Source organism: Gallinula chloropus, assembly GCF_964237585.1.
Source record: "Gallinula chloropus genome assembly, chromosome: 28".
Lineage (NCBI taxonomy): Eukaryota > Metazoa > Chordata > Aves > Gruiformes > Rallidae > Gallinula > Gallinula chloropus.
In genome coordinates this window covers 3609478-3875372 of record NC_140113.1, presented here as the reverse complement: position 1 = coordinate 3875372, position 265895 = coordinate 3609478, and the positions used below count along the sequence as shown (strand labels likewise).

Genomic DNA, 265895 nt, shown 5'->3' with positions numbered 1-265895 from the left:
TCCCCAGTCCCCCCGAAATTCCTGGCTGGAAAGAATCTGAGGGGAGGTTTTGTGAAGCAAAACCCAGCGCCAGCCAGCTGGGTGGGTGTACAGGTGGGAGAAGAAAGCAAGGAAAGCCCAGACTTACCCCATCCAGGAGAGGCAGAGGGGTCTCAGGCATCCTTAGGGGAGTGAAGCCAACATCCCTGGCCTGGCTCCAGAGTCACTGCACTTGCAGGGTGCACCCAAACCAGTCCCCAACAGCCACACGCAGACTTGCTGATGCAAAGCCGTGCTGGGAGCAGCCTCCTCCCGGCCCAGCGGCTCCCATGGGCAGGACAGCCCCATCCCTGGTGCCCTGTGAAGCTCCTCCATCCTTGGATTTCCAGGAGGAGGGTGCTGTGGGGGTGGGTGGTCTCCCTGGGGCTCTCCCCGTGCTGCTCCCCTTCTCTCTGGTCACTTCACCTCACCCCTGTCCCTGGTGAGGGATGCTGCTGGACCGCGGTGCCGAAGGAAGGTGAGGGGTTCCCCTCTGCAAAAAATAAACCAGACAACACTGTCACCTCCAGAACCACCCCAGCACCCCCAAACCACCCGACGTGCTCTGCCCATCACCGGGCCAGCCCCACGGCCCCGCCACCGCCCTGGGCGGGTGCCTGTGGCTCAGGTGATGCTTCAAGGGGATCTGAGAGGTTCCTCCTGGTCCTGCTGGAGCTCAGCAAAAGGCTCCAGGTCTCAGCACACAGCTCTGGGTACAAACCCTGTGTGGCTCATGGCCATGGCCGGGCCCTGGTACCTGTGTGGGTCCCCACTTAGGGCCAGGTTTCCCTCTGACCTCACCATTAGGGTCTAGAGAGAAGGTGGAGTGGCTCCTTCACCCCATGGACACCACACCGCGCTGCGTCCCCCATCCCACATCCCCTTTGTGTGGGCAGGGTGGCATCAGCAGGGAGAGGAGCCAAACCACCCTGGGAACCCCCTCTGTGTCAGCTGACAGGGGGCAAAGCCCCTCCACGTGTGTCCCTGGTCATCTCCCCTGGACCAGCAGCCAGCGAGGGGGTACCTTGCTGTGCCCCACATCAGCCTGTTTATCACCCAAACCCACGATGGGGGCAGGGTGAGGTCTTCAGCCCTTCAGCACTGATGTTCACCCCACACGACCCTGCCCAGGACAGGGTGGGGGCACCCATCAGCCAATTCACTTTGCTCCCCAAAAACTCAGCCCCCTCCAGCACCCCTCAGCACTCCCGAGGCTGTCGGATGGGAAGAGAGAACCCCCAAACCAAGCGGAGCCGGGGGCTCTCCCCTCAGCAGGGTGGGATGACGGCGCTGCCCCAGACGGGTGGCGGGAACCGGAGCAGGGGGGACACCACGGGGACGCCCAAGGAGACGGGGTGGAGTGGGGAGGGTGGGGGGGGGCTCAGACACAATGCTGCCATTGAAGGGGCCGCGCCGTGGGTCCCGGCCCTTCCTGCCCAGACACAATAGGGGCGGCCCCGCGCGCCACTTGTGCGCATTGTGCGGAGCCGCCCCCCCCCCCTCCCCCCCCCCGGCCCCTCCTTTCTGTCCCCCATCGGATAATGGATCCGCTTTGTGTGCTTGGCTGGACAAGGACTTTGTGGCGGAGAAAGAACTGGTGTTTGTCTGTCAGAGGAGATCGGCCAAGAAAGGGACGGGGAGGAGCGGTGGCTGGAGCGGGGCAGCATCCCTCCCCGCAGCATTGGCCTTGCACGGCCCCAGCAGTGCCAGGGGGGGAGGAAAAGTCCTCACTGGGAACTCGGGGAGGTGCAGCACAGTGGCTGTGGAGCTGCTGGACCCATGGCTCAAACCCCATCCCCAGTCCCAGCAAGCATCCCGGTGAGCATCCCACCAAACACCAGCTACCCTCCCCAAGCCCAACACCAATCCACAACAGCAGAAGGTCTGTATGCCCCTGCCCAAATCCAGCCCCCTCCCAGCCCCTCCAGGTCCCTCCTTGGTCACCATTCCCGGGGATGGGATCAGCAAAACCTGCAGGAGATTAATCCTCCGGCCGCCTCGCTCCTGCTGCACCGGCGTGCGGGAAGGCGGACGGGATAATCCCTGACTCCAGCGTAGCCAGAGCCGCAGAGAGCAGGATTAATAAGAACTAGGCTTTAATTTCAGCAGCCCCCACAGGTCCCTTTCCCACAGCACCCCCAATTCCAGCACGTTGGACAGTCAAGGGACAGGCTCTGTGGCTGATGGCCGCATCCTCGGTGCTCTGGGAGAGGAAAACCAGCCCTGGCATCAGCCAGCCAAGAAAACCAGGGGCTTTCAGCCCAGCTGAGCACCAGCACTGCGTGTGCAGGTACACACGTGTGCCTGTGGCTACACACCAGCACCACACGTGTGTCACGCAGCCCCGCACGCTCCACGGGAGCGAGCAGAGTGCCCCCGGGCAGCAAACCCTGCGCAGAGTGGAACACAGGGATTATTTCCTGTTCAAGCAGCCCAAGAAACTGGTCATGTTTATCCCACAGGTCAGGACATGGGTTCTCCTAGCTGAGAGTCTGGGTTTTGGAACCAGGGCTGTGTGAATCCCGGTGTTCAATGAGAACAGGGAGTTTTGCTTCCCAAAATTTCAGCCCCACAATCAGTTTCTCGGTGCGGTGATGGGTCTGGGGTCACTGCTGGGCAGTCAGGAGACACCTGCCAGCCCCGACCCTTCCTGAAGGGACCAGGCAGGGACAGGACTTTGGGAAAAAACAGACCCTGTCGCTCCAGGAGCAGCTCCTCATCAGCAGGGCAACAGCAGCAGTGCCAGCCCAGCTCAGCATCCCAGGACTCCCATGCTTTGATGGCATTTTGGGGTGGTGACAACCTTAGGACTGGAGGTGGCACCTTGGCAGCACGTTCCCACATCCCCTGTATATTTTGTTGCTCTTTGGGGTCTGGGTGCCTACACAGGGGGAGCATCCCCAGCAGCATCACCCCAGGGGATCCCAAACCCACATCCTGGGTGCTGCGGGGCTGAGCCGGGTGGCTCATTGCCCGCCAGGGAAAGCGTCTGGCCCGACGGGATGATTAGGGTGGCCTGTGGAGTAATTATCTCATTGGGCAACTAATACCCTTTCAGCAGGAGCGGGGTGGGGAAGTATTGTTTGGGCTTAGGGATTACATCAACCCGGCTGGAGCAGACAATGTGCTCCCCCTGGGAAGAGGCAGCTCAGCTCCAGGGGGAGAGGAGGGAGGCAGGGGCTGGAGCTGTCTCAATTAGCGAGTGTCCCAGCGAGGAAGAGTGTGGTGGGGGCTCATGAAGGGACGGGGGGGAATGTGGGGAGTTTAGTAGGGAAGGAAAGCATCCTTAACCCTTCGTGCTCCTCACACGAGCGGGCTCGTCCTTCACCCCTGCGTTAAGCCTTGCAGGCACAAGACGATGCTGGATGCGTCCCCTCCTCCCCACAGTGCCAGGGAAAGCAAAGCACAGCCGGTTTTCTCCATTTTCTGCCTTTTTTCTCTTCCTCCTGACAGCCCAATGCCAGCCCCTTCCAGCCTCCCAGCGCATCAGCCGCTCATCGGCCACTTTGTCCTCATCTTGGGGACAGGCAGAGATCCACCAGCCAAGGCCACCGGAGGGGCCAGCCAAGCAGCGAGCAGGGCACATCCCCATCCCCAGACCCCAAAAAACCCAAGCTGGGGAGCAGGAGGAGAGAAGATACAGCCCCCCACACCCACACCCAGCGACACACCGCATCGGGGCATAGCAAGTCCTTGGCATCCCCCCCCCCCACCAAAACACCATCTCTGACCCCGCGCCCACCCGTCACGGCCACCCTGCTCCGGCTGGCGTGGGGCCGGGGTTCGTTTTGGCTGGGTTCATGGTAAATCAGGCGTGAGGCCGGCGAGCCGGCGGCAGCCACCACACCAGGTTACCGGCGGAGCGAGGGGCCGGCTCCACCTGGCCCTCGCCATCCGTGGGGTGATTAAACACGGGGCTCCCAGCTGCCATACATTTTTAAATAAATGAATAATACATCGCGGGGTGATAAATAAATAACGGCCACACATTTGAACTTAGCCTCTGAGAAAATCCTTTTAGTTCAAAAGGACCGGGGCGCTTGGAAAGGGGAGCCCATGCATTTTGAATGGGCTGCCATCAAGTGTCAGGGCTTGGCAAGGGAGACGAGGGGGGGGAGGGATAACACTGGCCTCCACACGAGCTGGTGGGACACACACACACACAATGACACAGGGATGAGGGTCCTTGGGCATCGCCAAGGGCCGCTTTGGTGGGAGAAGGCAGCGGTGGTACCCGGGGCTGTGGATGCCTCAATGCTGGGGCATGGTGTGGCCCCAGTCCCTAAGCAGGAGGAGGATGAGGATGGAGGGTGTCATGGCAGGAGCTGAAGGGAGACAGGTGAGCAGCACATGAAAGGTGCAGTACCCTGAGGAGGAGTCCCTGTTCAGTGCAGCACGGGCGGCCTTTACGTAGCGGTGGTGCTGTAAAGAGGTGGGTGGCCCTGGAAGGCGGCCCAGGCAAACACCAGGGGATTAGACAAGTGCAAGGTGTGAGCGGAGCAGAGAAGGGGAGAAGGATGCTCAGGGAAAGAGGGCAGGGGCAGAACAGGGCACACCGAAAGGGGAGAGGGCGGCGAGGCAGAGGAGGATGGGAGCAGAATGGGGGGAGACGTGTTGTCATGTTTGGGGGGGGATCCAAAGAGATGCTGTGTCAGAGGAGCTGGGAAGGGGTGAGATTCGCTCTCAGGCTGCCCCAAGCCCCTGCATGGGGCATCTGACGCACTAACATGCATCCCTGCCACACACCTGTTCTGGCCACGCACACACATGCCTGGGCCATGCACAGCCATGCACACACGTGTCCCAGCCGTGCACACGCGTGTGCCACGCCAGGGTCCTGCCAGGACTCTCTCCCTCACCCTTCCCAAGGCCCAGGAGCTGCGGAGGCAACTTTAATTCTTTGCGCAAGCGGCTCCCGCTCGCTCGCATCGCTAAGTGGGTATTGATTTATTAGGCTGTAATTTAAGGCAGAACGTTTTAAAATGAACTCACACACCAAACCCGGGCACCAGAATAAACAAGAGCTGATTTATTTGCTGCCTGCTTCCCAGCAGATGCCTGGCCTGGCCAGCAGCACCGCAGGGCTAAGGGGGACTGGGAGCTGCTGTGCCCGCATACTGGCACGGGAAGGGCAGGAGGGGAGCATCCCCCTCACCTCCCGGGTGTCCCCCTGCAAGGGCTGCAGAGCAGCCCACACACACGTATCCTGTGCCCCCCAAAACTGCCCAGTGTACCCCAGAGCATCCCCCCGGTGCTGGGGTGTGTGGGATGAGGGTGGTGGCAGCGAGGACAGCCCTCACCCGGACTTGTCATCCCGTGGGACAGCGGGGTCCAGTCAGGAAGGCTCATTCCTGCCATCACCCGTGCCCTGTGGCAGTGGCTGCCGGACCATCGTGCCGCGAGCAGTGAGACCCCCGACAGTAGGAACCACTCCCCAGCCAGGCTCTGGCTGCGGAGCCCAAACCAGGCCTCGAATTCAGCCCCAGCAAAACCCCCCAACTCCATCCCCCTGACAAGGCGCCGCGAGGCCAGGCCTCCGCCGGCATCAATCAGCCACGCTCCCATGGATGCACAGAGCCGGGATGATGGGATGATGGGGAGGTGGTGGTGGTGGTGGGGGGGTCATTACTCCCCACCCCGCCAGCTCCGCATCCCCCATCCAGCTCCACCAGCTGAGTCCCGGGTGTCAAACCCCCGCCAGGTCCCATCTGCGGGCCCCGGCCGTCGCGGCGCATTCCTGCGAGCTGGCCCCGGCGCAGCAGCTGCCGGACAGAGCCGATGGCCGCCGCCGCCGCGCGGGCAGCTCGTCTTGACCTTGCCGGTCAGGTGTTGGGAGGGGGGGGTGAGAGGAGGGGTGGGGGGGGGGGGGGGTGGTGGTGCTGAGCAGATAAAAATAAAGCAACCAAACACAACAAAACCCCGTCCCTCGGTGCCGCCAGCCGCCGCCGGGGCACGGGGAGGTTTTAATGCAGCGGGGACCATAATGGGGCCGGCTGGTGGAGGGGGGGGGGGGAGAGAGGGCGAGGAGAAATTAGTGTCAGTGTGTGTGTGTGCCTTAAACAAACCTGCGCCGGGGTGACGTGAATGAGGGCACAGCCTGTGTATATATTAGTGATGGGATCTGACCTCGCTGGGAGGGCTCCTTCCCTCGCTCCGCTCCTCTGGGCGTGGGAAAAAGGCCTGGGCTCTTTTCACAGCTGTTCTCGCTGCTGCACTGAGCTAATGGAGGGGCTGCCCGGCTCCCTCCTCCCCCCCGCCGCCTTTTCAGGCCTTCAGCAAAAAAAAAAAAAAAAAACCCCTTTCACAGTCCCTTAAAAACACACCTCATTGTTCCCGCCGGGATCGCATTGAAATGCCACTCGCGCCCCGTCTCCCGGAGCAGCCGGCCCCCAGCTCGGGCTGGGCTGCGCGTGCACACGCGTGTGCAAGCCCGGGCGTGCGTGGGAGCGCCTGCGCGTGCTCGTCCCTAAGGTTGATGCATTGCAGCTGGCACGGGGTTCCATCCATCCCCGAAGCTCGCTCTGGAAGGGATGGGGTTGGGGGTGGGGGTGGGAATGTGGAGCTGATGGGGGCATTCCACACCCTGGGGCAGCTGAGCTGGTGTTGATACCCCCAGGCCAGACCCTCCCATCGCTCCTTTTTTATCTGAATGCTTTGATTTCGGGTAAGAAATGACCCCAAAGGTACCAGGAGTCTGTCTGTCCCTGATTTGCAAACCCAGAGGTTCGGCGAGCAGAGGGGATGCGTGGCCAGTGGCTGTACCCCCATCCACAACCCAGCCCTGGTGAACGACAGGGACCCCCAGCACCACCCTGAATTCCTCAGGGGTTTCACAACCAGCCTCAGATGCTCCAGGAGCAGATACCCCATGCTACACCCCCACCCAACACACAGAGTGATGGGGTTTCCTGGAGACGGGCACATCACACCTTGGTGACCCCCAACACGGAGCCCACGGGCAGCCCAGAAATCCTCTCCCAGCTCTGCAGAAAACCCAGATTTATAGAAAACAATAAACCTCCACGTGAGGATCAGCCCTCGCCTGGCTTCCCCGGGAACTGGGGCAGAGAAAGTCTGGGAGCCTCCCAGGGACTGCGGAGCCGGGGGTCCTGCTCGCTGCGCAGCCGCCGAAGGAGACATGAGGGGTGGTGGGGGGGGCAGTCCTCAAAGCAGCACAGGCGCAGACCCCCTTCCCCTGCCCCCTGCCAGCCCCCAGTGCAGCATCTCCCCTGGTCTGCCGAGGTGCAGCCTGGAACAGCGCCGGGATCGTGCTTTTCATTAAAGATAAATAAATCCATTCCTGGTGGCAGCGGAAGGCGCGGAAACCCCATCCCCAAAGGCTCGGGACCCAGCAGGCACGGGCGGTTGGGTTTTGAAGCAGCTGGCATGTTTTTAAGCCAGCTCCCCTCGGCAGGGAGGGGTGCATCACCGGCTGGCGTCCTCAGCGGGACGGACAGACGGACAGGACAGCATCCTCGGGGCCCGCTCGTGCCTCCCCGCGTGCTTTCCCCGCTGACCTTTCCCCGCTGCGCTGATAGATCCTTTCTGACAAAGGCGGGGACGCCGCACACCTTCCGTCCTCGCCCCGCGCCCGGCGCAGGGACATCGCCACCAGCGAGTCCCTGTCACCAGCTATTAGGGGGAGAAGGTCTCTGCCGCCGCCACCACCGCCGCGCTCTTTCCGCATGAGCGCCAACACCGGTGCCAGGCAGGGGGGTCCCCCCAGCCCCCCGATAACGTAACGTGTGTTATCAATGCAGGTCTGGGTAACGGCCATGGGATCGATACCCGCAAGGATGAGCCCGGCGCTTTGAAGCCAACATGTGTGTACGATGATGCACATACATGTGTGACCTACATTTGGGGCTGTAGCAGGGGGGGGTCATGCGATGCCCACGCGTGCCCGCGGCGAGAGGCTCAGCCAACCTTCACCCACCCAAGCATCCCCAAGGGGTTTTCCTGGCATGGGGAAGGGGAAAGGCTGCAGCAGATGCTGCTTGGTTGAAGCACCCTGATAAAACACTCACTTAGCAGCCTGGGCAAAAGGTTTGGCAACAGAGCGCGGTCACCAAGGCCGCATCCTCGGCACCCTGAGCCATCACCCACATGGGGCAGGTGGCATCCTGTGCCCGTCCCCAGCCCCGGCCCTCGCACCCCAGCGCAGGGGAGCACGCGCCCCGCTCCGCTCGCTCGCAGGCAGTGCCATTTCCCCAGCTGGTTTTGACTTCTCCACCCAGCGCAAGCGTGGGGTTTCCATAGAAACATGAAGATATTAAACTGTAAATAATAATTTCTCCATAAAAAAAAAAAAAAGGAAGAAGAAAGACAGAAGAAAGGAAAATCCAGGCTCCAGCATGGAGCGCGGGGCCGATGGGCTGGGAGCAGACCCCGACGTCCTGGGCACCCGGCCCCACACATTGGGCTCTCACCTCACCCCTCTGGGCTGGGTCTCATGGATGGGGGTCCCATGCACGCCCCTGACTGTGAACACCACACACACACCCCCCAGCACTGAAGGAGGACCGAGTGCTCTGCACTGCTCCATCCGCCACCGGCGCCTGATTTATCCAGGTCGGAGACTTCAACTTGACACCTGTAAAAATCACCGGCGCAGGAGCCGGCCGGGGCATCGTCCACAGGCTCTGGGTAAATGAACAGGAGCCCCAGCGCTGTGCTGACACGCACCTGATGGGAAGGGAGCATTATTTACTGTTGCCCGCTCAACAGTCATTTTTAAATGGCCTAAAGTTAAACACATCAGCGTGTTTCATTATCTCCTGCTTGGGGATGTGTTCTTGTCCGGGGCTTTTACCCTTCCTGTCTGTTTAAGTGATACTTTTTATCATAAATGACTTTTTTCCCCCCCCTCCCTTCCCTGCTATCAAGTTGGGAAACCATCAGCTTGTGCTGGGGGTGGCTCGGGGAGCCCCTCTCCCAGGGATGGGGCAGTTGGATGTAACGGCCAGGGCTGGGAGCCGCGACCTCCCGGCACAAGCGTGTGGTGCCGGTGGCCGGGATGGCTGGGGATGCTTTCTCCCACCACCCACCCCCAATTAAAGCCTGAGCCTCGTGCTGCCAGCGGCGGGAGGCGACCTCGGGCAGGGCTATTTTTAGGGTTGGGCAGGCGAGGTGCCGCTCCCGTCATTTCGTGTTTCCCAGCTGAGATCAGCAGCCGTGGGGTGAAGGTGGAGCCTCCTCACGGCTCCTCTCAGCACCCCAAACCCATCATCACGCCCTGCTTGGGGAAAAACCAGCTCCCCCCATCCATCCCTTGCAGCAGCCACAGCACAAAGGGCTCCTCCTGTCCCACCGCCAAGCCCAGGGCTGCATCCTGCCCACCCCAACCAGTGCAGCTGACACCAGCGCCAGCTCAGCACCCCAACAACCGAGCCCAATCACGAGCTCTCTATCCCCACCTCCATGGCTAGGCAAGAGCACTGGGGAGCCCCCCAGCATCACCCCAACTCGCTCAGCTGCGCTGGCACTGGGATGCTCAGCCTTGCTCCTCTCCTAGTGCCAAGCACCGGGACTGGAGACCCCCTCCCCAGGGCCAGCCAGACCCCTGACCCACTGGCAGCGAGCTCAGTGCTGTAACCACCACCCTGCCCCAAAGTAGCTGGGCCGAGCACCCCGGCAGCGCCTGGGATTATCCTCAGCGTAACATCCCCCGGGAACAAGATTGCAGCTTAGGGCCTAATGGGAAAGAGGGAAGAGATGGGATTAAATGGAAAATAATGACTATTACTTTAGCTAGGCCAGGGAAATGAGACAGGGATTAGCGTCTTCTTTACCAGCAGCCCCCAATCCTGCTGGGCAGTCCCAGATCCAACCGGGGCAGCCGGAGACACTCGTGCTCAGCATCACTCCCGGGGGTGACATCGGGGCTGGAGGCGTCAAGCCCAGCAGGATGAACCTGGCTGTCCCCAGCACAGGGTGGGATGTGCTGGGGCCAGACCCATCCCGAAGCACCCACCGCATCCCTCTGCCCCCACCTCTGCCCCCTGCACACGCGGGCGGCGCGAAACGACGGCGGTTTTTGCAAACATTTGCCGGCGCAGTGATTTTCCTCTCCCCACGGATTCGCCGGGAGAAATTATAAAATATTCTGCAAGGAATAAAACATTGAAAATTAAAACTTGGCTTGCAGAGGCACAAGCCCGAGAATAAACCTGAAAGGCTCCTTTCTCTCGCCTTCGGTTGCACACACCGCGCGGCGCAATTGGCTGCTGCCCGGGAATAGATTCAGTTGCTATGATACCAAGTTTGCTTTTAACGAACCCCAGAAAATTAATGGTATTCAGCAGATAAGTCCTTAAAGTGGAACCTATTTTAAGAAATTCTTGCTGAATGGTTTACAAGTAGTCAGGAGGGAGGAGAAGGTTTCCCGAGCGCAGCAGAGCCTCGCGCTGGTTCCCCCCTCTGCTCCCAGGTGGGATGTCGGGGTGCGCAGCGCTGTGTTTCGGGGTACGGGTCAGCCTGGGGCCCCAAGAGGTGCGGGCAGGATTGATGCACAGCATCACCTCCCAGTGCTGTGCACCCTACATCCCTCCCGCTGCTGCACGGCCGCCGCTCGGCATCCTCCCGGCTGTCCCCACACGGCCCCGCTGCTGCCGAGACGCTTCTCCCGCCAGCCAGCGGCTGCCGATGCCGCGCGAGCACAGGCGGGTCGGAACGGGCAGTTACGGGATCCTGGAGAGCCTGAGAGAGCCGAAGGGATGTGAATGGGTCTGGGGTGGAAAGATGCTCCCACAGAAACCTGTCAGCCCTCAGAGGAGCCCAGGGCGAAGCAGCAAGGAGCCAGGGAAGGTTTTTCTCCCAGCACAGTGCCCCAGCCAGCCAGCCCAGAAAGCAGAGCTCAGGGTGGCATCAGCCATCGGATGGGGCATGTCCTCCCCTGGGGAGACAAGCCCGTGCCTCCGGATGCTGCAGTGGCCCTGCATTGTGCTACAGCAAAGGCTCCCACTGCCACGGCTTAAAGCACCTGCGCGCTGGTCCCCGTCCCCAAGCCACAAGCAGTATGAGAGACCATCTCCTCTATTTCCCACACCATATTTTGGAGAGTACAGGGGCCGTCCCTGCTTTATCCGACACTATATATAGAGTCAACGTCCTCCCTGCCTAGAGAAAGGCCCAAATCAGGTGAGCTCAGGGTGTCTGAGCAGGCTGGGGCGCGGGATCCGTGCCAGGGATCTGCCCCTCTCCTGCCTGAACAAAGCAACACCCATCGAGACAGAGGAAAGCGCTCCCCTGCCTCACACCCCAAATTCCTCCTTTGCTGCGGATTCCATCAGCAGCAGGCGAAGGTGGAGGTACAACCCTACGGAGAGGCCGACGCGGCGAGGGATGGGGACGCTGAGCTTTTAATATCTGGAGCTGATGCTCTCCTCATTCCCCCAGCCCAGCCAGGGAACTGAGGTACCAAAGACCTGAGCAGCGAGGGGAGCGAGTGGACATGTCCCAGTGCCAGCGTCCTGCTCAGGCTGCTGCACCTTCTGCACCATGTCTACCTCCCACGGGAGAGCTGCTGGTGGTCAGGGCCTGATCCCAACAAGGGTTTAAGCACAGGGGTGCCTGGGTTCATCCACAGAGCCTCCCCCCTGACCACTCCCCAACACCCAAGAGCGTGGCTGCAGCGGGACCTTCCTTGCTGACCACTTCGAGCTGCATCCCCAAACACTCCCCTCTCTTCCCTAAGCTCCCCAGGAATAAACATGGACCACTTGGCATTCAGGGTCACCATCAACCTTTCCACTCTTCCAGCAGCAGCAGCCATCAGGGCTCCTGTGCCCGCATGGCTCCTGCAGCCTCTGGGCAGCCCGGGCTCCGCTCCGCATCCCTCACACCAGCGAGTCTCCCCAGACTCCACAGGGATGGAGAGGAGCTGGAGGAAGCAGGAGAGAAGGAGGGAGCTGGCTGCACACAACACGCTGATCCACGGGCAGCAAAGCAGGAGCGTGAGGGGGAATCCGGGAGGGACTGGGGGTGGGGAGGCTGCCACCAGAGAGAGCACCCTCGGAGCGATGCTCCCAAATCCCCCTCTCCACAGAACAAAGCTGCAATCTCTCTGCAGATGCAGAAGAACCGGCGAGCGGCGATGATTTATTTCTCTTCCCCAGTAGATAAACTGGCCTCGGAAACGGGTTTGTGCTAAATTACAATTTGCATGTGGTAATATATTTAAGCAACTTTCCTTCTACTTCTCCATAAACGGCGTTTCTCTGGGGGTTATTTCTGAGCCGGCCCCGTTGCATTTATCTCCACACACCCGGCTCAAACGGGCTTAATTGTTGATGTGGAAATTAAAAACCACAGCAGGGGAAAAAAAAAAAAAAAATATATATATATATATATAAAAATTAAATAAAATAAAGGTGCTGGGTTTGTAGGAAGCCTGAGAAGCCCCGAGTTGGAATGGAAACAATCACCCGGGCACGGGCACTGGCTCTGGGCCTCGAGAAAAATGATGAAAAGACAAAGCCCTGCTGAAATTCTCCCTCCACGAGCCGCGTTCGGCTTCCAGCCGCTCTGCCCCTTGCAAAGGCACCGGTGCCTCGGGGAGGCCGGTGGCCGCGGAGCCCCTCTCCTGCCGGGAGGGCAGGGCTCTTCTCCCGGAGAATAGCGAGCGGGTTTTTACATTCGGTTCTCTAGCTTTATGATATCACATACACTCATACAGCTAGATAACCAAAGAGAAAAACCAGCCCAGGTCTGCAGGGAATGGGCCTCGGCCGCGCCGCGCACCCGGGGGTGTCGCGCTCGGGCATCGGAGCCCCCGCCGGGGCGGCCGCCATCCGTGTCCCCTCGCCACGGATAATGAGGAAACCCCAATGGTTCTAGTGGGAGAGCAGGAATCTGCTCTGGCGCCTTGGGATGCAACGTGTGACCCTGGCGCTTCCCCATGCCCGCCCGAGCGCCCCGACTTGACGTCTGCACCCCAAAGGGGACCCACACTCTATAGCCAGGCTCAGCCCCGTGCGGTCCTGTGGCCCAGGAGGCATCGCAGGGCAGGATGCTCCCTTGGGATCCATCCCAGCTGCTGGCGGCCCAGGGACCTGCCTCCTTCCCAGCCCCGAATTCTCCCCCAGACCCAGCCCGGAGCCCGCTCCCACTTGTAATTACTGGAAATTATTGGCACGGAACTGCTGAGTCATGAGAGTGGCCGGGGAAGGGACGGGCCCAGCTGAAAGGGCCCCCGCGGGGGTCTCCACCGAGTCCCCGCTCCGCTCTCCTTTTCCTCCCCTTCCTCCTGCACCCGCTCCCGGCAGCCGGGCCGCATCCCCGGGAGGGATGCCGCGTATCCCGGGGAGCCGGGCCGTGAGTGTTCCGAGGGGGGGGGAACACCCGGCAGCCCCCGGGACGGCCCCTTCCTCGCCCGTTGCAGGCGCAACCCGAAGGGACCCCGCGTATCCCTGGGGAGGCTCCGGGCACCAAACCCGGGCACCGGCCGGGCCGCGGCAGAGGGAAAGTCGGCGGAGCGACTGCCCCCGACCTCCGCGGGGGCCCTGGAGAGGACGGGGGACGCCGGGGAGGGGAGGACCGGCGGAAGGGGGTACCTGCTCGCCCCGCTGGGGCCGGTGCTGCCCGCGGTCGCCGTCGGCTCCGGGTCTCCGCATCCTTCCCAGGCAGAAACGGTGGGGACGAGGCTCAGCCCGGGCCGGAGGCTGGATGCTCCCGCCCGGTGCCGGTGCCGCTCCCCGGCGCCTCCGGGACTTGCCTCTAAAGTTGAGGCAGAGCCGGCGGCGGAGGGATGGCGGGAGGGCGGGGGAGGGCGGGAGGAGGGACGGGGCGGCCGGCGGGGACAAAGCCCGAGCGGCGGGGCTGGGACAGCCCGGGCGTGGGGCCGGGGCAGGGGTCACCCCCCCCGGGGGGGCACCGCCATTCGCCACGGCCGCCGCAGTCCCCGGGGGCTGGTCCGTCTGCTCGCCCCGAGCCCCCCCCTCCCCCCCTCCGCCCCAGACCCAGCCTCCGGCAGCAGCCGGCCCGCCCCGTCGGGGAGGCGGCGATGCCCCAGGGGTAACCCCGCTCGGGTAGAGCTGTGGCGGAGCCACTCCCCACCGCCCCCCCAGGTAAATGCTGGGGTTAAACCCGACGTCCCCGGGGTGGGGAGGCGGCAGGGGCGGCCGGACCCTCCCGTCGAGGCTGCACTCACGGCCCCCTACTTGCAAAAGGGAACATTTTCGGTTGCTCGGGAGTAAAAACCGCTCTCAACGCTTTCCCCCCCAGTCCCGGGCGGTAACAGGGCCCGGCCTCGGCTCTGCCCCCCGGCTGGGGAGAGACATCCCCAACCCCCCGAGCCCCCCGAGCCCGGGACAAAGCGGGGCCGCGACTCGCTGGGGCGGCGGGGCAGAGCCCGGTGCCGAGGTCCGGCTCCACGTCCCCCCCGTGCGGCCGCCCGGGGCCGGTCCCGGCCTGTCCTGCACGGTGCAGGGGACCCGCTCCACTCTCACCGCAACGATGGGGCAGCACCGGCCAGGAGCGGGGCGGGCGGGGAGCGGCCTTTCCCCGGCACCACACCGGGAGCGCAACGGTGGGCACAGCCGCGACCCCCCCCCGTGTCCATATACTCACCCAGGGGTACCCGGGCACGGGTGCACGCACCCGGGAGCACACGCAGGTCCACACACACACACCCCCGGTGCACACCCAGGAGGGCTCACACCGATGCACGCGCACGCCCCGCTGCGCGCCCACGGACGGTCGCGTTCGTCCTGCTGCACACACGGCCCCGCACACGCACCCGCGTGTACACCCACACCCACGCAGGACCCCCTGACCGTGCCCAGCCTCCTCCGCGGCCCCCGGCATCCCCGCCTTGCCCCGGCCCGCCGGGCCCCGCAGCCCTCCCGGGGCCGCCTGGTCGCATTTCGCTCCGGGGAAACGGGGGAAAACGAAACCAACGGGCGGCCCGGGCATAGCACCGGCTGCCGGGCACAGCGTCGTGCCCGTGGCCCGGCTGAGGGCAGCCCCGGGCCGGCCCCGCTTCCAGCGGGTACCGGGAGCAGTGTGGCGGGGCGGGCGGCGGGGCCCGGCTCCCGCTTCCAGCGCTCCGGGTTTGGTGGAGGAGGCACGGATCCGTGCCGGCTCCCGCTGCCCACACCCGCCCTTAGATATATATATATAGATATATATATACGTCCACCCCTATATGTATAAAATGCATCATGTAGGTGAATATCTGTGTTTGAAGGGGCTGGAAGCGATGCACGGCAGCGCTTGCAGAGGTGCCAACCCGCAAGCACCGGGGGCTCTCCGGGAGCAGCGGGGCTTTGCGCCCCGCACCGGGGACCCCCCAGGACAGGGGGAGCCCTTGGCAGGAGCCCCGTTCACAACCGGCGGCCACAGCATCGCGGGGCGCGGGCGAAGGATGCTCCCGCCGTCACCGGGCACCGGGCACCGGCCCCGCCGCTCTCCGTGGTGCTGAACTGCCGCCGCCGCCTCGACCCGGGGCCGTGCGGGGTCGTGCCTCCTCCGTCCTTCTCCTTCCGAGCCGCCACTAATTAATTATTATTATTGCTATTAATTATTGTCGTTACCATCCCTGCGGTTCCCGTCGCGCCGGTGCAGCGCGGCACGGCCAGCCGTTCCGAGCGGGAAGATGATGCCAGCGAGGCAACCGGTTGCCAAATTAACGGATGGTCCCCCCGTACACCCCCGGTCGCTGCCGCCTGTGCATCACCCCGTGTGCCAGCATCGCGCATGGGCCAAGCCGCTGCCGTTACCTCCGCAGCCGGGCTCCGAAATGCTTTTCGTGCCCGGCCCCGGCGGGCTCGGCCCCGCTGCCGTCCACACCGCTCGGGGGCTCCGCCGGTGCCGGTCCCGCTCCTCCGCCCCGATGGCTTCAGCTGCCGAACCGCTCGTTCCCCGGGCGGGTCCGGCCGCGGTCCTTCCCCAAAAAGCAAAACCCCAACAACGACCGCGGCCCCAAAGCCCCGCCGTGGGAACGAACGGGACCGGCGGAGCTTCGCCGCCGCCCCGGGAGCACCCTGGGGCCCGGATTCGGCTCGGGGAAGGGCCGCTTCGGGTACCAGCGGGTCCAAGGAGCAGCATCGGCGCCGGCCTCATTCCTCCGCTGCCAGCGGGCCCGGTAGCCGCCGTGCAGGGCCCGGGAGGGCCGTAACGACCCGCTTCTCCCCCTCCGGTTGCCGGTCCCCTCTCCTTAGGGCTCTCTGGCCCCAAGGGGCCGCGGGGAAGGCTTGACAGCACACACACGGGAAGGGCGGCCGCCCCACGGGTGCCCGCGGCGGGGGCTCCACGGGGCCCTCCCGGCCCCGTTCCTCCCCGGCACTTACCGAGTCGTCGCCCGCCTGTACCCCTCGCCCCGGAGGCTGCGGGCACGGGCTTCGGCCACGGAGCCCCTCGTCCCCCCTTCTTCCCCTCGCCTACACCCTCGTGTGAATCAAATACCTTCACTACAGCAGCCATGTTGGGCTCCGGTGCGAGCACGGCGCTCGCCGCAGGAACCACCGGCCGCCTCGGCGGGCGGCAGCTCGGCTGGGCTCGGCTGGGAGCGGCGCGGGGAGCCCGGTTCCCACCGGAGACCAGGAGCCCGGTAAACCCAGCAAGCCGCCGGCCCCCTTCTCCCATCGCACCGAGGGCTGACGCGGTGTGCCGCTCCCTGCCAGCCCGGTAACTTCCCACCGTTACCGGTAACGCCACTAACTGCTGGTCCCGCACCTGCCCCGCATCCCTCCGGTAGAACCGGCCGCATCCCAGGGCTGCCTTTGGAAAAGAGCGGGGTGGGGTGGTGGGGGGGGATGTCGCGGTTACCTCCGCCTCGCCCGGTGTGCCGGTCTCCCGCCGCGCCGCTCGGCCGAGCCCACCTGGGGAGGGAAAGAGAGAGAAGAGGCGTCAGGAGGAGCCGCCGCCGCCACCGCCATCGCTCCAACTTGGAGCAACTTTCCCGGCGAGGCTGGCAGCGGGGGCGGGGGGTGGGCGGCGCTGGAGCCCTTGCCCGTCCAGCCGGGGCCGGTCCCGCCGGCGGGCAGGGCGTGAGGTGCCCCAAAGCCAGTCCCTTCCACGCGTGAAATGCCAACACCCACCCGGAGCCCTGGCCCTACCCAAGGGGGCCAAGCCGGGACACGGCCTCTGCTGCCGGGGACATCCAGAAGACCCTCTCGGAGGGGCAGCCCCACACCCAGTATCTGCCTGTCCGCCTGTCTGTCATTACCAGGCGCGGGGCGGCCCAGCTTCCCGCGCCGTGGGCACCGGAGCATCCCCGGGCACCGGAGCATCTCACCGGGCAGCCCTTCGAAAGCAGATTTTTCAGCTGCGTTTAGGGTTTGTTGGTTTTTTTTTTTTCCATGGGGCTGTTGGGTTTTTTTTCCTCCCACCGAGATTTTTTTCCCCTTTTCCTTTTTCCCGCCCCGTTTTTATGTTTTAAAAAAAAATCCCACCACCACCACCACGTTTGATTCCAACGTTGTCGCTGGGAATTATTTGCATTTAAAATATAACGACTCGTTCCCCTGCACATCGCTGCGCAGCTCGATTCGACCAGCATCGAAGAGGGGGGGGAACCGACCCCGAGGAAATGTGGTCCTCAAACCCTCTGCCAAATCCACCCGAATTCCTGCCCGGCTAGAAATATCGATGTGGGCGAAAACGAAAGATTTAACTGATTTTAATGATTTTTTTTTTGGTTGTTTTTTTTTTTTCCCCCGTAACCGCTGTCACCCAAAGGTGTTGTGGCAACAAAGAGAGGGAGGGGATTTGACACTCGTATTTTTGGCCTGTTCCCCTGCAGAAATATCCCCCCCAAAGCACCGAACGTTTTGCAAAGATTGATCTCTAAAAATACCCGTTCTCTGCCCCGCAAAGCGCTTCAAAAGAAAACCTGATTTTATATTTACATCATCTCCCCCCCACCCCCCCCCCTCCCGCCCTTTCTGCTGCCAAACCCGTCGGAGGACACACAGCTGAAACTATTAGCGAAGAGGGGGGTAACTGGGAATCAAACCACCATCTCTCCAGTCTAAACTGGGGGCAAACGGTTTCCCTCCCCTGTGCACGGCTGAGATTTCCCGGCTCGGGAAACAAGGGCGTGGGAATCCCGCCGTGCCCGCTCGGGCAGAGCCGGGAGATCCAGCGCAGGAACAACCCCGGGTACTTTTCTTGTTTTAAGGATGGGGGGAAAATAATAAGAAGATAATTTTTACTCTCTCCACAAATGCCGAATTCTCTCCCGGCCCTTTGCGTAGGGATTTTATTTCTATTTCTTCCCTCTTTCCCTGGGTTTTGGCGGCTGGGATACAGCCTCGCACTAACGCAGGGCTGGGAGGGGACGTGAATGGGATGCCCACACAACACACCACCCCGGCTCAGCACCCTCAAACCCACCGGTATCTAATCCCCCCCTTTTTTTTTTCCTCCCAACCTTCCCCCTTAAAAACCAAAAATATAAAAATTAAAAATATCTCCAAACACCGAAACTTCGCTCCGGCAGCCCCTTACCTCGGGCACCGGGCAGGGCAGGGCAGTCGGTCCGACCGGCCCCGGGGCTATAAACCCCGGGGGTGGCTTTTGTGAGTTTGCCGGAGTTTCCCCGGGCTGTCCCCTTTTGTGTCCCATTGCCATCTAGAGGCCCTGATTAATTAATTTCACACCGGAGCTCGGGAGAAAATTTTCCCACAAAACAAGTGGCCGAGGAGATGTGAAACCCCAAAGAAAAGGAGTCAACATCAAGTTCAACAGCATGCGGGGAAAGGCCTATTTCCATCACAATCGCGTCTGAGCGGGGGCCGGGCGGGGGGCGGCGGGCGGCGGCCCCCGCGCCCCCTCCGCGCGTTCCCAGGCTCGGAACAATCGCGCTCTGTTTGCCTCGCACATGCCGGCGTTTGGGCACGGAGGCTGCCTTGGGATAACAGGAATAATGAGGGGGGGGGGGTGGAGGGGCGTTGGGGGGGGGGAAGAGGGAGGGGGGGTGGTGTTGGGGGAGTGATGGAGGGTCGGGAGATGGGGAGGGAAGGGGGTGTGAAGCGGAGGAGCGCGCACCTGGGGACTGGCCGGTACCGACCTGTTGAGCCCCGGTCGGGAGCACCCGGTGGAGTTTACGGGAAGAGTCGGGATGGGCAAGAGGGACCCGCCGGGACCGGGGGGGTCCCTATAGCGGGGAAGGGACGGAGCCGGAGCCCGGGGGGAAACGGCGACGACTTTTCCCTAAGTTTGGTGCTCCTCTCCCCTACGCTCCCCCCCCCACCCCCCCCCAACCCGGATCCCCGGCCACGCGTTTTCCCACAGCCCCGGGGGAGCGGGGGGAGCCTGTCTCGGGGGAGCGGGGGGCCGGGGCCCGGGGTGGCCGAGGCGATGGAGGACGTGTCCTGCAACCCAAGCAGCTCGGCTCCGCCGGGCATTGTCCCCACGGAGCCCGTGGCCATTGTTCCCGGCGCTGCGGGAGCCGGAGGGAGGGCAGCTTTCCACGCCTTGTCCCCCCCCCCCTTCACCCCCCCCCAACATCACCACCCGCCCCCGACACTCACACCGGGTTGCCGGGACCCTCAGCCCCTAATCCGGGAAGGAGGGGGGGGGGAAGGCAAAAAGCACCCCACCCACCCTCAAAAAAATAGGCCCGACTGGGGGAGGCGGGGGATGCCCCCTCTCAGACTTCCTCCAAGTTGGGAGAAGCGGGAGGGGGGAGCGGGGGCGGCTGCCGGTGCCCGCACAGCCCTGCCCCTCCGGCGGGCAGCCCTGCCCGCTGCCCCGGCCCGGGGAGTTCGGTGCGGGGCAGGGAGGGGAAAAACAGAGAGAAAAAAAATAAAAGAGGGGGGAAGTGGGGGGGTTATTTACCTCCCTCCGCACATCTGCATCCATTAAAGACTTAGCGTGAGCCGAGAGCCGCCGGGACACCGGCAGCCTCCGGGGCGGGGGCCTGGGGGGGACGCGGCACCGGCAGCGGGCAGGACGCGGAGCCCGGAGACATCCAGCCGATGCGGAGCGCGGCAGAACCGGGCTGCGGCTCCCGGAGAGGAACTGCCGGGAGCAGCAGGGCTGTGGGAAGCGGAGCCCCCCGCGATCACGTTGTCTTTACGTGGGGTTAAACAGATAACGTCTACGCGGGGCTTTAACGCCGGGAGCCCCCCGGCCGGGCCCGGGCAGCCCCGGCCCGTCGCTGCCGGGGAGGGTGGGGTGCGGGGGGAGCGGATTCCGCCCAAACATCCATTTTGTCCCTTTTGGAAATGGAGATGGGAGAGAGGAGGGAAAAATGCGCTTTTTTTTTTTTTTTTTGCCTTTTTTTTTTTTTCCCCTGCTCTCTCCATATTCTATTACGTCACGCGTGACGTCCGCGCGTCGGGAGCGGGATAGGTTAGCCCTGCGCTGGGGGGGATGCACCGGGCTAGCGGGGGGGGGGGATGGAGAAAAGGGGGGGGGGAGCGCGGAGGCGGGGGAGGCTCTGGCAGCAGAACCTAAAAATAACGGGGATTTTATTATTTAAAATAATATTAATAATAATAATCCCGGTGACCCCTCGGATGCGGCCCCGCACGAGCAGCGAGAGGCGAGGCCGGGTCCGAATCCCCCCTTTTTCCCCCCACCCCGGGCGCCTCCGGTCGGCCCCGGGTACCGCGGGACCCGCAGGGTTCGGGGCACCCCACGGGGCGCGGAGCCGAATCCGGCGTGGAGGGGAAAAGGGGATGTGTGTGTGTGTGTGGGGGGGTCCCCCTGCCTTCCTTCCCCTCGAGCTGGGGCAGGGGCAGAGGCAGGAGGCGGCGGGCTGGGGCAGGGTGGCCCCGCTCCCCGGCCGGCGCAGGATCGTTCCCTTGAAACGAAGCAGAAATCGGGTGTTTTTTAATAAACACAAAACCCTCCGGCCCCTCCCCCGGGTGCTCCGAGCCCCGAAGCGGCCGGGAATGGGGTTGTGTGTCCCCCCCTACCCCGCTTCACCAGGATTTTCGGAGCGCGTTAGAAATCGGCGGCGGCTTCGCAAAGCGCCCGGCGGGGTTTGCGCCCCAAATCCGGCCAAGGAGCTGGAGGGGATGGGGAGGAGATGGGGATGGAAACCCCCTCTGACACCGACCCGCCGAGCAGGGTCGGCGTGGGCCGAGGATGGCTGCGGCTGCTGGAGAGAGATTCGGGGTGCGCGCCCCCCTCTGCAGAGCCGGGACCGGGCCGGTGCCCGCTGCCGCCCCGGTGCCCCCCAGCCCCGCCCGCCCCGGGCACGGGCATCCCCCCATCTCGGCGCTGCCGGGGAGGCCGCGGGCTCCGCGCTATCCCGTAATGAGCTCCCTTTATGCATTTCCCCCTCAACGAATATTTCTCCCGGCGGGGCTGGGGGGCTCCGGGACGCGCTGCCCCCGATGCCCACCGCCCGCCCCGTCCAGCCGAGGCTTGACGCGGACTCGGCCGGTCCCTCCCGGTCTCGCCCGGCCCAGGGGGCAACAGGAGGCCGGGCCTGCACGTCGGACACCCCAAATCCTGCCGCCGGACCCTGGAATAACCACGTCCGGCGGGTGGGTGACACACCCCACCCCCGAGAGATCCCCGGACTACCCAACCGTGCCGCCAGACCGAGACCTCCCCCAGCAAAAGGCCCTCGGGCAGAACCCGGCTCCTCCAGCTCCCCCCGGTACCGGCGGGCCCGGTGTTGTCCCCCCGCGACGGCGGGGGTTTGGGGAGGGGGGCGGCTTATTTTGGCTCCCTGATAAGGTTTTGATCAAAAATTCATTAAGAGGCGCTCGGCGCAGCGCTATGAATATTTCAGGGCTTTTGCAAAACAACAAAGTGGGGGTTTGGGGGAGGATGCACCGGGAGGGGGGAGGAGAGGCAGCGGCAGCCCCCGGTGCCCGGCTCGGAGGGGCAGCACATCCCCGTCCCCTCGGGCCCGGGTCCGCGCTCGTTCGCCCTCCAGCCCGGGGGTCGTTTCCGCCCCGTTATAAGGCGTGAAACGGCTCCGGGTAACCCGGGAGCAGAGACCGGACCCCGTTTGGAGCGGGCGGCCCGTCCCGTCGGGTCTCTGCAGGGATGCGCAGCGCCGGCCGAGCCTCGGGCCACCGCGACAGCTCGGAGCCAGCCCAGCCCAGTCCTGCCCTGCCCTGCCCGCCCTCCCGGGGCTGCTCCGCGGTCACGCGTGGCCGTGGAGCTCCGAGGGGTCGCGCCTCCTCCCATCCCGCAGCCCGGGACAGGCCCAGCTGGAGGGGGTGTGGGAGGCAGAGCCACCTCGGAGGGGGCATCAGGAGGACCCTATCCCCACCTGGGGTGTCCCCTCAGTAGCACCACGACCCTAAGGGACACAGACCATCAGCCCACACCCCCACACCCCGGGCTGGGTTCTGACGACACGGGGCTGCAAGGGAGCATCCTGACTGCAAGGTCCACAACCCCCCAAATCGGGGTGCAGAGCCCTGGCAGCACCACCCACCCCTCTCCCGGCAAAGGGAGAGGTACCTGCACCGACCGGGAGACAAAGCCTCACCGGCTCCACAGCCCCGAGCGCCGGAGCCCAGCACCCTCCTGGAGCAGCGCGGCCCCCCCACCTCCCCGCCATGCTGGGCCTGCAGGTAACTGGGCTTTATTGGGGCAGCCCCCAGCCAGCTGGGAAGGGGACATGGAGCCAGAGGTGGGGAGGTGGCCCAGATCCCTCCACCGTGGACCAGGACCCCGTAGGATGGGTGGGTGTGGGACACAGAGCAAACGCAGATGCTCTGCCTCTTCCCAGCCCTCTCCCCCCACCCAGAACAAAGCTGGGGGTCCCTGGGTGCCACCTTTGGGTCCAGTGCCATGGGGCATCCCACCCTCTCTGCCGCACTGGGGGGGATGCTCGGCAGGTAGGCAGGGGCACGAGGCTGGGGGCAGAGGGCCTCCCTGCAGGACCAAAGCGGGGCTGGGGTCACCCCAGGCCACCCCCCACCCCAGCTGAGGACCTGCCGCAACAGGGCGTTACTGGACCTGCAGGTAGCCGCGGGGGATGCGCGGCTGCGGTCGGCTCCCGGGTCCCGCCGCTGCCCTCCGGGTCCCGCCGGCCACTCCCGTGTCCCCGCGGTGGGATGCAGCGAGTCCCCCCCGGCAGCCCCAGCCCCTCCCCGGGGCTCACCTCGCCCTGACATTTCCTGGCGCTCCTTCCATGCCAGCGGGTTGCCATAGCAAATCTAAATCTTACAAACAAAACCAGGAGAAAAGCCTTATTAGCATATATTCAAATGAGCCATGCAATAATGCAAACCATAAATCATGCAGTCATTGCTATTCAATCAGTGTCTCTTACCCCAGCCCCCACACTTTCCCCGGGTGTCTCGCCTCCTCTTGCCATGCAGAAGCCCCTTCCCAGCCCCGAGGGTGGCCCAGGAGGGGACCCACCAGCTGGGGGGGGGGGAGCTGGGCAGATCCAGCTCGGGGCTGCTGGGGCTCCGTACAGTCCCTAATCCCAGCTGGTATTTGTGTCGCTGGCTGGGCTCTATTAAACGGGGCAAACTCTCCCCAGGATTAATCTCCCGCCCATGTTTTAATCTCGGGGCTCGGACACCAGTAATCCCCCCTTCCGAGAGGGAAGGGGCTGGGTTTGGTGCTGGTGACCACCTGGTGCAGAGAATCCCCTCATCCCCACCTGAACCCAGCCCTGCATGTGCTCAGGTGGTGCTGGGGAAGCCCACCACCCTGCAAAAAGAGAGGGTAATGGACCCCACCAAAGCCTGGTATCCCCCTCCTCACTCACCTCCCAGCACAGGCCCCAAAAGAACAGCAAAGCCCCCCCCAGCCCAGAGCTATAAGAGACTCAACTCAGCTGGGCCGGTCCCACCCTCCCATAACCCCCCACCTGCCCCCACCCATCTCTCTCTTAAGGGCACAGAAGGGGGTTTCCACTCTCATGCCCACTCCCCGCACCCAGCTGCAGAGCTGATGCCTTTTGAGCAGCTTTTTGGGGTCTCCTGGGAGCTGAGGGGTGGGGGCAGCACGGCTGGACCCCAGCAAGACCTGGCTGTCACCCCCATTGCTGGTCAGTGACCCCGGAGAGGTGGTTCTGAACCAGGGGGATGCGTGGGACCACCGTGCTGAGCAGAGGGGGGTCAGGACACGGGCATCTTCTCCCCTTGGGGACATTAATGACTCACCACCTCATTAGCCACCCCGAGCAGTGCTGCCTGACCCCAAAAAGCTCACACCAGACACCCCAACACCCCCAGCTCTTTATTGGTGAGAAGATAATAAATAGAAAAGAGCCCCTGGGCCGGGGGAGCAGCTCCCACCGCCCTCGGCTGCCTCCCCCTCCAACCCTCCAACCCTCCATCCCGCCGCGGGACCCTGGCAGCCCCCACCCCCCTCCTCGGCTCCAGGATGCAGGATCGGGCCGGGGATGTGCAGGGCTGGACCCGCGGCTGGTGCTTTCGGTCCTGCTGCCCCCCCGTGGCACTTCTCAGGCACTCCCGCTCGCTGCCGACACGCTGGCGCAGGGACAGACGGACAGACGTGGGTAGCGCCCGGCACCGGGAAGGGACCGGGGGAACGCTCCTCGCTCCCGGGGTCCCGGACTCGCAGGGGGCTGGGGGTCAGAGCCACAGGGATGGGGGGGTAGGGGGGCGGTGGCTTGTGGGGCGCACTAGGTCGGGGAGGGGGTTTGCTGGGAGCTGCAGCCCTGGGTTGGGGGGACCAGGACCCCGCAGGAAGCCCTGGAGAGCTGCTGACCCCCCCACCCCACCTCCGGCAGCATTGCAAAGGGCACGGGGGGCTTCCCGGGGGTCTGGGGGTGGGGGCGAAGTGGGGGGCTGCTCCCCCAGGCTCAGCCCCAACCCCCGCACCCCGTCGACCTTGCTATCTCTGCCAAGCGTCCATGGGCTGTGCCCGCCGCGCGGGGATGGGGCCCCGCGGCTCCTCCGCCAGCGGCCGGGGGGGTCCCAGGGGGTAGGGGTACCCCTTGGCGTAGTCATCGCGTGGCTGGAGGTCTCCGGGGCCTCGGGAGGTTTCACTCAGGGAGGCCAGGCTGCCCAGGGCGGGGTGGGGGGTGCCCGAGGGGCAGCCCAGTCCTGGGGAGACCCGCTCCGACTTGATGCTGATGGCTTGGTGCTGGGGGGAGGTGCCGGGGGCCGGGGCTGGCTCTTCGCTGGGGACAATCCGGCTGCTGACCCTGGTGTAAGGGGGGAGGAGGAGTGAGGCCACATCTCCCTGCACCCCTCGCTGAGGTGCAAGGGACAGGGAGGGGCTGAGCTCCCCCCCACCCTTAGTGGACTTGAGACCCCCCCAAACTCACTCCATGTATCAGCTCTGACCCAGCCAGACACTGGGCAACCACCCACCCACATGCCTGGCATGGCTGTCGGGACCCTGGTGTACGGCTGGGATGCAGCAGGACCCCACAAACAGGCTCCACCCCCCGCCCCCTACCCCACATCTGCCCCATCCTTACCCCAGTGCTGCCATGTCCCGTGGGTGCTGCCACGCCGGGGGGCCGGGCTGCAGGAAGCCGGGGGGTGCTGGGGCCTCACCAGCCCCAAACTCTGCTGAGCAGGAGGAAAAGGGTGAGCAGAAGCTTGGAGAGGGGGGGGTCTGCAACCGGGGGGTGGGGAGCCACGGGGTCCTGGGGGCGAGGGGCCGGGACTTACCCGCTTGTGCTGGGGTGAGGAAGGGGAAGCCGGAGAGGCTGTGGCTCGGGACGCCGGTGCTGCCCGGGGTGAGCATGGGGCTCAGGGTCTGCAGAGTGGGGTACAGCGGCCGCTGCAGGAAATCGGGGTGCCCCCTGTCAGGCTTTGTGCTGCAGACCCCGCTGGGGGGGTCCCTGATGCAGTGTCTCCTCCCCAGCCCCTTCCCGTGTTCCCCAGCAAAGCCCCGGTGTTGGACTGAGGGAGGTGGGAGCAGGTTGGGGATCCTCACTGAATTTGGGGAGGGGGCTGCTTACGTGGCCCCAGAGAGACCGGGGACGGTGATTTGCTGGGAGGAGCCAGGCTGCAAGGAGCCAGGAACATCCCCCTCACCGCCTGCTGCCCCCTCCAAACAGTGTCACTGCCGGGGTCAGAGCATCCCATGGGGGGGGGAACCCCATGGCCGGGGGGTCCTGACCCCCTCCATGGGCATCAGAGCCACCCTGGGGACCCACAGCCAACCCTCCCTAGGGGGGATACAGACTTGGGGGGGGGGGGGCTTTGCCTTGCCAACAGGGGATGTGTCCCAGCGATGGGGCTGCCCGCCTCCCCCAGTAGCACCCACATGCCAGCCCCAGCAGCGATGCCAAGGAGCCAGGTCCCCCACGGCACTCACCACCGAGCTGCCACCGCTCCGGCCGCTCGCCAAGCTGCCGTGGGCTTCTCCACGCCGGCCCTCTGCCCCCAGGTACAGCGGAGGGGGGGTCTTGGTGGCCAGGGCTCGGTTCAAGCTGCCGGCGGGGAAGAGCGGGTAGCCGATACCTGGATGGACAGCCGGACGGGGGGATGCAGGGGTGGCCCCGAGAGGTGCAGGGTCCCTGTCCCCAGGGGTTCCCCACAGCCGTGGCTGGTGGCCCCGGTGCCCTCGTGCCCACAGGCCGTACGTGCGTGCGCGGTGCCACGCTCCAGCAAACCCACTTCCTGCGCGGGGCCGCGGGCGCACCTGGGCTGCGGCAGCCGCACGCTGCGAGCGGAAACGCGGCGCGAAGGCGGCGGCCGGATCCAGCCCGGGGCCTGCGGGCTGCAGAGCTCCCCAGCTGGACCCCGCCGTGGGGAGCACCCTCACCCCAGCTCCCCACGGAGCAGCCGGCACCTCCCGTGGGGACATCCAGCGAGCCCGGAGCCATCACACTGTCCCCATCCCAGGAGATGGGGATGCTGCTCGGCTGCATCCTGCACTGGGAATATCACCCTGCCACCCCTGTGCCACCTCCCACCCACCCCAGGGGCTTGCCACCAGGTCCAGACCCAGCTCCATTTGTTTCCATCCACTTTGCTGCTGTGTGGCCCTGCCAGCACCCCTGTCCCCATCACCACCCTGGGCGCAGGATGTAGCCCCTCGTGCCCAGCTCCACGCTTTGCCACACCAGAGGGATCAAGGGGTGCCCAGGGTACTGGGGCCAGCGGTTTGCCAGGTGCCACAGGAAACAGCTGTATGGAGGGGACGGATTCTCTACAGCTGTGGCAGCGCTCCTGCCCACGCACCCACCCCGGCCCCGCTCCTGGTAAATCCCCAGGAGATGCTGAGCGCGGAGCTTTGCATGTGGCGCCCAGCTGGGAAAATCCCTGCAGGGCCAGCGAGGACCTGGGTGCCCATCATGGGACCGTCCTCCCCTCAGCATCCCCGGGCGATGGCTTTGAACCTACCTGGGGGCAGAGGTCCCGGCGAGCGTCCCGGAGCCTTCGGCACTGCTGGCTTGAAGGTGGGTGGGCGACCCTGACCCTGTGGGGAGCCGCTGGTGCTGCCCAGGGATCCATCGGCAGCCGGTGGGGAGCTGCTGTAGGTAGCCTCAGGCAGTGGCCCCGGGCTCTGTGGGGTGAAGAGGAAGGTGAGGAAGAGGGGATGCTCGAGGACCCTCAGCCCCCCGTGTTGCGGGACGGCGGCGACTCACGTAGAACCGGGGTCGTGCCACCGACAGGTCCATGCCCTCGCTCAGCCTCCGTGCCTTCTCCCCAGGATCCGGCCCCTCATCCAGCTCCAGCTCGTGGCTCTCCAGCCCCAGCCCCTTGCGCTTCAGCGTCTGCGGGGAGCGGGGCGGTGAGCGGGGTCCCGCACCCATCCCAGCTCCCCGCTCCCCATCGGACAGGCACCCCCGGCGCTACCTCCAGGATGTCGGAGTTGGTGCGGCTCTCGTGGGGCTCGCTGTACTCGGTGTACTTGAGCAGCACCTTGTCCATGTCGGTGCTGGCGTACTGGAAGAGGCGGTTGGTGCTGTTGAAGATGATGAGGGCGATCTCGCAGTCGCACAGGACGCTCAGCTCGTACGCCTTCTTCATCAGGCCGAACTTCCGCTTGGTGAAGGTCACCTGTGGAGCAGGGAAGGGGATGGGCTGCCTCACCTAACACCCCCCCAACACGGCCCCAAATCCTCCTCCTGGATCCCCAAACCCTTTCATCCCCACTCCATCACCCAACACCCATGGGGATGGCGGGAGCAGAGCGGCTTTGCCTCCCTCCACGGCCCCATGGCTCCTCATCCCCGTGTCGTCCCCGAGCGGGTCCTACCTGGCGGTTCCGCTGATCCAGAATTCGACTGATCTGGATTTTTTTCCGGCCCATTTTTGCCTCCTACACTCGAGGAGGAGCTGGAAGAGAGTGAGAAGCCCCTGAGCCCCTGCAGCCTGGGGCTGGCCCAAGCGAGCATCCGCCCCGGCACCGCAGACGCCTCCTCACCCCTCCGGACACCAAAAATAAGTTTTGCTGAAAGAGAATAATTTTTCAGAGGAAGTTTCAGCAGGGGTTTGGGTTTTGGGGTTTTTTTTTCAGCAAAGACAGTGGAAAACTGATTTTTTTTTTAAAAAAAAGAAATAAAAATTGGGAATTTCTGCTGGGGGAGGAGAGGGGAAAATCCCCTCAGCTCTGTCCAGCTCCATCACCCTCACCCCACACCAGCCAGGGGGACCTGAGCTGGGATGCCAAGGCCTTGCCCAGAGAACTGGAGCAGCCTTCACATCCCCAGGCGCCCGCTGAGGCCGCGGGGCTGCTCCGACCCTGCCCCCGGCACGGATGCTGCTCCGGCGGGCGGGCAGGCGGTTATAAGTGGGGCTGGGCTGTGGGGAGGGTCCGTGGGACAAAGGGGCTGTTTTTAGGTTCAGGGGTATTTTATTTTTAATGTCTTTTTTTCCTCTAACACGAACAGACTAAATTTGACCCCCGCCATCCGCGGGCCAGGAAGTGGCTGTATGAGGAGACAGCAAAGCGAAACCACCCACCTCTTCGGGCCACGTGAGCCAGTGATGGGGAGGACGAGGGGTCAAGGGACCCTGTGTCATACCCCGCTTGCAGGGTGCTGGTACCCACTGCAGCCCAGCCCAGGGCTGTGACACCCCCTGGACATCCCCCAGCCACCCCAGAGACCCCATTCCTGCTCCCATTGCTGTCCCCTGGTACCGCTCACCCTAAAACCCCTCTGGGGTGCTATTGGTGCAGGGTCATGGGTGCCAGTGGGACACTCCTAATGGCACCCTTGCACCCAGTCTCTCCACCCCAGTTTGGGTGCAGACCTGGCCCAGTCTGAGCCCTGCAGGCCCCAAGCTATGGGGTAAGAGCCAAGCTGGGAAGCCGTTGAGGCAGGGAGCTCTGTGCCATGCCTCCCTGGGGACAGCAGGCACCCATCACCCCCCCAATCCCAGCCAGCATCCCCCCCCCATCCCAGGGATGCACCCCAGGGGTGCGTGTTGGGGACCATCCAGCCGTGGGCTCCCCCGACGCCCCAGCTCGTCCCGCTTCCCCCTCTCAAGCACGTTGCCATTTACCATCTTGCTCAGTTGCTATATTTAGCTGATCAAAACTAATTTTAATTTATGGAAGGAAATTGCGCTGCCGTTCCCACGGCCCCGCTGCCACCCTGTGTCCCGGGGCCCACGCACCACACCAAGGTACGGGGTGGGGGTGCTGAGACCACCCTGACACCCCCCTTCCCCCACGATTCCCCTGTGAAAAGGCCGAGGGTTGCTGCCCATCGCCGCTGCCCATGCAGGACCAGGACCCCTGCGGCACAGCGCTGGGCCTGGTATAGAGCAGGGGCTGCCCGGAGGGGTCAGCTCTTGCCTGCCCACCCCTATCTCATGGTCTTTAATTTGGGGTGCAGAAAGAGGAGCAGTTCTTGGGGGAGCTCCAGCTCGCAGCTGGGTTTGGCCTGTTTGGGTCAGGGGATGCTGAGGGTCCCCCCTGCCCCAGCACAGCCTCACCCTTGAGGGGGTTTAAAGGCTCCAGGGTGCTGGGGACAGAAGAATGTGTCCTCCTGTCTGCAGCAAGACCATGAACCACTGCTGAGGCCCCCCCCCACTATTGGGGTTGCCACCCCTAGTGCTGCAGCACCCCAGTTTCTAGGGAGATGGTCCCTGGACCAGGGGTGAGCCTGTGAGCCCCTACCTGGTCCCAGCTGGCCCCAGTGCCTCTCCATGTCCCCTGCTCTGTGGCAGGGGACAGGGCACAGCAGCCCCCTCAGGTACCAGCACAGCTCTGAGCTCCAGAGGAGCTGCATCTGTCCATCTGTCTGGGCAGGGTGCTCTGAGACTGGGGCCACTGGGTGCCAGCACCCATGAGGTGATGCTGCTGGGGCCCTGGGGGGTACCAGCACCCACAGGATGATGATGTGGGGGTCCTAGGAGGTTACCAGGACCAATGGGACAATGCTGTGGGGGTCCTGGGGTGTAGCGGCACCCACAGAGTGATGTTGTGGATGTCTCAGGGGGGTACCAGCACCCGTGGGATGACGCTGCAGGGCCCTGAGCCCAGAATAGCAGGTGGGGGTGGGAGGTGAGAGGAAGTGGCAGCCGCAGCGCCGTTGGGCTGGGAGAGCTGGGGACCCCCTCAGCCGGACCCACGGCGCGCTCACCGCGGGCAGGGCTGGGCACGGGGTGGCTGGTTCCCCCCGCGCCGGGGAAGCCAAGGGAGGCCTCGTGCAACACGCGGGGTGGTTTCATCAGCCACCTCCCCACGCAGCTCATTACAGCTCCGCTCCTCCTGGGGCACACGGGGACCGGCGCAGCCCCGGCCAGGCCACCGCCGCCACCGGCACCGCGCCCCATACCGGGGTCGGGCAGGATGGGTGCGGGATTCGAGGTGGCTGAGGGGCAGGGGAGGGATGCTCCCCAGGAGTGGGGCACGAGCCGATGCGGATGGCTTGCTGCCTTGGTGGGGCCTGGGCCACTGCAGTGCAGCAGGGCACCCCCATCCCGCTCCCCCCCAGCAGATATTAAGGGCTGGGAGGGGAGGGGGGACGTTCACCCTGGATTTTAATTGCTGAGCTGGGCGATGAGGCGATGAGCAGCCTTCTGGCTGCGGGTGATTATCACAGCCAGCGGTGACGGGCACTACGGGGCAGCTCTGCCTGGCATTGCCATCCCCTTCCCACACCCTCCAGCCTGGTCCCCATGGCCAGGCACAGCACCAAGGGAGCAGCCTGGCTCCCAAAAGGAGCCAGCATCCCGCAAGGGCTCACGGCTGAGGAGGGAGCAGGGCTGGGGTGCCAGCCCTGCAGAGACCCGCAGCATCTCATCCTGTTACTCTGCACTGGGTCCCACCTCATGCAAATGGCTCCTTGCGAGCGCTGCCATGATGGGGGCCTCACAACCTGGCCCAGCCTCAGGGATGAAGCACCCTTCAGCATCATCACTAGGGATGAAGCCAACGAAACCCAGGGCAAACAAAGCCCTCGAGCCCTCAAAGCCTCCCGGAGAGGAGCCGCCTTCCCCTGCCTGCGCCGGGCAGCGGCTCCCATGCTGCCTGGCAGCTCGCCGGCCTCTCTCCCCTCCTACGCCTGCTTATCTTTAGCCCGGGCTCTCTGCTCGCTCGCACGCACCGGGCTCGCTTCCATACCCAGCCACGGTCCCTCATCCCCACCGTCCCCTTGCCAGCACCCGCAGCGAGGTGTCACCCCGACCCCTGGGCTGCAACCAGGTTTATAATTAACTCCCCGGATCCTGTGCATCTTTAAGGGTCATTTGCATCACGCCAGAGTGCATAAACTTCCTATCCCAGCTCCTAATTAGTGCACAGAGACAACGTGAGCCCCTGGGGAGTGACATGTTTTTCTGTGTGCCGCAGCCCCGGCACGGTATGGGATGCTGGGCGGGGTACTGAGGGGGGTCCCAGCACTGCCTTTGACACCTTCGCATCCTCCTCCATCCCTCAGTGACCCCAGAAATGTTAAATACACCGAGTTAATACTAAAGTCAAAGCAGGGAAGGTATTAGGGAAGCACTTGGAGCAGTGGAAGCTGCTCTGGGATCTGAGGACTCCCCTAATAACGCCAGGTCAGGGTCCCCAAGCTCCTCTGCATCTTATCCCTTCCCCATGGGGCAAAGCAGCATCAATGCAGAAAACATAGAAAAAGGCCATTTTCACCAAAATATGGGGACTTTGCTGCAAGTCTGACTGGGAGGGAATGATGGGGGAGAGCGGCCAAGTCCCCACTGCCGGCACTCAGCAGCTTCCAGAAAGTGTTTTGTTGGAGAAAAACAATGATTGAAGTGGGTGAAAGAGTCTCCAGCCCATCTTTTACTGGGAGAAGCAGCGAGTTCGGCTGTGGGGGGGTGGAAATCTGAGCCAGGAGCAGTGAAATCCTGGGGAGGGGAAGTTGGGGACATGGGCCAGACGCTGCCTTGCCAGGGGCAGGAGGGCAGCAGGCTTGAAATGGGGCTTTAGGGCTTTAAGGACCCCCCCATCATGGATGGGGACAGTGCTGGGACCACCATGGGCTGCATCCATCCCTGACTGGTGCTCGCTCCAGCTCCCACCGGTCCCCAGGGAAAGGCAGCACTGGGGCCTGGTGGTGTGAGCAGCATCCCCAGCCTGGTGAAGGGAAAAGTCAAAGTTGAGCAGAGTCTGTGCCCTGGGCTGACAGGCCCTTCTGCTTTTTATAGGTTGTTTAAACAACTGACCAGTATAAACCAGAGCGGGGCCGTCAGCGCGGGAAGGGGAGCGGGGAAGGCAGGAGGAGCCTGCTGGGAAGCAGGGGAAAGGAGAGACCTGGTGGGGACAGGATGCTGCAGGCGCTTGGGGCACTGAGGGCATCTCTGGGTGCTGAGGACAAGGATGGGGGGGTTTGTCTCCCCTAACCACCCTCCCCCATCTCACAAGCATCACCCCAGCACCCAGCAAAATCCCCAGGGGTAATCCCAATTCATCTTGCTACCCCCACTGCAGCACAGGCCTGGCCGTGGCATCACCCTGCACCCCCCCCAGCACCAAATCCAGGCTCTGGCTGGGCTCAGAGGATGAGGGGGGAGCATCCAGCCCCGGTCCCTGCCTGCTCAGGGTGACACAGACCGAAAGTCCCACCGGCCCTGCTGCAGCCCGAGTGCCACCGGGCGAAGCGCAGCGATGGGTGGAGGCTTTTCGGTTCTAGAATGACTGTGTGGAAGGAGGAAGGATTGAAACGTCCCTGAAAAACGTGGCAGATCTTGCCCTTGGGAAGATGGACAGACAGACTCCCTGTCCCCCACAGCACCTTTTTGGCTGGCAGCAGCCAAGGGAAGGCTCGTGGTGCTGGTCCAGGCTGGGCTGCCCCACGCTGCAGCTGGCATTGATAAGGGGAAACGATGCCCGTCTGCTGCTGGAGGGTTTGCTGGGGGCAGCCAGAAGTTGCTGACAGCTGGCCAGAGCCCATCCCTGTGGCGTTAGGGCTGCACGGTTTACAAACCTGGCTTGTTCCTGACAATCCTGCTGTAATTCTTAGGGAGAGGAGGGAAACCCAAGGGTCCAAAACACACTAATCCCCCCCAATCCTTCTGGGCAACCCCTGTGGCAGCGTGGCAGTGCCAGACTCTCACTCCCTCACTGCTGTGATGCTTCTCCCAGATGTCAGCAGGAATCCCCATCCCCTTGTGCTGCACAGACTTTCCCAAACTCACTTTCCTTCCCTGCTGCGGCACCGGCCGCTCCCAGCGCAGGGGCATCACCAGTGTCCTACACTCAGAGGCATCCCAAATCCATTCCCCCCACCCCCCCCCCCGAACCACACAGGTCTCCCCAACACATCACCCACGCGTGACGTGTCCAGCTGGCAGCCAGTGTTGTGGGAAAGGGCCAGGATTTGGCTCCCTGGCCAGGTCGCCCACGCTCCCTTCCCAACCGGTAGGCGATGCCCCAAGGGATGTGCAGGGGCCGAGGGGGCACAGCCCGTCACCGCCCCGGGCCAGGTCCCTGTCCTCCCGCTCACCCGCCAGCTGGCAGTTAATTCATTACCTGTGAAGCCCCGTCCCCAGGGCCCGCAGCTCTGGGAAACTTTCTCTCATTAAAAGAGTGAAGCCCCTGGGACGGGGCTGCAGCGGGCAGGAGGATCCGGCAGAGGATCCACCATGGGGATGGGTGATGGAGAGAGGCTGACGTGTGCTGGGACGTGCTGGACATGCCACACGCTGGCCAGAGCCACAGCCAGGTCACATCCCCACCCGGGAGCAGAAGGGAACCGGGCTGTGGTGCAGCACGTGCTACAAACTGACCGGTCCAACACCTCAGCAAAGCTACGCTGACATCAGGCCCCGGCCCTGCAGCGCCGTGTCCCGGTGCTGCGTCACAACTTACTCCAGGTCGAGCCAACAGCCCCGCAGTGCCGCGCCTCAGTTTCCCCTCCGTGCAGTGAGCTCAGCCCCAGCGCCCGAGGCCTCGGTGGGCCCGGGGGTGGGGGTGGGGGGCGGCCAGCGGGGCCGGGGCAGGGCGGCTGCCATCCAGGCTGCACTTCTGGGCTAAACCCGGGCGTTCCTCCCTGCGCAGACACGAGTAAAAATAACCGCCCGAGCGCGGCACAAACCACAGGCTTTTTATAGCCCGCCATCCCTAGACGGCGGGGCGGGGGACGGGGCTCCGCCGTGCCCAGGGCAGCCCGCGGGGCGCCGGAGCGGCCACACCGGCCCCTCCCCGGGCCGGCACCGCTCCCCCAGCCCGTGCGCCCCGACGGGGCGGCCGGCTGGATACGTGGGGCTGCCCACCGCGGAGGGTACCCCCGTCGGGGCAGCCGGCCGGGACTGCGGGCTGTGCGGATGCCGCTGCCCCCTCTACCCGGTGCCGGTGCCGCCCGGAGAGGAGCCGCGTCTCGGTCGGTGCGCCTGGGACCCCCCTCCCCGCCCGGGACACGCACCTGGACACCGGCTGTTCCTCCTCGGCAACGTCCCGCCGGCTCAGCCGCGGGTGCCCGGTGCTGCAGCGGAGCCGGCCCGGCCCCGATGCGGCCCGGCCGCCGTCCGGTGCCGCTGCCGGTGCCGGTGCCGGTCCGGTGCCGGTCCCGGTGCGTGTCCCCGGAGCAGCGCGCTGCCCGCCGCCTGCCCGAGCCGCGCCGGCCACATTTGCATAGCCCCGCCCCATCGACAGGGAGATTTGCATAGCGCTGCCGGGCTCGCTCGTCATTGGCGGGTGCTCTGGGCTAGTTTGCATAGCCTCGCCTCTGCCGGGAAGAGGGGCGGGACGGAGGTGAAGGGGCTGGGAGGGGTGGGAACTGGGGAGACTGGGAGGGCGAGGTTGGGGGGCTTGGGGGGCTGGGAGGGGGTTCCGGCGGGGAGGACGCGGTTGGATGCGGATGGAGGTGAAGTTTGGGGCGTCCCGGGGATGCTGTGCCCGGGCTGAGAGGGGTCCTGGGCGCAGGTTCAGGGCCAGGTGCTGGTTTTGGCCAGTGCCAGATCCCCACCTTGGTTTCGGGACAAACCCCCAGTGGTCCCCTCAGCCACAGGGTTTAGGGGGACGGTCCCCCCGAGCTCATGGTCACCGAGGACTCGGCGAAACCACAGCCTAAAAAAAACCCCTTGTGGGCTCAGCCCCCACGGCAGGTCCGAAAGGAAACACCCAATGTGCTGGGGGGGCTGCTGCCCCCCTGCCTGCCCCCGAGCCGCGAGCAAGGTCCCCCTGCAGCGAGCAGCCCTGCGTGGGTGCTGCCACCGAACCGCGGTGACATAACCCGGTGAGGAAGTGCTGGGGACACCAAGCGGAACCTCCGCAGGCAGCTCGCACGCTGCCTGGTGCAGACCCCAACACCGCTGTGTCCCCCCACCCGGCACAGGAAGAAGGAGGGGGGGACAGGGACACCCGGGACAATCCAGCGCTGTGATTTCCTGGCTCCATCCACACTCCCAGCGCTGGGAAGGTGGCAGAAACCTGCTCTGCATCAGGGCATCTTGGGCGGGGACTGGAGGGTGCAGGTGTTTGGGCAGCCTGTGGTTTGGAACCCCTGAGGATGGGCTTTGCAGGGCGAAGGGACAGATGCTGCTCTGGCACAGACCCACAGACAGGTTGGGTCTGATGGAGGGGAATAGCACAGTGGAGCTGGGAGTCGGTGTTTCAGTCGGAGGGTGCAGAGGAGCTGAGCTCAGAAGATGCTTTTTCTGCAGGAGAGGGAGCAGAAGCCAAGCTGGAGGGATGCTGATGTGCCCTGGCTCTGTGTCCCAGTCCAAACCTGGCCCCAAAATCAGCCCTGGAGAAGGCACTGCCCAATTCACACCCACCTCCTGTCCTTGTGTGACCTCTGCCTCGGTGAGGGTAAAGCCACGGTGCAGCCACAGGGGTGACCAAGCCCACTGCACCCTGCCCCAGCTCCCCCGAGCCCAGAGTCTGCCAGGCATCCCCCGGGCAGGTGCCGTGTGCCGGGGGGTGGCCGTGCAGGGGGTCCCGCTGCCTCTGTCTGTCCAGGAGCTGCTCAGTGTGGGGCTCCTGTGGGCAGCACCCGTGTTTACAGCAGCGAGGGGGAACTGATGCAATTCCCAAGGTCCCTAGACATGAGCGGAGCTGCGCAGGCAGCAGGTGGGGAGGGGGTTACCAAGGGCTCGCTGGAAACCAGCTCCCACGCCAGCCCCGTGGCAGGGACACATCATTCCACCCCGGCCGTGCTGGGGGTCCGATCCTGGCCCCAGCCCCAGGGGTATTGGGAAGAGGAGCTGGATAAGGACTCCAGATAAGGTGTTGGGTGCTGGCTGTGCTGGCAGAAGGAACATGACATCTTTCTTAGATCTGCTTCTTCTAAGGCTTATGATTTATGGAGGGCTTCAGAGAGCAATTAGCAGACTGTTAATTAGCCTGGCTCATAATCTTAATTGATCCTGAAGAGGAGGGAGAGCAAAAGTGCAAGAGCATCGTCAGAGCAGCGTCAGAGCAGCGTCCCAGCAGCCATGGATGGTGTGTTCAGATGCCCCATCCTGCCCTGGGCTGGGGTCTGGGGACACGCAGGGTGGTCCTTTGCCTGCCAGGGTGTGGGACCCCACTACCCCATCCCCCTGCCTTTGCCTCGGGCTGCCCAGGGGCCCAGCCTGGCCAAGAGCCACTTCCAACCATGGCATCAGAACCCCCTCTTTGGGTAGGGGACTGACTGCACCCCTTGGGTCAGGGGGTGCCCAAGCTGGGGGGTCTGCCTGGCTGCTCCCTGTAAGCTCCAGGTCAGCAGCTTGAAAAGCTTTGAGCTCCCTCTTGAGGTCCTTCTTGCCTCAGAATTCTGGGGTCTGGGGGAGCCGGAGCTGCTTGGTGCCCCCGGCTGAGCCCCACAGAGCTCTGCACCCCGAGTTACAGCCCATAGCGGATGCCCGACCCCTGTCACCCTCCTGGCCACACCGAAGGGGCACAGACACCATCACCCCAAGTTTGGGGGACTTCGGGACAAGCAGCTGTGACAAGGGCCCCGGGGACAGACATTCCCCCCCCCAAGCCAAAAATGCGAAGGGGGCTGGAAACAAGCCAGGAGCCAGACCCGTGCTGCCTGCCAAGCCCAACACACCAGCTTTCAAAATAGCCCATGTCCCGCGCAGCTCCGGCTGGGGCAGAGGGTGCCAGCGGGAACCACCCACGCGGGACGGGAAGGCCGGCAGCAGCGCGGCGGGCAGCCCTTCCCCGCCAGACGGAAAGGTCATCCCATCCGGATCCCACAGCCGGGCCTGGGCACGGGCCCAGGCGCTGATGACACCAGGCTGGAGGAGTCATCGTCGCACCCGGTTCCCTGGCCCGGCTCTGGCAGGGTGCCCGGGACGCGCATGGAAAGGCCCGACCCTGATGTCCCCTTCTCTCGTGTGCAGGGGTAAGTTGCTCCTCTGGGGGGGCTGAGGGTTTAAGTGGGGAAACCCTGCCTCAGTTTCCCCACTGCTCCCAAGGTGACAGGTGACCGGTAGAGTGAATTTTGCCAATTTAACCCTCCTCAAATCCTCTCCAGTTCCCAGGGGAGAACCATTGGCAGGGTGGATCCCAAGGGAAAAGGCACTTTTGCTTCCCAGGATATTTATAAGACATGGGAAACTGGTGCTGGCCCCGAGGGCCATCGGCTGACAGCAGGGCAGCACCTCAGGGGTCCGTTCTCAGCCTTGTGGGACTGAGAACATTTTGGGTGCTGGCTCCTGACCCGGGGAGGATGCTCCCGTGGCAGGTGGAGGCCAAACGTGCCTCTCCCCGGGGGGAAGCAGGATGAGGCCACCACGGTGTCCCCTTCTCACCACCCTCATCCCCGCTAGCCCCACGCCGGGGATGATCCCAGGGTATTCCCAGTAGAGGGAAAGCCGGGGCTGGCCCCGGGAACGGGGAACGGCGGGATGCGCCGCCCGGAGCAGCTCCAGCGCCCGCCCGTCCGCCAGAGCCCGGACGGAGCCCCCCGGCCCCGCTCCCTCCATCCACCCCCCCCAAACTCCCCCTGAGGCTCCCGCGGCCCCGTCGGGGGGAGGGTGCGGGGCGGAGCCGCTCTGCGCTGCCTGGATCGCGGGGGGGGGGGTCTGCCCGGGGGAGCCGCTCGGCTGCACCCCCCGCGGCGAGGGGCCGTGCCGGGAGGCAGGACCGGGCCCGCCCCGGCCCGGCCGCGGAGCGGGGAGGGAGGGAGGGAGGCGGGTGCCCGGCGGGGCCGCAGCTCTGCCGCCCGAGCAGCGCTCCCGGCCCGGGCTGGCTCCTGCTCCCGGTGCCTGCCCGAGACCCCGCAGCGGGACCACCGGGCGGGGAGCGCGTTAAACTTTGGGGCGCGGAGGTGTCTGCCGGCCCGGTGACCCCACCCCCCACCCCCCCGGTCCCGGTGCCTCCCCCCGGTTGCCGGTCCCGGCCCCGCCATGCCCTCCTCCTACCCGCAGCGGGCCCTGACGGTTCTGCTGCTCTTCGGCACGCTGGCCGCCGCCATGGCCCTGCTGGCCTCCAGCCTCATCTTCCAGCTGCCGTCGGGGCGGGTCGGGGCCGGGGCCGGTCGAGGGGCGCTACCGGAGCCGGCGGCCGCCGTCCTGCTGCCGGTGTCGGCCGTGCTGGCCGCGCTCTGCCTGGTGCTCAACGTGAGCTGCCTCCTGCTCTGCCTCCTCCACGGCTACTTCAGCACGGAGCTGTGCCGGGGACAGCCCGGGCCCGACCGGTGAGAGCCGCGGGGGAAACGGGGGTACCGGAGGGTTTGGGGAGCCCCGGGCGTGCAGGGGAGGCTCGGAGGGGTCCTGGGGTGGGTACCGGGGGGGGGCAGCAGGGGGAGCGGAGAGGAGGATGTGCAGGGGAGGGAGGGTGCTGGGGGTGCAGAAGGGGTTGGGGGAAGGAGGGATGCAAGGAGTGTGAGGGGTGCAGGGTAGTGCTGCCCCCCCCCCCCCCCGGACCTGTCCCCTCGGCCCGGGACAGGTTTGTAGCTGCTCAAACACCCGGCTGGCCTGGCACAGCCCGATTTCCCCCATAACATCCCTGTGGGACCCCATCTGTGCAGTAGGGACTCTCTCTGGGCTTGCAGGAGTGCAGGGAGGGGGCTGCCAGCCCAGCCCAGCTCCAGGGCCAGGGCAGGGAAGATGCCTTGGGCCTGGCCACGATGCCCACAGGCACCCGTGGGTGCAGCCAGAGAGCTCTGCTCTGCCATCACTGCCATGGTGATTGCACAGGGCACTGGCCCAGCACCCAAATGACCACAGGCCTGGGATCATTAACCATGGACATGTGTTGACTTAATCATTACCAGCACATTTACACCTGCAAAAACATTTCCAAAGCAATTCCCCTCTCCTTCCTGGCTGCACCTGGGCTGGTGGCTCCTCTGCCTGTGTCCAGCATCCAGCCCAGCTCCAGCTCAGCTCCTGGGTTAAAATAAACCAAACCCCAACCCCAGCTTGTGACCCATCAGATTTAAAAACATTGTCAGAAACATGTCTGTGCACAGAGTCCGAGCTCATGCGATGGTCCCAGTGAGACCATTTTGGGACCACTCTGTCTTAAGCAAGTCAAAACTCGTTTAAAGGAAATTAAGAGCGTTTCAACAGTTACTTTTGTCCCTAATTAGACAGACCCATCAATGCCTCGTGCTCTGCACAGAGCGGGATGGCTGGAGGCTCTCCAGCGAGCAGCACTGCCTCCCCTCCATGCAGAGCTGGCACTCAGCAGGCTCATTAACAGAGAGCAAAATACTCCTGCAAAGCACAGAATTCCTGTGGCAAACTCTGCCTTCTGTGGGAGCCGAGTTTGTGCTGGAAAACTGTCAGAGCAGAAGGCTCCCCATCAGCGGTGAATTTGTCTGAGATCCATGGATTTGGGCTGTAAAATGTTTGGTTAGGTTGTGAGGCTCGATTTTGGAATTCCAGGAGGTGAAGCAGGAGCTGCACTAATCAGGCAGCCGGATGCAAAGTCACAGGTAGAGAGATGGAGACACGGGACAGCCCGTGTCCCACCAGCAGCCACTCGCTCAAGGACTGAGAGGGCAGAACAGCCATGGCTGCTCGGCTGTGACCCCGCTGACACGGCGCAGGGAAGCTGTTCCCAGATGATCTGATTTCAAACAACAGTTCTGTGCCCCACTCCAGAGCCCTGGTGAAGAGAGAGGGTTTTGGCTTTACTGCAGGCGATCCGAGGCAGCGGGTGGGTTTGGAGCCTCCGCTTGGGATCTCAAGTGGATCACGTAGTCTGGCTGTGCCTCAGTTTCCCCAGCTGCAACCCGAGGGTCACACTTGTGTTTGGGAGGAATAGGGCAGGTTCTCAGGACACAAAGCTGCTGGCCTGGAGGCTGCCCCCAGGCAGGAGGTGCTGGCAGGACGCAGCCCCCTCCCCACGACGTGGGATGCCATTAGCCACTGTGTCCCCGTGGCCCAGCCGCCCGGGCCCCACCGGGTGCTGGTTTCATTAGGGACCCGCTCACGTCCCTGGGACCTTTCCCACGTTGGGCTGTCACACTGAATTACCGCTCCGCTGCTCAGCGCCGCGCTCAATAGCCCGAGCCAGCTCCAAACAAAGTCCTTCTCCCTCCTAATCCCCCCCAGCTCAGGTAATTAATAAAACAAAGCGGCTGCTCTTCCCGGCCGGCAGCGAGTCCAGGGTCTGTTAACGGCTCCCTGCACCGTCGGCAAGGGCCGAGGGGCCACAGCAAGCCTGGGAGGAGGAGAGGGGGCCAGGCTGTGCTGGGAGGGGGTGACTGCACCAGGGCACAGCCCCCCTGGCTGCTAAATCACCCCTCGCCAAGCCCCCTCCAGACAAAAGGCTTGCAATCCGAGCTGAGCACAGAAAACCAATCCCAAGGGTGCAGGGAGAACCTGGCCTGGCTTCATCCAACGCCAGCCCCCAGTTTGGTTCTTCTCTTGCTCTTCTGGCTTTGCCCAACGGGGTAAATCACCTGGAAAAAAGCCTCTGTCCCCATCTGTCTGTCCAGAGCCCCAGTGCCCAGCCCATTTCTGACACACAGGAGCCAGGCAGGGAGAGTCTGAGGTTTTCAGTGACCTGAAAATCTGTTCAGAGCGGGAGGGACACAGCCCAGAGCTGTGGGCAGCCTGGGGGAAAAGGCCAGTTCAGCGGAGGTCCCTGGGTGTGTGACCCGGCTCTGAACCACTTCTCTATGCAAAACCAGCCTTTCAGTTTCTCTGCAGGGGCCAGGGCTGGAAACAAGACAAGAGACTACACAGACCTGCCTTTCTCTCACCTGTTTCACAGGGCAGACTGGTTCCTCCTGGACAGCCGGACCGTTCGCCACGCTGCCATCGGCTTGTTCTGCTGCGGGGTCTCGGTCTACCTCACAGGCAAGTGCTCGTTTCCCCCCAGCACAGCCCCTGTGTTTTCAGCCCAGACCATACATCCTGCGCTGGTTCTTGAGCTGCAGTTTCTGCCTCAGCACCGGGTTTGTTTTGCAAATGTCTTTGCCAGCTCATTCCTGTAGCGTGAACTTTCTGTTCTCAGCGGTCAGCCCTCAGGAGGGCTCTTCTGGCCGGAGTTTTGCAGGTCTCGCACATGATTTTAGTCCTCCTGGTTCCTCAAGACCTTCTGCTCTCTCCTTCCCTTCCAGCTCTGGCCATCTACATGCTGCTGCTCTTTGAACTGGAGGCCGGCATCGCCAGCGCCTGTATCCTCTCCTCCGGCATCATCGTCCTGCTGATCACGGTGACGCACGCCCTGGTACGGGCTTCCCAGGCTTCGCGCCGCGGCTGCTCCGAGGCCTCTCACACCCTGTATGAGAACGACTCTGCCCAGCACGGCGAGTCCTCCGCCAGCGATCTCAACAACAAGAACGTGGCTGCGCCCCGGCCCAGACCCGAAATCCACCGGGAATTTTCCTTCCCTCCTTTCCTGGAGCGTAAATCCCAGCTGGGCTCTCCAGCCAGCAGCAACCTCACGTCCTCGGGTAGCCCCGGGCTGCGCTCCCAGAAGGAGAGCTACAACCTGCCCCGCACGCACAGGACGCTGTCGGCAGAGTCGGGGCTGCTGCAGGCACAGGGCAAACCCTGGAACGGCGTCACGCAGGAGATGAGGAACGTGCTGTCGCGCAAACCGGGGACCTCGGGCAAGGATTCGACCCTGGTGTGAGCAGCAGCCAGAGCTTCCCACAGCATCTCTTCCCAGGAGAGCTGCAGGCACCGGGGATGAGATTTGTGTCTCTGTCTAGAGCTTATTACAGATCAGGTCTCACCAGAGCGGGCAGGGGGCTGCTTTCCCACCCTCCTGCCTGGGGAGCATCCTGCTGGATGCCTTTTGCTTCTTTCACTGAGCAGACACCACCCCTGCTCAAAGCCAACGGCCCCCAGCCCTCTGGCAGTGACCCCAGGGGGACTCCCATGGCTGTCCGAGCGAAGGAAGCGGAACATGTGGGTGAGGTGAGGGGACCTTGTTCATCAGCAGACCCACCCCACTTCTTCTACAGCAGGAGGAGGGGTGCTGGGCATCACCCACACCCACACCAGGACCCTGCCCTTGGCCTTGCTGAACAGCATGTGGTTCGTATGGGCCCATCTCTGGAGCCTTCAAGGTCCCTCTGCGGGGTGAAGCCGAGTCCAGCTCTGCTCTGGTCCCAGCTCCCTTGGTGAACTCTTGGTTACAGGAGAGACGAACACTGAAGCTCCTGAAGTGACCTCCAGAGCCGTGTGTACAGCTCTGCACTCCCCTGCCTGACAGGGGATGAAAAAAGTCCTGTTTCAGTTGTGGTATTTTTTTTTCCAAGAACAGGACAGTTTCTGTTGTCACTTGAAAGGCTCAACTCCACACGTCTTTGTTTCACCCTGTGCACTCTGAAACACTCAGAGCCAGCAGGCTCCAAGACCCCCCAGCCCCAGTGAGCAACCGGGGAAGGTTTTAGCCAGAACTTTCTTGTTTTTCTCTTTATTATTGTTCTCAGATTCCTGGCAGGCACATGAACAAGCCCTCCTTGCAGAATGCCTCCCAACAGAACTGGAGCGTGCCCACATTACGTCTTTACAGAGCTGCCTACAGAATACTGAGAGCAAGACCTGGTGTTTGGGAGATATTCCTGCAGCCAAGAGGTAGAGAGAGAAACGCCCCGTAGCCATCTGCCATTGGAGAGAACTGGACAGTCCAAACACAGACCCACCCCGCTTCCCTTCGGCAGAGTGCTGTGGAAAGGGACACAAGCGCTCCCCAAAGCACCCCCAAAGTCAGCCCAGACCTGCTTGGGTGCAGCTCCTGGTTACTGGGCCGCTCTGTGCAGCTGCACAGAGCGAACAGGTGGCTCCTCGCCCCTCACCGTGGTTGGAGAACACGCAGCCGGGGCTGGAGACGGCAGCAGAGGGTGAAGAGTCTTGTCTGAACTCAGGAGGTGGCTGGAGGGTTCTTGCCTTGTGGGGCGACAGTGCTGTGAAAAGAGGGAGCGTCACATCCTCTGGGAAGGCAGGACACATCTCAGCAGCCCTGAGAACGCCAAGAACTAGGGGCTCCCTCCAGTGAAACCCCACTGCTTGCAGCAGGAGAGCCGCTTCGGCAAGCGCAGCCTTCAGCCGGCTACGACGCGGCACAGACTGGCCCATGGGCACCAAGACAGCCACTGTCCCAGGGAAAACCTCTGTGCCCTGGGCTGCACAGAGCGTGGCCCTGCCATGTAGGCAGCTGGGAAGACACAGAACTGAGCCAGAAGTGCCAAGGCAGAGTCCTCCTGCAGAGCCAGAGGCTCCGTGGCTGCAGTGGGTTTATCAGGACTATCACACTCCTACCCCATTAGACCCCAGTACCAGCCCCACTCTTGAGACACACACAGGAGACACAGATCATCTGCTGGAAGATATTTTAGTAGCTGTGGCTACATAGAAAGACATCATCCTTCTGCTACCACGTGTCTCCATGGGACTCTGCCCAAAAGAAGAGCCAGGTACATGGCAGAGAACAGCACCCAGCACAGCCTCTCCCCTGCCACACCTCGGCGGCGTCACCTCCCTGCAAACACCTTTTGGCACAACAAAGATTTAACCTCTTACACACCCAAACAGCCCTTCTGAAACAAGGAAAGAAATCATGTTCCAGTTACCCTTTTGTGAAGGAGATCATTTGCTTCCCAGCAAACAGAGACAGAAGGTCACTGGAAGGCAAGCAGCATGCTCTTTCATTGTATTTCTGAGCTAACTGCTTGGTGCAGCTGCACTGAGCTGTTACACCCCTGCAGCCCCTGTCAGCCCCCATGGTCACTGGGATCAACAGGCAGCACAGCATCCCCTGGTTACCTGCGGCCCTGAGCAGCGTTCAGCTGATCCTTCATGGCTATGGCATGTTTGAGCAGGCTGTCAATGCTCTTGAAGTACACGCTGCTGTCAGTCATGTTCTTTATGGCACTGAAAGAAGAAGAGAGAGGAGGATGGGAGGACCAGTCCAAAAAGCATCATGGTTTTAGAGCATGCAGCCCCCGACAGAGAGGGCTGTAAGTAAGAAACCTCAGCTTTATACAGCACCTTGCCTCTAGCTGGTGGGTGGGTTCACTGCAGGAGATGGGCAGAGAAGCCTCCCACCCCAAATACGCCCCTTCCATGGAGCCCCTTTGTACCTGCAGGCGTACTCCACTGTGTAGATGGCTCCTTGGCTTTGCTCCTCCCAGCTCTGCATGTCAGACTGAAAGAGGAAGCAGCATTGTTAGGCAAGCTCAGGACAGGCACCACAGCCAGCCACATGCTCTGCCAGCCCTGCCCAAAGCAGGCACTGGCTGCTCCTCACTGGAAACTCATTGGGGTTCTGTGTCCCACTTGACAGCCAGCTGCTGCACACTAGAATTTAAAATAAAAGGGTTTTTTTTCTGTTTATTTCTGGAAGGGCAACTAGTTCAGGCCAATGCTGTGGATACCCTGGCAGAAGTCCCCTTGTTTTTAGATGTTTTAGCCCCCAAGCCAGCCAGGAGCTACAGTCACTCAGGCTGCTCACAACCAGTGGCTGCACAGAGCTCAAGGGACCAGCTGGGTGTTTCCCAGTACACAAATCTCCTGGTACCTGGCTCCACAGGCAGCCAGGGTCTGAACTAACACGGCTCCTGCAGCGCCCCATCCTTAGTCCTTCAGGGAACAGGGTCTTGCTCTCCTTTCATTAGGCCTGCCACAAGCATCCCTGTCCCCAACACCCCGTGTCCAGCCCTGAGCAGCAGCCAGCTCTGGGCCCTGTAAGCTTGGCACAGACTAGTAAGCAGTCAGCCAGTTCTGCTGAGAGATGTAACCACACGCTGAGGCTCCAAGGGCAGAGAAAACCAAACAGACACACAAACCACAGCCAGGGTGCAGCTGAGTGTGGAGCTGTAGCTCACAGATACCTATTTCAAAAGTCTTTAAGTAGCTCATGCCCTCCTGAAAAACCTGTTCTCATGGGAGCTCATTCTCTGGTCTGTTCTGCTGGGTCGAGTTACCAGCCAGAGGAGCTCCAAGGGCCTCTTTCTGCGAGTGAGGGAGGTGGGGCAGGGGCTTGGACCGCCTCCAAAATCACTTGTGCTGTTCAAAGCCTGCCCTACATCAGGAGGCTTGGCCACACGGCTTCAGGCTACAAAAGAAACAAGCCTCTACATGCAACGCTGGGGGCAGAGCTCTGCGGGAGAGGGTCCTTCAGCCCAGGACTCGCAACCCCACAGAGACCAAACTTGGCCCAGACTCCAGCTGCATTGGAAACGGCTGCGTCTGTTGCTGGGAAGGAGCTTTGTGTGCAGAGGCAGCAGCAAAAGGCACAGGGACTTTCCTGCAGCTCCTCACCCTCCTCCTCTCTGCCCCGTGTCCCGGCCGCTCGCCGTGGTCCCGCTGTCCCTGAGCGCTGGTACCAGAGTGATGTCTGTTCCCAACATTCCCACCACCTCCTCGGATTTTCAAGTGTTTAATTAGGAACAAGAGCCTCTCCCCAGAGCTCCTCACTTCTTAATCTTGATGTCCTTTCTCCAAATTCCTGGGACATGCCCTTGGATGGGGTTTAGGAGCTCAAGCCAGCTATTAATACACAGCAGCACTAATGATGTCCTACTGCTGCTGGGAAGCAAATTAAGGAGGAGATGCAGGTTCTCCAAAGACCAGGGGAACCCCAGACAGGCTGCTCTGTGTGGAGCTGGGCTCAGCAGCACAGGGCCCTGCGTCACGTCTCTTATCAGGGAGCTGGTAAATCTGCTCGGAGAGTTTGAGAGGCTGAGGAAGGTATTAAGATGATTGTCTTATCAAATCACAGAAAGAGGCTTGTAAAGGCAGGGAGGTGACCTTCTCTTTGCAGAAACTCTTCTCCCAGCTCATCCCTCCCAGCTTTTCCTACGTTTCATCCCCATGGAAGTTTCACAGGCAGCTGCAGAGCTGAAGGAGAGCTGGAAACCACCAATAAACCCTGTTTCCTTTACACATTACCCACATCTTGGGGCTAAATTACTGAGAACAGATTCACACAGCACATCCCTTGTTCTCCTTTTCTGTCCTGGAGAATTAAGCCCCCCTCACTCCAGTGCCTTTGCTCTGATGTAGATAAAACCTGACAGCGTTTTCACGGTGTGCAGCCCTGCCAACACTCTCCTGTCCCAGCACCTTGCACAGAGCCCAGGGGCTCTGGCAGAGCAACCCAAAATACCTGTCTAACTGAAGGCTCTGCTGTGACAACGGTCCTGTCAGGGCCATCCCCCTCTCACAGGGTGACAGGCCCAGTCTGCTCGCTGCAAATCAGCGATGCCTGAAGCTGGGATAAAGGGGGAGTGGGATCAAGGGTGATGCAGGGGACCTGGCCACAAGCCTGTTACCAGCAGCCTGGCAGTGCACTCAGGACGCTGGCCTGAGTCATGTTTAAACCTCCCAGTTCCTCACAGGAACTGGTTACCAGCTCCCAAACACGATGCTGCAGCCTTGGACAAAGATTAACTCGAAGCTGACAAGGCTGGAGGAGACATCACTGGCAGCAGCTCTGGATCTGTTGCTGTTCCAGCTGCCATAAATAATTCGTTTCCCATTTCCCCCAGCTCTTACCACATCAGTGCACCATTAAGCACACAGCTGGTGACTGGGAGAGGCGGTAAGGAGCTGGAGGTGCTCATGCTGTGGGCAGAAGGAAAGGGATGTACACAGCAGCACCTCTGGGCGAGCATCAGGATGTGTCTCCTAACACCAGAGAGGCAAAGGAGGTCTGGGGGACACCAGGGCAGTGCAGAGGGCACGGTGTGGAGGGGCCAGCCGTGTCCTGGCACGCACCGTTACGCTCAGCATCGCTCTTCCTCACATAGAGACCACCCAGCTGTGGCTGCAGCCAGGGCAGGGGGGGCTGCAAGGCTGAGCAGAGAGGCATCAAAGGTGCCTGTGGTGGCTGCAGTCACAGAGAGGCACTCAGGGCCCTGTGTTTGCTGCTGGCACCCACAGGACAGTGCGACCTCCTTTCTCACAGGGACACAGCAGAAACCAGCAGCAACTCTGGCTACAACAAAGCATTCCCTGGGATGGCTGCGGCCAGGCAATGAGCTCAGCTGAGTCAGAGAGGGGGCAGCACACCGTGGATAATGGTGGGGAGCACCCTGAGCAGGGGAAATGAGGGAATCAAGGGTCTGCAGAGATCCTGCCCAGCACAAGCCCCGCTGTGTGTCCAGCGTGTCTGCTCAGCACTGCCCCTCACCCCACCCCCCTCACACCCCCTTCAGTGACAGAAGCTGATCTCTTCCCTCTGCATGGCTTGTCACACGAGTTTTCCTCAGTTTCCTTTTGTGTGGGGGGGACACATCCCCCCGAAACCAGGACTCTGGATTCAGTGAGAGCCAGTGACAGCTGAGGAATAACATTACAAACCTGTCTGCGACGCCTGGGCCTGGGCTATACACCCAGCTACATCTCTATATGCCCACTGCTGCACACAGGCACGTATATAAAACGTTAATAAATAATTGAATAATAAAGTGTCACAATCCAGGTTAATTTGGAAACCAGGGCTGTAAAGCAAAGGTGAAAAATGAGGCCTGACAGTGCATTAGCATAGACATGAAGCAGTAATCTATTCATGAGACATCACTCCTAATGAATCATGACTGGCAGAAGAGGGAGAAGGACAACAAGGCTGGCATTAAAGTGTCTGTGCTCCGTGCTCTGGAGACAAGCAGGAACACAGCTGTGAGACGTGGTTCATTATCTGCTCTCCCTCATGTGGGCTCTCCTCACCAGTTCCCTCCCCCCGCTCCTTCCCCTCCTCTCACCCTCCCCCTTATTTTATGTAGGAAATAAAATCCTCGCAGCACAGGCAGGGGTAATAAGATTTAACATCTCCCTCCTCCCCCTACAAGAGGGACTACTCGTTTTTCTTTGTTTCCACACTCAAGCCCAGCCTTGTGAGTGTGGGTTTGCAGATGGACTCTCACTGGGGGGGTTTTTTCCCCCCCTCTAGACCTGCAGGTAAATTTTCAAGACCCTCCAGCTCAAGGGTCCCACCGCCCCGTGCACCCCGATGGGCTGATCTCCTCCCTCCTTCCTGCTCCCCCACCCCCCAGGGAGATGAAATAGGGATGACAAGTCAGGAAAACAGTGTGTGCCTGACTGTGTCACTGCCATGGAGCCCAAAGAGCAGCACAACTCACCTTGTGCTGGGCCAGCTCCGGGAGGGATCGGCGCACGTGCTCCTGGAGCCGGTACAGAGCCACGGAGGGCTCGTTGGCCAGGACGTACATGCTCTCTGTGAACTTGTCTGTAACTGCAACAGAGAACAACACTGGAGTTATGGAAAGCAGGCAGCAGCTGCTGGGGGGGAAGGCAGGGTGGGAAAGGCTCCCCCAGAGCGCTGGTCCCATCCCCAGCACAACAATGGGGCTGGAGGAGAGGTCAGAGCAAACCCCCACAGTGCCTCCAGCCAGTGAGGAGCTCGGTCCCAGCCATGGGCTGACCCACCTGGGGTGCTGCTGCCTCCACGGTCCCCTCAGAGCTCCGGTGGTCTCAGGGACCACTTGGGTTACCCTGAGCCCTTTCCAAGCAATTTGGAGAGGTGCAGGAGGTGCTCCTCTGCCTGCAGCCGACCCATTCGGTTGGGAGCGCTGGTACCCCCTGGTTTGGAGGCTCCTCATCTTGTTACCAGCTGTCTGGGGTCACCTCGGGCTCCCCTGCACCTCAGCCCCCTCCCCACTGCTGGCTCCTGCTCCTGCTCCTCAGCAGGTGACCCCTTGGGGGGGTGACATCCTAAAAACGCCCATGGAGGAGACACAGTGGGATGCTACAGAGCTCAGGAGGCTTCTGTGCCCTTCTGAGCTGCTTCCCCTCCCGCACCCCCCTTACCCTGGCCGCATAACCCACCCTCCTGCCGGTAACTGAAGGACACAGAAACCAGAGCCCGTGCTGGGAGCCTCGGGGAGCATCTTGGCCAGGCTGAGGAGCGACAGCCTCAGCTTCTGCTCCGCCCTGTGCCGTGAGGGAAACCACTGCTTGTCCCCCCTTCAGAGCTCCTGTTCCAGCCCGCCCGAAGGGGAATAATAAGCGCAACCCCTCGTTATACCGCGGGGACCCGTCCGTCTGTCCGTCCTCCTCACAGACCCTCTCAGCGGCTCGCAGGGAGGGGGCGGGCCGGGGGGCGAAGGGCTGCTCCCCACGGGGGTCCCGCCAGCTCAGCCTGTCCTAACCGCGGGGCCCTGTCACGACCCCCAGCTCCCCGTGGCGATTGACCCCGCGGTGCCCCTGGGGCTGCCCTGGGGCTGCGGGACCCCGTCACGGCCCGGCCCCCCCCGCGCCCTGCTCTGCCGCCACCGCTGGGGCCTTATCGCAGCTCCTGCTGCCGCCCTATGGCGACTGCTCCCCGTCGCGACCCGCAGGGCCCTGCCGAGACCGACCCCCGGGCCGCTCCCACCTTTCTTCACCTTCAGCTGCATCTCCGGCTCCTCCATCCCGCCCGCCGCCGCTTCCGCTTCCCCCAGCGCCTTCCAAACCCGCCCCGGCCGGAAACCACCGCGGCTGCCCCCGCCGTCACCAGCCCCGGCTGGGAACGCGGCCCCGGCTCCAGCCGTTCCGTTGCGGCCCCTTCCCCTCTGGGTTGGTGCTCCCCACGGGCTGCCCCCCCCGCTCCAGCCCCGGGACCGGGCTCGCCTCGCGGGTGGCCGTCGGGGGAGTTCCGTGTCTGGCCGCTGCGTCCCCGCTACCCCGGGCCAGCCCAGCCCAGCCCAGCCCAGCCCCGGGGGCGGCATGTTAAAGCACCGCGTCCCCCCCCTTCCCCACCGACGCCTCGTGTGCCCCCACCCCGGGTCTGCTTGGGATGCCCCGGGCGGGCGGAGTGTACCCCCCGGTGCGGCACAGGGGAGCGGGGGCACCGCTGGCCCCTCACAGGCCGCCGGGCTCCGGGGCGCCGCGTTCCCCCCCTCCACGAACCGCCCCCCAGCCGGGCATCTGTCCCCCTCACAGCCCCGCACCGCGGGCCTGGGCCGGACGGCTCCCGCTCCAGGGTAGCCGGGACCGCTCTCCTCAGGCGGGACCCGGTGCGGGGCGAGAGACAAACGGGGGGGGGGGGGGTGGAGGGGGGGGGCACCACCCCCCCTTCAGCGGGGCCCCGCTGCCCCACAGCCGCCGCCTCCCCGTCCCACGAGAGGGGCTGTCGCTTTAACGCAGCGCTCCCCGCCTCGCCCGGCCCCCCGCCGTCCGTCAGCGGGCAGGTGGAGCCGGACGGGGTCCTCGCTGTGTCCCGCTCCCTCGGGCAGCGCCCTCTGCCCGGCCGGGCCCCGCAGGACGGCCCGGGGACGGCCGGAGGAAGGGGAAGTGCCGGGGCAGGACGCGGGAACCAGGACCCGTCGCGGGATGCGGGGATGAGCCCAGGCTCCTCCCCGGGCAGCGGCAGCCTGGCCTGAGCTGGGACGGGCCGCACCGGCCATGGCGGGGACGGCGAGGTGGGCAGGGACGGCCGGGGAGAAGGGGGGAGTGGGCGGGGGGAATCTCCCTCCGCCCGCCCTGGCTCGGCCCCGTGGCGAGCGGGAAGGTGGCCGGGGTCGCTTTGGGGACCCCTTCGAACCCGGGGCTACCCCGCAGCGCTCCCGCGGCCGGTGGGGGGGTCTTGTGCGGGGTCTGGCCGGAGAGGGCAGCCCCGTCCCGGGACATGTGCCCACCTCTTCCCCCTGCCTAACGCCTCGTCCCGTGGCAGCTGCCCCATGGAGACCCTCCCAAAGGACGGGGGTGCCCAGGAGCCCTTGGAGGAGGGTGAAGACGGCGCCGAGGGGGCAGCAGCCGCAGCGGAGCTGGCGGTGACCATGGGCGTGGGGGACAGCGCTGCCTTCCTGGGCTGTCTGCAGCCAGACCGGGCTGTGCCACACTCGGACCACGGAGAGGGTGAGTGCTGGGGGTGATGGGGTGTGGGCAGAGCCGGTAACCTGGAGGATCTGTACCCCCATGAACTGGGATCGACGTGCTCTGTCGCCCTGGGGTCGGGGTGCACGAGGGGTGCGTGCTGGGCTGGTTGTGTCTTGTGGTGCTGCATGTGGAGCCCAGCACAGTAAGAGGAACTGAGGTCTCTAATGGCTGCCCGTGTTTTGTAGGTGGAGCAGAGACCTTCTCCAAGTCCTCGACTGCCTCCGTGGACACGCTGAGGAGCACTGAGCTCTCAGACCTTGACAGTGAGTGTTGCAGAGGTCCAGACCTTGCCCACGACTCGTGCCAGCAGTGAGAGGTCGCTGCAGCTCCATGCAGCAGAACCAGAGATGCCAAACCCTCTCCATACACTTTCCTAATTAAACACATCATTTCCAAGCGGAGCTCTTCAAGGGCAGGAAATAGGAGGATGAGCTGGAGTGCATCTCAGTCTCTCTCTGCAGTATATCGTGTGTAATTATGCCATTAATGCCAGATCCCTGCCTCCTGCAGTGCCCCAGATGGACGCTGCCCCTCCTCGGGCAGCTGTTGGGGCTGGTTTATCGTCCTTGCTCAGCTGTTGGTCCCTGTGCAGCAGTCAAACCTCAGTCTCCAAGCTCTTTACTTGCAAGGGAGTAATTCCTTTCTTTGCAGGGCTCGGTTTTTGGCAGGGATGGGAGGGAACAGCCTCAGAGAAGGTCTATGAGACCTGCGCTTTCAGTCAGTGTAGTTCCCTGTGCACGTGTCCTGACTCTCATCTCTCTGGAACAGGCTTTCCCTTGAAGCACTCGAACACTCTGACAAACAGGCAGCGAGGCAACAAGGTCTCGGCCCTCCCAGCCACGCTGGACAGTGAGTACCACGGGGCAGAGCTGGCTTTGCACTGCAGATGGGTGCAGGGTGTAGAGGGAGCATGGAGGGAGCAGGATGGGAACCTCTCTCTGTCTCCTGCCTCCACACTGCTCAGCTTCCACCAGCGTGGTGCCTCGGGCTCCCTGCACTCACCATGTCTGGCTGTCCCTGCTGCTTTACGTTACCCATGGGGTTTTTGGGACCCAGACAAGGGCTGTCTCGTCCTCACCTCCCCAGACTTGCAGGGTGTTGAGCTGGGGGAAGTTTATCCTGATGGGTGAATACTTTCTGTCCCCCAGCGTTGTCCATCCACCAGCTTGCTGCCCAGGGAGAGCTCGGCCAGCTGAAAGAGCACCTTCAGAAAGGTACATGTCTCTTCCCTTGGGTTCTCACCCCAGATCATGCAGAGTCCTGCCAGACCACAGCACGCCTTGGCTTGGTTTTACAGCCTTTGTTGGGTTTACTGGGGGGACAGGGAGCAGAGGGGGCTTTGCCCTTCCTTTTATCATGTCTTACCCATGTTTGTGCAGACAAGAACTTGGTAAATAAACCCGATGAGAGAGGGTTCACCCCCCTGATCTGGGCTGCAGCCTTCGGAGAGATCGAAATGGTCCGTCACCTGCTGGAATGGGTAAGGCCATGTGTGCAGCACCTCGTTAGCAGGAGACTTCCCATCTCCAGCCCCCAAGGCTGCCAAATTACCCCTCACTGTCCTGGTACCATCTCAGCCAGCCTTCCCCATGGCACCAAACAGGACGTGTTTGCAGAACTAACAGCTCTGGCGCTGTCAGATGCTGCTCCCTGTTGGGCTGTGAGCTAAGTCAGGACCACAAAGAGCCTTGTCTCACAGCTAGCAATAACTGTTTGTAATTAAATATCTGCTTATTGGTAATTTGAGATCAGGCTTATCACTTGGGCCCTGTAATCTGCCAGCAAATGTGCTCACCAAGGCATCGTTGCAGTTAATGAACTCGTTGCTTCGTCGTCCTTGAGTGCCAGGCTTGCAGTTGAGGACTGTCTGGGGGTGAGCAGGAACCAGATCCCCCTGTGCTCTGGATCCAGCTGCTCCCCAAAGCTCAATCCCACATCCACGTGTACCCAGGGGTTAGCAAGCACTCATGCTTCATGAGCACCGGCCAGACTCTGGTCTCTGTTACTCTATCGGCAGTAAATCTACAGTGCATTGCTGGAGGGATAAACAGAAGCCACAATAAATTAGCTGATAGATTGATAAAGGATGCAGGAGAGTCTGGGAGAGGTCTGTGGCTGGCAGGGCTGGGAGGACAGGGAGTAAACCAGTAATGGAAGAGGTTGGGAGTACCGCACAGGCATCCAGACAGGGCTGGTTCTGGTGATGGGGGAAAGGGCTGAGTAACGGGAACCAGGTTGGTTTACTGACACTGGAGACAGGGTTTAAGCCCTCCCCTGAGATACCTGATGATGATTAAAATATGCCTGGCATGGGTTTTGGGAAGGAGAGATCACTGGCAATATGTGAGCTGCCCCTGCCCCCTGAGTCCATCAGAACCTGGCTCCAGGATCAGCCCCCTCCCCGGGGGTGTCTGAGCAGGGCTGAGGTCTCAGCAGGGCTCCTTCAGGGCTGCTGCCTGTGCCATCCCCAGGGTGCCAACCCCCACGCGCTGGCGAAGGAGCGGGAGAGCGCCCTGTCCCTGGCCAGCATGGGCGGCTACACCGACATCGTCACCATGCTGCTGGAGAGGAAGGTGGACATCAACATCTACGACTGGGTGAGTGCTGCTGGGGCGGCGTCAGCGCTGGGAGCGACACCAGGCCCCTTGTAAGAGGCCGTTAGCAAGGTCCCATGGCTGTGGGTTGGGGGGAGCAGCGGTGCCCTTCTCCCAGGCGCCTCCTCGTTCGCCTGCTCATGCAGCGGCTTCAGGAGATCACTCTGGATGATGGTTTCACGCCAGCAGCCAGGAGCCAGCGCTCAGAACCTGAGCTTGTCTTTCAGGTCACACGATGTAGAGGTCACTGCCTGACACACAGAGCCGCTCTGTGAGGAGAGGCCTGTCCCTGAGCTGGGAGAGGGCGGAAAGGGGATCCCAGCGAGTGGGGAGCCTCCCGCCCCCGCCAGCGGCAGGCCCGTGCCAGGCCGGCGGTGACACAGCCCCTTCCCTTTCCCTGCAGAACGGCGGCACTCCTCTGCTCTACGCCGTGCGCGGCAATCACGTCAAGTGTGTCGAGGCCCTACTAGGTAACGGGGAGATCCACGCTTAGGCCTCGGCCTCGAGTCGCTGCTCGTTGGTAACCGCCTCGGGGACAGAGCGTGACACACTCCTTGGGGGGAAGAAACCGAGCAGGGGGCCTGCCCAGCCAGGACGGGCTCCTTTTGGGGGTCCCCTCGCTCCGTGCCTGACTCGGAGGGGACGCCGTGGTCGGGCAGGGGAGCGCGGTGCCCTGACCTCTGCTGCCTGCTTGCAGCTCGCGGCGCCGACCTGACGACGGAGGCAGATTCTGGCTACACCCCGATGGACCTGGCTGTGGCCCTGGGACACAAGAAAGGCAAGTGTCCCCTCTGTGCTTGGCAAGGAGCCCTGCCTTCCCTCCTCAAAAAGCCTCCAGGCAATTCTCAGCTTCCAGCCTTCCTTGGGGGCTCCTTTTGACCTTCCACTGCAGCTCCCAGCTCTGCCATGCAGAGAAACTGAGCCAGGCAAACCAAGATGGGTCCTGTGTCCCTTGCTCCCCCTCCAAGCCAGAGCTGTGCCGGAGAGAGGGCTAGGACAGGGCGATGGGGACAAGCCCCTGGAGAAAAGGGTTTTCCAGCTTCCCATGGGAATCACGAGGAAGGTGGTGACTGGATCCTGCCCACGGTGGTACTGGCTCCTTTCAGGGTCTCACTTCTCTTCCCCTCCATCAGTCCAACAGGTCATCGAGAGTCACATCCTGAAGCTGTTTCAGAGGAAGGAGCTGGAGTGATGCGGCGGCTCAGGGTGCTGCAGCGGCACCAGCGCTGCTCCGGGCTCTCCGCTGGGACCAAGGCGGCCTCACTCACTCAGCCCTCCCAAAATGGGCAGCCACACGATGCTTCGAGCGAGGAGCACGCAGAGAAGGCCAGGAGCTGCCTGCTCCCATCCCGGAGCGGGGCATGGCCAGGGTGCCTCACACCCGGGGACGTTCATTCCTGGGGCAGCTGCATTCCTGCCCCGTCCAGGCTCAGCTGCTTCCTGCACGTTCGGGTGTCACGTTACTGCAAATAAACTCCAAAGCAGTTGTGCACAGCTTCTGTCCTCTGCCCATGGCCTCAGCCTGTCACAGCTGCTGGTCCCAGTGCCAGCTACTGGGGAACCACGAGGGGAACTGGGCCAACCAACCTCTCCAAGCCCTGCATCCTCCCAGTGCCCTGGTATTCCTCCCCAGAGCTGTCTTTTTTTAAGAGGGAAGCTCCTTTTTATGCCCATAACCGTGTCAAGGCCCTCTCTGCATCCCCTGTTATAACCAGCCAGGGTTATAAACAGCGGGCAGACACAGAACCCCAGAGGAAGCATCACCCTGCCAGCCAGGAACATTGAATCATGGCATCACAGAGTGGGCTGGGCTGGAAAGGACCTCAAAGACCCTCTAGTTCCAACCCAGAACTAGTATCTGGTCTAAATCTACCCCCTTCCAATTTAAAACCATTCCCCCTCATGGACAGCCAGTGTGCTGTGATTCCGAGCTGGAGCCCTGCAAGGCTACCAACAGCCTCTCCAAGGTGGTGAGTTGAAGGCGAGGAACAGGCAGAGCTCCCAGCACGTGGAGATGGCACCAGCATGGCCATGGCAGAGCCCAGAGAGCTCAGTCCCAGTGTGTCACTTGCCCACAGACCAGCCAGGAAGGAACAGGGACACTTTATTAGGCTGGTTACACGAGCTGTGTCCCACCAAAGGCACAGAGGTCCAGCACGCTGGAGTGACAGTGCCTCTGTCACTGTGATCTGTGGGGTGGGGATCCTCTCTCAGCTCCTTGGGGTGCAGCTGAGGACAGCAGGTCCCCACTGGCAGGGTTTGCCACCCCATTTTCCCCCCACGCTGTCCCTCACTGCTGCCCTAGAGCCTCTCCCCCAGCACCCCGAGGTGGTACACCACGATCCTCCCGAAGAAGTCAGTGCTGTTCTCAAAGGTGATGCGCAGCTTGTCCAGCACCGTCTCCTCCACCTGGAATCTGTGTGGGACCCGTAAAGGAGAACAGTGTGTTGGGGTACATGGGAACCCCGCTCCACACGCATCCAGCTCGCGCCCTGGTGAGCTGCAGCTGGCAGTGGCAGGATTTACTCCAGTTCCAAAGTGCCTTCAGACACCCAAGGGTCTGTTGTTCCAATCGTGGTGCCGCCATCACCCCCCTGTCCCTCTCCAGCTGCCTCAGAACCCACCCCTGAGTCGCTGGGCAAAGGATATCTGCATGGCATGGATGTCCTCAGGGTACAGCTGGGATATCTTCACCAGCTCTTCACCTGCTCGGCAGCCTGTGGAGGGTGAGGGCGGAGACAGCTGGGTGGAAGTTTGGGTGCTGGGGGACCCTCCACTTGCTGCCACAGCCTCGCCCCCCCCCCCCCCCCCCCCCAGAAAACCTCCCTGTGTTGGCTCTGCTGCAGGGCTGGGAGCAGTTGATCCATGAAATGGTTCCCACCTGCACCCAAAGCACCCTGGAGAGCCCCTGATCATCGCTGTGCACCCCCCTCTGCCCCAGCCCATGGGCTCAGCCCCTCAGGTTTTGGGAATGGCTGACAAATACCTCTGGGCCACAGAACAAACTGCTGCGGGATCCAGGGATGGGTAAACTGAGGCAGGGGGACCCCACACACACCCCCAAACCAGCTCCTCACCTTCCAGCGTGCACAGCCGGCTGGAGAATCCCCCCTGGAACTGGATGTGGAGCTCTGAGACCTTGACAGTGCGTGGGAAATCCAGGGTGACCCACTGGCACGTGCCCTGAAGGCAGGAGCGACACCGGGGCTCCGTCACAGGGAAGGGGGAGAGTGGGGTGTTCACCGTGTGAGCGGCTCCTGCCCCACCTCTCCCATCCCACGGCTCCCATCCCCCCCTCCAGCATCCCCCACCTCTCCCCCTACCTGGTCCGAGTTCCAGCACGTCTCCTCGCTCGCGTCGAACATGTGCTTCTTCCCAAACTGCTTCACGTCCCGGTTCAGCACGGAGCTCACCCTGCGCGGACACGGGCGTGCGACAGGGACAGCATCAGTGCCGGGACCCCAGGCCCCCCGAAGGGCCAGGGGATGGAGGGCGGCACCCAGCAGGGACCCGCCCGGGGGTGGCGACCGCAGCACCCGCTGTCCCCTGGGGACCGGGACTCACCGGGTGGCCGTGTCGGCGCAGACCAGGGGCTCCAGGGGCATCGCTGCCTGCGGAGAGGTGGGTCAGAGAGGGGCATAGCGGGCATCCCCAGCACCAGCGCGGACCCCAGCATCAACGGGGACCCCCGGGAAGCCATCAGGACACCCGGCAGCCTTGGGGTGCCCGCGCAGCACCGGATACCCCCGTGTCCCGTCCCCGCGCCCATCCCCGTCCCCTCCGGCCGCCGCGCACTCACCGCCAGCCCCGCGCAGGAAACGGCGGAACTGCTTCCCCGGCACCGCCTCCCTCCTTCCCTCCCTCCCTCCGTCCCTCCCTCCGTCCCTCCCCCTGTCCCTCCCCCCGCCGCAGCGCTCCGCCCCCCCCCCCCCCCCCCACCGCGGGGGCCCCACGCGTGGCGAGCGCCCCGCGCCCCCCGCAGCCCCCCGGGGTGGCGGGTGGGATGCAGCACCCCAGGGTCCCTCCAAGCAGCACCCCCGGCCCAGGGCTGTCTCGGGTGCTGTGCCCCCGTGTTTCACCCCCCACGCAAAGGCCTCGGCCCCCCCCCTCCACCCCCCCGGGCTCCCCTGCTGCCCCTGCACAGCCCTGGGGTCGGGGGTTGCCCCCCGGCCGGCTCCAGGGGCAGCGCGGCGGGCCCCGGGCCGGGGGCGGCTGGGTGCCCTCCTGGACCAGCTCTGTAGGTGGCACTGGTGGAGCGCGGCTGGAAATAGCGGCGGAGAGAGGCTGCAGCGAGGGCCCGAGTGCGGGGGTGTGCGGGGGTGTGCGGGGGGCTTTGCACGGCCCAGCAGCCCGCACACCGGAGCATCCCTGCATGCTCCAGCATCCCGGCTTATCCCAGCATCCCCGAGTGTTCCAGCATCTCCACATGGTCCAGCATCCTGCACACTGGAGCATCCCCACAAGCTGGAGCATCCTTGCACACCCCGGCATCCCTACACACCTGAGCATCCCTGCACTGGAGTGTCTCTACATTGGAGCATCCACACATACCCCAGCATCTCCAGTATCCCTGCACACCCCAGCATCCCCGTATCCCCCAGCATCCCCACACACCCCAGCATCCCAAACATTCCTGCACGCCCCAGCATCCCCCTCGATGCGAGTCACCAGCACAAAGACCCGGGACATCCCAGCCGTCCCTGCTCGCCTCTAGCCAGCACGGCAGGGTCAGCTCTCCCCGTGGGCACCCTGGCCAGGCAGGGCTGAGCTGCCCCCCAGCCTCGGAGGGAGGTGTGGGGGGCCTGGAGCAGCTGCACAGAGAGAAATCTCCCCCACACACATACATATAATGCAGCAGCTGCTTAAAATTCCCCTTCACAGGGTTGCAGAGCTGCCGTGCGTGCCCACGGCTCCCGTGCTTTGTGGATGTGCCCCAAGGTTGCCAAGCCTCAGCCCTACTGTGGCCCCCTCATCTCCAGCTGGTCCCCACTGCTGCCTTCCTGGGGGAGGGGGGGCAACACAAGGCAACGGCACAGAGGTGCTCTGCAGCAACCCCCCCGCAACCTTCCTGCGTGCGGGGCTGCCGGCATGAGTCACAACAGCCGCGCCGAGGCTGCCTGCGCTCAGCCACAGGCAAAAATAAACCCAGCGAGCGCTGCAAAGCCATCGCCTCCCCCTCACAGCCGGCTCCGGGGGCTCCGGGGGCTCCGGCCGCCCAGCTCGGCCCCCGGCTGGGCTGTGCACACGCTTCCACACGCATGTCGATGAGCACACGAGTGTGTGCCCGTGCATGCACACACACACACACACACACACACAGGCGGTGGCACACGCGTGCTGCGCTCTGCCTTCCTCCTCCTTCCTCCCCTTCTCCCCCCGACGAGTTTTGCCTGAGAAATTGGGTCAAAAACCGCAGGAGCCTTAATTGCCCCTCGGCTCATCGAGCGTCGGGGATGGGTCTGTCACTTGTGCCACCACTGCCTGCCTCGCCCCCTGCCCAGCACCACCCCCCCCACCCCCATCCCAGCCACCCCCCGGTCCCTCCATCCCTGCCCGTCTGGGGCCAGCCAGGGGGGCAGCACTCTGGCCCCGGGACTCTTCGGCCTCGGCATCTTCCTCTTCCTCCTCGCTCTCGAGGAACGAGGCGGGTGGTAAATGCAGCTGTTTCATGCCGGGCTGCGCTGGGAGCAGCTTGGCAGTGGCGGCGATGGCTCTCGGCTGCCGTCCAGCCCGGCACTCAGCCGCTCGCCGGGGTGCGGCGGGGGGGGGGGCTTTGCATTTTATCCAAGAACTAATAGAGAGGCCGGTGCCAAACCAGGCGCTGGCACACATCCACCCCCCCCCCCCCCCCCCCCCCCCAACACACACACTCCCGCTCCCATCAGGCGTGAGCTCCCCCCTCCACCGCTCCGCGAGCCGCTGGGATGCTGGCGCCGTGCCGGTGCGGCCACCTCGTGCGGGTGATGCAGGAAGCGGGTGCCGGCACCTTTTGTAGCGTGTGAGTCTCACAGCAGCCCCGGGACCTGCTTCCGCAGAAGAAGCGGGTGTTGTGCCCTTCGCCGTTAATTTCCGATTGATTTCCACTTCCGTGTAAACGCTGGAGAGCACCGGGGGATGTGGCACAGGCGCCATTCACCACCCGGCACAGGGCCCTGCCTGTTCTCTGCCTTTATTCCCCCTGCCTGCGTGCAGGGAACAGGGGTCCCGGGGGTCTGCTGGGGGGCTGGGGAGGGCAGGATTTGGCACAGTGACTAATTGATGCTAAATAACCATGTGGTGGCATCTCCGCGCCACGAAGGACCTGTGCAGGGTGGCAACGGGTGCATCCCTCTGGAACAGGATATCACTATTATCTTAGTATAGAGCTGCTTTTAAGCCACGAAACAGCGTTTTCCGCCCAAGGGGTGAGGGCACCGAGCTGGTGGCTGGGCTGCTGCGGTGCCGGTGTCCTCCCCTGCCATGCAGGGGGTGCCAGGGATGCTGCACACCAGCCACAAGCAGGGGTGGGGGGTGGGATGTGCCGGTAATGAGCTTGGCTCTGCTAAGGGGAGATGCCACCCGGTGAGCCTGCATGGGCAGTGCCATGGGGGGGGTTTGCAATTACCGCCCCAGCTAATGAACCAGCGCGGCATCCTGCCGGCTCTGCTGCTAATTATTGGTGGCTGCGGTTGGTGTCCCTGTGCCCACTCCCAGTTCTGTGCCAGCTGTGCCGGCTGCTCCCCCATAGTCACCCACTGGTGCCACAGTGGGCACCGGGGTTGGGCTGTGCCCGTGGGTCCTGACACCCAGGAGAGTCCCCGGAGGAGGGGACTGTGCGGGGTCACAGCTGGTGCCCCCGTGTCCTGGGGGGAGCGTGGGTGCTGGCTGGGGTGGGTGCTGCGGGAGGGCGAAGGAACGGTCCGGCTGCCAGACGGGGGAAGGAGGCAGTTGCCATGGAAACAGAAAATAAAATCGATGCATCCTGCCGGCGGGTTTGGAGGGAAGTTGGGCCTGGCCAGGGCAGAGTCTCTGCATTCCTGGGGGGATGCTGCATCCCCTAGCCCAGCTCCCTCCATGCCCAGGTTGAGCCACGGGGCAGGCTTGGCCCTGGCCAAAAGCCGAAATGAGCCACTGCCGGGGGTGAGGAGCAGCGGGTGAGGGGTCAGGGGCAGCGTGGGAGCGGGTCCAAGGTACCAGGTCTCATTCTGCCCCCTCCAGAGCAGACCCTGGGTCGGGACATCCTGCCCCGCTCCTGCCCTGGCTTCTGACCAGCATCTCAGCCAGGACAAGCACCAGCTGCTGGTTCACCCCACTGCAGAGCCGTCCATCTGTCCGTCCACCCTCGCGCCCGCTGCCTGTCCCCGTGCCAGTGCCCCGAGTGCCGGCCCCAGCTGCGGTGGCAGAGGCCTCATTTATAAGCCGCTTTCCCCATGAATGTGGCAGCTCTCCTGGAACCGGCTTCATCAGCCGCCGGCGGACCTGAGCGGAATAACAAGCGGCTCCAGGGGCGCGGGACGGGGTCCCCCGCACCCCCTCCCCAGCGATGCGGGGACTGGGGAATGCGGCTGTGGGGAGCTGTGGGGGCGTTCGCCACGCGGGGAGGGTCCCTGCACCCCGGTACCCCGGTGCTCAGCACCCATGGGATGGCAGTGGTGATGCTGCTCAGCAACCCGGTCACGGCGCCGTGGCCCCGGCTGCCAAACCCGGCAGCACCGGAGCTCAGGAGGCTCCCGGTCTCGCTGACCCCCAAACTGGCTCTGTCACCGTGCTGATGAAGGTGCTTTGCCATCTGCTCTCGCAGCACCAGCCCTCCCATCCCCACCGGGGCTCAGTGGTGTCCCCACACCCATCCCCACGCTGTGGGTTGACCACATCACTTCTCTCTTTTGGCTCTTGATGGGAGTAAGACCTGGCTGAGACGTAGCAAACTTATGTCACACATGGCTCCTGGCCCCTCTGCTGTCCCCTGGGTGGGAGCTGTGTTGGGGCTGTGGGGAGCCCCCCAGCCCCATGCTGGAGCCAGAGCTGGAGTCTCGCCGGGTCTCCCTGGGAGCAGCAGGGGGTCCCGGTCCCTGGTGCTGGGAGCCCTTTGCCATCCTCACCACACACCCTGATTGCCAGCGGCCGCCTCCCCACGTCCCTGTCACAACAAAGGAAAACATCTCTGGATGGAAACTGCAGGAGGGTCGTCACGGCAACACTGCTGCAGGATTTCACCAGAAACCCAGCATTCTGGCTCAAAAAGACACTTGGGTCTCTGCTTGCCCCGTCTGGCACCTGTGCAAAGCCCAACTGGGTCAGGGATGAGCGAGTGGGACCAAGGGATGGGGTCACCCCAATTCCCCCCTGTGCCAGGGCCCCGGCTGTCCCTGCTGGGATGGGTGACACAGGGTGCAGCGGAGACCCGGTGACAGTGTGTGTTGCCACATGGCAGAGCTTGTGGCACAGCCCTAACGAGGACAGGCTGGGTGTGGGGCTGGGGGTGTCCAAGGGACCCCAGGCCGGGTGAGGATGAGGACGTGGGGACATCACCGATGGAGCTGGCTGTCCCTCCCGGATGGATACAGTGGAATGTGTCAGGGGCTCCACATTGGACCCGGGGGGGACACACAGCACCCCATGAAGTCACCCCCCAGCTGGAGGGCCCAACTGGTGCCGACAGAGGAGCTGGTCCCCACCTCCGCCCTGCCGCGGGCTGCGGTCCCCAGGCGCGGAGCAGCTGCCGGCGCGGGGGGGCGGGCGGGGGGAGAGGTGTCTATTAAATCCCCATCCATGAGCCGTGCTGGCTGGTGCCTGTTATGACATTTATCTCCACTCGAGAGGAGAGCTCCGATAACTCACTGCCGGCACCTTCCGCAGCCAGACAAACGGCCGGCAGCGCATCGGCCACGCTGCCTCTGCCAGGGGCTTTTCCCCTGGGATGTGGACAGAGGGATGCCCACAGCCCCTGTGCTCCCCCCTCACCCATCTCTGGCTGCCCCGGGCTCGTGGGGAGGTTTGTATCCCCAGCTGCACCCTTCACCACGGCTCCTTCGCTCTGTGGACCCATCGTGGGTCAAGGTCACAGCTGGGTGCAGCTTCGTCACCACCGTGGGTGCTCGTTAGCGAAGGGCAGCCCAGGGGAGGTGGGTGCTGAGGGGAGGAGGGACCCCCCGACTCCTGCGGCCGGGCGTGGGAAGGATCCAGGCTCCTGGACAAGCCCATCACATCCCTGGCCTGTGTGTGACATGTCATGTGGGTCACACCCTGCTGGTGCCACCAGCTTTCCGGATGAAGATGAAGAGCAGGAGGAAGGGTTGGGGCAGCATCACGGGCAGCATGTAGGCAGCAGGTGGGTGGGATGTGGGTCTCAGTGTCAGTGTGGGGGGCAACAGGAGCATCTGCACCCCAAGGGGCACTCAGACCCTTGCACAAGTGGGTGAGTGTTTGGGAGATGACCCCATCCTGCCACACACGGGCCACGGTTCTGCCTCCACTGGCAGCCACGCTCACCCGTGCTGGAGCATCCTCACCAGGAACATGGAGACAGCACAACACCCTCCGTGCAGCAAACCTCAACCAGCACCCGTGGGTGCCCTTTCCAAAGCAGAACAGTGGGATGGAGACCTTTAGGGTGGCAGCACCATCCACCTGGATCCGCTCAGAGTGGGAAATAAGGAACCAGCAACCCCCCTGGGACCTTCTTCCCAATTCCCCTTGGCAAACGCCGCGGGGGCATTAACCCCTGTCAGTGCCCCCCACCCTCCGGCACCTACACGGGGATGGGGCCGCCAGCTGCAGCCACATAAAGAAGGGGAACAGAGGAGCTCTGTGCGCCGGCAACGCCGGGGTTGTGCCGGAGGAGGGGAGGGAAGGGAGGGAGGGGGGGGGTTCACAAAAGGCAGGAAACGCCAGGGAAAGTCTGGCACAATGGGGTCGGAAATGAGAACTTTGCTCTCGGGTTTCCACGGATCCATCCTATGGGGAAAACGAAGGGGGAGTAGGAGGTGGATCTTTTTTTGGCCACCGGTTGTTGCCAAGTCGTGGGAGACAGGGTGGCATTCTCCATTTACCAGTGGGAAGGTGACATCCCCCTCCCCACCATCCCCAAACCCTCTCCCTCAAAGCTCAGTGGTGGTTTTCCCCCCCGATGGTGGGGTTTATTTCTTGTAGCACAGCTCCCTGAAGCATCTCAGACTTTTTTTGGGGGGGTTATTCGGCCTTTTTCAAGCCTTCATCCATCCTCAGCATCTTCTGGTCCCTCTGCACCCCTGTACGGCCCCGGATGGGGCCGTACGGGGGTGCGGAGGGGCCAGAAGATGCTGCTGTTTGGGAGCAGAAGATGCTGCTGTTAGCACCCTGTATGGCTTGGGAGGGATTTGGGGATGCAAATGGGCTGGAAGATGCTCTCCTGTTTGGACACCCCCCCTAAAATCCCACTGGGTCCCAGAGCAAGGATGCTGGAGGGGACACACACACAATGGGTCCCACTCTGGCTTTTTTTTGGGGGTGGGGGAGAGCTGCAGGAAGGTTGGAAGTTGCTCCCCGTTTTTAGACACCTCTTAAAATCCTGCTGGGGGGACAGGGCTGGGATAAAAGCCGTGGCGGGGGGGTGGTCCGCAGTGACTTAGCAGGGTCCTAAAATCCTGCTTGGATGCAGCCAGCAGGGATGCGGGGCAGAGGAGTGGGGGGGGAGGAAAGGGGGTCAAGCCGGACCCCCCCCACCGAGGGGGGTGGCGGTCTGAAGGAGGACTGGAAGAGACCCCCCTCATCCCCTCTTAGGGACCCCATCCCCATTACAGGGACACCCCCCCGCCCCGCAACCCTGTGCCAACCCCGGCTGCGGTGCCTGCGGCGGGGGGCGGCCCCGCTCGATGGGGAGGGGGCGGCCCCGGTTTAGGGGGGAGGGCGGGGGGGGGGTTTACACATCACGACGATGACAACGGTGAGAAAGGGGAGGGGAGGCGGGGGGGGGAGGTAGAGGAACGGTACCGGCGCATGCGCGGCCGCCCCTCGCCCTGCGCCGGGCAGCGCGGCGGGGCGCGGAGCGGGCGCGGGTTCTCCGCCGCTGCGGGCAGGTGCAGGCGGGCGGCACCGGCGGCACCGGCGGGGGGGCCGCGCCTGCCGCCAGCCGCGATTGGCCCGGCCCGGCCCGGCTCGGCCCCCTCCGGGGGGCCCGGCCAGTTGCCCCCCCCCCCCACACACACACCCCCTACACCCCCCCCTCCATCCTCCTCCCGCCGCCCCATCTTCCTCCGCCCTTCGCTCGCCGCTTTTAAGCCCCCGGTGCCGGCGGGGTGCTCGGCTCCACCGGCGGCGATGAGCCCCTGCGCGCCGTGAGCACGGCCCCAGGTACGTGCGGGACCGGCACCGGCACCGCCCGCGCCCCCGCTGCGGAGCCCGGGGCCGGGCCGGGCGGTGGGAGCGCTCGGAGATGGGGATGGGGATGGGGACGGGGGCGGTGGCACCGGCACCGCTACGGCAGGACCGGGACGGATCCGGGCTGGGGGACGCGACGCGGTGGGGACAACGGGGTTGTCAGGGCTTGGGGTGGGGGACACACTATGGGGACCAGGGTGGATGGGGAGGAGGGATGCCGGGCTCGGGGGGATGCTGAGGGTCAGGGACAGTGAGGGGACCGGGGACTTTGAGGCTGGGGGGGGCAAGAGTGGGTTGGGGCATTGGGGCAGGTGGACAATGGGGCTGTTGTCACTGGGGTTGTGGGGCCACCAGGACAGAGGGACACTGGGGACACCGGGGTAGAGGGACACTGAGAGGACCAAGGCTTTCAGGGCTGGGGACACAGGGGCTGGGGCTGACACTGGGACTGGGGGACAGTGCACTGGGGCTGGAAGGACAGGCAGGGCTGGGGGGCACTGGCAGGGTGGGCAGCGCCCTGAGCACCTGCCCAGCCCGCAGCAGATCGGGCAGGAAGGCGGCGGGCCGGGGGATGGCAGGGGGGCAGCAGGGGATGGCTGCTGGGGACCCATCTCCCCGCGGTGTCAGAGCTGGGTGCACCTCAGCCCCGTCCCTCTCCTTGGCTCCCCGTTGGCGCTGCCAGTGGTTTCCCAGCATGGAGGGAGCCGGGAAGTTTTGCAGCCCGGCTGTGGCATCCCCAGGGGTACCCCTGGCTGTCAGGGAGCAGGCAGGGCCAGCAGCGTTGTGGGGGCTCAGCACCGTGGGCAGGATGAGTCCCAGTGTGCATGCCCTGGCACAGGGATGCTGTGTGGCGAGGCTGGGCTGGATGGACAGACAGCTGCCGGGATGGACAGACGCAGGTGCAGGTACCAGCGAGGGGTCTGCGGCTGCTCGGGGGCTCTTTGCTCCCACGCGCCGACCTGGGGTCTCGGCAGCAAATCCATCACCGTCAGGAAAGATGGTGCTGGAGGCCCAGCCCCGTGCCAGCCCCACGGGCCCGGTGTTCCCCTCCCCAATCCCTTCGGAGCAGCGTGCAGCCCAGCCATCCGCAGGGATGAGGCCAGGGAGTGTGTGTGTAGGGGGCTCACCGTGGTGCTGCGCTGGCATCGGGGCTCCCACGGTGCCTCCAGCTCCCAGGGAGAGACAGAAAGCAGGAGGGGGGGGGGGGGAAATGTTAAAAAAAAAATGAAAAGAAGAGCAAATTCTAAAATAAAGGCTGCAGACTGTCTGCCTAATAAAAATCGCACCCAGCAAAGGGCCCATATTGGACGGGATCACAGCTTCCTGAGGTGCTAATTTATTCTCGCAGGCTGGGGGGAGCGGGAGCATCACGTTGCCTGTGAGATGTGACGGCAGCGAGGGATGCAGAATTCCTTTGTTGTGGGCAGAGAGGAAGGGACGCGGAGCCGGCCCCGCTGCCTGGCTCCCGCTGCGGCCCTGCAGCCCCGGGGGGGCCCTCGGAGGACACCCCCTCCCCGTTGGGGCGGCGGAGGCATCGTGGCGCTGGGAGGGAGGTGGGTGCTGCACGGGGCTGGCGGCTCGGGCAGGGTTGGGCGCAGGGTGGGGGGTGCGGGATCAGCCCCGTGATGGGGGGCACGCAGGGTGGGTGGGTGGGTGCTGGAAGGCAGTGTGTGGGGGGGTGTGTGGGGGTGTGTGGGTGTGTGCTGGGGACCGGAGTGACCCGTGGGGACAGCGCAGGTCACAGGGTCTGTGTCCTGGCCAGGGGACAGCTGGGTGCACCCTTGGGCTGGGGCATCCCCAGGGTGGGGGCACCTCTGTCCCAGTGCACCCAGGCTGAGGGGACGGTGCCCCCCCTCCCCTCCCACGCATCCCAAGCCCCTGTTCCTACCACTGTCCCGAACATCCCCTCTGCTCCGGCGGGACCCTTGTCTGTAGCCCCCACCCCTGATCCCATGGCTCGGGGCAGGTGGGGGTGAGAGGACACCCCAAAACTGGCCGGGTCGTCCCAGCACCCGGTGGCCTGTGAGGAATTAAGCTATGTTTCAGCTGAAGCTAATCGCCAGCCCCGGCTTTGCATATTCATGAGGCAGATGAATTATTCATGAGGTGACAGCTAGTGACAGATGTGAAAATGTTCGCTGGGGCTGGGGGGGGGGGCGGCTTTGCACCGGCGTTATTTTAAACCTCTCGTCTGCCGCCCCCCGACCGGGGCTGAACCGCTCAGGGATGGGGGACACGTCCCGGGTTGGGGGGGGGGAGCCGGTCGTGTGGCACGGGGGAGGTTGGAGTGCCCTGAGCCCACGGCATCACCCTGACTGTGGGGACTGAAACCCACCCCTCTCCAGCTCGCGGTGTGTGGCAGTCTGGCTGCCCATGTCACCCTCCTTGCCTCACCGGCACCTCTGGGGTTGGCAGCACCGGTGATGACACGGTGACACCCGGCATGGCTGAGCCCGCGGCCCTTCTGGTGGGACCCCACCTGGATCCCACCCAGGGGGATGGGGTGCTGCTGCATTCCCCCTCCTTGGTACGGAGGCTGGTGGTGCTGAGCCACGCTGGCAGCAGCGTTCCACTGCCCGCAGTGGGGAGCCAGGATCCGGCCAGGGCTGATGCCGGTGATGCTGCAGGGTTGGGAGGACTCGGCCGTGCCAGTGCCGGAGCTGGATTGTGGGTTAGTGGATCAAGAGGAGGTGGGCGGGAGACAGTCTCAATAATTAACGAGGCGCCGAGGCTGGGAGGATGCTCCCTGGATCCTGAGGATGCTTTGGCAGCCCCCTGGCACGGTGCGGGGGTCCTCGCAGAGGGGGCACCGTCTGCAGCAGTTCTGGCACTGGGGGGATGGCGGCTGCCACACCGTGTGCCCTGACCTTGGGAGAAACTTCTCCCTGGCTTAGCGCAGGGTTGGGCTGGGTGCCGGGGGCAGCCCGGGGTCCAGCGAGGGGCTGGGGGGAGCAGAGCATGGCAGGGACCTTCCTTTGTCCCCACAGCAGCAGCAGAGCTGAGGTGTCACCGGGGACATGGTCCCCATGTGCATCGAGGGTGGGGGTGCCAGCAGGGTGACCCCATGGGAGCAGCAGGCAGGGGGCTGCGTGTGCCTGGGATCCCTCAGTCCCCCTCAGTCCCCCTGCAGTCTGGGGTCCCTGGGGAGGCACTGGGGACAGGGCTGTCCCTTCCCACCGCAGCACCTTCCCTGCTGCGGAAGCAAAACCTGCAGAGATGCTGATGTCAGGGAAGGCGACGGCTGCACAGCCCCGTGACCCCCAGCCCCTCACTGCCTGCAGCACCCACTCCTCCACGCTGCTGCCAACCTGGGGGGGCTCCTGGCAGTGTTGGGGACCATGGATCCCTCCCTCCCTCCCTCCCTCCCTCCCTCCCTCCCTCCCTCCCTCCCTCCATCCATCCATCCATCCATCCATCCCTCCATCCCTCCCTCTATCCATCCCTCCCTCCATCCGTCTGTCCGTCCATCCCCGGCACGCCACGCGCTCGGCTTCACACCCAGCTGGGGTAGTGGTTGTAAATCCAAGGAGCACCTTCTCCTCCTAACATTTAACCAGAGCCCGGGCTGTTTACCCAGCGGCGCTGCCCGGCATTTGCTCAGTGAGGACCCGTCTCCAGAACAGCGTTGCTGGGTAAACAGCCCACAGCTCAGGGGAGTACTGATACTCTGGCACCGTAACGCGGCTCCTCGGGGTCTCTTGGATCACTTTGGCTCCTGCTCTGTTCCACTGCCCCAGCTGGGACCCCACGGTTTTGGGTGGGAACAGGGCTTGCCATGTAGGGAGCTGGGGTGAGCTGTGGGGTGGGAGAGAAGGAGGATGGAGAAGGGGAAGGTCTCGGGGGTGCTGCGGAGGGGTTATGGGGGTCACTGCTGTCCCACGTGGGGAATTGTCTGGTTTTCCCTCTGGAAAAGCTGCTCGGAAGCTGCAGGGATGTGTTGAGTGATACAGAAAAGAAAATGGGTGAAAAGACCCCCCAAAAAAGGGCTGTGGGTGATTTGAAGCCCTGGGACACGGGTGAGCACAGCCTAGGGCACCTTCCCTCCCTGGTGCTGTGCATCTTGGGCATCCCCATCCTGCACCCTCTCCCAGTGGGTCCCAGGCTCCTGGCTCAGCAGGGTGGGCAGGGGCTGTCCCAGAGCCACCTCATCCCATGTCCCCATGCCAATGGTTTGTGCTGGGAGAGCTCCTGACACCCCGGAAAGTCAAGATTAGCATTTGGGTGGGGAGGAGCTGGAACCTCCTGAGCCCAACTGTGCCAAGCCAGTTATTTTTTCCCCACAGTGGGAAGAGGGAGAAGTTTGGTGCTGCTGGGGCTGGGAGCCCACGGGATTTCCTCCCTGGAGCATCTCCGAGTGGGGAAGGAGCCACTGCCAGTGTCATGGAGCTGCTCCGGGGTTTTTGGATCCTGGGGGATGTGGCTGGGTGCTGGTGCAGTGACCCACAGCCTGCTCCCTGCTCCGCATCCTGGGAATCTCCCTCTGTGACCGGAGCTGGGATCAGGTCACCTTCTCATCTTCTATCAGCAGCCGGGTTCAGAGGCAGCAAACCCCACGGAGGGGCTGCAGGAGGGAGGGGGCTGAGGATGCTTTCTTCTTTAGGAGAGATGAGATAAAGCCTGGTTTGGCACCCCTCCCAAAAGGCCCTTCTCCAGCGCTGAGCACGGGGGGTCTCTTTTTGTTCTTGCCATTTTGCTCTTTCCTTCTATTTTTGTCCCATAAAAGCAGAAGGGACAGAACGAGGAATCGAGGGCTGGAAAATGGAGCATCTGTGGGCTGAGCAGGAGCCGTGGCTCCAGGCAGCTGGGGAGAGGGATGGGGATGCTCCTGGTGCTCCCCTCCCCAAGCTGTGTGCTCCCCAGCTCACCGCCCTGACCTGGGACACCAGCACACCCCACCCCACATCCACCAGTGCATGGGTGGATGGGTTGAGCTCGTGGCCACGTGGTGCCAGGCTCCAGCATGTTTCCATCTGGAGTTTGGGGTGCTGGATGCATCCTGCTGCCTCTGGTTTGGCATCAGATGGGTGCCAGAGCCTGGCTGGAATCCCAAACACAGACGAAGCTGGGCGGTGGTTGTGGTTGTGCCAGGTGGTGCCGGTGCCAGGCAGTGGTGGTGCCGGTGCCGGGTGGTGCCGGTGCCGGCCCCGGGATCTGTCCGGCTTCCCTCTGAGCCGGCACAGCGAATGGTTTGGGAAATGCTCCTTGTCGCCGCAGTCGACAGATCCCCGGTGCTGGCTTTGTGCTCCACACCGGCTCTGGCAACCGGAGGCACCCGCTGCATGTTAATGCTGGGAGCAGGGTGAGGGCCGCCTCTGGTGCCCCCAGCTCCAGCACTGCCAGGCTAGGGGGGCTGCAGGACCCCCCAGCCTTTCCCACTGCCCCCGCTATGGAGATGTGGGGATGTCACGCTGGGCAGGGGACACAGAGGGACACCCCAGCGGGGGGCTCGGTGGGTTGGCAGGTGGCACCTTGCCCTCCATCCCGACCCTGTGCCGGCTTCGTGCCGAGAGTGAGATCAAACTCTCTCCAGGCAGATGGAGATCAGCCCCATCGTGCTAAAGGGGCTGATCCTGCTCCCTCCCCACGGCTCCAGGGGTTGGTGTCAGTGTGGCCCCACCGTGATTTACAGCCCCCCCGGCATCGCCGAACCAGCGGGCAGTGGGTGAGCAGCTGCCTCCCACCCCCCCACCCCGTTCTCGTTGCAGGTCAAGGATGGTCCATGTGATGGGGGATGCCGGCTGCTGGATCCTGCTCGGGCTCTCCCTCCTCCCCATCGCCGTCCTGGGTAAGTGCTGCCAGTGCTCCGCAGCCAGGCTAATTACCCAGTGATGGTGATCAGCAGCCAATAACGAACAATTAGAGATAATAAATTGTGAGGGTGAAAAATAACCAGGAGGGGCTCAGGCTGTGGCCATCCCCCACCTCCCTGCCCTGGGCTGCGGGGGATTAGCAAGGGAGAAGCCCCCAAGCTACCGTGGACCCCAGCTGCCCCCATCCCCGCTGGGATCCCGCAGGCAAGACATAAATCCCTAATCCCACTGGCGGCATCCCCAGCCCCCTTCCCACTGTAGAGCTGAGCCCCCCACCCCAGCCCTCGGATTTTCCATGTGTCCCCCCACCATCCCTCATGGGGGGGGCATCGTGCTGCACGGGGGACTGTGGGATCGCCCTGCCCTGTGTGTCCCCGCCATGTGTCTCCCGGCGAGTGAAGGGCTTGGGGTGCAATGGAGGGCACAGAGCTGTGGGGGGGGATTAGTGGTCCCCAGCTGGCTGGGCTCTGCAGGGAGCATGCCCCCGACCCCGCTGGCTTCTAAGACTGGTGGGATTTACGGCGGCAGAGCCAGGAGCGTGCACAGGCTGGGGCAGGATTAGTGTGGGGGGAGAAGGAGGAGGAGGAGGAGGTCATGGTCTCCATGCAGGAGCTCCTGCTGCCCATCCCCGTGGTATCTGGGCGCCTCTCCCCGCAGGCTCCCAGGACGATGGGAAGGTGATCCACATCAACAGGGTGCAGCACCAGGCAGTGCGCGTGGGGCTGGGGGAGTCCGTGGCCTTGCCCTGCCTCTTCCTGCTCCAGCCCTCCGCCTCACTGGGGCCCAACGAGCCCCCCGACCCGCCCCGCGTCAAATGGAGCAAGGTGCGCTCGGCCACGGGCCAGCGGGAGGACGTCCCCATCCTGGTGGCCAAGGACAACGCGGTGAAGGTGGTGAAGGCCTACGAGGGTCGGGTGTCCCTGCCCGGCTACTCCCGTGACCGCTACAATGCCACGCTGGTGCTGCGCGCCGCCCGCGCCAGCGACGCGGGGCTGTACCGCTGCGAGGTGGTGGCCGGCATCGACGACGAGCAGGACCTGCTGCCACTGGAGGTGACGGGTGAGCTGGGAGCCACATCGTGGCGTTGCTGGGAGGGCTGAGGGAGCATCGCACCATCCCTGCAGCCCGTGCCATCCCCGTGACATCCCTGAACCCTGCACCATCCCTGCACCCTGTGCACCCCGCACCATCCCTGCACCCTGTGGACCCCACGCCATCCCTGCACCCTGTGCCATCCCTGCACTCCATGTACCCTGTGCACCCCATGCCATCCCTGCACCCTGTGCACCCCGTGCACCCCGTGCCATCCCTGCACCATCCCTGCACCCCGTGCACCCTGTGCACCCCGTGTCAGCTCTGCACCCTGTGCCATCCCTTCACCCCGTGCACCCTGTGCACCCCACACCATCCCTGCACCCTGTGCACCCTGTGCCATCCCTGCATCCCATGCCATCCCTGTGCCATCCCTGCACCCCGTGCACCCCATGCACCCCATGCCATCCCTGCACCCCGCACCATCCCTGCACCCCGTGCATCCCATGCCAGCTTTGCCACCCGCTGCCCTTCCAGGCGTCGTCTTCCACTACCGCCCCGCGGGCGAGCGCTACGCGCTGACCTTCGCCGCTGCCCGCCGCGCCTGCCTGGACAACTCGGCCGTCATTGCCTCAGCCCAGCACCTCCAGGCCGCCTTCGAGGACGGCTACGACAACTGTGACGCGGGCTGGCTGGCCGACCAGACCGTGCGGTAAGTGTGCGGCACGGGCTGCAGCACACACCTCCCCACAGGTGGCCATGGAGCTGAGCGCCCACCGCACCCCTCTCCGCAGGTACCCCATCACCCTGTCCCGACCCGGCTGTTACGGAGACCGCAACAGCCTCCCCGGAGTCCGCAGCTACGGCCAGAGGGTGCCCGGGGAAGAGTACGATGTGTACTGCTACGCTCGGGAGCTGCAAGGCAAGTGGTGCTGGGCGGGTGGGCGCTGGGCGGGTGGGTGCTGGGTGGGTGGGCGCTGGGCGGGTGGGCGATGGGGACGCGGATGCGGCCGGGAGTGTGGTGCCTCCACGCATCCCTTGCAAGCTGGGTGCTGGTGCGGTGCCAGCGGTGTGGCTGTGGTGCTTGAGCCAGGGAGACCTCCAGAAGCACCACTTGGCTCCGAGCCGTCGGCACCGTTGTGCTTTTCCATCCTCTCATCCGCAACGGGCTCCGCTCTCTTGCAGGGACAGTGTTTTACGCCACGGCACCGGGGCGGTTCAGCTGGCAGGAGGCCCGGCGGCACTGCCGGAGCCGGGGGGCTTCGCTGGCCACCACGGGGCAGCTCTACCTGGCATGGCACGAGGGCCTGGACCAGTGTGACCCGGGCTGGCTGGCTGACGGCAGCGTCCGCTACCCCATCCGGCTTCCACGCAGGAAGTGTGGGGGTGACTCCTCGGGCGTCAGGACCCTCTACCAGTTCCCCAACCGCACCGGCTTGCCCCCCGCCACCTCCAAATTCGACGCCTACTGCTATAAAGGTAAGGGGGACCCTGCGCTGCCAGCGCTGCGTTCTCCCCTCCCAGTTCCCCAATCAGCCCCAGCCCTTCTCCCTCTGGGAATCGGTGGGCATGGCTGGGAAAATTGCTGTGGATGAATATTTAATTGGGGAATTAATGAGATAAATGAGGAGAGCTGCGCTGGGAGGGAGCCAGGCTGGGGGATGCAGCGCCTGGTGCTGAGCGCTGATGGAAGATGAGGGTCCCTGGCTGTGCCCTGGGTGCCTGTCCTGCCACTCGTCCCTCTGCCAGCGCGGCTGATGCCCGTGGTCTCACCGCAGCGCACGCGGCCGTGGGGCAGGAGGAGCCGGTGCCACCCACGCCTGACCCACTGGGCAGCAGCAACGTGCTGGTGGAGCATGGTGAGGACTTGGGCACATCGGGGGATACCCGGGACACCCCGCGTGACCGCTACAGCCCCCCGCTGCAGCCAGGACCTGTGGGGCTGGGCGAGGAGGAGGATGAGCAGCTGAATCCGGCAAGCAGCAGCCCGGCAACACAGCGTGGTGACCTGCCCAGGGCTGCACTGGCACGGGTGCCAGTGGCTCATGGCATGGGGCTGGGCAACGGCACATCCCCAGCACCCACCATGGTCTCCTCGCTGGTGTGGCCTCATGAGGATGAAGCTCTCAACGTGGTGGACCAGGTGCCGGAGACCTCCTGGCAGGATCCAGCCAGCACCAGTCCAGCACCACAAGAAGTCCCTGGTCCCAAGGAGCACCTGGCCACCCTCCTGCCACAGTCCCAAAGCCCAGCCCTGGAGCATGTCCCCAGCTCACCGTCAGCACCATCTGGGCTGGGGATGGTCCCCAGCACGGCAGCAGAGACCCCCAGCACCCCACCAACCAGCTCCCGTGCCCCAAGACGAAGCAGCTACGCCGGGCTGAACGGGCGCTACTTCCAGCTGCAGCAGCAGAGCCAGGACCCCCCAGTTACAGCTGGGGACCCCGTGGGGATGGTCACCCAGGCCCCTGTCCTGGCCCTGGAGGTGAAGGGGTCTGGAGCCAATGCTGTGGAGACACTGAGTATCCCCCGTGATGGCACCGAGAGCCCCCGGCGAGAGGGCACCGACTCGCCCTCCAATGTGGTGGAGGAGGAGATTGGCCCCGGTAAGTGATGCCCAAAAGCGGCTGGGGGGGTCGGGGTGGGGACTGTATTGACCTGGGGGCCCCATGGCTGCACTGTCTCTTGCAGAGCTGATGGCACCAGCCACCATCCCCGTGTCCCCCGCACCGCAGGCGCTCGCCCAGAGGGATTTGCCGCGGTGGAGTCCCCGCACGGCCCCACACAATCCTGGGGGACCCGCTCAGATGCCCCCTCCACCATCCCCATCCCTGCCTGTCTCCTCTGCTCCCAATGGTGCTCTCAGCCCCCCGGACAGCGCTCAGCCCCATGTCCCCAGCGCCCGTGGGGACAGCCCCCGACTTCCCACGGATGCCACTGAGGACTTCTCCGGGGATGCCTCCTCCCAGGAGGACAGCAGCTCCATCCCGCCACGGCCCCCGCTGCCCCCAGCCCCACTGGTGGGTGAGGGCCCTGAGGTGGCCCCGCAGCCCCATGGTGACAGCAGTGGGGCTCCAGGTGATGGGTCATTGGAGAGGCAGAGGAAAGCGGTGACCTTCTTCCACCTGGCTGACCCCTCTGTGGGGCACCCAGCCACCCCTGGCCCCACCAAGGCAGCTGGTCCCCCACCTCAGGGGGGGATGAGCCCCACGGCTCCCCATGGGCTGGCTGAGCCCAGGCATGAGCATCCCCATGGGGATGTGGGGAAGGGGTCAGCCCAGCCGAGCAGTGAAGGAGCCGGATCCCCTCTGCCATGGGATGTCCCCTCACCTCCACTTGCCCCCATGGCCAGTGAGGTGACCTCGTGGGCCAGCACTGAGTGGCCGATGGATGTGGATGTGCTGGAGCCAGCGGCCGAGGAGGGGTCTGCAAGCTTCACTCCTACAGCCCCACAGCCCACCAGCCATGCTGCACTGGAGCTGGGGATGGCAGAACATCTCCTCCTGTCCCCCTCAGCCCCTCGGCTGCCCCCTGCCAACCCCAGCCCTCCGGGGGTCCCTGGCCTCGAGGAAGCACCAATGGCCCCCGGTGAGGAAGATGCCTCAGGGGAGGTGAAGAGGGAAGAGCTCCCTGTGCCCCCATCCCCAGACACCCACAGCCCCTGGCTGTCATCCCCCACCCCCCACCCAGGGGTGCCCGAGGCACCCGAGTCTGCCAGCACAGGGCTGCTCTTTGAGCCCTCCATGGTGGTGGAGCTGGGGGGGCCAGGGGGGTCCCCGCTGCTGGATGCTGACAGTGGGAGCGGTGCGGAGCCGGGGCTGGAGGAGCGGGAGCTGCTGGCCTGGACGGGTGCTGGCAACGCCAGCCGGCACGGTGAGCACAGTGCTGGGGGTCAGGGCGCTGGGGGGTCCCCAGGCTGGTGGGTGCAGGGGGAGTAGGTGGGCTGGGTGCCACACAGACCTCGAGGTTGACCCCTTGAGACAGGGGCAGCATGATGCCGACCACAGGGGCAGGATTGGGGAGGGGGGCTTGGTCTTCTTTCACCCAAACCCATTGACTCACCAGGGAGTGGATCCTGGGAGAGCATCCTCTCATCCCTTAATATTTGGGGATCCTGGCACTGCTGGAGGGGGGTCCTGGGGGGCAGGGAGCGTGCTGGGGAGCACGGAGGGGGGAGGGGTGCATGGCACACACTGCCCAGCCCCTGCTGCCACAACAAATACATCAAGGCTCCTTTGGGGCAGCACTGGGGCAGATCCGAGTCCCGGTGGGGAAGCGTGTGGGTGCTGCTGTGCCCCCCCAAACCCACCCTGGCTCAGGGCACCCGCTCCCACCCCGCAGCCCCATCCGACCCATGCCAGAACAACCCCTGCCTGCACGGCGGGACCTGCCGTGCCAACGGCACCGTCTGTGGCTGCAGCTGCGCACCGGGCTTCACCGGGGAGAACTGCGAGATCGGTGAGTGTCCCACCAGCCCGGGCAGGATTCGGCCCTGCCTGGTGTGGCACAGGAATGTGGGGAGGGGAATGGGGCTGAGGGTCTGTCCTGCTCTGTCCCCCCATCCTCGGTGGCGCTGGCGGAGGGGGCGGTGGGTTGGGTGGGTGGTGGTGGTGGGGTCTCGGTGTGCCCCCAGCTCCTGGCGTGTCCCTGCAGACATCGACGACTGTCTGTCCAGCCCCTGCCAGAACGGTGGCACCTGCATTGATGAGGTCAACTCCTTCATCTGCCTCTGCCTGCCCAGCTATGGTGGCAGCCGCTGCGAGAAAGGTGGGGAGCGCACCCCCCATGCCCCCCCTGGGACACTGCCCAGCCCCTGTCGCCCTGGGGATGAGCGTGGGGAGGCTGGGAAGAGTACACAGGAGTCCCATCCCCCCTCGCTGTGATGGGGAGCTGCTCCCTGCATCCTTCCAGGGGTGCTGGGGGGCCAGTCCCCATTGCTGTCCCCACTGTCCCCATCTTCCCGCAGACACGGAGGGCTGTGACCACAACTGGCACAAGTTCCAGGGTCACTGCTACCGGTACTTTGCCCGCCGGCGCTCCTGGGAGGATGCAGAGCGGGACTGCCGCCGCCGCGCCGGCCACCTCACCAGCATCCACTCGCGGGAGGAGCACAGCTTCATCAACGGTGAGGGGCAGGGGGGAGACACCCCCTCCTGCAGCCCTCCGAGCATCAGCACCCCTGGGTGCTCCCTGTGCCACCCTGCCAGCCCCGGGTGCTTCCCTCCGCAGGCTTCGGGCACGAAAACACCTGGATCGGGCTCAATGACAGGATCGTGGAGCAGGATTTCCAGTGGACCGACAACACCGGCCTGGTGAGACCCTCGGGGGTGCAGGGGCAGGAGGGGGGGGCGGCTCAGGGTGCTGGGTGTGGGGAGGGGGGGCTCTCACCTCCCCTCCTGTCCCACCAGCAATACGAGAACTGGCGGGAGAACCAGCCGGACAATTTCTTCGCGGGCGGGGAGGACTGTGTGGTGCTGGTGTCCCACGAGATCGGCAAGTGGAACGACGTCCCCTGCAACTACAACCTGCCCTACATCTGCAAGAAAGGCACAGGTACCACCTGCCCGCCCTCCCTGGCATCCCCATCACCCTCCCAGCACCCCCCTGGCATCACCATCAGCCCCCCAGCCCTCCTCATCCTCAGGGAACCCCCCCTGTCCCAGGGAAAGTTGGTCAGTTCCCCTCAATCTCCATTTTTTCCTCCTTTCTCAATCAATTCTTCCCTCTCTGCTTTAATTTGTTTAATTTGCCACCACTGGAACTATTAAGCTCTCATTCCTTATCTTGAGAGTCGCATTAACCTCCAGCTGCCGGAGGAGCAGGCGGCCTCTCCTCCCGCTAACGATGCGCTCGCCCCCGATAAGGCCGTTAATTAACCAAGTCAGGCCTGGGGAACACCTCACCGCCACAGCCACCCGCTCACCACCTTCTCCAGAACACCAGTAGCAGCGTCAGGGTGTCCCCTTGTCCCCTCTTGGTCACTGGAGGTGGGTGACAGTGGGGGTCTGTCTGTCTGTCCGTCCCCCTTCCCCAGTGCTGTGCGGGCCCCCGCCGGAGGTGCCGAACGCCGTGATGGTGGGGAAGAGGAAGGAGAAGTACAGCATCCACGCCAGCGTGCGCTACCAGTGCGAGGAGGGCTTCACCCAGCGCCACGTGCCCACCATCAAGTGCCACAGCACCGGCAAGTGGGACCGGCCCAAAATCCTCTGCACAAAACGTTAGTGGGGACAGAGGGGGGGGTCCTGGGTGGTGGGGGGGTGTATTGAGGTACCAGTGGGGGACTGTAGCCCCTGACCGTCCCCTCGCTTGCCCCCCTCATAGCCAGGCGGTCGCACCGGGCGCGGCGGCACCACCGCCACCGGCACAGCCACCCCCACCACCAGCACCACCACCACAAACCCCGCAAGGAGCGGCGGAAACACCGCAAGCACCTCCGGCTGGACTGGATGGAGGAGGGCCACTACTTCTAGAGCTGGGGGCAGGGAGTATGAGGGGCCCCCCAGGAGGGGACAGACAGGTCCCCGACGGGACGTGGTGACGTTTCCCGCCCCCCTCCCAACCCCCACACCCCTCTTTTATAACCCCCCCCCTCCCCCCTCCTCCCCCTTGGCTTTAGCTCCTAGGATGCCCGGTCCCGTAGGGAATAGGATCCGGAGGGGGCGGCTGCGTGTGCATCCCCAGCCTCTCCCTGCATGCCCCATGCTCAGCCCCCCCAACCGGGGTTGAGCCCCCCAGCCCTGCACGGGGACCCCCCCCCTTGCCCCCAGCCCAATGGTTGGTCCCCAGCTGGGCTCTGGCCCCTTCCCCAAAGGACGGGGGTTAACCCACTGCCCCTTCCCAAATCTCCCACCTCGGCCATCGTGTCTCACTGGCCCAGGGTGCCTCTGGTTTTTTAGCATCCCCCCCTACCCCTTTCCCCAAATCTTCCCATCCCAGCCCCCCCTCCTGTCCGTGGGGCATCCCTATGGGTGGGGGGCAGGGGGTGCATGGTGCCCCCAGGGCTGGCACCCCGCTGGGCTGGGGGTTGGGTTTATTTCCCGTTCTGTTGGTGTTGGGTCCCCGTTGGAGTTGGCGTGTGTGTGCGTGTGTGTGTGTGTGTGTGTGTGAGGTGTGTGTGTACGGCGCTTCCTGATCTCTGCTGTCTGCGACGTGACTGCCGTGTCCCGAGCCCCCTCCCTGCCCCCCTCCACCCCCATTTCTGACTCTGCCTTTCTGTACTGCTGGACATTTTAATAAATTTTTTTAACAGTTAGGTGGTCCCACCCTGCGCTTCATTTGGGGGGGGAGGTGCAGGGGCCCTAGGGATGGTGTGACCCCCCCTGCTCCAGCCCTTGCCTGGCTTTGTGGGGGGTCTGCTGTGGCAGCACCCTCCCTCCGCCTCCTCTTGCCCCCACTAAGTTAATTTTAAGCAAACCTCATCCCCCTCCTGGGGGTCACCATGCCAGCCCCCCGCTGGCCCATGGTGCACAGCACTAGGCAGTGTGTCTCTCTTCACCAGCCTCAGTAAGATGCTGAAGAAGATGCTGGATTTATCCAGCATTAACCATGGGCACAGGGGCTGCCCCCCATCAGCATGTGCCAGCCACCCCTCGGGGTCCCCACCACTGCCTTGTCATCCCCGCGGGGGCTCCTGGTTGCTGCCGTGAGAAGGCTCAGCCCATCCTGCTCCCTTGGTGTTCACAGACCAGAGAGGGATGCTGGAGGGATGCTCCAGCCAGGATGCTCCCAGCGTGCCCAGCACCAGCAGCCCCACAGTCCCCAGGGCTTTGAGCGGGGAGCTGCCAGGGGAGCACCCCACGGCACAGGGCAGCCCGGGGATCCCCTTGCACCCCAGATGCCCCTCGAGGGTGGCACCAGCGACGGAGACGTGAGAGCCCAGCTCAGCTCCCGAAAGCGGCCGAAGCTTTTATTTCATCTACGTCCAGCTCGCGAGCGCCAGGGCTGCCCCAAGCCTGAGCGGTGCTCGGGCGGGACACAGCCCAGCCCAGCACGTCCCCCGGCCCCTTCTGCACCACGCCGAGTGCCAGGGAGCTGCCCCAGCCCCGGCTCGTGGTCCATGGCACTCGGCTGGCCCAGCAGCGGCCCCGCAGGGGTGCCAGCGGTGAGCGGGTACATGCAGGTGCTGGAAGGGCTGCGTGTCATCATCCCTCCCCGGCTGCCCGTGTTGCATGAAGCTGAGCTCAGTACCCCCGGTCCTTGCCCGGCACCCGTGGTGGCTCAGACCCCTCCAGTGACCTGCTGGTCCCATGATGCTGGTTGCCCACAGCATCTCCCGGGGAGGAGCAGGGGAGGGGGATTCAGTGCTGCATGGCCCCAGGGACAGCAGGGAGCTGGGGAGCCTGGGCGTGAGGATGAGGACGTGGGGCTCAAGCCTGCTTTGCTCTGGCTGGGCCATTAGCACATGCAATATGCTGATTGATAAGCAAGAACTGCAACGGGCTGGGGAGCCGGCCCTGCATCTGAGCACAGGCTCCGGGCTGGGCTGCTGCAGCCGTTCCCCTCCCGCTGCCTCAGTTTCCCCAAGTGTCACCAGCCTTTGTCCGCAGCCCCCGGCGCAGCAGCCGCACCAGCATGGCACAGGGACCATTTCCCAATCCACCTCAGGGGCTGCCCGCAGCTCCCTGTGCTCCTGGCGACGCCGGGGAGCCCAGCACCACATGCGGGAAGTCCCCGGCCAAATCTGGGGGTGCTCCCCCAAGGGTGGGGGGGGAGCCTCACACGCGATTAGGGTGTCCCCCACCCAGCTCCTTCTCGGGGGCAGCCTCTCCAGCCTTTTTAAAGCAATAAACCCCAAAGAGCTTGTACTTCTTGTCCGGGAAGCCCAGGTTGCGCACGCCGGGCTCCTGCCCCCCGCAGCGGGCCCGGGGGTTGACGATGGGGTAGCGGATGCTGCCGTCCTCCAGCCAGCCGGCCTCGCAGCGGTCCAGCAGCTGGATCTTCCAGGCGGCGTAGAGCTGGCCCACCTTGGCCACGGCTGCCCCGTTGTTCTTGCAGGCCTGCACCGCCTCGGCGTAGCTCAGCTTGCGGTATGTCTTCAAGAAGTAGACTTTGCCTTGGTGGGGGGGGGGAGAAACACACAAGCTGGGTGGGGAGGGGGCTGGTGGGGGTCCAGCCGCAGCATCCTGCATCCAGCACAGCACCAGCAGCGGGTGGGTGGGATGGGGTGGGGATGGGGCTGAGCGGTGCAAACCCTGAGGACATCGCTCCATCCACACACAGACACCTCCACACACACACCCTCCACCCCATCCACACACAGACACCCCCACACACACCCCCCACCCCATCCACACACAGACACCCCCCCCACACCCCCCCACCCCATCCATACACAGACACCCCCACACACACCCCCCACCCCATCCACACACAGACACACAAACACACACCCAAACACATTCTGGGAGGGGGCTGGAGGAGACGATGGGCTGGGTGGGCTCTGGGGAGCCGCCGCTGCGGTGCAGGCAGATTTATGGGGTCTGCACGGCAGCGGGTGGTGATGGCTCCTCGTGGCGATTACACCCGCTATTTATCCTGCCTGCCACCATTAAATAAACATCGGGAGCGCCCCCCCCCCCCCGCGCAGCCCTGCCAGCCGCCAGGAATTTACACAGCCCGGCAGCCCTCCCGGCTCCCATCTGTCTTGCGTGGCCCCGGCCCCATCCATCACCCGGGCCATTCGCTGCTGCCACAGCCTCCGTCCCCCTCTCCTGCCCGGGGAAGATGGGGCTTGCTAAAACCGGGTGCTTCAGCCTTGCTGATGATGGGGCCAGATCCTGCTCCCTGCTGGGGGTTGCCAGCACTGAACCCCCCCTCTTGATGTGCCAGGGATTTTAGGGAAGGCAGATGCAGCCGCATCCTTCCCTCGCCCACTGCTGAGCACCTCCCTGGACCATCATGGGAAACACACACCTACCCACCCCCACCCCTCCCGCAAGCCAAAATGGGGGGGGGGCTGCTTGCTCCGTGCCTCAGTTTCCCCCCTGCCATTACCGTTGAGGTTGGAGGTGAAGCAGAAGGCGTCGTAGTGCTCGCTCTCCTTGTGCCGGTAGCCGTAGTTGCGGACCCCCACCGGCGTGTCCTTGCGGCCGCACTCCTCCCGCGGCCGGGAGATGGGGTACTGCACCGAGCCGTCCTCCAGCCAGCCGGCGTTGCACCAGTCCATGCCCTCCAGCCAGGCCTGGTGCAGCTGGTCGTGGGAGGCCAGGATGCCGTCCTGCTCCAGGCAGGCTTGCTGCGCCTCGTGGAAGTTCAGGGTGTAGCGACCCAGGCGCGGGTGGTAGGGGAAGATCACACCTGGGGGCACGGAGAGCAGGGGTGGGGTGCAGGGGGTGTCCCCCCGCTTATTCTGCAGCTGAACCCAGTGGTTGGGGTTGTTAGTGCAAGGTGACAGCGTGGGATGGGGTGGCTGTGGGCTCGGACACAGGCTGCAAACACCCATCGGCTCTGCTGGGAGAGTTTGGGGGCTCCAGGCTTTGCTCCCCACCCTCAGGACCCCCAGCACTCCCTGCTGTTCTGGAGCACGGGGACATCAGCAGGACCCCCGAGGGGTCTCAGCGCAGCCCTGGTGTCCCCAGAGTGAGCCTGAACCATCGTGAGCCACGCGGCTGTGCCCCCTGAGCCCCCCAAAACAGGATTTCCCCCTTTCCCCATGTCCCAGCTGCAGCAGCCCACCCCAGCGGGCTCAGAGCCCGGCACCAGTGATGCTGCCACATCTCAGTCCCCCCCCCCCCGGTGCTTTACGAGGCCGTGGCGCTGTCTATCTCCAGCATTTATTAGCTGCCAGCCTGTAAACCTGGAGCAACAATAAAAGCCAATCACAGAGGCCATAAAGCACGGCACACGCCAGGACAAACAGCCGGCCGTAAAGCAGGCACGAGGCCAGCTCGGGGACGCCACGCCGGGACCCACATCCAGGCTGTGCCGGGTGGGACACAGGGGTGTCCCTGTGTATGTCCCCCCCCAGCCCCTCCTCCCTGGGGCAGCCGCCTCTCTACCTTCAAGGTCCAGCTTGACCATGCCGGTGTCGTCCTCCAGCTCGTTGGTGACCTCACACTCGTAGCGGCCGTAGTCTTGCAGGGTGACGTTGCGGATGATGAGCGAGGCGTCGCCGAAGCCGTCCTCCTGCAGAGCCGTGCGGCCGCGGTAGCTGCCGAACGCCCGCCGCGCCTTGCCCAGCGCCACGAAGACGTCCACGAAGGCCATCGGCTCCGTCACCTTGGTCCACTTCAGCCGGATCTCAGCCGGGTCGTGGGCGGACACGTCGTAGTGGTACCGGCAGGGCAGGATGATGGTGCCGCCCCGGTGGGTCACCACCTTCCCCGGGGCTGTCTGCACCACCACGGCCCCGCTGTCCCCCTCTGCGAGGGACATGGAGCTCAGGGGAGTCCTTCACCCCAAGCCTGGTCCTGGCAGTGCCAGCGCATGGGCAGGACCCACGATGGGGACCAAGCAGGCTGGGGGCATGGGGCAGGTGGGGGGACCACCTCTGGGGAGGAAATCTCCTCTTTTGGGAGCTGCAAACCCCAAGGAGGGTTGGGCAGCTCCTGGCCAGAGCAAGGAGGACCCTACAGATGCCCCAGCAACACTGACCATGCTTTAACAGGTAACATGCTCCCCCCATCCCATCCTGGGGGACCCAGCTCCCCATTGCAGACCCCTATCCCCACTCACCCATGACATGGACCACCTTCTTCCGTCCCCGGTTGCTGAGCAGCGCATCAGATGCGAGGATGCTGATGAGGAGCAGCAGAGCTGCTGGGCCAGTGGCCCAGGGGCCTCTGGGCTGCATCTGGGGAGGGGGGGAACAAAGGCCCTTAGCACCCCCCCACCCCCCAAGGAGGAGAGAGGGGGAGGGGAGAGCTGCAAGCAAGCCCATAGCCCCCCAGCAGCGTGCCAGACCCCAACCCACACCTGGCCAGGAGAAGGAGGTGCTGTCACCTGCTGATACCCTGCGTGGAGAAGCCCCCAGACCCCCCAAGCAAGAGTGGGGGTGCCCAGCAGCACTGGGTCACTCATTGCCTCCCCCCACCGAGCATCCCAGGCCCGCAGGGACCCCCAGGGCCAGGCTGGCGCTGAACTCCAGTTCACCCGCTCAGTTACAGCCGGGATGAATATTTCATGGCAGCCGGATCCCCTGGGTTATTTATGGCACATCTGGAAACCGAACTAATGGTGTGGGAGGGGGCTGCCCGAGACCCCTGGGGCCCCACGGCCAACTGCCCCCCGCCACATCCCCCCTTCCCTGGGGACAGCCAGGACTCTGGCAGGGACACATGTGCTGGAGACCCCCGGCCCTCCTGGGGGGCTAGGGGAGGGGGGCTGCGAACCCCCCCGGGCACTGAGCCCCGTGTTCTCAGGGGTGCCCCAGACCCCAGCCAGGGCTGACCGGGTGGGTTCCCCCCCCCGTTAGGAATGAACCCCCCTCTTCCCCGTGGGAATGCCCAGAATGCACCCCCCCTCCCCCGTGGGGCTGGGGAAGGGGAGTTTGGCTGTGGGGCAGGGGGAGCCGGGCTGCCTCTCCGAGGGTACCGGTGCCCGGCCGGGCAGGGGGAGCGGGGCGGCGCGGGCTCTCCCCGCCGGCGGCCCGGGGCCGGTGCGGTGTTGCAGTGCGGGACACTGCGGCGGCAGCCCCGGGGCTGCGGGACGCCGGTGCCCGGGAACGGGCGGCGCAGCGCTGTGCGGGGGGAACCGGCCGGGCTGCGTGTGTCGTCCCCCCCCAGCTCCCCGCCATCCCCCCGCCCCACGGGAGCGGCACCCGCCGGGGCTGTCTGTACCGGGGGTCCCATCCCGGCTCCCCACATCCCACACTCACCGTGTGCCCGGGCCCGGCCGCAGGAGCGCTCCGGTGCCGCCGGTGCTGCCGGTGCGGCTCCGCGCAGGGGGCGGCACCGGGAGCTCGGCCCGGCCCCGCCACGGCTCCCGGCGCTGCGCAGGGCCGGCGGCTCGCCAAGGTCACCGGCACCGGGCCCGCGGACCCCCGTATTCCCGGCCCGGGCGGGCGGGCGGGGACCCCGCGGCGCAGGAGTTTCGCCGGTAAATCTCCCCTCCCCGGCCCCGAAAAGGGCGTCCCGGAGCCGCGGCAACACCCCCCCTGCCACCACCCCCACCCCAGCGCAGCCCCCAGCCGTGTGCGCCCGCCCGGGGGCCCCCCCACCCCCCGTGTGCACACCCCCCCTGCCCATACGTGCGCACCCGTGTGCGCACCCGCGCTGGCGGACCCCGCACCCCCCCCAGTGCCCCCTGGCAGGCGCAGGGACCCCCCGTCCTTCCCCCCCCTCCCCCGGCTGCCCCTCGCAGGCCGAGGCTGAGCTGCAGCAAGGGCAGAGCAGGCAGCAGAGACCCCCGCCCCAGCCCCTGCACCCCAAAGGGCAGGAGGGGGGCACAGGCACACGGACACGGGTTTGGAAGCCGTACCCCCACTCCTTTATTTTGTAAACAGTGTTTTCCTGGCACGTTCCAGCTTCTGCATCCCTCTGGCATGGCTGGGAGCACCAGGGTGGGACAGGGCACCCACTGACCCCAGGGACTCGCTGGGAGGGGAGCCCGGCTTCCACAGCCCCCCCACCAGCAAGACGCCTCAAAGCCTGGCCAAGAGCAGGGTTGTGGCTTCAGCGACGCCCCTGCAGAGCACCTCAGGGCCCCCTCAGTGCACCCTACAGTGTTAGGGGACACGGGAGGGGGACCAAAGCATCCCAGGGGGCATCTCTGCCAGCCAGGTCCCACCTCCAGCTGCCCTCGCAGCAGGGAGAGGGGAGACGGGCAGCAGCCCCCGGGATGGGCAGGACCCATCACTGGTACTTCTTGCCCCGGTGCAGGCTGGTGGGAGTGGCAGGCAGGAAGAAGGCCGGGCAGCGCAGGCAGCGGAGGGCCAGGAGCAGGGGGCCCAGCGCGTAGAGGGTGTTGGTGATGAGGAAGCTCCACCAGACATCTTCAGGGGTCTGGTAGGGGAAGGGCGTGCGGGCGTGCAGCGAGGAGCCCAGGTGGGAGAACTGAGCCTGGGGACACAGGGCAGGGGGTGACACGGGGAGGGGCAGCAGCAGCGGGCTGGCCCCGTGCAGCCCACCTGGCACCAAAGGGTGTTGTGCAGGAGCGTGTCCTATCTATAGATCTGTGGGCTCGCTCCAGCCTATTTCTGTCAAACTAATCCCCGGGTTCGTTAAGATCCACCGAGGCCAAAGCAATTATCAGGCAGCGGTGATGGGAGCTGCTCCACATGCAGCCGAGGATGCAGCTCCATCCGCACAGGCTCAGCCCCTGCTTCCCGCTTGCTTCGTCCTGGCTGGGACCTAAACCCAGCCCAGGGGTCCCACCGTGTCCCCCACCCCAGCCCCTGCAGTGGGGGGGAAGGACAACGGAGCTGCCCTCACCTGTGCGACGGCACCGGCAAACACCAGGCTCCAGTCGGGCAGCCAGGAGCATCCCGGCACCACCAGCCCGTAGATGCAGAGGCAGAAGAAGGGGAGGACGTAGAACGTGTAGATCAGCATCTGGGGTGGGACACAAAGAGGGTTCACCTGGTGCCAAACAGGGGGGGCTCCAGCCCCACCTCCACCCCACTCACCTGCACTTTGGGGTAGGCGACGGGGTCACGCAGGTACGGCTCGTGCTGGTAGATGTACTCAAAGCATGAATCAGCAGGACAGTCCAAAACCACCTAGGGGTGAGGAGAGCAGAGGGGAGGTGGGCATGCACCCCTGCATCCCCCCCAAGATCCCTGTGCAGGGACCCAGGACTCACCATCCCCCTGAAGAAGGTGAAGACGGCGGTGAGGAGCAGGAGCAGGACCAGCCCCACGTCCTGGGGCCGCTGGTACAGGTGTTTGTGTTGTTCCTCTGCAACCTGGGAGGGGGAAAACACTGTATTTTGGGCTCCACATGCTGCTGTCCAGCCCCAGGACAGGGGATGAGGCTGTGGGGTCCTGGTGCTGGGGAGCTCTGGTCCCCAGCTCACCTTCTCAGGGCTGTAGCATGGCAGAGCCCTGGGCTGCTGGAAGAGCCTTGCCCCAGCCCAGATGAGGATGAGGATGTAGGGCAGGTTGAGCAGGATGGCAGGGCTGAGGTCAGAGCTGTATTTCCCTGTGGAAGGTGAGTGTGGGGTGGGGATGATGGAGCACTCAGCACCCAGGACTTGTGTCTTGCCCCCAGGTCAGCACCTTCCTCCTCTGCCCACGGGCAACCCCCAGGGAGCAAACCCAGGGGATATGAGAGGGGGGTGTGTGGAGGCAGCCTGGGGGGATCAGCAAGAGCTGGATGCAGAGCTGAGCCCCCAGCTGCACCCCTGTACCTATCAGGTTCCCAAGCAGGAAGACAATGATGCTCATCACCACAGAGCCCAGCCAGAAGAGACCCAGGTTCCTGTAGTTCTTTCTGCAGAGACATGGGGGTGAGACACCTCTGCCAGGCTCCCAGCTCTCCTCCCCACACCGCTTGGGACCCTCCAGCCCCTGCCAGCCCCTCCAAGCTCCCGATCTGTGACGATGCCACATGGCCATGGGAGCCACCTTGCCTTCCCACCTCCTCCCTGCTCACCTCTGCCCGATGGCCGCGATCATGGCGAGGTAGAGCCCGTAGTGGACGATGCCATCCCAGTAACAGATCATGATGCCATGTGCTGTACGCAGGTAGGGCTCCCCCTGCCCCGTCGGGAGAGAGTGGATCATATGGGGTGGGGTCAAGCGCCTTCCCACGCCCCCTCCCCAGGGGACCCCATGGAGTCAGGGCTGCTCCCCCCTGCAACATGAGCAGCTCTGGGAGCAGCGTCCGTGCTTGCTGTGGGTGCACAGGGCTGCTCGTGGGTGAGAGCCTGAGGAGGGGAGAGGTGGTACCTCTTTGACATAGACCTCCACGAAGCCAGAAATGAAGCCATCCTCCTCCAGTGAGATGATCAAGTCCACAACAGAGGTGAAGGAGAACACCACGAACACTGTGGGGGAGCCAGCCAGCTCTGGGCATGTCCCATGGCCCCCCCCCGAGTCCCAAACCTCCGCTCCACCCCAGCATGAGGTCAGTCCCCACACCCCCGAGGGGACTCACCGCAGAAAAGGGGATCCTGGAAGTAGCTGACTCCACTTACAAAGAAGATGATGGAGAAGAGGCCGGCGAGCACCAGGACCCCTGTCAGCACCAGCACCAGCGGGTCCCTGCAGAGCAACGGGATGGGTTCAGCACCCTGGGCACAGTGGGGGGATGAAGCCACATTTCCCCTGGGTTGGGTGAAACACCCTTTGTCCCCACTGATTTTGAGAGGTCTCTACCAACACAGGGAAAGGGCAGGACCAGACCCAGCATGGGTGGGATCCCACAGTGCTGCCTGTCCTGTGGGTGGGGGGGAAACAGCTGCTCCAGGGGCTGTGGGGAAGCAGCACTGGGGACCAGCTGTCCCCTTGTCCCGCAGAGCCCCAGCTGGGAACAGCTCAGGTCTTGTTTCCAGGAGGCTGTGACAGCTCCTGGCCCGTGTTGGCCTCGTGCAAGTGGAATCTCTGGGGACAGGGATGGGAATGGGGACAGGGGCCGGGGAGCACAGGACCCCTTCACCCAGGGACAGGATGGGCATCACAGCTGCACTGCACAAGGCTGAGCTGTCGTGGCTGCCTGCACTCAGCATCCACAGCAACACGGGTGCTCTTGAAAAACCCCTCAAAACAATCAAATAATTGAAGTGTCACTGCCTAAGTGCATTATTACTAGTGTATAATTAATTACTACACAACTAATTACTCCCACAAAATGATTAATTCAAAACTCCAAGACGGATGGTGGAGGAGCACGTGGGGCTCCTCCGGTCACTGTGAGATGTGACTCTGTATGTGATGGGGCTCCAGCTCTGGGGACACACACACACACGTCCCAGCACCTTGGGGTGCTGCACTCGGGGCACCCAGCTCACCCTGACAGGCTGAGGGCCTTTGAGGACACCATCACTCCGGGAAAATTAGGGATCAGGGGGATGCACCCCCTCCACAACCCCCTGAAATGTCTGGGCAGAGGTTTGGGGTCCAGGCTGGAGGGGTCAGTGCTCCCCACAGCTACAGGGCTGAGGATTTATGTCACGGTGATGGATCCTGGAGATCCAGGCTGCCACGGCACAGTGCCCACAGGATGGGAGAGAATGAAAAGATGGGGATGGAAATCAGGAGATCCTGAAGTAAAGTTTGTGGGGTGGGCAGGAAAGCCCCGATCTGCCAGTAAGAGTTTGGTAAAAGCCCTCGCTGCTGGTAAGGCAAAAGCAGAAATTGGCTATAAAAAGAAATAGACAATGGATGGGAAAAGGAGGATGAAGGCAGCCTGGCAGGAATGGAAGGGCAGGAAAGCAATGGAAGGGCACAGGGGGAAACCCAGAGCTGACAGCTCCTGGGGTGGGGGCTGGAAACAAAAGGAACTGGAGTTTTAGCAGAAGGGAAGTGAAGGGTGTCAGGAAGCTGGGGGGCTCTGGCCAGCTCAGCGGGGAGCAGGCTGACGTGCTGGTGCCAAATTACTGGACACTGCTCCCCACTCTTCAGGTCTGGATGGGACCCAACAGCCCATCCCACATGGGATGGCTCCCACCACCCTCAGACAGAGCCTTGTCCTGGGTCAGTCCAGATGCTCCCACCCAGTCCCAGACTGGACCCACAATCCAGGACCAGTGGAGAACAAGACCCAGCACCCCAGCCCCAGAGCTTTACCCCAGCCCCAGAGCTTTGTCCCAGCCCCACACTTACTCTGCCCAGGTGGTCGCGCTGTTGATACCGAAGGCCACGGGGATGGCGAGCAAGGAGGGGGCGAGCACCCCCGGGACGGCCGGGAGCTGCATCCCCAGCCCGGCTGCCGGAGCCACCGGAGCCTGCGGACTTCGGCCCCGCTGCCGGCAAACAGGCAGCGCCCTTAAAGTGCCAGAGCCGCCCACGAGGAAGGCCAGGGGGTCCCAGGGGGAAGCAGGCAGCAGCCAAACACATCTGTCTCCATACAAGGGCCCATGCAGGTCTCTGTGCTTGAAGGCTGCCTTGAGAAAGGCCACCGAGGGCTGCGGGGGAAGGATAAAGCCCCTCCAGAAGAGGCTTTGAAAGCTCAGGGAACGTTGGGGCTTTTCTATTTTTCCAATTCATTCTGGAAACTTTAAGTGCTTAAGGGGCCAAGAGGACACACCTCTTCAGATCTGTGAGAGGCGAAGAGAAGGAGCCAAGCACATGAAAGCCAACACTCCATCCCTGCCTTTAATAATGAATTGAACTGAGCAGAGAGCAGGAGTTTCAAGGTCTCTGCACCCAGCTGGGAGCCCAGCGTTCTCCTGCCCTCCTCCTCTCACTGCTCTCTGCTCCAAGCAGGAGCGTTTACCTCCCCACCAGCCCCCAGAGAGACCTGTCCCTGTGCTCCAGGGCTGAGCACGCACTTAACAAACTTCACAGCACTTATCAGGCGCCCAGCGCGGCTGCTCAACCTTTCCCCTTCCTCACAGAGCCTGCACAGCCCTGCTGCTGCCGCGTCACTCTTCTGCCCTCTTGCTTCAGAGTCCGGGGGCTGAATTGGCCGCCCTGCACTTTGCCCCGGGCTCGGCCACCGATCCTCCAGCGCACCCCGAGCGCCCCGTCAGCACGGAGAGGGTGAGGAGGCTCCTCGCTGACGAGGGCAGGCTCGTTAGGGCAGGCTCGTTCCTTCAGCCAGCAGCCAAGGGAGCACATCTGAGCACGAGGAGGGGGAGTTCAGTCTCTGGGGCTCAGTAATTAGAGGGGGCTTTGAGGCTGAGCAGCCCCCCCCCCCCCCCCCAAGCTGCTCCACTCGTGCAGGGAGGTGAACAAGGGTGTAAAACCAGGGTGAGCTGGAGCAGTAACCAGCAGATCTTCCCAAGCACCGACCCGCTCCAAGCATTGCTCCCACCTCCCACACAGCAGCCCCAACCCTCAGCCTCTCCACAGCAGGGTGACTTCATGGTGCCCACCAGTGCCATGCCCACTCCTGGCCTTGTGCTCAGCCCAGCCAGGCAGCTGGCACAGCCCCTGCCTGGTCTTGGCCTCTCTGATCTGGTTCTTGAAGCCTAAACCCTCACACTGTAGCTGCCACCAGCAAGGATGATGCTGAGCAGCCCCTGAGGGGTGCAGAACTGACATCCCCCCTGACCCCACCCTGCTGCAGGGAACAGTAGGTCACTTACACCAGGAAACCTGCATGGAACAAAGCACCTACTGATGACCAGGGCTCTGAGAGAAGGGGCTCTGGCAGACCAGGGCCAGGAAAAGCTGCTCCATCCCATCAGTGAGAGCAGGGGCTGCCTGCTCCCAGGGCACACTGGGCCCTTACTGGAGGTGGGCAAGGGATGCCACTTGGAACAGACTGACAAGGTGCCCGTTCTCCAGCAGCCTCTCCCCACCTCTCTGAGCAGAGAACCCAGCAGTGGGGGCAGCAGCTTATGCTCCAGGCTGGTGCTTCCAGAGGAGCAGCTGTCCCAACTTCCCAGGGAAGCACATTTGTCACAGTGACCTTACTCATCTGAGCACAAGACCTGCCAGATTCCTTATCTTCATTTCCCAATCTGCCACCCATACACAATGTGCCGGCGCAGCACCCGCTCCCAGGAACAGCCAGAGCTCCCATCCTCCTGCCTTTTGCTTTCCTCAGAACAAACCCCTACTGGAGTTACTGTTTCAAACTGGTTTTATTGAAAGCCAAGTCCTCAACTCCACCTTTGTTAGAAAAAGTTAACAAAAACAAGAGAATCACACACCAAGTATTTGGGCTGAGGGAAAACAAACCACCAAAGGAACCAAACAGACTGACCTCACTTTGTTTTCTGGAAGATGCTTGGAAGGGAAGAGTTAGGGCAGCTGCTCAGCCTACAACAACCCACAGTAAGACCCCTCCTTCCAAAAATCCAGGGATTAAAACTAAGGAACAAATGAGTTTTTATTGTATTTACAGACAGAATGAAGAGAAGTCGTAGTTGTAGATGGGTTTCATACAACAGCACCCAAGTGCCCTCTGATGAACTCTGCAGGCTTCATGCTTCACCCCCCAACTCTGCAGGGAGCGTTACCAAGCCTCCTGTTTTTGAGGGGAAGCTGGGGGTAAGCTTAGTGTTGGAGAAAACAAGAGGCTGGCACGAGGCCTCTGAAGTCGAATGAACACACCCCACAGCCCTCCATGACCGTGGCCACGCTGTGATCCACACCTCACCTTCCAAGGACAGAGGAAAAACACCTAGGCATTGGTTTTGCAGTGTCAGTTGAAGGTCAGACTATACTTCTGGCTTCATGACATCATGGAAACCCAGTTCTTGAGGGAACAGTTGTGTTGGAGACAGTGCCCTTGTCATATTTTCAATGAAAACAACCCAAACCCTAACAAAAACCCCCAAACCCTCCCAGCACAGCACACGCTGTGCTCTGAGTAACTCAGAGTAACAGAAGCTCTGCCCTTCAACAGAAAATGCATTCCTTGTAACGTGGCACCGAGCTAAACCCAACTGGAGTCCCTGAACTCTTCCTACTGGTGTCTTTGGTGCTGTCAGCAGGGCACTGCGTGGGGATCTCTGCCCTCACCCGCTCTGTTCTCCTCCAAATCCCACCCAGGCCTCGTGACAACACGGTTGTCATGCCCTTTCTTCTGGGTGAGAGATGGTTTTGTGACTCCAGGAAGTTTTACAATGTTAGCAAACAGGAGAATGATAATGCAGTTTCATAACATTTCACAGTAAAATTACACTTGTTTTGAAAAGACATCGTCCCAAAAACAGTCTCAGTAGTAAGGTCGTCGTGGATTGTTCTGTGGGGAGTAACAAGAGAAAATTAATCAAAATTGCTGTCTTCACAGAACAATGAGCATCTGAGCTTAATTATCTGAAAAAGCCACTGAAACGTGACACTTCTGACAGCAAAACCTGAGGTTTCCCCCATCAAAAGCTCCAAGCAAAGCTCTCTAGGTGAGCTGGCAGGCTGAACAGAACGAGGCAAACACAAGCTTTCAAGCCTTTTGGACCCAGGAAAGCAGTAACTCAAACTAAGCCACGAAGCAGCCACGTGTCTGTGATGTTTTGGGAGGGGTAGTTTGGTTGGGGTCTGGTTTCAGGACCACCTTACCAGTGGGTTTGGTCGGAAGCGGTAGGCGAGCATCATTCGTTTCCGGAATGCTTCGTACTCATCGTCCTCCTTGGTCAGCTCAGCAGGGCGATCGATGCCAAAACCAGCTCCATCCACAGCTGTAGTTCCCCTGTTCAGGAAGAGGGAAGAGGCTGAGGTCAGCAGAGGTGACATCCCCTCCCTCCTCACCACAAGCACCTGTGATTTGGGCACCTCCCTACTGGATGCTGCTCTGACCAGATTAACCCTTGGCGACCGAAGGAGCTGATTTGTACTGCACTGGGGGCATGCAGAGCCCTTCACAAGGTGCCTGCCTCCCACTCCTTCACTCCACAACAGGCAATTCCTTCCTGTCCACAGCAGCACATTCCTATGCACGCCAAGATGAGCAGAGATGGTAGAGCCCAAGCACAGCACAACCCTCATTCGAGCCTGCGATGGACAGGCACTGCCTTCCTTCTTTGTGCTTTGACTGCAGCCATCTCTTATCACAGGGCTGCTCTGAACCAACACGTGTGTTGCCAGAGTTCTTCTTGCAAAAGACAAATGCTTGGTAGAGATTCTTTCCATTGAGCAGTAAACAAACAGCTCTTGTTGCTCAAAGGGTCTTGTGCTAAAAACCAATTTGGAGTGTTTCGTATCCCCAGTATTTGGGTTTGAAGTTCAGCATATGTTCCCAACAGATGATGCACCTAAAGAGAGATGCTCATCTATTTTTGGATAGAACTCTCATAAAGCTTTATTATATTATATACAAAGTGTGATCAAATCAGGAAGCTTCTGTGCTGAAGAGTGACGTCAGGACAAGTGCATGATCACACACACACAGAGCATCTTCCCATCGCTGTGCCAGAGACAGCAGATGCTGGTTGTCACCTTCCAGCCACGGTGCAGCAGGGGCCAGTGGCACTCAGATGCAAAAGGCACATTCTTTGATACATAAATAAATGAAGGACTTTAAAGATGTGCCTTAACCCTCACACGCCCTGGGAGAGGTGAGGTGCAGACAGGCATTCTCCTCATTTTATAGATGGAAGGAGGAGGCACCTCTGGGAAGAACGTGCTATGCTGACTGAGATGGGAAGCAAAACACTCTTAGCTCAGATCATACCTCCTGCCTGAGATAAAGCAACAAACCCAGGTTTTTGGGGGAGGGAACCCCAAAGAAATCTGAAACGATTTTTCTCTGTGGCTGCAAGGATTCCACACTCTGTTCAAGTGATGAATTACACTCACATTCACTGCAGCTGCTTCCAGCGCGCTGGGGTAGGAGCATCAATTACCGACCCAAGAGGAATGGACTAAATCAATAGAAGAAGAACTCTGCTTACTTGCTGACTGGGTTTTTAATCCCCTGTCCATCCGAGCCAAGTCCCTCGCCTTCCTTCCAGCCCATCTTCATTAGCATTTGATAGCCTATGTTTTCCACAGTTAGCTTGAACTCTTTGTATTCAGAGTAATCGGGCTCACGTCCTTCCTGCAGAGACACAAGAGGTAGTGCTGGTTATGTTTTTATATATATATATTTTATATATAGCTTATCTTTGTGGGTCAGAGGAAGGGAAAAAACAGCTTCAGCTACTCAGGATGGTTCTGGCAAGCAAGAACCTGCACTATTTCTTGTGATTCCAGTTCCACACCACCACGGAGAAGAAAACAGGTGAATGATAAAGCACTGCACAGCCCCGTGACATAATCTGCAGGAAGCAGGGAATGCTACTTGGAGATTAAGCTGAAAAATATTTAGCTCCTGAATTTAAAGTTGCTCAGTGGATCAGGCTTCAGATAGAGTTCTTATTCAAGCCAGGATCTCCAGGGAACGTCAGACCCCACGCTGGCTGCACAACAACATGCCGAGGGATGCGCCAGCATCAAGGAGGTCTGTGGTCTAGGAAGAATTGGCAGGTATCAAAGTGCTTTGCATAAGCTTTTTTGTAGGCTTTATATTTTCACTTTACTGCAATCATCTGGATAAAAATTCAAATTTTCTTTGCTTGGCAACAGCCACTTATCAGAAACAGGAATGGCAGACAAACGGTGGGCAGACAGCCTTGTCTGCAACTTCAACTAACCCCCAAACACTGTCTCCATAGTCTGTTCTCTCAACTTGCTACGCCTCTTTCTCTGCAAAGAGCAAAAAACTATCCCCTTGTTTCCTCCAGAAGTAAGAGGGCCCCCAGTGCAAGGGCAGAAGTACCTCGGGGCTGCAAGGCAGCTAACTGCAGTGAGAAAGGGCTGTGCAGGCTCAAGATCTTTCCCTCACTGCCAGGGACAGGCCTGAAGCACTGCCACCACCCTGTGAAGCCTCTGCCAGTTCACCTTCAGCGCCTTGAACGTCTCCATGAACTTCTCCAGCTCGTCAGGGGGCAGGAAGTCTCCGATGAAATGTTTCCCTCTGCCCATCTGGGTCAGCTGCTCAGCCCACTCTGCCAAGACACAGAGGAGAGAGAACAGCAGTGAGGCAGCTCTTTGCCTCAGAACTTCAGAGGGTTTGTGAAGCGTGAAGCCTCACGGGAACAGACGTTATTATATCCACTCCCCAGGCAGGGAAGCCATAGCAAGGACCAGGGAGAAGCAGCCCTGTGACTCCCACACCAACCTCTCAGTCTCAGATGTGCAGATAAGGCCTCTGCACAGCCCTGGGGCCAGGCTTGTGTCCCTCACCTCGTGTCTTGTCCATCTCCATGCGCCGAAGCTGGTGCTCCCACGTCCCCAGCTCACTGTCCACCTCTTCGTCGCTGTCGTAGCCGTGCTGGTGCTGCTGAATCGCCTTTTCCCACATCATCTGCATCTCCTGCATGGCTCGCTTGTGCTTCATGATCATATCGTACATCTGCTGCATCTGGGGGAAGAGATGCAGTGGTGCACCCAGTCAGACCACCCATCAGCAGGCAGCAGAGCCTGGCAGAGGCAGGCAGAGCTCTGCGGCAGAGCCCGCGCCCGCTGCCGCACGGGGTATGACAGCTACAAATCCCAAGGGGCAGCGCTGCTGCTTCATCCCACCGACTTGTTTCTCACATCAAACAGGAGCATTATGCACTGGTTCCACTAACAGAGGCACCCTGATATTCACACTGAGCACTGCTGCCACCTGATCACAGCTTAAACTCCCATCCTCACCTCCTGGCAAGAGCCAGTCCTGCGCTCGTGGCCCCTGAAGCCTCTGAGTACCCACTCACCTCCTGCCCACCCGCTGAAGTGATCCACAGCCAGCTGCAGATGTGACACGACAGACCTTATAGATTTGGGGTTTTAGTTTGGTAGGACAGCAATTGGCTGGCTTAATTCGTATTCCCCAAAGTCCTCTAGTATTTCTGCTGAGGCAGCACCACACACACTCAGCACAAATCCTAGAGATTAATTTGTGGGCCACTGGGAGAGTTTCTTTGCTATCTCCACCTCCACTTTCCCATCTAACCCAGCCACACTGCACTGCAATATGCTGGTAGACAAATGAATTTAGGAATTATTCCAGGGCATTACCTCCTGCTGCTCCTTCAGCTGTTTCTTCTGGGCTTCAGAGAGCTCTGTCACACCCACCAAACCGACTGGTTTCCCTTTTTCATAACCAAGACCCTTCAGGTCCTGAACTGTAACAAGCACAGGTTAAAAGACTTTCAAACATTTCTGGACAGCTGTTGATACCAGTGAAAGTAAATCTCAAGATCCCCACATGCAGTTTGACACTTATTTCATGGTTTCCAGCATGGTAGGACTTGGGAACCAGGTAGGCTGGAAAACCAGTGAGTTGCAGCTCCTTGGCCAGGAAGCTCGGAGCATTCCCTCAGCCCAGCCCAAAGCTCTGCCTGTATCGTGGACTCACCAACTGTCTCACACCCTCTGAGGTCACACTGCATGCCAAGCTGCTACACTGCACTCTAAAGAAATCAGTCCTTAAGATTAATTCTCCTCATAAGGCTCTCTCATGAACCCCAGCCACTGCAAGGAGTGATACTTAATTATCCAGAGTTGAGTCACGCAGCCTGTCAGCATATTGTCCAATCTGGGCATGTAAGAGCTGCTGAGCACTTCATTCAGAATGAAAAGCAAATGACCACGGTAGAATAAAGGCACGAGCATCACACTGCTTTTGGAAGTTGCTGTTCCCCAAGGAGATTTTAGTTTCTAATCTCCTGGCTCAAGAGCAGCACTGCCAGGGATGCTGTCCCTGCTTTCAAAGAGGGGGCATTTCTGCCTGACAATCCCATTGCTGCATCCTCCTTCTTCCACAGCATCCCCTTTTGGAAGCTTCTCCTTTGGAAGGAGTTTTGCTGTTGGATCAGATAAGCCCTGAAATTAGATATTAACATTATCTGGGCAGGGCACCTCCTGATTTAAAAAGACCAGACAGCACTCTGAGTTCAAAGGGCAAGTCAAAGGAACAAGAGAGGGAAAAAAAACCCAACCCAACCAGGAAGCCTGTTTGTAATTGCTACAGCACACAAGAGGGTAACAGAAACACTGCTGGGGCTGCAAAAAAACTTGGTTCCTATATATCTAGCAGGGCTGGCTGGTCCCCCCCAAAGCAGCTAAGCTTCAGAGCCAAGAACCCAACAGTTCAATATTTAAGGGATTAAAGCACAACCACACTTGAAAACATGCTGCATTTTTCAGCACAAGGAAAAGGATTTCTTCTTAATGACAGCAAAAACCTCCATCTGAATCTAAGACCAGACTACAGTTAAATGATGCTGCATTAATTATTCATTATCTATTAATTATGAAGCCCTATAATAATAGGATCATTGTTCATGACACCAAATGTCTACACAGCATGCTAATTAGGCCCCAGGGGTCGTCTTCTCCCTTCCTCTTACTTGAGCTCAGGACAATTGATCTGAGCACTCTTATCTCCCCTCCTTTCCCACATGCTTTAGGCCCAGGATTAGAAAGTGGGTTCCTTAACTCAGAGCCTCTCCAGGAGAGCACAAACCAGCACATCCACCCTCCCTTGCACAGCTACAGCCTCTGCACATTCGCACCAGCACCGGGGAGTCAACTCTGCAGGAGGAGTTATGTAAAGCACTGCAAGAGGTTTTCCAAGGGGGAAGGCAAGGAGCTGTGCTCTGCTGGGCTCAGTGCTAGGAGACACACTTTCAGCTCCCCAGAAAGAACAACAAATAGAAAAATAAACCTATTATTGATGAACAGCCTGACTTCCACATCACTGAGATGTCTGTCCCATGTAAAGAGGAACCTGGCCCCAAATGTTACATGAGACTGGGGCACTTCAGCACCAGCCAAAGATTCACCTCCTGTCTCAGGGCATGGGAAAGCTTTCTCTGAATGCACTGAGGAAGACTCTCTGCCCTTCACAGAGGTCAGGAGTTTTTCTGGCTTCATTCTGAATTGCATAAACAGTCAGGCTAAGAGCCAGGCAATGGCTCTAGAGGCCCCACGAGCTGGTGGCTTGCCAGCATATATAACCACCTTAAAGGAGAAAGGTGAGAGCCTAGCATCTTCTTTTACTTCCCAGAGAGCCTATGCCACTGCTCCTCCTTGTGCTAAAACTACATCTGGCTTGTCTGACTGCCCTGGTACCTTGCAGGCTTTATGCTGAGATGCTGCTGAAAGAGTCACTGCAGAAATTTAGCTCAGGGGGGATGTTTGTGTAGTCTTGGCCCAAAGTATTACAGTACAGGGAAAGTTGACTGAAGAAAAAGCACAGCTCCACCTCAAAGTCCACATCTGAAGATAGGAAAGTCTATTCATAAATAAGATCAATGTATTTGCATAGAAATGGAAAAGGGCTGTAAGTTCCTTACACTGGGCGAACGCTGAGTGAGCGATAAGAAGCTGCTTCCCAGCCTCCTGCACCCCAGACCTGGGAGAAATAAGGTTTTTTTTCCCCTTGAATGACATCAGCTTTGCCTACAGGGTTAATGGTGCAGTCTATCTGCAGCACTGGCAGAAGCCTACCTGAAGGTTCATCCCTCTCCCACAGACCCGAAGAGAAGCACGTGTCCTTTAAGGACACAGAGAAATCCCAACACAGGAGGGCTGAGTTTTGGCTTCACAGCCTGAAGATCTTACTCAATTAGAACGAATCAGACCCAAACCAACCTGATATTAAGTTTCAGAAAACTCTAATGACAGCCTGTAATTTCCCATTAGTCCAGAGTTCACTAATCACAGGATCTCTGATCAGCCTTCCAGCTGCACCAGTCCCTGCAGAGCGTATGCAGTCAAGCATCTCAGTATCGACACCTTTAGGAGGAGCCTTGTTTCTGTCCAAAAGGGCTCTACTTTCTCCTCTCCATGCTGCTGATTTATGACTGAGAGTCGATAGGAAAAGAATTCTAACAGTCCTCCACTAAGTCCAAAACAATTGCTAAGGATAAAGGACTAAGGCATAAATATTTAGGTACCAAAGCAACTCTAACCTTCCACAAGACCAGGGGTGTCATTTAAATTCCCTTCACCTGTCAGGTTGAAGATGTTAATTCTAAAAAGGGATTAGTCCATCTGAACCGATAAAAACCAACCCTTCCCCCTGCAGAGCATTAACAGCACATTAACGGTTGATTTGTTATGCCTGGCAAATTGTTTGCTGTCCTTTTCTTCTACATGACACAAAGCCCTGCAGAAAGCAGCCCCAGCACAACGAGCATGTCCCTGTCTAATTAAGGGGAGGCTAAAAGAGCCAGGGGAGATTTCAGCAGGAAGCACGCTGGAATGAGCACACGGATACCCTTGCAGCCCTCCACTGCAGCAGGAGGTATTAAGATGGAATTTGATGCTTGTTTTGATAGCGCCTGCCCAGCTTCATCATTGAAGCTTCATTACTGGCTGAGAGAAAAAATTACTCTAGAGGCAGAAAATCAGGAGTTTTGCCTCTGACTTCTGCCTTGAGCAGCAACTCAAGGTCAAATGAAGAAGCCATCCAGGCTGGCACCTTGTCCTGTACATGAGAGATGTACAGCCAAGACTTCTGCATAGAGCTGTGATCAGAAGGCAGAATTACACAGGAACTTCTCTTCATCTACATTTGGAGTGCTGGATTAGGAGACAGAATCCTTCCTTCCAGACCTCAGCACAATCAACAGGCACCACAGCACACAGAGCCAACCCCACCTCTTACCCAGCTGAACAATCCCAGCTATTAACAGGCTGAGCAATTATCTCCTCAGACCCAGGGGAAGCAGAAGACCCACTGACTTGCTGGAACAACCAATTGTACAGGCTGACCAACTGCTGAAAGTGATCTGTGGTCTCACCCTGCAACTCAGGAAATTATAGCCTGTTTTCTAACACTTGTTCTGATAGTTCCCACTTCATCTGTTCTGCTGTTTCTTCTTGGAAAAGTCCTCCCTGAGACAGGTACTTCTCACTGTTCCTGTGACTCCAACCTCATGCTATTCATTTTCTCAGTTTGCCAATGCCAACTGCTTAATCTTAGGTCTCCTCTTTCTCCTTTTCACATCCTTTCCCCCATACCACTAATTGGGCAAAGGATTCAAACATGTCATCTCCAATGTCTGCATTCACCTGTTGTCCCTGAGTGACTCTGTATGCATCTCTAACTGCCTGGCTAATTGCCTCTCTGCACATGCACAGATAGGCCACCCGAGTTCAGCTCCCTACAAGGGCCTTGACTAGAAGAATCATCTCCCTGAACCCCAGGAGAGCTGCACCCCCATCCTGGATGAACCTGGTAGGGGAAGGAGCAGGAGCCTCAAGGCTGGAGAAGGACTGCAAACCCTGTCTGCAATCAAATGAACTGAAATGGGTATATATTGAACTGGAAGTTATACTTGTGTCTGGCCAGCACTTGGGGAACAGCTATTCCCTTTTAGCCTTCTGATCAGTTAGAGAGAGAGATGGAAGTGCTGCCCAGGGATTTTTATCCCACCGTGGGGAATAAGCACAGTTCAGCCTTTGATATTTGTTTTCTGACAGACTCTCTTCCTGAAGTGAAATAGCCCTAAATAGTGTAGAGGCTGAGGCTGTAATGAGCTATGGCACAGCAGGGTTTTACACATAGATAAGATCCAATCCCTGGTGTCCAGGAGATAAAGTGGTTTATCTGGGTTTCCACACAGGGGAGAGTTAGCTGCTAGACCTAGCTGAGAGATAGGGGCTGGCAACCAAGGAGATGACAACAAGAGATAGACTCGCTGGGCTTTCTGTTTACAAAGCCAGCTGGGCTGAGGCAGAACAGACTCTCCAGGAAACAATTATTCACCACAGAGTACAGACCCACTAACCTGAAAGAGGGGAGGGTGAGTCCAGCTGTTGGACAAGCTGTGGGAGAGGCAATTCAACCTTGTCCTCCTCTGGCCCCCACCTGCTCTTCCGCTTCTTCTTCGTCGTGCTGGCAGCAGGGGCTGTGGGGGCAGCTGCCTGATCCGGCGTCGCGGTAGAGGATGATGGTGAAGGAGAGGGCAGGGGGGAGGGCAGGGGCAGAGGCAAGGGCACGGGCAAGGGCACAGGCAAGGGCAAAAGTGAGGATAAGGGTGGGGGAACAGCCATGGGCAAGGGCAAAGGTGAGGGCAAAGACGGTGAGCACAAGGGTGATGGAGACGCCTCGGGACTGGTCTTCCTTTTCAGGCTGGGCTCTCCGGGCAGGGGGGCACAGCCCGTGCTGGCCTTGGCCTTACGGAACTCCTCTAGTTTCTGCCGGTAATACTTGTAGCCTTTGCTGTTTGGCTCGTACAAAAACCTACAGAGAGAAAAACACACCAAAGAGAGAAGGAAAGTTGAGATGGAAGGCTTGTATGGGGGTTGGACACAGCAGGGTTCTGTCCCCGCAATGCTCTCCCACATGCAGCCTTCCCACACACGTCCTTGCTCTCCAGCACCATCCTGTGTGCATGCGGATGCAGTGCAGGGCTCACTCTGGCAAGGTATACTGCGAGCCTGGGGATCAGGAAGCTTATTTCCCACTCCTAAGCAAACCCCAGCTGTTTTCTGTTGCCAAACAAACACCCAGCACTAAAAAGGCTGGCAGTAGGTTGGTGGAAACTTCAGGTCCTCCCCCAGGATTCACCTGCCTTCCAGAACACTGCAAGGGCTCCACAACATGTCAGGCTTCAGAAAACAAACATTGGGGGTCTTACCAGTGGGAACACTACACCACTGCCTAAAGAAACTGCTCCCAAGTTCTCTATTCAAGCTAGAAGTGTTGACATTACCAGGCTGCTTAATTACACCATGACTCCTCCTTCTGTTCCCTCACACTCACACAAAAAAGCCCATCGCTTTAGCTGTTACCCCTTCCAGAAATAGGCATCTCTGACCTTTTGGGTAAAATAAATCTCCTCAGTCTCTGTGGGAAGAACATGAACACTCCTCAATCTAGCAGCTACTCAGAAAAATAAAAATAATTAAAAAAAAAAAACCCAATAGAGTCACACTTGCTACAAATATGGTATCTTTTTGAGTTCACTCCAGTTTAAGTACTTCACAGAGAACACGTGTCTATTCCTAACTCCTCTACCATCTTCCATTTTTAGAGGACCAGTTTAATAATTGATGCAACCTCTCCTCAGGATAGTGCCTGCTCCCACCAGAAGACACAAGAGATGACAGGCCTCTCCCATCTACCACCGCACGACACGCACAGGCAAACACCAACAGCTCTCTGACAATTCCCTAAGTGTGGTCCTGCATCCCTTCACCTGAATGACAGCACCAAGGATTGCTGCAGGAGCAGGCAGAGGGCAGGATGGGGCCCATCCCTATGGCAAACCTGATGAAGTCCTAACAGGGGAGGTGATGTTTGACTCGACCGTGTTCAGGTGGGATCAGAGCAGTGTTTTAGGTAAATAATGAAACAGCTCAGGTATTAGCACATCTGCTTAATGCAATTCACAGCATGAGGGGAGCACTCTGGAGGGCCAGAAGGCAGCCAATAAAATGCCACAACATCAGCAACAAAACAAGGCTCATGGAGCCCTGAGTCGCTTCCAGAGAGCACAGCAAAGTGTTTGTAAGAACAGGAAAATACAACAGAGATGAGACCAGAGGGAAGCATTAAACAGCTGTCAGCCAGTGCTGAAGAGAACAATTCGCAGCTGAAAGGCTGAAAAAGATGCTCCAAAGGGAACCTGATGGAGAAGGAGTGCTGCCTGGGTGTTAGTGGAGGCACCACGTAAAGAGCAACCTGGGAAGTTAATTGGACAGCAGCGGTATGAGTGGTGGATGGGGTCCCCACACCAACACACAGCTACAGGGAAAAGCCTGAGGGTTAGAGTTACACTAGCACATTGCAAGGGAAGTGAAGTGAGAAGGGGTGGAAGTCATCAAATTTGGGGAAAGCAGATTGATTTCTCTCTCTCCACCCCTCATTTTAAACTCCTGAACTTGAGCACATACAACTCTCACAGTTAGGAAAGTGCACTGTCCTTGCAACTTCAGGCCCATCACAAGTTTGTCTGTTATTTCCCCTTAAACCACCCCCCACTAAGACCCCCCCACATCACACTCAGGCTTCTCCCTTTACCTGAAAGCATGGTTCTCTCTGTTGTTCTGCATGGCAATTGCTTCCACCTCGGGACCCCCGTCTGCTATGAACCTGGCCAGTTTCTCTGCAGAGTTCTTTGTCTCTTCGTCGTCTGGGGGTGAAACTTTAAGCAGGCTGTCAGTACTGGGCCCAACTCACACAAGCAACAGTCAAAGCCTATCTGTTCTAAGAACCCCAAGAGCAGAATAAGGGCAAAAGGTGGAGTTTAATTTTCAGACACATTACACACAAACAGTCATAGAGTTCACATCACAAAAACATGGTACTGCAACAGGTTGTACAAGAACTGTGCCCCCAGAGGAGTGCCCCCCACACACACAGAGGAGTGCCCTCTCCTGTGCCAGGAGCTAGAGAAGAGCAGATTAAGGGACAATCCTGCTTTCCTCTTCAAAGACAGACACCTGTTTCTCTGTGCTGCAGAGGAAGCCTGTTCCTTCCTCGTGCAGCCCCTCCACAGGGTTACATCTCAGTGCTTGCACTTAGTTTAGTTAAAGACTTTGCCACTGACATCCCCAGGAGCCATGGGAAGGCTTAAGAACAAAAGTGGCAAACTAGAACTGCACTGTAACCCCACCTGTACCTACTGTCACTATACATCTGCTGGCTGGTTTAGGGAGGGCTGTAGGACAGAGGAAATTCTCCACTGAGCAGTGCCAATCCTCACCTGGAAGAGGTGGTTACTGCTGTTTTAGTCCACAGGCACAGAGAAGGCTCTGATCATTAACATCTCAAGCATATTTGATGTTTATAAGGAGCCAGGCAAATATGTTATTTAGCCTTGACAGCCTTATATGACATTTGCTACCTGCACAGTACCAGTGCCAGTACTCCAGCGTGCTGGCACAGCACCAGGAGGCAGAAGACATGATTATAAGCCATGGACAAGTCAAAACCTTTCCTTGCTTCAACATTCCACACCTGTAAAGTATGGATAATACTGCTTAGCTTCCAAACTGTTGTATCCTTTAGCTGATAACAAGCTCTTTCAGCCCACAGTCTATTAAACCATGATTTGAGCTGTTAACTCATCAGCATGACAGCTGAATTGCACCAGTGCTGCTTTCCACAGCAAAGGAAGCTGACACAGAGCAGCCAGGGATCTGCCAGGCTGCAGGCAGTACCTGTCTGTTGGGAGATCACCCACTTCTGCTGTTCTCCCACCTGAAAACACAGCACCTTCCTTGCAAGGATGTACATCCCAAGCAGAAAACAAAAGCTTCAGGTCAGGAAACAGCAGCAGAAACGGGGATTGTATCCAAAGCAACCAAGAACAACTGAGGAAAAGCACTCCTCCTGAATACATTTTCAGGGCTGGAGCCCTTTCCAGAGCACACACACAGTGGAGAACTGGTTTAGTTCACCAAGGATTTTTTTTTGAGGGGGCAAGTCTTTCAAGAGCCCCTTAACATGGAGCACAGTACAGCACATGAGCTGCAGGCTGGAGAAACAGCCACTCTGGTGCCATCGTGGTGACATCTGACCACTGTCTCCTTGTAGTTTGAAACTGTATTTAGAGGCAGCACATTGACAGCCTGGTATCTGCTCCAACTGTTGCCAGAGCAGACATAACAAGCAGTTACAGCTGAGAAGTCAAATTCGACTCATGCAACTCATTCTCCAGCTCCCAGCCTTAATTACCTTTCTGAGAAGAGGGCGCCTGAGTACTTTGGTTCTCTTTTCTTATCTCTGCCACTTTCTTTCTGTAGTAAAGGAATTCTCTGCTGTTCTTATCATGCAAAAACCTAGGATGAAGATGGGAGGGGAAAAAGGGCAAAAAAAGATACACATCAGCATCAACCAGACACAAACATTGATACTTTGGGATCCTAACAGCTCTAAACCAGAGAACAGATAAATTACTCAGAATGCATTTAAAATGAGGATTGAAAAGTCTTCAGCATCTATAAACACGCTTAGATTTAATCTAAGGAGTTCCACCCACACTTTTTCCACCACTTGAAGGGAAATAAGTAAATCTCTTCTGATACAGGAGAGAATCCTCTGTCCACAGCTACCAGTGGCAGAGGAGACAAACAGTCCCTGCCCACTGATGTTGTAGAGGCAGCCAGGCTTCTTGGGCTGTGTCCCTATCTCTAGCTGATCTGCCTGCTCAGCACTCACTCCCTGCCTTAAGTTTCCCCCTCCTAGAAAGCAATTCTTCACAACAAAACTCACACCCATCACACCAGAACTAAACCAAACAAGAACTACACACACAGGGCTGATGGTTGATTGTTTCCTCCCTACAAAGGGAGGGTGTTCTGTGCTTTGGATCACAGGAGTTATCACCACACTTACGAAAAAGCTGGGTTATCCTTGTAGTCTTCCATAGCAACCTTCTCTAATTCTGGTCCCCCTTCAGCCACGAACCTAGCCAGCTTTTCCACCACTTGTCGGGTGTCCGCATCCTCTGGGGGTAAAACTTTAAGCAGGCTGTCAGTACTGGGGTTCAACTCACACACCAAACAGGCAACAGGCACATTACTTCTAAGAACCACGGCGGCAGACAAAGGTAGAAGGGGGAACGGGAAGAAAAAGGATGAAATGGGGGATCCAGTCTTACACAGCTGTACAAATTGCAATCAGTAGGTTACTGTCAGCCTCTGCACTCCCTGTGGAATGAGCTACTATTCTCTCTAGACTTTTCCTACCAGGAAAAGCCCAAGATTTGGATCACCACAGTTCAGGGTGCAGCTTCAATCGCAGGGTAATTTGCTTCTGACAACGCTGCTCCACACCACACACACGGTGGGGAGGAAGGGGAGTTTGGGGTGTTTTTCTAACCATATTACTCACTGAAGATACAGATCCCCATTCCCCAGACACACTCTGTACCCAGAGAGTGGAGACAGATTGTGTAGCCAGAGCACATAGTTCTTCCTACCAGCATCTGCTCATCCCAACCCTCCTTTGGAGGGAATCCCACCAGGGATAAGAGGAGAGGAGCTCAGACTCCAAGAAACTGTATTTTGGCTTCCTGGCAAGAAACAAACCCACCAGCACTGGCAGTGACTACAGAGCTGATGCAGGATATATTCAATAAACATAGGCATTTGTCTAGTATTTTGGGTAGGGTGCTGAACAAAGACCATGCAGGAGTGGAGCTGCCCACCCCAATCTAGGCTGGGTCTGAACCCCTGACCATTAAATTCAGGTTCTGTGCTCTGCCAGTGGCTGTTTCTCACATTCCTATAGTGCATTTCATGCTTAAGTTCAGACTGGCTGAGACTGTGCCTTTATAATCCCACCAGAAAGAGCCAGACATGGTTTTGTAAACACAAATGAAATAAATGATGACACAAAGCTCACTGTGACTTATTTAGCAACTCAAATCTCATTTTATACTTGATTAATACGCATGAAAATCATATTATTAAGCAAATCTGTCTTCTGGCTTCCTAGCCTGTATTACCCAGAGAAACTTGGCCATGTAAGTGCTGCAGTAGTCTCTGGCTTCCTATCTTAAAGCAGTCAGGACACAGAGGTGAGATTTCCTAATGAAACTTTGAGAAGAGGCAGGAACTCTGGGGTTTGCCTGGCTGCAGCTCCATGCCTTACATGCAATCTTATTCTTTGAACACAAACATTCCTTTCCCCCTATGCAGTCCCACCCAAGCAGAGGCCTTTTCACTTTCTATCATTTAAAAAACTAGAATTCCAACACCAGCATCACACCTACATACACTCTAGAGAACTCAGGTATCTATAGATTTTAACAGTATAAAAGCAGGATTCATATGATTAGCAAACAATCCAGTGCCACAGAAGAGGTTTCCTCTCTACAGATTATTTCTCACAGGCTGGTCAAGCACTTGCCCAGGTACCTGAGACAAAACAAGCCTCCCCAGGCACAATAGGATGAGTGACCCACGTCCTGTCCCAAGCTCAGGCTGCACCAGTAAAACCCAACAGGTTTTTCTGCTGCAGCTGGCTTTGGAGGAGTCTGCTGGTGTCAACCAGCAGCTCTATCCCACAGTGCAGAGCTCTGCAGGCAGGAACTGTGCCAAGAACATCAATTCACAGCGTGAGGAAAACACCTCATAACCCTCTGCTGGGGAAAGCACTGAGGGAACCCTGCTCCCACGCTGCACCCCTACCTCTGAGGTACAGACCTGCACCCCAAAACAAACCACGGAGTACAAGGGGTTATTTACCTTTAATTTCCAACCACTGCTCATAATCTTCCTCCTCATCTTCATCTGGTGACTGAAAGACACTGAGGCGGTTAACGACCGGGCTCTGTCTGGAATGGGAGTAGTTCTTGGCTTGGTGCAACATGCTGCTCAGGACCTGACCGGGCCGCTTCCCAAACAGCAAAGGTTTCTTCCCCACGTTTGGTGCAGAAGAGTTTGCAGAGTTATTAGCAGAACTTGGGGGAGTTTCTTAGGAAAGAATGAGGGGAAAAATAACTCCTGGGCATCCTGACTGTTTTCATCACAAGCAACAACTCAGACAGCTGCGACAGGCCGTTATTTTCAGAGTAAGTTTAAGATGCTGAGTGGTAAAAGCTGCACAACAGAGCAAAAGCTGGGATGATTTTTACAACGTGAGATTCAAGCTACAAGAGAGATGCCTGTTGTTACAGCACCTGCAGAGGAAGAGAGGGCAAACCTCCCTAGTGAAGAAAGACTTTAGTCCGAATTTCAAGGGCTCACCATCACTTTAGAACTTACTCCTACTGGTAACAGCTCATAGCAGGGTTTCTAAAGTGAACATACATGGAGGCAGCTCACACAAAGCTGGTACCACCAGGAGAAGGAAGGCCTCCTGTTGCTCAGAAGTCGACCTACCAGTACTTGACTTTTCCTTCTGCAGCTTGAGAAACTGCTGGAGGAAACTGCCATCGTTAACAAACTTGTTGGAAACACAGGCTTCGTTGTCAGTGCCATCATCTCTGGGTAGAGAAAGAAGAGTAGGTGATGGTGCTCATCACGTCATCCTCCCCAGCCCCCTGCCCGTGCATTCATTTCGAATGGAAAGCAAGACAAATGGTAATGACAACTAACCCCTCTCCCCAGCATTGAAGACACACCTGAGACCCCTTCAGCTCACAGCATTCACCCATGCTTTCTACTGAAGTGGGATTTCTCCTTGCCCTCTCACACTACACTGCTTCCCAAAGCCCCAGTGCTCAGCTGGAGATCTGTGCTAACGCTCAGCAGTCCAGACTGGAGGAATGCTAAGAAGCAGGAAGCTGGAAGGGGAACACTCCCTTAAAGATACACAGCATCACATGGTTGGAAAAGACCTTTAAGACCGAGTCCAACCATTCCTGTCCTGTGCTAAACTGTTCCTGTCCTATGCTAAGCTGTATCTGTAGGTACCTCATCTGCCTGTTTTTTAAACACACCCAGGGACGGTGACTCGACCCCCTCCCTGGGCAGCCTGTTCCACACCTATTCACACAGTTACCTGAAAAATCTGACAAGCTCAATTGAAGCATTAGCCCCCTACTCCAACCTTCACCCAGCTACCAATCTCTTCCTTCTCAGCATCCTCTTCCCAGCACTGGAAAGCTCATCCCAGAGTCTCCCTCGGGGCTTTCCCCCTGCCCCCTGCAAAGCTCCGGTCCCAAGGCACCGCCAACCCCACATACTCTCCCAGCAGAGGCAGCTGCTGGATGCTCAGGTAGTTCTGCCTCGCCTGCTGCTCCAGCCGGGCCTCGATTTCTCGCTTCTTCTGCGCGATCAGCTCCTCCTGGTGAAGGATGTTCACGTTGGTCTTGGCCGACTTCGACTGGGCGACCCCGAACCAGCGGCTCGCTTTGCCTTGGGGAATAAAGGCGACAGTTACCGCCGCGGCCTTCAGGGCCTCCCCCGAGCGGGGGGCGATACCCCGGCCCCCACAGTCCCCCCACACACCCCCACCCAGGGTCCCCGCGGGCGGGCGGCTGCCCACGCAGCGGCGAGGAGGCCGCCGAGCCCGGCACGCCGCCGGCACCCCCGCGCTGCGGCCCGGGGCCAGGCTGAGGCGCCGAGGGCGGCACGGGAAGAGCGGTCGGCAGGCCGGGGGCGGTGGGGAGGGAGGCGGGAGCGCGGCGGGCCCGAGCGTACCTGGCGCATCCCTGGGGTTGTCCATTTTGGAGCTCCCGTCCCACAGCGCACCGCGGCGGGCGGGGCGGGGCGGGGCGGGCGGCGCCAGGCGCTCTGCCGCAAGGGCTTCTGGGAGATGTAGTCCCGCGGAGCCCCCCCGCTCCTTCTCGCCTCTCTCACAGCTGCGGGACCAGCCGAGGGACGGAAGCGGCTGGCTGCGGGAGAGAGGCGGGGGGGGGTGTTGCGTGCACGTCTCGCCCCCGCGTCCCTGCCCCGGCTCCCGCCGCGCAACCGGCGGCGGCGGCGGCGCGGGCCGGTCGGACTACGAGTCCCATGAGGCAGCGCGCGGCCCCGCCGTTTCCCAACGGCGCCTCGCGCGGGCGGCGGGGCGGACTCCATGTCCCGCCGTGCCCCGCGCGCCGCTCCTCGCCCCCGCCCCCTCCCGCCCGTGTTGTCGCGGCGGCCCTGAGATGGCGGCGGTGGCGGCGGGCGCGTCGGGTTCGGCGGCCGGCGCGGCCCCTCAGCAGCAACCGCCGCCTCAGCAGCAGCCGCAGCCGGCGGCGGGCGGCGGGGCGGGCTCCGGGGAGGCGGGCGGCGGAGGCGGCGGCGGGGCGGGCGGCGGCGGAGGCGGCGGCGGCGGCGCTGGGCCCGCACCGGGGTCGGGGTCGGGCGGCGGCGCGGCCGGGGGGGAGTCGTGGTACCTGGCGCTGCTGGGCCTGGCCGAGCACTTCCGCACGTCCAGCCCGCCCAAGGTGCGGCTCTGCGTGCACTGCCTGCAGGCCGTGCTGCCCCGCAAGCCCCCGGCCCGCATGGAGGCCCGCACCCACCTCCAGCTCGGCTCCGTCCTCTACCACCACACCCGCAACGGCGACCAGGCCCGCGGCCACCTGGAGAAGGCGGTGAGCAGCCGGGAGGGCGGCTGGGGGTGGCGGGGGGGGCCCTGTCAGCGGGGCCGGCCTGTGGTGGCTGCAGACTAACCCGCTGTCTTCTCTTGCAGTGGCTGATATCCCAGCAAGTATCCTTTTCCTGGGAAGTCACTACCCGGCCCCGCGCTGCTGCCGTGAGGGCTCTGGCAGCAGGACGCCTCTGCACGGGGCGAGCCTGGCCCTGGGGATGGGGATTTAACGGGTATTTTTAATCTCCTTCCGTGTTTGTGGGCCTGTTTCCTCACCTGTGTGGTTCTGTAAAGGGCATTCTGGGTGTCAGAGAGCTGCTGTGTCCCCGCTGAAGTTTCCATGTTTGCTTAACTCTGGTGCTGCTAGATTCCCCAGTTTGAAGATGTAAAGTTTGAGGCAGCCAGCCTTCTGTCTGAACTCTACTGTCAAGAGGTGAGTGCACTGAGGCTGCCTCAGATGTTGCTGCTTGTCATGGGGCTGCAGGGCTGTGTTTAGTGAGAGTTTCTTTGGTCTTGGAGTAGTGTATTGCTCTTATCACTCTCAATAACAGCATCTGTGATGTTTTTAGAGGTTGGCTGTGATGTAAGTGCAGGGTACTAAGGTGTAAACCTGAGATTTGTTTGGTTTTCCTTGCTGTGAAAGGTGCTGCTGGAATTGCAAGGTGGATATTCCACAGCAAAGGAAGTTTACTTGGCCAAAATATTTCTATACCCTTCATTTAGACAACGACAAGCTAATTTTGGGGGGAGGGAGGGAAGTAGGTGGTTTTCCTCAAGCTTTTGCTGTGTTCTTAGGTTAGATTTTTTTTTTCCATCTGCAAAAGCCTTTATTACTCTTTACTTTCTCTAAAGCACCTGTTTGCCTTTCCTCTCACACACTTGGACAGAGTGTGTGTTGGAATAGTGGCCAGTGGAGTTAAAGCAGCTGATGCTTCTGGGTGGTTGAGGGTAGATGTGTGGGCCTGTGTGTTAAGTGCTTGGGGTTTGCTGCTGGTCTGTGTTTTAATGCTCCTGACTCATGAGACTTAACGGGGCCTCAGCACAGAGTACAACTGGTTTAGAAGTTGTTGCTGGTGATGGAGTTCCCAGCAGCCTGGCTTGAAACTGACTGGGGTGCACGTTTCTGTTTCAGAACTCAGTGGATACAGCCAAACCTCTGTTACGCAAAGCCATTCAGATCTCACAGCAGACTCCCTACTGGCACTGCAGATTGCTTTTTCAACTTGCAGTAAGTGATTTATGTCAGTGGCCTTGTTACTGGTGGGGGAATCGCTAGGAAATATCTATATTCTTCTTAAAAACAGAGGTTGGGATGTGTTGTCTTCCCCCCCCCCCCCTAGTTATTGCTGCTAACGGAGAGGCAAGAGAAAAAAAAGTTTGTGCTATAAAATGAGGATCTGTTCTTAGGCTACAGGTTGAATCAAGGCTTGTTTTTAGGAAGGAAGGAGCTAGGATCATTCCAGGGGCTCTGGCAACGCACAGCTTTAGAGACAGGGCAAAATTAAACGCATGTTGTGGCTTGCAGTGAGGGTAAACATCTCTGGAAGCCCGCTGGAGATGGAGCTTGCCAACTTGAAGTGTTCATTTGGTTGTTTTCAGCCTAATTAGCACACAGAACAGAGCTGGGGTGGGAAAAGCAGAGGCCTCTGAGCTGTGTTACTCTTCCTGTTGGGTGATTCGCTCTCTGGGTGGCTTCAGCTGCACAGGTCAAGCCCTCTGTGCTTCTAGGAACAGACTGGCACACGTTGGAGGCTCCAGCTGTGTAACTGCTCTTCAAGTGCTGCTTTTCCTGAGGGATCCAGCACGTTAGGGCCAGGGAGTGTGCCCAGGGAGTTAACTGATCAGTGGGAAGAGCAGGTTATTGCTGAACAACTCTCACAGTATGTCCAAGTTACGCCTGTTCTCTGCTCCTGAAGAGCCTCGAGGTGTTTAACGTGAGAGTTGAGGGAGTTAATTGCTCTTTACAGGTACTTTGCAGCAGAGGGCTGTTGAGGAAGCAGTTTTGCCTTTGAAGGCTGTCTTAATTGTCACCTGTACTTGTCTTCTCCCCTGTCCTGATGAGCTTAAACAAGCAGACCAGCTTGGTCCAAAAGGGATTGCTGACCTCCTTTGTGTAGCTTAGGAGCAGTGAATCATGGAGAGCCTTCCTTTCCCATCGATTAAAGGATGTTTACTTTGCAATGAGTTCATGTCTGAGCACTCAGGAGGAGCTTCAGCCTTTTACTCAGAGCTTTCCTCTGAGTAGGATCCTTCCCTGGAGCCTGACGTTCCCCACTGATTTCTCTTCAGTGTGGTATTTCCTCTCTGGCTTCTGCTCCACCAGAGGCCTGTGTGTCTCCTGGATCTGTGTGCCTTTCTACCTGAGTTTGGAGAAGGTACAAAAGTTGGCAGGTAGGAGGGAGTGAGAGGTGCTCCAGCAGCTTCATCATCCTCTCCCCATCACCTGAAACACACCTTGCAGACTTTCTGTGCTCTTGCTACAAAACCCACTGTTGTTCCAGTTACTCCAGCGTATTGGTTACTGTTGGGATCTGATCCTCATGTGGTCTCTTGAGTTCTCACAGCTTTGTGTGGTATGAAACTGGGCTGAGGCATCATCTTTAAAATGCTACAGGCTTTTATTTTCTTGGAGACTGCCAGGTGTTCCTGGAAAATGAGTCTAAAATCAGGTGATACATTTCACAAGTACCAGTTTAGCACGTGCCACGTGTGAAGCACGGGAGCAATTACATACTGAAAAGTTGCTAATTGGGTTTGCAGTGAAAATGCTGAATTCCTGTGAACTTTTTTACTTTTCATTTCAGCAACTACATACCCTTGAAAAAGATTTGGTGTCAGCCTGTGACCTTCTCGGGGTTGGAGCAGAATATGCCCGGGTGGTAGGATCAGAGTACACCAGGTGAGTCCCCTGGGCTTTTTTCCCTACCCACAGAAAGTATTTTGATTTGCTTTGCTCCTTCTAGAGGCTCTACTTTTGTTTAGAGATGTGGCTTGTGATTGCTTTATGGGTTTTACAGGCAAACCCATACTTGTGCATGTGCTCTTAGATCCAAGAGTCTCTCCAGCTCTTCCTTCCTCTGCTAAAACCGTTAATGTCCACTGAGAATCTGGAGAGACTTTTGGTTTTTACTGACTTCAGCAGCAGCTTTTCCCAGTGGTTTGTTTTGACCTTAGAATCTCTTGTGTCTGGAACTGTCCAAAGCTTAGATACAACCTGAGGGACTGGGATTTTGATTCCTGGGGCTACCATTAAACTGTTCCATCTAGCTTTTAAACAGGCTTTCTGCAGCAGGTTCCTTAGTGCTGCTTTGTCTTCTGCCTCTGACTGGGGGAGTGGTAGCTTCTTCTTTCCTGGGGGTTTTTATGTGTAGTTTGGTCACACATTACCTTGTGTGTAGTGTTTAAGGTGGCTTTTGGGTTTTCTTTGAGCATGACATCATTTTGTTTCGTTTCAGAGCGCTCTTCCTGCTAAGCAAGGGGATGGTAAGTCAGATGTACTTCTTAATCAACCTGTTTAATACCTTGCAAATTACAGAGTGATAAAGCATAACCTGTCTTGAACATGGGCTGCTTGTTTGAAGGGAGTTTGCCTGCTTATCTGTGCCTCATGTGTTGCTGAGCTCATGTGAGCAAACACAGTGTTAAAGTGGACCTGGGATAAGCCTTAGAGCTGCAAGACTCTTGTGACATTCTCCCCAGTAAGCTTGGGGTTGGGTTGGGGGTTTTTCCCCTCGTTAATTCTGACAAATAATCTTCTGGAAGGATAAAAGGATAACTGCAGGTTGTCACTGGAGCCCTTGTGATCAGGGGTGAGAAGTCTTGTCTGTGTGTAAAGGCAGTAAGATACCTTCTGAGTCTGGTTTTGCTGTAAACAGATGAATGTGGCTCTGCTGTGGCTCTGCTCAGCACAGAAATAACGAGGCTTCATTTGAAATTGTAGCTCCTTCTAATGGAACGAAAGCTGCAGGAGGTGCACCCTCTCCTTACTCTTTGTGGGCAGATAGTGGAAAACTGGCAAGGGAATCCCATCCAGAAGGAGTCGTTACGCGTGTTCTTCCTGGTCCTGCAGGTCACGCACTACCTGGATGCTGGGCAGGTAGGTGTGAGCTGCTCTTACCCTTCTGGTGTGAGAGCTGGGGGGAAAAAGTACTGCCTCAAAGTGCCAAATGATTGTACTGAGGTGATCTGTGTGTGTGGGGGGTTTCTTTTTTTCCTGCTGTGCTGTGTTTTCTGTTAATGAAACTGAATTTCTGTAGATTTTAATCACAAATGAAACGAGGAGTGAAGAAATTAAACTCGTTTCTGTTCCCTGAGGAAAGTTTGGCTGTGGTCACTCTGGCCTCTGTATGCTGTTGGTGGAGATGGCAGGTTTTATGAATGATTTGGAGAAACATTTTGAGTGTCTCTTGGTTGTATATGCAAATATTGGGTTGTTGCTAGTCCTGGAACGGGCCTGAAGCAGTCCCTATTCTGTCGTGCTAGTGTGGTGCTTTATGCATGAACTGACTTCCTGAACGTGGGGATTATTTATTGCCTGGGAAGTTTTCCCAGCTAAGTCAGTGTTCAGGCATCTGGGCTGCAGCAGCTCTGTGTGATGGGAACCATCCTTTGCAGGTGAAGAGCGTGAAGCCGTGCCTGAAGCAGCTTCAGCAGTGCATCCAGACCATATCCACCCTGCACGATGACGAAATCCTGCCCAGCAACCCCGCTGATCTCTTTCACTGGCTGCCCAAGGAACACATGTGTGTGCTTGTCTACTTGGTGAGCAGCTCTTTCTTTTTTTCTCCTCTTCCTCCTTACTTAATGTACATTGCTAATTAACGAGGAACTGGTTAAAAACTCCTTGGAGCCAGCAGTGATAGATTCTGCAGACCATATGCTGCTTTACGTTGCGCTGACAGTTTAATTCTGCCACAGCATCTGTGAGACTGTTGCTTTCAGTGATGTCAGTGTTTGAAGAGACTGTGCAAGGAGTCTGGAAACTGGAGTGTAACTTTATTAATATCCAAGCCAAATAGAACCAGATCAGCTCACATGGAGTAGAGCTACGTTGGCTTGTTTTTACCAATGAAGTGACAACCTTGACTTCAGATTCCTGACACTAGTTTCCTCTCTTCCTGAATGTGATGATTCGCCTGAGTGATGTCAAAACCTGGAAGCTGAGGAGCTGTGTGAGCTCCCAGCCTTTTCCTCTTTGCAAAGGTAACTTTCTGTGATCTCCCCTCTGCTCTGGCAGGTGACAGTGATGCATTCCATGCAAGCAGGTTACCTGGAGAAGGCTCAGAAGTACACAGACAAAGCACTCATGCAGCTAGAGAAGCTAAAAAGTAAGGATAAAGATGATAATTTACCTGATGTCACAAGATTCTATTCCTTGTTGCTAATTGAAATTAAAAGAAATCAAAACCACAGCAGCCTTGTTTGGCTCACTGGGACAGCCTGTCTGTCTCTGCTGGTGTAAGAACTCTGCTCTGGTTTGAAACCAGGTAGTTACTGCAAACACAGAAATCAAGTTTTGGGGGTTTTGTTGTGACTCCTTATGTGGGGCTGTCAGTAGGTGTGTTTTCATGCTGACTTTCTGATTGCCCTTGTGGATGGTTCTGTCCAAGCTTTTCATTCCCTGAAGCAGCATCTGTTTCCCAAGGAGTGTTTCCTTAGCTGGTGCTTAGACTCCCACTCCTGACAGTTTGGGCATTGTGGGGTTAGGGGTTTGGGTTTTTTTTCAGGGATCTGTTGGGGTTTTGGTTTCTTTTGTTGACCCTTTCCTTGCTGTGGTGTGTAGAAGAGGAGCCAGGCAATATGCTGACTCTTCTGACACCAGGTGGTCCAGCCAAAGACATCGCTCCCTGGATATCCACAAAGGAATCTTTGTGCTGAAGACTGGGATGTTAGTATTGTCCTAACTCCTCTTGCTGAATTACCTCTGTTCCCTTTTCAGTGTTGGACTGCAGTCCTATCTTGTCATCTTTCCAAGTTATTTTGTTGGAACACATTATCATGTGTCGACTTGTCACGGGGCACAAAGCCACAGCGCTGCAGGAGGTAAGAACGGGGCTTCATCATTTCTCCACTTGTGGGTTACATGCAGGGACAGCTTGAAAAATGGGGATTGCAGTTTTGAGAAAGATCCTTGGGCTCAGATGGGGATTCCAGCAGTGTTTAAACACCTGACAGGTATAGTCAGGATCCTGCAACAGGGAAGCCCTGCAGTTAACCTCCTCTGAAATGTTCGAGAACACGTTGGAGTGACTCACAGGGTTGAACAGTGATTGATCAGTGGCTGCAACTGACACCTTCCTGGTGGAACTTTGCAGTCCAATTCTGGGTCTTCCCTCAGACTCCTGACAAAGGGGCTCTCAACTTTTCCTCATGGTATTCCTGTCTTGTCTGACCATTTCTTGGTTTTGAAGGTTCCCTGCTTTTCTCTGTTCTTCCCCCTACATAGTTTGGGGGAGAGAGGGGGACAGTCCTCTTGAATGCAGGGAAGTACTGTGGGTTTTTTTCCTGCTCTCACAGTCAGTTTTCATCCCTGTTCATCCATCCATTCATCCCCTATTTATAGGACGTGCTGCTGTATCATCAAACTCTGCTGTCAGCCTTCTCCTGAATGTACTTGGAGGAGGTGGGGTGGGGGTGAATTTACCCTGCTAAAAGAATAGTCGTTGGTTCTGGCTCATAAAAGCTCCTTGCAAGCACCTGCCCCGTGGAAAATTTGGATTCCAGTTTTTCTGTTGGGTGCCAACTCCAAATCTGCGAGTGTCAGAAGAGACCTGTGACTGGGGTTTGCAGGTGGTGCCACCGTATGGTGGAGCTGCTGCAAAGCAGATCACTCAGAACCAGTCTGAGCTGGGCTGTGTGGGAGGCCTGTGGGTGGAGCAGCGCCTCTACCTTGGCTTCAGGCAAATCCAGCCTCTGCTTTTACCTGGGAGCTGACTCGGGGTCCCTCAGCCAATCACCAGAACGGGCTGAATGACACGGGTGATGCAAGTAGATGGATTTAGAGCATAAAAATCAAATGCAGAAGGAGGATCTTAAAATACAATCTATTTTTTTTTCCCCAACAGATTTCACAAGTCTGTCAGCTCTGCCAGCAGTCTCCCAGACTGTTTTCCAATCACGCTGCCCAGCTGCACACTCTATTAGTAAGTGTCTGTGATGAGTAGTAAACTTCTGACTCCTGGGAGGACCCTACTCAAGGCTCATACTGAACCAGTAACGAATGAGGACGTGGTGAGACAGACCACAAGATGTCCTGCTCAGTAGCAGGGTCTGCTTTATCAATTGCCAGCCCTGCTGTGGACACTCAACCCACTGTTATTTCAGCCTCTCAAAGCCTTAAATCCCTTCTTTAAAAGAAGTGATGTGTAACGTGATAGTTGGTAGATACACAAGGCTTACACTGAGACTGAATGCTGTGGGAACTATGTAAGAGGAGGTTTACCCACCATTACTAGTTGAGTACTGTAAGAAGTTTCAAGGCTTTTATTTTGTGGGTGGATGGGGTGGGTTTTATGGGAATGTCTGAAGGACACTGAGTAGAAATTGCTTGTTTTTCCCAGAGCCAAGCAAAAGAGAGACTTGGTGGTTACCTTTTTCCCTGCTAATATCCTGAGATTTCTGTGGGTTTGTGCCTTCTCAGCTTGCTGGAACTGTGCTAAGCATCACCTTAGAAATCCTGTCTCTTCCACAGGGGCTCTACTGCATTTCTGTTAACTGCATGGACAACGCAGAAGCACAATTTACTACAGCACTGAGGGTAAGGTTTTCTTCCCAGAATATTCACTGTGGATATTCAGTGTGGAGCTGGGCTGTTGCAGTTCTTGTGTGGGTCACTGAACAGTTGAGGTTTGAAGGGAAACCTGGAGATGATCTGAAGTAGTTGCACCAGTTCACTAGTCTTTTTTTCCCCTATGCTGGTCGCAATTTGGGTCATGAGGATTTATTAATATCAAAATACCAGACTCCAAAGCTGGGATTCTCTCTGGGGGGAGCTAATTCTGGGTTAGATGCTGCAGTATTTGACTCTGCTGTTGGTATTTTACTTGTTTCAGCTCACTACACACCAGGAACTGTGGGCCTTTATTGTGACAAACTTAGCCAGTGTCTACATCAGGGAAGGCAACCGACATCAGGAGGTAAGCTGGTTTCTGATGATCTTTATGTCAGTCAGAACCCTCTTGGAGGGGAAAGTGCTGCTGTCTTGGGTTGTTCTTTATTTCTGGAGTTGCCTTGTCTGGCAGCTGGGCAACTCCTCCATTGGGGCAAACCACTGAAGCAGAGTGTTTTGGATCATACTTCCCATACAGCCCATTTGCTTTAGTTTCCAGCTCTTTAAGGGCTTTATCAGGTTACATAAAACCTAGCAAGGTTTCACTAAACATCTGGAAATAGGAATGCACACATTCCTGTTGTCATTTTGCTTCAGAAATCCAGCGATGTGCTGTCTTCAGGGACGTGTCTGACCCCTCCACAGTCACTTCTCAGAGACAGGCCTCCGGGTCTCCTGTGAAGAGGCTGTCACTGAGCTGTACTGAGCACACAGTACTCTGATGGAAAGCTCAGAGAGCAAAAAGGATAATTTAAAAAGTCAACCCCTTTTTTTCCCCTCATTTTTACCATAAGGCAAAGCTGGTGCAGCATTCGTTTAGGTCTCGACGAGCTCGGGTAGATAGAGCAGCCAAAGGCTTTCTGGGAAATACTAGCATGGCACAGAAAGACCCAGAGAGTGTTATTTTGTACAAAATTCGATTTTAGGATCAAAGTGGACACTGTAGCTCCTACTGTTGGAATGTTTGTGCTGTGATGTGACCTGTAGGAGTACACTTCAGTGGCTGTGGTGTCCGTGCTGTGCACTTCCTAGGGAAACGCTTCGGTACTGTCAGCCTGTATGTGTGAGAAATGCTGATTTATCTTTCTTTTCTCTTCCCACTTTGTAGCTTTACAGCTTACTGGAAAGGATAAATCCAGACCATAATTTCCCTGTCAGGTGAGAATTCCAGACCCTACCTCCTTGCTGACTCTGCGCTGGTGATGGTAACGCTGGATTTGTAGCAGGCTTTTTCCAATTTTCAACTCCCTTTTCATGCCACAAGTTCTGCCTGCACGTTAAATAGGATGTTTTTGTTTGGTGGTCTGATTATGAGGCAAATTCCCCCCAAATCAATCTGTAGCACACGTAGCCACTGCGTGGTGATAAGGTGTCAATGCCTTGTTCTGTCCACAGCTCTCACTGTCTTCGGGCAGCAGCGTTCTACATCCGAGGTCTGTTCTCCTTCTTTCAAGGAAGATACAACGAGGCAAAGTGAGTATCAACCTGTGAACTGGGAAGGGGAGGGGAGGGGGAAGGAGAAAATGAAGCTGTTTAGGATAAAAATGAAACCCCCTGAGGCCTTGCTTTCAAACCTGCAAGCTCTTCTCCCTGTGGATTTAGTCAGCCTTCTGTTTTGAGATACCAGGCAGCTGTTGGGCTTTAAGGTCTCTTCAGTTCTGAATGCTGACAGTAATAATGACACTCGTGCAGCACACTGTGGCAGCACATCAGAACCAAAAGCTTTTCAGAGGAGGACCTGTCCTCCAGTCCTTTTTGCTAACAGAAAGGTGAGGTTTGGGGATTGAGCGCTGTGTTTAAGGTCACTTGCAGCACACACTTTATTCCTCAGCTCTAATATTTGCCAGTTGGGTGAATTCAGTTCTGAATGATGTTTCTTAGGTGCTGAAGGGCCAGTGGGGTTCTTACAACACTTCATTTTTGCTGTTTTGGTAGGCGATTTTTGCGGGAGACACTGAAAATGTCAAATGCAGAAGACCTGAATCGATTAACAGCCTGTTCTCTTGTACTCCTGGGTCACATATTCTACGTGCTGGGGAACCACAGGGTAAGCCTTTGCTGTCTGTTACTACTGTGTAAACCTTTGACTTGTCATTTGCCAGAGAAAATCAGAGCAACTTGTGAAATTAATCTGAAGAATGCTTGTTCATGGATATCCCACTGGAAGCTTACTGCCTGAGATAATCCTGTAGCTGTAGTTTGTATGTTTAGTGACACTTTACCAGTGTGGTAGCCTTTGAAGGCTCTTCCAGAAGTCTTTCTATAATGCCTGAAGCCACTTAAAAAAAGAAATTAAAAGAAAGGAGCTGAATGAAGGACACACAGCATCATTCACCTGGGTTGTTCTGGGGGCAGTTGTGGGTACAGGCTCCTTGGTTCTTGCCCTGTGCCAGAATGCACCAGATACTTTCATTGTACAATGTTGGGCACCACAATTCCTAGGGCAGCAGGATTCCAGGCAGCTTTAGGTAGGATGTGTTGGGTTGTTGCCTTGTTCAGCATTTCCAGTCCTTGGCTGGAACACGACAGCAGCTCAAGGTGGTGTTTGGTGTACATTTAACATCTCTTTCTAACCTGTATTCACAAGGGGGCAGAAACACCCAAATACCCATTTCATGTTGTCTGCTCTTCACCAGGAGAGTAACAATATGGTGGTACCAGCCATGCAGCTTGCGAGCAAGATACCAGACATGTCTGTGCAGCTGTGGTCCTCAGCTCTGCTGAGAGGTGAGTTTGGAAAAAGGTCTTTTGCTTTTAAAAAAGCAGCAAAGAGCTCGTTGCTGCTGCCTGGGGATGGAGTGTGGGGGTGGCACCAGTGCCAGCGCTCTAAGAGCTACCAGTAAAAGCTTCAGATGGTTGTTCCAGTTACTGATGGCAGCATCCTGCTTGGCCACAACTCTGGCACTGCTGTCAGATACACCAGTTGGGGTTTTTTTTTGGGGGGGAGCTGGAAGGAACCTGGGGTGAGCAGCCCCCACATGGCTTCCATGCCAGGGAGCAACTGTGTTTCTCCTGCCAAGGCTGGACACCAGTTTGATACAAACAGCTGAACTGGTGACAGTTTGAAAAGGCCTCAGCTCACACCCCTGCAGCATCTTACTCTGCTGCTGCTCCACTTTTCTTTTCACTTTAGCTCCAATTGTAGTAAACATTTGATTAAATTTCACTTAGGCTTTGCTTCTGTGTAGAGGCTTTAATAAATGTAAGAGCCTATTATATCACTTCATACATAAATATTGTTTAATCCGACTTACACAGGCCCCAGGATGCTTTGTTCAAATATTGACTAGCTTCTTGGCAGACTGTCAGTGTTAATGCTGCCATTGATTTGCTCTCACTAGAAAATAAAGCAGTAACTCTGCCCTTTTTCCAAGAATTTACCCTGCAGCTTCAATTCCTGTTAAATCCTGGTGGTGTTCGCTACGCGAGCCGCGCTCTGCGTCACGGGCCAGCCTTGTTTTCTGCTTTGCTGTTGCCTTTGCTACAAAACAGCTCCCAGGCAATTGAAATACTCATTTCCAAGTGTAGCTCACGCACAAAACATCCCATAATACAATGCTGAGTCTGCTGTAGATGAAACCACCCCGTGTTCGGCTGCCGTCGCCTCCGGTTGTATCCGCTCGCTGGGAAGAGCAAGAGGCACCCTTTCTGTTCCACTCTGATTTATTCCCCCAGCCCAGAGCTTCCTCTCTAGAACTAATTAGCTCTTGGAGAAAAGCTGCTTGATGAGGAGGCAGAGAACACAAACCCCCAGTGCTTCAGCCACTGCCACACAGTGCTGCTCCCAATCTTGAGTTGGCATTGTTATTCCAAGTGGGTTACCGGTCTCAGATCTTCATACCTGTGAGTAGACCTCACAGCAAACAGACACTGGGGTCAGCTCACAGCGCCTGTGAAGCGACAGGCACCTCTGCTCCCCACCAAAAGCAGGGACTCACCCAGGAAAAAGGGGCTCTTCCCCTTGGAAAGCTGCGTGGCTGAACCACAAGAGCTGCTGTGAGCAGCAGCCGGCCTTTCCTCTTCCCACTAGATGGTGCTGGCAGGTAAAAACACGAAGGAAAACTGCCCAGGGGCTTTTATGGGACTCAGTAGTTTGATTCCTCCTTTTAGGAATGTTACCTTTTAATGGTTGGTAACTAAAACAGTGGCAAATCCTGCAGTGTGTGCTGCCTGGACTGCTGGAACTGGAGAGGCTTCAGGTTCTCTCCTGTCAGCAGATGGGCTCTTGAAGCGATCCAGTCACCAGATACAGGAACCAGTCCTGGCTGATTAGAGAGCTGAGCAGCTGCAGATAGGTGCAGGAGGTGTTCCTTGGTGAGCATGTGGTGCTCTTCTCTTCCAGACCTGAACAAAGCCTGTGGAAATGCCATGGATGCACATGAGGCAGCCCAGATGCATCAGAACTTCTCACAGCAGCTCCTCCAGGACCACATCGAAGCCTGCAGTCTTCCAGAACACAATCTCATCACGGTGAGTGATGGGCATCTTGCAGTTACAAGCTGTTTTGAGGCAAAACAGGGTTTTGCTTTTCCTTTACTGTTCCTTTCTTCTGTGGAGTACGTGTCTCAGTCAGTACGCTGCCAAAGCTCAGTCTGCTCCCTGGTATTTAAACTGGGTGGATAATGGGGAAAAGAAACGTGGCTCCAGTAGTGAATTTTTGTGAAGGTGATTTGGTGGGTATGGGCTTTTGTTTCTGGGAAGTGTTTTCTTGCTACACCAGAGCTTAATTTTTTTAAAAACTGACTTTGGTAGCAGGTACCCACTTCATTCTGGTGACAGCTGTTGCTTTTGGATACACTTCCTGTGTTCTCAGGTTAAATTCTAATGTCCAGTCTGCCCTGCTCTGAGAGTGCTGTGTACTCCAGTTTCTCCTGTGGTTTGGGGTTTTTTGTGACTTCACTGGAAATTCAGATTTACAGATGATAACACCTGCAAGCCTGTTGCCTTAAGGTGCAGCTTGCTTTCAGCTTCTAATATTGACATCCTGTCAGAAGCACTTTCAATGCTGCTTTAAAAACTGAGTGGTTTCCTAAGCTGCAGCTCAGCAAGGACATCAGAGAATTTTACTCTTCTGGACCGAAATAATAGCCAGATGGGAATGTGAGAGGTGTGGAACTTGATGTCTTTTTCCCAATGCTCCCAATGCTTTTGGGGAGCAGAAAGGAGGGAGAAAAAGGCCAATAGGAAGATGCTGTTTGGCTTGACTCACAAAGGGATCCTGGAACTTGTGAGAATGGAGGTGTTGGCGATGCCCCTGTGCCCGTCACCATCCAGGAGCGAGCCAGCGCTCCCACCTCCCTTGCCTCTCCCATTGCTGGCTTCTGCTTAATCTCTGCTGGATTAAAAATCCAGGGGGGAAGAGGATTGAGAAACAAACCCGAAATCTTCCCTTTTTTTGAATTTTAATGTGAGGGGGAAATAGTTTCTTAGTGTAATGGGTGAGAAGCAGGAGCTTCAGTTGCTCTGGAAAGGCTGCGGTGCTTCATGGGCTCAGCCCATCGTTCGTGTGGGTGGTGGGGTCCCATGTCTGGACATGGGGTTGGAGCAGGAAACGCTTCCATGTGGCTGCCCTTCACCCTGGATCCAGCACTGGAGTCTCCAGGTTTGGAATGAAAAGAAACCCTGCTCAAGGGACAGGAAGCTCCACGCATGTAAAACCAAAGTCAAACCTGATAAGCAGCTTCTCCTGATGAAATCTTTAATTATCCCCAGGTAGCAAACGTCTGGGTGGTGAGCTCCTTCCCCTGGCCTCACTGCCCTTCCTCCCCCTCCCCAGGCAGCAGCTGTAGGATTTTCATGCTGTTTGTTATCTTGCAGTGGACAGATGGACCACCTCCTGTACAGTTCCAGGCACAGAACGGACCCACCACCAGCCTGGCCAGTCTCCTGTGAAACAGAATAACTATCAGGACAGTGTGTTTTAAAAAGAAACAGCAAAAAAAGGAAAAAAAAAAAAAGAAAAAAAAAGCCAGAAAAGGAGAAAAAATCCACAGGAAATCTTTTCTTCAAAGAAAAGGCAGCAAATTCCTCTTCTAGTGAGGGCCTTGCAGGAAACAGATTGCATAAAGACAACGTACATTTCATCGACTTGCAAAGTGAGAAGGGCATTTTAAGCTGCTTTTACATAAAGTTTGTGAATATACAGCTAGTGTGTATATACCTACTGGTTTTAATCTGCTTTCCTCTTACTGAGAATTAAGATTTAGTCCAAAGGACACTTGTTCCTTCAGTGGTTAGCTACCTACATTCTAAAAGCCCTCCCAGGAAACGAAGAGGACTCGCACAGGTTGGAATACCAGTTGTGTTCTGAATGCTTAAAGCATCCAGGGGTGTGCTGCATGCCAGTTGTCGTGTTCTCTGCGCCCTTCTGCTCCTGGGAGTGATTGGATTAAATCATGACTGATTATAGGGTGCCCTATAAAGTCCTAAATTTAGTTTTGGAGGTAATACTCTTTCCTTCTCATTGTGTGCAAGTCGTTGCCAGTGCTGTTTGTAGCCTTGCAGCCAAGGTAAGGATGAGGTTGGTGAGATCCAGGCTGTGCTGGGCAGGGTGTTTGCAGCTGGGGGTGGTGGGGGTGTGTTAGTGTCTTGGGGGCTGAGTGGAGTGTTTCTGTGCTGCTCTCAGAGGAGCAGACCCCACCTCCCACGAGGATGTGCTGCCACCTCACCCCTGTGAGGGTGGGTGGTTTCTGTCTCCCTGTGCCTGTGGCGAGGTGGGACCACAGCTCGGTGCTGCTGCTACTTCAGTGGGAGGAGGAACCTTCTTGTCCTCCTGTCCTCACCAAGCAGCTGGGAAATGGCGTTTCACACCCTCCCTGCAGCCCTGCCAAGGGCAGGCAGCATCCGTGCCTTAGTGACTTTACAAGAGGTTGAAGTGGGAGTTAAACCCCAGACCCACCATAAGCCAAAGGCTTATGATAAAAACTCAACTGCAGTCTTGCCCTTGGCCAAAGCGTAACGTTTCCAGGCTGTTGTGTGTTAGCTTTCCTGTTCTAGCTCAGCTGTTGGGGTGGGTTTTGAATTCTTGGGCTGTGAATTCCCACTGTGTTTGCCTGTGCAGCTGCCTCAGGACAGGGCAGACCAGGCCTGGGTTGGTTCTGCAGGACACAGGAACTGTTCATTCAGCAGCTTGATAGCGAGCATCTGCGCCGTGTACAGCTCGTGAGGTTCCTGGGGTTGAATAAAGGTGTTTTTCTCTTCTGGTAGCTCTGCATATTTATCTCCCAACTTAAAAGGGGAAGGGAAGATGAATCTGCCAGAAAAATTCCTTTGGTAGGGTTTCTGGGATGGCTTCTTTGTCTGGGGGAGCAGGAGAGCATCTCAGAGGAAATATGTGACCCCTTCAAACCTGGAGAACTTTTATTGAGGAGGAATGTGGCAACTTTGGTCTTTGTGGTCGGTTTTCTCTGTCTTGTCCCATGTGGGAAGAGCTCACAGGGACTCGTTTGTAACTCAACCCCCTCAGTTTTACCACGGGGTGATGTTAAGGGGATGAGGAGTTCTTGTCTGATCACCAAAATAGGGTTTTCAGTTTCTTCTGCTGGCTGCGTGATGCTGATTTAGATCCTGTTCACAGACACTGACTCCTGCAGAAGCTGTGTAGTGTTTAGGCTTCTAGTAGGGAAAACACAACCTTGATGCTGGTGTAGGGAGAGAGTTGTATTGCTGTTTAAAGTCTCCCTTAAACCTCAGAAAAACAGGAAAGGAATCTCTGAGGTCTGTTGTTGTACTGGGTACTCGGAGGTGCCGGATGCAGGGAGAATCCCCGTGGATGGAGTTGTTGTGCACTGTTTGCTCACTGAGATAGAGTTCTGTGTCTGCCACCCCACTCTTGCTGTCTGGGTTGGGAGCTGATGGCCAGCTTGCTGCAGTGTTCCCATGGAAGCTGCTGGGGTGATGGCACTGGGACCCCAGCTCTGTGGCTATGCCGGAGAGGGGCTCATGCTGGCTGTGCTGCTTGGCACCTCATAGCGACAGGGCAGCTCCGTGAGCTCAGCAGCAGAGCCTGGGTTCTGATCAGGAATGCTCAGGTCAATCCTGCCTTGGGAATATCCATACCCTGTGGACTGTTGTGGAGTTTTTTACCTTGTTTCTTTGGGTTTTTCTTGGCGTGTGTAGGAAGCAGCATCCCTCTGGCTGCTCCCTCTGTGAGTCACTGGCTTGCCAGGCCTCAGTCCCTGTCTTTAAGCACCAAAGTGCAATGGCCCTTGTCTCAGCAGCTGAGGAATGACTCCTGATTCAGAAGGCCACACTCAGAACGTGCTCGAGCCCCGTTCAGGTAACCCCAGCACACTCTTTTTTTGTCTTTTGTGGCCCAATCTAAGGCAGCTGTTCCACTGATCACATGCCCATGGCAATTATAACAGATTAACTCACATCTTGGCCAGGAAAAGCACTGCTTCTACAGGGTGGTATTAGAAAATCCCAGCTCAAGGTAGCTGTAGATTGGGCTGAGCTTAAGGAAAGGGCTGTGCAGCAGGTGAGACACCCAGCAGTGCTGGGCCAGGGGCTGCATCCTCCCCTCTGCTCTCAGAGCCCCGCTGCGCCGGACTCTGTGTCACAGGGGAGCGATTCACAGCAGCAGCTCCCTGGCTGCTCCTCACATCAGCACTTGGTGTTGCTTTGTAGTTGGGAGTCCTTCTCCACTCTGTCCTTGGGAGGGAAGGAAGTACTTGAGGGAAAGGCTACCGGCTTCTGGTCTGCGTGTGCTCGGGCTGGAGCAGGAACCGTGTGCGAAACACGGCGGCTGAACTTGCCTCTCCTCAGTTTACAGCCTGGGATTTCCCTGTGACAAACCAGCTCCCCCTGGGCTGTCCCTTGGTGGGAAGCAGCCCCCAGCCCCACAGGGGTGAGGGTGTGTGTGGGGGGCAGAGCTCTGGGTCCCGTTCCCCTTGTGGAATCCTAAAAATCATGTAAATTTGAAAATAACTCGGTGATTTTTTTTTTTTTCTATCTCTGAAACTCAATGTACATTTGTTACAATGTACAGTGCTTTTTAACTACACTTGTATATTAAATTATTTAATAGTTTTTGCTTTTCAGTATCTTTTGTATGTAGCAGAGATTAAAACAAGGACCTCGTACCTGGAGTTCTTCCTGATTTCCAATGCGTATGTGAAGCGAACAGAGAACCAGAGGTTCACAGTTTACAGAGAACGTGACGTGCTCGGTCTGTCTCGGTTTGAACAACCTATTTCTAATCCTCCTTGTCAGATCATTTAATTCTCTGTAGAAACAAACACGAAGTCTTTTATGAGCTTCTAAAAAAAGAAATAATTATTCTTCTAAAGATGTAATTTAGAGAGCTGTACAGTTGGTTTTTTCTCTAGTATTTTTAAATGAGTAGCAGGAACTTACACAGAAGCATCTAATCCCTGTTGTAGATAGTGTAAAAACTTCTATGTGTATAGAGAAGGCAGTGGGAAGAGGGGTTTGCCTGTCGTATTTCATTCCCTACACCATGGACATCAGAAATGTACACAGGAGCTCTGGATCTGGCAGATGGGGAATTTAAAAAGTAAATAAATTTTTTAAAAAACCCAGAACCTCCTGGCCTTCATCCCCCACCATCCCTTTTGTGCTTTCACTGTGACCCCACCAGCTAATGTTCACCCTGACAGAGCATGAGGACACATGGAGCAGCGTGTTCCGTGTCGCTTTGCTGCTTTAATTTCATTTTATTCAGCTTTTCTGCCTTCTCCAGAAAGGAAATCACAATGGAGGCTGGGGGGGTGGGTGGGGGAGAAGGGGGTCAGGGTCCCACTTCACTCCAGGGGCTGCTGGCTGAGTCAAACCCATTCAGCAGCTCCTCCTCGCCGCCGCGGCAGAATCGCGTTGGTAGTTCAGGCTGTACAGAACACTGGGAGAATCAGGGTGAACTGACGCCTGTCCGTGCTCTTCTACTGTCTGTCTTAGCAAGTGTATTTAATTGTTCCCTGCAGTGACCCCTGAATGTTACGTCAGGTTTGTACAACGTATTGTTAAGTGTGTGTAGCTCCGTGTGTAGCAGGACGCGTCCCTTCTGCCAGCGCTCCTCCTGAAGCTGTACAGACAGTCACTCCCGAGGCGGGACAGGGTGCAGCACGCTGTTGCCTTTGGTTCCTCTCGTTTTCTATATTAGAAGAATTTTTAAATAAAGTTGAATTTTACTTCTTCTAGCGCTTTGTAGCATCCCAATCCCTTCAGCTGGTCTGGGCACAGCCTGGCCTGCCATGGATGGGGTTGGTGTGGCAGCTGTGATTTACCAGGCTGGAGGGGGAGAGGGGGAGGATGCATGGTGGGGATGGGATGGGGCTGAGGATGGGATGGGGCTGTATGAATAACCAGAATTTCCTGCTCAGCAATGCCACCTGCTCACCTCACCCTGGTGGGTGTGGGAAGGAGCAGAACACTTGTGGCTCTGTCACACGCCTGGACCCCTCGTTCCACAGTGCAGCGACCACGGGCCGAGTACGCTGCAAGAGCGAGGGAGGGAGACAGCCTGGACCCTGGCTCTGCTGCTCTTTTCTAGCTGAAGCCTGGAGTCAATACCTCCTGCCTTCACTTCCCTACCCTCGTGATGTGGGAAGTGTAACCATTAACGACTCCAAATTAAAATAATAATCTCACTTCTCTGAAACAAGCACCCAGCCACCCCCCATGATTTTCTGCATCTAACAGAAAATCATCGATGGAAGATTGATGCTGGCGTTACAAAGTGCCGTTCCCATCACTTTATTTACCCCCCATCAGAAACTCGCTTCGCCCGAGATCACTTTATTTCTCCTTCCAAGAACCAGAACGGCTGAGCAAGAAGTCCCAGGGCTTGAGGCAGCGAAGGGAGCTGCGGGCTGGCAGCTCCCAGCCGTGTCTGTGTGGATGCAGCTGTCCGGCGAGTCTCGGGGGAGAGTTAATTTCCGAATTCCTTTGTTCCCGTTCCGCTGCCGCGGCTCAGCCAGGCTGGATCCGGACAACCCCGGACCTGCGGCGATGCCAAGAGCCGCGCAGCCCCCGGACGCGGCGCGGGAGGCCCGGAGCGCGGCCGAGACCCCGCAGCGGGAGGGTTCACGCACGGCCCCTTCCCCGCCCCCCCCCCCCGCGCCGCCGCCTCCCCGCCGGCTCGATCGTATCGGGCCCCGTCGGAGGCGCGGCCCGTGGCAGAAAAGCGTCTGCGCACCCCCGACCCAGATCCGCGGAGGAAGCGGGGATGAGTCACGGCCCCCGCGGGCCTCCCGGCCCCCGGACGGCTTGTCGGGGCTTGCTGCGGCCTCCGGGGCCGCCCGCCGGGTCCTGCCCCCTCGTCTCGCACCCCTACGGCCGGGCCGGGCTCGGGGGCAGCCGGGGGACCCCCGCTGGAGGCCCTCGGAGCGCCCGGCGAGGCGCGGGCCGCCTCCCCCCCTTCCCCCGCCGCCGGCCCCTATCGGAGGCCCCAGGCCGGCCTGCGCGGGCGGATAAGGGCGGCCGCCCGGCGGGGCCCTTCAGCGCGGCCGGCGGCTCCGGCCCCTCCCCGCGGGCAGCGCATCACCTCAGTCGGCCTCGGCGCGGTGCCGGGCAGGGGCTGCCCTCCCCCTCCGCCCCGCCGCGGTGCCCGGGTCGCGGGAGGAGGCGGCTGAGGCTGGGGGGGGGGGGTAGAAGGGAAGGGGAGGGCGGCCGGCAGCGCAGCGCACCGCGCCTACAGCCCGGCCGGTCGCGGGCCACGCCCCCTCTCCGTGCGCCGCCTATTGGTTCCGCTGGGGGGGCCCCCGAAAGCCACGCGGAGCTCATTGGCCAAGCTACCCGTCAATCAACGCGCCTCCGCCCTCCCGCCTCTTTTCCACACCCCCCTCAGTACGTGCTCGGGCTGCGCGTTACGATTGGTGAAGCGCGACGTGCAAACCCCTCCCCTCTCAGCTTCTCATTGGACTCCACAGCCGTCCGTCCGCTCGCCTCCCACCAATCCCCCATACAGGCCCTAAGCGGGAGGCGGGGCGAGGTTTAGCGCGGGCGGCGGCGCGAGCTTATCTAAATCTGCCTAGCAACGGGAGTGGGCGGGAAAAAGCGTCCCGAGGCGGTGACGGTTGGTGGCGCGCGAGCCACCCGGGGAGTCCCGCGCGCTGCCGGCGGCACGGGGAAGGCGGCGGGGGGGGGGGAGGGGGGGGGAGCGCTGCGCGCGCAGGGAGACCCGCCTCGCGCCAGGGACCGGCGTGAGGCGGGTTCTCCCTGCGCGCGCAGGCCCACCCCCCCCTCCCACTCCCCCCACCCGCCCTCCCCCTTCCCTCCTCCTGTCAGTGGCCACCTGAGGGAGCCGCCTCCCCTCCCCCCACGGCCCCAGTCCGGCCCGGGCCCCGCTGAGGAGGAGGAGGCGGCTCTGAGGGGGCTGAGGAGAGTGAGTGACACCCCGACACCCCCCCCCCGTCCTCTTTCCCGCCCCCCCCCCCCCCGACCCCCAACCCCCTCCCGCGCAGCCCCTGGGGATCGGGGAGATGGGGGGGTGGCGGCGTGAGGGGATGTGAGGGGGGAGTGGGGGGCAGAGGGGCGCGCACGCACACACGCACGCACCCCCCCCCCCCTTCTTCCCCCACAGGCGCGCTGAGGGGAAAGGGAGCAGCGGGGCTGAGAGGGGAAGGGGGGAGCGAGGAGGCGAGGAAGGAGGTCGGGGAGGGGGGGGGAGAGAGGGAGAGGGGAGGAGGTGGGAGTGCGGGGTGGGGGGATATGGGGGACGTGGGGGTAGCGGCGCGGGTTGGGGGTGTGAGGTACGGCTGGCACCCCCTTCCCACCCTCCCCTCTTTCCCGGGGGGGCGGTTTATGGGCGCCCCGAGGCCCGTGGGGACGGGGCGGCGGGGCCCGGGCACGGCGGGGGAGGGGAAGGCCCGCAGGGACGCTGGGGAATTGGCCTGAGGAAGAGCGGGTTTGGGAGGGGCGCTCACAAAACGGGGCGGGGGGGTGGGTGAGTGTATGTGTGGGGTAAGGGGGAGGGAAAAGGGGGGGGGGGGCTATGGGGGGGTGGAAAGGGCTGGGGAAGTACCAGCGGAGGGTGGGCAAGGCTGAGGGGGTGCCAGGGAGGAGCGAAGAGTGCATCCTGGGAGTTGCCCGATAGGCACAGCTACCAGAGCATGTCAGCAAAGCCAGATTATTAGTCCCAGAGACTTGGGAAGGCGGGGGAGGGGAAGTGGGGGAGGGGAGGGAACTACCGATGCTAAAGATGGGGCATCCGGGAAAGAACTTGGGGCCACCGGGCCGGGCTGGGTGTAGCCGGCTCCGGAGCAGGGGGAAAGGGGCATGCCGGGGAGGAGAGGGAGAAAGGCCGTCGGCTGGGGAGGGAAGGGTGCTGCTAGGAGCGGAGGGCGGCTTTTTTTTTGGTAACGAAGGTACCAGGACTCCTGAGAGACGCCTCAGTGGTGCGTGCTGCGGGGGGAAGCCAAGACCGTCCACTGCAAGAGAAAGTGGCACTCCAGCAATGGACAAAGTTCTGCTGGCGGGGGGCGGCAGAAAGCCCAGGGTCTGCTTGGATGGGGCGTCCCTGGGAAGAAAGGGTGAAGGCAGGCAGGGTGAGGCCACTTACCGAGGGGACCTGCTCGGCAGGAACAAAAAAACTGGTTGCTGGCTGGAGAGTGCCAGATGGGTTGAATTCACGACAGGACTTAAGATGGAGGAGTTTTGTGGGGCTGATGCCAAAGAGGAGTCCTTGTACCCCCGTCTCTGGGCGCGTGGAGGTTAACGTGCGCAAAGATTGAGCAGCAGGCTCACTTTCAGGAGCTTGAACACACCACTGTTGCGTTTGCCTCGCTCGCTTTCCTTTCTCTGGCAGCATTTTATCTCTGTACTACCTTTTGGGGGGGGATTTAGTTTGTACGCAAGACAAGCTCTATTCAAAATAAAGTTATATCCTGTCTGTGGTCTACCACCTTCTCCTCACCCCCAGCTATCTGCCATGTTTCACAGAACGCATCTAGAGGGCTTCTCAAAAAATCTTAATTCTGTATTAATTTTCTCTCTCTCTTCCACTTTTCCCCCCCCTGTCTTTGTGATAAGTGTGGTGAAAAGTTAGAATATAAGGACTGTACATAAGAGCTGAGTACGCTCTGTTGCTGTAGGTGAAAGCATATTGCTAGTTTACCTATTTAGAAGCAACTAACTTCACAAATTTTGACTCTTCACAGCATTTTAGGAGCGAATTCCAAACAAGGAAAAAAAAAACTAAGGGCAGAAAAAGCTTTTCTTTTGGCTTTGACTTGAGCAGGACCCTTCAACTAACTCCTAAAACCAGTGGTGCAGATATTTATTTGAACCATCAGAATACAAAGCACTATTAAAGGCAGAGGGAATTGTGTGAAACACTTCCCTATTTTTCAGGACTGTAGCAAGCACAAAGCTTTAAGAGAGAAAGCGTGTATTTTTAGTGGGCAGTCTTCTTCTAAGCTGTAGGTTGAGCTTTTCTTCTAGTCTCAGTGGTACAGATGACTTTATGCAGACTTTCTCAGGAGTTTAATGACACGTCTGACATGACCCTGGCCACGCACACTGTTCAGACTGTGACAGTCTTCCAGGGAGTTAGATGAAAGTATCACACAGAGGTATCCGAAATTACACCTGTGTGCCAGTGGTCCCTAAATCCAGCTGACCGATGGGCTACTGCTCCTGAAGCAAGCGAAATGCTGTGGGCTGTTCCATGCATCCCAGTTGGCTTCATTTTAAACATCTTCATCTCCTGTTGCCACGAGCGATTCCAGAGGGTCTTGCAGGAAGAAGCCTGGCTGTGAGCAAAGGGCTGGGGACTACAAATAACAGAATCTGGTGTAAGAAAGTACACAAGCACACTAACTTTGCTTCTGAAAGCTACTTGAGGAATGTGAATTAGCTTTCATCCCAAGTTAATTATCCGGTTTCCATCATGACAGACTTGAGTGCTTCAAGGATGGCTTGTAAGAGGCAGAACGTTAACCTCCTCACTGCAGCCAGAACTGAAAGGCCACTGGTAGGGTTTAGGTGTAATCAATGATGTCTTTTGCCTCCCTAAGAGTTGAGCCATTCAGGCCACAGGGAGATCAGCTGTTCTCCCCCCAGCCCGATACCTTCAGCTTGGATTTAGGGAGCCTGTGGAGTCTCCAGAGAAACTGGCTTGTGTGTTGTCACAGTTTCCCAAAGGCATGTAGGGGATTTAATAGCTGAGATGTGTTCGGTGGGCCACAGCCGTGTTTCTAGCAGCACTCCTGAGGGAACAGGAGAGACGACCCTGAAGTTTCTCCTAGTAGCAGCCTGATGCTGTGAGGTGAGGACTTGGAGCTTTCTTACTGCTCATTCTAATGGTGAATTAGAAATTCAGAGTTTTCAAAACTTTTGGGCCACTCAGCATCCCTTGACGTGCACACTGTGTGCATACAGGCAGGCTGGCTGCTGAAGAGCCTCTGAGAGCTCTCTCCAGAGGCCAGCAGCCTTACCTGTCTTGTTGGTTACATATAGAGATGCCCTGAGTTACTTTCAGAACAGGAAAAGAAATACTTTTGCCCAAGTAAAATAAACTGCAGTGACCAAATTCGCTGGCTTAATCACAGGAGAGAATACTCTCTCTGGTTCTTCATCTGCATGAGAGGGGAAAGCTTGGAAGTCAGCACAGAGGACAAGGATTGCTGTTCTGGGACTGAATCCTCCCCGTCTTTTCACTCCAGTCACTACTTTTAATCCATAGGTTCCTAGGTTTGCACAGTAAGAGAGTGATGCTAGTTGTGTAGTGTGGAAAACAGCATTTCCCTAGAAAGGGGCACGTGGAAGTATAGGAGTTTCTGTCTCTCACTGTTTCATTTTACAGCAGGTTCGTTACGTCAGCCATGACATCGACTCACCCTTTAGCTTCCGTGGCTTAGGACAGATCTGTGCCTTGCTGCAAGTGAGTAACTGGGGCCTTGGTGACAAGCTGAAGCACTGGAACAACACCTGCAGTGCTGGCTTTTTTGGTTGCCTGGCATAGTAAACCAGTGGACTTACACTCACAGAGCTACCAGAGGTATTTTCAGGGGGTTTCTGACTTTTTATTGTTGTTCTTGCAGCCCATAGCAGCTTTCTCTTTGCCAGAAAACTCCCATCTTGTAACCCACTGCTCTTACTGGTAGTCTCTTGCAAGTTCTTTTAAGTTGATGCTACTGAACACACGTGCTTGGCTGGTAGAACGTGGAAGTCCCAAGGATGGTGGGTGTTTGGTGACAGCATCTGGGCTTTGGGTCCAAAGGACGCAAAGGATCAAACTGGGAACAAATAGACTCGGCACCTTGACTGACAGTATAAAATCAAGACATTTTCCTTTCTAGCTATTAGATTTTGCTATTTTTTCAAGGCACATGCAATATAATTTCTGATTAATTACGAAGCATTGAGTTTTTAATTTATAGATGAGTATCTCCAAAGCCCGTCTGAGCCCAGCTACAGCTGCCTTGCGCAGACCAGTTAAACTATCCTTCAACAATTGATTTATATAACTGAAATAGCTAGGGAAGTGAGAAATTTCCTTCCTCTTCGGATACAATGCCAAGGATGTCAAATCTCCAGAGAGCCTGATGATAAGAATTGGGCTGTCCTTTTTTTGCAGTTATTAAACAAGGATCTGATTACTCATCAGAGCCAACGGACCGTGGTTCGGTGGCACCCTCTCCTCCCTCCTGGTTGGACGTACCTCTGCACCCTGCAGACCCAGACTCTGTTGGTGGTGAGGAAGGAGCAGTCTCCTCTTCAAAGGAACACAAAGGGTGCTGCTGCTTTTGGTGACACAGAAGTGATTTTATTTATTTATTTGTTTTTAATCCCCTCTGGGCAGTGCTGGGAGCAGCCAGTGACCAGCAGCAGTGTCTGATGGCTGCAAGGGACTTCCCCCCTCTGCCCTTCCTCAGCAGAGTATTTGGACTCACCATCCAGGACAGATTTCAGATTGGAAAGAGGCTTAACCCAAATCTGCCCGCGGGCACAATTAAGCCTTCTTCTCTTCTTCCTCTACCGATCCTTGTTCCTATGGAACAGGCTGCATCTTCTAACAGGCCAGGGGAAATCACGTACACGAGCTGCAAAGTGCTGCCATGATCCAAGTTACTTTGGAAGAAGAAACACCCCTGGTCTTGGTCGAGCTGTGAGTGCTCTGTTAGTTCTGCAGAGGTGGGCTCAGCAAACGAACGTGCCAGGATTTAGAGCTCGGGAGTTCTGTGAACTCTTGAGCAAGATGAGGTGGTTGCTTTAGGAATACCTTTCCCTTGAAATCTGCATGAAAAAAAACCCAAGACCAGTAATGACCGATCCCATCAATCCTAAATTTAGAAATGAATCTAATTTCTAAGCCTTGCTTTCCAGCAGGAAAGCAGGTTATGGAACTGACCTAGTACAGTGCTGTCGGGGGAAGAGAGGCGACTTGATAACCCAGAGTTAGAATGAGCAGGGGGTTAGGGGAGAAAACTGGCTTCTTTCTCTGCTGATAATAAACATTACCAGAAGGAACAATGTTAATAAATGCTCGTAGTAAACGTGGTCTAAGACTCTCATAATCCTCCTGAAAATACAGAGGGGTTTTGGTACGCGGTGTACTCCAGGAACAATCCGTCTAGTCGGCTGTATTTGGATCAGTAAAACCTCAGTGAGCTTTCTCAGACCTCTGGCTTTACATCAGTGCACCCATCATTGCTGGTAGCCTAACTTCATGGTGAGGCTGTGCTGGCATCTTACAAACACACAGCCAGGTCCTTCAGAGTTACAGGTAACAAAGGACTGGGAGTATTCATCTTGTAACAATGACAGTGTGAGTTACAGCAGACTCGGGTCGTGTTGAACTGTCCAACTGTTATTCACCTGTAGAAGTTTTAAAGCTGTTTGAGAGGTGCAGGTAGCTTGCTTGCTTGGGCTTGATGTGAGAAAAACGTAATAGATATAATTACAGTCAAGGGGATGATGTTGTAGCAAAGCACAGTTGTGTGGATGCCAGTTTAGGGAAGGGACAGTACTCTGCATGTGTTTTGCTCAAAGTTCCTGCTTTTTGCTCTTTATCTACCTTTTACTGCAGTCACTTTTAAACCAGGATCGTGCTAAGTTCATTTCATCTGTGTTGCAAGATTTCCACTTTGATTTCAGTTCCCTGCCTCGCTCCCTCCTTGATTTTGGTCCTGGAGATGACTGGTGTGCTGAGGTGAACTCCAGACTGAAATCTAACCGCTCACAGTGACCAGCCTTCCTCAGTGCTTTTGTCTGCAGCCAACCAGTAGTGCCACTCTTGGTGGTAAGAAGGGCTTTATTTTTAGGGAGAGGGGGTGAAAAAAAAAAAAAAAAGGCTCATTCAGTTAAAAGATGATTTTATACACAGCCAGGCTCTGTGTTCATACACAGGGTGGGTTTTAGCAGCAGGGAGAGCGTGAATCGTTTGCCTATGTATTCAGAGAACTCTGAAGTGAGAGTAACGTGACAGCGTTTCGGAGGATCTTGTGTCTATTTTCATCCAAGAAAAAGGAGGTCTTGCACAGGCAGAACTTGTAATTAATGCGTTCCATCCACTCTTTATTCCTGTTACCCATCCTTAATGATCTTTAGCCAGCCCTCGTCTGTTAAACCACAGAGCGAGCTGTCGATGTCATGGCATCCATACAGACAGATATCTGATTGTGTGAGCATTAATCTCCGTTAGGCATCTAGTCTGATGCTGGACTGAGGGAACTACTGGGAATTGCTCAAATACATCTGTGGAATTTAGGTGGAGTTCCTCAGGCTGCAGCTACGAACCTGTTTACCTTGTAAAAGACATTCCCTACGCGCTCTGAAGCCCTTAGTTTGCAGGGTCTGAACTGTAAAAACAAATCCTGAATCAGGCTTTTCTGTGTCCAGTTTGCCAACTGGTAAACACTGACTGGGAGGTTTGTTCAGATCTGATTAATAGTGAGATATATATATAAAACAATGACAACCTGGAGTCAGTAACAGCCACCTCTGGCAATTTCCAACTGGCAGATAAACGCAAATCCTACGTGAAAATACTTCTGACCCCTTTCAGTGCTACGTTTGGTGACCTGAACCTTCACAGCTCAGGTGAGCAGCACAGCCTGGCTTTCCAAATCTCAATCTTTGGTGCAGTTCCTGAGAACCTCAGCAGAGAACAGGGTTTTAATCACCACACGACTTTCAGATCTGCTCCTTAATCGTGAGGAAGGAACCATTCCATCCCAGAGCACACCAGGCAGCCTCGCTCGTCCCCTCAAGGGTAAAAGCTGGTTTCCTAGAGCGTGGGGTAACTGCAGGTAGAGCTTTGGGTCCATTCTGTGCCACATTCAGTAAGTGCTATCGCTTTCTGAGGTCATATTTTCATTTCCCCCATTTCCTCCTGTTTGGAGGGCAGTCAAGACCAGCCTGCTCCCCACGCCAGAGGAAATGTCGTACATGTTTGACTTCTAAGAATAGTTCCTAATAACAGTGGTGCCTCAGCTCTCCTTCTCTCCTGCCCTCGCTGTTCGGGGTTTCGGGATGTGTGGATGTGGATTATCTGTGAATTAGGAATGTATTATTTTGATCAGGAGTCAACAGAAAAACTACAGGCAACTGGCAGTGTTCATTACTGCACTGGGGAAGCCATTCGTTCTTGAAATGACAGAGTTTAGCAGTACAGTGATCCTTAGTATGCAGAGCTCACTGGTTAGAGGAGCCAAAAGGCACTCTGTGTGTGTGTGTGTGAGATGAGAGGGAATTAGCAGGTAATAATAATAAAATCATCTGATTGCATGTGTGGACTGTGGCACAACCCTGAGCTGTCATGTAACCGTGGTGGCCATCAGCAGCCCAGCTGATGCTGAGCAAGGCACTGCAGCCTTCTCGTGAGCAGATTCCCCCTGTGCCGGGCATCCCACTGTCTGGTCTGGAGAAGGATTCTATGCTAGAGCAGAGGCAGAGGGAGTCCTGCCTCCTGCACAGAATGATAAAACCAGTGGGGTTCTTGAGGGCTCCAGGTCTCCGTTTGGTGTGTCCGGCTTACAGGCTGCAGGTGAGATGCTTCAAAATCGGCAGGCAGGTCCAAATGAAAAAGATCCTTGGGAATATTGAGTGATGGGTACAATCAGCAGGAAGGAAGCTGAGATCCCTTTGTAGGTGCTTACCCACTGATTCAAGTTCCTGCTTCTCATAGAACTGTTTGTGGCCATAAAACTTACAGAAAGTCAAATTACAGGGAACTCTACAGAGCTTTCTGCAACTAGTTCATTCTTTTAATCAGGGTCACGTGGCAGTGATCAGTAAACAAGCAAGAGGTGCTTGTTCATAGCCATTCCCTGGAGTAATGGCTCCGTGGGTCTGACTCACTGTTTGCCGGCAAAAACACCGGCGTCCCAAGTTGCAGATCACAAGAAGTGATCTGAGACAGTCGGTGGTGGACCAGTTTTCGGGAGGCTGGGATGTTCTTCAGCAGATCTTTAAATAACAGCAGTGCTGGGTGAACTTTGTTCTCTCCCACTTCTGAATAAAATCGATAGTCCATGAAGCGCTGGTTCAGTTGGAGCAAAGCTCCTCATATATCCTCTTCCAACCATAAAAGTGCTTGTTAGAGACGGGGTCAGATAATATCACCTGAAGGCACCGTCCTGGGCCAAGCCATATTTGCATTCGTCCGCTCTTTCCCCATCTCCTCACTAACTTACTGATCTTTTGTTTCCTTCAGTTCCAGAAAGATTAATTTCCATTTCTATTTAGGGCCGCTCACCCCACTGCTTAGATCATGGAATTCTGACTCCTTCCAGTCCCACGTCCTGCTTTGCTGCAGAAGAAGTTTCGCATTCAAGCGTTGCTCCCAGGAGGTGAGATGATGTAGTGACCCCAAAGTGCCTCTGATTATTCTTGTCAGAAAGCACCAGTTTACCAGGTCACCCTCTTCTGAACCACTAACCAGAAATTCTGTCTCGAGCAGCTGGTGAGGGCTGCAACTGGCAGGAAAACAGTTTCAGCACAAAAATAAGTGAAGGACCATCTCCTGGTCTTGAGTCTATGGAATTCCTTTCATTCTTAGCATAAGCCATCTTAAAACTGTACTCCTGTGATATCCAGCACCATTGGAGCAGGCTTACAGTTGATCCTTTCCCCCCCCCTTTAACTATTTAAGGATGAAGTCTGTTAATTACAAACTTCTAGCCTGTGATGTAAAAGATTTAAAAAAACCTGAACATGTCTTTTGCAAGGTGCTGGGGTTTGCCCACAGCCTGTCTTGTCCCAGGGTCAGACTCGAGGTCGACACTGTAGCCCCTGGTTTTTCTTGTGAGCGGTGGAAATGAGGTGAAAGCAGGGATACACCGATGCCAGGCAGCTTCCAGAAACATCCGTGCCGCTCGTTTCTTGCTCCCCGTGACCATCGCGACTTCGGGGATGTGTTCTCTACCTTCCCTTGGACACGTATCGGCTGCTGAGCTCAGAACTCGTTCAGCCTGTTCAGTGTGCCAATATTAGCATGTTCCCATGCGCCTTGCATCTGCCGGTGGTTGCAGGGAGATGACCAAGTCTAACAGATGTGGCTTGAGCTTTTCTTGTTCTTCTTTGACCTACATTCTGATGTGCGTTGAGAAAAGGCTTAATCTTATCTTTCAGCCTTCCTTCAGGGACACCCGTGCATTGTGCTTGGGTTGGTTGGGGCTTTTGTCTGTATCCCAACACCGAATTCTGCTGGTGGTGTGACAGAATTCACTTCCTAACGTATGCGATGTCGGGCGGTGTCCGTATGGAGAGTGCAGTCTGGAAATGTACAGGAAGGATGAAGTATTTGATCCATATCATCTGTGGACTTTGTATTTGGAGTGCGGGAAGAACAACTTAATAGCTGGACTTTGCAGCTCCAGCCATGTTTTGCGTTTGTGATGACCTGGGCTCTGTGACACCCGTTTCAGTTACCAGAAATACTGTTTTGTGTCGTTTCCCGGGTCGATTCTCAAGTGAAAATCACACACAGGCAAGTATTGGAGGCAATTGGCCGGGTTGGATCTCTATAAACATGGCAGAGGCTGATAGAAGCGAAGCGCGTGACTGCTGCGGCCGGGCTGGGGCGGCCGAAGGGGACGGCGTCCCCTGGAGCCACCCACGCCTGTGTAGCCGGCCCCGGCACCATGGCACCAGGGAGTGTCATTAGCACCGTGCAGCTGATGCCCTCCTCTGAACGTGTCACCTTAGTGACACACCCAAGACAACGCTGGCTTGGGTTGAGACTTGGCGGGCTGAATTCCAGCTCCTCTTCTCCCATCTGACCGTGCGGGCACGGTGCTCTGCTAATTGAGCAGCTTTAATCAAGGCCGGGGTGAGAAATGGTGAGGTAATTCTGCTCTGGTGTTGCTTTACTGTGCCCCGTCTTGATTCATAGCAAGGAAGAGATTGGCAAAGCGTGGCTGCCTGCTTACATAAAGGGATTCTCTGATTCTGAACTATTGGATTTTAATTTAAGTGATGTGTTTCATTTAGATTACCATCCAGTGATGCTAGCAATAAGATGCTGCCCGCCCTAATGAAGGTGTAACACGGTGATGCCCGTGCTGCGCAGTGCCCAGGGGGTTGGTGTGAAGGTACCAAGCCCCAAAAGGAGCATATTGGGGTGGAAGGGGGACTGGCACTTGGCTGTGAAGATTTTAGGTGCTGTTTAAAGCAGGGCAGGGGAAGGCTTTAACAATGCTTTAGCAATACTCTCTTGCTGGCAAATTCCACCTAAAAATAGGGATAAGGTACCATATTTTATCCTGTTTCAGGTGTCTGGTTTGCCTTTTCTGACCTGAGTAGCATCAGCTTTACTTCTTAACCAACAGAAGCTCTAATGTACCTCGGGAATTCCTGCCCAAATCACGACTCTTTCAAAGTCTGGCAGACACTGGCAGAATAATTTCATTATCTTTCCCCCCTCATTCCGTGCAGTCTCATGGAACTTTCCTCCTGAAAGCAGCTCAGGACTAGTTTCACTTCAGCAATGTACATCAACCTGTTGTGAATGAGTTATTTCACAGTACGCATTTCTAGGAATACACAGCTCTCTGGTGCTGGTGTTTTCCTCACTGCTGACCTGTAACTGCTAGAGCTGAATTTTCCCCAGTGAAAGGGGACAGGAGGGACACGTTCCCCCCGCTGCTGTGGGGGTGATGTGGCCTCCCCATCCCTTCCCATGCCACCCGCCCTCTGCATTTCTCTGGGAGAGCACCTGCCATCTCTTGATGAGGGGCTGTCCTTCACTTCTAATGTAAAATAATCGTTGGCAGGGCTGTGGGTGAGGGGGCAAAATAATGAGGAGGAAAATAACCATGTGGCTGAGCAAGCCATCTGTTAGAAATCCTTGTGCTTGGACACAGGGTATGATAAGGCAGAAGAGGGTCCCTGTTAGAGACACAGGACCTATAAATTAACTTCCCACCTCAGAATTAAGTCATCAAAATCTGAAAAACCCCAACCCATCACTAATTGTTCTGCTTCTAAATCTCTTCAGCTGCGTATTGCTCTTGGAAACGCGTTGGCGGGGAGCATCCGCCCAGCAGGTCTGGCAGGGCAATATGCTCTTGGGGTAACTCTCTTCCCTAACTCCTCCTTGACATCTCTCCCACTTTCAACTTCACCCTTCAGCCCAGAAAACGTTGTCAGAAATGTGACTGCAGAGCCAGAGCCTCTGTCCTTGCAGGGAGGAAGGAGAACCCTCAAAAAGCGTGTTAGATGAGAGGATCGGTAATAACAAAACCCAAACAGTTCAGAGTTGCTTCAGCTGTTGATTTGGTCTACAAGTAATTCACAGGCTGGACTTGGGATCTGGGCACCGCGGGAGAGCAAGGACGGCTCCAGGACCGGTGCCGTGTCCCAGGGCGCAGCGGCCCGTGAGGCGGGAGCCCCGCTCCCCCCACGCCGCAGACCGAGTCGGGGTTCGCGGTTATTCACAGACCGTTCCGGGCTTCGCGCTGCTCGGGAGCTGCCGGCAGCGGCACGCAGGCTGCCTCGGGCTCCGGGAATTAGCCGTTATTTGGTGTTGGCTGCTTACAGCGTGGCTCCCCTACATCTGTGGGGCTCAGACCGTCCCTATGGAGCCGGCTGCCCTGCTCCCGAGGCCAGGCGAGTCCGTGCCCGCCCGCCGCACGGCCGCGCTCGGTAGCAAGGCCTCCCAGCCCCGGTCGCGCCGCCCCGAACACGCCATCCGCTCGGGGCTCGCTTCCGCGGCCGTGGCGCTCGCTCTGCCCGGCATCCTTGGGCAGGCTGGAGCTCGGGCGGCCGCGGGGCAGCTCCGGCAGACGCTCGGGGAGGGAAAGATAAGCGGCCCCTGAGAACAACCCGCGCCAGCGGGGTCCCGCCGCCGGGCCGGCCCGCGGCACCTCCCTCCCTTCCTTCCCTCCCTCCCCTCCGCCCGGCCCGGGGGCGGCGGCGCGGCCGAACAATGCCCGCCCGGTCCGGGGCACGGAGACCGCTCCCGCCGCTCCACGTGGCCCCGAACACCGCGGCGGGACCCGCGCCCCCCGCGGCGGCGCCCCCCGCCCGCGCCGCAGCCAATCCCCGCCCGCCTGCCGTGTGCCGCGACCCCCTCCGGCCAATGGTGCCCCGGGTCACAGACCTGCTCCACCATTGCCCGGAAGCGGCGCGGTGCGGCCGCCGCCTCTGCCGCCGCCGCCGTCCCCGCGGCGCCGCGCCAGCCCCGCTGCGGCGCAGGACGGGCCGCCCAGCGTCTCGGGGGCTGCTCCGCGCATGCTCCGCCGAGTGACGCCGCGGCTCCATGTGTGAGGAGCGCATTATTTGGCACGGGGCGCCGCGGCGGGGAGGATTAGCCGGGGGGATCCCGGCCGGCGCGGAGAAGGGGCGGTGAGGCTCGGGGGCAAGTGGACCGGCGGCCGGGGAGCGGGGCCGGCGGCGCCCGGATGCGCGGGGACCGGCGGGGAGGTGCCGCGGCTTGTGAGTTGCTGGGTTAAAAGTTCTCGCTGGGGGTATTGTCTGGGGGGGGCGGGGAGGGAGAGCGAGGCGGCGGCGGAGGAGCTGTTGGGCGAGAGGCAGCCGCTGGGGATGCGGGTGCGCCCCCGGGGAAGTTCCGGGAGAGCCCGGCCGTGCGGGGGCCGCGGGCAGCGCTCGCCACCCGGGCGAGAGTGCAAAGTCCTGCTCGCCGGCCGCCGGGAGCACCGACTGGTAATTGCCTGCCGGGGAGGGAGTTGGTGCCGCTGCCTGCGCGGGCAGGAGAGGGGGGCAGCGGGGCTCCCGGGGCGCATCCTCGCCGGCGAACGAAAACTTAGGTGGCGCGACGCGACCCCCTTTCCCCGGGCACGGAGCCGAGCGCCCCGGGTCGCTGCCGGCTTTTGTTCGGCGCCGGGACGGCAGCCTGCGCGGCGTTTGTTTCGGAAAGTTGTTACGGGCTCTCCGCCGTGCCTGCTTCCTCTTCCTCCTCCTCCTCCTCCTCCTCCGTCGCCGCCCGGGCCGGCTCAGGGCGAGAGCGCGGGGCTGGCAGCGCCCCGGGCCCCGCTGCCCCCCGCGCCCGGCGGCGCCGCCGAGCGGAGGCGGCGGGACCGGCCCCGCGGTGGTGGGGGAGCGGGGGTGGGGGTGGGGGGTGGCGGATGGGGGAGCGGCCGCCCCGGGCAGCCCCCGCCCCGGGCAGCCCCCGCCGTGGCACTGGCCCGGCTGGCGGCCAGGCTGCGGCCCGTGTCACAATAAGAGTCCCCGCCCGCCCTTCCTGCGGCTCAAGGTGCACCGGGCCGCGCCCGCCCCGCGACCCCTGCCACGCAGCGAGGGTGGGGGGCGCGGCCGCCGCCTCCCCGGGGGCCGTGTCGGTAACGGGGTTATCGGAGCGAAGGTCTCGGCGCCCCGGCTTCTCCATTACCGTACGTTCCCGGTGCCTGCGGGAGGGGCCAGGCGGGATTTGGCCCCGGCCGGGATAGTCCCGTGGAAGCGGCGCTGCCCCAGCACGGGATGCGCCGGTCTCCGGGGGTCCGGGAACCGCCGGGGCTCACTGACAGAAAACTGGCTTCGGTTCCTGCTTCTGAGCAGCTAAGCTGGGGAAGCCCGCAGGTCGGGATGCCCATACTTCCCTAAAGCATCTGCTTACCTCCTCGGGTTTGTTTTTTGTTTGGTTATGTTACACTCCCCTATATGTCTTAAGTTTTACTTTCACTTGTCTTTTTTTTTTTTTCCTGAGTGCCCCACGCTCTCCAGTTCTTGTACTTTGTGCAGTCAAACCTCCTTCCCTGGGACAGATGTGCTGAAGCCGATGGATGCAGCAGCGATTGTCAGGGAGCGCCAATTGTCAGGCATCACCCTCATCCCCCCCTTTCCAGCTCCTTTTGCAGGTGGTTGACTTTCATGTTTCTCCCTTGCCTGCCCGCCTGCGAAGGCAGCTGGAAGCAGAGGTAGCAGAGCTGCTTGTAGAGGCAGTCACACAGGAAGTGAAACGAAGAGGGGCCTTTGGGAATAAGAGACATGCCAGTAGGCTGGAAGCTGCTGTACATCAGCGGGAGGAGAGCAGCAAAACCCTGCTTTCTGCCAGACAAACTACTGACCGGCGTCTCGAGTGGAAGGAGGCGTGGAGAGAGGGAAGAAGCAGGATCATAGGAGATGCTGTGTTAGCGGAGAGGATGAGGCAGTAGGAGACCAGAGGCAGGAGGCGGCAGAGGAAAGTAAGAGATAAAGGGATGTGTGTAGCACGTGGGAAGCTTTTTGTGCTCGTGAACTCTGTGGTGGTCTCTGGGGCATTGTGATGTCAGGCACGAGTGTCCTGCGGGCCTGGCTCCGGTGACAAGAGGCAGTGCCACCAAACCCTGGGATGGTACCCGCTGGGATGTGGCGGTGATGCTGAACTGATGCCCAACAGTGTGGGGGCTGCAGGAGGCTGATAGCCCCCCCAGTGCTGTAAGTAGGGACTGTGCTGTACGTGTGGCAGGGACAGCTGATTGTCAGGGGTATGTTACCCCCCCCTCCCCACACACCCCCCCATCCATCTGCGATGGTGACGTGTACGGAATGGTGTATTCCTGTACATCACACTCCATTACTCGCTGCTGGAGCAGCTTTAGGTGCATCTGGATTGTCAGGCTCTGGACAAGAAAAGAAGGGGGCGTGCTATCCCAGAGGCAGCGAGGCTCTGTGGTTCAATATCTCAGATGGGATCACAAAATACGCTGGTTTCAGGGCTGAGAGCTGTGCAGTTGGCTTTTTCTCCCCCTAACTGTCTGGTTTTGAAAGCAGCAAGGGCTGCACAGCTTGGTGCCTGACATGGAGGCTGTAAAAGCTCACCCCTTTACGTGTTGTCTGTGGGTCAGCAAGAGCTGATGCTCTTCTGACTTTCACTTAGGAAAAGAGCAAGTCTGTTCCCTGTATGCATGCTCTGGGTGATCCGTGTGAGGTGAAGAGGACCAGGTTCCCTGCTTGATGTGAAAACCGCCTCACTGGAAGAGGGAGGGTTGGATCTCTGGCCCCTCGATACCCAGCCCTGAAACGGGATGCAGGCAGCCAAAGGGATTTCTCTTTCCCCAGAGGTGGAAGCACAGAGGAGTAGCTAATACCATCCCTAACAGCGTTACATAGTCATGAGGTTACATCAATGGGTGATGATGCAACACTGTTGGCATATGATGCAGTGGCAGTATGCTAATCCTGTAACTTAATATAGCTGCGTGACGACTTTTTCTGTAGTAATTACAGGCCTATAGTCCTATATGGAGCTGATTAAACTCACTGGTTCCGATTCAGACAGTGCTGGTGTGAGCTGTGATGTTTGTGAGGCAAGGTGAAGGATTTGTATCTCCCCTTTTTTTGGCTGGAGCGTACGTAGGTACAATGTTTTGTCCCTTTTGGGGACCTCTCTGCCCAGCTTTGCACTGGAATTATCCCTTTGCTGTCAAAGGAACTGTACTTGTGGAAGGATCTCTGGTCTTACACTTCTATTTCTGGGTGTGCTCATTGTTACCACGTATGGGCTACAAGCACCCTTCATTTCTTATCACATCACTTCTACGCTGCTTTTTAGGGAGGGAGGAGGAAGAGGAGGAGGAGGAGGAGGGGGAAAGGTGCTTGGGGTGGACCTAAAGGAGGTCGACTTCTGACATCTCTTGGATACTGCTGGAAGTGTGGTAAAACAAAGTCTGAAATTGATTTGGGTGTGATAAAGCCACATTTGAGCTGTCTTAGTGTTTTCAGTGGTACCTCTCGAAGCCGTGTCTGTGTTGTCAAGTCCCTGGCCGGCCACTGACCAACCTGAAGTCACCATATCTAGAGCAAGAAGTTGGGAAGGACAGACTTGACAGGGTGCTGTCATGGTCAGCAGAGCTCAGGTTACTGCTTTGATGGAGCACTCACTTCACCTGCAACTTCTGAGTGGAAAATGCTCTTTTACTGACTAAATTTAGATCGTTTTCGCTACGTTTTGAACCACAAACTTCTAGGTGCAGCATCTAGATGTTCCTTGCTGATAGTAGATATTAAGTGTACTTACATGCTCAAAAATCAAATCTTTGAGCATCAGAACTTCTGATACAACACACCTTTGAAGCCTGAGCTTTTCCCCAGGCTTCAGCAACCTTTAACGCTTCGGTTTCTCACCGCCATGCTCCTCAGAGGAGTAGTGGTGTGCTTACTCTGTGTGTGTCTCAGAGCACGGTGCTTCCCTGGGACTCTGGAGGTAGGAGGTTGTGTGCTCTGTACGGAGTTCACAGGTGCTGTGATGTTTGTGTGCAGGTTTTACCCTGCCACAGGTCCTGCTCAAAGGTCCTGCTCACGTAGGTCACAATAAAAAAGCTGCTAAGAAAATACGTGGTGCACACATTCCCCCCTCGAAAAAAGTGTGTGTGCTGAGCTCTTGTTACAAAATAAGAAGGAAAATGAATTGAGATGTGGAGGTTTTCTTACTCCTCCTCTTACAACAGCCCTGCTCCAGGCACTTCTCCCAACTTTTATCTTTTTGAATGGTCGTCTAAGTAACGTAGAAGCGTGTGATGGCTTGGGGGGGAGGAGGAATGTTTTTCCCCCCCCTCCAAATGTTCCTGGAGACTCTGGCATCTGAAAATATGGTAGGTTTATTTTTAGACTTGGGGAAGTAACGTTTGCTTTTGTGTAAGGCTATTTATGTGTGAGGTATCACAGCACATGGTCTGTAGTATGTGAAGTGCAATGTCGTTAGCATATTTCGCTGGGTGGTGGGGGGATGGCAGGCAGGCACTCTCTCCTCCTCTCCTGGCATTAGATAAGATAACATTAAGAACAAGCCACTGATGGATGAGGAAAGTCCAGGGCAGCCTTTCAGCTGTATTCTTCTTTGAAAAGTCTGTTCTTCGAGGCTTCATCAGGTTGTCCCTGCTCTCCCAGTGCCTCCCGTGCTGCTTGGTTTAGATTTGTGCCCTTAAAACTCACAAGCTGGAGTTAGGCACTCTATATATAGACAGCCCTGCTTATTTATGCATTCATATTGTGATTGATTGGCTTAAAGACTTGCCTGGGAACTTTTTTTTTTTTAATTGAGGCTTTTATAGCCCTCTTCCCCTTGTCTTTCTGTGGCATTCCTTCACCTGAGGATCTGGACATGCGTTGAGTATGTTTGATTTCTTATGCATCACCTGGAATTCCTGAGGTTAGAAAATACCATGAAAGAAACGAGTATCTGCTTGGCACTGCTGAGTCTGAACGCCCTGTGGACCTCAGTGAACTTCAATGAGCTGCATGTCCATTTTTGGGTGGGGAGGAGGAGAGAGAATGCCCGAAGGAAGCACTGTAGAACCAGGACAGAACAAAGGTTGAGGTTTATTAATGTGTAGTTTCCTACGTCAGCTTTTTGCTGTTCTGTGCTTCTCTTCCTTCCCAGCTGCTGAAGGTACCAGTGTTTCTGGCTCTCACTGCCTTTAATTGTGTTCCTGGCATGTCAGGTCCTGGGACACTGCAGCAGGGCATCAGTAAACAGCCAGGGTTGACCTGTGAGCATCCCTGTGACCTGTCTGGCATCACCTTGGGAGACTTTGGCTACACAGGGCAGGGAGGGATTCTCCCATATGGCTTCCCTGCCTCTTAATTACAGAGCTGCCTGCTTGTGCTGGGGCTCTTTGACCTGTTGCCTGCTATGCTGCTCTCCTCCTTGTGTGAGCGAGGCTGGAAAGCACCAGCATCACTCTTGCTCCATAAGCACTTGTTGGGGGAAGAGGGGGAGAAGAGAGAAGAGGAATTTTACAGAGCCCTTTGGGCTGTGTGAGAAATCAGGGTTCAGTAAGAACGTTTTGCCCATGTTTGATGTGCTCCTACTTGGGAGTGGGACACCCTTGCTATGTGCAGGTGTGGCAGTGCCCCTTTCTCTCCTCCTGGTTGGGATGATCAGCAGGGTTTGTCACGTTGGGTGCCGTGGTGTGAGCACAGGGCGGCACTGGCTGGCAGCAGGACAGTGCCTGGCCACAGCCCTTGGATCCAGCATCACTCCCAGGTGCTGATGCTGGGTGTTTGTCCCTGGAGAGCCCTTGGGCATCCACTGGACTCCTCAGGTCCTCCCTCCGACTTCTGGTTTGGGCACAGAACAAACCCATCTGCTGACCCAGGGGTCCTTTCCCCATTAGAAATCTGCTGCGGCTCTGTTGGGTGCTGCTCGAATTGAGCAGAATCTATCGAGTGGTCTGTGTGATGGGAGTGATGGGGAGTCTGAAAGCACCCGCAGAGCTCCTGGTCCTGTTCAGGTCTCAGAGCTGTTTACCACACATGAGTTTACCTTGGTCTGTTTGCATTTATTCTTATTAAGTTCTGGGGTTTATCTTTGTGCTGCACTGAGCATTTCAACCTCTCTTCATCCTCCTACTTTGTTTCCTTCTCCCTTTCCTCCTCTCCCAAAAGAACAGCCAACCAAACACCATTTTTGCAAGAGTAAAGGAGTTTCTGTGACTTAGTTCAGTGACTCTCTGGGTGAGGTAGCTTGGCTGTGACTTGCCTTTTCAGAGGTGTTTGAGTTTGGTATTGCAGGTGACCTGGCATTAAGGTAGAGCTGTGCTGGGAAGGCTTTTTATACCCCTGCCGTGTTTGGAAGGAGAGCTGGTCTCCAATTCCTGTAACACTGATGAGGTGACTAATAACGCGAACGCCGTTTCCCTGCTAATTCGCAGCGCCCTGTAGTGAGCTCCTGCTGCAGCATGAAAGGGATCAGTGTGTGAGCACTTGGTCTTCTGCTTTGGGTGTCTCATGCGTCACCTTCTGACTTGGGCTTATTCCTGTATAAACATGACCTGAACCAAATGAGAAGCTGAACCAGCATCTTGCTGGACCCTGGTAGCCCGGGTGGTGCGGGGGCCGGGGCCGGAGGCAGCCTGACACCATTCCAGCCATCCATGACAATACGTGCTGCTTGTTGCCCTTGCTCCAGTGGTGTGGATGAGAGCTGGAGGGATCCAACAAAACCCATGAAGCCTATAAGAGCACTCCCACGAGGCAGGAGATAAGCCCTGGCATGAAGCAAACACCGTTCCTTCCCCTCCCTCCCCACTTGCAGTATCTTCAGCCAAATATAAATCAATATTTAAGAAGTCAGGAACCTGAAACAGTCTCTAAAACCCCTAATAGAGAGTGAGGCTCTATGATACTTTCTTATTTTTGTGCCCCATCAGTGAAAATACTTCAGCAGTGATGAGTTCACGTGGCAGCAGGTTTCCTTACAACAGCTCTGTATGTGCCCAAAGCGTGGCTGGACCAAACGGAGCCCAGCACCAGTGTGGGATGCTGTCGAGTCCCTTCTATGACTGTTTCTTGGGGGAAGGATTGCTGAAGAGGGTCAGCAGTGGCTTTTGTCTTCCTCTGGCTTGTTCTACAAATGCTGAAGACTTTCCAAGTACCAAAGTGAGTCAGAAAATGGACTCATTTGATTTCACACTAATGCTGATTTACCTACTGCTGTAAGTAGGAGCAACTTCCTCGCCGTAGCCGGTTGGCTCTGCCCAGCGTGTTCGTTTGCTGGTGGAGCCATGTGACCAGGAGCTTTGAAATGCCTGTGAGAATTAGAGGAAGTAAACTGCAGGCATTCATATTTAATAGGATCTCAGAAAATCCCATCCCCAGCAGAACTGGGTATTGCAGCTGAGCACGTGTCCCCGGTGTCGCGGTGTGTACGAGCACACTGAGCCACCCGGTGCCATCCATACACAACAGGAATCTAAAGCTTTTGGGCTTTCCTTGTCAAATAGTGAAGTTCCTTTGGTGCTGAATGCAGGCAGGGTGCTGGTGTTAATGCTCTGTGGATGTTGTTGAATATGGACTTTCAATTTTGCTTTCAGCTGGCTCCTTTTTAAGGCTTAACGAGATGTAGTGGTTGGAAGGAAGCGACCAGTTGTTTGAGGAGTGGAAGGACCTTGTCGCACAGCAATGCTGCTTGCTTTGGGAGGGTGTCCAATGAGGCTTTGCTCCATCTGTGGGTTGTGCTCCTGGATGCTGGGGATGCTCTGTGGGCTGTGTCCTTTTCTATGTGTGGTCCCAAGAACAGACAATGCTGCAGGAGTGCTGTGGCTCGTGGTGGTGGCCCTTCCTGAAAGATCCCCATGAGGAGATGACATTCTCCTTAAAACCTGAAGCCTAATCCTTGTGTAACTTTCAGAAACTCAGCTCAAGACTAATCTGGGTTGGCAATGCATAATAATTCTTAATTTCATTGAAGTTATGCTCCAGGACAGCAGATAGCCCTTATGGTTAAGGCTGGCAGTAAATTAGCATCTCATGAAGGATTGGGAATGTGTCGGGACTGTCGCTGCTACGCTGGCAGGATGGAGCAGGAGGATCACCCAGAGACACTCCTGATTGTCACATCACTTGTACATTACAATATACATTAATGTGTTGTGCAAGTGCTGTTTGTGGGCAAGTGTATGAACAGTCAGAAGGGAGGAAAGTTGATCAGGAAGGTCTGGTGCATGGCACATATGTAAAGTACACTGCAGCAGGAAGAGCACTACGATTCTTACTCTGGAGGAGGTAACTTTGTTCTTGACATCACAGATAAGTACTGTGAGGCTGCAATCCTTCTCCTGCCTGCACTGTGGGACAGCTGGGATCAGGGAGGCAGAGTGCACCCACAAATCACCTCCAGCCTTTAGTCCACAAGCTGCTGCTGAGGATATTTAAGATGCCTCTGCTTTTGCTCCTTCCTTTAGCAGAGGCACCCACAGAGCGGCATTTTAATTCCTTTTGCTGCACCAAAACCTGACCTTAACCATGACAGCGATGGTTTAATGAGCAGCCAGGACTGAAGTGATAGAAGCAGCTTGAGGAACAAACTCATGTGGACCTGGTCAGCTAAGGCCCGATGGGTAACTTGTTTCTCTGAGGTGCCTGAGAATTATGATGATGAAGACTATAGAAGCAATTAAATATGAGTGATTTTAATATTGCGCATGTTATTGATCCCTCAGGACGTTTAGATACACAAGCTGGATAAGAAGGTCTCCTTTGCAAAACGTCGATGGGTGCAGTGGTAACACCACGGGTTGTTTTTGACCCAGAATGCCCTCATGGCTTTGTGGAAGCTGGGTGTTGCTGTAGATAAAGCCGCTGGAGTAACAAAGGCTCTAAACTTTGTCTTGGGTATCCGTTTGCTTCCTCTGAATGAGGGACCCTTACAGGTTTGTTACCAGTGGTTGGGCGTGCTCGAGGTTAAAAAAAACCCCCTTGATCCCATGGGTGATAATGACTTTTGCTTCCTTTCCCCTCTGAACCACAGGACCAGGGGCTGAGCATCAGCCCTGAGCCCCCCCCCGGGGTTCACACAGCCCCGGCTGCTGCCGGCGTGGCCGGGGATGCTCAGTGATGCTCCCCTGTGATCTCCGGTGGGGGATGCCGGGTGCTCCCACATCCAGTTCTGTGTGCCCCGGCTTCTGAATTAATTAATGATGGTGGCTGTGCTCAGCTTCCCCTGTAAATAGGTGTGGCAGCTGGCCCCCTGCCAGGCTGCCATTTCACTCCCTTATTTGGGTTTCTGAACGGTGTCATTCTCCACACACACCCTCCGTTGGGTTTTTAAATAATATAGTTGGGGAAACTAAAATTGCAGCTGTGAAATTACTGGCTTTATGGGTTATTAATGGGCTCCTACAACTGAGATTAAGCACATGTTGTTAGTGGAGGATGAACCCCCCCACCCCCAAATAAATTTTAAAAAGGGGAAGGGGGAAGGTCAGTGTGGTGTTTCCAGTGACTCGTGCTGAAGCCAGGTAGGGACAAACCAAATTATTTAGGAAGAACCAGGTGATGCCAGGTTGCCCAGTTAAAGTCACTGGTGCTCGGTCCTGCAGAGCACAGCAGTGAGCATTGGTGAAGCAGGTGGAAGCAAACCACCCAACACGGCGTTACAGAGCAAACGTGATGCCTGCAGAAAGCACATCCTCATCAGTGATGAAAGAACAGATTTTGCCACCTGCTAAGAAAAAAAAAAACCAAAAGAAAGATTAAAAAAGAAATGGGACCTTGCCACTGGTCTCAGCTCCATCTCTCCTAATGAGAGATCCAGAGCTTCCCAGTCGCCTTCCTTGGGCTTGCTGGGTGAAGGAGGTGATAAATCCATGCTCACATCCCTCTTCCCCTGTTTAATATTCTGCCAAACAGTTCTGCAAATGCATTTCATAATGCTGCTTCTTTGCATAGAAGAGAGACACCCCTTTCCTCTGTCAGAAACACGTTCTACATCTGAAAACAGGCGATAGTGATCCCAGTTCATGAACAGACGTGTTTGTGCAGCAATCCAGAGAGGCTGCACCGTCAGGCCATGAGATTGGGCTTTGGTTAAAGGAGTTTATCTCAGGTTCTTGGTGTGGATGGAGGATAGCTGGGCAGGCTCAGCCATCTTGAAGGAAATGCAGAGCGTGCCTGTCCTGCAGCCTTGGAGTTGTTGGTCCAGATTGATGGGGGTGACAAGTAGTTCAGCCACAGGAGCCCATCACGCTCACCCCGTGGATCCAGGAGGTCTTGGCTTTGGGTGAGGATCAGCCTAACTGGCTGTAAATACAGAGTAACAGCTCAACCTGTGCTGTGTAAAAACCAAAGAGCCCCCAAACCAAACCCCTTTACTCTATTTTTAGCTCTCTTGGTGTTCTCTCCGTTTACTCAACAGTAGATATCACAGTTCCTCTTCTCGAAACGGGCTCGGCTTTGTTCATGGCTGCTGCCCCTGACGTGCTGGGTGGTTTTTGTTGTCCCTGCGAGTCAGCCTCTTGCAAAGATTGAGATTTAATGAGTCAGGGCTACCCATATAGTAATTGCAAAGATTAACTTGGGTAGGTGTGAAACAGAGGTATGAAACTGCTTGGACCTGGCTCCAGCACAGCGACATAACTGGTGGTTTCATCTTTTCTCTGACTTAGAAGTTGAAACTGTGAATTAATGACAAAAATACTCGTTTTCTCTGGCTCATGGGCTTCCTGAATTCCTTATTGTACCTCTTTTCCTTCCATTGAGAGCGTGATGCTGCCTAGATGCTCTGTACAAGGCAGTACAGCTCTCAAAACCAGAGCAAAACAGCGCTGCTCTGCCCACAGGGCTGCTCCAAGGTTGACTTTATCGAGAAATAATCAGCTTCTGTAGCTCGTTTGGTAACGTACTGCTCTTTATTTTATGAAGCTGAAGTGTCTTGGAGTGGCTTCCTGTGGGCTGCTTGAGGAGTGAATTGGTTTCCAGAGATGTGCTGGGGAACCTGCCCCCATCTGAAGGCACGGATTGCATTGAGGGCAAGGCAAGGGGCACGTGTGTGTCTGCTGGAGCCCGGAGTGCCGCAGCACCGGGTGTTTCTATTCATGAGTAGCCGACCAAATCACCATCGGGGTGTTTTGAGCCTGCCTGATGTTCTGAACCACCCCCAGAGACATGCACTCTGTTTTGTGCTGGCTTTGGGACTCAGGGCTGGCCCATGTTGAGCTTTCCATGCAGCATCCATAAACTGCTGCTGCTTTGCCGCTGGGAGCTGCGGACTGAGGCAGCAGCACCTGGTGCTAACAGACAGATTTGCAAGGTCATGAGTAGCCAGGCTTCCTAGGAGAAAAATGCCATTAGTGTTGCTTTTTCTTTCTGAACTGCATTGTTGGAACCTCTCTATCTGCGCATCTTCCAGGTATCCAGACTTGACTGAATTCTGGCTGATCTCAGTAAAAGTGAGGATAGGTGGTTGGGGAGGGAGGAAGGAGCATGGTAATGTAGTTACCACTGAGATACTCCAGACTTAGGAACGAGAGAAGTCAAATGCACTTGGACTTTGGTCTCAAAGCAGTAAGTTTTGATGGCAAGAGATTTGCAGGTGGATTTTCTGGAGGAAACTCAACCCTGAGATTTCCCATTTCCCTGCATGTTGGTGATGTGAGCGGCAGGGTTTGAGAGTGCAGAGTAAAGCCCAACTCTGGCTCTGCTAAATCAGTGCCAAGTTCTGTATGGAGAGTGGCACAGCCAGTGTGATGAGCGGATCATGTGCTCTCAGGTCCAGAAGTAAAGGCAGGGCTCCTCCTCGAAGGCTGCTGCGCACTTCCATAGGATTTGGCACCCATTTGGCCCCCCATGGTACCCACCCAGTAGACAATAAACACAGGGAAATAAGCGTTCCCCAAGAGAAGGGTGTGCTGGGGTGATGTGCCTAAAGAACAGCCGCCTCCAGCGAGTAGTTCCTCTGTGTCTGACTCTGCTGCTGCCTCAAGCGATGCCCTGGCCAGCTGGTGCAGCGCAGGGTCCTGGGCTGCAGACCCACTTACCCCAGGGGTTTCCCTACCCCGAACACCCCTTGATCTGGGGCTGTGGCTGTAGATGCTGTTGATGCTCTGGGAGAGGAGTCGTGTGGTTCATCCGGCCCAGGAATTCAGGAGAGACTCTTAATTTGTAACAGGTTTTATTTGTGATCTGACTTGAGCACAATAAATGGGAGAGATGCTGTTAATGAGCATCTGAAAGGAGCTTTTTTTTTTTCTTCTTTTTTTCCTTTTTCTTCTGCAAGGTGGCGTTTTGCAGTAGAGGGGCCGAGCTGAAGAGCGACTGTGCAGGGGGTTTAGGAGCTTTCCCCTGCATCTTTAGGCACATGAAGTTTAAAATGTAGTGCTTGAATATTTGGAGAATTACCAACCTGTGCCAGGTAGGGAATGGATCAGCATGGTGATAAAGAGCCAGAGAAGTGCTGTTCTGCTCTGCGACGGCTCCTTACGCTGTATTGAAACATGCACTGTGACTCTTCCTTCTGCCTGATGGCTCTTCCTAGAATTCTGGTGACATGTGTGCAGGGAGGGATCTGCTTTTGGAGCTTTCAACTGATGCTTCAGTGCTTAAAAACCCCAATTTGATACTTTGAGTTGTTCTTCTAGACCAACAAAGACTTAAGACTTACCTCTTGTATTCAGAAATGTGGATGGAAGCGAAGCCTGAGTGCGTGGGACAGAGCTAGCCTCTTGCCAGTATTTGAATCCAAACGTGAGTCCTGCTGACCAGTTCACTCAGCCTTCCCCAAGGTACCAAAGCTTCCTCATCTCAGTTGTTTGAGGAGGTACCTACAGGCTGGAGTGCTGAACTCTGCTCCCTGTGTGTCAGTTTCTGTGCCTTCATCTTCTCACGGAATCTGTAGCCCATCTCACTGTGAAAACGTGATGCCTTCAAAACCCAGTTTGGCAGGTTAAATCTCTTGAACTTTACTGGATCATAGTCTTTCTAGATAGTGTTGATGGGATTTGGTAAAGTTGCTCTAAGTGCAGTCCCTTGTTTCTGATCTACAGCGTCTGTCATCATCTGTAGAGGAAAACGGGCTTCATGGGTGACAGAAGGGGCTCTCAGCAGAAATCACAGTTCCCTTCACACAGAGCTTCCCATGTGCACGAGACATCGTGGGGTGGTACTTGAGGCTTCGTTTTCTGGAGCAGTGGAGGAGCTGAAGTGGGACCCGCAGGACTGGGGGTGTCACATCCCTGGGTGCTGGGAGACCCCCCACCATGCACTGAGTACCTGCAGCTTGGACATCCAGCTGTGCGCTCCTCTTCTGCCGGGACCTCTTGGGATGGAAGTGCTGTCAGATCCCAGAGCTGCTGCTTGGACAGAGTTTCACATCCGAGTGTTAACTATTTACTGGCTTGCCAGGAGGTTCCCTGAACAGATGCTTTAAAAATTAATCCTTCAAAATATTTTCTTAAAGGTTATTTAACCTTTTTTTCTGCATCAGCCTGCGCTGCGAAAGCAAACGGCCCATCTCACCCGTGCAGGAGGAGGCTACGCTGGGGATGGAGCTGGCTGTGGAGGGACAGAGCATGGAAGCTGGAGAGGAGTCTGGGGCTGTGGCTCCTGCCTGCTGCCTTCCCCGGGCAGCCTCTCAGCAGTGGTCTGTAGGGCTTCAGTGGAAACTTCCACGCAGTGAATGTGGGTCAGCGCCAGAGGTGGCCCTGGCCCCGCGCTGCCGGCATCCCACGGCGCTGAAGCGGTTAAATTGCTCTTCTGGTGTCCTCGCAAGATGAAAACTATTTTAGTCCCATGACAGGAGCACTCTGGGAGTTTAATGCTACAGTTCATTACAAATGGAGGCTGGCTGCAGCCTCAGAAACCCGACTCGTGGCTCAGGCTTCCCGCGTCCGGAGTGCGTCGGAAGGAGCGGTCCCCGCTGGACTCCCCCAGAGCAGGGAGAGCACTGGCACGAGCTGGCTGCTGAACCCATTCCTGTAACCGTGTTCCTCTTTGTGGGGAAAAGCTTTGCAGAGCTCAGGCTCCCTCTGTGCTCAGGATGCCTTGTGTGCCGGCCAGGAGCTGGTGCAGCACCGGTGCCTGGAGAATCCTCCCTTTACCTCTCCCATTCACCTCTTATTTCTACTGGAGTAATTTTATTCTGTTATTATTTTTAATCCCCCCCCCCAAGCAGTGTTACAACTTGTGGCTTCCTGCTCGCTGCAGTGGTGTTGTGCAACTACCAATAACCGCGCTGTGCGTAGCGCTTGTCACGGCCCGGTACGCGGTGTGCGTGGTGTGTGTTGCTTTTTGTCATCTCTGGCAATGAAGAAGTGTTTGTTCATCTCCCAGCCAGATGTGTGAGGAGCAGCGTGGAAGCACGGCCCCTGTCTGTTGGGTTTTAGGGTGCTGTTGAAGGCCCTGAAGTAGCTCCTGCGATGATTTTCAATAGGCTTCTAATTAGAAAAGCATTGGACTAATAGGATGAGCTATAATTAGCAAGACCTGCCCTCTAGATAGCTAATCAGGGACCAGAATACAGTTGCACATCCATTCATTAAGTTTCTATATCTGTGCTTTTCGTAGCCATTTGTTAACCTACTGCAACCTTTTGGGGTGCTGAAAATAGTAAAACAGAAGATGAACCGGGCAGCATCTCCCAGCTTTTGGGATGAGACGACCTCTGAACTCGCTGGGGTTTGGTTGGGGGGGGCACGGTTTGATCCGGGGGGTGACACTTTACAGCCCTTCTATCCAGAGGGGAGGGCTAGAAGTCGTTGAGCTGTTGTCCTGGACAAAAGAAAACAGCTCGGCAACTTTTTGAGGAGGGAAATGACTCAGTTCTCGGTGGCTTAGCAGAAATAAGAGGCCGAGCTTCCACGGAGCTGTCTTGGCAGCCAGTGCGCATCAATTACTGTGCTCCACCTCGGGCCCCGCGCTGCTGCCAGCTGCCCCGGGAGCAGGGGCCGGTGTGTCGGCACACACAGCCCGGCTGTGGCTGTCCAACGGTGGCTGGGCTCTTGCTGGAGGGAAGCAGGCAGGTTGGTGCTCCTGGTGCAGGTAACGGCTGCTCCGGGGCCACGGTGGAGCTGGCTGGCTGTCCTAGCTGACCAGCGTGCCCTGGCTGCGGTTCCTTCCCTCGGTGTTTTCACAGAGGGGGAGAAGGAAGGTTTGGGTGTCCTACGCTGTGTGTACAGGCTCATGAAAGGATTTTTGTGAGGCGTGAGCAGCCCATGGGCCAGCAGAGCTTCTTCTGGAGGGAGCAGCAGCAGATAAACACACACAAGCGTGTTCATCTCAGTTATTTTTATGTGCTGTCCTTCAGGACAAAAAACTTCTTAAAGAAGTCTTTACCTCCCCTTTCTCTGCTTTATGGGCATCTTCATGGGGGGCTTCTGCAGGGGTCGGTGGTCTCAGGTGAGACAAGGAGCAGGGGAACAGCTGACTCCATCTGTCTTATGGGGTGTGGGGGTGGCAGTACCTCACCAAAACCTCCAGCAGTGTTTAGCCAGTGCCTGCAGGTTGGCATTAAAACTTGCTCTGCACCCCTGGAAGGGGAAACACCAGGCTGTCACTGAATTGCCAGGCTGAGCCTGTGCATGAGCGTGTGTGTGTGACTTCCACATGTTACTCCAGGCTCACCCTGACTCCTTGAGGGTCAGTGTCAGGGAGAAATGGGAATGTTGGTTCTGGTGGGTGTTTGGGTCAAACCAGAGGTATCGTTGGCATAAGAAGCAAAGACTAAAGAAGAGTAAGAAAACCAGTGGCTTTACAATACTTCTGTGTGTGCTTCATCTGAAGGCGGGACTGACCTGTGGGTCCAGTGAAACAAGGAGATGTGCTCTCCCCTCTTTGACACTGGTACCAGTGAGCGTGCTTTGGGTGAAGGTTGTGCACATGTCAGGTGTACTAGAGGTGTACCCTAACCAGCCTGTGTACTGACGGACTCATCTCTTCCCCCAGGATCCTCATTGCAGTCGCTTTCAGCCGCTCGGCCTGGCCAGGAGCCCACCTGGAACCCATGAACTTCACTGACAGGTAGGAGCTGTGAGGAGATGGAGGATTTGTCACCCTTAATAATGCACAGACACCCCCTCTCCCCCTCTTCGGTACCGCAAACGGTGGGGTGGGCTGGGAGACTGGAATTGTCTTGCCTGGGTGGTTCCTTGCACCTCAACTCCTCCTTGTCCAGGAGGATGAGTAAGAGCTGTAGAGCAGCTCTGAGATTAAACTGGGATCAGGATTCGGTTCCTGTGCCTTGACCAACAGTGGCCTTTCACTTTGTGCTGTACACATGCCCAGAAGTAGGTAAATCTCCCCAGCTTACGAAGCGACAAAGGAGTTTCACTTCTCTTTAACTGGGCTTCCATGACAGCTGCACAGCATTGTCGGTCTTGGAACAAGAGGACAAGCAAAAGCAAGCACACAGAAATTCATCCCCTGAGGCTTTCTGTAAACTTTAATCATTTGTACAACCCCCAGAAGAAAAATTGTGAATGGAAATGAAATTTCTGCGGATATCTTGTAGCTCTGGTGGTGCAGTGAAAGTAAAGCTCCCTTGGTAGCTGTCCTGTGCGTGATGGTGCTCGCCTGTCTCGCCGTATTGCCAAATCAAGCGTTTATAAAGAGCAGTTTAAGGATTTGTCCAATGTTTTCTTCTCTGAAACACATACTGCTGAGGCTCTTGTGTTCACTGTTAAGCATTTCTGGTCTTTCCTTCCAATCTCCCTTCTCCCAGTGGTGATGTCTCTGCTCATAGATTTGTCTATGATTTACTGTGTTTTACCACTTCAGAACTAGCACAGTGCCAGCCATGAACACCATGGGGTTTTTTTTTTGTCTATTTATTAGTTAAATTCCTAAATCTTGCAAAGCAAGAGCAGTTCCTCGAGACCAGACAGCTAAATGAAATCCTAAAGCCACCCTTCCTAAAGCCATCAGTCAGAAGTGAAGGAGTGACAGCGAGAGCATCACACTTAGACCACAGTCATGGAGGTGTCTTGGTCTGCGTGCTCTCCTTCAGTGAGTAACCAGCATAAAACACCTGGAGAAAACAGCTCCATCCCGTTGTAAAGCGCTGTGTGTACATACTGTGTGTGAAATACTCTCTTAATTCAACTGGTTTACCCAAACACTGCGCTTGGAACCATAATCGACGCGGGTATTTCAGGGCTCTCCGGCACCGAGGAATCTCCGCGGTGTTTTTGGTAATACAAAGCCCAGACACAGTCATTAGCTGACTTCCTGCCCAGTGGTTTCTGGACAAAAATAGATCCAGAAAACTTGGGGGAGAATTCAGGTCAAACGGATCCCTGGTCTTAGTGCCTGCAAGTAGTGCCCTCTAAAAAAAACACCTCTTTAAACCCCAAGCAGTGGACCTTAGAATTAATATAATCCTAAAGTTCTCTTGAAAAGCATCGGGACAGTGATCAGTAAATAAGAAGATTCCTTAGTGGTTTAGATGTGCCTTTTGGTGCCTCGTCCTTTGGATCCACTTCCACCAACTCCCTCTCTGGTCCTGCTGAGCCCGTGCTAAATAATTTACGTTGGGTTGGATGCGAAGCCAGAGTGCGGCATTTCTTGGAGAGGAGCGATGCTGGAGCTGCTCTGGATGGTCTGTGTGTGTGCAGAGAGCCTCCCTCCAGCTCTGTAAATGCAGAAAACCCAAGGAATTGCTGGTATTATAATATGCACAGCATGTGGCGCTGGAAGGGCTGATTGTTGTTGTGACTGAGTATTTAAAGATGCTAATTTTGCTGCTCTTGCATTTAAAATAAATGAACCAACCTAGATCCCTCCTCTAATAAGGAGCATACATTAAATGGGGAGGGGGGGAGGAAGGAGGGGAGAGGATCTGATTGCAATCCACCCTGCCGTTACTTAATATTTAAATCTGTTCCCATCAAATAAGAAGTTTAAATCGAGTTGTAGGCCTTTAAGTGGAAGGCTTTATTTTGGAGTCAAAATAAACACTGGATAAACAGTTCCTAATGATTAGTTAATATCCATGGGGATCGATGTGCCCACAGAAGCCGTACGGTGAGGAAGAGCCGAGGTGCAGTCGGACCGGCTGCTGCTGACAATAGCTGGTGCCTTCTCACAAAAGGGACTCCCATTCCTTTCTCCCTTGGATGCCTCCTCTGAGGGTGGCTGTTGGGTTCCCCCCACCAGCTCTGGGGTCACAGTAAACCGATTCCTTAGGCAACCACACCGTCCCTTCCCAAAAGCCACAGCTCTCAGTCAGAGCCCCGGAGCCTGCGAAGGGCTGGGCACCCCTCTGCAGGGTGAACCTGGGAGTCTGGCTCGGTGTGGCAGGGCTGGGAAGGGAGGGCTGGGGCTCTTCAGGCTGAGTGCTTGGAGGAAAGAACAGCAGCACTACTGAGAGGTGTTTAGGATCAAAACCTGGTATTTTAGTGCTGGGTTTTAGTGCCTTCATTATGCTTTTTTAAGATTACCTTGATAGCAAAGGCTTCTCTGAAGTCCCTGACAGAATTGTAGCAGATTACTGGATCGATTTCTCCAGGCAGCAGCTCTCTTCCACTCACAGCCACATGTTCAGGATGATCTCTGTGACATGCTGCGCTTTCTGTTGAGAATCACAAATGCTGCTCAGTGTTGTACAGAGCACTTAGTGGTCACACTCGGGACTCCTTTAACAAACGGAGCCAAACTCAGCCCTAATAGTGATTATTAGTATTTTTTTTTTAAGGTGAGTTGAGACAAGTAGCTCAGGAAGCAGGAGGGTGACTGCTACTGCGGCGGGACCTCAGCTGCCAAAGTCCCTTTTCTGACCAAATACAGCCCTGCGTGTTTGTGGTGCTCCCAGCTCCACTTCAGCGCCTTTCTACAAATGTTTATCTGTTCATTTTAGTAAATATTTAGTCAAACCCGGGCTGAATTGCTTCCTACTGCGCTGTAATGACTGCGAGCAGTTGCGACGTGGGCACGGCATGTGTCTTAGTGCCTGGTCACTCAGAAATAACAGCGGCTTCTGCGAGGCTGGAGGTGAGGAGCTGCTGCAGGTGCTGGGCTCCGGAGCCAGGAGCAGCCCAGGGGTGTCGTGGCTGTTGTTGGGACAGCGCAGGATCCTGGTACTCCACGGTTCAGCTGTTGTTCAGCCATTCGTTGGGTTGGTATCCCCAAAACAATGCTTTCCTGCTCTGATGCTGTCCCCTGGCTGGCGGAGAACTTTGCTGCCTCCAGATGCCCGACACCCATGGCAGAGAGGAAACTTCTGTGGTCTCTGTCTCCTTTTAATTGCAAGTACTTAACGAGCCTAAAGCAAGCTCGCTTTATTTTTCTTTTCCCCCCCCTCCCAAATGCTTAACGAAGAGGGGGGGAAAAATAATTACAACAGCCAGTGAAAAGGGGAGGCAGGATGGTGCAGGAGGGAGGTGCTAGGCTGGCCAGGGTGAGCACATGCAGCCGAGCCAGCGTGGGAGCCCGGCGAGGGAAGGGTTAAGGGCTGCCATTTTGTTATGTAACACCCTTAATGGACATATCGGTGAATGGCACCAAAATGGCAGGGTTTAACCCTTGGTGGGCTGCAGCGCTCTGCCAGCCCCGGCGCAGGGAGTGGGCTGCGGAGCGGGGACCCTCCTCTCGGCCCTTTCTGCTGGCGGGGGCTTGGGCGCTCGGTGTTGTCCTTTAATTCAGGACTCGTGGTGTGGGGATGGTGGCAGAGCAGAGCCATCAACACACCTCTGGCTGCGCTCGCGCTGGCTGTCGCCTTCGTCGGGGCAGGGGTGGGTTTGTGGTCGTCCGGTTGGATTCAGAAGCAGGGTGATGTTTGGGGTTTCTATTCTCCAGCCACTGCTCTTGCCCTCTTACAGTTGCATTAATTTACTCTATAAAAATTGAAAGTAGCTCTTTGGCTCTCTAAAGTTCGGGTTTTTTTCTGAATATCCCTGTGACAAGGTCATGAGCTGCTGTGTGTGGTGTGTACACACATGAATACACACACACACACATTTTAATGACTTTTTCCAGGGCATCTCACTTCTGCCTTCGTGATCAATGAGTCGATAGGAAAAACACCCGCTCAGAGTGTAACGAGAGATTGAGCTGGGTGGAACTGGTACCTTCTCACAGGAACTTCCTACATCTACTATGAGAAGTTAATGTCTGGGTCTGTCTGGTCTGCACAGGGTGCCGGTGTCCAGAGTCAGGAAGGGTTTACCTCTAGAAAATACTCCCTGAGCAGCCCTGAATGTGTCTGAGCCTCCCTGTTTCCTCCTCTGGACCTTGTCTCTGGTTTGGGTTTTGTCTTGTTTTGTCTCTTTTCTTTTTTTTCTTCCCCCTCTTTTGCTGTAAAAGTTTCCAGACCGTGCTGAGGAAGAGGGTTGTTGATCTTTGCTTTTGGCTACCAAAAAGAGTGAGTATCACATAGCTGGATGGGTTGGTGTGCGGCTGCAGCGGGATCTGAGCCCGGCTGCAGATGGGCTGTGCCGGAGCCGTATCTGCCACCGGTACTCACCAGTGGCTGACGGCTCCAGAGAAGCCTCTGTGTATAATTTTAGCTCCAGTCCTTTTAACTTGGAACTACCAAGCTGTGCTGAGCAGTGAGGAGTAAGCGGAACAGCCGCTCCGTGCAGGAATTACTTGGAGTTTGTACAAGGAAGTTATAAATCATGAAGGGGAGAGGAGGCGATAGGGATACCTCTGACCGTGATGTGGGGAGAAGTGGAAGTGTACACTGCAAACAGCAAGCAAAGCCTGCCTTTGCTTTTTAACTGTGGTTTTGTCTTCATGTAGCGTGGCGGTGTTCTCTGTGTGCTTGTGCATCAGACCTGTTTGGGATGCTGGTCTGTGCCCTGGTTGGGCAGCAGCCCGGTGAGCTGCGTGCAGCTTCTGCAGCTGCTCAGCTCGATGCCGGGCTGCACCGCGCCTCCGGAACAATCCACACAAAGCAGTTTGTTTCCCAAGTTTTAGACTGGGACTTTATGAGGTGTTTCCTCTTCTGTCACTTCTCCCTGCAGCAGCAGCAGAAGCGCGCGAGCAGGTGAATGCTGCAGCATCCCCAGCCCTTTGCCAGGGGCTGGGCTGGGTGTCACTGTGCCCCACATGCCCCTGCTGGAAAAGGTACCAGCTGAGTTAAGCCAGGTTTGGTGTCTCGACTTTGCTATCCTGCTCTTTGGAGGGTGGAGGAGTTGGGAAGATGGCAAGAGAGCATTCTTGGCCCTTTTTCCAATGGGAAAACATTGCAAGCTTGTATGATGTTTCCCAATACAGCGTAAATAGGTTGTGAACATGGCGGGGTGCAGGGTAAGCTGGGGTGTTTCCTGCGGTCAGTGTGCTCAGAAGGTGGGGAGGCTGCACAGGGGAGTCTCTGGCAAGGCCACAGGGTGGCCACTGTGATGGGCTCTGCAATCCAGGGGGGTTCCTGCCCTTCCCAGGGCGTGCTGAGCTGCCTTCCCCAGTGATCAGGAGTTAATCGGTTACAGCAATAGCACTTAGAGCTGAGTATATAGCCCTTACAACTGAGCACTGGCTGCTCCGCCCCCGACCTGTGCCATTCCTTGTAATAAAAAGCAGAACTTCCCATAAAGCTTAAAATTTACTGTGTAATCCTGACTTTCTCTTCCTTCTTTCAAGTAAAAGGTGTAGGCAAGTGGAACCCGAGCTGTCTGCTGTCTGTGTTGATCAGTCCCTGTTGCTGTTAGTGGGGGAGAAGCAGAAGTGGGGATTTTGGGAATAACTTTGGAAGTGATATGCTATCCTTGAAACAGCCTGGATGTTTGGAAACATCTCAGCTAGTGGGATCAGTTGGTGAAGAGGTGGTCTCAGTACATCCAGCGGATTGAAGGGCTGGTCACAGGGTGCACTGGTGAGGTGCTGGTGAGGTCTCACAGGCCTGCCCTGCCCGGGGCTGGAGGCTAAGGAAACGGCTGGATTTGCCATCAGGAGGGAGTTTTCTTCCCAGGTCAGTTTGGGTTTCTTTCTCTTCCCCCCTCCTGTTGTGCAAGGAGCTTATCACGTCCTCTCCATGACTGGGGACATGGTCCCTGCTGATGCAGTTCTCTGTTGGTGTGCTGCTCTTCCTCCTCCTTCTCTTTTCAGAGGACTCTTCTGGTTTTACCTTTCCCTGCAGACCTTGGGTCTAGGCTGTTCCGTTTCATAGCCTGCTGTGGGAAACAGATCTTGCTGGGGACTCACTGCACCCCCACTTCTCCGTGCCCTCTGACTTGCCAGGCGATGGGGCCCGGTAACCCAGGAGATTCCCATAAAAACACTCCGGTGCTACCACTTCTCCTCTCTCCTCCTGAAAGGAGGGGAACAGCCTTTTAAAAATCCTTCTCAATGTTCTCCTCCCCTTCCCTCAGTGCCCCATTAATTTTCCCTTAGGTGTCTCTGTGTCTGTATCCACATTAGCGAATCGTCTGCCTTTACTCTCTCCAGAAAGGGTTAAATCTGCTTTAGGGAGCACAGGCTTAGAGCTCAACTGCAATAAATACGATTTAATCAGTGTTGTGGTAGGGGAACTGCGCAACCAGATCTCTCTGCCACAGTGTGTAGAAACCTCCAGCCTGCACTCTTCAGGTTCAGCTGTAAAACCCTCCGTGCCATCTCGTCCCAAGGCCTTTCCAGTAACACAAGGTCTCCCCACCGCTTCCTTGGCACTCCAGATGCTCCTCTCCTCTCTAGCAATCCCCGTCCCTGGTTGCTGCTCTCCAGCCTGAGCCGTGGTGACGAGACACTGTGACTTTTTTAACAAAAACTTGGGCTGAATCCTGATTTGCAGGAAAGTTGCTGTAGCAGCAGCAGCAGCAGCACCGACCGTTCCTCGAAGGAAGACTGGGGGTGTCACGTTCCAGCAGCCGAGCAGTGAGCAGCGCAGGGGAGCCCAGGCTGCCTCCAAGTCCAGTTTGCTGGTGTCTGATAAGGGGGTGACGGTTACAAGGAGAAATGGCTGCTGCTAATTCAGAGGGGAATCGCAGGGCGCACGATGCGATGTCCTCGAGAGGATGTAATAGGAGAAGTGTGTGTGTTGGGGGGGGGGGAAGGTACATTGTGCATTTTTCATCAAGGTTGTTAATTGGTTCGGTCTGACCTTTGTAAGGAGTTTGTGTACGAAGGGTTTGCCCCTGGAAGGGCTCCAAGTGGGGTGCTTAGTGTCTGCTCTGCCGCTCCTGAGAGGAGCTGGGTTGGTTAGCTGCGAAGTGGGCGCTCGGTGGTGCACTGGCTGTGTGTTACTGTCTGTGCCTTAGGGTTTTGACTGCACTGATTTGGGGTTTTTCAATAAAACTTAGTGCCAGGCTGTGATTTAGACCATTTCCCGTTGCTTGTGCTATTAACTCAGGTGAGGTTCAGCTGTGAGTGTGCGGAGTTCTGCCTGCGGTGATATATGAAATATCCCTGTACATTGCTTTTCCCCATCCCATCAAAACTGGGAACAACCAAGGAGTAGAAACACAGCGTCCTGTAAATAAACGGTGATAAAGTTTGCAGCCTGGGTGCCTGAAGTGCTGCCAGGGTCGCCCCTGGCTGTGGGAGTTGCCACCCTGCATCCTCACGAGGCTGGAGAATGTGAAGATGCTGAAAATAAACCCAGGTCAGGGTTAGGGAGGCTTCCTATAGACTGAGGAGCAGCCTGGCTTCAGGAAAGTCACTGTGATGAATGGCACAGCTGCCCAGCCCTTTGTTTCAGCCCTGGGTCCAGACTGTTTTCCCCAGTTAATAGGAGCAGGACTTACGGTTCCGGGTCAGGCTGTCGGGTGGCTCCTTCAGGGGCGGAGGCAAGTTGTGCTGTTGTCAGCAGGGATGTGGTGCTGGGGGAGTTAAAAGCACAGCTCGTGGGGCACTGCAAGGCCTGGTGGGATTCATGCTGCCTGGGGTATGCAGAGCCCCGTGCTGCTGGCCTGGCTATATGTGCCCTTCGCTCACCCCATCAACACCCAGATTCACTTCACTGTCCTGTAGAATGTGCCTGTCTCCCCAACTGTAAATTCAGGTGTGGTCACACTGTAAGTGCAGATCAGCCCGGGGGGGGCACTTAGGTATTTGCCCCGGTTCTTACTTCACACCCCCCTTAACAACCCTGGAGTGTTTCAGCCCATGGGGTCCGGAGAAACTCCCCGTCACTGGCACGGGGCTCGCGCTGTCGATAGGGGCATTTCCTGTGCTGTTCATGTGAGTAATGGGGGCGTGGGGGCGAGCAGAGTTTTAATTACATTCTGTAATTACGTTAATCTCTCGCTGCTAAAAACATTGCATAGACTTTGTCCAACTGTTGTGTGTTGGCCTTACTCTCCAAACCCCTTTTAAAAGGAGGAGGAGGGGAAAAAAAAAAAATTGGGATGGGAGGAGCACTTAAAATAGATTGATTAATTAATTAATTAAAAGACTAAGGAAGGGGGATGTGTGTATTTCTCTCTCTCTCTCTCTCTCTCTCTCTCTCTCTCTCTCCCCTCACCCTGCCCTGTGCCACCCACCCTCTGGGTGCCTGGTGTCCCCCAAGCACCCGGAGGGGAGCAGTGGGTGCTGGAGGAGGAGGGATGCTCCGGGGTGCCGGCCGGCAGCAGGGTTAGCCCGGCTGCGGGTTGCCTGCCGCCGGCTCAGACTGGTTTCTGGAAAGTGCTTTGTCTCGCAGGCTGCATCCTGGGAAGGGTCATGTGGAGCCCAGTGATGTCATGGGATCAAAGCCTGACTCAGCTCCGCGTCCGATGGATGGGTGTCCGCAGGTACCGAAGTGCAGGCTGCCATGTCAGAGCCCCACCAGCAGCACAACTTCCCAGGCCTCCGGCAGGCGAGGAGTTAAGCCTGGTTCCCCCGAGCCCAGCGCTTCCTCTGCTGAAGCCGCCTGGAAAAGCCTGGCTCCTTCTCCAGGAGGGGGGAGAAAGTCTCAACTTGAGTGTGACAATGGCAGCGCCTTAGTGCCCGGCAGCAGACGGCCCAGACCTGTGGAAGCCCCTCTCTCCAGGCAGGGTCCCTTCCCCTAGCGCCTGGCTCCCAAGCCTGCAGTGGGGCTGAGGTCCTGGGAGAGACACTGGCAGCTCCCGGGGAGATCTAATCTAGGATTTTGTAATTGCCTCGATTTGCATGTGAGGCAAATACATACATTCTTCTTCTTTTGGGGAAGAGCCAACCTTCTCTTCACCGTGGGGGTTTGTGTCTTCTCCTGCACTCGTGCAGGCGGGCTTTTCTTTGCCCTTCCCCCCCCAGCTCTGGGTGATCCCACTTTGTGCTTGGTGGGGTTTGTGTGTGTGTTCTTGTTTTGCTTTTCTGTTTGTTTGGTTTCACTTAACATAAAACGTGTGAGTACAGCGGTGCCGGGTCCTTAATAGCTTCAGACTGAGATGTATTTGAAGATAGGGTAAGCGAGCGCACTGGCAACACGTTCATTCCTCTTCCTGAGCTTCTTTTGCAGGAACCACTGTACTTTGCCCTGTTTTGAAATTAAGGTGTTTTGTCCAACTTGGGGGTGTTGTTTTTCCCAGTGTACTTAACTCGTTGGTGTCTCCTCTCTCCCCAGAGCCTCACAATGACAGAGGAAGCATGCAGGACACGAAGTCAGAAACGAGCCTTAGAACGTGAGGTAACGCATAACGATGTGGACAGTAAGAAGATAAAGATGGAGAAAGGACTGATAGGAGCAGAGATAACTGCTGAAGGCGACATGAAAATAAAAGCAGATCCTGGAGCTGGAAAAGTGCAAGGATTATTAAAAAGTGGAGAGGTGAAGGCGACCATTAAAGTGGAGGTGCAGACGGGAGATGAGCCTGTGGACATGAGTACCTCAAAAAGGTGAGTTGCCAACTCCGTGCTGCAGCGTTTGGGGTAGCAGCACAGCAAAATGCCATCAGGCAGCACCAGGAAGAAGTTCTTTCCATCTGTAAAGTTAGAGAGGGTTAGAACTTCCTGTGTGTGCTGCAGCTCTGGCTCTTCACCTGAGATTCTGCAGCTGCTTCTGTGGAACTTCCTCACTGGTTTTTCTTCCACGAGCCTTTGACAGCGGTGGCAGCTGTGAGGAGCAGCTGAGTAAAGATACAGGCTCTTGAATAGGGACACGTACAGGTTACAAAGAGGATGCGCTGTGAGCCACTGATGGAGATTTATGTGAGAAAGGGTGGTTTGGGTTTAATTGAGCTGTGATAGAGGAAAAATAATAGATTATAATTGTCAAAACAGCAGAGTGTTAATTGCAGCTTGATTCTTCCTGACAGAGCAGTTTGTAGGGGTCAGGTTGATGTTTTCTGTTTTGAAGTAACTTGTGGATTTTGAGACTGGGAGTGTTCTGAAAAGGCAGCACCTGTCTGCTGTGGTTCTCTGTAGGACAAGACTTTGCGTCTCAAAGTCCAGCCTCCTTAAGTTGTCTCAAGTTTGACACCTGAAAGCGTGAACTCAGAGTTCCTTAACGCTCTGGAGAGTTTTATTGTTACAGAAATGTAAAGCTTTGACTTGTGCACGTGAATTGGGTGGTTCTGGCATATGGATCTACAGGCACTGCTTTAAAGCCGGTTTCCAAATCTTCCACCGTGCTTCTGACCCAGATTCTGCCTGTGCCAGGATAAATGGTCAGAAATTCTGTGGCCCTGGGTTTTTGTTGAGTTTTTTTAGGGTTTTATAGTGCAGTGAGATGCGTTGTATTGAGCAGGAAGTGTAGAACTGTGTTTACTGATTTACTCCTGGTTTGGGCACGAGGTGATGTTGCAGCAGGAATATCCAGGAGCTGAGACCTGCCTGTCTCTGCACAATGGCTTAAACAGCTCTGGGAGTGATCCATGTGTGTTCGGGTGTTAGAGCAGCGCAGGTTTGGGGTGTGAAGCTGAGAACACAGATCCTTATCGGCTGCACAGGAGTTGTTGGGAGGAGGGGCACTTCTGGGTGCTATTAGGAAAATCAGGGTGCTTGGTGTTTAATGGCAATTCATCTGTAAAAATGTTCCGACTTTCGATGCTTTTCTAAGAGAAATAGCAAGAGCCTGATTGTTTTCTCCACGTGCTGCTTCAGTGTGTGCAAAACAAGACCCCTTCCATCAGCGTGACCAAGCAAAGGTGATAGTTTTTAACTTCCTCCATAAATTCTGCCAAAGGGACAGTGCACAAGGGGCTCAGTAGGGTTTTTAGGAGGTGCTTCTGCCTGCACAGCAGCAGCTCCTTGGGGTAACAGGTGACTTCCATCCCACAAGCACTCATATTGTGCTGCTGGGAGCAGATATCTGAAGGTGGGTTTTGGCATAATCACTGCCTCCTAATTAACCCAGGTATGCATGCTGCTTTTTTGAAGAGCATCTAGAAAGATTTCTCATACCAAAACCTGAATAAATTAGAATTTTAACTCTTGTTGCAGCACTTGCCCCCCGCATGCACACTCTGGGAGCCGCTGTGTTTTAAGCACGTGCTGGTGTTCCTGTTCTGCTGTGTCCATCTCCATTGCAAGACACGCAGAGAAGGGTGTTGGATGAGAAGGGGCTGTATGCTTTTCACTTCCCTGAGAGCATCTGGGACAGTAACACCTGTGGGGATGGGATGGGAGAACGTCCTCTCCCCGTGTGGTGTTCTTACCTCAGGTGGTAACGGGATATTAGAATCATAGACTGGTCTGGGTTGGAAGGGACCCCAAGGATCATAGAGCTCCAACCCCCCTGCCACAGGCAGGGCCACCAACCTCCAGGCCTGGATCTACACAAGGCTGCCCAGGGCCCCATCCAACCTGGCCTTGAACACCTCCAGGGACGGGGAATCTACTACTTCTCTGGGCAGCCTGTTCCAGCCCCTCACCACTCTTTCTGTAAAAAACTTCCCCCTAATATCTAATCTAAACCTTCCCTCCTTTAGCTTTAGTCCATTCCCCCTTGTCCTGCCATTATCTGCTCTTTTAAAAAGTTGAATCCCCTCCTGCTTATAAGCTCCCTTCAGGGACTGGAAGGCTGCAATGAGGTCCCCCCACAGCCTTCTCTTCTCCAGGCTGAACAAGCCCAGTTCCCTCAGCCTCTCTTTGTAGGGCAGGTGCTCCAGCCCTCTGATCATCCTTGTGGCCCTCCTCTGACCCCTCTCCAACAGTTCCACATCCTTATTGTTGTATTCCACATCCATATTGTTGTATTGGGTTTTGGTAAGGAGGTAGAAGAGGCTTCCCCGGAGGAAAAGACCTGTGCCAGGAGGAGGCCTGATCCCAAGGCCGCTGAAGAATTCCATGGGGCTTTGGTTAAGCTCCTTGGATGCTGTTTGTACGTTGGAACACCTTTCATACCGCCTGTTGGTATAAAATCCCCTCGCAGAGAGGAATTAAACCCCGAGTCATCTCAAATGACAAAAGAACGAGCCTGAGTGATTCTGCAAACTCCTGGAAGTGAGGCAGCAGCTTCCCAGGCTCCTGCAGCGTGGCAGTGCCCTCGGTCCCTGTGTGGCTCCACTCCCAGAGCAGAAACGTGGCGCTGAGCAGCTGACCAGCCTCAGGATGCGAATCTCTCCAAGCAGATGCAGGCTGGGTCTGAAGATGCCTGTGATATACAGAGGAGGCTTGTCTCTGGATGTGGCCTGAGCCCTGGCATATACAAGGATACAGTTGGCATTTGTAGGGGGGAGGCACATCTTCATTTCATGAGGAGTTTTATTTATTTCTTCATTTTAACTGTGGGACTTCCCTCTCCAGACCTGGGATCTTCAGAGGGATTTAGCTCGCATCCCTCGCCAGCCCTGTGTCTTTAAAGCAGTTGATTTTTCTGAGGAGATGAAAAAAGAGCTGTTGCTTAAAATTACTGAACTGCTACAAACTTCTTGGGTAAAATTCGTGCCTAGTGATGTATGGTGTTTTGGCTTTTAAACTTCCCTAATGCTTTCAGAACTGAAAACATAATATTTTCCTTGGAGAAGGTGGCCCAGCATAATCACAGTCTAGCTGTGATGTAAAGCTGATTGAATGGATTATCTTTCTGAAATCAGTTGATTTTCAAGATTGGAAACACAAACCTGGCAGTATCCCTGTGTTCAACTTCAATTTTTATCTTGTTGTTTTTTTTTTCCTAAACCTTGGAGTTAAATTTAAAAATAGTATCTGGTTTGAGCCCATTTACTGGTGCCAGAAGAAACAGAAGAGAGTCTGTCGTGGTAGAAGCCTTTGATGAGAGGTCGCACAAGGCCAAGCCAAACCCTTGCTCCTCTGCATGGTGTTTGTGCAGCGCTGGGAGCTAGCTATGCTGCTGTGTAATTACCCTGGACCTACTGCTGAGATGGGGTGGGAGTGAGGAGAGGCCACCCCCCTGGATGAGGAGATGTCGTGTTCACATCGTGTAGCTCCAGTCGCTTTGCTCATGAAGACACCGATGGGCATCAGTGTGGGAGCTGGAGGGGAGGAAGAGCTGTCAAACCTGGTTGAAGCCTGACATCTTACCATGCTTCAAGCCCTGCTCTCCTTTTCCTCTGGTCTTTGTCTCTCCCCTGTTCTTCCCATCCTTGTGAATCCATCAGTTCCCTGTGTTGGGCATCAGTTGCTTCCAGCTGAGGCTGGGCCTTTCTCCTGGAGCCGTTCTTGGGCCGTCCTGCCTGCTGCACTGTTGCATTTACTGTGCTCCATCTATGGTTCTGGTACACATTCTGAGCCTTTCCTCAGTTGGCTTGGCTTTTTTTCCTTCCTCCAGTACTACTTCCTGAACCAAACAACATGAACCAGTCGCCTCCACAGCCACTGGGCCAAGCAGCTGATGTCTGGGGTGCTCACAGTGGGGTTGGCAGAGACCACAAGCATCTGATAGAAATGGGTTTGGATGGAAGATGGCCCAGTGGCTCTGGGTTTTTGTTAGGGTTTGAATGCTGAACTGGTGTTTCGAAGGGGTTTGTGTTGATCTGTTGGGGTTTTTCCTGTTCTGCTAAGGTCTTGGGGTTTTGAGCTGGTTTTCCTTTAAATCTGGTCAAATCACACTTAAAACTTCCTAAGTGAATGGATTTGACTCTGAAATCTGTCACGTGTTCGGATGCAGCCTGTGCTGGCTGGCCAAACTCTGTGCTTTACTGGAGTTTACTGGGATCAGTGCTCACAGCAGTGAGGAGTGACAGGCTCCCCTCTTCCCATTAGTGATCCAAAGCCCTGCACTGTGGGTCTCCCTTGCAGCCTGCGTACTTCATGTCTCCCTGGATGGCTGCACCGAAGGATATCGTGACAAAACCCTGATGCCAGTTGCTTGGGGAGTTGTACTTCACGTGCAGATAGAGTTTGATCCAAGTTTTTCTTCCCTTGTGTTCAGAGGAAGGGGTGAAGCTTGTTTTGCTTCAGTTTCACGCCGCAGTCACTGGATCCTTCGCTGCTTCTTTGATTCCTGTAGATGTAAAAGCTCCAGGAGGGGACACAGGGAGAGGGGAATGAAATCCCCACTGCATTGCTTTCCCTTCCTTTGTTTGTCTTCCTTCCCTGCCAGGTATTTTTGGATGAGGGTGTACAAGAGATTGGTTAATGGACTGAGGCAAAGCTGTGGCAGGTTTGCTAATGCAGATGAAGCTTTGGTCTGTGATGCTGCCAGGGGTTACCTGGAGATGGGCAGAGTCCGTGGGTGCCGTGGGACGGGGCTGTGCAGGGCTCTGGCTCTGCAGTGGGGGGTTTGTGTTGTGGGTCAGAGGTTCTGTAGCTGTAACCAGGTGAGCAGCACGTTGATTTTATTGGGTTGGGGTGTTTTTTGGTTTGTTATTTCTCAGGCAGAGCGAGCAAAAGGGCATTTTAGAGCATGGATAGGATCTGGTCTGTAAAGGGAAGGCTTACTTTTTGTGTGATGCTGCTGGATCAGTGTGAGCAAATGCAGAGGCAGCTTGTTGCAGCACAGCAGCTCCTTCATTCATGTTGTGAGTCCTCTGACATTAAACCCTCTGCCAGAGTGGGCAGTTCCTGGGTGTCTTTCTCTGACTGGTGTTTAGACTTTGCCCGCCTTGGTCATAAACTTTTGTCTTGGGGGGGGGGGGGGTCTGTTAGAGTTGAGCCCACCTCAAGGTACCTGAGACCTCAGACACATGAAGACAAAAACTTGATTCATCTCCCCCTAGCTCAGCTAAGTGGAAGCCAACCTCCAAGGCTGGATTCAGCCACCTGACCCTCTTCTTCCCTTCAAATCAACAGATAAACACACTGCATCCCTGTGAGAAAGCGGCTCTTTTGGGGAAGGAGAGGGGATTGGTTGGTGATTGTGGCTTTTTTCTTTTTTCCCTGGAGTAGTAGTTGTGCTCTGAATTGCTACAGGATGCTCCAAGGAAAATGCTTGAACAAGGCAGTGCCTCTGTCCTTGAGCTCTGAGGTTTTCAAAGAGGGTATCAGAGGAAGTGTGGCCCTTCTCTTGGGGTACTCTGTGACTTGGGAGGTCTGTGTTTGATTCCTTACACAAACTTTCCACGAGGTCTCTGTTAAATTGTTTTGTTGCTGTGGATGCTTAAAGGGGTGTATGTAACTGGGCATCAGCCCTGCTTTTATCTCCTAGCCTAGAGTCCAGATGATTGAGACAGCAGCACTTAAGAAAGCTGAAGGGAGAATAATGGAGCTGTGCCTTTATTTAGCAAAAGGATGTGCTTTGGAGGATAAAGGTCATCGTATCAGGGCAGTTATCCCAAATTATTAACTGCTGGTGGCAGTATTTTTCTGAAAGTGGTGATATTTCCATTGTCTGTCTTATTTTGAAACATCTGCTTCGAATTCTTTCGCTTGACACCCAGGCAAACAGAAGAGTAAAGCCAGCTCCTTTCTGAAGGAGGACTGTTTGTGCAGGGTTCTGCTCTGTGTTTCTGGAGCTCAGTGTTGTGCCACCTCATTCGCTGTGCACTGCTGGGAATAGGGGTCCTGTAATGCCCAGCACGAGTCGACGTCGTTGCTGGGGTCACTCTGTGTTGCCTTTAAAAAAACACATATGTTCTCCCTTCCCTTCAAGGGGATTGCTCCTCTGCAAGGCTGCTTGTCAGGCTCAGAACCAGTGTGGTTGGGTGGTCCTGGATAGATCTAGATGGGTTTTGTGGCAATAGGTGATAGTTAAACTCTGAAGGTGGTGGTTTCCAACATGGCTTTTATTAGATTGGCATCGTTTAACGTAGCTGTCAGGAATGTCATCACATGTCTTACAGAGCCTGGAGGTCGCAGGGGGTTTGGTGGAGCTCTTAGGTGAAGGACCATCAGGTCTTGTCTCCTCCTGCTTCCAGCCTGAGTGCAGGATGGGGTTTGCTGCGGCGCTGCTGGGGTGAGGTTTGATCCCCTGGCTCCAGATCTCGTACCGTCCTGCAGAGGAGCTCGGGCAGCTTTTTATTTTCTCTCTGGGCAAAGCTGTGGTGTCTCACACAGACACTTGGTTTGGATGTTGCTCCCTCCCAGGGTGCAAGGAGGTAGCTGGGGGTGTCCCCCCCTGCAGCGGTGGGGATCTCTGATCTGGGCTGCAGCAGCTCCTCAGTGGAGGAGCCGGTGGTCCATCTTGGGAAGGGCTCGGGAGATGCTTGGCTCAGCCAAGCAACCAGCATCCGTCCCGGTGCCCTGGATGGGGGCTGAGGAGAAGCATTTGGAGCAGGTGCTGGGTGGTGCATCAGGAGCAGGAATGGCCACTCTCCCTCCATGCTGCCCAGCCGAGCAATCCCCGGCTTGGCTGGTGGGGTGTGCTCCCTCCTCCGAAACCTGGGTGGAGGGATTTCTTCTGGAGGAGCGTTCAGACAGCTGATGAACGCACACTGGTCGATGGCACCACTGGTAGCAGTGATGCTCAGCCACTCAGGGTACAGATTTCCCTCCCTGCTGTATCCTGGCCGAGCCTGGGAGCCGGTGGGCATCATTTTCCAACTGCCCTTCCTCGCCCAGCCCCAAAGCAGAGCCAGGAGGACACCGGAAGGACTCATGACACAGTCCAGTGACTCTTGGGACGTTGTTGGTTTTGTTTTGGTTTTCCCCCCGTTTCTCCCATTGGCCCTTGGCATGGGCCCATGGTGGGGCAGGGGGTGACGGGACCACCCCCCCCGGGCACGGCTGCTCCATTTTCTATGCCGGCACCTGAGCCTGACCTCACCTCACAAAATGAAGGCCGGGCAGCACCGGCTGGGACCGGCCGTTGCCATGGTTTTTGCCGTGGCAGGTCACGTGCCCCGCGTGTCACGTGACCCGCCGGTGGCCGTGCGCTGCCGGGAGCTCCGGCGTCGCCATCCGAAACGGGCCGGTTCGAGTGCTGCCGGTGGGGAAACAACCGGTGGGAGCAGCGGGGCGGCTGTAACCCGGCCCTGTTGGCAGCTCCCGAGTTGTGCTGAGATCCCCGTGGAGGACGGCCTGGGGGCTGCCCACATCCCCGCGCGGAGGGCAGCGTGGGCATCCATGGCCGAACAGGCCCCTCGGCGGTTCCCTCCCCACCGTGACGCGGGTGGTGCTGGGGAAGAGCCCGTGTCTGTGTGCTCAGGTGGGAAGCGCCAGGAGCTCCAATCCCCATGTTTCCCCAGGTCACTTCACTGTCCGTGCTGTTCCCAGGGGATTTAACCTTGGGGTTGGAGGAGGAAGGGACAGTGCCTGACTCCAGCTGGTCCTTCGTGCGGGGCCGCTCCGGCTGCCACCCACGAAAGGCTCCCAACACATCGCTGCCTTCCCAGCGTGCCCACCCATCACCGCTGCCCGGAGAGCTGCATCCGGACAGTCAGAGCCTGGCCCGACCAGCTCCCTCCCTGCTGAGAGCTCCCAGGGCCAGTCCGGTGCTTCCAGGTACGGGAGGAACCTGGAAGTACTTGGCTCGGCACTTGTGGAGCCCCTGGCAGTTCGCTGGCTTTGCTGTGCCCTCTAGAGGACACTTATTATTACTATTATTATTTTTTTTCCTCACTCACATGGAAGTGGTGTTGGAACAGCGGGGGTTTGGGGTACCTGAGGCTGCTTTGGTCACACCCAAAACACCGCTTGACCAGCCCTGAGCATTTGCTGTGTGGCTTCTTGGGGCACGCAGCTCCTCAGTGCCGCTACCCGTGCGAATACCCTTAGCATCACTGAATACAGTAATAAGGATTGATGGCTGTTAATCGTTGAATTCCTGATCAGTGTAGCTTGTCAGTCAGTGCTGGAAGCTCTTGTTCAGCCTAGGAAGTAACTGCCTGATGTGTAAAAGCACAGAGCTCCGATGCCACGTCTCCTGCTCGTGGCTAACACAAACCACACTTAATGACTCGCTTCATCTGGCTTCATTATGCATTTTGTCTCGTTTGTAACATCAGGGTCTGGCTGCAGGCTGCAGGGTTACTGCTCCTGGCCTTGAGTCACAAGGGAAATAAACCGGTAACTTGTCTCAAAGCCCTTGCTGTCAGCCCTTTGCTGTCCTGTTCCTCCGATGCTCCTGCTAAACCTCTCGGCAATAACATGCCCAAACCTTGCTCTGAAACACTTACACTTCCTAGTTTGGAATCCCAAATCCTGGTACCAAAGGTGATCTGACAGTCAGCAGCTTGTGCAGCAGAGGAGAGGCACTGGTGCCTGTCACATCTCGTCATCTCTGTCCCTTTTGGTTCACATCGCTGGAGATTCTGTTCTTGTACCATGATCGCAGCTGAGAGGGGATGTAGTGCTGGGAACTGGGGTGGGAGGTGCAGCCATCGCTCGAGACACAGAGCCTTAAAGCCAGCTAAAGAGTTAAAACCAATATACACCTAACCCAGGGCCAAACAGCTCACTCCCTGCCTCTCTTCTAATGTGCTGTTTGGCCCTGGGTTAGGCAGGGACACAGGGTCTTGCCCCACTGCTAGCAGAGCCCTGGGAAGCCTCGTGTTTTCCAAGGAGAATGTGCTGGTGGAAAAGCTTTGGAGTTTGCAGGAGTTCACTGTGTGTTGTGGCTGCATCTTGCCAGGTGGCAGTTTTTTGTACTGGGAAGCTCAGCATCCACAGGGAGAACAGTGACTGAACTCGCCCGTGTCTGTTCGGAGTCGAGAGGCTCAGGGTTAATCTAGCAGGAGGTTGTAGGTAACGTGACTTCACAGCACGAGGGAGTTGTTTTCTTGTATTTATTAACTCACCTGTATTTTTCTTTTGATTTGCAGTGAAATAAAGAGAGAAAAGAGAGTCCCCTCACCGGATGTGATAGTGTTATCTGACAATGAACCTTCTAGCCCTAGAATGAATGGTTTAACGAAAATAGCATTAAAAGAGACCAACACGGAGGCGCTCATGGTGAGTCTGGGTGTCTTAACGCCTTAAGTGGTGCCATCCAGAGAGGAGAGAACTTACCACTTGGCCCCACAGAGGCACCTGCAGTCACAGGGCTGGGTGGGTGTGTGGTTTTGTAAGGGTGGGTTCCCAAGCAGGGAACCTTGAAGCTGCTAACGGCTGAGATTGGGCTGGTTGGGTGGCTTTTCCCAAGCTCTTTCCTCCTCGTTTATTATACACTTGGACAGCACTCTGTTTTCAGAGTGGGTGCAGTGTCCCTGGCTCAGCACAGCAGGACATGGATCTGTCATTGGACTGTTTGTTTCACTTGTTTTGGTAGTGGAAATACTTCACACAGACTCTCTTGCCTTGGACTTCTCCGTACTCGGTGTGTGTCCATGTGTCAGAGACACGGTGGTTATACTCAGACATACGTGACAATTACAGTGCTGTGAGTTCTTGTCATAACTTGTCTGTCTCTTCCCTCTCCCCCCTCCCTTACCTGGCCCTGCAGAAGAGCAGTCCGGAGGAGCGTGAGAGAATGATTAAACAACTAAAAGAAGAGCTACGGTTAGAGGAAGCCAAGCTTGTTCTATTGAAAAAGTTACGGCAGAGCCAAATCCAGAAGGAGACCACTACTCAGAAGGTATTTGTTTTCCTGCAGTTAGTTACCATCCCATCATTTGAAATGTGTGTGTGGGGAATATATAAATAACTGTGGCAGTCACCACAAGCTTCAGAACATCACTGAGATGTGCTGTACTTGCAAGCTGCCTTTTCATGAAGTCCTTATGAAGTTCACAGTGGTTTATCCTGGTAATGATTCCTTTTTGTAGAACTCCGGGTGTTTTTTTGGTCTTGCCAAGACCAAACAAGACGACAGTTTATCCCACCAGCCTTACTCAAAAGCTGAAAACCTTTTTGATAAAGCCCAGGTGCGTTTAGGAATGTGATGTGCTTCCAGTTATTAACCGCTCCCCAGTCCTTAGCGAGGCTGCTGAGTGTGTTCAGAGGAGTCTGCTGCAGATGAAAACATGCTGTGAGGTAGAGATAAAGCATTGGGAGCCTGAGCTGTGGGGGCTGGCAGCTGAGGGCTGCACTCTGTGCTGTGTGGCAGAAGCCCAGGTCTGGATTCCAGGTCTTCCCAGGTGAAGTCAGCCTGCGGTTTGCTGCACGCTTTCATCATCCCAAAAAATGCAGGCAAGCTCTGGAAGGAAAGGTTCAGCCCTCCCTCCCCGAGCTCCCTCCCGCCTCCTTTCTCCCCACCCCTCATCTCACAAACCCACACGCAGTATCCATGATCCACGGTGCTGGGAGGAGAAATGTTTTCCTCTGAAGGAAAGAAAGGAAAAAACCCAAACCCCAGAACATCTGCCTCTCTGTAGAGCACGTGCCCGGGCTGCTCGCTGCCTGCGCGGCGCTGACGGGCAGAGCTGCAGGGTGGGAGGATGAGAGCAGAGGAGGTGGGAGGGGAGGGGGTGTGCAAACACCCCACAGGCTGCTATCAGGCATAGGCTGAATTTCCAGTATCTGTAACAATGGCAACTGAAGGGTGTTACTTTGCAGCTGTGCTGACTGGATGGGGGTTTTATCACTTGTTTGTGCAGTGGGGGTGATGTGCAGGTTCACGTGCGCTTCACGGCGCGGATGGGTAGCAGCACAGCTCCCTTGGCTGGGTTTGGTTGGTTTATTGGCCTCTCTTCTCCTGGACTTCCAAGGGCTTCAGTAGATGGGATTAAAACTCCTGCAAGTACCTGCCTTGCTCACCTGGCTGCTGAATGCTGAGCAGTGAGCTCTGGCTGTTTGAACTAACTAGGGGGGAAATGGCAGATCCTAAACCACTCTTTAATATCTGAACTCTTTTCCCTAAACTCTTTTTTGTTTGTTCCCCCCCCCAACACTTTGCATTGTGCTCGATCGTCAATTGGGAATAATAGTGATGGTGGGCAAGGCTGAGGTGGGCTCTGGGCTGAGGCTGCCGGAACAGATTGCCACGTTGCTCTGCTGCTGCTACACAGACTCTTTATTTCCCTGGTACAATCTCACCTGTACTCTACCTAATAATTTCCTCATTTGAATATGCATGTTGAGATGCTTGGAGGAAGAAAGGGATTGGGGGAGGGGGCAAACCGCAGCCTTTGAAGATTCTCTTGCTGAGGTGCCAGGAGGTAAACGCTTTTATTCCCGTAACGTCTGTAATTCTGCTTTACACCCTCACACTCGTCTGCTTTCTTTCTGGTCTTTTTTTTTTTCTTTTTATTTTTTTCTTTTTCTTTGTTTTTTTTTTTTTCTTCTTTTTCTCTCCTCTTCCAGCCTGCCGGTTCCTCTGGGAGTGCTGTGGCCACCCCTCCGCCCTTGGTGCGGGGACCGCAGAGTGTTCCTGCCGGCAAGCCGTCCCTCCAGGTCAGTGGGGTGGGCCAGGCTGCCAGGTTCAGGGCAAGGAGCAGAGAGGAAGGTGTGCAGTACAGGGAAGGACAGTCCTGCTCGCAGTAAAGGCTTTGGAGCCAGGTGGAATTTTCCTCTTCAACTCCCACAAACCCCGCTGTAAGCTTTTAGAGAACCACTGGGGTGGGAGATGGAAGTAGGATGGCACACACAGATAACTCTTGTAAGCTTGTTTTCCCATGGCTGGGCATCCCAATCCACTCTGCTGATAAATACATCCCCACTAGTGCTAACGACCTCTGGCACAAGAGGATGTTGTTGCCGTACCCTCCAGAGAGTTAATTGTGCCCTCGGTGTGATTAACTGTAAGAGCTGAGTGAATCATATGATTTTCTCTTCTGGCTCCGTAGCTGAATGGCACCTGATGGTCGGAAAGATCTTGGTTCAGACTAAATTAAATGAAAGGGTGGAAAGCCTTGGGGAAGGCAAAGGAGAAAAGGAAACAGCAGAGGCAATTGGCATCTGTCAGCCTAATCTTCCTCTTCTGTGCCTGGTTTTGCTTTGGATTGGAAACACTTCTGGGTATTTACCTTGGGCTAATTCGAAACAAAATTTCAAAAGGGCTTCATCACAAAATGCTTTCACTTGGAAACAGCAAGTGTTCATTTCAGACGTCCCCCAGAAGGCTGTCCTGGAGGGCAGGGGTAGATGTGCTGTATCTATATCCACTTGGGAAGCGCTCACGAAGCCTAAAGCGATCTGTCGGCTGGAGTAATCCCTTCCTCGAGGCGAGTTGCCTCCACTGAAGACAGCACTTTCAGAGGAACTGGACCACAAGTTAAACCCTCAGCAAACAGAGTGCAGCTCCAGTGGGACAGAGCAGAGGGCTGGGAGCTGAGATCCAGCGCTGGAGCTACTCTAATTTGTGGTGTTTGGGCAAATTAACCTCCGTCTGCTTTTGCTTGACTACAAAAACTCTACTAATTCCTGTGCGTAGGAGTTGAGCTCTAACATTTGGTCTTCAGTTGAAAGGCATAAACAAAGGGAATAAAACCTCCCACCTGCTTCAATACGTACGTGTGCGCCTGTACACGCGGTAGCTCAACAAAGTGGGAGGTTCGGTGGTTTTAGGAGTCTTAATTCACAGATGATGACCAGTCTGGGGCTTGGGGGGTGAGGGGGGGTGGAAATGGGAAGATGTGGAAAGCCCCATGAAGAGGATGGAGAGGTGTGTCGCTTCTGAGCAGTGAGTGCTGCTCAGGCTTGATCGTGTTTGGTGTTAGTGGTGTGCAGGAAACAGGCGATGCGTGGAAGCATTGTGCCTTTTACAGCGTGGTGAGGAGCCTGGAGGACTTGATAGTCTGCAGCCCAAAAAGCACGGGAAGCAGTTTTTCAGATTCCTTTAGCCTGACTCCTTTTATTTTTAATGAAGCTTCCCCCTTTCCTGTCTCTTTTCCCTCCCCACCTACACGCCCATCCCTGGGTCCCTGCGTCTCCAGCGTCTCTGTGCCCCGTGCTTCTCCTTGAAGGCACCAATCTGTGTTCCCATCTCGTACTCCCCCTGCCAAAATACACTTTTTTATTCATTCTATTTCAAACACTTAACTGCACTACAGCCAGACTAGCCGTCTCTTCCCATCACCTCCAGACCAACACTGCATCCCCCAGCTCTCACCTGGGGCTTGTGGCAGCCTCTCCAGTGTGTCTCAGTACCACAGTTCTTGAGCTGCTGGATTTCAGCAGCGGGAGGGTGGGTAGAAGGGTTCAGGACCTCTCTTTGCCTTTTCAGCTCTGTGCAAGGTGAGGGAGAGCAATCCCTGAGCATGTAGCCAGGCTGCTGCATGTCCTTACCCGTGTCATACTGCCCCGTATCGGCACGCCAGGCAGCAGCAGAGAGCATGCATGTAACTGTACCAGGGCAAAACAACACGAGTAAACCACCTTCTGTCTTGCAGACCTCCTCTACACGTATACCAGGCACTGTTATTCCTCCTCCCTTGGTCCGTGGAGGCCAGCAGACTTCCTCAAAGCTGGGAACCCAGCAGAACACGCAGATAGTGATGCCGCCTCTTGTCAGAGGAGCACAGGTAAGTGTTTGCCTTGTGTGGAGCCGCTGGGCTTTTCCTTAATGCATCTTCCTTAGTCATCTTCTGGCTGGTCTGGAGGGAACCTGGGAGGTTCCTGCTGGGATTTCTTCATACATTGCTGCTGAAAGGTCCTGCCATTCCAGCTTTGCTTATGGGGCTGGCCCGTAGCACTTCCCATGAAGCCTGAAAAAAACCCTGTGCTGAGGCAGGATTAGTGCCTTACCTGCACTGCTGCTTCCCTGTGCAAAGGTGTATCTTTGCCTTTACTGTGAAAGGGTTCCAGCTTCACCTGCTTTTTAGGAGAGCAGCAGCAGAGGAGATGAAACACAATCCCTCGTTTTTCCCTTCCCCCATTATTCTTCCTGTCATACCAATTTCACCTTTCCAAATGCTAAAGCTCAGGGTTGGTTTTTTTTTTCCCTTGTGTCATTCTCATGATTGAGTAAGAGCTGCTGAAATGAGTTGGCTAGAAGGCTGGAAGTGCAGCTTTGCAGGGTCTTCATCACCTGTAACAGAAGCAGCAGTGTCACTAAAGCAGTGTTCCATTTGATTCGGTCTTTTGACATCACAGCTTCCCTGGCACACCAGGAAAAATCTTATTTTCTCCTTAAATGAGGATTTATTTTGCAGTGAAAGGTCTGCTTCGATCTGTTGCTTAGCCAGCAGTGAGGAGGAAGGTCAATTTGGCGCTTCGTTTTCGTTCTGTTCTGATTATGGAGAAGCCCCGTTCTGAGGAACAGCTTTCCTGGTGCCTTTGAGGTGCAGCAGGTGTCACAGCTCTGTGTTTAGAGAGAAACTTAGATTTTTGGCACAGCTTTTCTGGCCGTGGAGTGACAGCCTCACATACGAGCATCTCTCCACGTTACGTTATGTGGAAAGGGAAAAGGAAAAGCATCGCCTCTTGACATGGGTGTTAATTGCCACGCTTTCTTTGCGTTCCCTGCCTCCCCTCATCCCACTGTCTCATCCCATTTGATTCCCACCCCTTCCTTCCCGCTATCTAATCCCCCTGCCCCGGCATCCTTCACGGCACCATTGCCATCAGCCCATTTCTGTGTCTTCCCAGCAAATCCACAACATCCGACAGCACTCCAGCACGGGGCCGCCCCCGCTGCTGCTGGCGCCGCGGGCATCGGTCCCCAGCGTACAGATCCAGGGGCAGCGAATTATCCAGCAGGGTCTGATCCGCGTCGCCAACGTCCCCAACACCAGCCTGCTCGTCAACATCCCGCAGGTGAGTGCCCCAGGTTGCTGTGGGCTGAGGAGGAGAAAGGAATGGGTGTCATTTGTGCAGCAGGAGGCACGGTGTCACGGGTCGCCTGTGTCTTGTGGACTGCTGGGTCACACACTAAAATAACACTTGGAAGCAGGCAGTCTGGTCTGGTTCCCAGCAGCCAGCCTTCCTCACACACCCAGGGCTCACACTCTCCCTCCCTCCCTTGCTCTGGAGAGCAGCGTGTCACAGACACGGGCACACCGACCCGCTTGTGGCTGAGCTGTGTCCTGTTCCCTCCCAGGCTTCACCAACCTCAATCAAAGGTACAACTGTGACGTCCGCTCAGGCCAACGCTACCACGACCAGCGCCGCTTCCATCGTCAACTCCAGTGAGTCCCCGGCCAGCCGGCAAGCCGCTGCCAAGCTGGCCTTGAGGAAGCAGCTGGAGAAGACGCTGCTGGAGATCCCTCCTCCCAAGCCGCCCGCACCAGAGATGAACTTCCTGCCCAGTGCAGCCAACAACGAATTCATTTACTTAGTGGGGTTGGAAGAAGTGGTGCAGAATTTGCTGGAAACTCAAGGTGAGAGGGTGTTAAAAACGGTCCTCAGAGGGGAGTGGGGGGATCTTTGCTGCCTGGACTTCACCTCAGGAGCAGGCAGCAACGCATTGTGGGTGTGGCAGGATGAAGGTGTCATTGGATTTGCTATCTGTGGTACTTCTCAAACTATCCTAACTGTATCATTCTGAAATCCCACAGGGTTGGGGTTTCTCATAGTCTAGGCACTGATGGTAAAGAGCTCTCCAAAATGCATCCAGTTCTCCCCAGAGCTGTTGGCTTCCTGTCGGCCACTTGTCTGTCCATCACCACTAAATTCTGGTATCCAAGGGCTGGAGCTGCAGTTTAAAGATTTAGTCAGGCAAAAGGCTCCAGATTGAAGGGAGTGAAGGGTTTGTTTTGGGTGCTGGGTTGTTTTTTTCCTTGAGGTTCCCCGAGTATTACTCATTTACAGAATTATTCATTCATTGTATCATTAATTTATAGAATTACTCAGTTATTCATTCATAAAGCCCCCACGTGCAGCAGAGCTAAGCTGGTGGTTGTGTTCTCCAGGTAAAGTCTCGGTTGCCGTGTCCTCTCGCGAGCCCTACATGTGTGCTCAGTGTAAGACTGACTTCACCTGCCGCTGGAGGGAGGAGAAGAACGGAACCATCATGTGTGAGACCTGCATGACCTCCAACCAGAAAAAGGCCTTGAAAGCCGAGCACACTAACCGACTGAAGGCTGCCTTTGTGAAAGCACTGCAGCAGGAGCAGGAGATCGAGCAGAGGATACTGCAACAGACGGCTTCTCCTGTACAGACCAAGGCAGACCCGATAGTGCAGCACCACTCGCTCAAGCAGGTACGGCCCCTTGCAGCAGAAACCAGGCCTCAGGGGCTGCAGGCCCATGTGTTTTGGTGTGCAACCAGAACTGATGCACAAGTGGGCTCTGGTTTAACTCTGTGGGTTTGGGTGTAGGCTTAAAACCAGGCTGGTGAAAGCATCTTGTGTTGAGTGGGGACCTGATTCTTAAATTACGACCTCTCTACCTGAAGAACAGGGAGAGGTGTTTTTCTGTGAGCCACTCAGATTATCCAGGGTGCTTAACTCACGGCTTGCAAAGCCTGTTCCTGGATTTCTTTAGGATGTACCAAATGGCACATGGTACTCTGCTGCCAAATGCACCAGAGTAAATAAATAGACCTTGGGTCAGGAATGCACAGGCTGCTCCTGAGGTTCGGAGGGGATGGCAGGAACCCACCCATGACAGGGACTGGGTCTCACCTGCCTTGTAAAACCACCTGTCCATTGTGGGAGGATGGAAGCTGCTGTGAGTTGAAAGAAGGAAGCTACTAGTTATTGAGGACAGGGGAGTGAGAGGTCTGCCTGTGTATGGAGATGCTTACAATGAGCAGGAGCATCCAGGGAGAGGGTTGGTAAAGACTGACCGAGTACTGAGAGACACAAATCCTCTGCGCCTGCCTCACCCTTTGCTCTCTTGCCAGACTTCCAGCCAGATGTCTCGAGGTCCCCCTGGAGCTGCGCGGGGCGTGTTGCATGCATTTAGCCAGTCACCCAAGTTGCAGAATGCATCATCTGCAGCAGCACTTGGGAGCAGGCCAGGTAAGCATGCTGAGAGACCTGTCAGCAAGGGCAGCGCTGCCGCATGGAAGAAGACTCCCATCAACACAGGTAGATCTTTCTCTAAAGCTTCTTCTCTTTGTGCTTACAGCTGCTCCCTCCCACAGCCCTCGTGCTGTGGGGAAGGACGCTCCCGCGCCAGAGGCAGAGAGGGTGCCCAGGCATCGCTCTTCTTCTTGGCACTTGCTTTTGGTGTGGTTTGTGCCCCTCAAAAGGGGCAGCCAGGTGGGGCTGCTGAATAAAAACCATTCGGTTACGTGCAGGTCTAAGCAGAGTAAATAGATGTAATGGCAGAGCTCATCCTGGTGTCCCTACGCGCAGCCCGGGCCACGCCGCAGGAGTTTGTCATTCATTTCTGGAGTTCAGTTCAGCTGGTTAATTTTGACTGGTGCTTTTTCTCTTCACTGAAGGCAGTGGAAATAGGTGTTTCTGCTCTAGGGAAGGTGACAGCACATACTCCCAGGGTTGCTGTTGCTTTGAACAAGAATTTATATAAATTATATAAATAATATAAATTCTATTAGAATTTTTATATATATGTATGACTCTGACTTGAGAAGAGTCACTTGTTTTCTTAAATGTTGTTGTGGTTTTACCCTGGCTGAGAGCCGAGATCCACACAGCTGCCTGCTCTTTAAAGGAAAAGAGGAGGGGGAGAAGTGTAGGGGGGGTGAGGCAAGGAAAGGGAAAAGGAAGGGGCAAATAACAACCCCAAAACCAAGAAACCAAAAGCCCGTGGGTTGGGATAAGGATAGTTTACTAGAATAGCAGAAAGATAAAATATAACAATGCTGACAGGACTTTAGAGCAAAAAATCTATGAAACTGGTGATACCCAATGCAGTTTCTCACCAAACCCACAGCTCAGGCCGTGCCACCCAGAGCTGTCCCTGAACCCGACCGTCCCCCAAAAACCACGCGTCCTGGAGCCACCCCCTCCTCCTCCCCTCAGCCCCCCTTTATACTGAGGATGACGTAATTGGCATGGAGTACTCTCTTTGGGCAGTTTGGGTCACCTGTCCTGGCTTCGTCCCTCCTTTCTCATTAATAGAGAAATAGGAAGAGCTGAAAAAGTCCTTGACTGCCTGACCACAACTAAAAACATCAGGGTGTTATCAGCACTGCTCCCATTTTCACACCCAAACACAGCATTCCATCCGCTGCTACAGAAGAAGTTAACTCCATCCTGACCAAAACCAGGACAAATGTTTAATTCAGATCTCCAGGAAGGAAACGCTGTAGCACCTGCCTCGTTGGTGACCTACGCTCTTGTCTAGTGTTGAATTAATTTCTTTTGAGGTTTTGTTTTGTTTAATTCCTGACAGCTTAATTTATCATTCAAATCGTAATTGCAGAGAGCTTTAGCCTGCTCAGACCTTCATTTCTGGTACAGAATTAAACTCCTGTTTGTCAGAAGCTTTCATCTTCCCAAGGTGCCCGACCTTCGTGGCCGATGGTGCCCACGCGTACTGGGATAGGGAATGAGCCACTGTGTTGCCTCCTGTTTGTATCGTTCCATGAGGGCTGATCTCTCTTCTCTCTCCTGTCTCTCAGGTGGGGCTTTACCTTTCGTTAATCCTAGTTTAGCTGTGCACAAGTCGTCTTCAGCAGTAGACCGCCAGCGTGAATATCTCCTGGATATGATTCCCCCACGGTCCATCCCACAGTCTGCCACGTGGAAATAATGCAGAGGAATGCCCCAGAGGAAGACTTTTCCTGTTTCTGCCATCCTTTTTATACCACATTACAGTGGAATCTGCTTTAATCCCAGCTGGATATGCCCCAGGCTTTATAGGATGCAAGAAGACCACTCCTCATCCCATCGAGTGCTGCTGTCCCTGCTATGAGAAGATGTCACCACGTGGGTGGGAAAGACTCGAGCTCCCTTGGTTCTCAGATCTGGTGACTGACAGACCATGGAGGCTGTTGGGGAAGGGGAAGAATTCTTCTTTTTTTTTTTTTGTTTTGTTTTTTTTTTTGTTTCCTTTATGTATTTAGTTTGGATTTTTTTGTCACCAGCACAAAAGGAGGACTAAATGACTCTCTGCCTTTGGTTTCTTTATTAATTACCCATTCACCGGGACGTGGTGTTCGTTTGCGATCGAGCGTGGATGCCAGTTGGAGAGAGGAATATCCATCCCCATCTCACAGATGCATTTAGTGAGCCGAGTTCATGGTTGCTTTTCTTCCCTGCCCCTCCTCCAGCCAGGAAAGGCAGCCTACAGATGATAATGTCCCAACATCTCCTGACGATGAGCTAATGATAAATAAGTGCAAACTCAAATTCCAGCTGAGTATGGTTTGGTTTGTTTTGGGTTCTTTTTCTCCTAAGGGACTGGCTGCCACCAAAACTTCTCTGGTAGGTGGGGAACCGGTGCAGGAGTCTCTCACTTTTGTTGGATTCTGTTTTGAATAGACTTTGAACTGTTGGTAGTCTAAAAATCTAATTTACTGAATAGAGAAAACACCTTTGTTCAGTCTTTCTAATTCAGCGAAGAGCAGTTGGGCCTTTCATGTGTTCCCAGAGACTTTAAAGTGAAACTGTTTCTGAATCATTTTCTTTCTGGAGGGTTTTTCGTTGTTGTTGTTGTTGTTTTGAGCAATTTTACTCCAAAAATAATAATAATAATAAAAAAAAAAAACCCTAAATAGGAATTGCAGAAGCTGCACAGGCAGCCAGAGAGGGCGAGGGGAGGGAGCCAGGACCCAGAGGCTGCCCTCAGGTCGCAGGCTCCATCCAGAAGCTGGTCCCTGCTGTGGTGACCGGTGCCATCACACCAGGGGCAGGACCTCCATCCCTCTAGAGCTCCGTTCTTCCAGGCGTACCAAGCATGCTCCATCACCTCAGTGTCACGTTTTTGATAGAGCTTTAGGTGACCCTGCTTTGAGGACAGGTTTCTGTGTGGTTTTAATGTCTTTTGGGGATTCCACAGGTTAAACCCAAATCCATCAGGTCCAGTTTTGTGTTTTGTTGGGTTGGTTTTTGTTTTTTTTTCTTCCTTCTCATCACCTTCCCTCCTCCTTCCCTGTGCTTCTCCCAAATTAAAGTTGAATTCAAGTGGCAGAAATACATGCCTTACTACTTATGTTGCATATCAGTACTAGAAGTAGTGCTGATAAGAATTATTTGCAAAATTATATATATATATCTATATATCTATATATAAAAGAAAAGTTGGGGAGGGGTTACTATTCAGTTTATGCTGAATCTATTTTCTTAGCAGTCGTGGTTAGATCTGACTTCAACTCTGTAGGGTCATCCCCCTTTCAGATCTAACTCTGGCACAGCGACAGAGAAAACTCGTCCGTTTCAGCCCCTCTTCTTGTGTGGACATCAGTATTTAGATACTTTGGAAACTGTTGGGTAGCCTAGAGAACCTAGTTTTGCAAAATGGTATTTGTTGCTGTATAAAGCCCTAGGATTTCAATTTGACTCTTTTTGGGGTTCCTTTTGTTTGTTTCACAAATGTATATTCAGAGCTAAATGGGGATGAGAGGAATTGGTTTGAGGTTTTGATTATTTTTTTTCTTTTCATTCCGAGGTATTTTGGGGTGGGGGATGTGGAGAGAGAAATTGAGTGCATTTTATTTTTGCACTTTGAAATATTAATGAAACGATTTCAGTTCCTTACCTGTGTGGAGGTATTTTGGGTTCTTTCTCTCCTGACACATTGCCTGCGTTCTCTCCTCACTGATGCAAATGTTGAATCGCCCAGGAAGAGCCTGTTCCTTTACAAAGAACAAGCAGAACTTCTCAGACTAAAATTCAAATGCCTTTTTGGGGAAGCCTGGACAACTCTTGCAATTTCTTTCCAGCGCTGGAGCAGCTTTGGCTTCAGCTGATGCTGGGGAAAAGAAAGGGGGAATGGGAAGATGGGCAGAAGTATGAAACCTTCTTGTCTTAAAAGCTGTGTCAAAGCCTTGTTGGGACACCACCAGCTCAGTACAGCAGCTTGTAAACTTTAATTTGGGCACAATGCATCAGGGAGACTTAAAACAATCCTTACAGTAAGTGGGGAGGCTTATTGTAAGTTCAGGAAGTGAAAATAATAGTGAGTCTCTCATACTCTGTTAGAAGCGCTGCTCCCGCAGCAGCGCTCAGCCACAACCTGGGTTTGTTTGACACGGAAGGAAACACCAAATCCTGTGTCCATCCTGGGGCAGAGCCACAAATCCTGTGTCCATCCCGGGGCAGAGCCACAAATCCTGTGTCCATCCTGGGGCAGAGCCACAAATCCTCTGTCCATCCCGGAGCAGAGTGGTGTCGGGGCTCCGTCAGGGCACAGAAAGCTCTATGTGGGCATTGGGCTGTGGGGTCCAGACCAGGTTTGACATGGTTTTTAGTCTGTGGTTCCTGAGAGCACTATTGGAGGATCTATTTATTGTTTGATGTGTCTCTGCAGAGCTCTAGGCAAAGGCCTGAGCGGTTACATGTGTCACACGCTGGGGAAAAGCTCCTTCCTCTGTAGCCAGACTGCACGTTCGGCTGAGCAGTGTTGAACCAGGCTGGGTGAGGGGTTAGGTACCTGTTCAGACACTTGCTGCGCTCTGTCCAGATCTCCTCCTCCCCACCTGTGTGCTCCCTTCTTGCAGAGTAAAAAACCCCAACCCCAAAAACCAGCAAGAAGGGCTGAACGAGCTGGAAAAGCCCCATGACACGGTTGGGCCCCAAAGGGTCGGTCCTTCGGGACCTGGGCTGGGGAGGGGTGGGTTAGCCACGCTTTAAAGAACAAATCTTGGGTTTATTTCTGTCACCTTTGGGATCCCTGCCTCCCTGAGGGCTCCAAGTTCTGCAGAGCTGCCCCAAAGCCACCTCTCCCAGGAAAAAAAGGCCGTTTTACTTAAAGCTCCCTCAGAACCAGAGACTGAAGGTGACCTGTAGATCAGCATCGTTCAGGTGGAGCGTCCGGCGCCGCCTCCTCTTCTGCCCCGACCCTCCACTGCTTCACTGCAAACTGCTGCATGAGCTGGTTTGACATTGCTCGGATGCTGCTTGCTTCCCCCCTCTCCTGGGGAGAGGGTTAGAGCAGCGTTGGTTCTTGCAAGCCATATAACCTTTCTTGGAGACGTTGCGACTACAAGATTTTATAATACAGTAATAATGAAAATGACTTATTGTACTTAGATTTTAGCAACTTGTGAAATAAACCCCGGATTTTCATTTGAAACCGTGTTGCAACCTGGGAGCTGTGTGGTTCTTCCTTTGTTGCCTTTACAACCTCATTTATTACCTGGTTGGTTCCTGAGAGCGTTGGTGAGATCAAGGTCCTGCTGGAGCCTTTCATTTCTCTTTCAGCACAGTCCATGCAGGAGGCTTTTCCCCTTCGTTAAGGGGCGACTTTGCTAATTTTTGTGTTCTGGGAATTCCTGTAAATGACATTCTGGCTGTAACAGGGAGGAAGACTCGTGGTTCATCTCAAATCTGAGACAGTTTGGGGGTTGGGGGTGTGTTTCTTTTTAAAGAACTGATGGTTTACGTCTGAATTCTCAGAGTTAGTTGTTGTGATTTTTGCTTATTAAGGAAAAATTGATCACCAAAGTACAGTTCAGGATGGAAAACAGGGTCTTGGGCTGCAGAAGTGTGTGGTTGAGGGCAAGGCTGCAACTCAGGATTCACACCATGTGCTGGATCGAGCCCTGGGCATTTGTCTGTCTGTACCATGAAGCTGGAAACCCTCATGGAGCATCCCAACGTCATCCTGACACCAATGCTGCTGCTCGGCATTCTGGCTGTGGTCCCCTGCCCCAGGCTGAGCTGAAAACCAAGGGGGAAGGTGCTGATCCAAGGAAGGAGCGATGGATGCTGCTTGGCTGTGCTCTGCTGAGTCTGCCCAAGGGCTGCCCCAGGCTTCGGCGAGGATGGAAGGTGGTTTGTTCAGGTGAAAGCAGGAGCAGCTTCTTTTGGCATCGCAAAGCCTGGGTCTGGGATGGCAAGAGCCAAGGCAGTGGGAGCAGCATCCTGTGGGGCAGAGCAGTGAGGAGGAGGAGGTACGAAGGGTGAAGCCCCTTGTCCCAAGGGAAGCCTTGTCTTACTAGAAGATCCACTGAGAGCAGCATGGGCAGAGCCAGGACCTCCCCAGCTGCCTTCTCCCAGCTCCCCTGGATGCACCTGGGTCATCTTTGCCCTGATGCCTCCATTGTGTTCACCGAGGGTTTGAGTCTTTGACCTTCATCAGGGACATGGGAGAAGGGATGGGTGATTTTTTGGGGTCCTTCACAAACTGACCTAGAATTGAAGAAGGGGGGAATATCTCAATTGCTAACTGTGCCAGGTCAGGGACTGGTTTAATTCCAGGAGTTTCCCTTTCCTCAGAGCTATTTCATTGCTGTGCTGTGCCACAAGCCTTTCTCTGCAGAACTGCTGAAGTGCAAGCTGTTAACACTGGGCTCTTCCAGCACCGAAACCATCGAGCTCCAGTGGAGTACAGCAGTAGAAGATGGTGATACCCAAAATCAGGCCTGCTCTGAGGACAGACAGATGGTGGTGAGAGGTTTTGCACCCCGGCTTAGCATCTCAGCAGTCCCAGAGGTAATTCTGCTCTCCTAATTGCAGGCACTAGTTTGGACACTGCTGGCATCTAAAGGGTTAAGCCCACTTCAACCTGGAAAACTCCCCAGTTCAGGGGCTGCAGCTACTGGAAATGATGGGTTGGCAGCTGGGGTGGGGACTGAGCCCCTTGGGAGGAGGGATCCCCTCACCCCCCACCCCTCAGCGCCAAGGAGGTTTCAAGGTTCCTCTCCCATCGTAACAAACACTTGGCCCGGTCCCAGCAGCGGCGACGCGGCCGCAGCGTGACAGCGCGACGGGATTGCGTCAGCTCCGGTGCGGGGTCCCGCTGTGTCCCCTCACAGTCCCGCGGGGGCCAGGGCCGGGGGGCTGTCATCACTATAGTCACAGAAGGGGCAGTTTGGCTCTTTAAACACCATCTTTGCTCCTAAAGATAAACTGATAAACGTAGATGCTGAGCGTGGGAACCCTTCCTCATCCTGCCGGCCGCAGCCTGTCCGGGTGTGAAACCCCTCAACGTGGGACTGTTCACGTCAACCCCTCGCTCCGACTGGTGGTGATGGGGAAATGGGGCTGTGGATGTGGTTTTGGTCCTCTCAGACTGGAACAAACAGGATGGGTCAGGGCAGGGACTGGGCACGCTGGGACCAGCCAAGCCCTCTCCTTCCCATGGGAAATTAGTGATAACACTCAGCAAAAGCCTTAATGGTATTGGGGTAAGGAATTCTATTCCTAAGGGTAAAGGTAAATTTATTTTAAAATGAATTTGCCAGGCCTCAAGAACTGTGGCATCACCCCTTCTGCACACCCCCTGTGCAGGAATAAAGCCTGGCTCTTAGGTCAGGCTTGAGGCCAGGTCAGCGTTCATTGGGTGCTCTTCCACGTGGCCATTGTCCTGCAGTGAAAGGCTGTGGGAGCAAAGCGGGGAGCTGCTGCCCACGGGGCTCAGCCGAAGCGCTCCCCCATCCCTGGGGATGCCCCAGCATCCCCGGGGGCACCTCTGCCGTGCCATCTGCAAAGCCATTAAGCCCCCCAGCAGCCGAGGGATTACGGCTGCCGATTAGAGTGTAAGACAAGAGTGACCTTGATCTGGAGTAGCCGAGGGTTTATGGAGCCGGGGGGGTGCAGGGAAACGCCGTCGTGGGGGTGCTGGGGCCCATGGTGCTTCTCCCCCTGCTCTGGCCCTCGATGAGCAGGGCCCTCGACTGAGCTGAGCCCCCCAGGGCTGGGGGGGGGGGGGGGGGGCGGGGCTGCGCAGGTTGAACAGGGGGGGTGCTGGCTGCGGTGCCACCCGGGGTGGAGTGCAGGGGGCTGGCGAGGGGGGGACACACGCTGCCCGCGGCCGGGTCAGGGGTGGGTGCGTGTTCCCTCTGGGCACGGGGGGTGTGCGTGCCGGGGTGCGCTTTGTGGTGCGTGGTTGCACCTGGGGGGTGCGGGCAGCTTTGGGGTACGGGCAGCTGGGGGTGCCTGCCAGCGGGTGCAGCCCCGCAGCCGCCCCATCCCGGGGCACAGGGGGCGTGCGGGGCCGTACCCCGAGTGCAGGATCTGCCTCCGGCGTCCCCCGCTCCCACCGCCCGCCTGAGCTCGCAGCCGCCTCCCGGTCCGCGCCCCCGAGGACCAGCGGGGGTGGGACCCACCGCCTCCTGCGTTGCCCCTTTAAGAAGCGGCCGGCGGCGCTGGGCGGCGGCGTGTCACGTAACAGCCGCTTCCCCGGCCGCGTCCAGCGAGCGCGGCGGAACTGACGTCGCAGCCGCCGCTGCCGCGATGGCGGCGCCGAAGGTGAAGCAGGACATGGCCCCGCCGGGCGGGTACGGGCCCATCGACTACAAGCGGCACCTCCCGCGCCGCGGCCTCTCAGGTGGGCGGGGGAGCGGGCGGCGGGGGCGGCCCCCCGCGGGGGTGCGGGGCCCGGCCCGGTGCCGCCGCTCACCGCCCTTCCCGCCGCAGGGTACAGCCTGTTCGCGCTGGGCATCGGCAGCCTCCTGCTGGGCTACTACACCATCGTCAAGTGGAACCGGGAGCGCAGGTGCCGCCCCCCGGGACGCTCCGTCCGCCCCCCCCGTTCCCCCGGTTCTCCCGCCCCCCCACACCTTCTCCTCCCCCCCCCCCCCTCCCCGCCCCGGGTCCCCCCCGTACCCCGCCCGCCTGCCCGCCGGCTCTGCCCCCTCATCCTTCCCCCGGTTCCCGGCCCGGGATTCGCCGCTATCCGGCCCCGCTGAACTCCCCCCCCCACTCCGTGCCGACACAGGCGGCTGCTCATCGAGGACCTGGAGGCCCGGATCGCCCTGATGCCGCTGCTGCAGGCGGAGGCGGACCGCAGGTACCAGGCAGAGGGGGGGTGGGTGTGTGTCCCTGGGGAGCGGGGAAGGGCCCCGCCGCGCGCTGCTGCGGGCTCAGCCTCCCCCTCTCCCCCAGAACCCTCCGCCTGCTGCGGCAGAACCTGGATGAAGAGGCCAAGATCATGAAGGATGTTCCTGGCTGGAAGGTTTGTTACTCTGGGGGAGGAGCAGTGCCAGAGGCTCTGTGATCCCCCCCACCCACCCCCGACGCAGGGGGGAGCGGGAGCCGGTGGGGGGCTGAGCCCTTGTCAGCTCCCTTGGAACGCTGAGATCACCTGGGGCTTGAAGAAGCCCCCCCAGGAACCAGTGACCCGTGATGGGGGCTGCACTGCGGGGCAGAGCCCGTCCCCCCGCCCCACAGCATCAGGGCTCAGAGCTGGGTCGGGGTGGCACCGGTCACTGCGGGGTGGCTGCACCCATGTGTGTGTCCCCCCCACCCCCCCAGCACTTTTTCCCTGCCCAGGTGGGTGAGTCCCTGTTCCACACGGAGCGCTGGGTGCCCCCGACGCTGGACGAGCTCTATTACCTGCGCCCCAGCAGCGAGATGGACAACGAGAAGTTCGGGCTGCAGTACTACGTCTGAGGCCGGGCCCCGGGCTGCCGGCTTCCCTGGGGACAGGGGGGGACAGGGTGGGGGGGTGGCAGATGCCAGGTGCTGCCGATTCCAGTCTCTGTCATTAAATCCACGTGGATTCACGGTGTCCCACACGGTGCTCTGCCTGTTCTGTGTGCCATGGAGTCCTGGCACCTGCTCCTGGAGCCCTGGGGTGGGGGTGGAAACGGGGGGGGGGTCTCTATGTGGCTGAGCCAGCCCCCAAACCCCTCCCTGCCTGTCCCTCCCCCCTCCTCGCGGGGAATTGTCCCTCTTGGTGTTGCACGGTGGGGGTCTGGTGGGACGCAGCATTTGGGAGAGGTGGGGGGGGGGGCAGCCCTGAGCTCACCCTGCAGCTTGGTGGTGTGGAGGGGGGAGTGAAAACCGGTGGTTTTGAGGTTCTGACGTGTTCCCGGGGCTTCCCGGGGTCGCTGTGGGGGGCAGGCAGCTGCCCACCCCCCCCACATCCCCCCCCAAGCGCTGCCTGCGGGCTGGGGTTGGGGGGTGGGTCCGACGCGGTCCCTACCGCCCCCTCGGCGGCCGAACGCCGCTCGCTGCTCCTGTGCCCGTCCCCGGCGGCAGCACCGCCCGCGCTGGAGCGGGGTTGGGTGGGGGGGCCGGGGGCTGCTCCCGGCGGAGGGGCGAACGGGGGGCGGGCGGGGCGGGGGCAGCCGGAGCCACCTCCCCCGGGCGGCACCGCGAAGCGCTGGGGGGTCCGCGCCGCCGCCGCTCCCGCAGGGTTCCGCCGCTGCCCCGTCCCGCTGCCCGGTATGAGCTCCGCGCCCGCTCCCTGCCGGGAGCCGCCCCGGTACCTCAGGTGAGTCCGGGCACCCCCGGCCCTGGAGACCCCCCCCGACCGTGCGGTGGGAACCCCGGTACACCCGGAGGGGGGTTCCTGGGCTCCCGCCGTGTCTGTGCCCGCACCGGGACTGCTGGGGTTCGACCCCGGCGCAGCCAAGACCCCCCCCCAGCGGGTATCGCCTCCAGCCCCCCCGGCACATCCCGGGCCAGTCCGCTGGGATGTCGTGGGGATCCCGGCACCCGGCAGCCGCCCGGAAGGGTGCTGGGGGCTCCCGCAGCGCCGGTGTCGGGCTGGAACCCGCCGCTGTCCCGGGACCCGCCTCGGGTGGGCTCCTGCCCCTCTGATGCTCCCGGGCTCCCCCGGGCAGGGACGCGACGCCTCCGGCTCCCGCGCGGTCCCCACGCGTGTCCCCCGGGACAGTCGGTCCCCCGGGACGATCCCACCCCGGCTTCTCGCACCCCCGAGCAGCGAAGGGAGGTGGGGGGGGGAAAGGCTGGTACCCAAATAGCCTCGGTTGCCAGAGCAACTGCATCCCGGGTCTCCATGGCTGCGGCAGGGATGTCTCCGGCAGACACGTCCCCGGTGCGGGGAGCGGAGCGGGGGGACCCCGATCCTGGGCAGGGCTGGTGCCTTTGGGGCACCCCCCAGTTACATCCCGCTCGGGGCAGAGTGGGGGTCCCGCAGCCGAGTTGTGACGGGCAGAGAGGGAGAAGCGGGATGGGGAGCCCGGGGGGTGCATGGGCCGGGGAGGGGGGGGGATGCTCCTGAGCCCACCGGCTCCCTCCCCCTGCTCCCCGAAAGGTCTCTGCCCCGACGGCAGCCCCGGCCACCCACAACCCCCTTGGGAGGCACCAGGAACTGGGTTGAACTGGGTTGGACTGGGCTTTGCTGGGTCTCCCCCGGCTCTGAGGGGGGTCTACCCCTGCACAGGGTTCGGGGGCACCACTCCCGCGCCCCCCACCCCCCGTCCCGCATCCCCAGACCCTGTAGCAAAGGCAAACTACAAAGTCCAGGGTGAGCCGGGGTGGGGGGAAGGGGAGAAGAGGCGGGTGGTGAACGTGCCCCCCGGAGGATTTGGGAAAGGGGGCAACGAGCCAGCACCCAGGGAGCCCCTGATGTCCCTGCTGGGGATGGTGCCAGGACAGCGGGAGCCAGCCCGGGCCGGGGCCCAGCTTTCCCTGCCAGCAGCGATTATGGGCGATGTTCCCCCCTCCCGCCCCCCCCGGAGCCGACGTGGGGAGTTTTGTCAGAGCCGAAACGTGTCGTGGGACCGACAACACAGCTGCGCTGGGCCCGCCCGGCTCCGGCAGCCCCGCCACGGGAGGGGGCCGGGGGCTGGATTTGGCCCCTTCCCCCCGACCCCCCTATTTGCCCACAGGACCCCGCTGCGGGGCTGGGGCCGGGCTGTGACTCACTAGAGGGCACCAAAGGATCTGGGATGGGATGGGATGGGATGGGATGGGATGGGATGGGATGGGATGGGATGGGATTGGGAGGGATGGGTTTTTTCTGGAGTGTCCAGGATGGGCAGAGCACTGGGGTCTTGTGGGGTCTGCAGGGACGTTGGGGCGGGGGGGGAAGGGGTCAACCAGGGGACGTGGTGTCAATGGGGTCAGCATAGCCAGGGGATGGGGTGCCTGGGGCACAGCAGATCTAAAGTGTCTGGGGGTTTGTCAGGACCCCCAGGGGATGGGGAAGGGTCAGCCAGGACAGCTGGGAGCGGGGGTGGAGGGGGTCTCTAGGCTCTGCCAGAATGAGTGGGGATGTGAGATCTGAATGGCTCAGGGGCTTCCAGGACCCCCAGGGGACAGCGTGGTACCAGGGCTGCTGGGACGTGAGGGTTCTGGGGACTGTGGGACCCTGAGCCAGGGGGTCAGCCTGGGCAGCGTGGGGCCACCTCACAGGACCCTGACCCTGTAACCCCTCCAGTGCCAGCAGCAGAGCCCCATTCCCACACACGTCAGGGTGCTGGGAAGTCCCTTCCCCTCAACTGGGGCCCGACAAGGGCTGAACATGCACCCCCAAACTGGGAGCAGGGGGGGGGGGGCGGGGCACCCCCAACTCATCTCTGGGCTCCCAACTGCGCCTCTGCCAGGGGCCCAACTTCACCACCCCTTCCCTGGCAGCAGGCTGGGCCCGGCACACGCTGTTCCCGGCCGCGGCGCAGGTGAGCCAACAGATGTGAGCAATTACTGCCCGATCCGGAGGCTCCGCGGCCCTGCCAACTCCTGCTGGGCCGCAGAGCAACAACCGCAGCATTGTTCCCCTTTATGTAACAGCCCGATCGATCCCCACCAGCCCGGGGATGCTGCCAGGGCCGTGACTCGCACGAAATGCAGCCCCCCCCAACCCCCCCCCAACCCCAATGGTGCTGGGCTCCTGAACGTGCCGGCCGTGCACATTCCCACCCCTGAGCCACGGGCTGTGCCCACCCCAAGCACTGTGAGCCCCCAGCCCGCTGGCCCGGTGCCCCCCAGGACTCCCTGCCCCAGAGCCTGGGGATGGAGCAGGGTGCCAGGGAGGGGGCTTGGTGCCAGGGGTGGGAGGACATCCCTGTTCTCACTGCTGTCCGCTCCCTCCCCCCCACAGCAAGGCGGAGGCGGAGGCCATCGAGAAGGAGCTGCTGGAGGATTATCGGTTTGGGCGGCAGCAGCTGATTGAGATCTGGGGACATGCCTGTGCCATGGCCGTGACCAAGGTGAGGTGACGGGGACACCCCAGGGGGGGCTGGGGGCTTCGCTGCTGGCTGCTCTCCCACCCTCATCCTGTCTCCCTACATGGCCCGTCCCACCTCCGGCTGTGGTCACCCTCCTGCCCCACACCAAGGCATGGGCATGGGGGACGGGGCACAGGGCATGGGGCACAGGGGACAGCCAGGCTGGTGGCAGAGCCCATTGGGAAGTGATGCTCTGGCAGTGCCAGGGCTGCAGCCTCCCCCTAGGTGGGTTTTCTCCATGGTAGGGGGATGCTCAGCCCTCCCCGGAGTGTTGGGACGGCCAAGCCCTGTCTGCCCCTGCCATGTGCGGGGAGGAAGGTGCTGAGGCAGTGGGGGGGCCGCTCCCTGGGGTTCCCCATGGCCTAGCAATGCTCCCCTGCTGCTGGGGACCCTGAGTGCTTGTGCTGGATGGGAGGAGGAGGCAGCAGCGGGTTCTGGGCAGCGCAGACGAGCAGAGGTGCAGCATCAAGGGCAGCTTTGTGCCGTGGGGGCTGGCGAGTGCTGTGCCCGGCTCAGCTTTTCCATCCGAGGCGTCTGGACCGTGCTCTGTGCTCCCCCCGGCCCAGGGCAGAGGAGCTGCCTGAGGAGGGGAAATGTTTCGGGCGCTGGAGCCTCTCTGGGTCCTGGGGCTGCCTCAGGGCTGGCCAGGGTCCCACAGTGTGCCCCCACAACCCATGGACCCCCTGTATCACAGCATCCATGGCCACCTAGGGAGAGCAGGACTGAACATGCTCCTCACAGGGCTGAGCATCCTCCTCTTCCTTGTGGGGCTGAACCAGCCAGAGCATCCACAGACCCTAGCTTGGGCATCCCCCCCTCCCAGCCCGTGTCCCCAGCATCATCCCTTCCTGGCACATCCCTGGGAGCCACAAGGCAGCTGGCAGCACAGCCAGCACTGGGGCAGGGCCAGGTTCAGGGCCAGGCAAGCGCGGCTTTGTCCAGCACGCCGGCAGCTGCAAGCAGGCCGTGCCACTCGGGTCTCTGGCGGCTGGACGGGACCAGGAGCCAGGCTCTGTGAGCAGGAAAAAATCTGTCAATGGATAAACAGAGCCTCCCTTTGCAAGCTGCTGGTATGTGGAGCGCGCAGCCACCTCCCTGCAGGCTGGCGGGGAGCCCCAGCCGCCACGGGCATCATCCCTGTCCTCGGCATAGCCCTCAACCCACCTTGGGCACCTTCCCCATCCCACCACAGCACCGGCTGCATCCTGCCATGGGCAGCATCCTCACCCCGCTACAACCCCATCCTGCAGTGGGTGCCATCCTCATCCCACTGTGGGCATCATCCCCACCCCATTGCATGCCCCATCCCGCCACAGGAGCCGTCCCAGTCCCACTGCACTGCCCATCCAGCCACACATCCCCACTGTGGTCCCACTTGCGCCTCAAGCCCTGGTCCCCCACCCCTGCCACATCCCCGGCACCGGGTGCCATCCCCAGGGCTGACCTGGGTGGGGATGGCATTGGTGTGACAAGCCCTGTGCTGTGTCTCCAGGCCTTCCCGCTGCCATCCCTGCCGCGAAAGCAGCCCACGGTGCTGGTGGTGTGTGGGCCAGCACAGAACGGAGCCATCGGGCTGGTGTGCGCTCGGCACCTGCGGATCTTTGTAGGTATCTTCCTCCTCCTCCTCCTCCTCCTCATTCCTGAGCAGTCCCAGGCTCCAATGCTGCTCTCCACTGCGCAGGACTATGAGCCCACCATCTTCTACCCCAAACGCTCTCCGGACCCCCTGTACCGGGACTTCACGACGCAGTGTGAGAAGATGGACATCCCCTTCCTCTCCTACCTCCCCACCGAGGTGAGCCCCGCGCTGCAGCCGCCACCACGCTCACCACTGACGTGGTCGAGTTTGTTATTACTTTTTATACATATATATTTATATGTCTTTAATTCCTTCCCCCCCTCCCCTTCGCCGCCCCCGGCTCTGCTGGGAGCCCGGGGATGCCATGAAATCCAGCGGCGGCTGCCGCGGCCCCGCCAGCTCCCGGCTCTGTTGTTGTTGGAAGCGTCGGGCTCGGTGAGAGGAATGTGACCCGAAAGCGCTGCCCTGGCTGAGGCCACGTGTCTCGGCGTGCCGGGCTCCACCGCGCCCCTCTTCCCCCCCCTCCCCGCCCCTCTTTCCCCCTCCCCGCCTTGGCTGCAGCCGTGGGGGTGGGATTTTTGTTGGCCGTGGCTGCTGGGTGAGTTTGTTTCTGCAGGAAGACGGGATCCCCGCATCGGGCTCGGTGCTTGTCCTGTGTCAGGGTGGCCAAGGGACCCCCCCACTGCTGGCCACCCTGTGTGTGTGTCCCCCCCAAGGTGCAGCTGATCAATGACGCCTACAACGCCGTGGTGGATGCCGTGCTGGGAGCTGAGGCGGAGGCAGGAGAGGGGAAGGAGCCCTGTGCCACCATCCTGGCCACCCTGAAGCACGTCCGCATCCCCATCGTCAGCTTGGACGTGCCCTCAGGTCTGGCACCCTGCTCAGACCCCCACTACCGGGCAGGACAGGACACCCCCCACCCCGGGTGTTGCACCCCACAACCCCAGGCTTGTCACCCTGCCCACCACAGCGTCACCCTGGACTCAGTGCCCAGGTGACCGGGGAGCAGCCGCTGTGCCCTCCCAGGGTGGGGACTGCCCTGGGGACCCCCTCCCTTCTCCCCCCCGCCCCCGCCAGCCTGGCAGCATCCCTGCTGGGAGCCGGGGCTGGCGGCCGCTCCCCGCGGATGCGCTCAGGGCATCCACAGTAAATAACCAACTCCCCGAACTGAGACATGATGTCATTTGAAAACACCCGTGTGTCTCGTGGCCAGGCCTGGAATTGCCATCACACACACACACACACACCCCCCCGTGCTCCCCCCCCCTGCACCACAGGAGCAAACAGGAGCCCTCGGCACGGCCACTGGTGAATCCCCACCAAGAACAACCCTGTGCTGGGCCAGGCTGCAGCTGGAGTCACTCAGGGCAGCGATGCTGGGGGGGGGGGTGTGTGTGTGGGGGGGGAGCAACACGCACCCCATCCTCCCCATGCCCTCCCCACCTCCATCACCCCAGAGCATCCTCCAGTGTCTGAGAGCTACCGGCAGCACCGCGTCCCCTGAGGCCAACCCCCCCACCCCCGACCCCCCTCCCCGTGTCTCCTTTGCGGTTGCAGGGTGGGACGTGGAGGCCGGGAGCAGCGGTGGGATCAGCCCCGACGTGCTGGTGTCCCTGTCGGCGCCCAAGCAGTGTGCCCGCCGCTTCCTGGGCCGGCAGCACTTCGTGGCCGGACGGTTCCTCCCGTACGACGTGCAGAAGAAGTTCGAGCTCAACCCCCCCAAGTACCCCGGCACCGAGTGCGTGGTGGCCCTGAGAGCCCCCCGGCAATAAAGAGTTTGGTGGCTCTTCCCCAGGGTCGGTGTCCAGCCCAGGGACACAGGGTGTGGGGACAGCAGCCCCCTGGCAGCGTTTGGACTGGGGGGTTTGGGTGGGGGCTCAGTACCGCGCCCTGTTGTGTCTGGGGACTCGGCATCCCTGGGGACACACCGCTGGCCTGTGTTCCGGGATGGAGCCGGCATCACCTCCCCTGTCACCTGTCCCATATGGACGTGGGCAGCTACAGGTGGGTGGTTGGGTGGGTTGTTGGCGCTGCTGCATCCCCCCCCCCAGCCTGAAACCCTCCAACACATCAGGGAGGGGCTGCAGGAGCAGCCCCCTCACTCTGGGATATTTAATTAGCAGGGAGGGTGGTGACGAGCCACCCATGGGGACTGTCCCCACCTGTTCCAGCACAGAGGGTGTCCTGAGCCCCGCAGCAGTGCGGGGAGGTGCCCCCCACCCCAGGAAGCTCTGTGCAGCTGGAGTTTCAGGGAATGTAGGGCACGTGCCTGGATTTCCACCAGCCAGGGCTGTGGTCAGGGGCTGTGGTCCCCAACTGTGGTTGGCTGCGGTTTGGGAGGGGAGTAGATCCCAGGAAGGGGGGGGTCCCCACAGGATCCCCCCAACCATCACACCAGCACCACTGGGCGCCGAGCATCGGGCAGTCAGGGCCATGGGTGCGCTGAGCTCTGCACGGCCTCAGCTCAGCATCACGACTCGGGCAGCATCAGCAGCCCCACGTGGGCCAGGTCACAGCGATGGGCACCCACCGGCCCACCCCCCCCCGCCTTGTCCCAAGGCAGCGGGTGCCAGGGCAGTGCTGGCACCCCCGACCCCAACCGCAGGAGCGCAGAAGCCGGGCTCGCTCGGCTTTTTCCCTCCCCTCCCCTCTGCATTCCCGAGCGCATCCAATTTTAGCAGCTTTGCAAAAACAAACCCTCAAGTTTCCCGGGCTGGAGCGGGGAGCAGCGGCGCGTGGCCGGCCCGCCGGGGAGGGCTCCTTCCCGCTTCCCTCTTGACACCGATCCAGCCGCGGCAGAGCCGACGGCCCCGGGTGCCAGGAGCCGCTTCGCTGCTGTCTGACGGCGCGAGGGGAAAGGCCTCATATATAGACCCGCAGTGACGCCGGCGCTCGCAGTCGCCGTCCGACCGGCCGCCGCGCAGGCAGCCATGGGGGAGCTGGCACTGGCCCTCCTGGCTCTCGCCGCCCTGCACGGTGCCAGGGCACCAGGTAAGGCTGGGGGTCCTGCCGTCGAACCGCAGCGTGGGGACCCTGTCCGTGCCGGTGGCCAAGGGCACCCCTGCCCTCCCAGGGCCTGGCAGCGGTGATGCGGGGCAGGGTGCGGGAGGGATGGGCAGGGTGCAGGTGGGATGGCAAGATGTGTGCCAGGGCCAGATGTGTGCCAGGGCCAGATGTGTGCCAGGACCACAGATGTGCCAGGGTCGTGGTGATGGCCAGGGACTGGCCGGATGGCATCTGCTGGTGGGGGATGCATTGGTGTGGCTCAGGGCAGCTTTGTCCTCCCTGGGCCATGTCACCACAGAGGGATGGGGATGTGTCCTGCACCACGTCCCTGCCTGTCCTGCCTGCTCTAGCACCCACAGGTGTCTGAGGCTTTTTGCCCCCTCCCCTCAGTGCTGAGGTCCCCCAGCCTTGCAGGGGTCTCTGCAACGTGCCAGGGGCAGCATCCATGTGAGACCAAGCCAGGTATGTCCCTGGTCTGGGGACACAAGGGGACTGTGGTGGATGCCCCCAGCTCCCTTCTAGCTGGAGAGGGGACAGGGGTTGCAGGGTCGGGTCCCTGCTGCCGTGGGATTGCTGCTGGTGGAGGGATGGTGCCCACTGGTCCCATGGGGTGTCCATGGGGCACCCACAGCAAAATGCTCCTGGGGTGGCTGCTGCTGGCTGGGTTACAACCCCACACTGTGGTTTTACTCTGGGTTTTGCTGCTGGAGCTTGGAGTGATGGTTGTGCTGATGTGGACATCTCACTTGCCTCCCTCTTCCGCATCACGGGAAGGAGGGATCTTGATGCTGAGGGGTCCCCATCCCTGCTGGGAGGTGGTCCATGCCTGCACTGAGCTTTGCAGCATGATGTTGGTGCCTGTGGCTTGGCAAGGGACCGGCCAGGCACTGTTGGGTGCCCTGGGGAGAGGGTGCCACAGCAGCAGGTGCTCTCCCCCATCCTTCCTGCAGAGCCCCTGGAGAACGACTCAGAGCTGGCCAAGAGTGGCGTGGCAGGGAAGCCCTGGAAAGCAGCTCCCAGCCTGGAAGACCTTGACTTGGACACGGCAGGTACAGCAGTCCCCAAGGCCCCAGCCAGGACACACCCCAAAGGGCTGCACAGAACAATGCCCACCATGCCAGGCTGGGAGGGGACATGTCCCCCCCTGTGCTGCCCCAAAGCACCCTCACACCCTCCCTGGGGCTGCATCCCCTGGTGCCCTCCATTCCCACGGGCTTTCACCCACCCATCCCTTCTCCACACAGCCCCCGATGTCCCCAAGCTCCCCCCAGCCCACCCCAGGGTGCTTTGGGATGGGTGGGGCAGCTCCAGTCTCGCTCCATCCCAGGCAAAGGAGCCGAGTGGACGTCCTGGTTCAACATCGACCACCCCGGGGGGGACGGCGACTACGAGAGCCTGGACGCCATTCGCTTCTACTACCGCGGCCGCGTCTGCGAGCGGCCGGTGGCCATTCAGGCCCGCACCACTGAGTGGGAGCTGCCTGCAGAGGTGGGTGAGGTGGTGCACGTCAGCCCCAAGAAGGGTCTTCGCTGCGTCAACAAGGAGCAGCCACAGGGAAAGACCTGCTCCAACTACCACATCCGCTTCCTCTGCCCGCTGGGTGAGTGCCTGTCCCTGCTGCATCCCACCCCCCTGGACCCTGCTGGAGTTTCTGGGGAGGGGTGGTATCCATTCCCATTGCTGCACTCACCCCTTGATCATCACCCTGCCCCCAAAACATCCAGCAACCTCCCCTTGGGTGCATGAGCATCATCCCAGTGGGGACGTTAACCGGGATCCCCTCATCCCACCATGGAGAGGGATGTGGATGGGGCGATCCCAGTTAACACATCTGCATTCCTCTCCCCTCCCAGAGCATATTTACTGGTCGCACTGGTCTTCCTGGAGCCCCTGCTCACGCAGTGCCTGTGGCAGCAGCGGCACCCAGACCCGCACACGTCGCTGCGTCAACGCCCGGCTGGCAGCTGCACTCAAGGAGCTCAAGTGCAAGGGCAAAGCCGTGGAGCGACGGCCATGCAGCGTGGGACCCTGCCCAGGTAGGGGTCCTGCCACCCACCTGTTCCCCCCCTCAGCCCCCAGCTGTCTCTGGCTTCTCTGCTGGCCCCAGTGTCCAGCTGATGCTGCCTGCACATCGTCAGCTTAATGGCAATAACAGAGGCTGCACAGGGAAAAACAGCTTGGTAGGGGTGAGCCAGGGCTGGCTGGGCACAGGCAGATGGATGGAGCCTCCTGGAGATGGGGGAACACCCCCCTTCCCACCCTGGCCACCCCAGGCTGGGGGCTCAGGGGGGGGCAGCACCGTTTCCCAGCATCTCCCCCGCAGAACCAGCATGGACAGCGTGGGGTGCCTGGGGCCCCTGTTCCCGCAGCTGTGGCAGCGCCGGGACACGCGTCCGGCGCCGGAGCTGCAAGACCACCAAGAGCACCAAGAAAGTGCCGTGTGCCGGCCGCCCTGCCGAGGTGCAGAAATGTCCCCCCTCGCCCTGCCCAGGTACCTGCCCTCAGGGATGTGGGGACCACCCCGCTCCCCGCGGCCCCTGACCCGCGTGGCCGTGCCGCCGGCCTCAGGGTCTGAGCGCCGTGCTGCCCCGCAGCATGCCCTACGCTGGCGCTGCGGGGCACCGTCGTCTCCGCCACCGGCACGGCACTGTCAGACGCCCGCATCTACCTGGAGGGTCGCCGGCCGGTGCTGCTGGCCCGCAGCGATGTCCACGGGCGCTTCGCTGCGCCGGGGGGGCTGTGTGAGGGCACCCCTGCCAACGTCAGCGCCCACCGCGAGGGCTTCGCCCCAGGACTGGCACCCATCATCTCCAACGGCTCCGGCGTGGCTGTGGCACACGTGGTGATGCAGAGGCTGGGTGAGCATCGTGGTGCCGGGGACCCCCCCCCTTGCGGGACCCTTCCCCAGAAGGATGTGCAGTGGGGTGGGGGGTGATCTAGGGGTGCGACCGTGGCTCACCTCCCGCCTTCTTTCCCTGCAGAGAAGCCCTACATGGTGCTGCACCCCCAGGCGAAGGTGCGGGTGGTGGGGCAGGATGTGACCTTCTGCTGCAAAGCCTCCGGCACCCCCACCCCCAAGAAATATTACTGGTGAGCGGGGGCTGGGGCAGCGGGAAGCCGGGGCTGGGAATGGAGGGAAAGGCGACCATGGCCACATCCGTGCTGAGCCCATCCCTGTCCTGGCAGGTACCACAACAGGACGCTGCTGGAGAGGAAGGTGTACCGGTATGGCAGCCGGCTGGTGCTGCGGGGGCTGGCGCCGGAGCAGGCTGGCACCTACCACTGCAAAGCCAGCACTGAGGCGGGTGCCATCAAATCGGCACCAGCACAGCTCACCGTGCTGGGTGAGAGCAGGCCGGGCTTCGTTAGCGGCATCCTGGGATGGGGGCTTGTGGTGGGGAGGGTCAGCCTAACCCTAACCCCCACCCTCATCTCCCCATCCCCCAGCCCAGGGCCAACAGAGCTGCAAGCCAGAGCCTGAGCCCAGCCTCGTGGAGCTGCCGGGCGAGTGCCCGCAGAGCGCCGACGGCTCCCGTTACTACAACGTGGGTCGCTGCCCCGCTGCCCCGTGCGCCGGCAGCCCCTCCAACCGCTCAGGCTGCCGGGCAGAGACAGGGCGCTGCTGCGGGGTGCGGAGGATGGAGCTGCGGGAGGTCCCCTGCGCCGGCTCCCTGCTGCCCATCAAGGTGGTGGCCGAGTGCGGCTGCGGACCCTGCGCCCAGCCCCGCATCCTGGTGCAGGGACGGGTGACGGCGGCCGACACCGGCGAGCCCTTGCGCTTCGGGCAGATCTTCCTGGGCGGGAGGAAGGTCGGCTTCACCGGCTACAAGGGTTCCTTCACCATCGAGGTGCCGCCGGACACGCAGCGCTTGGTGGCTCGCTTCGTGGACCGGCAGCAGCGCTTCGTGGATGCTGTCAAGGTCCTGCCCTTCAACCGCCGCGGTGGTGCCGTCTACCAGGAGGTCAAGATGCTGCGGAAGAAGGAGCCGGTGGATCTGGACGGCAGCCGGAGCAATGCCATCCCTCTGGGGGAGGCGAGCGGCCGGGAGCCTGTTGGGGAGCTCATCCTTCCCGCCGGCACCTTCCTCCGTCCCTCTGGGGAGGTCTTCAGGGGCACGGTCAAAGCCAGCGTCACCTTCCTGGACCCTAGGGATGTGGCGACGGCCAGCGCTGCCTCCAGTGACCTCAGCTTTGCTGACGCCGAGGGGGACATCGTCCCTTTGCGGACCTACGGCATGTTTGCCGTGGATTTTCGGGAAGGAGAGACCGGGGCGGCGCTGCAGACGGGGCCGGTGGAGGTCCGGATGGATGCGGGGCAGGTCCACATGCCAGAGCACCTGCAGAAGATGAAGTTATGGTCCTTGAACCCCGAGACCGGATTGTGGGAGGAGGAGGGGGTCCTCCGGCCGGCTCAGGGGAGCCGAGGGAAGAGGGAGGAGAGGACCTTCCTTGTGGGGAACCTGGAGATCCGGGAGCGGCGTCTCTTCAACCTGGACGTGCCGGAGGACCGACGGTGCTTTGTCAAGGTCAGGGCTTACAGCAACGAGAAGTTCAACCCCTACGAACAGCTGGAAGGGGTGGTCATCAGCCTCATCAACCTGGAGCCCCAGCCTGGCTACCCGGCCAACCCCCGGGCATGGGGCCGCTTTGACAGCGTGGTGACGGGTCCCAACGGTGCCTGCCTGCCTGCCTTCTGCGACGGCCAGCGCCCCGACGCCTACTCAGCATACGTCACCGCCACGCTGGGTGGGGAGGAGCTGGAAGCTGTGGCCTCCAGCCCCAAGCTCAACCCCAACGCTGTGGGGGTGTCCCAGCCCTACCTGGGCAAGCTGGGCTACCGCCGCTTGGACCACGATGACCCCAACTTGAAGAAGACGGCTTTCCAAATCAACGTGGCCAAGCCCGACCCCAACAACGTCGATGAGACCAACGGCCCCATCTACCCCTATCGGAGCCTGAAGGAGTGTGAGGAAGCGCCGGTCAGCGCCAACCACCTCCGGTTCTACCGCGTGGAGGTGGACAAGTATGAGTACAACGTGGTACCCTTCAAGGAGAGCGACCTGACCTCCTGGACTGGCGACTACCTCTCCTGGTGGCCCAACCCTCAGGAGTTCAGGGCTTGTTTCATCAAGGTGCAGATCGAGGGACCGCAGGAGTATATGGTGAGGTCCCGAAACATTGGGGGAAGCCACCCCCGCACCCGGGGGCAGCTCTACGGGCTGCGTGACACCCGTAGCGTGCGGGACACGCTGCTGGAGAACACCTCAGGTGCCTGCGTGGAGTTCAAGTGCAGCGGGATGCTCTTTGACCAGAGCCTGGTGGATCGCACCTTGGTCTCCATTGTTCCTCAAGGCAGCTGCCGCCGCACAGCCGTCAACAGCCTCCTCCGGGAGTACCTGAGCCGTCACCCGCCCGTGGCAGAGAACAACCACACCGCTGCCTTCACCATGCTGGCGCCGGTCGACCCTTTGGGTCACAACTACGGTATCTACACGGTAACGGACCAGAACCCGCGGCTGGCCAAGGAGATTGCCATCGGCCGCTGCTTCGATGGCACCTCCGACGGCTTCTCGCGGGAGATGAAGGCGGACACCGGCACGGCTGTCACCTTCACCTGCCAGGAGCGGCCGGCGGGGCGGGAGAGCTTCTTCCAGCGGCTGCTGACGGCCCCGGCTGAGGCGCTGGCTGAGATCCGCCGGGAGATGGGGAGCAGCGAGATGCGCCGAGCTCCCCCCGAGGTGTTGGACTTCGCCTCTGGTGCCCGAGCCCCGGGCCCCACGGCCACCCGCCGGAGCCCCAGCAGCCGGCAGAGGATGGGCCGGACCTGGGGGCAGCCGTGAGCACCGTGCCCCCTGCCCCGTGCCCCCTCCCTGGCTCAGCTCTGCCCTCCCTTTCCCCACCGCTTTTACCTGCACTCATTTATAACGACCGAGGGGGGACACACACACAGGGGACACGAGGAGTGGGACCCTCCTGCCGTGCCCCTGGGACACAGCGGGGCAGGGGACCACAACGCTGTGGGGAGAGGGAGTGACAGCAGGCAGCCCCGCTGGCCTCGCCAGCTGCCCCTCCCTGATGCTGCCCCTGCCCTCGCCCCCAGCCCCATGTGGGGCAGCTCTTGGTGCTCAGCCCCAGGGACCGCGGTGCCGGTGGTGCCAGCAGCAGGCCCACGGCCCCACAGGGGTTATTTAAATAAAAGAGAATAAAAGAGGGGGTGGAAGCCAATAGGGGAAGGGGCTGGGATGGGGAGGGGTCCCCTGACTGGCACTTTGCCCTGTGCCCCTTGGCGGGGGGGTCCCTTGTGCCCATGCCAGGGCTGGCACTGGCCAAGGGTGACAGGAGCTGGGACCACCCGCTGCATCTCTGCCCTGCACCCGGCCGGGAAACAGAAGGGGGGGGTGTCTTTTAGGGATCCCCCTCCCAGGACGGGGATAAAATGCCCCTCCTGCTCTCTGCCTTGGCACAGCCTGGTGCCAGCTCTCCGGCTGTGGCACGGGGGCTCGGCGGTGTGCCAGGGACACCAGGCTCCATCCCCACAACCTTCACCTGAGCTCAGTACAGGTCCTGTCCGGGCCTCATCCTGCACCCATCCTGCAGCCAACAACTCCTCTATTTTGCCATCGGGGAGGAAAATGTTCCAACTATGTTTTCCTAGGAAAAAAAACCCACCCAACAGAAACAAACCCGAGGCATTTCTTACCCCTTCCCACCCTCCCCAGCACCGGGACCCCCCCCTTCTCAACTCCTGGGGTGTGCTGGGACAGCGAGCGAGCAGGATGTGGCCCTGTGGCAGCGTTGCCAGTGCACACCGAGGGCATGTATGGATTTGTACATTATTTATTACAAAAATATATGGTTGTGTGTACACCTGCCTGGCTGCTGGGCTTCTCTGGGGGTGCCCAGACCCCCATGTCGTCCCCTCCATCCCCAGCTCCTGCCCCGGCGCCTCATGCCCTGTACGGTAGCACCGCGCCGGTGGCTCCTGTTTGCCTTGGGCTGGGTTCAGCCGGCTGGCAGCGGTGTGGGGGGAACCGAGCCAGGTCCCCGCGGCTGGGGGACGTGGCAGCTGGGGAGGGGGGGTGAGGAGAGCATCATCCCCCAACACGGGGATGCACCTGACACAGGGGCTGGGTACCCACACCAAGGCAAAGAGCAGGGGTCTGTCTGTCTGTCTGTCGTCTGTTTGTCCCACCCAGGGTGGGTTTCACAGGCGGCAACGTTCCCCCCCACCACCACCCTCCCTCCCTCCCACCCGCAGCTCCCGGCGGATGCTGTAATGGAGCAGGCTGGTTATGGGGCCAACCTCCCCGCCCCCCCCCCCCCGCCTCCCCCCGGCTCCGCTCCCGGGACAACGTTTCCCTTTTACAACGCGGTTTGGCCGCCCCGAGGCATTTTTTCAGCCTTGTTCTGGATGCTCCGCTCACGAGATCAAAGGGGGCACGCAGGGGGACGGGCGCTCGCCAAACCAGTGGCCAAATCCCATCCCGCTCCCCACCCCGCCTGGCCCGACGCTGGGATGTTGGGCGGGTGAGGTGGGAGGGGGCACCTGAAATGCCACCACCTCACTGTGGGGCTCCCAAACACACCCACACACCCCCCTCCCCAAATCCCGGGTGCTGCTTGTCTTCAGGGGCACAGGAATTGCCGTGTCCCCTGCCACGGGGTCCTTCCCCATGGGCACCACTGGCCACAGCACCGGGGGGCTGGGGGGGCTGGGGGGAGGCCAGTGGGCAGGATTGTTTTCCACCATCTGGTTGGCTTGGTTGGAGGCAGCTGCTCAGGCTGGGCAGATGGAAGCAGCTCCTGCAGCTCTGCTGCTATTTATGGCATTGGGAAGACAAAAATGGGGCGAAAAAGGACAAAAAGTGTCCGGTCTGAATCCTCTGCTTGCAGCCCCCTTATGCTCACAGCTGTTCGTGCCATAGGGTGCTGGGAGGATGCAGGGCCAGGGGAAGAGCCAGAGAGGTGGTCAGGGGGCTCCCCCAAAGCCAGGGACACGGAGGAGCCAGGGATGCACAGGCAGTGATGTGCTGGGTTTGCTGGAGGTCCGTGCTGGGTGTCCAGCCCAGCCCCACATTCCCGAGGGCTGGAAATGTGCCTGGGGTCAGGGGCTGGGCTGGGGGCTGCAGCCAAAAATCCTCCTGCTGCTCCCCTGCCCCTTTCCCCCCAGGTGTGGGACCCTCGGTGGAGCTGAACCCATAGACCCCATCCCAAGGGTCTGGCCCCCTCCAGCCACAGGGACAAGGATCTCCTCAGTCCCAACTCCAGCCCCAAATGCCCCCTGAGCTGGACAGACCCACACCCCACCCATGTGCTGTGGAGCATCATCGGGTACCAAAATACCCCCCCCCCCAGCCCCTCCCAGCTTCCAGGCAATGCTGAGCCTCAGAGCCCAGCCCAGGACACCGATTACACGTGGAGAGCCCGAGCCTGCCAGATGGGATGCTTTTGTCTCTAATTCTCCTCATCGTCAGCAGAAACCGCTGGCACGTGGCTCTGCACACCCTGTGGTGGCTGCAGAGTGGGGTACCCATGGGGCTGGGGGCAAGGACCCCCCACAGGACCCCCACAGGCTGCAGGATGAAGACCTCAGGGGAGGTTTCTGCAGCGCAATGGCTCAGGGGGCAAAACTCCTGGCTCAGCTTTGCGATGGGGCAGCAGCAAGGATCCCCCCCACCACCACCACCCCCCCAACCCCCAACCCCTGGCCTGGGTCAAAAGATGGGACGTGGAGCCTTCTGGCTATGGGTTTCAGGGTGGGTGAGGTGTGGGTGCAACACTGCCCCACTCCCCACGCGTACCCAGCTCTGATGAGAGGCAGATGGAAACATCCTGGGAGAGCTCTGGGATGGAGGGATGGTAGGATGCAGGCCAGGGGGTACAGCAAGAACCCCTCTCTGTGCTGCAGTGCAGATCCCTGTGGTGATGAGAAAGGCAGGTGGGGCAGGGTGGGGTGGTGGGGACCACAGCTGCTTCTTGTTACCCCCAGACCCCAGCCAAAAGGCAACAGCAAAGCAGGGAAGGGAAAAAGGAGCCCAGGAGCCGGCAGCTCCCGTCCCACTCCCCCCCCCCCCAGCAATTAGGGATGGCTGGAGCCCAACATAAATGAGCAGGATGGTGTGCTGGCGTGTCAGCACGTCTTTCAGTGCTGCTGGGGCCCCTGCAGCAGAGATAGGGCTGCTGTTTCCTTAGCCCACCCCTTTCCCCACTGCATCCCTGTATCAGGGCTCATACCCCTCCCTAAAATCCCCACTGGGCCCATGGGGAGGAGGGAGCTGGGGCACAGAACATGGGGAGGGGGTGCTGCATGATGTGCCCCATGAGCACGTCCCGGTGCTGGCTGGGAACAAAAGCTGCTCTGAGCTGGAAAGGGCCTTGGGAAGCTGCTCACTGGCTTGCTTTTCTTTTTTTCTTTTCTTTTTTTTTTCTTCTTTAAATAATGGAAAATATAATGACAGTGCCTAAATTAAAATAATAAAAGAAACCAGCCGAAAAGCCAGCTCAAAATAGGAGAGAACCCCACGTTTCAGGCTGAAAGGGAACAGGAACAGGCACGGGATGAAAGGGAAAAGCTGAGGCGCTGTGCCTGCCCCAGACCGTCCCTCTCAGCCCCCCAAGGGGCTGGGGGCTGCACTGCCTGAACACCTTCCTGGGGACAAGCAGTGGGGTGTGGGCTGAGCAGGGTGCAGAGCTGCCTTGCGTGCAGGTCTTGGCTCCTGGCAGCCTAAAAATGTGCCCCCTCCTTGCTGGCTTCTCTCCTTTGCACCATGCCCAGCGCTGCTGATTCAGGGGGCCACATCCTGCCCAAGACTCCAGCCTCAGGGGGGGTGCAGAGGTGCCTCCTCCATCCCCTACCCTCAACTGGAGTGACCCTGAGCCCAAGCATCCTTGGGGGGGCACTGATACTGAGCATCCTTGGGGACCCCAAACTAGAGCATCCCTTAGCATCCATAAGGACGCCACCCCCAAGCATCCCCGAGTACCCCCAAACCGGAGCATCCTCGGGTGCCTGGCGGCAGGGGAGGGACTCAGGAGGTGCCAGCTCCCCGTCTCTGCCGCGATGGTGGGGCCAGGCCAGATCCAGCTGCTGAATTCCAGGCAGTCTGGCCAAGAGACGCTGCTCTGCTCCCGGCACTCCCTCCAGACAACCTGCCCGAGGAGGAAAACAAACGGTCCTCGAACATGGACAAGCTGGAGGCCAGAGAACCCCAACCCCTCCCAAGCACAGGCGCCGGGAGGTATCGGGGTGTGTGTGTCCCCAGGGAAAGGAGCTGCTGGGAGCCAGGATTTGGGGGTAAACACTAGGAAAAGGTAAAGGCTCTGCCCAGAGAGCTGGTAGTTATTTTCCAAAGCAAGCCCCAGCTGGGATGCTGTGGGGATGGCTGAGCTCCACCGTGCCAGGGTGGCTCCGGGGCAGCCCTTGACGATGCACATTCCTCTCCCAGTTGCTTTTTAGATATATTTTTTAAGAGTTGCATCTCAGTATCTCACTGTTCAGAGCGAGCTGCTTCTGGAAAAAACATCCATTCCCATTTTTCGAGCTATTTTTGAAGCCTTTGGCCTTCATTCCTCCACAGGCTCCAGACCATAAATAATAACAACACACTTAAAGCCTTTGCTCTGACAGCTCACCCAATCTGCCAGAGCCTTTTGATTCTCCAGATGTTGAGAATTCTGACTCAAAAACTCGAAGTTTGGTAAATATTTTGTGTGGTTTTAATTTCACAGCCATTGCTTTTTATATCACATGGAGCAGCAGAATAAAAATACCAAGTGGAACAGCTATTTCTGGAGCTGGGGGAAGGAAAGGTGAGGCGGTGGCCGCTGACTCCGTGTGCCAGGATACAGCCGGAGCATCCCTGGGGCCAGGTGACTCGTGCCAGAGCTCTGCACTGGGGTTTGGGGTGGGGGGGTGTCTTAGCAGCCCAGTACAGTTGTGGTGGCAGGGATGGTGGCACTGGCATGCAGCTGGTTGTGGAAAGATGGTGAGGGCAGGATCCCCCCCACCAGACCCCTCATCCCCTCAGTTATTGACCTGGTCTGGGCTGCTCTGGGCAGGTACCACCTCGGCTGGACTTGGGTTTATTTGGTGATCTGCTCTGTTGTGACATCCCCCATTGCAGTGCCAGCCCTGTCCTGCATCCCACACTCTGCATCCCACATCCCATACTCCGCATCCTTCATCCCACACCCCATATCTGGCATCCCACATTCCACATCCGTATTCCATATCTCGCTCCCCACATCCCACATCCTATAGCCCTCAGCCCATATCCATCCCATATCTATCCCATATCCATCCCATATCCAAATATCCCCATACAACCTACCCCACCTCCTCACAGCCCCACACAGTGGCAGGAAGAGGACCTGGGAAGGTGCCTTTCTGTGCCCCCTCCCCCCCGCAAGTGCTTTGGGGCCCTGTGGGGCAGCGATGGGCTGGCTGGTGTTGCCTTGGTTCAGGGGATGTTTTCCTGCTGATAACTAGCAGCAGGAAAAGCATCAACCCCCCCAGATTGTAGCACAGGTCCTGGAATAAAGAGCAGTTTGAGTTTCTCCTGTGCCTTGGCTGGACAGGGGTGCTGGTCCCCAAGGACGGAATCAGAGGGCTCAGCACTTCCCCATCCTGAAACCCTATTCCTTCCCCTCACCAGCTCTCAACTCCCCCCCAAAAACCCCTCCTGAACAGCAGCCCAGGAATGGTCTGGACACAGATGTCCCATGAAAACCTGGTCCCATGAAAGTCACCATCCCCTCCCAGCTCTCCCCCCCTGAGTCCCTGGGACACAGGAGGGGGTTGGAATGCAGAGAGGGGGTCCACACAGGGTATCCCCGAGCCCCACACTCCCCCTCACTGCCCCCAGCCCCACCTTCTGTCACCAGCTCTCCCTATCCCTCCTCAGGGACAAGCGCCAGCGGCAGCACCAGCTCCAGGCCACAAGGAGCCAGCACTCGGTGGAAAAGCTCTCCTGGCCGTGTCCCTCAGCCCCATGGCTCTGCTCCTCCCCGGGATGCTCCTCCTGTGACCCCAAAGCAGCAGGAACATGAGCTCCACTCACTCCCTGTGAGAAGGGACCATCCCCATCCACCCCGGGGGTGGCTTGGGGATGTGGGGGGCAGCAGGGGCTGTGCCCACTCAGTCCTGCCTCCTGCTCACCAAACTCTCCCCGTTTGCTGTGGGAAAGTGCTGGGGAAACGGTTTCCCTCTGGCCAAGGGCTGTGCACAGGGCGAGGGGAGGATGTGGTGTGGGCAGGAGGGGGCAGAGATGTAGCAGCGCTGCCTTCAGTCGAGGGGTCCATAGATGTTCCCACTCAGGTGACTTCTAACCTGTTTCCAATAAAACTTTGTGAACATCCAGTGGTTTTTTTGCTCTGGCAGCTCTTGCAGACCCAGAGCCCTGACTCTGCTGCACGGTGGGGGCAAGGGTGGGGTGCTGCAGAACCCCCTTTGGGCAGACAGCAGCCTGCCCACATTCCACCACCCACTGACACCCAAGTGCATCCCCACTTGTCGCTGCAGCTGTGACCCACAGCTGGCCACAGGCACTGAGCATCCTCCCACCTCCAGCACAAACAAAGTCTATTCCGGGCTGTGACCTGCCAGAAACCACAGCCCAAAGTGGTGTTTGGTGAGGAAAAAAATACCCCCACAGGCAGCAATTACAACAACCCAGGGAGCGACCTGCCCTGGGGACACTGGCACATCCCGGGAAGCCACCGCCGGGGAGGATGCCCAGCCCTGTATCACCCTCCAGCATGGACCCCGCCGTCCCCAAAGCCACCCTGAAGGTGCTGGGACTGTGCGCGGTGCTGCTGGTGCTGGTGGCGTCGGTGACGGTCTCGGTGGCGGTGATGGTCTGGCGTTCCAAGGCACTGGGGAAGCTGCGGGGCTGCCAGGAACGGGCGGCCAACGAGAGCCGGGAGCTGGGCAACCGCCTGGCCGAGCTGGAGCGGGAGCGGGTCCGGCTGCAGCGGGCGGCAGCGGCGGGCGCGCGGGATGAGGATGGTCTGCGGCGGGAGCTTGGCCGAGCCCGCAGCGAAGGCAGGAAGCTCAACGCCAGCCTGGTGTCTTGCTGGGAACGGGGGGTAGGTGCTGGTGGGGATGGGGACAGGAGGGTCCTCAGCGACCTGGCTGCATGCAGGGGAAAGTGAAGCTGGGATGGAGTTAAGGGTGGGCGGGGGGGTGTCCTGGGAGAGCTTGGTAACCAAAACTGAGGTGATGCTTTGGCCTTGGGGGTGTGGGGGGATTTCAGCCAGGCTCGTGGAAACCCAGTGTTGATGGGAAAGGAGGCTGCAGGCGAGCAAGCCCTGGAGAGAAAAGGCTAGCCACAAAGATAAGCTGGGAAGGGGCAGCCCAGGGATGGGAGGACTGGGACCCTGCCCAGGGAGGGGGTTGAGTCACCTTCCCTGGATGTGTTTAAAGAAAGGGTAGATGAGGTACTTAGGGATCTGGTTTATCTCAGGATGGGAATGGTTGGACTTGATGATCTTCAAAGGTCTCTTCCAACCTTGTGATTCTGTGATTCTGGGGGTGCACGGGACACCCCACAAAGTGAGAGCTGGTCCCTGTCCATCGGCACAGCCGTGGTCCCTCAGCCTCCCCCCTGGGTGCCGGTGCCTGGCTGGGGGCTGCTATTCTGAGCCGTGACCGAGCTGCTCCACACACGTGTAATTACCCCGTCCCACGGCGGCCGCGGGGGCCGCAGACCTGCCGATTCTCTCCTCCCAGGTATTTTTAGCTGCAGCTCTGGCTGGGAAAGGGCCTGGCCCCAGTGCTGTGGCTGCAGCCTGGAGGAAGAGCCAGGACCCGACGCCCCTCCGGGCTCATCCGGCCAAACAATGGCCTGGAGAGGCTGGAAAAGTGCTCCAGCTTCCCAGGGCTGGCGCCGGGAGTGGGGCTGGGCTGTGGAGCCTCTCGGGGACCTGGCTGGGGGGGGCCCTATCCCACCCCTGGCACCTGGGATGCCATTCACGGGGTGCTTGAGTGGCCTGGGGCTCCCACCACATCCCACTCCATCAGCATCCTCAGTGGGATGAGCGGTCCCTCCGGGGGGGGGGGAGGGGATTTTTTCCCCCCCAAGTCCATGTTCCTATCCCCTTCAAGAAACATCTCAGGAGGACCTGAGGCCACCAGCATCATGGGGACAGCTTGGGGACACGGGGTGAGGAGGGACAGCCAGCAGCAGCAGAAGTGATGGGAGGACACTCCCCACCCCTATCCCGGGCCACTCTGTCCCCCCTTCTCCCCAGGCCACGCTGGAGGCCAACGCCACAGTGCTGAGGGACAAGGTGCTGGCCCTGCAGCGCGAAGGGGCTGAGCTGGCCCGCAGCAAGGCAGCTCTGCAAGGTGAGATCCTCCTGGACACAGCGTCCTTCTGTCCATCCCCAGGGAACAGCGGTGTGGGGTGCGGGTCCACCCTCTGCACGGATCCCACCCTGGGTAGGGGAGGGTCCCCCAGCTCCATGTCCTTTGGGAGCGACACCCGGCACAGCAGACTCTGTTTTGGGGTGCCGGGGTTTGGTGACCCTTCTGTCCCACAGAGGAGCTGGCGCGGGGCGAGGAGCAGGTGCTGGGGCTGCGGCAGCGGCTGGAGGCGGCGGCGGAGCAGCGGCGAGCGCTGCAGGCACGTGGGGAGCAGTGCGAGGCCACGCAGAGAGACCTCGAGGCCACCCTGTAAGGTCCTTGTCCCCTGCCATGGGTTGGGCACCCCAGAGCATCCACCCACCCCCCTATCCCCCCAGCCCCACACCCAGCCTTGACTTGGGCCTTCCACCACCCTGCCCTGTCCCTCCCTCTCCGTAGGGACCCCCCACCCCATCCTGCCATCCCAGGGCTGGGGACACCCCCTCACCCTGCCCTGCTCTCCCCACAGGCGGGACTACGCGGCCGAGATCGACGCTCTGAAGCGGCGGCCGAGGGTCCGAGCGGCCGGGCGCAGGTGCCCCACGTCCCGGTATTTTCTGGGGGTGCTGCCTGCCTGGCTGGGGAGGGGAGGGGGGGGGTGGGCACAGCATGGGGAAGGGGCTTTGCTGGTACTCAGGGGCACACTGCCCAGCATGTGCTGTTGTCACCGGTGTGCTCAAGGGAGCAGGAGCCGGGGGCTGTGGGGGGACTCACTGCCTGCCCTCCCCTCTTTTGCAGGAAGGGATGAAGCCCCGCAGCTCCCCGACCCACTCCCTGCTGGGGGCCAGACCCAGTCCCCCAGCCCTGTGAGCCCATCATTCCCAGTCCCACAGTTCCCTTTAGCACTGGAGCCCCGCAGCAGCTCAGCCCTGGCTGTATCTGACTGTAGCCAGTGGTTCCAGACAGAGGATGCTGGTGGTCACCGTGTGTCTCCATCCCGATGTGTGTCCTGATCCCACTGCCTGTCGTGATGCTGCTGCATGTCCCGATGTCACAGCAGGATGGCAGCGCTGGAGGGGTCGGTCACCCAGCTTTTGGGCAGAGTTTCACTCAAGGGAGGGGTGTTACTCCCCTCCCCCCCCAGCTGCTTGGGGCAGCTCTTCAGTCAGCGCCAGCGCTTCATGCCCCAGACCCATCGTGCTCCAGGCATTCGGGGAATAAAGGCTGCTCTGCTCACTGGGACGTGTCCCTGTGCCCCCAGCCTCACTGTCCCCCTCTTCCCAGCTGCGTCCCCCACCCCAAGCTGTCCCCACAGCCCTGCTCACCCCAGAGCATTAACCAGGCTCTGCTGTAACACTGCCAGCACCCTCGGTGGGGGAGACAGGGATACCCAGCCGGGGCCCTGGTGGGGAGGGGGCACAGGGCTCAGCAGCTGCTGCTGGTCTGCAGTTGCTTCCCAGCATCCGTGATCCGCTTTGAAGAAGGTTTCCAGGAAAGTTGCCGATTTTCCTGCTGCCAGCGCCACGGTATCCTGTGCAGAGGGCAGGCAGAGCACGCTCAGGCATCCGGCCTCCTCCTGCCTGCACTCCCCAGGAGGGATCATCCCCCCCCCCCCAAGACCATCCCCCCCCTGCCATGCCCTCCACTGCCCCCCCGGGGGGAGGAGTGTGTGGTGTGAGACGGGAGGCAGACATCTCTTTGGGATCCCTGGTGATCCCAGGGGGCTGCAGGGAGCCCTTGGGGTGGGTGCCAGAGGGAGCATCCCACCAGTGAAGCCACCGGCGTCCTGGGGTCAGGGGTCCAGCAGAACTGGGGGAAGCGTGAGTGTCATGGGGGGGGTGACTCACCGTTATTTGCAGCTCAGGAAGGAAACAGCAGTAGCTGAGAATGGATTTGGGACCGACCCCATCACCACCATCGCAGACACTTCCCACTCCCCAGGGACAGCGGCGCAGCCAGAAGGCAGGAAACAGCGAGCGGCTCGGGGTCAGCACCCGGTGCAGCCCCACACCTTGGCCCCCTCAGCCAACCCCCACCCCATCCCTGGCTGTGCATCCTGCAGAGCTGGAAGTGTGTGTGTGGGGGTGGTCCCAGGCACAGTCCTCCCCTCCATCACAGCCCAGGGTTCCAAGGGGATGGTCGTGGCCAGGGTCCAAGCATGGTTCAGCTCAGCACAGTCCTGGGGATGCTGGTCTGGCTGCCCAGATGCCTTGTTGATGGTCACTGGTGCTGAGGGTCCGACAGAAAGTATCCCCCCTCCCTCCAGTCCCTGCCATGGTGCTGCCTGCACCCAATGCAACCCCTTCTCCCTGCACAGAGGAGCACCCTCTGTGTTCCCAACCGTTGCCCTCCTGGGCTCCCCCCTCAGTCCAGTGCAGGGCCCAGAGGACCCCAGACTTGGGCTGAGACAGTGGAGGAGGCAGTGCACCCCAGCTCCTTCCCTCCGTGCTGTGCTGAGCCAGCGCAGCAGTGCTTGCAGTGCGGGGGCCACCCCTGCTCCACATGCTCTGCTGGGGCTCCCTCAGCAGCCTTGGGGTCCCAACGGTGCCATGAGTGGGCATGGAGAGGTCTGGATTTGCCCCTTGCTCCCCCCCACCTGCTCCTCCTTGCCCAGCAGAGATGTCCCCAGTGGGGGACAGAACCCATAGCATCTCCCCTGGGTCCCACGCATGGGTGACAACACCCATGGGTACTGTCAGCTGCAGGTTCCCACCAGTGGCTCCATCCCACAGCCCCACAGCCCCCTCCCCAGCCCACCAGCACCCTACCTGCAAGCCAGGGCCTGGCCGCATCCTTCCCCTGCCTGCAAGATGCCGGAGAGCAGACGTGGTGCATCAGTGCCAGCACCCCACCGGCCTGGCGCGCAGCGGGCGCTGGCAGGGACCCACTGCCCCATCGCGAGGACGTGGCCCCTGGACCCACCCGGGGTGCTGGGCGCAGGCAGTGGGCTCCTCCTCCAGCACCCCACCACCCAGAGTCTCCTTCCCTGGGGCATCCCCAATGCCCAACCGTGCCAGGAGTTATTTTGGGGTGAGAACTGGTCTCAGGAGAGAGCCAGGGCAGGGGGGGGGAGCAGGGTCCCAGGCTTCGCCCCCCGTCAGTTAGCAACCAGAAACAATAGTCCTCCTGCGAACAGAAGCTGCGTCATGATAACCCGGCGGGTTCAAGGCATCCGGAGAGGCAGGAAGGAGCCCAGCAGAAGGAAATATTAAACAGAGCAATATAAACACGCTGTCGGCAGCCAGCTCCGCCCCGGCGCGGCCCCCTTAGAAAGGGGGGTGCCGTGGGGTGGGGTGCGCAGAGCGTCGGTGGGATGGAGAAGAGCAGCTACGCCATGGCCAAGTTTGGTTTGGAAGCCAAGGAGGTGATACCCAAGCGGGACTGTGGGTTCTACGTGAAGTACATCTTCCTCTTCACCTCCCTCATCCAGTTCCTCATCATCCTGGGGCTGGTGCTGTTCATGGTGTACGGCAACGCGCAGGCGGGCACCGACACGCACCTCCGGCTGTTGGAGGACCAGCTGCAGGACCGCTACAACAAGATCATCACCCTGGGAGGGAGGAACATCAACCTGACCCGCACCCTCAACGCCACCCTCAAGGAAAAGCAAGGGCTACAGACCCTCCTCCAGAAGGTGCAACGGGACCTGGATAAGTGCAATAGCACCCAGACCCCCAACCCCATCCCCGAGGTAAGCTCCCCCTCACTCCTATGCCTGGAGCCAGCAGGGAGCTGGGACCTTGCTTCAGCCTCACAAGCTTCAGCATGGGGGGAGACAAGGATTGGGGGAGGAGGAGGGGTTCAGAGCTCACTGGTGATGCCGATGTGCTCTCCTTTAGTGCTGGGGAGGGGACTTTCCTTGCAGCTCTGGCATCTCAGAAGCAGCCCCTGGCTGAGTGGGTCCCAATCTTGCAGGCCCTCCTCCTCATCCCCCCCAGCCCCAGCCCTCAAACTCTCACTGCCACCCTAGGGCAGGGGGGTCAAGATGATGCTATTGGGTTGGGGGCGCTCCTTGCAGGATGATCTGATTCCCCCTTCCTTCTTCCTCCCTCCATCTCAGCTGCAGGACCTGAAGATCATCATCTCCTACCAGAAGACCAAGCTGGATGAGTGCCACATGACCATCAGCCTCATCAATGCTAGTTGCAACGGTAAGGGACACCCCCCTCCCACCCTCCTCGGGACCCCCCAGCAACCCCTGGGGACCCACCACAGCCTCTGCAAGGGCATCTAGGCAGGGCTGTCACCCTGAGGTCCAGTGTGAGAGATGTGGGGAGGGGGGGGAAACCACACCCCCCAACCCTGTGTTGTGCCCCCCCTCCCTCCCCATGCAGCCGACAAGGCGCTGCTACAGAGCCAGCTGGACCAGGCAGCCCTGGCCAAGAAGGACCTGGAAGAAAACTGCCGCAAGGCAAGCGCCACGCTGAGCAAAGCCACCCAGGAGCAGGAGAACTGCCAGCGGGACCTGCTCACCACCAAGACCATCTGCGAGTCCACCAAGACCAACTTGGAGCTGCAGAAGCACGAGTGCAGCTCCCTGAGGGCTGACATGAGCTACATCTTCCAGCGCATCAGGGACAGCGCCTACGGCTGCAGCAACATCCACGACCAGCTCTCCCTGCTGATGCAGCGCACGGAGGGGCTTTTCCTCTGGCAGCAGGAACGGGAGACCAAGTACGTGGGGAAAAGCGTCTGCGAGGTGACCCTGCTCCAGTGTAACCTCAACTGCTCCAAGGAGAAGCAGGTGCTGGAGAAGCGGCTGCAGGATGCTGAGAAGCAGGTGAAGGGTGGCCAGGAGGAGAAGAAGAAGCTGCTGACGGAGAAGGAGCAGCTTGGCAAGGAGCTGGAGGAGAAGGGCAAAGCCGCTGCGCAGGCTCAGTACTTGAAGGACCAGCTCAACATCTGCATGGGCTCCAGGGTGAGGGAATCCCCGGGCACCGGGGCTGAGCATGCACAGCTCTGCACACCCAGCTTTGCACACCCAGCTTTGCACACCCAGCTTGCTTTTGCACAAGCAATTCTGCACAACCCCTCCCCATGCCTGTTTCCTTTCACATGGGCACCTTTGCACACACGCTGCTGCGCGGCCGCGAGCACGCCCCGGGCAGGGACCAGGGACCTCGGCACGGAGGTGCCACGTTGAGCTGGGTGGCAGCGCCTGTGCTGACCATCCCCACCCACACTGACCATCCCCACCCGCTCTCCTCCCCAGATGGACACCTTATTCCACGCCACGGGCTCGCGGGTGCCGGGGAGCGCCGTGCGGCCGATATCCTTTGCCAGCACAGGCGCCTACGCTGATGCTCTGAGGAACCAGGGCATCTTTGGGAATATGGGTGAGTCCTGAAGGGGTGATGGCTTTGGGACCAGCCTCTCCACCCCAGGCATACTGGGGGCCACTGTCCCACCCAGTGCCCGTCACAGCTCAGCCCCCATTGCTCCATCCCACCAGGCAAAATCAACACGGAGGAGATCCAGCGGGCAGTGCAGAAGATCATAGACCAGTACACGTCCACCAAGAACCCCAGGTGAGAGGAGGGGGGGGTGTGGGAGACTACTGGGTTGAGGGTGTGAAGGGTGCTGGGGATACCAGGGGCAATCAGACCTGATCCTGCCCTCTCCACAGCGGCTAATGGCCAAGCAGTGCACAGCAACCAGGGGCGAAGGGCTGAAGGACAAGCCCAGGAGATGCTTCCCACAGCACAGACAGCAAACGCCAACTGGGATGGAGCATCTGGAGCTGCCACTACCCTCTCCCCACCAGCATGGTGGGGGCCAGGGCCACCACCCCCCCAACCCCTTCCCTGAGCCCCTGTGCTCATCCCTTCCTGGCCGCTTGTCTCCTCCCAACTTGTACCCAAACGCTTGGAGACACAGCTGTAAATACAGGCAGCCCTGAGCACCAACACAGCTCGCTGCATGTGTGCCTGGATGCCTGGGGCAGGGAGGGGTAGGGGGGTGGGTGGAGGGTGCATGCTGAGACAACAGATGGGACAGGGAGTGGAAACACTCCACCCCAGCTTCACATGGCCCTTTGAGGGGGCTGCAATAAGCCCCCACCCGAAATCCAGCCCTGGCAGGGCAGGGTAATCCCCAGCCACAGGCTTCCCCTCCTCCTCGCCCACGGGAAGCCTCCAGCCGCCCAGCCCCAGCAGCCCCATCCTGTCTGGGAGCCTCTCTGGCATGCCAGGCTGGGGGGCCGGGGCGCAGCAGCGGGTGCAGGGCTCAACAGCTGCCTCTTGCTGATTTATGACCCTGCTTCCTGCTCCTTCCTGTTGAAAGAGCCTTTCCTGCCCGTCCGGCTGCCTGCACGACATCCCCAGCCAGCACCTCGCCAGCAGCGTGCAATCCTCCCAGTGCGTCCCCATACCCCACCAGCACCCCCAGGTCCCATTCGGGTCCCCCAAACACCATCCCTCCCAGGATACAGGCAGCTGCATCCTTCCTGGGATACTGGCACAAGCCTCAGCTGCCCAAGGACGGGGACATGGCCAAGTCTCCCTGCCCCTGCACAGTCCCAGGGTGGGATTGGGGTGATGGAGGGGCTCCTCTGCCACCCCCCTTGCAGCCCAGCTGGGATGCAGGAGGACCTGTTCGCTGCCAGGGGATTTCCTGGAGATCCTCTATAAATAATCCTGGAACACAAGGTGCCTCTGGAGCCCCGGTCGGGGTGGGTGGGAGGGCAGGGGGTCCACAGAGAGCCCCCTCACCCTGCTTTGGGGTTGCAGATCCCACAGCTGCTGGTTGGGTGCAAGAGTTGGGGGGAGCCCACAGCTCTCCAGGCTGGGGCTGTACACTGGGGGTCCCAAGACACCCATGCTGTGTTCCCTGGGAAGGGGCACCATGCTGGACCCCACAGGGGTGCTAAGCCCTGCCCTGCCCCCACCATGGCGCAGAGAGGGAAGCCCCAGGAGAGGAAGTTTGGGGTGGCTTTTCCTTTCTAGCCTCTCACTTCTCCTCCTGGCCAGGAAACTGGGCCTTTCCCAGCGGACTTTCGCCTGCCTGGAGCTCAGGACACACTCCCACAGGCCAGGAAAGCACCACAGCCCAAGCACAGGGACAACAGAGCCCCGCAGCACCGGGGAGGGGGAAGGATGCCAGAGCTGCCGAAGGCACCACGGTTTAATCCCGGCACGGAGCCACCAGCTCCCCTGCCCACAAGTCCTCGAGGCCGGCGGCACGGCGGCTGGGAGCCCTTTCCTCGCCCTGCCCCTCACTTGCCCACGCAGAAGTCCCTGAAGATGATGTCGAGGATGTCCTCGGCGCCCACGTGGCCGGTGATGCGGCCCAGGTGCCGCCGCGCCAACCGCAGCCGCTCGGCCGCCAGCCCCAGGTCCCGGCGGCGCTCCGGCTCGTAGCGCGCCAGGGCGGCCACGCAGCCGCCCAGGTGGAGGCTGTGCCGGCTCTGCGTCAGGGTGGGCGAACCAGACAGGGGGTCTCCACACCTGGGGGAGGGGAATAAAGCAGCCTGGAGCACCCAGCCTGAGCCAGAACGGGGTGGCTGGGGTGTCCCCCCCTCCGCCACCCGCCGTACCCCGGCACTCACAGCTGTGCCAGTTGCTGCGCCAACAGCTCCAGGAGGTGGTCGAGCCCCTCGCCCGTCTGGCAGGAGAGGAGGGTGGTGGGGGGCAGGGAGTCCCTGCAGGCGCAGGTATCGCGAAGGGCCCCGCTGCCCCCCTGCAGCAGGTCAGCCTTGTTGAGCACCAGGATGCACGGAGGGGCAGTGGGGGGCAGCAGGGACCCCAGGGTAGCCCCCAGCCCAGCTGGCTCAGTGGGCACCGCTGCAGCATCCAGCACAGCCAGCACCAGGTCTGCTTGCCTCAGCCTGGGGGAAGGCAGCACGGTAGAGCAAGGGGCCACATCCTGCCACCCCCCAGCTCTTCCAGCCCTGGCAATGGGGGGGTATCCCCAGCCTGTCCCCTCCCAGCCTCACCGGTCCCGTGCACGGCTGACCCCCTCCTGTTCAACAGGGTCGGTGGCGTCACGGAGCCCAGCTGTGTCACTCAGCACCAGGGGGTAACCACCGATGTTCAGGGACACCTCCACCACGTCCCGCGTTGTCCCTGCCACTGGTGACACGATGGCTGCTGGACGCTGGCCTGAGGTGGGCAGGGGTGATGTGACATAGGGGATGATGCTGGGAACACCCCCCCACGCTCACGGCTGCTGTCCCTGGGGAAGGGCAGCCCCCCTGCACCCCACTCACACAGCAGGTTGAGCAGGCTGCTCTTGCCCACATTGGGGGGGCCAGCGATGACGGCACGGACACCCCCACGGAGCAGCTCCCCACGGCGCCCATCCCGCAGGTGGGAACCAATCTCCTGCTCCAGCGCCCGCACGGTGGCATCAACTGCGGGGAGAGAGCGGGAGGGGGGCTGAGGGGGGAGAGGATAGCAGGGATGGCGTGTCCCAGCCCTGCCTCCACACCCTGCCAGCCCTCACCTTGCGACAGGACCTCTTCCTCCACGTTGTCATCCTCACTGAAGTCAATGTAGGCTTCGAGGTGGGCGAGAGCCTAGGGACAAGGGGTGGGTGGTCAGTGGGGACAGCCCACCCCCGTATCCCCAAGCCACCAGGCACTGGTGGAGAAACACAGGTCCGAGCCTGGGCCCTGACACCCTTACCTGGGTGAGGGTCTCGCTCCAGCGCTGGTAGAGCCGTCCCAGCTCACCCTCCATCTGCCGCAGCGCCTGCCGGCGCTGGGCCTCCGTCTCTGCCCGGATCAGGTCCCCCAGCCCCTCAGCCGCCGTCAGGTCCAGCTTCCCGCGGTGGAAAGCTCGGCGCGTGAACTCCCCGGGCTCGGCGGGACGCAGCCCGGGCAGCCGCCCTGCCAGCCCCAGGGTGAGCCCCCTCCCCGAGCTGGGGGCACCCTCCAGCAGCCACCCAAAGGGCAGGATGTGAAGGGATGGGAGGAAGGATGGGGGGGAGCCTCACCCAGTGCCCGCAGCACCCCGCTCACCACCGCCGGCCCGCCATGCACGTGCAGCTCGGCGCAGTCCTCACCGGTGAAGCTCCGCGGGCCTGCGGAGCCAGGACACGGCTCAACCCACCGCCATGAGCCCCCCACCCTGAGATGGATCCAGCACACCCTGTCCCTTCCCCTCCCGTGGCAGGACGAACACCTCCAACCCCCAGGAGGCTTTGTGGGGAGGGTGGGGGGGCTTAGGAGAGACACCGAGACCCGACACCAACCCCACCTGGGAACCAGACGATGAGGCCGCGGTCCAGGGCTTCGGCAGTGACGGGGTCGTGGATGCGCCGCAGGGCCAGGACGCGGGGCGGGGGCAGCTCGGGGTGCCCGGTGAGACTCCGCAGGGCCCCGCGGCTGCCCGGCCCGCTGGTGCGGATAACGGCCACCCCGCACCGCCCGTGTCCCGAGGAGACGGCGAAGATGGTGTCCCCCCCCGCCGCGGAGCACAGGCGCTGCTGCTCCCACCTGCGATGGGGCAGAAGGGGTGCTTGGGGACCCTCCTGCCCCACACAGCCCAGACGGGGCACAGAGGGGTTTAGGGATGCACAACCCCCCCCCCTCACCCCGGGTTGGTCCCATCCCCACGCACCCCACAGCCCCAAGCGGGGTCCCACTGGGCGCTGGGGTGCAGACCCCTCCTCTGTCCCCAACAGCCCAGGGGTGCAGCCCTCCTTTCCGCAGCGTCCCCCGGGCAGCCAGGCAGGGGTGCGCCCCTCTCCCCCCCCCGCAGCCCCCCGGTCCCGAAGATGCAGCCCCCGCCCCGCACAGCCCCTCCGCTTTTGGGGCGCATCCCTCCACGTGCACCCCACTCGCCCTCCCCGGGCACCACTGCTACACCAGGCCACCCCCCTACACCCCTCCCCGCTCCTGTGCACACCCTCCCCAGCGCCCCCCCGCCCCGGGGAACCCCTCCCCGCCCCGGGGAACCCCCCCCTGCCCCCGGTGTCCCCACCTGCGCCCCGCCGCGCTCAGCGCCCGCCGCAGCGCCATGAGTGCGCCCCGCGCCCCGCCCACCCCTGGACGCCGATTGGTCAGCGCGCCGCCGAGGGGCGGGCTTTATACCGCGGATCCCGTTTCTGATTGGTCAGCAGCCCGGGTATGACGCTAGGCCGCCTGAAGCTCCCCAGGAGCCGGTTGTTTCCGCCCGGCGTCGGGCGCGGAGCTGAGGGAGGGTCCCCGCTGGTCCCTCCGCCCCCTCCCCGCGGGGCACCCTCCCTGGCCCCGCCGGGTAGGCAGGACGGCCGGGCTGCAGCCCCGCCACCCCGGTGTCCTGAGGCCCGGCGCTCCGGGTTCTGCCCCTGCGGGGTGCAGGCTGTGGGGGGCAGCGGGAGGACCCCCCGGGGGTCCCCCAGGTATCGCGATGCAGCCCCGCGGGAGCGGGGCCGGGCGGCAGCCGGACCCCCGCGACCCCCCCCTGCACCCTAAAACTAACTCTCAGCGCCAGAGGACCCTGACCACGGGGAGCAGCATCCGTGTCCCCCCCCCCCAACTCCCAGGGCAGAGCCCACCCTGCCTGGTCCCTGTCCCACCATCCCCTCTGCACCCACTGGCGTCTCCCTCGGGAGTGGGGGTCTCCTTGGCACCCACCCCAACACAGGCTGCCCAGGAGGGTTTGGGATTTTGGGGGAACCCTTGCTCTCCTCAGGGGGGGCTGGCCCTGCGCTGGGCACCCCCAGGCTCTGGGGCAGCTGAGCCCCAGCTCTGCACTCAGCCAGGTTGGAGCTGCTCTTCCCCCAGGGAACCCCCACCACGTTTGGGGAGGGTCTCACCCCACCAGGGGTGGCTGCGGCTGACCCCAGGCTGCAGGGTAGGGGGGTTCCCACAAGCTGTCCCCACAGCGTGTGCCAGGAAGGGCCCTCAGCCTCCTGCAGCCCCACTGCTCTGTGAACCATACAAATTCTCCCCAGGCAGCATCACGGTACTCGACCCCCATCGTGCTCCCCGACCCTGCCTAAGGATGGGGGACCCCATCCCTCCCCCAACCCATCCCTTCCTGCCAGGGCCTGAGGCTTGTTGGGGGGGCGGGGGGCAAAGGGTGGGGGGGATTTCAAAGCAGCCAGTGCACAGGGATTGAGATGCATGCAAGTAGGACAATGGGGTACCCCCTGCTTGGGCGGGGGGGGGGGGGAGGAGGGGGTCCTCTCATGGTCCCCACGTTCTCAGCTCAGTTTGCAGCGGTTTTGGGGCCTGGGGAAGGCTGCGGGCCGCTGCGGTGTTGGAGGGAGGGGGAACAGGGGGACAGCCACGCAGACAAAGGCGCTGGAGCAGGGAGGAGCAAGCAGCAGCATGGCCGGGATGCTGGCCAGGATGCTGTCAGGGATGCAGGCAGGGATGCAGGCAGGGATGCAGGCAGAGATGCAGGCAGAGATGCTGGAATCCCCGGGATGCTGGAGACCCGTTAATGTCACTACTGTGCAAAATCACTGCAGACACCCCCAGCCCCCCTGACACTCCCATGCTCCGGGGACCAGAGGAGGGGAGCCCAGAGGAGGAGATGCAGCAGAGAACACAGGTTCTGGGGATGGGGGTTCTCCCTGGGGGCTTCAAGGTCCTCGTGTGCCCACACCCCACACACCCCTGCAGTGTTCCAGTGTGACCAGACCGGCCCGGACTCCCTCCTCACCCTGGGGTGCAGAAGCTTCTTCTTGTGTATCCTCCTCCCCCCCCCAGCCCTGCCAATCCCCATCTCTGAGCAGCTCAGCCTTCCCCTCTGCCCCCACCCCGCCCTCCCCTCCAGCATCTGGCCGCAGAGGGGTCCCAGGAGGATCTAGTGGGGGGGTCTGGCAGAGTCCAGACCCCCCTGTGCGGGCGGTGGGGGGTATCCTGTGCCTGGCCAAGACGGGGCCGGTGGCCAGGCCTGGCCTGGGAGACGTGCCAGCCTGTGTGTCCCCCCCCTCCAGCTGCCGGCACAGAGATGCCGGAGGAGGGGACGGCTCCTTGTGGCACCGCTCATCAGGGCTGGCACCCAGCCCCTGCCCCAAAATAGCCGCGGGCGTGCGCCGGGCTGGGTGGGGGAGGCAGGCGGGACCTGGCACAGGGGTGTCTGTCGTGTTCCCCCCCACCACCCCCTACCCCTGTGCTGCCGGGGGAGGGGGGCTTTGCTCCGGCCGAGCCCCACGACCCTCCGGCCCTGGGGGTCCCCCACACGAGTGAGCAGGGACGGGTTGGCGAGGCCGGGGAAAGGGGGCGGGGGGGGGGGCTCCGAAAGGTCACGAAGGCAGCGTGCAACCCCGCTCGGGTTACCCCCACTCCACCCCCCCCGGGAGCTCCAGGGAACAGTCTGACCCGCGGGGCTGGGCGCCGTGCCGGGACGAGGGGGTACGGAGAAGGGCGGGGGGGGGGGGGGGGATGCGTCAGAGTCCCGGGGCAGGGAGGGTTTGGGGGGATGGGGGATGGAGGGGGCAGCCCCGATGGGGCGGGGGGTCGCTGGGGATGTGGGGCAGCCTCGGAAGGGGTCTGGGGGGGGGGGGGGCAGCTCTGGTGGTGGGCAGGGCAGAGGGGGGGGATGGAGATGTAAATAGAGGGGGGGGCATTCTGGAGCCATGCAAGGCCGGCAGCTGGCACGCTGCGTACCCCCCCGGCGGGGCGGGGGGACCACCCCACGGGGCGCGGCCGGACACGCGTGGCCGGTGCGGGGAGACGGCGGCCAACCAGACAATTAAAGGGGCCGGGAGCGCGGCGCTCCGCTCCGCCGCCTTTGTCCCTCCTCCCGCCCGGCGGCGGCGGCGGCGGCGGCGGCGGCGGCTCGGGCGGCACCGGCGGCATCAGCGGCACCGGCCCGGAGCCGCGGTAGCGGCCCCCATGCACCGGCCCCCGCCGCCGAGCCGCCGCCGAGCCCCGCACCATGCCCGAGCCGCCGGTGGCAGCGCAGGACGGAGACCGGCCCCGGCGGGCCCCGGGCGGAGAGGACCGAGCGGAACCGGCGGCCCCGACCGGCGTCCTGGGTAAGGTGGCACCGGGGCGGGAGCGGCCCCCGGGGTCGGGGTCGCGGGCGGCGGCTGCAAGGCCGGGGGGGTGGGAGGGGGGGGGTGGGGTGGGGGGGCAGCTCCCTGCGGCTGGATGCGGATGTCGGCGGTGCTCGGCCGGGATGCGGCTCCCCGGGGACCGGGTCGAGGGGGGGGCTCCGTGCTCCCGGTGGGGCCGTGAGCACCCTCCGGGAGAGCTCCGTGCGCCCCCCCGGACAGCTCCGCGCCCCCTCCTCACCTCCCCCCTGCTTGTCCCGTCTGTGCACCCCCAGGGGGGTCTGTGGTCCTCCGGGGATTGCGGCCGTGTGTGTGTCCCCCCCACCCCCCGCCCCGGGACTGGTCCGTGCCCCCCTGGATGGGGTCTGCGCACAGGTCTGTGTCCCCGAGAATGCACCAGCGACCTCCCCCCGTTGTCACCACCAGGCCACGCAGCTCCCCCCAGGAAGATCTGTTTACCCCCCCTCCCACCCTGGGACAGGCTCATACCCCCCCCACCACCGGTTCCATACCCCCCCAGGACAGAGCCAGGCAGCAAGTGCAAGATGGGAGCTTTGATTTGGGGGTCCCCCAGCTTGGGTTGGGGTTTCCCCCCCAAGCCTGGCCCTGGCACCAGGTGCCATCCCCGTGGCCATGGCAGGATGGGGGTCCCCAGGGCGAGGCAGCGCAGGCAGGGCTGCTGCCTGCGGGGAGAGTGACCCACTTTGTGTCCTCCCGGGACGCGGTCGCCCGTGGCAGGCGGCATCGCTGCTCCCCCAAATGTCTCCTCCCCGGTGGCCCAGGCTCGGCTCGGCGGCGGGGCAGCGGGTGGCGTGCCCGTCACCGGCACGCTGCAGCTCCCGTGACCTTATCCCAGAGACACAAGGTGAGCGGCACGGCCACGGTGTGCTGGGGGGCGTGGGTGGCCGTGGGACACAGGTCTTGTGCGTGGGGCAGGATGATGCGGGGCTCCATCCCCACCCTCCAGCCCAGAGGACCCCCTCGTGTGGGTTTGGTGATGGCACCGGGTGCTGGGAGGGGGCTGGGGGGCCGCTCTCATGGGCAGTGGGATGAGAAGGACCCTGTGGCTGGAGCGGGGCAAAGGTAGGGTCCAGCACCCCATGGCCAGCTGGGGGTTTGGGGGTGGCAAAAGCGGCGCTGGGGACCCCTCCACACCTCGGCCACGTCTTTTCCTGTGACCTTGGGCAGGAAAACCCCCTCCTGCACCCTGAGCCAAGGACTCGTGGTGAGTGACCACCCCATATCCTGCCCCTGGTTTGCACGCTGCCGCACACGCGTGTCCGAGCTCTGCCGGCCGCTGCGGCCCGGCTGTGCCCGCTGGCTGGGCCCCCCCGCTGTGCCCCCACCCCGCTGCCCACGCTGCCGGCTGGGCTACGCCGCTGCTGGCAGGGCGTAAATAATTCAGGGTGGGTGAACTCACCCTGCCAGCGTCGCCTGAGCCGCCGCAGCCAGCACCGGCACCCACCCCAGCACCCCGGCGCTGGGCCCGACATGGGGGATGTGCCCCAGGGTGCAGGATCGGCCCCTCTCCGGGGGTGGTGGCTGGCTGGCAGCCTGGCACCGTCCCCAGCTTTCGCCCACGGTGCCAGGACAGGGAGGCCTTTCAGAGCCTGGCGCCGCAGCCCCTTCCCGACGGCAGCTCAGGCAATGAGTTTGTCAGGTCTCAGCCCAGCTGGTTGCTGGGGGTGGGGGGGGGAGAAGGGGACAGGGATGGGGAATTGCTCCGCTGCCCCAGTCCAGGGGGGTCCAGGTGTGCCCGGAACTGGGGTGCGTCCCCTGGGATGAGCTGCCGGGGCAGGTTTGGTATTTCCTGTGTTTTGGAGCGGCAGGTTCCCGGTGTGAGCAGCGCTTCCGGAGCCCGGGGACCTTCCCAGCCCTGGGGCTGCCCGAGAGGCCCTGACATCCCCCTGGGCATCAGTCCACCCGCCCTGTCCTGATTCTACTGCCCTGGCTCAGGAGGGGAAACTGAGGCAGGGTGTTAGCTGAGCATTCTGCCAGTGTGGGGCAGGGAGAAATGGGGTCTCATGGGGGACCCCCCTCTCTCCAGCACAATCGAGGCCCCCTGTTCTGCCAGCCCTACCGGCTCTGGGCAGCATTTTGGGATGAGGCTGGTACCCATCCACCCTGAGAGGCGCAATGGGGATGCTGGGCACAGGGACTGCACTGTCCCCATGGCATGGACACCCCGCAGCAGGACAGGGGCTGTGTCCCTGTGCAGGACCCAGCCAGGCAGTGACAAGGGGACCCTGGGGACCGTCCCCATCCTGCCTCCCCGCAGCAGAGCGGGGCCTCCCCGGGTTTCCATGGATACCAGCTGCTTTTTTCGCTCTCCCCATTTTTCCTGCGGTTTCCCATCTCCCGGAGCCACAGCCCTCCTGGATCCCCAGCCAAGGGGCTGCGGGCAGAGGTGAGCGGCTGGGGGGGTAGGAGGGGCTGCAGGGGGGCATCCTAGGGCATCCTGCAGTGGCCAGCACCCCAGGGGTGCCAGGACGTGCCACCGGCCCCTCCCCAGCAGCTGTCAGGGCCTTTTTGGGCACCCCGAGCTATCGGAGGAGAAACCTGAGCCACAGCCAGCGTCACCACCAGCGGGGCCGTGACCTGCTGCCACCGCCGCTGCTGGGGACGGCCACTGCCGGTGACGCGCCGGGGGTCCCCGCATCCAACCCCCGCGCCGGGGGCTGAGTCGTGGCTGTTTCGGGCTCCGGTTCCCAGGGCTTGGTGTGGGGGATTCCCTGTGGGGTCCTGTGGCCACTCACACCTCCCTCCCTCCATCTCTCCCTCCCTCCCTCTGGCAGATAAACTCTTTGGGAAGCGACTGCTCCAGGCCGGGCGTTACATCATGTCCCACAAGGCCTGGATGAAGACGGTGCCCACGGAGAACTGCGACGTGCTCATGACCTTCCCAGGTAGGGGGATGTCTGGGGGTACCCAGGGCAGGGGCTGGGGCTGGCAGTGCCGGCGTGGAGCACCAGGCTGGCAGCATGGAGGATGTGGTGAGGGATGGGGTCTGGGGGAGGGCTGTGCCAGGAGACGTGGGCACCCCAGTCCCTGCCACGGTGCTGCCCACGCAGACACCACTGATGACCACACGCTGCTCTGGCTCCTGAACCACATCCGCCTCGGCATCCCCGAGCTCATCGTCCAGGTCCGGCACCACAAGCACACCCGTGTCTACGCCTTCTTCGTCACCGCCACCTACGAGAGGTAGCGTCCCCCAGCTGCCTCCCCAGCCCCCCCCACCGCATCCCCCGCCGTCCCCCAGCCCCCGTGTCCCCCTCTCCCTGCAGTTTGCTGCGTGGTGCTGATGAGATCGGGCTGCGGAAGCCGGTGAAAACCGAATTTGGTGGTGGCATGAGGAGCTTCTCCTGTGAGGAGGATTACATCTACGAGAACATTGAGAATGAGCTTTACTTCTTCACCTCTCAGGTGGGATGTGGGGGGATGCGGGGCGGTGGGGACCTGGGGCAGGGTCCTTTCCCCCACCCAGTGAAAAGGGGATCAGGGAGCCCCAGCCCAGTTGGGGACTGATCCAGCCATCCCCCAAGCTGGGATAAGGAGGGTCTGGGGAGGGGACCGGACAAGAACAAGGGCTGGGGACGTGGTGGTGGCAGGAGGTGGGTTGGAGGCCGGGCAGTGGGACCGTCACCCCGCTCTCAACTGCTCTGCGGTGCCGCAGGAACGGCAAAACATCATCAGGTACTGGCTGGAGAACCTGCGTGCCAAGCAGGGCGAGTCGCTGCACAACATCCACTTCCTGGAGGGACAGCCCATCAGTGAGTATGGCACAGCACCCTCCCCCTGCCCAGCACATGCCTGACCTGTGCCAGAGGACGTGAGCCCAGCGAGGGTCCCCCCTCAGCGCCTGTCCCCGTCCCCAGGGCTCTGTGCCGCACGGGGCAGTGGCTGTGCCACGCTCTGGCTGGGCAGCGCCGGGGTTTGGCACAGAGCCCTGACGTGCCACAGCCACCCCAAACCCCACCGTGCCAGGGCCATGCGGGGACACGCATAGGGACACCGGGGTGGGCTGGCAGCGTCCCCACAGCCCGTCCCTCACCCCGTGCCCCGCGGCGCAGTCCCGGAGCTGGCGGCCCGCGGCGTCATCCAGCAGGTCTTCCCACTGCACGAGCAGAGGATCCTCAAGCGGCTCATGAAGTCCTGGGTGCAGGCGGTCTGCGAAGCCCAACCGCTCGGTGAGGTGCCGGGGTGGGGTGGGTGGGCTGGGAAGGGCGGGGGGGGTCTGGAGGATCCCAGCCCCACTCATGCCCTCCCCCCCCTTGGCCCCCGTAGATGAGATCTGTGACTATTTTGGGGTGAAAATTGCCATGTACTTCGCCTGGCTGGGTTTCTACACCTCAGCCATGGTGTACCCCGCTGTCTTTGGCTCCATCCTCTACACCTTCACTGAGAGTGACCAGGTGAGAAGGGCTGGGAAATGGGGTAAGTCCTGATGTTTGGGGGACCCTGGGGGGAGTTCCCACCCCTCCTTGCTCCAGCTCTTCCCAATGAGGCTTTAATGCTCTAATTGAGGCTGAGCTGGGATGCTCCCAAGCCCGTGGTGGTGGGGGCCAGGGCAGCATCATGCAGCTCCCCAGGGCTGGGGGGTTGTCAGGCATGGGAGAGGACCCCTGTGCAGTTGGTGGCATCTGTCCCACAGACCAGCCAGGACATCTGCTGCGTGGTGTTCGCCATCTTCAACGTCATCTGGGCCACCCTCTTCCTTGAGGAGTGGAAGCGCCGCGGGGCCGAGTTCGCCTACAAATGGGGGACCTTGGACACCCCAGCCGAATCCATCGAGGAACCCCGGCCCCAGTTCCGGGTGAGCCCTGGGGAGGGGGTGCCCATGTTTGTGGGGGGTATCCCTGGGGCTGGGGTCCACCTGAGCAGCCTACCCCCCCCACCCCGACCCCAATGAGCCACCAGGGCTCAGTGCAGAGACCCAGTGCCTTCGTGACACCCCCTTCCCCTGCACCCCAAGGGGGTCTGCGCTGGGTCCCACCAGTGCTGTGGTCACAGAGGGGCTTCCCACCATGGGAAAGTCACCCACTGCTGTCCCCCCCCCTCAACCCCCCAGGGCATTAAGAGAATCAGCCCCGTGACCAGCGCAGAGGAGTTTTACTACCCACCCTGGAAACGGCTGCTCTTCCAGTGCCTGGTCAGCCTCCCCGTCTGCCTCACCTGCCTCTCCTTTGTCTTCCTCCTCATGCTGGGCTGCTTCCAGCTCCAGGTGGGTCCTCATCGGGCTTGTGCCGGGTTGCCAGCCCCTCTATCCATATCCCCATCCTTGTCCCCCCATCCCTGGTCTCATCCCTATCCCCATCCCCGCAGGAGTTTGTGCTGAGCATCCAGGAGCTGCCCCGGATCATCCGCTTCCTCCCCAAAATCGTCCTGGCCGTCATCGTCACCGCCTGCGACGAGGTTTACAAGAAGATTGCGTACTGGCTGAATGACATGGGTGTGTGGGGGTGGCACCCAGGGGTGCTCCCAGAGTGGGGGGGGGGGGGGGGAGTGGGACACCCCCCCCCGACCCCCCTCCCTCCTCTGCTTTGCAGAGAACTATCGCCTGCAGAGTGCCTACGAGAAACACCTCATCATCAAAATCGTCCTGGTGAGGGGGCACGGGCAGCCCCGGGGGGGGACACAGAGTGGTTGGGGGTGTCCCAGCAGCCACCCTGCGCTCACACCAACCCCCTCCCCACCTTCCCCCCCCCCCCTTCTGCAGTTTCAGTTTGTAAATTCATACCTGAGTCTTTTCTACATCGGTTTCTACCTCAAAGACATGGAGCGGCTGAAGGAGGTAAGGGGCTGTGCCGGCGGTGGCGGGGCTGGCCTGAGCCCCGCCCCGGTGTCACCCAGACAGACGGACAGACGTCCTCATGTCCTCGACCCACCCGTGCCACCGATTCCCCCCCCCTCACCCTCCCCCGGGGGCCGGTGTCCCCACGTGCCCCCCGCCGCAGTCCCTGGCTGCTGCTCTCCTGGGTCGGAGGCTGCGCCGGATCCCCAGCTCCTGGTCCTGCTCACGGTCTCTCTCTGTCTGTCTGTCTGTCTGTTCTTCTGTCCCTTCCGCAGCTCCTGCTCATCTTCTCTCTCTCCCAAAGCCTCGTGCGTCAGCTCAAAGAGGCTCTCCTTCCCTTCATCCTCCTCCACCTCCACCTCTCTCTCATCTTCTTTAAGGGCCTCCTGGGCTTTTGCTGGAGACTGGGAGTATCCAAAGTAGGAGCGGGGAGGATGGGGGGCCGGGCATCCACCTGCACCCTACCCCGGGACCTCTCCACTGTCCCCAGGAGGGAGACGGGTGTCCCTAACCCCGGCTCTGCTCCAGCTGGCAGTGGAACGTGTGGCCACAGCACCACAAGGTCCCATCCCATCAGCTGTCACCAACTGGGGGTGGTGGTGGGGTCACAGGATGGGGGGTGGGGGGGGTGGATACCTGACACGGGGTTTGGGTGTCCCACTCTGCCAGCACAGCCACAGGGAGGAGCAGGGACCCGGCGGGGGTCTGGTGATGGGGGGGTGCAGGGATGCAGGCACTCCCCCTCTCCGTGTGATGTCATGAGTGTGCCCCCTCACACCCCCCCCAGCCCTGTGACAGCGTGGGCTCCGTGTCCCCCCCACGCAGATGCTGGCCACGCTGCTCATCACCCGCCAGTTCCTGCAGAACGTCAGGGAGGTGTCACAGCCCCACCTGTACCGGCGGCTGCGCCGGGGGGACCTCAGCCTCCACAGCCTCCGCCAGCTCAGCCACGCAGTCCTCCGCCTGCTCGCCCCCCGCCGCCACCCCCCGGTACCCCCCGAGGGGCTGCGTGGGGAGAAGAAGTGTCTGAATGGGGGTTGCGGGGTGCCGGAGGAAGAGGAGGAGGAGGAAGAGCGTCACGAGTCGGATTCGGAGGAGGAGAGCGCCCTGGATTGCGGGTTGAAGCTGAAGAAGGTGAGCTTCATCGAGAAGGCGGAGCGGCGTGGCGGGGAGCCTGGCGGCCCTGAGGAGGAGAGCTTCCTGGAGGAGGGCAGCCCCACCATGGTGGAGAAGGGCATGGACCCCAGCTCCGTCTTCGAGCTGTGCGAGGATGAGGAGGAGGCCGAAGGTCCCCCTGGCAGCCCGGTGAAGGCGGCGGACCCGGCAGTGGTCCCACGGGCCGGCCGGAGGAGGCGGGTGGCTGAAGGCCGGGAGGAGGAGGAGGATGGTGAGGAGGAAGGGCGGAAGCGCAACCGAGCGTCGTGGATCGACCCGCCGGAGGAGGACTACTCCACGCAGCTGACACAGGCAGAGGTGGAGAGCTGCATGAAGAAGTATGAGGTGAGCGGTCCCGGAGGGGGACGCAGGGCTGGTGAGGTGCAGTGTAACCTCCCCTCAGCCCCATTGCAACGCGCTCCTCCTCCTCTTCCTCCTCATCTTCCTCCCCAGGACACCTTCCAGGACTACCAGGAGATGTTCATCCAGTTCGGTTACGTGGTGCTCTTCTCCTCTGCCTTCCCCCTGGCTGCCATGTGTGCCCTGGTGAACAACGTCATCGAGATCCGGAGTGACGCCTTCAAGCTGTGCACGGGGCTCCAGCGGCCCTTCGGCCAGCGGGTCGAGAGCATCGGGCAGTGGCAGGTGGGTTGGGGGGAGCTTGGAGGGGTGGTCCCGGCTTCCCAGGGGCTCATTCCTGGCACCATCGCTCTTGCAGAAGGTGATGGAGGCCATGGGTGTCCTGGCCATCGTGGTTAATTGCTACCTGATCGCCCAGTGCGGGCAGCTCCAGCGCCTCTTCCCCTGGCTCAGCCCCGAGGGAGCCATCATCTCCGTGGTGGTGCTGGAGGTACTGGGCTCATGCCTGCTCTGTGGCTGTCTGTCACTGTGGGGGTCTCCTGGGGCGTGATGGGGCATTGGGGCTTAGGCAGCCAAGGGCTCCTGCAGACTGCTCCCCACCCCACAAATGTGTTCCCACCCCTAAGCCTTCCGCTGCAGCCCCAGGCAGTGGGTGCTGCCAGGCAGTGCCATGGTGCCCAGAATCCCCATGGATGTTATTGTGGGGTGTCTCTGCTCTCCCCTTTCCCCACCATCCCTTGTGGGGTGCATTTTGGGAGGGGACAGTAGTGCCTGTGGGGCTGGGGTAGGGTTACTCATCCCATGCTCCTCCCTGCAGCACTTTGCCCTGTTCCTGAAGTACATTATCCAAGTGGCCATCCCTGACATCCCAGCCTGGGTGGCCGAGGAGATGGCCAAGCTGGAGTACCAGCGCCGCGAGGCCTTCAAGGTAGGCGATGCCGTGGTGGGACCACCCCCCACCCGCCATAGAGCCGGGACACCCTGTCCCTGTGGCCGGTGGGGGGTCCCCAGGGCATCTGGGGGCTGACACAGTTTCTCTGTCGGCAGAAGCACGAGCGGCAGGCGCAGCACCACTTCCAGCAGCAGCAGCGGCGCAAGCGGGAGGAAGAGGAGCGGCAGCGGCATGCCGAGTACCAGGCTCGGAAGGAGCGCGAGTCCAGCCGCGACGAGGCCAAGCCCGAGGCTGCCGGGCAGGACCCGGCTCATGAGAAGAGCCAGAGCAAAGGGAAGGGCTCCGGGGGCTCCTCACATGGCTCTGACAAGCCCAAGCGACCCAGCTCACTCCTGGCCACCAACAACGTGATGAAGCTGAAGCAGATCATCCCTTTGCAGGGCAAGTTCCTCTCCGGGGGGGCTGGAACCGGCAGCACCACCACTGCCAGGTCCCCCCAGTCCCCCACTGGCAGTGAGAACAAGCTGCCCGGCTTCCTCAGCTTCAAGTTCCTGAAATCCCCTGAGACTAAGCGGGACACGGGGACCGAGAAGGTTCAGTCGCCCACCAAGCCATTCAACCCCGGCAAGCTCTTCAACTTTGGCAAGTCCGAAGGGGCTGGGGGCAACGGTGCTGCAGCCACCGCCTCACCCCAACCCCGGCCCGGCCCTTCAGTGGACGCAGGCGAGCGGCCGGTCTCCAGCAAGTCCCATCTCAATGGTGTGCCAGAGGAGGGAAGCCGAGAGGAGCCAGAGAGCCGGGCAGAGGAGGAGAGCGGCGGCTATAAACTGTAACCGGAGCTTTTGGGGGAGCAGGAGCGAGCGGCACTGCCCATTCCCCCCTTCGGGCAGCCAAGGACATTGTCACCCTCTCGCCTCCCCTTGCCATCCCCAGCCACAGGAAGCAGAGGGCTGGGCTGAGCTTTTTGAGGGGGGGCTGGAGCTGGCTCTGCGCTCTGCACCATCCCCCTCTGCCGCGACCCCTCGTGTCCCTTCGGCCCCTCCGCTGGGATCCACCCTATGCCCTGGCTGGGCTCTGGCTGCATCCTGCACCAAGGACGCCTGAGCACAGCGCCGTCAGGGTGAGCAGCAGCGGGGTCCGGCCATGGTTTTGGCTCAGAGCAGGTTTCCCTCCCGTGCCCCTTCACATGCTCGCTGAAGGGAGGCATCCCGCTCTGGCTCTGCGCCGTGAGCCTGGCATCCCGGCTGCCGGCACCAAGGAATCGGTGCGAGGAGATGCTGCGGTCCAGCCCAAGGAGACACAGGGGAACTCGGCGCTGCCAGACCCACCAGGACCATCCCACCGGCCTCGGTGCTGCGTCTCTGACCATGTGGGAGCAGGGCCAAGAGGAGCCCGATTCACCCGTGCCTACAGCCTCTGCCGTACAGCCATCACCCGGGTCCTGCGCCAGCACCGTGCCCTGCTCCATCCTGCTCCTGGCAGCCTCTGCCTGGGGTCTTGCCCAGCACCAGGCTCTTTTCCTGCCCAAAAACCAGATGGCTGTGAGGGAGGGGAGGGGGCAAACAGTGAGCAACACCCCATGCATGGGCAGCATTTCTTGCACTAAACCCGAAAACAAAACCCAACGTGAGCGACTCTTCCCCTTCTTCGCCCGCCGGCTCGAGGCGGCGGCGGAGACCAGGGCTGGCCATGGTCAGCAGCCCAGCGACTGCTGTGCCAGCCAGGACAGCCCCTGCCCCTCTCCCCTTTCTTATTCTGTGGGATTATTTCGCAATAAGGGCATGCAGGGAGCCCAGGAAAAAGGACCGGGGTTTGGGAGGGGGGTAAACACAAGCTCTGCACAAGGGCAGGGTTGGGGTGGGGTGGTGGGTGGGGGGTGGTGGGAGCAGCTTCGCTTCTGCTGGGGCGATGGCTTCGCTGTTGCTGGATCTAGGCTTAGTGCTTTAAGAGCCGCCATCCTCGCTCCGGCTGCGCGGAGAAGGGGCTGCCATCAGGCTGCTCCTCACTTTTCAGCAGCTCTGCTTGGGGCTGCTTTGCTTTAGGGGCCAAGATGGGGCAGTAACACCCCAAAGCAGCACCCACAGGTGCCTGGGGTGGGCACAGCCAGCCCCTCCAGCTCCCTCCTGCCCCTCGCCAACCAGCTCTGCTCTCTGCCCACCAACCATTTCCAAAGCAAGCAGGGGAGAGGTGGGGAGGGGGGGCGGGGGGGGGAGGCTGCAGGGCAGCCACCCCATCACTGTGCCTGCTCCAGGCCCAGGTGGTCAGGTGGGGGCTGCACGCCCCTCCCTCCCCAAGGCCTGAGCTGTAGAAGACGTCAGGTTGTTGGATTTTTTTTCCCCCACCCTCTTTCCCTGCATCACCGAAGTTGTTTTGGGTCTTTGAATCAAGCCATTTTACTGAGCAATAAGGGCAGGAGAGGGCGATGGCTCCGTCTGCTGGGAGCCAAGGGGCTACCAATGCTCCAGCAGGGGCAGGGAGATGCTCTCCAGGGCCAAGGGCACTGTGTCCCCCCTGCCAGAGTGGGACAAGATGCTGGGGACAGCCCTGAGCTTTGCTGTGCCCAGGACACCAAGCTCCCCAGAGAGCTCTCTTCTCCCCAGGGCATAGTGGGCTGCTGGTCCCCACTTGCCCTCCCACGCCAGCCAGGAGCAGAGGAAAGGTTTCTGGGGCAAAGGCATGGAAAAGGGAGTGCTGGGAAACTAGGGCACGTGGGTCCTGGGCAATCCAGTGAGACCAGCACCGTGCCCCAGAGAGGCAGCACCACATCAAATGGTGGCAGAAGCCTCCAGCCTGGCTGGGGGCATCCCAGGTAACCCAAACCTCCTCAGCACCCTGCCTGCACCCTCCCCAGCTCAGCCCATGGCTCCCTGCCTGCAGGGAGGGACATGGGAAGGGATGGGGAGTGCTCTCCCTCTCCCTGTTGTATTTCCTTTTGCTGCTGGGGGCTGGGGGGGGGTGGTCCAGCTTTCATCTCCACCCCTCCTAAACACACAAGCGGGCTTAAGAGAAGTTTGTTTTAGCCCATTTCCCTCCTGGTACCATCTCTCCCCTCGCTGGGGAGGGCAGGGCCCTGCTGCTGCCCAGACCCTGCAGTCCAGGGCATTTTTAAACATTTCTCTACACCAAGTATTTCTACCTGTCTGGTATCTCCAGCTTCCAGGCACTTACCAGACAAAGGAGGGAAGAGTTCAGTTGTTTTGGTTTTGTTTCTCTTGGGTTTGGGTTTTGGTTGTTTTATTTTTTCTCCTTGCAGTGTTTTCTTTCTTTAGAAATTAAAAGAAATGAAGGGGGTTAATTTATTTCTTTTTAATTTATTTTGTCATATTTTTGTAAAACCTGCAGAAATGCAATAAAAATATATTTCAACAAGCCTGAGGCTTGGGCTAAATTCTTGCCCTCTGGGGTTTGCATGGTGTGGGGGGGCTCAGGGGAGAGGTCTCAGGTCCCCTGTGCTCTGGGACAGATTGTCAGATAGAAGAAGAACAAAGAAAGTGATAACCCTCTAAATTCTGCAAATTTATTATACACAGTATCAAACATGGAATAGTTTAAAGAAAGAAAACTGAAATGATCCAATGGGCATGACATGGAGCTGACAGTGCTTACAGTCACCCCACGAGGGCAGCCCTCCCACCAACATGCAGCTTCCCAAGGAAAACACACCTTCTCCCAGCCCCATGAGACTGTTTCTGCAGGAGGAGGAAAATTCAGGGTGCAGAGACAGGTTGGGAGTTCCACAGACTCACAGGCTTCACGCTGAGCTGCAGAGAAACAAACCAGCCCAGGCTGGCAAGTGCTGCAGGGACCAGAGGGCTCGGAGATGCTCTTGGACAGTCACTGCGGTGTGGGACTGGCTGAGCATGGGGTGGTTTAATTAAAGTACCCAATAAGGCTCATTAATGGCAGGCTGATTAATGAGAAATGAATGTGTTTGGCAATCAGTATGGTTGGAGCACGGACAAGGAGGTGACTCAGCTCTGGGGTTTCACGTCGCTTCTTACAACGAGGGATTGGTCACCCCACTCACCCCTCTGTGTCCCCCTGTCCCCCAGAGCCACCGCCTGGCCCCTGCCCTTCGTCCTGCTCACACACACCACTGACCAAAGCAAGGGGAGAGAAGGTGACCTGGTTGATACCCCACACCTCAGAGCAAAGCAGAAGCAGGGCCCATCCCAGGGATCACAGCACTGCCATAGCAATGAGCAGCCCGCAGGCACGAGCCGCCCTGGGGATGCTCACGGAGCTGAACCGGACTCGCCGCGGGTCGGTGGGCAGATGAAGTTTGCTTTGGGCACAAGGACCTTCAAAGCAGAGGTCTAGGAGGAGCAGCACCCATTGCCACCCTCCCTGCAGCAAGGCAAGAGAGCAGACAGGGAGCTGCAGGAAGCCACAGGCAGCTGCCCACCCTGTTGCCCCCCCACCCCGACTCAGCCACTCACCTCCCACGTGAAAACAAATAACAATTAAGAAATCAGGTCACATTTCACCATCTCTCCCCTTCCATCTCTCTCCTGCTGAACATACTTGCAGGTTTACATCAGAAAAACCTGGAACTCTACCACCCCAAAGGTCAAAGCCACCCAGACCCTTGCCAAAACAATGTTTGATTCCTACAACAGCCCAGTTCTAAACTCACACACATGGGGAGCCTCAGTTCTTCTTGTGGGGACACACTAGGAGAGGTTTTGCCTTTTAAAACCAGTCACAGAGTTAAAGAGAAGATGAAAGCCATCCTTTTGCTCCCTCTTTTCAGTTACCAAGACACCCCCCCTTTGCCACAGGGAGGGTGCAGCCTTCTCAGTAACTCCTCAGTTTCCCCTCACAGTTAAAATCCCCAAACCACAAGGTTCTACAATTCCTATCTCCCAAGTCATCCCAAGCCAGTACACCAGTAGGCTGCTGGTGCTGGGCGTCTTGCCAGGGCTAAGGAAACAAGTCACATCTATCAGAACGAGTCAAAAAACTTGTCCTCTTACAGTGAAATGCATCTGAAGGCATCCTCTTAATGAAATATAACTAAAAACTTCTTGTCCACCCTAAATACTCCTGTGTTGAAGAGTTTAAAGCCACAAGAGTCCTGGTGCAGGCTGCATCACAGGCTCCAGCAGACAGGGAGCCCAGCAGCTCCCTCCCTCCTCCTCCCTTGGTCTGGATTTCCAGCCTGTGGCTCACTGGCTTTTATATAGCTCCATGTGGGTTTGAGACTTGCAAACTCCCCAAGTTCTGCTAACAGCCTTCTGCAGCTCTGCCACACAGAACCAAACCTGACCTTTCCCAGGTTTATGGGCTGGAGGGAACCCCAGGAAGTGGCCTCCAGCTTCCAGCTCGAAGCACAGGCAACGCTGGTTGCTCAGGGTAGTTACAGGCTCAGGAAGCTCCCAAGGACAGAGAACTGGGAACACCTTGTAAGCTGAACACACCAACGTTACCTGAGCAGAGACACTGTGACCAAATAACCTGAGCAGCAAAGCCCAGGAGCCACCCACCAGTGCAAACACACTGGGGCACTGCTGCTCAGCCACAGTGACCAGTCCCCTCTGCTGTAAACTCATGGAACATGTGAAAATCCATCCCTTCTTCCAACGTTTGCCCACCCCTACCTCTTCAGTGAGAAGGTTTTTGACTATTTCTCCCCCCCCAAAAAATAAAAAGTGATCACATACATACTGATATCATGAATTAACCTAAAGGAAACTTTAGTTTCCCTGCACATCTGCCACTGGGCTAAGTTTAATGCTAGAAAAAGGCAGTGCCTAACGTTTAAACATCCTAAACATGCCCAGCATACATCAAATTGTGTTGGGCATAAGCTCCAGTGCTGTTTAGGACAGGACAGTCTGCTGGAAGAGGCTGCTCTCTGCAGCCCCCAACTGCAAGAAATCTTACTGCTGCTTTGACTTTTGAGTGAAGATGCACTTTTCAACTAAAAAAAAAAAGCCAAAAAATTCCCATCTCTGACAAATATCTCAAGTTTTTATGGAAAAGCCCCAAACCTACAGTAACAAACAATAAAAATACCACTATGCAGCCAGGTACAAAAAACCCCTGAGGGTCACTAAGTCTCAGTCACTGTGTAACAAGAGAATTGGAAGTCAGAGGAGCTTGGTATTGTATAAACAGTGCTGTCAGTAAACCCCCAGGGTCTGGGGTTTTCAATAGGTTTTGTTGCTGTTTTCAATGCACTAAGGCACCAGGAGGTCACAGTTAGGCAAAGATCTTCCAACCCTGACACATTTGCCATGCACAGGGTTACAGAGAAGTGAATTTAGGAGTGAAAAGCAAGAGCTGGAGGAGCTGCCTGCAGCAGCACAGAGAGCAGACAGAGGAGGAAGAGAGCTCTGGCTTCAGCTGGGCTGTATCAGAAATCCACTGTCTGTACACAAAACTAAACCAAACAACCCAAAACCCAACCAACCAACCAACCAGGGACACTACGTCATGCCCCTTTGAAGACTTGTTTCTGCATCACTTCAGAACTACTTTAAAAGGCAACTTTAACCTCCTAAAAATACCTGAAATATGTCAAAAACTCCCATCACCAACAAGGTAATTTCTTTTAAAAGACACGGAGGGAACAAAGACAGGGGGTTACAACAGGAAGGAACTGCCAACTCTCTTTAATAGTACATCACTCTGTCTAGCAGAGAAGTCAGCAAAGCTCAAACCTTGCCATACCAATCAAGAATTATACAGCATTTTACAACTTTTAAAGCACTGTACAAACATTACTGCAAGGCTGCGGCTCTCAAGCTTTGCTAAAAGACACGGATTGGTCACACTTTACCACCAGCTGCACGTCCGTTTCCTCTTTCAGTAATCTCACAGCTCTTCAGAGGATTCCTCAGTTTCAGATAATCCCCAGTCAGCGCCGTGCATGTCACACAAGAGCACTTTTGGACGGCGTTGACTCTGGGAGCAGTCCCTCTGCAGTCGCCAGTAAGTCACGTGGAAACCCAAGTATATTTTATCTTCACCAACACAGTTGGCATTTTCAATGACATTCCAGTAATTTGGAGGTTACTGACGTAGGAAAAAAAGGGTTGGTTTTTTTTTTTGAGGCAGATAGAAAGTTCTAAACTACTCAGTGTGAAGTTAAAATCACTTGCTGCATCAGAAACTCGGTGCCTAACGTACACGTAACAACGCAGCGTGAGCCGCGCTCTGCTCCTCCTAAGGTTCTGCCTTGGCAACGTACGGTCATCGGCAACGGTTTAATCTCCCTCCATGTGCCCTTCGCTCCCAAGCCTGACTGTGTGGCACCTCCCAGCTGGACAGGGACACGGTGGAGAAGGGGAGAGCACAAACCCCCCCCCCCAAAGCTCACAGCTGCTCAGAACCAGGGTCTGTCCAGGATGTCTGGAAAAAAAAAAACCACCATCCGTGCGGTTTCTTGGGTGTTTCAGGGTTTGTGAATGAGGAAAAACCAGCTACAAAGGCAACGATTGGAACTAACACAGGGTGAAGTCAGCTTCTCACAGTAAAGCAGACAAGACATGGGTACTAAGCTACACCTTTCCTGTCCCCGTCAGGTGACGATGCTCATTTCGGTTTAGTCTCTGCACCTCCAACTCCACCCAGACGACGTACAGGACTCCACTCTGGCTCTCCCTGAAGAGTCAGCGAAGGTTTACAGGCAACAGGCACTGAACTGTCCCAGTCCCAAAGAGATGGGGCTGGGACAGAGACCATGGAAGCTCGTGTTTTGATCAACTCCAAGTCCCGGACTGCGCTGCAGACGCGCCGCTACCGCAGGGAAACACAACACCCCGGTACTCAGAGCTGGCAGCTGAGGTCTGGTCGCTGAGGTGCTTTCCTGACTCATCCAGCCAGGTGCTGCCCACAGAGTGCCTACCCAACTCCAACTCCATCAGCTGCTGCTCAGACACTCAGAGCAGGGGAAGGCTATCCTTTTATTCCATCGGAGAGCTTGCACACATCAGTCCATTCAAGACCAAGAGACGGTTAGAATTTAAGGACAACAAAAGCAACACACCTTTCACTTGAATTCTCCATGACCACTGATGCATGAGAGAACGTATGCTGCCCAACAACTGTGGCCCTTACAGAACAGACCAAAAGAATACAACTGATATATCAAGTTGACAACACGTTTGCTAAGATCAACATAACCCTAAAGGACACCCAGGATGAGGGGGGTTTGGGGTTGGGGTTTTTTTTCAGTTGGGTTTTTTTTTTTTTGTGTTTGTAGTGCCAGTTTCAGAATATTTGAGAAAAAAAAGTGAGGCCCCACACTTATGTCTGGACCAGGCACGTCCAAAGTAGAGTTACTCACTTGTAATACGTACGTTAACAGGGACATGAACTAGAAAGCCTGTCACCACCTGAGGGTTCTGTAAGAACCCCCATCTCCCACCTAGGCTCCCTTAGTTAGATCTGGCTGATTAGGTAACAGATTCAACAAAACCTGTGGAAGTGACAGTGTATGTTTTTTAGAAAGGAGGAACTAAGGTTGTACTACATCATTTACCAAGTTGTTCCACCGTCGCTCCGTAGGTTTTACGGCATAAATAAAAAAATGGAGAGGGCAGGGATGGGGGGGGGGAGAGGAAATAAATACATTGGCTCCTATGAAGTCAGAAGTGGTTTGGGCTGCATAGTGGAGGGGTGAGAGATGGGGCAAAATTTACACACTTTGAGACAAAACAGGAAGCGCCTGCAACACAGTAGAGGAGAAAGGCAGGAGTTTAAGTGTCCTCGTTCATATCCTGGCTGTCTGTCCGAGCGATTTTCCGTGGTGGCGCCGAGTTCTCACCTTCTATTTCAACTTGCTCTTGATCTCTCTTCTTTGCTGCGTTCTGTAGGGACAGAGAAAGTCACAGTGAATCTGTCCAAAGCCTCAGCTGCTGGCGGGAGCTGGCGTCAGTAGGAGGTTTTGTTTGTGAACATTTCTGGATGGACACATCGTGTCACTCCACACACTGGACAGACACTGAAGAGGATTCTGCCCAAAGCCAAAAGGTGCTTGTGCCTTTTAGGCTGTTCTTTGAATTTGAGGGTGGGACTACACCACCAATCATCCATCTCAGCCCCTTTTATTTATAGATCTCAAATACTGCATGAACATGAGTAAGATGCTCTTTCCCATTGCTCTGAGTCAGTCCCTGAACTCACCACAATCTCCCAAAGCCTCCTGTCACAGACAGACACCACCTTTCCAGCTTCAAGATTCTTTATAACTTTACCTCTCTGTGGTCCCCCACAGCCTCTGCTCTGCCTGTGATCACACTCACAACTTCCACACCTCCTCATTCCGAGTCCTCTCGGGTATCCCAGCCTCAAATCCCAGCTGGAGCAGACTGATGGGTGTGCTCCTCACACAGGAGCTCAAATCTTGTACCCAAAGTGCTGACACAGCCTCCTTAGTGCATTCCTGTCCTGCACAGGCTCACCTGTCTTCCCCTAACAGTCCCAGGAGGTAAGCGCAGCTGTAAAGCAGGCGCTGAGGCACAGGGAGACCCATTTCCCAAGGTCACAGAGGGGAACCACAGTGAACAGGAGATTCATCTGCAGCCTCCCAAGTTGCAGACTAAACACTGAGTCAAAGTCCCTTAAATTGAAAAGGAAGAAAGAAAGTGGTGGTGGTTTGTTTTGTTTCTTTCTAAAGCAGCCTTGTGCAGAGTCAGAGCATCCTGACACTGAAGCACACCTCGCACTTGCTTTTAATTAATCTCCAGTATTTTGATTGCAATTAATATTCAGCTTGATGAACCAGAGCTAGCCAATCAAGACAAGATAATAGAAAAAGGCAGCCATACCTTTTTGTCCCATTGCTGATGTAAATAACGCAAAAGTATATTTGTCTTTTCTGTTACTATGACTGCAAAAAAAAGAGAGAGACACATTTTAAAGACAACTTGTAGAATGCTGCAGCCATCATGTTACTTCACATGCTAAGCAGGGTCCTGTTTAGTCAAAGGCTGGGATGCAGGAACACCCATCACTTCATAAGAAAGCAGAAAACCCAAAAACTAGACCTACGTGGTGGTGACAGCTCAGTCCTATCAGCTGATCTGAAGTTGAAAGCAAGAGGCATTCTGCACATGCCAGATTTTTCATATTACAACAGAATAAAGTTCTAAAAGCACAGACTTTGGCAGGGCAGACTTACTTTGTTCAGATGGATATTCTCTCGTGGGAAGATATACTGATGGTCTTCTGTTCTATAGGAGAATCAGAACAGTTAGCAATGGACGAGCACAAACCAGTGATTTTTAACCCAAGCACAGCTAAACCACCCCAAAACCCCTCATTAACACAGGCTATAAGTGCACTGTGATGTTCTGCCCTGTTATATGGCACTGTGTGGCTGCAGCTTTTTCAAAACACACATACAGAGGAGGAAGTCTGTTTTTGTTATGTTTTTCAGGGGTAAGGCTGCTATTGAAGAATGCATACATTCAGCAAACACCACGGATGCAGCTTGGCTGACGTGAGGGCACATCCCTCACCAAAGCAAGCAGGAAGCTTTCCTTGCCAATCTCAGCTCATGAACTACGACCTTACAAGGTGTTTTTGAAAATTAGGGGTTTTTTTTCTAGTTTCTTTCCCTCTAGCATCCTCTGAGCCATGCAGAACCACCCCAAAGAGGCCCTCCCCAAAGCACCCGCTGCGGCGGTACTTACTGATGCTTTACACACAGAGTCCGCATGGAACCTGCTGAAGTTGCTTTTGTTGTAGACTGGTAATCCTTTCAAAAAGTCTGCCTAAAAAGACACAGAACAGACATGAAGTAGGTGAGGAACAAAAGACTGACCTTCTGGGTGTTTAACTTGCACCCATTCTTGAAGGAGTCAGTGGTAAACTGCAGGACTTGAAGGGTGCAGACCAGAGTTCCCAGCAATTTACCAGCACAAACCATGACATTAGAGTGAGAACCTCTGGCTGCACTGACACCTGAAGCCCTTAAGCATGATGTTGTATCAAACCAGTTGCTCTTTCCATTTCCCAATTCGAATTCTTCCTCAAGAGATGAAGGCTGGTTCCACTCAGCAGTGCAGCACCCAACCCTTATCTCATGCTTATCAGCCCGGCCCAGCGTTTTCTTTTGGGTTGGGTGGTTGTTTTGACCCTTAGTCAGGGCTACTGCTATGTAAATAAAACAAACCAACCCAAGTTTTGATTGAAAATGGTTATATCACCACTCACAACAAAGCTGTTGATCACACAGGCCAGCAAAGGTATTTGCTAAACCTCGGTGGGAACCCCACAGAGCCTTCTCTGTTTAATTAAGCTGTAGCAGAGTGAAAGCAGGAATTTCCTTTCTCCAAAGAGAAAAAGGAGGGTGGGAAGAGAATATTACAGGGTCAGGAGAGAAAAAACAGGCTTAGAAGTGTGTTTGAGCCTCTCTACTTACAGCAGAGACAGAGAAAGATGCCCAGCAATGTCCTTAAAGCAAAGAGAAAATGAGTAATAAATGTCAGGTGTAGCTGTGTGATAAGCAGAGGAGAGAGAGGCCCTGAGACAGCCCCTCCCAAGGCATCAGACCCTGCCTGCACTGTAACCAAACTGCCTTAAAGATCCAGGGTCTGTTCTGCCCCACACCCCAGGACATCTATCACCTTGTTTTTAAGCAGTTTGGAAAGGACAGTGAAGCAGCAGCTGAAAAGCCTTTTGACTTCAGTGTTGGAAGCAACAAGCAGACACCACTGCTACAGGACTGTTAGGCCAGGAGACACTGTTTTCATTTAAACACAAGTTATTACTTTCATTAACACTGCATCTTTAGCTCCAGACAAAGAGCTATAATTAGCCAAACCAGATGATATTCTTCATACTTTTGTTCTTACTCTACCCACGTTCCAGTTTCCACATCCCAGCCCTCCTGTGTGCCTGGTTAAAACACTGGACTTGGGTTCAAACAGCAAGTTTCAGACATCTCTTGCCTGCCTTGACCCACACAGCACCAACCCTGTTCTGTTGTGCCCTCAAGCTTGAGTTCTCCAGGACACAGCCCACAGCACAGCTGAGCTCAGGAATAAGGCAGGATCTTCCTGCCATGCCCTATCAGGGGGTCCCAGGTTGTGCTCTCAGCTCACCCCTTCCCACACCTGACCCCCTGTTCATCTCATCTCACTGACATCCACACTCAGTAACCCATTTGCTACATGAGGATTCACAGGCTGAAGAGGAGGAGGAACCTTTTAACAACTCTTAACTGACAACCCCAGACACAGTTTCCTCCACACAGCCCAGACTTAAGAATTCCTAATTGTATGAGGCTGTTTAGGAGGACTGAGGAGCTTTAAAAACATCCCTTTATGTTTCAAAGCATCTCCCCTTTTTACACCAAAGTAACCTGCTCTGCTACACCAGCCTCACCCAGGGAAGAGACAGACACCCCCTCCATTTCTTTTATTGCAGGAAAATCCTAACAACTACTTGGGTCTTCTTATTGCTTACAAGAATGGCAAATAACTGCTCTCATTTAGGCATAGACAACAAGTTTCTCTATCACCCCAGGTGATTCCCTACCTCCCAGCCAGGGATTTGGCCTGGCAGAGCCCATGTTTCCCTGGAAAGAGGCTGGATGAGCTGGATTGCAGGGCTTTCCAGGTACCCTGTGGCCTTTTAAAGGACTCTTTGCCCAGCAAGTTGCAAAAATACCGTTAAAGTTATCAGTCAAAACATAGTTTAAAAGGTCAATGTGTGGGTTCTCCCCCCCACCCCTCTGCAAAACAAACAACCAGAGCAGGATATACACAGGCTCAGTGCACAGCAAGCAGGGTGGTTACCACACTCACACAACACCTAGAGACCTCAGCTCTAACAGCCACCAGCCTCACTGACCCTCAGCCACCCCCTTTCCTTTCCTCAGGCCACCAGAAGTGCCCAGCTCACCAGCTGTGACTTAGCTAGAGCTGAGCAATGGGGACATTAAAGCACCTGAGAGCAGCAGAGGGACATTTCTCTCCAGCCTGGGTTAAGGACTGGCCACCAGAGTGACTGAGAAGCCTGGCTGTGGCTGACACACACTGCACACTGGGACAACCCCTGCCACACACCAGTGGCTGTGTGTGCTGATCCCATCTCAGAGAGCACCAAAAACTCCAGGGGAATCACCTGGAGCCACACTGCTGGGTATTCAGAACCAGACAAGACTTATCTGCTCCAAGGGCACTAGGGAAATAAGCTGCAGCAGGTCAGTGCTGTGTTTACACACCGACAGCACAAGGTGCAGCAAACTGTGCCTCTCATGTAGGGAACACTCCCCCTCCCTGCCCTCCCTCCACCTCCCCATGTGCCTCCTGCCACTGGTTAACCAGGGAAAGCATGCCCCAGCCAAGCTGATGCAGCCTTCTGAGTGGAAGTGAAAAGCCAGCACCCAAAACCAGAGCAGATACCTCATTTCCTTTGGGGAGGGGAGGGAAAAAAACCCCCCACCAAAACCCACCCAAACAAAACAAACGTGATTAAGCAACCTCAGAAGACAATGCTGGTTCCTTCTATGATTTGGGATGTGAGGTAGAGATAAGACACTGCTACTTTTCCTGTGTCAATAAGGGCACTCAGCTTCCTAGGAAGATGAGAGTCCTCATCTAAAAGCAGAAAGGTAAGATAATAATAAATATATATATCTATATAAACCCTGTTTCCAGCTTTTGAAAGGAACTGCAGCAAGAACTCTCAGCAACACAAAGCCTAGCACATGCATGCTGAAAGCAGAGCCCTGTCCCAGCTCAATGCATGCATGGATGTGGGCTGGAGGAGAACCACTAGCACTCTCTTCAGAACAGACACCTAAACTCTCAGCCACTGTACACAGAGACTGCAGGGACACCACTGGTTTTCCCCTTAGTTATGGGGCTTGCAGAGGCACAGAAGGAAAAGCCTCCTTCTCCAGAAATTGTCACATTGCTAGAAAGGGAGGGAGGGAAGATTAGAAGCCTCCTGGCTGTGACAGCCACTGCCAAACACTCAGGCACCAGACTGTCTGCTGCTGCTTGTGGGGCAGAGGAAGGGCTGAAGACCCTCCTCATCCCCAGGGACAGGGAAGCACCCAGCACCTCAGAGATACTCCAAATTCTTCTTTATGCTCCCCAGCCTTGAGGAAACACCCCTGGCAGTGCCCCAGCTCCCCATCCCTGAGGGTGGGGAAAACCCCACGCCCTGGGGGAGCCCAGGCCTTCCCTCATGCTCTCCAGCTCAGGAACAGCCCAAGCCCCGAAGTACCACAGCACACACCCCCCCCCCCATCACTAAAAAGGGGGGGGTCCCCCCCAGTTTGGGGTGCCCCACCCCCTCCTCATCCCTCCCACCCTAAAAGAAGGGGGGCACGCCCAGCTTAGGGCGTCCTTACCGTCCTTATCCCCCCGGCCCTGGGGGTGGGGATCTCGGGGGGTGCTCCAGACCCCCGCCCCTCGCGACGTGGGACACCGCCGGCTCGGGGCGCAGCAACCCCCCTCCCTGCCCCGTCACTAGGGACGCGCTACACCCCCGCCCCCCGCGCCCACCCCCGTCCCAGATGGCAGAACATCCCCACCCCGGGGTGCCCGGCCCTCAGCCGGGGCCCTCACAGCCGCGCCCGCCCTCCCACCTCCACCGTAGGCCTCGGGAGTGGACGCCGGAGGGTGAAGGCCCCGCAGGGCCGGAGTGGGCCGCGGGCCCCGGCCTTCCCGGCCCGGGCGGGGCTGTAGGGCGCGGCCGGGGGGGGGGAGAAGCGGCGGGACCCCCGCTCCCCTCACCGGGCCGGGGGGATGTGGGGGGGGGGATGTGGGGGGGTGGGGGGGGTGAGGCACCTACCATCTTCGCCGCCGCCAGCCGTGAGGAGCCACCCCTCCCCCGCCGCCGCCGCGCCTCAACCCACCCACTGCCTCCGCCTCCCGCCCCGCGCCTTCCTATTGGCCCGCGCCGCGCCGCTCTCTCTTCCCATTGGGCACTGCGCCCGCCACTCAGCGCGGCGCCGAAGAGCGTGGGGTTCGGCTGAGGCAGGAAATACCCGCTCGGAAGGCTGGGGAGGGGGGGAGGGAGGGAGGGAGGGGTGGGATGCGCGCGCTGACGGCTGAAGGACCCGGATGCGGCGGCGGCCGCGGGGCACGCTGGGAGTTGTAGTCCAGGTTCCCCTCGCTGATAAGCGGTGAATCAGCGGCGCTGAGGGCGATCCCTCCCCGCCGTGCCTAGTCCGAGGCCGCAGCTGCGAGCCGTGGTCCCGGTCCTGAAGCACCTCAGGGGGATGGAGACGTCCATGGGCGATGCCAGTTAGAAATGAAGCTCCCTCCCCCATCACCCTTCCGAATGCCCCCCAGCAGCCACCATACCGGCAACAAGCCGGCTTCCCTTCCCCCCCCATCCCCCTTCATTTTGTGTTAACGATTAGTGCAGGGAGTTGGAGGCGAGTCGCTGGGTTTTAATGACAGCTCGTGTTTGCACAAGTCTACCTCTGCATTGCACAAAGCGTCAATAATCGTACAAACTTTGGAAGCAGCCGTGAAAGAAAACCCTTTGGAGGCCACCCTCACACACTCCCAACATGAGAGGGACGATCTCCCTTAGCACAGACACTCAGCCTGGCTCTCCCCAAAGCCACAGCAGCTCCAGGGCTCCATTCTGGCTGATCCAACACCCGATCCATCTCCCTGGCAGAGCCTTCAGTGGGTCAGAGACTTCCTGCCCTTCAGCATCCTCCGGAGGATAACCTCGATGCCGGCAGGAGTGCTGATGCGCTTGATCCAGCCGTGGGTCCGTTTGCGCTTGCGGTTGTTCGGTTGATACTCGTTCCCACGTGCTTTTGTACGGATCTGCTGGTGGTTCCAGGGTGACACCGGGCCGGGGCAGGTGCCTGTGGGCTGGAAGCAGAGCTGGCGCCTGAGAGGCGGCTCCAGGGAACCTGGGAAGAGCGAGGCTGTTCGGAGGTGGAGGGGACGGGCCGCAGCTTGCCAGAGGGAAACAAACCTGCGGATAAAAGCAAAGGGAGGGAAGCGAGAGGAGACACCCGGGCGCTGCCACCCACAGCGAAACAAAGGGCCTCTCCGCAGCGCTGACCCCGCCGCATCCCCCGACCACCCCGGAGGGTAACACCGCGCCCCAGCCGCTGTCAGCCCGCCCCGGAGAGCCGCCGTTACCTGCCACCGACAGCCCTCTGCCCGAGCCAGCCCAGCCCCGCCATGTCCCCCAGCCCGCCCTAGCCACACCGTCCTCTCAACAACGTCTCTCCCTATTGGCTCTCGCCACCCGGCCAACGCGGTGAGGGCGCATGCGCACGGGGAAGGGCAGGGACAGACGTGTGCCGCAAGGCCCGATGGGGGTTGTAGTCCTGGAGAGGCCGAGCCGTCGCGCTGTTACTATGGCAACGGCTGCGGGGTACGGCCTGGGCATCCCCCATGTTTGCCAAGCGCCAACGTCCTCCTCCGGTGGGGGAGGGAGGGGGTCAGAGGGGTGACCCCGTCCCTGTCATGAGCCACTAACAGAGCAAAAGCTGGTTTATTCCTCATGGGGCCGGTTCTGCCAGGGCTGGTGTTTGGGCCCCAAGGCCCAGGCCAGGCCCAGGGCCCCGCTGCCACCACAGCCTCGTGCTGCAGCCCTTCTGAGGCTGTGGGGCCTCCTCACCCCTGGACTGGAGGATGCGCGCTGGGCTGCCCCCAAACCTGCCAGGACTGGCCCCAAAACTACCACAGCAAGCAGTGTTGTGCACTGGCATCCAGTTTTGGAAGCCTTAATGGCACTCTGAAGGGCAGAGAGGTCAAGCACCGGACTCCCAGAACGTCTTTGACCTCTAAAATATGTGTATATATAAATACACACACATATATGTGTATATATACACACACACACATATATATGTGTATATATATATGCAGACAGAGCAGCAGCATGTAGGACTGACGAGGTACTCACAGAGGGGTTCAGCCTCTGCCCACTTCCCAGTCAGAGTGATTATCTGTGTTTCACAGAGCAGCAGGAAAAGGAGGAGGAAGAGGCAGAGGAAATCCAGCTGGGGGTTCAGAGGGTGAGTTACTGGTAACCCCAGGATCTCGGTCATCTTTGCTGTCTCCTCTGATCATCAAAAAGATCCTTCAAATTGCTTCACTGGAGCCAAGCCCAGCCATATTGGCAACAGCAGGCACCAGCTCCAGGCTTTTTCTGCATTGCTTTGGTGTGCCAGCACCAGAATCCAGCCCAACAGGGTGAGGGGACGTGACTCCAGCCCTCCCAAACCTATGGCTGTGAAAATAACCCCAAGAGATATTCATAGTGGTGTGTTTGTCCTTCTGTCCCAGCCCCTGGGGTCCACATGTTCATGCTTTCAGTACATGGCCCCCACTGTTGAGCTCGGACACGCTCATGGCACTGACACACTCATGACTCCAGCTAAGCCACAAACACCAGAATGGGGAGGGAAAAAAAGGGAAAAGGTGAAAAAAAAGGTAAAAGGTGGAAAAAAAAGGTAAAAGGTAAAAAAAAAGGAAGTCAGTAACACATCCCACTGGAAGGGGCACAAATCCAGGGTGAGTCCTCCAGCTCCCCCAGCTCCTGGCTGGCTCCCCATGGACTGGTGGCGGGGCTGAGCTGGGTCTTGCTTTGACTGGTAAATCTCCTTGTCTGTCACGCCGAGAGCCCTCCTCTTTAGGAGGGATTTCAGGGGCTTTCTATGGCTATAGACTACAAGGACAAATAGCACCCCAAACCCCAGAGCTCAGTTATGAAGCTGCTCCCGGGGAAAAAAGCTGGAAGGAGAGATTCCGCTCTAAAGCAAGATGAGCTGAGCTGAAGGCATTGCTCCATCTTTCCTACCAAAAAGGCAAAAAAATGTAATCGGAGGAGCTGAAAAGCTGAGCAGCCTGCCCAGCGCTGGCACCCTGCATCCTGCACTGCTCCCAGCGCCTCGGGGCATCTCTTCCTCTCCCCCCCCCTCCTTTGCCTCCTGCAAGATTAAGCCTTTCATTTGCAATCTCGACTCTGACAATCCTTGTCAATAAATGAGGTGAGCATCCTCTCTCTCTTTCTCTCTCTTTCTCTCTCTTTCCCTTTCCCCCCCACCTCCTCTGTTTCTTTGTGCCGAGGGTTCAGTGATGTAGGGCAGGAAGGTGCTGTGAGAGGGGAGCAAAAATAGCCAAAAGATGGGGAGTTTGGGGGTTTATTTGCAAAGCTAATGACAGGAAAGGCATTTGAGAGGGTTCATTAGGTGGGATTGCAGGGAGAGAAGGGGGAGGCAGTAGCCTGGCAGCGACATGGCATCTGCCCAAGCAGCCCTGGTACACCCAGCTTGGAGCACCAGGTTGGACAGCCCTGCCTGGCGATCCAACTTAAAGGGACGGGTTCTGTTGTGATGCAATTGCTGTGAAGGGTTGCCGGCTCTGACTGAAGACCCTGCTTCTTGTTGCTATGTGCGTGTCAAATCTGCTTGGATTTTTCCCTTGGAGATGGAGGGGGGGGTTACCTGCTTTACGCATCGCTTGCCCGGCGCAGGGGGCAGGGTTTGCTGGTTCTCCTGCCTCCTGGCAATGGTTTCCTTCAGCCTTGTTGCTGGAGGAATCCAACTGGCTTCCCTGCAGGTGAAGATTTCTTCCCCCCCACCCTTGGAAATGCAGGCGGCTTGGGAAGCCGAAAGGGTTAAAGAGGGATTCTGGTCACGGGGGGTCAGGCACAGGTTACTCCGTTGCGTAATCTTTTGTTTCTCAAGGTCTTCTTCCTTCCTAAAGAGACGTGTGGCAGGCAGCCAGCTGCTGCTCCGGGCTGCCCTGTGTCTTGCAGGGGCTCTGCTTTCCCTGCCATGCCCGGTTCTTGACTGAACACAATTTGTCTGCATCCTGCGGGGCCCTCTGGGAAGTCACAGGGACCGTTCCCCCCCCATCCTGCACCCCTGCCTGGGGACCTCTCCCCCCCATCCTGCACCCCTGCCTGGGGACCTCTCCTCCCCATCCTGCACCCCTGCCTGGGGACCACTCCCCCCCCATCCTGCACCCCTGCCTGGGGACCTCTCCTCCCCATCCTGCATCCTGCCTGGGGACCTCTCCTCCCCATCCTGCACCCCTGCCTGGGGACCTCTCCCCCCAAATCCTGCACCCCTGCTTGGGGACCTCTCCTCCCCCATCCTGCACCCCTGCCTGGGGACCTCTCCTCCCCATCCTGCACCCCAGCCTGGGGACTGCTCCCCCTCATCCTGCACCCCTGCTTGGGGACCTCTCCTCCCCATCCTGCACCCCTGCCTGGGGACTGCTCCATCCTGCACCCCTGCCTGGGGACCACTCCCCCCCCATCCTGCACCCCTGCCTGGGGACCTCTCCTCCCCATCCTGCATCCTGCCTGGGGACCTCTCCTCCCCATCCTGCACCCCTGCCCATGCTGAGGATTTGGGGCTGCCTTCTCACTTGTCTGATAAAGCCTTCCTGGCTCTTTCCTCCTGCCTGTTCTGATGAAGCTGCTGTAACTGCAGCAGGACAGGGAAACCAGGCAGAACAGAGCAATCCCAGGTGCTTGCCACCAGCCAAAGAGGCTTCTTCACATCCCACCTGTCCTTTGTGGGATGGAGAGTATGTGGCATTAATGTTTTGTGTGTATTTTGAGATTGGTGCTTCAAGAGACCTCAGCTTTACCTGCTCCTTGGCTCTGCAGTGCTTCTCCAGGGTGCAGAGGGTGAATGGCTCAGGGAGGCAGGGAGAGCATCCCAACACTTGCCCATTCCTCAGGAGCGTGGTGTGTCATGGTTAATACGTGGGACCCCTGGAGGAAAGGGATTAGAGCTGAACAAATTGGTATGGCAGGTGGGATTCTGGTTGCGGCGCGTCTCTCTGGCACCCCTCCACCGAGGCTTGCGAGGAATTAGCGGCTATCCAGTCCCTGCTACTCCCTGAGAGGCTCCAAGTGATCTGTGCTGGAGGGGGATGGAGGTGCTGAGCAGTGATGGGACTTGTTATTGGGGGAGGTTTGTGGCACCCAGTCCCACCCGTGCTGCCCCTGCAGTACTGGATGCTCTCAGCTCCCTCACTGAGGTGTTGACCTGGGCTCCTCTCACGGCTGCGCTGGGGCTCTCAGGGATAAATGTGCTCTCCTTTCTCCTGCCCAAAATTCAAGGTCCACACACACACAAGATATTTCTTGTCATTCCCAGCACCCTGGGTATTTGGGATATCAGCTGTCCCCAGCAAGCCAGAGGGGATAGGACCCCTGTGGGAAGCAGGAGAGGGGGCTGTTTGGGGCAGGGAACACGCTGTTGTCTGCAGGGATGGGGAGGGAAGAGCCAGCTTGGCTAGCCCATCCCAGCATGGCTGTAAGCAGGCACACATTACGCTGTCGTGGCCCTGGAGCAGATGTGGTGTGAACACTGCCCTGATATACCACCCCAGGGGCTGTATGTCAGCCCTGGTTGGCTGCCTGTCACGTTATCTTGCTGGGCTTCCTGCCCTCCACCCTGCCACATCGCATCTTGTCCCCTGGTTCTCTGGCTCTGAGGTGATGCCATCGTGTTGTATAAAATCTGAGGCTCTGCAGCCCAAAGTAGGTCAGTAAGTTGGTTTTTTTTTCCCCCAGTCGGGTTGTTCATCGTGGTGGGTGAGGAGGAGGAGGAGGCTGAAGCTACAGGACTCTGCATGGGTACTCCAGGATGAAGCCTGAGCCTGGGCAACAAACCACCCTCCCAGGATTAATCCCCAACACCCCTCCAGCATCCTTTGTCTGCTGGGAGCAGTTTGCTGGGGGCAGCTGGGATTTTGGGAGGGGACCAGGATGCAGGTAGCAGCTCAGGGTGATGCTGGGTGCCTCTCCAAGCCAGCACCCCGTCTTCATGGGACACAAGGGCTGGCAGGAGGCTGGTTGGTGCTGTGCATGACTCAGTGTTGTGCCTGGCCTTATGTAACCGGTGCCGAAATCTCGCTCTGCCGGGGGGGTGGCGAGGGAAGGGAGCTGGTGGGGGGGGGGGGGTGGGAGCAGGGAAGGGAAGAGAAGGGAAGAGAAGGGAAGGGAAGAAGCTCATCGTCATGGTTACCAGCATCTTCACAAAGTTCTTTCACATCCATCTGGTTTCATTTCCAGCCCTTTTCATCTCACGGAGGGAACATCCCTTGATGTTTCTGGCTGCATCAGCGGCGGCAGACAGTGTGGTGGGTTAGAGGAGGCGTGTGGGAGGTGGGAGACGGGCTGTGATTCGCCTCCCAGTCCCTGAGATGAAGCCTGACATTGAGTCGAGTCGCTTAACCTCCTGTCCCCCCCCCCCATCTCCCACCAAGCCACTGAACAGCTGGGCTGGGATCTGCTTTCTGATGGGATTTTGGGTGGCGTTTTCCCAGTTGGATACCCAGGAAAGATTTCCATGGAGACATCTCTACCCAGGGAGCCAGGCCTTGCCCCTCCTGCCTCTCTTGCAGCAGGATCTGGGCTTGTTCTTAGGACTGATGAGGCTGAAGGGTGGCTTAGTGGCCTGAGTCCAGACCCCTGGATGTGCCTGCAGAGCTCCTGACTGCCAAAGCCTCCCAGGAAATCAATTCTGGAAATGAGCAGGATGGACTGATTGAGTTAATCCTGAGAAGTTAATCAATGTCAAGGCAGTTTGGCCAGAAGTCCTGTTTATAATCCATACAGAGATCATTAATACCCCGTGAAACAGAGACGGGGTGTAAAGCCAGGCTTTATGGAAATCAGAGGCAGAATCATGTCCAGGTCCCATAGGCTGAGCCCAGGAGAACTGTACCCAGTGCAAGGGCAGGATGGGACCTGCCAGCCACGGGCAGAGCTTGCAGTTGTGCTCAGGGGGACTGCAAGGCTAGGGATCTGCCTGAGTCCCCCTCTCCCCCCAAGTTTTCCACCTGCTCTATCTTTCTGTACAGCATTAGCAGCTCAGAACTGCCTGGGGATCAAGAGCAGCCCAAGCCTGGCACCATCCTGGTGCTCAGAAGCATGGCAAGAGCAGCAGCACGTCTGCCCCAGCTGGGGATCTTCCAGCCAGGGCTCCAGCCAGTCTGGGGCCCCAGCTCCTCGAGCTCATCACCGGTCTGGAAGTGTGGCTCAGCAGAGTGGACTGGTCCCCCTGCCAGTGGGGTCCAAATTTGGCATCTCCTTCTCAGGGCTCTTAGACCTCCTGATCTTGCTTATCACCACGGATGGGTCCTTTCTCAGGGCCCTGGGTGGTGACACAGCTGCTCAGCACGGTGCTCCACCAGCCTGCCAGGAGCAGGAGGATGCTGGAAAGCTCTTGGTGCCACCGTGTCCTGCATGGGTGTCCTTGTGTTCAAAAGAGAGATTGCCAGGCACCAAAGAGAGCTGGGACTGCTACGTCCCATGGCAGGGGGAGACCCCCCCCCCACCCTGGCCAGCAGCAAGGAGAAGGAGCCCCCCTCCCCCCTCCCCCAGGACTGGATTTGCTGCATTTCAGCACCCAGAGACTTACATGGTGTTTGAGTGGGCGTCAGGCCACTGGCCCTGGCAGAGCAGGGTGAGCATCCAACACTGGCTGCTGTCCCAGAGCTGGCAACGCTCCCCGGATGAGCTGCTCCAGCTTTGCCAAGGAAACTGTTACCCAGATCGTGGGCCTGGAGCAAACAGGCTGGTTTCTTCCTGGGGAAACCCAGGAGCCATGTGTTGGGCTGGGACTAGAGTCCCTCTGCTTCTCACCTCTTCTCCCAGCAGAGCCTGTCTGGTCCCTGGGAGCCCAAGGGGGTCAGGCTGGGGGTGCTGGGGTCTGGGGGGAGGTCTCTGGTGTGAGCTTCCCCAAATGCAGCAAGTGATGGAAGTCACAGAAGGGCAGCCTGTGCCCCCCCCACCTGCCTCTGTCCCTTGCTGTGCTCCCCACAGTCTGCCAGCAAAGCAGCTGTGGTGCTGCTGGGGCTGCTGAGGGAGCCCAGCAGGCTGCTCCCCACAGCGTCACTGCAGGGTTGATGTTTAGTTCACCTCTGGGAAGACCCTTTTCCTTCTCCACAGTGGGGGTCACGCTCAGTCCCTGCAGCTGCTGCCCAGGGGTGAGGGGCAGCCAGTGCCCCCTCCTGCAAGGGGTGCAGGGACAGCCCCTCTGCACAGCACCTGCTCTGGCTCTCTCTGCCCATCAGCATCAATAATTCACTGTGTTTAGTTTCATCCATAATAAATGTGCATCAGGCTGCCAGCCAGGGGTAGGCAGGGGACCTCAGCCCCCTCAGCATCACTGGGATGGCATCAGGCTCCAGTGCCAGCACTGGTACCCCTGCTACCACTGGCCTTTCCTACTTTGCACCTACCTTTGCTTGGGTCTGGCTCCACTCTCATCCAGACTTGGTGGTCCCCACATCCACACCCCTCTCCCATAGCCACCCAAGCTCATTTGAAGGAGGAAACCTCAAGGGATGAGTCTTGGGACCAGCATGGACAGGGCTGTGTCTCCCCAGCCCACACAGTGCTGGGTGGGGATGTGGGGAGGGGGTTTCCCACTACCTACCTCCAGGGTTCTGCCATATGATTTTCAGCCTCAGTTTCCAGAGTGACTGTAATGAAAACCTTCATCTCCAGCCCCTGTAATTTCCATCTCTCACCATTTCTATTGGTGGTTTAGACTGGCAATAGGCATACACTTAATTGGGATAAATAATGCACCTTCATAGCTGGATCTTTCCTTAGCCCCACGGTACTGGGTGCCAGAAATAGCACTTTGATTCCAAACAGGCTTTTCTTCGTGTGTCCCAGCCCTCAGCCAGAGCAGATCCCTTCTCACAGGCCCCCAGCTACATGCTGGGGACCGTGGGGGTTTGCAGCCATTGTAGTTCATCACTGCCAGGCCAGCACATGTCACACAGGCTCTGTGACAGGGACATGGCCTGGACAAAGCTGGAGAGGGAACGCCAGGTCCATCTTTGGTCTGAGACAGAAGCCCATTCACTGGTGGCTGAGGAGGGCTGTGCATCTGGGGAGCACCACATTCACCCCCTGATGCATCCCCTGGAGGCACATCCTACCATGGGGACTGGCAGCAAAGGGGGGGGGGGGGAAGACAGGGGCTGTCCCCGCTCCCCTTTGCCACAGCCAGGACCCCCAGCAGGTCCCCCTGGGTGCTGGATTTCACAACTAAGCCCCCTTCTTCCTGCCCCCTTCCCCTTGCCTTGCCTTCACTGCAGGGAGCATAATGCTGAACAGCATCACGGATGGGCTCCTCTGCTGCCTGATGGGCAAGACAACCAACGCCGTGGGGCCACTGGACAGCGTTGACTCCACCAACGGCTACAGCTTCATGGAGGTGAAGCCAGGAAGGATCCTGCGTGTCAGGCACAGCATGCCCAACCGCCCAGCCCTGGAGGGGCCTGAGGAGACCCAGCCTGGTGGGCAGGAGCGGGGCACCGTGCACTGCAAGCGCAAGATCACCGTCTACCGTAACGGGCAGCTGGTGATCGAGAACCTGGGGGATGCCGTCCGCTCCGACATCCTGCACTGCCAGAGCAGCTCAGGGGAACCCAGCAGCACCGTGGAGCTGGAGCTTTCTGACGTGGGGGGTCAAGCTGCTGCCCAAGGTCCCGCCAGCACACCAGGGTGCAGCACGCCGGGATGTGGCGCGCGGGAAGCAGCCGCCGCCCCCGGGAAGCGCCGGAAGCGTAAACCCAAGAAAGTCGTGAACATCGACTGCAAGAAGCAGATCACAAGCTGCAAAGGGACGCACAGCGACGTGGTCCTCTTCTTCATCCACGGCGTGGGCGGCTCGCTGGACATCTGGAAGGAGCAGCTGGACTTCTTTACCAAGCTGGGCTACGAGGTGGTGGCTCCTGACCTGGCAGGACACGGCTGCAGCTCGGCTCCTCAGATCGCCGCCGCGTACACCTTCTACGCGCTGGCGGAGGACATGAGGGCTGTCTTCAAGCGCTACGCCAAGAAGAGGAATATCTTGATAGGACATTCCTATGGGTAAGGCACCAGGAAGGGGGGATCCCAGGAGGGAAAGGGTGGATTCACCCCTCCCATCCTCTCCTTGGCAGTGAATGCCCAACCAATCCTGCACTTTGCGGGGGGCTGAGGAGCAGAGGAAGGGTGTAGGGGTTTCTCACTCTGGGTTTATCCCTCAGCTCTGATCTCCTACATCCTCTCGGTGCGTGTCCCTAGGTCCAGCTAATCCCAGAGCCTGTCCTACAGCAGGGAAGCTGGCAGAGCACCACCTATAAATAGAGTAAGCCCGAGAAAGTCAATTAGATGGAGACTAAGCAGAGAAGCCCTGAGAGGACAGGGAGCTGGAGCCAGGCTCCAAGCTACACAGGATTAGATGGGAAGGACAAGGTTGGCCCAGGCTGGCAGGCACCCAAGCAGGTCCCAGCACCCAGCTTTGGTCTGTGCAGGAATGAAACCCAGAGCTCAGCAGGGGTTGGACCTGGGTTACCCTGCCCCAGAAAGGGGAAGCATGAGTCAAACCAGGGGGTGTAGCCTGGGCTCCAGCCCAGACCTGTGGGATCTACCTTGGGGTGCAGCCTCCACCAGCGCCATGGAATCAGAACGTGATCCCCACACCCACCGTTTCTCCTCGCAGGGTCTCCTTCTGCACTTTCCTTGCCCACGAGTACCCAGACCTGGTCCATAAGGTGATCATGATCAACGGAGGGGGCCCGACAGCGCTGGAGCCCAGCCTCTGCTCCATCTTCAACATGCCCACCTGCGTGCTGCACTGCCTCTCCCCGTGCCTAGCATGGAGCTTCCTCAAGTGAGTGGCTGTCCCGACACTGCAATGGGTGGTCCCCAGCCACCACGGGGACCCCCAGCACTGTCAGGGACACCCCTACGCTCCCATTCCCTGAGGTGCTGCGCTGGGCTAACCCTCTGCCCACGCCGGCTCCCTCCTGCAGGGCTGGCTTCGCTCGCCAGGGTGCCAAAGAAAAGCAGCTGCTGAAGGAAGGCAACGCCTTCAACGTGTCCTCCTTCGTGCTGCGCGCCATGATGAGCGGGCAGTACTGGCCCGAGGGTGATGAGGTTTACCACGCCGAGCTGGCCGTGCCCGTGCTCCTGGTCCATGGCATGCACGACAAGTTCGTCCCAGTGGAGGAGGATCAGCGGATGGCTGAGGTAGGGAACCAAGCGGGCTTGGGGAGGGGGTGGGCAAGGGCTGGGGGCTCGTCCTGGCGCTGACGACTGCCGCTGCCATCGTGTCCCCCCCCCCCTCCAGATCCTGCTGATCGCCTTCCTGAAGGTGATCGACGAGGGCAGCCACATGGTGATGATGGAGTGTCCCGAGACAGTGAACACGCTGCTCCACGAGTTCGTCCTGTGGGAGCCCGAGACGCCAGCTGGGGACGGGCAAGGCGAGAAGAAGTAAAGGCAGCAGGACACGGTGACCGGGCTGCTCCCATGGGAGAGATGTTTTGGAGCAGAGAGGGGTTTATGAGAGAGGAGGGGTGCCGTGAAGGCTGCCCTCTCCGGGAGCTCAGCCCATTTTCTTTCCCGGCCGCCTCAGAGGCCGGTGGCGGAGCATGGAGGGCCCCCCCCCCCCACGCCCCCCAGGCAGGGGTGTGCACAGGGCCGGCAGTGGGAACGTGGCAGACCCGGTCCCCGTCCCCTCGGGGATGGCACGGCAGCCATTGGAGAGTCTTCATCCTGTTTCTTTGTAGTATTATTTTCCTCGCACAGTGACCTCCCCGGGGACAGAGAGGAGGCAGCTGCAGGGAGACTGGTCCCACCTGCAGCCAAGCGGGAAGAACTCAGAGGGATTCCTCTGGGGAAGATGCATCGGCTTGAGCAACTTCCCAGCCAGGGCTGGAGGACATGAGCTGGGATTGCTTTAAGGGGAAGCCAAAGGCTCCTTGGCCTCAGGAGCAGGATTTGCCTCTCTGAGCCTCGCTGTCTGCGGGAGGACAAGGCCACCATTATTGCCAGTGGCTGTGCACGTGGTGTCCAGCAGCTCCTGCCTGGTCTGTCCATGCGGCTTGGCCCTGCCTGGCCTGGAGATGAGGACAAGGAGGTGGCCTGCTCCTGTGGGTATGGCCAGAAGAACCCTGAGCCCCCACTGTGGTGGGGGAGACAACGCCAA

At 58.6% G+C, this 265895-nt stretch overlaps 20 protein-coding genes across 23 annotated transcripts; 11 read left to right on the top strand and 9 right to left on the bottom strand.

The window, feature by feature from the left end:
• Window positions 1-24515: 24515 nt before the first annotated feature.
• Window positions 24516-34849, bottom strand: MEF2B (myocyte enhancer factor 2B). The gene is made up of 9 exons (XM_084276407.1): window positions 34664-34849; window positions 28084-28163; window positions 27681-27884; window positions 27470-27598; window positions 27225-27387; window positions 26194-26339; window positions 25542-25653; window positions 25346-25439; window positions 24516-25066 (listed from the first exon to the last, which is right to left on the bottom strand). The coding sequence occupies exons 2-9, from the start codon at window positions 28135-28137 to the stop codon at window positions 24754-24756; spliced, it is 1215 nt and encodes a 404-aa protein (XP_084132533.1). The 5' UTR covers window positions 28138-28163; window positions 34664-34849; the 3' UTR covers window positions 24516-24753.
• A 3730-nt stretch (window positions 34850-38579) lies between these two features.
• TMEM221 (transmembrane protein 221) lies at window positions 38580-42267 on the top strand (the record flags this gene model as incomplete). Its single annotated transcript, XM_084276366.1, has 3 exons — window positions 38580-38869; window positions 41401-41486; window positions 41750-42267. The coding sequence occupies 3 exons, from the start codon at window positions 38580-38582 to the stop codon at window positions 42265-42267; spliced, it is 894 nt and encodes a 297-aa protein (XP_084132492.1).
• An 814-nt stretch (window positions 42268-43081) lies between these two features.
• On the bottom strand, window positions 43082-50022 carry BORCS8 (BLOC-1 related complex subunit 8). Its single transcript, XM_084276246.1, has 5 exons — window positions 49978-50022; window positions 48725-48837; window positions 44723-44787; window positions 44406-44513; window positions 43082-43546 (listed from the first exon to the last, which is right to left on the bottom strand). The coding sequence occupies exons 1-5, from the start codon at window positions 50012-50014 to the stop codon at window positions 43504-43506; spliced, it is 366 nt and encodes a 121-aa protein (XP_084132372.1). The 5' UTR covers window positions 50015-50022; the 3' UTR covers window positions 43082-43503.
• A 749-nt stretch (window positions 50023-50771) lies between these two features.
• On the top strand, window positions 50772-55542 carry RFXANK (regulatory factor X associated ankyrin containing protein). Its single transcript, XM_084276515.1, has 10 exons — window positions 50772-51004; window positions 51256-51440; window positions 51647-51724; window positions 52230-52310; window positions 52610-52675; window positions 52841-52941; window positions 53933-54058; window positions 54459-54525; window positions 54753-54833; window positions 55189-55542. The coding sequence occupies exons 1-10, from the start codon at window positions 50988-50990 to the stop codon at window positions 55245-55247; spliced, it is 861 nt and encodes a 286-aa protein (XP_084132641.1). The 5' UTR covers window positions 50772-50987; the 3' UTR covers window positions 55248-55542.
• Window positions 55543-56142: 600 nt separating this feature from the next.
• NR2C2AP (nuclear receptor 2C2 associated protein) lies at window positions 56143-57775 on the bottom strand. Of its 2 annotated transcripts, none has more exons than XM_084276471.1 (5): window positions 57620-57775; window positions 57379-57469; window positions 57133-57238; window positions 56705-56772; window positions 56143-56473 (listed from the first exon to the last, which is right to left on the bottom strand). In XM_084276471.1, the coding sequence occupies exons 1-5, from the start codon at window positions 57658-57660 to the stop codon at window positions 56357-56359; spliced, it is 423 nt and encodes a 140-aa protein (XP_084132597.1). In that variant the 5' UTR covers window positions 57661-57775; the 3' UTR covers window positions 56143-56356. The 2 variants fall into 2 exon arrangements, with proteins under 2 accessions (XP_084132597.1, XP_084132596.1); XM_084276470.1 differs by having other exon boundaries at window positions 56143-56475; window positions 57133-57193.
• A 13329-nt stretch (window positions 57776-71104) lies between these two features.
• NCAN (neurocan) lies at window positions 71105-78960 on the top strand (the record flags this gene model as incomplete). Its single annotated transcript, XM_084276150.1, has 14 exons — window positions 71105-71177; window positions 71860-72261; window positions 72772-72946; window positions 73029-73156; window positions 73420-73713; window positions 74013-74840; window positions 74926-76107; window positions 76576-76692; window positions 76888-77001; window positions 77201-77359; window positions 77464-77546; window positions 77643-77787; window positions 78269-78451; window positions 78560-78960. 14 exons carry the CDS (start codon window positions 71105-71107, stop codon window positions 78958-78960), a joined length of 4284 nt encoding a protein of 1427 aa, XP_084132276.1.
• A 1988-nt stretch (window positions 78961-80948) lies between these two features.
• HAPLN4 (hyaluronan and proteoglycan link protein 4) lies at window positions 80949-84025 on the bottom strand (the record flags this gene model as incomplete). The annotated part of the gene is made up of 4 exons (XM_084276406.1): window positions 80949-81286; window positions 82228-82530; window positions 83232-83594; window positions 83908-84025. 4 exons carry the CDS (start codon window positions 84023-84025, stop codon window positions 80949-80951), a joined length of 1122 nt encoding a protein of 373 aa, XP_084132532.1.
• Window positions 84026-85881: 1856 nt separating this feature from the next.
• On the bottom strand, window positions 85882-90041 carry TM6SF2 (transmembrane 6 superfamily member 2). The gene is made up of 10 exons (XM_084276322.1): window positions 89936-90041; window positions 88269-88375; window positions 88061-88158; window positions 87765-87868; window positions 87520-87602; window positions 87187-87311; window positions 86974-87075; window positions 86798-86890; window positions 86604-86723; window positions 85882-86231 (listed from the first exon to the last, which is right to left on the bottom strand). The coding sequence occupies exons 1-10, from the start codon at window positions 90025-90027 to the stop codon at window positions 86025-86027; spliced, it is 1131 nt and encodes a 376-aa protein (XP_084132448.1). The 5' UTR covers window positions 90028-90041; the 3' UTR covers window positions 85882-86024.
• A 2826-nt stretch (window positions 90042-92867) lies between these two features.
• SUGP1 (SURP and G-patch domain containing 1) lies at window positions 92868-109826 on the bottom strand (the record flags this gene model as incomplete). The annotated part of the gene is made up of 14 exons (XM_084276390.1): window positions 92868-92969; window positions 93284-93413; window positions 94615-94760; window positions 95603-95709; window positions 95948-96125; window positions 96767-96873; window positions 101491-101945; window positions 103728-103851; window positions 105387-105490; window positions 106047-106170; window positions 107903-108130; window positions 108539-108642; window positions 109345-109516; window positions 109802-109826. The coding sequence occupies 14 exons, from the start codon at window positions 109824-109826 to the stop codon at window positions 92943-92945; spliced, it is 2031 nt and encodes a 676-aa protein (XP_084132516.1). The 3' UTR covers window positions 92868-92942.
• Window positions 109827-110250: 424 nt separating this feature from the next.
• Window positions 110251-128048, top strand: MAU2 (MAU2 sister chromatid cohesion factor; the record flags this gene model as incomplete). The annotated part of the gene is made up of 19 exons (XM_084276283.1): window positions 110251-110679; window positions 110778-110795; window positions 111043-111108; window positions 111808-111903; window positions 113480-113574; window positions 114131-114158; window positions 114616-114771; window positions 115290-115436; window positions 115912-116002; window positions 116614-116717; window positions 117740-117817; window positions 118366-118431; window positions 118727-118810; window positions 119612-119661; window positions 119899-119976; window positions 120439-120550; window positions 121140-121230; window positions 122846-122973; window positions 124321-128048. The coding sequence occupies 19 exons, from the start codon at window positions 110251-110253 to the stop codon at window positions 124393-124395; spliced, it is 1992 nt and encodes a 663-aa protein (XP_084132409.1). The 3' UTR covers window positions 124396-128048.
• Window positions 128049-130756: 2708 nt separating this feature from the next.
• On the top strand, window positions 130757-191148 carry GATAD2A (GATA zinc finger domain containing 2A). 3 transcript variants are annotated; one of them, XM_084276429.1, is made up of 11 exons: window positions 130757-130846; window positions 159004-159078; window positions 168512-168783; window positions 177990-178119; window positions 178610-178741; window positions 182436-182567; window positions 183634-183801; window positions 184085-184364; window positions 184896-185185; window positions 185830-186016; window positions 187519-191148. In XM_084276429.1, exons 3-11 carry the CDS (start codon window positions 168521-168523, stop codon window positions 187647-187649), a joined length of 1713 nt encoding a protein of 570 aa, XP_084132555.1. In that variant the 5' UTR covers window positions 130757-130846; window positions 159004-159078; window positions 168512-168520; the 3' UTR covers window positions 187650-191148. The 3 variants fall into 3 exon arrangements, with proteins under 3 accessions (XP_084132555.1, XP_084132556.1, XP_084132557.1); XM_084276430.1 differs by lacking the exon at window positions 130757-130846 and adding an exon at window positions 143194-143253; XM_084276431.1 differs by lacking the exon at window positions 130757-130846 and adding an exon at window positions 143283-143343.
• A 3047-nt stretch (window positions 191149-194195) lies between these two features.
• Window positions 194196-195502, top strand: NDUFA13 (NADH:ubiquinone oxidoreductase subunit A13). The gene is made up of 5 exons (XM_084276419.1): window positions 194196-194330; window positions 194420-194498; window positions 194721-194792; window positions 194888-194957; window positions 195275-195502. Exons 1-5 carry the CDS (start codon window positions 194237-194239, stop codon window positions 195392-195394), a joined length of 435 nt encoding a protein of 144 aa, XP_084132545.1. The 5' UTR covers window positions 194196-194236; the 3' UTR covers window positions 195395-195502.
• Window positions 195503-196173: 671 nt separating this feature from the next.
• YJEFN3 (YjeF N-terminal domain containing 3) lies at window positions 196174-202272 on the top strand (the record flags this gene model as incomplete). Its single annotated transcript, XM_084276296.1, has 6 exons — window positions 196174-196220; window positions 198795-198903; window positions 200414-200524; window positions 200603-200716; window positions 201217-201367; window positions 202058-202272. 6 exons carry the CDS (start codon window positions 196174-196176, stop codon window positions 202270-202272), a joined length of 747 nt encoding a protein of 248 aa, XP_084132422.1.
• Window positions 202273-203430: 1158 nt separating this feature from the next.
• On the top strand, window positions 203431-209346 carry CILP2 (cartilage intermediate layer protein 2; the record flags this gene model as incomplete). The annotated part of the gene is made up of 9 exons (XM_084276336.1): window positions 203431-203491; window positions 204457-204555; window positions 204834-205106; window positions 205360-205542; window positions 205830-205997; window positions 206101-206364; window positions 206488-206596; window positions 206693-206850; window positions 206954-209346. The coding sequence occupies 9 exons, from the start codon at window positions 203431-203433 to the stop codon at window positions 209344-209346; spliced, it is 3708 nt and encodes a 1235-aa protein (XP_084132462.1).
• Window positions 209347-221162: 11816 nt separating this feature from the next.
• Window positions 221163-223861, top strand: PLVAP (plasmalemma vesicle associated protein). The gene is made up of 6 exons (XM_084276523.1): window positions 221163-221541; window positions 221911-222001; window positions 222185-222768; window positions 223063-223186; window positions 223303-223378; window positions 223477-223861. Exons 1-6 carry the CDS (start codon window positions 221164-221166, stop codon window positions 223481-223483), a joined length of 1260 nt encoding a protein of 419 aa, XP_084132649.1. The 5' UTR covers window position 221163; the 3' UTR covers window positions 223484-223861.
• Window positions 223862-224954: 1093 nt separating this feature from the next.
• Window positions 224955-227811, bottom strand: GTPBP3 (GTP binding protein 3, mitochondrial; the record flags this gene model as incomplete). Its single annotated transcript, XM_084276149.1, has 9 exons — window positions 224955-225295; window positions 225397-225675; window positions 225784-225949; window positions 226057-226200; window positions 226293-226365; window positions 226475-226677; window positions 226785-226871; window positions 227048-227286; window positions 227774-227811. The coding sequence occupies 9 exons, from the start codon at window positions 227809-227811 to the stop codon at window positions 225064-225066; spliced, it is 1461 nt and encodes a 486-aa protein (XP_084132275.1). The 3' UTR covers window positions 224955-225063.
• Window positions 227812-230665: 2854 nt separating this feature from the next.
• ANO8 (anoctamin 8) lies at window positions 230666-240820 on the top strand (the record flags this gene model as incomplete). Its single annotated transcript, XM_084276352.1, has 18 exons — window positions 230666-230765; window positions 233579-233689; window positions 233855-233987; window positions 234071-234209; window positions 234460-234556; window positions 234857-234973; window positions 235071-235198; window positions 235438-235599; window positions 235855-236007; window positions 236109-236235; window positions 236333-236388; window positions 236503-236577; window positions 236853-236996; window positions 237403-238077; window positions 238186-238377; window positions 238451-238582; window positions 238910-239020; window positions 239140-240820. The coding sequence occupies 18 exons, from the start codon at window positions 230666-230668 to the stop codon at window positions 239815-239817; spliced, it is 3330 nt and encodes a 1109-aa protein (XP_084132478.1). The 3' UTR covers window positions 239818-240820.
• A 6132-nt stretch (window positions 240821-246952) lies between these two features.
• On the bottom strand, window positions 246953-253790 carry DDA1 (DET1 and DDB1 associated 1). Its single transcript, XM_084276276.1, has 5 exons — window positions 253745-253790; window positions 249628-249708; window positions 249114-249165; window positions 248761-248822; window positions 246953-247800 (listed from the first exon to the last, which is right to left on the bottom strand). The coding sequence occupies exons 1-5, from the start codon at window positions 253745-253747 to the stop codon at window positions 247690-247692; spliced, it is 309 nt and encodes a 102-aa protein (XP_084132402.1). The 5' UTR covers window positions 253748-253790; the 3' UTR covers window positions 246953-247689.
• Window positions 253791-254341: 551 nt separating this feature from the next.
• Window positions 254342-255148, bottom strand: MRPL34 (mitochondrial ribosomal protein L34). Its single transcript, XM_084276389.1, has 2 exons — window positions 255064-255148; window positions 254342-254893 (listed from the first exon to the last, which is right to left on the bottom strand). Exons 1-2 carry the CDS (start codon window positions 255105-255107, stop codon window positions 254590-254592), a joined length of 348 nt encoding a protein of 115 aa, XP_084132515.1. The 5' UTR covers window positions 255108-255148; the 3' UTR covers window positions 254342-254589.
• Window positions 255149-263021: 7873 nt separating this feature from the next.
• ABHD8 (abhydrolase domain containing 8) lies at window positions 263022-265184 on the top strand (the record flags this gene model as incomplete). The annotated part of the gene is made up of 4 exons (XM_084276420.1): window positions 263022-263791; window positions 264405-264575; window positions 264718-264934; window positions 265035-265184. The coding sequence occupies 4 exons, from the start codon at window positions 263022-263024 to the stop codon at window positions 265182-265184; spliced, it is 1308 nt and encodes a 435-aa protein (XP_084132546.1).
• Window positions 265185-265895: the final 711 nt, after the last annotated feature.

Excerpts from the sequence above, each read along its gene's own strand:
- MEF2B (XM_084276407.1), bottom strand. The coding sequence starts at position 28,137 with ATGGGCCGGAAAAAAATCCAGATCAGTCGAATTCTGGATCAGCGGAAC. Across the intron at positions 25,440-25,541 it reads CCTCACCCCAGCACAAGCGG|CAGAGTTTGGGGCTGGTGAG; the intron begins GTAAGTCCCGGC and ends CCTCCTGCTCAG. Across the intron at positions 25,067-25,345 it reads CGGGACATGGCAGCACTGGG|GGTCAGCAGCCGGATTGTCC; the intron begins GTAAGGATGGGG and ends CCCTTACACCAG.
- BORCS8 (XM_084276246.1), bottom strand. The coding sequence starts at position 50,014 with ATGGAGGAGCCGGAGATGCAGCTGAAGGTGAAGAAAG. Across the intron at positions 44,788-48,724 it reads CGGAGCTGGCCCAGCACAAG|TCTGACATGCAGAGCTGGGA; the intron begins GTGAGTTGTGCT and ends TTCCTCTTTCAG. Across the intron at positions 44,514-44,722 it reads ACAGTGGAGTACGCCTGCAG|TGCCATAAAGAACATGACTG; the intron begins GTACAAAGGGGC and ends TTCTTCTTTCAG.
- RFXANK (XM_084276515.1), top strand. Across the intron at positions 52,676-52,840 it reads GAAAGAGCACCTTCAGAAAG|ACAAGAACTTGGTAAATAAA; the intron begins GTACATGTCTCT and ends ATGTTTGTGCAG. Across the intron at positions 54,526-54,752 it reads GTGTGTCGAGGCCCTACTAG|CTCGCGGCGCCGACCTGACG; the intron begins GTAACGGGGAGA and ends GCCTGCTTGCAG.
- NR2C2AP (XM_084276470.1), bottom strand. The coding sequence starts at position 57,660 with ATGCCCCTGGAGCCCCTGGTCTGCGCCGACACGGCCACCCG. Across the intron at positions 56,773-57,132 it reads CCGGCTGTGCACGCTGGAAG|GCTGCCGAGCAGGTGAAGAG; the intron begins GTGAGGAGCTGG and ends CACCCTCCACAG. Across the intron at positions 56,476-56,704 it reads AGGACATCCATGCCATGCAG|ACAGATTCCAGGTGGAGGAG; the intron begins ATATCCTTTGCC and ends TACGGGTCCCAC.
- TM6SF2 (XM_084276322.1), bottom strand. The coding sequence starts at position 90,027 with ATGCAGCTCCCGGCCGTCCCGGGGGTGCTCGCCCCCTCCTTGCTCGCC. Across the intron at positions 87,076-87,186 it reads CATGCTACAGCCCTGAGAAG|GTTGCAGAGGAACAACACAA; the intron begins GTGAGCTGGGGA and ends TCCCCCTCCCAG. Across the intron at positions 86,891-86,973 it reads TCACCTTCTTCAGGGGGATG|GTGGTTTTGGACTGTCCTGC; the intron begins GTGAGTCCTGGG and ends CCTCACCCCTAG.
- GATAD2A (XM_084276429.1), top strand. The coding sequence starts at position 168,521 with ATGACAGAGGAAGCATGCAGGACACGAAGTCAGAAACGAGCCTTAGAA. Across the intron at positions 178,742-182,435 it reads AGGAGACCACTACTCAGAAG|ACCTCCTCTACACGTATACC; the intron begins GTATTTGTTTTC and ends TCTGTCTTGCAG. Across the intron at positions 186,017-187,518 it reads GAAGACTCCCATCAACACAG|GTGGGGCTTTACCTTTCGTT; the intron begins GTAGATCTTTCT and ends CCTGTCTCTCAG.
- NDUFA13 (XM_084276419.1), top strand. The coding sequence starts at position 194,237 with ATGGCGGCGCCGAAGGTGAAGCAGGACATGGCCCCGCCGGGCGGGTAC. Across the intron at positions 194,499-194,720 it reads AAGTGGAACCGGGAGCGCAG|GCGGCTGCTCATCGAGGACC; the intron begins GTGCCGCCCCCC and ends GTGCCGACACAG. Across the intron at positions 194,793-194,887 it reads CAGGCGGAGGCGGACCGCAG|AACCCTCCGCCTGCTGCGGC; the intron begins GTACCAGGCAGA and ends CCTCTCCCCCAG.
- PLVAP (XM_084276523.1), top strand. The coding sequence starts at position 221,164 with ATGGAGAAGAGCAGCTACGCCATGGCCAAGTTTGGTTTGGAAGCCAAG. Across the intron at positions 222,002-222,184 it reads CATCAATGCTAGTTGCAACG|CCGACAAGGCGCTGCTACAG; the intron begins GTAAGGGACACC and ends CTCCCCATGCAG. Across the intron at positions 222,769-223,062 it reads ACATCTGCATGGGCTCCAGG|ATGGACACCTTATTCCACGC; the intron begins GTGAGGGAATCC and ends TCTCCTCCCCAG.
- DDA1 (XM_084276276.1), bottom strand. Across the intron at positions 248,823-249,113 it reads AGAATATCCATCTGAACAAA|TCATAGTAACAGAAAAGACA; the intron begins GTAAGTCTGCCC and ends TTTTTTTTGCAG. Across the intron at positions 247,801-248,760 it reads ATCAGCAATGGGACAAAAAG|AACGCAGCAAAGAAGAGAGA; the intron begins GTATGGCTGCCT and ends CTGTCCCTACAG.
- MRPL34 (XM_084276389.1), bottom strand. The coding sequence starts at position 255,107 with ATGGCGGGGCTGGGCTGGCTCGGGCAGAGGGCTGTCGGTGGCAG. Across the intron at positions 254,894-255,063 it reads CAGAGGGCTGTCGGTGGCAG|GTTTGTTTCCCTCTGGCAAG; the intron begins GTAACGGCGGCT and ends TTTTATCCGCAG.